Source organism: Meriones unguiculatus, chromosome 18, assembly GCF_030254825.1.
Source record: "Meriones unguiculatus strain TT.TT164.6M chromosome 18, Bangor_MerUng_6.1, whole genome shotgun sequence".
NCBI lineage: Eukaryota > Metazoa > Chordata > Mammalia > Rodentia > Muridae > Meriones > Meriones unguiculatus.
The window spans coordinates 9,694,749-9,983,106 of NC_083365.1; the positions used below are offsets into that span (position 1 = coordinate 9,694,749).

Genomic DNA, 288,358 nt, shown 5'->3' on the forward strand with positions numbered 1-288,358 from the left:
ACCCTTGACATTTTGGGGCCAGCCCGGGCCTCACAGTAAGTTCCAGGACAGCTGCAATTACGTAGAGAATTTGTCTCAGAGAACAAAACAAAGAACCAAACCAAAAACCAAACCAACCAGCCAAACAAAAAACCCACCAACTTTTCAATAAAGGCATTTGAAATGTATATGTTTACATCTAAACATAGAGTGTGCACACACTTATATGCAAATATGAATGTCTCAAATAAAATGGCATAGAAGTGCTAATAGAGCCCACAGCTCACATAAGGATTGTACGTAATGATTCAAGTCAAGCCTTTTGGCTTCATAAAAGAAGTTTTAAATAAACAAACAGTAATTTGCAGGAGTATGAACTTGGTAAGTTTGTATTATGTAACAAACTCTGATTATATAACAAACTGCTTTAGGCCATGAAGCCTGTGAGATGCCAGCCACTTCTGTCTCCATAGCACGCAACCCAGGACTGCAGAGTAAATGATGTTTAATAAACGTGGGCTGATGGACTAAACTCAGGAAATTAATTGCTATGAAGAGCAGTTTAATACTCTCTGCTGCTCAATCAATTTGAAAACCAGGCTTCCAGATCCACCCTCTTTGGAGAATTGTCACAACATTTGAGCTTGAGGGGGATTGGGAGCTCTGCTAAAGTCCTCTCTTGGCAGAGGCAGAAATGAGGGCCGGAGGGGTTGATAATGGTATGTTGTCGCCTTACCCCTGCAGGTGGATAATTCCTTCCACCATGATGGCTTTCAAAGGGCACAAACCTATCTCCTGCTCCAGATGCTTGCTCTTAGCTTTGAGTGTCTGTGGTTTCAGCTAAGAATAGAAAGAAGTTGTTGGAATGCTTCTCCATGATGCTGAACAGGAGACATATATAAAATTCATGTCCTGGTTAACTATTGTTATCTCTGGTCCCTGCCTGGCCTTGGCAGGGGTCTGGCCATCTACTGCCAGGGAAGGAATGTGCATGAGCTAAGAGCTGTAATGCGCCCTGCCATGTAGAAGTAATGCAGCTAGGTAGTTGGGCAGAGACCTGGCGATGGAGAAGAAACAGAATGGCTTTGGTTCAGGTCCAAGAGGCAGAGTAACCGGGTTGAGCATAGCACGGCCTTGGAGTCATGCTTCACTGTGTTGATATTCAGGAACTTAGGAGAGGCCTCTGTGGGGATCCATTTGGAAAGATCCTGTGTGTGTTGGTAGTGACAGGGAGGGAGGAAAGAAGAGAGGGAGGATGAGAGAGCTATGCCAGGGAAAACCTGAAGGGGGTGTTTGGCAGATGAAAAGTTGAAACACGTGGTGGCTATTGGGGAGAAAAAGGCAAATTGGAGAGTTTGTGTTTGTGTGTGAGTGTGTGTGGTTAAAATTAAAGATGCTCGTCTTACCTAGCCGCTTTCTCAGGATGCCTCTGAACTTGCTCATGTACCTTGCTTTGGCCCATGAGGCACTGGTAAATATGAGTAGAGGCTTAAAGAATGCTTTGTGCAGCGGGAATGGAGTATGCCCTTGGACACTGCCAGTCACCCTCCACCTGAGGGGCTGGTCAACAACTGGCCCCGATGGACAGACTTGCATGGAAGGTCATTTCAGAGCCAGTGGATCTGCCACGTGGACAAAACTACAAGAGTAGCCACCAAATAACTACTTAGCCAATCCTGACATAACTTGGTGACCCCTATTTTTTTCTATTTTATGAATTTTTTTTTTTTGAGACAGCTTGGTCTTGAACTCTCCACCTTCCTGCTTCACACTCCCAAGTGCTGGGATTGCCAGCAACCTCTACCTAATGCCTGGCTCTTTGCTGATCAGTTGCACTTATTTGATGTTATCCTTACTTTAATGTGTATCAGTATGGCTGCACACCTGCCATGTGTGTGGAGATCAGAGGAGCACTTTGGGAAGCGGGTTCTTTCCTTTCAGCTCTGTGTGGGCTCCAGGGCCCCAGCTCAGGTAGTCAGACTGTGTGGCAGGTGCTTTACCCCTCCCTGAGCATCTCGCAGGCCTCCTTCAGTTTATCCACTGGGCATCTCGCAGGCCTCCTCCAGTTTTTAACACTGGATTTTAAGTTTCATTGTAAGTGCATATCATCTGCAGCTGTGAGAAATAACATAGATCCTGCATATTCTTTATACAACTTCATTTTGCAAACCTATAGTATAATATCATGACCAAGATCTTGCTATTCCTAGATGATGTTGGTCAGCTTTCTCCATCTGACTTGGACTCACTTGGGAACCTTCAGCTGGGTGCAATTCTATCATATGTAGGTTCCACAGCTTGGGTAGAAAAGACTATGGAAGTTTTCAGTGTGAAACGAAGGGGTCACTCACACATTCACCACACCCTATAGTTTATGAAGAGTTTGGGGCACGTTTGCATGCAACCACACTCAATATTCATTGATCTGTAGAAGCCTCAAGAAGCCTGGGACACAGCAAACGTCCGCTAATTTAAAGACGAACTTAGGCCCGTGGATGCTGAGTGACTCGCACAGTGGCATGCCAGATCTCAAACCTAAGCTTTCTTAATCTCCATATTCCAATGTCTTATTAGGTCCCACCTACTTCCTGGGTTTAGAAAAATGGAAGCAGAGGGAAGAGGAAGTAGACAGAGAAAGCTATAATTAAATAAATGAAAGAAAAGAAAGAAAGCTATAATTATAATTAAATGCAGGGCTTGATGGGGTCCTTTATTTTAGTGAATTGGCTGTGTACATGGGTTTATATATATATTTTTGTTCATTTATATATATATTTTAAGGCATAGACCTGTAACTCCATGACAAAACACAAAGCAGGAAAGACAGGAGTTGGGGATGTTAGATAAGTGGGTGGGACAGGCACTATCGTATCCTTGCTGTCAGGGATGACAGCGCGCTTTACATGGAAATGTTCCTCACAGCTCAGCAGAGCCTTGCAGCAGGCGCTGGAGATCTCATGCGGGAGTGGGGGATGAGCTTGTGAAGGCAACGGGAAGACTCTCATGGTTTAATATGCATGAATTACAGTCTCATGAGCTAACCCAGAAGTTCAGGCATCTGCTGGAGGAAAAGCAGGGAGTGGGCAGGGATGCTAAGTCCCGTGTCTTCTGCACCACCCACAGAGACAGTACAGAGACAGATTTGCTTGGGATGATTTGAGAGTTCTTGGTAAAGTTCTCTGTGGTGCACAGAATAAAGAATGAGAGAACGAGGCCAACACAAATCGAACAAGCAGATGGGCCTGCGCTGGCCCACAAGCCTATCTTCTGAGAGGATGGTTTGTGCCCATGTGACCTTACTCACTTACAAGGGTGAGTTCTCCCGTGCATAGGAAAGGTGATTTCCACACAGGACAAGGCAGTCTGAGGGAGCTGGATGTGGCCAAGGGAACAGGAAAGCAATAAACAAGTGTGCTGAGCCCAGGCGAGGCAGAAGAAAGGTTTGCTGTTTATTAGGATCTATACAGACCTCCCACATTCCAATGAGCTTGATCTGACCTGCTTTATTTCACCTCTGCTGAAGTAGTTTAAGGTAATCACATTCTGGTATTTTCTACATAAACCCTCTCCAGACGTCTCTAAAGCATGAGGCCATGTTTGCACATCTTGTTTGGTAAGGAGCAATGTTTGAGCACCATGTCTTATGGACTGAATGGGCCAGGAATGGTGAACAAAACTGGGAGCGCCCATTCTTTGTTCTTTTGGGGAAGTGTTCAGACGGGCGTTAAGTGTCTTTGGTGTGACTAAGTTCATGATGCTCTGGCAGTCTATAAAGGAAATTCACTGAATTCTCTTTCTGTTGGCCATCTCCTGCTGGGCATGCAGCCTACAGTAGTTTGTTTTCCCAGTGAGACTCCCTCGGAGGAAATTAAAATTTCAATTCTAAGTGGTTATCAGGTGGAGATTACTTGTTGGTTGGGGATGGGGCCTCATGTCCGTCCGCGTCTCCTCTCAGCTCCAAGACCCCTATCTGCAGGTCCTGTGCATGCTGCCTCAGGCTCTGTGAGTTCGTATGTGCATTGATCATGCTGAGTTTGATGGCCTTGTTTTCTTAGCGTCCCCCATCCTCTCTGGCTCTTACGCTTTCTGCCTCCTCTTCTACTAGCCCCTCAGTTTCTAATGTGTGTGACTGCAACCTTGCTGTCCTCATGACAAGATTAGTTCAGAATTGCATCACTTGATTCTTTTTCTTTCATCACCTCCCAATTCAAAATACAGCTTCTCGGGAGCTGCAGTTAGGCTCAATGCACTCCAGGCTCAGACTGTCATCTTTGCGGTTAATTTAGCCTTTTTGCAGAAAATAGGCATCCACTCTGCTTCCTGTCGTAGCGCCAGCCTTCTCATGCCTGCACTGCCCTCTGTTTTAGGAAGGACTTCTCATGCCAATTACAAAAGCCTAGTGTAACCTGTACCTTTCCTAGCGCTGTTTTCCCACTGAGGTAGTGAATCCACAAGGAATTTATTTTTGCATGTAATTTGAGGTAGGGAATCTCACCATTTATTAGATATTTAAATAATTTATTCTTATTTTTTCTAGATGTATTTATTGTAGCTTATGTGTACCAGCGTTTGTCTCCATGTACATATACACCACATGTTTACCTGGTGCTTGTGGAGGTCAGAAGACGGTATCAGAGCCCCTGGAACTGCAGGAACTAGCAGTTGTGATGCACACTGTGGGAACCAAACCCACTCTGCAAAAGCAACCCGTGTTCTCAATCAACGAGCCGTCTCTCCAGCTCCTAGGTAATTCATTCTCAACCTGGACGTCGGAATGCTAGATCTTTAACATACTCTAGTTTCCAAAGGTATCGTAGCTTATCCCATTGCTCTCTTGTTAATACCTCAAATCGTTTCTTGTTGCTTGAACTGCAAGACTTGCTTCTGAAATTCACCTACACTCTGTCCTTTGGGGACCATCCTAGGGCCACACAGGACTTCCTCTGTCGGGGTGCTTCAAGCTCATTCCAGGGTGGTTTCACACTGACTCTGCACACACCGTTCCCCCTGCTGGATGTTTGACCTCTCCACCATGCTTTTAAGAAATGTCTTAGTAGCATATATTAGTTATATAAGACAACAAGTTTCATTTCATTTTCATACATATACGTAACATTTCAGTCATGTCCAACACTCTCTATTACTGTCCCTCTTCCTTGGATTCTGTCCTCTTCCCAACTAGCTCCTGTCTGCTTTTTCTTTTTTGTAAGCCTATGGCGATACCATTGTTACAGCTCCTGGTCAAGCTGCTGTGCTGAACATGGCAGAGGTGCAGGCAGAAGCCCATGCCTGGCAGCTGAGACACAGGCCTGGTGAGGTCCAGAGAGAGTACAGAGCAGGCCTAGTGAGAGCAGGCCCTGGTTGGGGGAGAAGGGATGACTCTAAGGCGGTCACCGTGGAAGGCTGATGGTGTCACACAGCCAGTCAGCAGCATGCACGCCACCCCCAGTATGCTTATTTGAAATCGGGATTTATAAACCTTGAACGGTGGGAGGAATTTCGAGGGTGAACGTGTTTGATTTGTGGGGTTAGCAGGTCAGGGAAACTTGATTTACATGTAATGGTACAGCGCCTCATTTTCCATTCAGCAGCATGGTCCAATCACAAGAAGGAAAATACAGTACTTAATTATCCTAAGGGTGAGGGGAAAATCTCCAAGTACAGTTGAAGGTCACTGCTTCAGACTAACCACTCCTAAGCAGGGTGGGCATTTCCAGGAATATATAGCTGAACTGGTTTCCTTATCAGGAAAGAGCCTGTAATCTGCCCTGAGGGCTTTGTGATGCTCCTTACAAGACCTGGGGTCACCCAGATTTTGGGGAGGAGGGCTATTTTTAGGGTTTTGCCGAGAAAAATGAGTTCACCAATAGACTGAGTACAAATAAATGGCTCTCCAGAGACTTCAATCTAATCCAGCAAAGCCCCACAGATGTCAGAGCATAGCAATAATCTGGTGAAGGGATATGCTGTGTGCTGTCCTCAGTGGACCCTGAACCCTCTGTCCTGCTTTCATGTTTTCCAAGATATAACCAACCCACAGCATTATATCTTGCCAGGTAGTTGTGTTTACCTTGGAGAAAGTTCTGGGAAACTCTCTCCATATTTAGTAGGTACTTCCTGACATTTATGTACATGTTTTTCTGATCGTGCTTTTCTGAACTCAGACACTCTTCTTTGGATCACTAATTTCTTTGTTACATTCATGGACAAAAGTACACTAAAACTGAAGTAAGGTTGTCAACAGCATTTCACTGTAGCCTGCCCCATTCTTTCAGGTCCTCAGATCCCAGGCCCAGGAGACATGATCTGCACAGGTTGGCAAAAGTTGATGCCAGCTGAAGTTTTGGGTTTTTTAGATGTTTCTCTCTGTCTGTCTGCCTGTCTGTCTCTGTGTGTGCGTGTCCACACATATGCACCAGTTCGGTCTCATAGGTCTGAGACTTGGTGGAGTTGGTTCTGTCCTCCTGCTATGGGGTAATGGGGCTCAAACTCAGGTGGACAACCACACTTGGTAGCCAGTACCTGTTGAGCCATTCTTGCCAAGCCAGGAGACGCATGTTTTCTAGACAAGTTCATGAAAAGCCCTTTTCAATTTTTAGAGTTTTATTTTGCGAAGGAATTCTTAGAAAGATGTCTCCATTCTAAGACATCCCTCTCTCACCATTTGTGTACATACACGCTCTCTCTCTCACACACACATTTTTAGGATTTAAATTTTTACCCTGCAACCATCTAGAATACATTTTTAATATAAGACATGAGATGGGGAACCCAGCCTTTTATTTTGACTCCCCTTCTCCCAAAGCAAAGAGTCCACCATTCCAAAGCGGTTGTTGACAGCTGCCTTCGCCTCTAATTCTTTCTTTCTTTCTGTGTTGGTTATCACGTCGGGACCATGTGCATGCTGGGTGAGCGGCTTACACCAAACTACATCCCCAGCCGTGCCTAATTTGAAGTGCCACCTTCATCACATGCTCGATTTCCATATCTGCTTATGGGTATTCGTGAGCTCAGCCTTGCCCTCTTGATGAGGCTGGTCTTTTACAGTGTCTGGCCATTCAGCTACGCTTTTCTCTCAAAGGTAGCTTGACATGGATGTACTCTGCGCTGCCTAGCCCACCCTGCAGCAGTCCGCAGCCTCTCTCCTAGAATAGTCTACCGTATCTTGAGCTTCAGCAGCGTTGGGACCCACCGTACTTCTAACTTTCGGCGCATATGGCGTCACTTACTCTATTATTAATTTTTTATTAAACCAGCCTTTTACATTTTAAGTACTTATACTAAGCTAGCCCTACATAGCCTTGTGAAAGCATGAGTTAGATGTAGCATTTGTGTTTTCCTAGCATACTGAGAGGAACAGATTAGCAATGAAAGAAACACTGTCCATGTGTTTGTCCAGTGTGGGTGCTAGCAGCACCTCAGGAATGCTGGCCAGGGCCAACTGGTCAGCAGTACAGATGGAACCCTCCACTCAGTGTGCCACCGGGCTGTCGGTGGCTCCTGTAGCTCGAGGCCAACGCTGTTTGCACAGATGGGCTAGTCTGTGAGAATCACTGAGATAGTCACCTACAGGATGCATGGACATTTATGTGCGGCCATGATCAAATATAAAATTCAAAAAAACCTTTACAAGTTTGAAAATAATTGATGTTTCTGTACTGTTTTGAAATTGTTGATAATAAGATCAGTCACATGTACCTTAAGAGAAATCCTACAGGCCTGGGTGTAACTCAGGAGAGGAGTTCAGGTGGAGCAAGGGCAAGGTCCCTGCCCAGTCTGGAGCATGAGCCATCTGGGGGACAGAAAAAGACCTGATCGCAGGACGTGAGCCTCCGGTTCTGCCAGCAGTCTCTGGGATTTGATGTTTCTGGAACAAAGCGACCCTCACAAAGGCTCTGTAGATTGGGAAACACAGATGATATCGTATGTCCTCTCCCAACGACATGAGGTGATAAGACGGCATTAACTTACCCTCAGTGCTGAAACAGGCAACACTGCCAAAGGCCTGGGCTGCAGTATCCTTATCTCTCAGTCTTTATTAAAGGTTCACAGAGATAAATGGAAAAATTCCGCCCTATCGTCACCAAGATCAAATTAAGGAGCAGGCTCGCAGAGAATCAAATATCTTGTCCCGGCCTGTCACAAACACTTCCTCAGATGTAAGTGAGGCATGCCATGCTAGCTGAGGCAACCCGGCTCTCACTTTCCCACACTCTCAACAGGCTCAGGAGGCTCCCTCTTGCCGAACACCTTTGGTACTGATATCAGGGAGGCTTAGGCAATCTTTGATACTAAAATCTCTCTTCAGAATAGAACCCGCTACTTCCCAACGTGAACATTCAAATAGTTTTGTTGTTGTTGTCTTTTAAAATCAAGCACAGAGTAACCCAGATTCCCCGTGGTGGTAGCCATGGAGATGAACTGTGAGTGTTCTGTGGCTGAATGACTCTTCAGGGGTGTCTACTGGTAGGCTTCAAGTTAAAACAATCAAAGCAGCAGCCTTTACATTAGCCTCCTGGTTTGGGTTTGACACTGCACCAGTTATGTGATATTGGAGGGAGAGAGCAGTAAATTACTGCTTGTGAGAGGGAAAGCTGGAGCCACGTTTGTGAGACTCTCTCCAGGTCCCAGTCGCTTTTGATTTCCTTCCACGTGGGCCCCCTTCCACAGGTTCCTCACCCTCTCTTCGTGAGTCTCTTGCCTGTGACTTCCCCTGAGCTGAAAGCCTGACACATCCCTGCTCCTCCTTAGGCTTCTTTCCATTCCAGAGTCCCCAGGAGACTCACCGGTGCCCTGACTTTCAGTGCGCACTCGAGGCTGCTGCGTTTGCATAATCCACTTTCTGAAAAGCTTTGCAGTCTTATGCCAATTAAACTTCACCCAAGATTCTCAAAATCTAACTGCACAGTGTTGACAGTTTTTGCCATTCTTGCAAACGAGGGAAGTAAGCCTTTCTCCTGATGTAATTTGCTTGAAGAACTCTATGAGGCTTCCAATTACTGTTTCAAGTTTCTGCTGTGAGCTGACAAAAATCCTCAAACTGGGGCTTAGGACACAACCCACAGAGGAGAGCATCTGCTAGTACCAGCTTGAACTAGCTATTTAGAAAGCTCCCTGTCAGGCTAAGCACCTGCCTGGAGGACAGGCACAGGTGACAGTAAAGCCCCGCTCCAGGCAAGCGTTTGCACTGGAGCTCAGGGTGCTGGAGGCAAGATCAGGGCAGGGATGAGGGGCGACCCTTCAGAGGATGACTGAAGTGCTGGCAGTGGACAGAGGACAAGAGTCACAAGCAGAGGGGGAAGCTGCCCGGGCGGAGGAGTCTTTACTCCCTCCAAACAGGAAGGGAAGACAGTCATACAGTGCCACCCTTACACAGACTTGTGTGGGAGCTGGAGAGGAGGGCTCAGGCCGTCTCCTCACCTTCCACACCACACTCTAGCGTAGACTGAGAAGCCCCTTTGTGTGTGAATTACAGCTTTGTAGATGGTCCAAGTGTTCCCTCCCCACTGTCAGTATAAAACAGGGAATTCTGGCTTTGGAGAGGAGCCACCAGTATGATTAAGATGTGACATACTGTTTTGGAAGCATACTCAAACCTTTACATTGCTCTAGGCCAATCCGTTGGTCCTCACCTACAACTCTGTGTAATTGTTACCCTTGATTCAGCACGGAACTGTATATCCTCAAAACACTCATTTCCCAGAAGCCTGTCCTCTGAGGCTTGTTCTCCCAGAAGTAGACTGAGGCAAGGTTGCAGATAGAAGAGGTTTATTAAGAAAAGGCCCCAGAGACACCAGTGGGTAAGCAGGAGGAGGGATGAAGCCAAGCAGGGAAGTGATTTCCTGCCAAAGTCCCAGCCCTGGCTGTGTCTCAGGAGAGCACTCTGAAGAAGCTGGGCTGGGACTCAACCCTAGGTAAGTCAGTAGCAGCCTTGACTAAGGTGAGCGGTGGGATGGCACACGGATAGGCCTACTGGCTCACCAGGTCTGGCCGCAGCCTCTACCTGCAAAGCTTATAGCTAATGGCTGGAAACAGAAAGCTGCCGGGAGAAGCCCCACCCACCCAGGGACTCTGAGGGCCAGGCACTCCCTCTCCATCACTGCCTGCTTTCACACCAGTCCCACCTAGCAGTCTTTCAGTGCAGTCTCCAGGAGGAAATGAATGATCTCCCTGGACAGTCCTGGGATGGGCTCCTCATCATCCACAGAGCTGCCTCCTCGCTCCAGAGGGTAGAAGCGGGTTTCTCTGGAATGCCGCTGTAAGACAGAACAGCCGTCCCTGTTGAAGATGACCCGGGCCATCTGGAAACTTCGGAGAGAATACTTTTTGCTCTCCTGGCCCTGGAGCTCAGAGATGGTCTGAGACAGGCACTGGCACACAGGTGCAGAGAGCTGATCCTCAGCGCCTGTCAGCGGACGGGCAAACGCTTCATAGAATCTGTCCAGGGATTTCCGAAGCCCATCGTCCTCTTCGCAGGTCTCCAACTGTCCTTTCACAGAAGGATCATGCCAGGTCTCAGAGTCCCAGGAATCTTTTTGCTCAGCACTTAGAGAATTGCTACCTGCAAGACAAAACACATTCCAGTTCTTAAACAGGCAGTCCAAAGTATCAGGAAGTGTGCTGGTGACGTGGCTCTGTGGGCAAAGGCATCTGCTATACAAACCTAATGACCTGAGATGGATTCCCAAAACCAAAGTAAAGGTGGAAGGAGAGAACTGGCCCCTGCAAGCTTTCTTCTTACCCCCCCCACACACGTGGCATGTACTTCCTATAACACCCCCCGACACACACACACAAGTAACTTTTTAAGACCAGAAACCAAACCAAAAGCAAAATGCCTCTCTTTATCTCTGTATACTTCCTGCTCCCAAGCCGCTGAGTATAGGCAGAATTAACTGATTTCAGAAGTATTTCCTATCCTTGCGTTATGCCACATGCTTGCTCCTAGAGGTACGTAGCTTGCAGGGGGCAGGAGTTCTTCGTTTGTATTTTTTATGCTATGTGTATGGGTGTTTTGCCTGCATGTATGCCTGTGTGCCACGTATGTCCTGTGCCTAGAGAGGCCAGAGGAGGGTGTCAGATCCCTGGGACCAGAATGTGGTGGTTTGAACGAAAATGACCCCATAGGTCCATAGGGAGTGGCAGTGTTAGGAGGTGTGGCTTGTTGGAGGAAGTGTGTCACTGGGATGGGCTTTGAGGCTTCAAGTGCTTAAGGCCCCTCTCTCTTGCTGCTACCAGCGGATCCAGATGTAGAGCTCTCGGCTACCTCTCCAGCACCATGTCTGCCTGTGTGCCACCATGCTTCCCACCATGACAATAATGAACTAAACCTCTGAACCTGTAAGCCAGCACCAATTAAATGTTTTCCTTTAAAAGCAATGGTGTCTCTACACAGCAATAGAAACCCCAACTAAGACATGGAGTTACCGAGGGTTATGAGCTCCCATGTGGGTGCTGTGAACGGAACCCAAGTCCTCTGGAAAAGCAGCAAGCGCTCTTAACTAATCAGCTATCTTTTCAGCTTGGATCAGGAGTTCTTAGCCATCATTACTCCCTTCCACCTGAAATTTAGCATTTCCTTCTATGATGAATGTAATTCATAAAGAACAGCATCTGCCCCTCTGGACAAGGGAGTGAGGGCCGCTGAAGACGGTGGACTCCCAGCCTCCAGCACTGCTGTTTAATCTAATTATGGTACTTCCTATCAGCCTGACAGGGCAAGACAGACTGCTTTGACATCATATGCTATTAATCCCAATACGAGATATTGTCTATGCATTTATTTAAAAGCATCTTTCATTACACCATTCATTTGTTCTTTTAAAAATGTTTATATAGTAGTCATTGATCTCTCTCTTCCTCTCTGTGTGTGTTTGCATGTGGAGGTTAGAGGACAACCCATGGAAGTTGGTTCTCTCCTTCTACCACGGGGGATTGAACCCCAGTTGTTAGGCTTAAGATTATGCAAAAGTAATTCTCTGTACCCTATGCTCCTCAATCACAGGAAAAAGAGGAAAGGAAGAAGGAAGGGAGGAGAGAAGGAAGAAGGAAGACAAAAATAGGAAAGCTAAGTCTCCCACCCAAGTACTAACCAGGCACAACCCTGCTTAGTTTCAAAGATCAGAGGCATTCAGGGTAATATGGCTGAGAAATGGCTCAATAATTAGGAGCACTAGCTGCTCTTCCAGAGGACCCAGGTTCAATTTCCAGCACCCACATGGCAGCTCACAACTGTCTGTAATTTCTGTTGCAGGAGATCTGACACCCTCACATAGATATATAGACATATATGCAAGCAAAAATGCCTATGCACATTAAACAAACAAATAAATATTTAAAAGGAAAAGAAAAGTCCCTTCCTTCTGCTAGACAGAGTTTTGACCAGTCACCTTCCCAAGTTCCTCCTGACCATCCCATCCTGAGCAGCTCTTGGTAGCTAGAAAAGGAGGGAGGCAGATGCTGGTCTTTCTAGTCCAGATGTCGGAGAAACACATGGGAAAGACTTTCCACCTTGTATTCTTGCTAAGTGCCAAGTTCATGCAAACCAAAAGAAGACTGATAACTGCAAGAGTTGAAAAGGTAGCATGCCAACTAACAGCAACAGGAGATTTAGAACTAGATCTTTGGAACATAAAGTCCATTAAAGGGACAGCTGGAGTGCTGTGAATGAGGGCTGTGAGTTAGAAGGCTGGAACACATGACTGCCAAATTCTTTATGATGACACTTGGTTTTATCATGTAAGAGTGTCTTAGGGTAAATTGGAGTGACAGACATCAGGTTAGACCTCACTCGCAAAGGATTCATGAGGGCTAATGTTATGTCCAGTTCATGAGACCCCCAAAGACCACCAGGAATTGACTCCACTGCAAATACATGAGGATCTTTTATTACAAGCTCGAGCCCGGTTGAACCTGGTTGAACCTCCCTGGTTGAAGAGGAGGAGTACAGCCCCACAGTCTAGGGAGACAAGGTTTTTAAAGGGAAAAATCACAAGCAGGAAGTTATATGCCTTAATGTTACATGATTGGGTAAAGGAAACTGACTTTTGAAATGATTGGTTTACTTTAGATGCCAAGACCATAAAGGGTTCTGGCCTGACCATCTGGGCTGGTTTCCTAGCAACTGTATCTCTAGTGGGCAGGAAAAGAATGCAGCAAAGCAGTTCCTTTCTCCAGGTGGCTGGACATGTCTCCACCTAGCTGGCCTTCACTCAGGCCTGTGCTCCAAGCCCCAAACTAATATCCCCAAAAACCAATTTTCAATTATTTGGTCTCTCACTAGCAATGTGCTCAGTTGGTGGAGTGCTTGCCTACCATGTACAAAGCCTGGGTTCTTTCCTCCACTACCCTGATCTGGTATTATACCCCTGTAATCCCAGCATTTAGAGGTAGAGTCAGGAAGACCAGAAATCCAAGGTTCCCCTTAGCTCATAGTGAGTTCAAGGTCAGCCAAGAATATGAGAAACCCTGTCTTAGAAAAATCAAAACAACAACAATAAAAATTAAACCAACCACTCTTCCAACATGAGTAATTCATGACAAAAGTTCTTCAGATTGTACTTGCGGCACTGTGACGGAAAGTTTTAAAGCATATCTCTAAAGGGAACTACTAACACTTCATACTTTAAACAACCAACTAAACAAAAGCCCAGATATTAGCAAGTAAATGTCCTATAAATGGTGCTGCCCACAAGGGTAGAATGAGGGGATCCCTGATGCTTTCCCCTACAGACAATCTGGTTCCTCACAGGGAAGGCAGGAAGATGCAGAGACCATTGATGAGGACGGCAGAGCAAGGAGATTCCCAGGAGAACTGGGGAAATTCCTGAAACCTCCCACCGGAGGTTTCACATTCCATTCCAAGAGCGCGGAATGCTCTCAGCTACTAGACAGTACACCCAGACATACAGGCTTCAATGACGTCATGTGCATTTCATTTTGTTTTTAGTTATGTGTATGGTGTTTTGTTTGCATGTACTGGTTCCATACTTGTGTGTGCTTGGTGCCTGATGAGACCCAAAAAGGGCATTGGATCACCTGGATCTGGAGCTACAGATGGTTATGAACCAGCAGGTAGGTGGGTTCTGGGGACTGAACCCGAGACCTCTGGAAGAGCCGTCAGTGCTCTTAACTGCCAGCTAGCTCTAAGCCTGGTTACTACAAGATGTCTACAAACGCCTAAAAACTGGCCCATCTTCTGTGTTTTTCATGCAAATGTCAAGCACACTGCATCTCATCTTCAAAGAAACAAGCCCTCCTCCTGCAAAGGACCAAAGATAGATGGCCTGAGTGTATTCAGCTTATCAGCTCTGAGTGCTGCCTCCAGGCTGTCCAGTCTCCGACTGGATTTCAACTGTGTTGTGCAGCTGCTGTGCCCTGTGAGATCCCAGTGATCTCCTCCTGATGTCCTGTGTGGGACAACAGTGAATCTTCCAAAACTATGCTTACCTCCACTCAGTGTGCACAGTTTCCCTTATGTTCAAACTGCACCTCAGCCTACAGCATGGATTTATAGGGCTCTCAATTAGGAACAGTGATATGTACTCTGTGAAGTGTCTGGGAAACGTTCTGTGTGAGCAATTACATAATTATAAAGTGTCACTTGTATGAAATGGTTATGTCTATATTATTTACATACACTATTTAGCCATATTATATTTAACATGTCACTGAGCAGGGTCAGGATATAGACTTCCTACAGTGTATAGGACAGTCCCCTATGACAAAGACCAGAAGAAGTAGGAGCTGTCATCCACAGTCCACTCTCAAAGAACAGATTGTGGGATGAAGGGGCCCACTGCATGACAGCATGCTGGTTCGCCTTGAGAAACCCATCATCCTTTTGCTATGAATCCCTCTTCCTCATGGCACCCATTCACATGATGCATCTTCCCCTCTCAGATCATGAGCTAGTGGTTTTTACTGTTGTTGTTAGTCTTAGCAGGAACTAATGATTCTTCACTATTTAAATTACATGGAACTTTTCTTATTTAACATTCTTAAATTACACTTACTTGTGTGTGAGCACATATGTGTGCATGTTTATGTGTCATAACAGGACGGAGGACACTGTCTCGATGGGTAACACTATCATTTGATATATATTAGATGCTATTGCCTGAAAATGACAGTCCCTGCTCTGTGGTGCTATACCTTTCTGCTCTGGACCTTACATTTTTTTTCCTTACACACTTCTGTTCCTCTTGCTGGCTGCTCCATGGGGGAGTGAACAGGATTGCTGAATGAATGAAATTCCTGCCACCTGCTGCCTAGCCCTATGAGTGTACGGAAGGCTGATGGGGGCTCACAGCTGTCTGCAGCCATACCTGGCTTCTTCCTGCCTTGAGCACCCACTGAGCGTCTCTTTAGAACATCTGCTTGTGCAGTTCCTTCACATGAGAACTGCTCCATTTGTTCATTGCTATGGCAAATACTTGGGAGAAAATTACTTAAAGGAGAAAAGGTTCATTTTGGCTCAGTTTCGATCTCCTGGCTCCATTGCCATGGGGTGATGGTGAGGCAGAGTGCCATGGCAACAAGTGAGTGGCAGAGGAGGCTGCTTACCTCACTGTGGCCAGGAAGCAGAGAGAGGGAACAAGATGGGGCCGTGGCCAAGATTCACTTAAAAGCATTCCCAGCTCCTCCTACTGCAACGGTTCACCTTCCAAAGTTCTGCTAACCGGCCAGCAGAGGATTCAAACTCCACATTTCTCACCAGGTTTAACCACTCACTGAGTTACAGCCCTCAGGATCTGTCTCTGGAAACACCCTCACAGACAGGGCCAGGGTATCCCTAATTAAGGAGGTGTGCTTTACTACTGGGCGTATTCAAACGAGAGCTGTCCTCCGCAGGCTCAGATGTTTAAACTGCGGCACTGTTTGGGAAGGTTATGGAACTTTTAGTGGTACAGCCGTACGGGAGGATGGTGTGAGAGTGATCACTTTTTTTTAATCAAAGAAGAATTCAAATTTCCTGAGCCCAAACCTTCCTCTTCTCCTGTGTATCTATTGTCAAGATTGTGAAGTCATGCTCCTGCCAATGGGACGAGGGGCAGTCACCACATCTGTCGTGGGGGTTCTCTGTGACCGCACCACTACAGTAACAACCTGCAGGAGGCAAGCAGGTGGTTTTGTTCAACACAACCTAGCAGCAGGTGTTGGCTCAAACTTCAAGTCTGTCGTCAAGTGGTTTGTTTCAGGCATATTTAAGCACAGCACAATTTGGACACTTTCCTCATAATAATTAACTCAATCCCATGTGCACAGCGAAGATTAACACAGGACTACATCAAAACTCTGTGTAAAGCCCAAGCGCTATCTTCCGTAAAGATAGGTTCTACAGATTAAGAAAACAGGCTCGAGATAAGGGTCTGGAGAGGATCCAGTGTGGTCTGGCCACACAGATAACACAAAGGTCACCAGGCCATTAACCATGCCCCTTCCCAGACGTCTGCCCAGAAAGCAGGTTACACATCTTTCCGTGTGAAGAGACAATCTTGTTTTAGCATTCCGAGTTCCCCTGGTACGCCTCCTACACTGTGTCAGGGATGAAGGACAGGAGCCATGTTGCCTCCGTCTGTTGCTCACACCGGGGTTTTGGTGAACCATTTTCAAGATGAATCGCCTTGCCCAGATACTTGGACTTTGTGTGTTCCTTTGTGCAACACAGAGATTATTTAGTCTTTGTTTCTAACTGTGGACTTTGAGTTTATAGGCTCTTTCCGCTTCCCATTCACTCTCTCAGCTACCGGCTCAGCTACTCTCTCTGCAGCCATGTGTCCCACACAATGGACTCATCCCTCTGAAACCACAGACCCAAATAAATGCTCCAGTCTATAAGGTGCTTTTGGTCATGGTGTTTTATCACAGCAACCAGAAAGGACCCAAAGCAGGTGCTTTCCTCCCTACGTTCCTTCCAGTGTAAGACCACAGCACGGTTCCTTCACACGCACGCATGCATGCTTGGTTCCTGTACCGGCTTTTCTGTGTCCTTTCAGATATGACTTCTCAGTGAGTCTTCAGTACCAGCCAGAACGGGCTACATTTTGCAACACAACAAGCATCAGTGGGCTTCGGGGTCACAGCCTGTTCTCCAACAATGTTCAGCCACCCATCCCAACAAGCCAGTTAAAAGAGCCAAATGAATAGTGAAAGCCACAAAAAAGAGACTCAGTCAATGCCGCCACCCCACACTCAGGTCTACTCTCTGTGGCCCTGACAAGGGGTAGGGTTTAAATAAAAAGCAAGAAGAACGCATAACTTAGCAGTCTTGCTGTGCTATGGCCCTGCCCACCATTGTCTGTGCGCCAACCCACAAGCAAGATCAGACTTCTTAATTTCTTCAGGAGACAAGTTCCTCTTCTGGATGACCCCCAGACTTCAGCCATTTCTCTTCTCAGTAGGAGACTTCTAGGCAATTTCTAACTTCTGGGGTCCATGCTTTCAACAGTTGGATAGGGATTACAAATTTCCCTTTAGAATATATTTATTCCTGCCAGACAGGCTGTTACATAAACAAGTAACAAAACTCAGGGTGTGAAACAGCAGAACATTAGCTCTCGGGTCTGTGGAATGTGTCACATGAGTCCACACACATACAAGCAGATCTGTTCATCCAACCCCTACCCCAGAATCCAGTCTGATGGAGCAGTTACCTTAATGTGATTGACTATGAAAGAGGTAAAAGCATGCTGAAGCACCATGGCTAGGAAGCTCCGTTACTTGTCTCATTGACCAAGCCTGATTTCAAATGGACATGTGGGAACTTATCCTGCAGGGAGAGGCAGGGACTGTTGGTCCCTGAACAGTGATTCAGCCAATCACATCTTCCCACAGCATATTATCTAAAACTGCATTTCCCAATTTTATACAACCCAAAATGGAAGCTAAAGTGTTGACTCTTTTAGGAACACTGACCAACAAGGAACCCAGCAGGCGCCCAGAGTACTCAGCTTGATTTGTGGAGACTCATGCCCAAACTAATGCTCTATAAAAGCTCAGCACCAACCTAGAGCTGTTTACAGATTCTATAGGTTGGATAAGCATTAAAACTCATGTCTATGGGACCATCTGAAAGTGGAAATTTCCATCACCATTTAGACAGAATTGCAGAAACAAATATTGCAGGGAACAGTTAAAACATCCCTTCTTAGCAAACAGATCTCTGGCTTGACCAGATAGCTGTAGTAATCATTTCTTTCAACTTTTTTCCTCTTTCTTTCTTTCTTTCTTTCTTTCTTTCTTTCTTTCTTTCTTTCTTTCTTTCTTTCTTTCTTTCTTTCTCTTTCTTTCCTTCCTTCCTTTCTTTCTTTGTTTTTGTTTTTTTGTTTGTTTGTTTTTCAATTCAGCATTTCTCTGTGTAGTCTTGGATGTTCTGGACTTATTTTGAAGATCAAGCTGGCCTTGAACTCCTACAGATCTGCCTGTCTCTGCCTCCTTGAGTGCTGGGGTCACAGGCATGTGTCACTGCACCTGGCTAGTAATCATTTCTTAAGGCAGGTTCTTGCAAGCATTTTTTCTTAGTTACTATTCTATTACTGTGAAGAGATACAATGACCAAGGCAACTCTTAAAGCATTTAATTGGAAGCTTGTTTACATTTTTAGAGGGTTAGTCCATGACAGACAGGCATGGTGCTGGGACAGTAGCTGAGAACTTTACATCCTGATCCACAGGCAGCAGGCAGAGAAAGAGACACGGGGCCTGGCTTGAGCACTTGAAACCTCAAAGCCCACCCCACAGTGACACACTTCCTTCCACAAGGCCACACCTCCTAATCCTTTCCAAACAGTTCTACCAACTGGGGACCAAGTATTTAAATATATGTGCCTATGAGGGCCATTCTCATTCAGACCACCATACATTTGCCTTCCCAAGATAAGAGGAAGGGGCATGAGGAAGCTAGCAGAACTCAGCACATTCAACTATTTCAGAAGTAAAACTTTAACTCATTCTATTCCTATACACTTCTATAGTTTCTAGGCAAAGGTTGTTAGTAGGCTGTCATAATACAAGAGTGGGAATCTGATTTTGTTAGTGCATAAATAAATTATTTGGATGGATGGATGAATGAATGAATGTGTGGGATAGATGGATTGGATGTGTGGATGGATGGATGGATGGATGGGTGGATGGGTGGATGGGTGGATGGATGGATGGATATGTGGATGGATGGATGATGGATGGATGGATGGGTGGATGGATAGATGGATGGATAGATGGGTGTGTGGCACCCACTGATGGTTTTTTGCTGAAACTTGTTGGGTCGGAGCCTGTCTCACTGGGCTCCAGACTGTTGTCCTTCTTTCCCCTTCTGCTCTTTGTTCCTTTGTTGTTCTGGAAAAGGCTGGAAGGGATGGCCCCTTGTCACTCTATCAGCATTTTGAGTCTTCTTTCTGGTTTGTTCCTTTCTCTCCCCAATATAACAACATCTGCACTGGGGTTCTAAGTCAACTTATGTCCTACCATACTAATAAAATGAATCATAAAACTTGAATAAGCCTGAGCCTCCCTCATGCCTAGCAACCCTGCCACCCAGTTTATGCATTTTAGGATTTGCAACAATTCCTTTAAAAAAACAAGATCACAAAGAGGGTGTGTGGATATCAAGATATTTAATCCAAATTAATACTTCACAAGGAGGATTGTCAGGCACTTTTGAAGCTAGGCAGTCTCTGTGGGTTCTTGTTTATATTTGAAAGCCAAAGCTGGATGAATCATCCAGAGGGAAATGGCAAATGCTGCCACCCTTCATCTTAATGACAGCAGAGGCAATGCTCAGAGGACAGCGCCCTGTAACAGGCCACTGCTGAGGAGGAAAATGAAGGCTGGAAAAAGTCAAAGAGATGTGCGCTTAGACAAAGCCCCACATTAGGGCCAAGGCACCGCAATGCTGCCAGTGTTCTGGACTGTAAATCACTTTTATCTTGGGAAATTGTATATTTTTCTTAAAAAACTAAAAGGTTCCAGGGCTGGAGAGATGGCTCAGTGTCTGGAAGTGTTTGCTCTAGCAACCTGATGGCCTGATTTTGATTCCTGGATCCCATGGTGAAAGGAGATGTGCTGCTCCTGAAAGATCTTCAGAATTCCCCATGCATGTACATATGTATATCCATGTACACATACATATATGCACACATGATCACATGCATGTACCTATGTGTACCCATGTACACACACTTACATTTATGTATATATGTGCATACACGCACACTACATGGATTTTCATATTTGTAAGAGATGGGCTTCTTCTGTTTTTCAGTCATAGCCCAGCAGGATAGCCCTGAAAGATGCAGCCTTTCAGGGGCTGAGGGGATGGTCGGAATTAGAGTACCGGTTGCCTTCTAGAGGGCTCCCAGCACCACAGCGCGCCTCGCAACCACCTGTACCTCAGGCTAGAGGATCCGACGCCCTCTTCTGCCAGCCCCGCAGGCACACACGCTACACAGACGTGCAGGCAGGCAGAACAACCACACACGTAACACAGAACAAGCAAATCTTCAGCCTTCCTGTGGATCGCTCAAACCCTGCTTGGGCGGTACGGAGCCCCTGTGAGAGGAAAAGCAAAGCAGGTGATTGGGAGCTCATGTTGCCTTGGCGTGCACCACCATGCGCAGTTTATGCCATGCTGGGGATTGGCCCAAGGTTCCTCGGACTCTAGGCAGGCCTCTTCCAAGTAGCTACACCCCCAGCTCCAACACGGCTCCTCTGCTTATGACTGTTCTTCAGCAGACTTAGGAGAAATGTGAGCTGCTAATGATGATGCCTGAAGCTTTGCCATTAGTCATAAACAAACATAAGCATTTCAAAAAGATTAAACTTATTTTTGCCCACGTGCATACATGCCTGTGTGTGGGTATTTGCACGTGGGTACATGTGGCTGTGGAAGCCGAGGGGCTTTAGAGTCCCTGGAGCTGGAGTTGCGGGCAGTTATGAGCCACCTGGTGTGGGCACTGGGAATGGGATTTGGGTTCTCTGGACAGCACCACGGCTCTTAGCCACTGCCTGCGAGCCAACGAGCTGCTCGGTGGTGAGGCCACTTGCTGCCGAGCCTGATGACCTGAGTTCGCTCTCCAGGTCCACACAGCGGGAGGAGAGAACAAGCCCCATCCTGACCTCCACAAGTGTGCCATGGCGTGCAAGTGTGTACACAGCCACAACAAATAAAGGTAAAAATGTTAAGTCAGAAACAGCCGACTCGCAGGCTCCTCCGAGACCGGCAAGAAGCAAGTCCCACTTCGCCTCCCAGGTGTGACTTTCCTCAGAGCCCCCACTACGCTGTTCGTGGTGCTGGGACCAAAATCTTCAGACCAAAATCCTGGCTTTAATATCTCCAATAACCTGTTTACCCCTAAAAGCAAGCGGTCTCGGTGACCCCTTGAAGCCTGCACCTGAGGCCTTTCACTCTCCACCTGCGACTGTTATTTTAGACAGACGTTACCTTCTTTTATACATACACTGTGGGGGAAAATGATGCTTGAAGTACGGCTGGGTCCAGTCATGCTAGCAGGGAGACTGGTCCTGTGTGCTGAAGAACTGAAACCTGATCGATCTTTTCTCCTTAAGGAGGAATGGGATCTCCCACACTTCTCCAAATTACAGCGTTCGCTGGCCAGACAAGACTCTGTGGTGTGGCTAGCTGCAGCGCTGACATTAGCAGGGTCTTTCCAAGAGAATGTGACATTGTCTGTGACACACAACATTCCTGTATTCAGGGGGGTTTTGCCAGATGCATGGTTTCCTAAGTGATTTCTTTCCAGACCAGCGTGTCAGCCCTGGGGGAGAGACGGGAGACAGAGCTCCCACTGCCATCTGAAGTAGCACCTCAGGGATTCCCTAGGCCTCCGGGGTCTCCTAGCTCCAGCCAAACTTGAATTTGTGGCTTTGACACAGAAAAGAGTTTCAGGGTCAGAAGAGTTGGGGTCTAATAAAACTCTTTCTTGTAGGCGTTAGCACAGGATTAAGAGAAAGACAGGTGCTCAGAAGAAAGCAAGACAGACCCCAAAGCATGGCTGTGACGTCTCAGAGAAGAGCTGAGAACAGTACAACACACCCAAGTATGGGAGAGGCTTGGATCATCTTTGTTTAAAAATTATTTTTACAATAGTCATATATTGTCATATTTTTGTAGGGTTTAAAGTTACCGTCTTTAAAGGGTTGCTAAGAAACTTAAAGATGATTCCTGAAGGGCCTTTGGCCAGAGACCACAATTGATGAACTGCCCCAGGATACAGGAAGGTAGGACTTCTGTAATGCAAACAAAGTTAATAGCATTGCTTGGGATTTCCAGAAAATGTCCTGGGAAAGCAGTAAGGCCCTACCCATCATCACGTACACTCAGGCCGCAAGCCTGGGATACACTCAGGCCATAAGCCTGGGTCATCAATACTTGAACATCAAATACCCATCTATGAAAGGTATATCATCTCTGTGTCGGCTGTCTTCACAGCACACGGTAACTATGCTGGAATTCTTGGTTTTTAGCTGGTGAGAGCCTCGCTCCCAGGGTGAGGGGCTCCTTGCTTTTCCTATGTCCCCATTAATTCCCTGTCTTTCCATCTTGCTTCAAATCTGCAGGTACATAACTGTGAAAACCTATGCTATTGCACACCTACAGAGCTCAGGGTCCCCCTCCCCAAAGGCACACACAGCATCCAACATTCTTATTTATAAAACCAACTCTGCTATGAAACATCAGAAACTGTCTTCAGTCCTAGAATCTTCAGTCGTCGCAAATCTCAACCCCAGATGATGGCACTGCCTTTTCAGGAAATGTCATGAGTCAGTGCTGAAATCTGGTACATACTGCGGGTGATCAAAAAGGCAACACGGCCTGCAGTAAAAAGCAAACATTAGCCAGGAAAAAAGGAAGGATTCCTTTATGTTCCACAGGCTTAATTTACAAAGCAAGCCTCACAAAATCAGTTCTGAGCAACGCCAGGCAGCAGTATTGACAGATTTCTAAATGGTTACTTTGCAGGGTCGATTTCAGTGCTGGCCTTTTAAAAGCTTGTAGTCAAAGGTGGAACCTGGAATGGAGCCCTGGGACCCTGGGCAAGTCACTCATCATCTCTGAATCTCATGTTTCCACCCATATGATGACAGTCTACACTCTAGACGACAGGGCTGAACGCTCTGAATGAGCTGTGAACACAGAGCCTAGCACACATCAAGTGCTCAGGAAAGAAAAGATTCTTTGTGATTACTGCCATGGTAACGTGAGGGGAACCCACAGCAAAGTCGTTACATCTGAAACTTGGGAGTTTGTCTTTTAACGTCTGGGGTTTTGAAAGGTAAATTGCACATGCCCATGCGTGTCTCCTGGGCTGAGAGCTGCTATGGTCAGGAAAGGTGCCCTGGTAGCTGCTGGCCGGGGCCATGACGGGATGAGTCACAGGGAACATCACCCAGCTCCCGGCAGAGGACTATGGCTACTGATAGGCCCCTAGAGCACCCACTACAAAGCAAGCGTGATGCCAGTGTGGGTGGAAACAGCAGGTGCCTCGCTGTGTGGGAGAGTCACACACACAGTCCCAGGCGGAGAGAACCTTCCAGCTGTCCCCAAGCCACTGCCCCCGCCAGACCCCAGGAGTGGCACCAGAGTGGGTGAGACTGAAATGGTTATGGGGAGGTTTCCTCTCTGTCAGCCCCAGCAGCGCTCTATGGCTTTGTGCCCCCAAGAATTCACATGGGGCACAGTAACAGTCCAGGCAGTGAGGAGCTTAATGAGAGGCAACGAAGAAGCAAGATACACTCTTTGCAAAGAGAGTGGGCTGGGCTGGAGAGAGACTGGGTAAGAGTGTGTGCAGCTGCTGCAGAGGAGCTGAATTCTCTTCCCCATTCCCCTGTTGGGCAATCACAACAGCCTGTAACCCCAGACCCAGAGGATCTGCCCTCAGAGGGCAGACAGACAGGCTGACAGACAGAAACACAGACACACACACAATAAACAAATAAATAAATGGGGGAAAGTGGGTTGAGCAGAGAGGCATCGGATTCCATTTTGGCAGTGTGACTTGTCAATTTGACCAGGATCAAGGAGGCAAGCCTCGAGACATGCTTTCAGAGGAGATCTTTGTTTTAAAAACAGTCTTGAAAGCTGGGCGCGTTTCTCTGTGAGTTCGAAGCCAGCCTGGTCTACAAAACAAGTTCAGGATAGCCAAGGGTACACAGAGAAACCCTGTCTCAAAAAAAAAAAAAAAAAAAGTTTTAAAGATTAATTTTTATGTGTACTTTGGCTGCATGTGTACCGCAGGTGTGCCTGGCGTCAGAAGGGGGCATCAAAGTCCCTAAAACTAGAGCTAGAGCCGGTTGTGAGCCCCGGATGGGTGCTGGGAACCTGAACTGAGCGCTCTGCAAGAGCAGTGAGCTGAGCCATCTCTCCAGAGGGGTATGCTCCCAGGGAGCAGCATTTCCTGGGCCAGGGCCCCAGACTCTGTTAAAAGGAGGAAGCCGTGTGGGTACCAGCAATCTCTCATCTTCCTGACTGCACACGTGGAAGCGGCTGACCTGTCATGACGGGCTCTGGCCCACACGCCGCAGCAGGAGAGTAATCTAGGCAGCAGGCGGGGGGGGGGGGGGGGGGGTTGTTCTGTTCTCCCTCTGGCCTCCTCCCCTCTCCCTTCCCCATGAGGAAAAAAGAAAAAGGGCCCAGCGTTCCCAGAAGGACTGCCGGTGAGTCAGAGCTGTGCGCAGAGTTAAATTTGAACACGCTGGATGGGCGTGGGCGCTTCAGACTCCCCTCAGCCCCTCCGCCCCCACTCACCTGCGAATCTGAGCCCGCTCGGAGCCCTCCCTTCTGCACCACAGAAGCTTAGGGAAGGCCCCTGACATGGTTAAAACTTACATAATCAACCTGGGAAAGACAGCACTGTAGGGAGCAGAGGAGGAAATGGAAACTGAGGCAGCAGACACAGGCAGGTTAAAGGGAGCCTGCAGGAGGCGGGATGCGTTTGTGTTCAGACTGTTTCTGGCGCTTTTGTTTGTTTTGAGGAGGTCGAACTAATACAGTATTGCAAAAGCTGGTCTCAAAATCACCGGCGGGAGTTCTTTCCCGACTCAGCCTTAGACAACACGTGACAGTCACTTTGACTTTGCACTAATACGATGTGCGTGTGTGTGTGTGTGTTGATGTCAGGTGTCTTACTTGGTCACTCACAGCTTATCTTTTGAGGCAGACTAGCTCACTAAGGATGGAGCTCATTGCTTTTGCTAGGCCTGCAGAACAGTGGTCTCGAAGGACCCGCCCGTCTCCTGTTTTCCTCCCCACGCTGGGTAGGCGGGACAGGCTGCACCCAGCTGTCTACACGGATGCTGTGAACCTGAACACAGGTGCTCATGCTTGCCTCGAAGGAAAGGGTCAACTCCTTTTTAATATTGTCCTCTGACCTCCGCGTGTGTATTGGGGCGCGCGTGTGTGTGCATATGTGCTTGTACACACAAAACAAGTAAGTAAATGTTAAAAATGGATAGGTGAACCAGAAAATAAAGAAAAAACATGCCCAAGTATAGGAAAATTGCAACAAATGCTTCAGCAAATGGATAAAACAGAAGACTAGACACAACCGGAAGGGGAATTTGAAAAGGGGACCCAGAACTGAAGCTATTTCCTGCTTCCTCTTGCCTCTACTTCTAAAGGATATCGTCTTTCCTGCCTGTTCTGTCTCTCCCTCTGGTCAGTGAATTCAGTTTACCAGAGATTCAAATATCCCTGGGTATGGATAATATCTGGTATTGCCGCATGCTGTTCTACTTTACTGGAAAAGCTGGCTCCGGAGTTGAGTTATTGCCCTCCCTCTCCAGAGCCAAGCATGCTTGTTTCAAAGTTTCCTCCAGGTCTCTGTCCTCGGTCAGATGGGCCCCCGACTCTGTGACACGGAGGAGAGAAACACGGAGCAGCCCAGGAAAGGAGTAAACTCTTCCTCCTGCGGAACTGCTGCTGCTCTCTCCTCCTCCTCTTCTTGCTTCTATTCAACTCTCTAAACATGCCCCTCTCCTGTATCTCTAGGACGCTTGCTAGGGTATGATTTGTGTAACTTTCTGTACCTCAGGATTTGTAAGTTAAATTTTTTATAAAATCTATAACAAAAAGTGAGCTTAAAACTTGTAACAAAGGGTTGATAGTTAAAAATCTACACCATGTTTATAGGGAACCTGGATTCAACTCCTGTTTAGGAAGACAAATTTGTTTTAAAGGGGGTGTGTACCTGATGGGCTCACCCTGAAATAGCAATAATGTGGCTTGCCATTACCTTGGCCGCTGACCTCATCAGGATGGAAGCAACCACGTGGCTGGTGGCCATCTTTACTAAGATTAAAGAGAGGACATGCCATGTGATTTCACCACCATATTAACATGACCATGTGGTGTGAACCAGATAAAGCAACATTCATAAAACTTCTCAGTCCTGCTGAGACCTCCGGTCATCATGTCTCCTTTCTAGAATAAGGAGGCAGCAGCAGGCCTCCAGAATATTTTGGGTTAGGATACATTTTTGTATGATGGTCTTTGTCCTGATTATTTATTAAAAATAACAGATGAGGATAAAATCATGAACAGGTTTTTTTTTTTTTGAGAAATAGGACTTTAAAACAATATATGTTTGATGAAGAAGGTATTGAAGCTGTATGAACATGCGCTTATATGCAAGGATTTAAAAACTGAAAATACAAAGCTTTGCAGGAGAGAAATGCAGGCAATTTTCTCTTTTACCTTTGTAATGTTCTTGGATATAATGCCTGAGCAATCAGAAAAATTTGGGGATCAACACTGAAGATATGGTGATTAGAGATGTGAATAAAAGTTTTTAGTGATTTTTAATCCTCAAGCAAGGCAGCATAAATGAGGTTTCGTTTACTGTGTTCAGTTACTTTTTGCTCTTTTGAAAAAGGCTGAGTTACTGAGGGAAGCACAGAAATTTAAAAATGTATCTTTTAAGGAAGGCAAAGAGATATTTATGGAAATATTTAGTAAATCTATCTAGGTCAGTGAATGGTTTCCCAGCAGGAAAATTACTATTGTCCTTGCAGATGCCAGTGTGAATAACAGATCTTCTGAAGGTCAGCTTTATCTCAAAGCACTGTCATGGATTGAAGCAGAATGTCCGTCCTTGACTGTCCTCAAAATGCAGGGACTGCATATGTCACTGGTTCGATATTTGCAGAGATATCCCTAATAATTTTGCCAATTCCAGTTTTCACTATAAGTAGACAGTTGGGACCAGATATATCTCTGAGCTAACAAAAGGTACCAGCTCAGGGCACAGAGGACTAGGCCCAAGGAGTCCATTTAAAAGGTCAAGACAGTCAATCCCAGCACGGGGAAGGAGTGGGAAGAGGGAGACGGATCTCTGAGATCAAGGCCAGCCAGGTTAACAGAGTGAGTTCCAAGACAGCCAGGGCTATAAAGAGAAACTCTGTTTGGAAAAAAACAAAAACCAACAACAACCAGAGGTTAACCAAAAGCAGGAAGTCCTACCAGAAGCAGAAACAGGTAGAAAAGGAGATGAAAGGAGCTGCCAAATGGGAGAAATCAGCCAGGTCACTTCCAGGAAAGCTGGGACAGACTTGCTCATCTCATGATTGGGAAGTCTAAGGCTCAGGCTTGGCTCCTTTGTATTTCTTGGAGCATGAATTTCTTGAAGTGGCTGCCACTGAGCCCACTGAAAGCCTGGGGTCCGATGTTGTGGAGTTGTATCCCCAGGGTTCTTGTGTTGGAGGCATCCCCTCCGAACTGTGTTTAGAACAGGAACTCATTCAAACAGATGGGTTTCTAGCCACTCTCGGGTGTCTCTGTGCCCATTAAAACACAGAAGAGCAGGGAATAGAGATCCTTTAGTTCCTTCCTCTGTGCATCAGACAAGAACACCTTTCAGGTGAGTACAGGACTGGCCTCAGCTGAGTCAATTCTACCTCCTGTCTTAGGGCTGCTTTCCTCTAGCCAGCTTCTGACAGTAACTAGCAGGGACTGGCATCCTTAGTTGGGTCTTCTGATTAAAAATATGGTTGAGGAAAGACCTGCAGAGGTTTAATTTCATGGACTAGGATCAGGCCAGGGTTTTGGACAGACTGAGATGGCAGGGATCAGTACTATTCCAGATGAGGGATAGCAAAAGCTCAGGAGCAGGTGAATGACCGAGGATGAGAAGGGACAGAAGAGAAGTTAGGACTAGGGGAGGGAGGCGAGAGTTAGGGCCACAGCTGTGAGCATCAGAAACTGAGATACTGGTTGTTTGAATTGACCAAAAACTGCAACTGGAAACACTAAAGCATTCCTGTCTGGTAGGGCAGCAAGACAGTGGTCCACGTGGTGTGGCAGAGAGCCTACAGCTCCGTGGTTCTCAACCTTCCTAACGCTGTGGGCCTTTACTACAGTTCCTCGTGTTGTGGCAACTCCCAGCCGTACAATTATTTTCATTGCCACTTCCTATTTCTCAATGTACTACTGTCATGAGTTGTAATATACATGTCTGATATGCAGGATATCAGCTATGCCACCGCTGTGAAAGGGTCTTTCCACCCCCATGGGGGTCATGACCCACAGGATGAGAACGTCTCTACGGATTGTTTCTCCTTATCTCAGGTCTACTCAGGTTAACAGAAATTGACTTGGAGATGTCCGTCTAACCACTAACGTCTTTACTAGCTTTGCTAACCTTGATTTGCTACTTAGATAAACTGAGTCATGTAAGAGATTGCGATAGTCTGTAAAGGTACACTATGAAAGGACCAGAAAAGTACAGTCCCTAGCCTCTCTGCGGACTGCACTTAAGGTTTAAAGTTTTATTTTGATGCTAAAAGATCTTCAATTAAATCTTCAATTCAACTTTTTAAGGCTAAAACTTTACAAGAATAAAACTGTAATATCCTAATCTAATAGAAGCTACTAACTTATAAACTGTTAAAGATGATTAAGACACGTAAGTTAGTGGTCAGTCACCTTACAGATGATCAAACTCTGTAACATGCTCAGAGTATGCTTGTAGACATGCTAAGTACAAATGCAATTCGTTCACAGAGCCAAGCTTTCACCTTCTGTATATGTTTTCAAGGTTAAGCCTTAAGCAAGTAACTAAAAACAAGCAAAGTTCTGTTTTGTTTTGTTTTGTTCTTTTAAATCAGATATACTTAATAGATTAGATGATGGCCTCCAAGCGCTCAGAGGTGCTGCTCTGGCACTTAGGAGTTTAGTGAAAAAAGGCTTCCTCTGAAAATACCAGCTTCTGGTGGCAGCAGTGAGGATACCTTCCAGGAAGCTGGGAAGGAACCGGCTCCACCTGAAGCTTATTTTGAGAGTGGTAATGCTGACCACTGGACAATAAACTGCCCCATGCCAGGGCCCTGCTCAAACTGTGGACACTGTTGGGTTGACTACTCTGCCTTAACAAGGTTCTCCTAAGTTCCTCCTCCACAGAGGAAAACATCTCTCAGACTTCTAGGTCTGGCAGCCAAAGGCCGATGCGGCTCTGTGTGACAGCCCAAGACTGATGACCTCTGTCCCCAATGAAGCCATCAGGGTCACCATGCAGGAGCCCAGCTGGCTCGCCAGGTAACAGGGTAAGTCCCTGTCATTTTAATTAATACAGAGGCCATTTGGTTTATATTGCCTGCTCAAATTTTTCCTTCTCAGGTCTCTTTGATGGTGTTGCTAGTGAGCTGCAGCTTTATGGATTTAGCAGCAGCGAGAAGACCTTAGCTAGCCCCCCCTGCAAGGCTGCATGCAGTTGCTTGGTCAGTCCATGTCACGTGTAAAAATTAGGACTTGCTTTTCCTAGAGCTACTCGGTCTCCTATGAGAAAGGCAGACTCACAGACAGGTTTACCTTGCTGGCAGGCTTCCCATTGAAAAAGACTCCTCCATGATTTATTCGGCTATCCTGGGAGTGTTTCTCTTCAGGTACCACGTAATAGGTCACACAACATGAGTTCTCAGCTGTGCCTGCTTCCATGTCTTTGTTCTACCATCATGGACTCTAAGCCTCTGAAACTATAATTAAATATTTTCTTTTATAAGTAGCCTTGAACATGGCACTTTGTCATAGCAATAGAAAAGTAACTATAGAAGTCGGTACCAGAGACTGGACCATTTCTGTGACAGACCTGACCTTGTGGTTTTGTGGAGGAAAGTGGAAGACTTTGTGACTTTGGACTAGAAAGGCAGTTGGACGCTATAAGCAGAGCTTAAGAGGCCATCCTGGTTGGAACTTGGATGACAGTGATGCTGAGAGCAATGTGGACCATGGAGGCCTCGCTCAAGAGGTTTCAGAGAGAAACAATGCTAGAAACTGGGCTAGAGACAAAATTTGACAAAAAAAAATATGGCTGCCTTCTGCCGTTTTCCTAAGAATTTGCCTAAGGCTAAATTGAAAAGTAATAAATTAATTTCTTTGACAAAGGAGATTTCAAAACAGACTATTGTGTCTGCATGTGGTTATTAATAATCACTCTGACACAGGTCGATAATGAAAGGAGCAAATGGGGCAAAATGGATACAAAATGTACAGTTTGAGGAGAAATAAAGCACCAGGAGATTTATATGAGAGCCAAGGCTTGTGAGGAAAGAGGTAAGAAAATTAAGGAGATTCCTGATCTGAAACGGGATAAAGGCAGGAGCGACCTCAGGGCAAGACCTCACCCAGTTAAGCTTCCAACCTGTCAAAGGAAAAGGCGTGAGGAATGGTGTGCCCCTAAAAAGAACAAACAAGCTAAGTGTAGAGGCATGCACCTTTAATCCCAGCACTTTGGAGACAGAAGCGGGCATATCTCTGTTCGTTTGAGGCCAGTCTGGTATAGTGAGGTCCAGAATAGCCAGGGCTGAATGAGACCCTGTTCCAAAACAACAAAAGCTACTGCAAATGTGATTCAGGGGAGCCAGGCTCTATCCCAGGTGGCAGCAGAATTTGGCAGTGTTGTCTGTGTGGGCCTGACTTTATCGTCATGAAAGATCCACTAGTAAATGGGCTGTATAGTCCTCCTCTAGTTAAGGAGGACCACTGAGTCCAGGTGTGTGGCAGGGGAGTCCCTGCACAGAGTCCTAAAGAAGCCATTACATGAAGTTGTGAGGCCTGAGTTGCAGAGGAGACCCCAAGATGTTAGAGATAGCCATGAGGTACCTGCCATGGAGAGGTGCATACAGGGTGTGGAACCAACCCAAAAGACAGAAATGTGCTGTAGGCAGCGAAGCTGGAAGGGCAGAGCATCTCAACCCCTTGAGACGTCAGACACGGAGTTACAGGATTTAGTTTGCCCTGATGAGTTTCTATCTTGTTTCGGTCTAATATTGCTCCACTTTGACCCTCCATTTCTCCCTTTTGGAACAGTAATGCATATTCCGTTGAAAGAATATAAATTGCTTTTTTATTTTACTGAGGATTACAATTAAGAGACTGTCTTGAGTCTCAGAAGATACTTGGAGTTTTAAAGTGTTGAGACCGAAAAACTGTGGGGTCTTTTGACGTTAGACTAAATGCATTTTACAGTATGATATGGCCACAAGCTTTTGGGAGTCAGGGAGTGGAATGTAGTGATTTGAATAATAGCCTATATATCTGAATACTTGGTCCCTAGTTGGCAGAACTCTTTGGGAAGGATTAGGGGTGTGGCCTTGTTAGGAAGTATGTCACTGTTGGCAGGCTTGAGTGTTGGGAGTTGGTTTGGTGCTATATATTCTAATGCTAATTACTGGGCCCTTAAGATCTAGTTACACCCAGAGGAGCACATTCTCACGTACACCAAGTGACGGTGTGTAACTTTGTGCACCCACCTCCCATTAGCTAATAAAGTTACTGACAGCCTGTGCTGGGCAGAAGAGAGATAGGTGGCGTTTAGGTTCCTGGGGTCTGAGACAGGCCACAAGGTGGGAAAAGAGAGAGGGAGCAGAAGATGCAGCAGGAGGAAAGGAACGCAGAAAAAAAGTCGCCATGGGAAGAATGGACCATGCGTGTGTGGCTGTGAGGACGGAGTGATGGAGCAGGCCAGTCCAGACAGAATGACTTATCCGCAAGTAACTTGGGATATGGAGTTAGGAGATAGCAAAGCGGCTTAGAGGGTTGATGTCTGCCCAGCTCTAGTGCTTTCAGCTTATAAATTAGGGTTTTTCTGTGTCTATTACTTGGGAACTAGCCAGGGTAAGAGAAGCCCTCAAGAGTCTAAATTATTACATAAACTTATTTTTATTAAATTTATTATTATATAAATTGATTATATAAATCATTACAATGCTTGAGGTTTCAAAAGACTTATGACATTACCAGTGTACCCTCTCTGCCTCCTTCTTGTGGATCAAGAGGTGTGCATCAGCTATTCTATGCCTTTAGCATCATGAACTCTGCTTCTTTGAAATTGTAAGCCCAGTTAAGCTCACTCTTTTATAACTTGTTTGGTCGTGGTGTTTTGTCACATCAATAGAAACATAACTAACATATATGTAGGCAGCACAAATTGGACTAGGTAGGTTATTAAAAAAGATTAAATTGGGAGGGAGTAGAGTGAGGGGTATATATAGGAGGAGTCATGGGAAAGAGAGGAAGAGGATGACCAAAACACAGGATAAGAAATCCTCAATTAATAAAAATATTATATTATTAAAATTAAATACACTTATTTGGTTGCTAGAGAGTAACTGTGGTGGTTTGAATGAAAATGGCCCCATGGGGAATGGCACTCTGGAGAGGTGTGGCCTTGTTGGAGGAAGTGTCACTGGGGGGTGGGCGATGAGGTTTCAAGTGCTCAAGCCAGGCCCAGGGTCTCTTGCTGCTGCCTGATGATCGGATGCAGAACTCTCCACTACCTCTCTAGTACCGTGCCTGCCTGCATGCTGCCATGCTTCCCACAGTGACAGTGATAGACCAAACCTCTGACCTATAATCCAGCACCAAGGAAATGCTTTCCTCTTTAAGAGCTGCTGTGGTCATGGTGTCTCCACAGCAATACACACCCTTAGTGGTATACTATGTGCTTCTATGTACAAGGTGTTGGGTTCACCCACCAGTACCACAAGTAAACAGACAAATAAACAAGAAAACACGTATTTGAAGACATGAGGCTTGAAAGTGGTACATCTAGGGTTTAAACTGAGAAGACACCAAGAAAACAAGCAAGAGAGCACTACTACAGCACATAGATAAGCACCCAGGTCACTTTCCACACACAGAGACACACGGACAGCAACTGTATCCACAGTACTCAATACTGATACCTCCAGGAATTCAGACTTGCAGTTTCTCATCTTCAATATTAATTTACTTGACCATTTTTGGGTTTGGTCTAAAAGTGTTTTCAAATGTCTTTGAGGCAGAAAACCGGGGCGTGGGTAGAAGTGCTAAAACACTGAGGGATTAATAGCACACCAAGGCTGTGCTCAGAACAAATTAAAATTACCACAGGTTTTCTTTTCTTTTTGTGGGGAGGGGAATATTGGGTCCGGGCAGAAAGGCAGTGCTAGCGACTGAACTCCAGGCCTTCAGAATGCTAGGTGCTTTACCAAGCTACAGCCCACCCCCCTTATTCTAGGTCTTTCTAATGGAGCATGTGACTGTTCTACATTTATCAGTTAGCTCGGTAAACTGTGCTGGATTCCAGAGGAAGATCATTATTTAGGTTCTGCTTGGGAAGGTAACCACAGCAGAGATCTTACACGTGGGAAGCTGGAGGGACTAATGCTCGCTGTGTAATCTCTGCTATCTAAAACTGCTTTCCACCCGGCCCGGCTACTGTCTGCTCTGGAGCGTTCTCTGTCTGTCTGTCTGTTTCCATCTCTCTGTCTCTATCTATCTGCCTACCTGCATTCATCTTTCTATACCATCCATATCTTTATGACAAAACTGTCAGCCTAAAACGCTGAACTGTGTTTAAATAAACATTACTGACTGTAGACTAGGCTGAGCTCTGGTTTGAATGAGAAGGCTCCTGTGGTCTCGGGCATTTGACCACGTGGTTCCCAGGTGGTGGTGCTCTTTTTTGTGGGGGGGAGGGAGACAGGGTAGGAGTGCATTCTTGCTAGAGGAAGTATGTCACTGGCTTTGAGATAGGGGCTCTCTCTGCTTCCAGCTTGCCACTGAAGACTGAGCTCTCAGATTCTTATTCCTGCTGCCCTGTCCCACTTCCCTGCCATGACAGACATGATAGTTCTCTGGAACCATAGCCGCCATGACAGACATGCCATCTCTCTGGAGCCAGAGCCGCCATGACAGACATGCTATCTCTCTGGAGCCATAGCTGCCATGACAGACGTGCTAGTTCTCTGGAACCATGGCCACCATGACAGCCATGCCATCTCTCTGGAGCCATAGACACCATGACAGACATGCCATCTCTCTGGAGCCAGAGCCAACCCTTCTGTAAGTTGCTTTTGATCATGGTGGTTTTTTGTTTTTTGTTTTTGTTTTAATCACAGCAACAAAAAAAGTGACTAATATACATGGTGAGGAATGATGAGGGCAAGCTGGCTTGCAGAGGGTGAAGATGTCAAACACTCCGCATGCAGGGGAACACGTCAACTGTTTGAAGGACGGTTTTGAACAGAGATCCTTGTGGAGGCACAGAAGGAGAACGTGTTTGATTAGACAGGAAAAGTTATAAATTAGAAGTGTGCTAGCTGAGAAAGGTAAATGTTTGCTGGAGATTATACACATGGAAACAATGCGTCACCAAATCTAAAGTAATTTAAAAACCCAATTTAATATAATACAGCTTTACTCAATTTTAATAAACCTGCAGTTCCAACAACTCTGAGCCACAGCCCAATCTGTCTCCACGGTGCAGAAGGAGATGACAAACATCTTTAGCATGACTTCCATTGAGGTAAACCCAAGATAATTACTCCCAAATTAAGGGGAAACAGACTTGGTTCAGTATATGAGCCTGACCAGCAAGTTCATTTCCACATGCTGGAGAAACTTCCTCGTAACCAATCATGCATCAAACTGCTCCAGGAACATGTGTCCATAAGAAGGGGCACTAAAAGGCATATTTTAATTAATGACTAATTTTTAATTTCATCAATGTAGTAATTTGCTTATAAATTTTGAAAGGAGAGACTGAGTCTTCTACTGAAAAGCAGCGGCTCACCAACCCTTCTGCATCTCCCATAATCCACCACTTCAACTTGCTGCTTTGCTTTGTTTTTGTGTCTAATCAGTGTTCCCAAGGCAACTTGCCAGCTGTAGACAGTGCCTGTTTTTCCTCTACTCAGGTCAGGAAGAACCTGAGGCTCAGAAAGAGGGGAAGGCTTCCCTTCCCCATTCTCTAACTATGGGTACACCAATTATATTAAAGCAATATTTAGTGTTTATATTATTAGAACTATTCAAAAACTGATCCCTTGTTTCTTTTCTGTATGTGTTTGCTGTGATTTTAGACTGGGTCTCAGTATGTTAGCCCCAGCTCACCTGGAACTCACTGTGCAAACCAGACCAGCATGGAACCCTCATTGAGCCATCTTCTTCTGCCTCCAAATGCTGGAATTAAAGGTGTATGTGCCAGGTTTATCTGCTGTGTTTTAGCTAACTAAACTTTCCTCCATACAGCCCTTCAATATAATCTCCCTAGGTGCCTGCCCTACCTCAGAAATTCTACCCCCTCACTCCAGCGTGCTCATTCTCTGGCCCTTTCTGGTTTAGGTGTTTTGTTTTTTCAGATTTCTCCATCTTCGTAGTTGTCTCCGCTTTTCCTTCATTCCTTGTTTCTTACTCCTCTTGGTCACCATAGCTCTATATTTCCTAATACAGGATTTCCTTGAATGGCTGAGTCTGTATTTGGGGGCACTAGGGGTATTAAAATACTAATTGGAAGTTCTCACATGGATAGAACTCAAGAATAGAGCCTCCCACCCACCTGGCCAGCCAGACAGGAAGGCTCAGGGTTCTCTTTTTGGTGAGAGCTCTTAACCAGAGACAAAACTACAGTGAGGGAAGGAGCAGTGCAAAGAACAGGACTGAGCAGGTCACAGACGGAGGGAACAGCAAAGAACCATTCTGAGATGGAGACAGGTGAGCAGATGGACAGCAGCCTTTGCACCCAGCCATGCAGACAAGGGTCAGCAGGATGGAGGGGATGCACACCCAGTCTGTAAAAGGCAGTTCTGACAGGCCTTGTCAGGGACATTTACAAAGGCAAACATTAAATCATTTTATAACATTTTATCAAATGAATCCAAATTGTTTTTTACAACATCTTAAATCAGACAGAAAAATCAACCACAATTTCCTTCTGGTTAATCAGGCAAGAAACATTTACATGGAATTTTCTACAGTGTTCATCCAACCTTATGTAGAGCTGGCAAAAAAAAAAAAAAAAAAGATACTTTATGAATACACTAAAAACTCTTCAAATAAGCTGTCCACAGCCTCCACAGCCCTAAGCCTCAGCTACACCAGCAAAGCAGCTTATATTGCTGAGAAAAAAAAAAAACAAAGCAGTAGAGACAGAGAGGCAGAGGCAAGCTGAGCTCTGTGAGTTTGAGGAGAGTCTGGTCTACACAGACTAGCTAAGGGTACATAGTGAAACTGTCCCCAAAACAACAACAAACCCCCCTAAACCAGCTCGTAGTAAGAATGGGGAAGAGGCTGAAAATGAATCAATTTTTCAGCTCAGGCGCTATCAGGTTCAGAAGCTGAATTTTCATTTTACTCTAACCACCATGCTCTTATATGCAGAATCACACTGTGGGCCACATGCTTTTACTAAGAGACCACAGAAGAAAAGGAAAGTGAATTCTGCGGTTCACAAGCTAAGGAATGAGAACCACTTTATTCACACGGGACTCTGCAGCGTTTCCTGCACAATACTGAAGAGAACTTCCATTTGTCAGCTCCACACTGACAGTCACAGAGAGAGCAGAGGGTTCCAGAGCCTCCTCCCTCAATGGCTGCGATGTCAAGTGAACTGGCTCTGAGAGCGTTTGTGCCCCTCTTGCACCAGCCACGCTGCTGAAAGCCCCAGTACCTCTACAGTGCCAGACAGGTGTCCTCCTCTACCCCAGGTCTCTGATGCTACTTGGGAACATGGTGCTGATGCCTTGAGGCCCGGCTGGCCCCCACCAGGCCCTGCTGCAGCGGGGCAGACAGCTTCTTTCATTTATATCCCTTGGGTTGTCATCTGCTGAAAGCATGTCCTACCCACGGTGTTTTAGGGAGCGAGGAAGACCTGGAAAGCTGGGGGTGGCATAAGAAAATATCCGGTCCCAGCTGGGTCCCTATCAAGTGCTTCGGCTTCTGATCCCACTTCCTTTCTCAAAACGAACACAACCTGCATTCTCTCACACACAGTAGGGAGGTTCAGGTCTAAGTTCAACAATAAATAACAGGATGCTTGGGCGGCAAGTGTGTGTCTCCTCAGGTTCATATGCTAAAATCCCATCCCAAGGTGCTAGAAGTAGGGCCTTTGGGAAGTGATTAAGTCGTGGGGGAGGAGCCTTTGCGAGTGGCATATTAGTGACTTTATAAAGGAAGCTCAGACAGCCCTTTTCCACTGCTTAAGGACACACCTAGTGGGTTCTTCTGTGAGCCAGGCACCAGAGCCTCATCATACAAAAAATCTGTTGGCCCCTGACCTTGGACTTCCAGCCATCAGAATTGTAAGCAAAAGACTTTTTTTTATTTTAATTTTTTTTTTAATTTACAAGCTATTTAGTCTGTGGTATTTTGTTATAGCCATCCAAATAGGCTGAGGCATGCTGTGAACACATTCAACTGGTTATTTATAGCAGATTTCTGTCCACAGGGGTAGAAAAGGGTGATTAAAGGAAGGCTGCTAAGGACTGGCTAGCTGTGAACTCAAGGACTTGTTTTTTCTTGGTTTTGCTGAAACAGTCTCTTGTAGTCCAGGTTGGTCTTGAACATGCTCTGTAGTCAAGACTGGTCTTGAACTCCTGACCTACCTGCTGGAATTACAGGCATTGTCACTTTGATCTGTGGTTTTGCCTTGTTTTGTTTTATTATTATCATCATCATCATCCCTACCATACTCTGTATTTTTTTTTCATAAACTTTTTAAAGAGAGAAAGCTATCTCACTCCAAACATTAGGCAAATGAGAAGGTGACCCAGAGGGGTGAGCTTGGGATGCCTTGTGCTTGTATCACTAAACACTAGTTCTCTGATCAAAGCTTCAAAGTGTCAATTAAACAAATAATAAAGGCTGAGAAGATGGCTGGGTGTGTAAAGGTCTTCTTACACAAGTATTAAGGACCTGAGTCCCCAGCCTCAGATGAAAATCTAAACAAACAAACAAAAAACCAAGCCAGGCATGGCTTTGCATTACTGTGACCTGAGCACTGGGAGGCAGAGTCAGGGAGGCAATGAGCAAGCGTCAGGTTCACTGAGAGACCACACACACACACACACACACACACACACACACACACGCACGCACGCACGCACGCGCACACACATAAACACACATGCATTCACACAGACACAGGAACGCACAGTGTACAGTGTACTCGCTCCCACTAAAGTAAAGGGAGCCTAATGAGGAGAGAAGAAAGAGTCTAAATCATAACAGCAGAAGGGTTACATATCGGGGAAAGGACAGACACATAGAAGAAAGTTATGATTTTATATACATATGAAAATGTCACAGTAACACTCCTATTCTGTACACTAAAAATATAAAACAACAGGACACCGATATGGATGAGGACTGGAAGTATAGCTCAGTGGTTCTCCTCTGGGCAAGGTGTGGGTTTGATTTGTAGCACTGACTGGAGAAAAAGGTCTTGGCTCCGCGGCTGCCTCCAAGAAGACAGAAGAGATCAGGGACGGGAGCAGTAGCAAGCAGCACAGTTCTGCTCTGGCGAATCAGACTTCTTGTTTTTTACATTTATTATGTTTTAGGAGACATGTGTGCAAACATGTGTGCACATCTCATGCCCCGCGTGTGGACGCAGAGTATGACTGCGGGACTCGTTCTCTCCTTCCTCCACATGGGCTCCAGAGACTGAACCCAGTCCTCAGGACCGACAGCAAGGACCACCGAGCTAGCCTGCCAGCCCTGTCTTTCTCTGTTAACTTGGCGAGTGACGCGGACACTGCCCCCCCCCCCCCCCCCGTCATCTCAAGAATGTCAGCAGCCAGGCAGTGGTGGTGCACACCTCTCCTCCCACCGCTCGAGAGCCAGAGGAAGACAGATCCCTGTGAATTCAAGGCAGCCTGGTGTGCAGAGCGAGCCTCTTGAGGACGAAGGAAGGAAAATGGAGTTGGCAACATGCAGTGCCGCTTTCTTCAAGATGCCTTTAGAAAGCAGAGTTGGGGCCAGGCTCCGGGGCACACGCCTCTAATCCCAGCACTGGGAAGACAGAGGCAGGCGGATCTCCAACTGTGAGGCCAGCCTGGCCTACAGAGCGAGTTCACAGAGAAATCCTGTCTCAACACCCTCCCGTCCCCCACAATAACAAACGAATGAAAAAGAGGAGGAGGAGGAGGGTAGATTTAGGCATGGTGGCACAGGCCTGTGATTCAGAACTCAGGAGGCAACTGTGAGTTTAAGGCTAGCCTGGGCTTATTTTAGAGACACACACAGACACACACAGAGACACGAAAAAGACATGAAGACAGAAGGTATACAGTGGGAGAGGACAGAGAAACAAGAGCAACGGTATAACGGGAACTGCAAAAGAAGAAAAACCAACAAAATAGAATAAGAATTCCCCACTGTGTAGAAAGTCCTTCCGGGTGTTTTCTTTCTCTTCGGGATATCTCTTGATCTTTTACAATGAGCATGGAAACCGGAAAACTTTGAAGGAGAGAGACAGATTGACTCACTGAAGAAGGTGTCAAAAGGGTTATTGGAACAGAGACTGAGCAAGGACAGCAACAGCACTGTTACCTATTTGCTCAAAGTCAGTCACTCGCCAGACACACCCACACTGCCTGACCTGGGGTCAAAAACGATAGCTGAGGTAGTTGGCTTCAACAAACTCTCAGTCCCGAAAGAACCAAAAGAATGAGAAGGGTAGTGGGGTGCTGACAGCTCAACCCCGTTCTTACAGACTGGAGGGCATAGGAGACAGAGGTGCCAGGAGAAGACGTCAAGGAACTGAGCTGGGTGTGGACACGGGTCTGCAATCCCAGCACTTGGGAAGGGGAGACATTAGACCCTGGCTTAGAAACACACACACACACACACAATAATAAACTAATAAGTGAAATAAATATCTTCAGGTATGGTGGCTCCGGCCTATCATCTCAGCATATGGGAAGCGGAGGTACAGAGACTACCAAGAGTCCATGGCCAGCTTGGACCACTGGGTTCCAGGTCAGCCTGGGCTAGAGCAGGACGCTTCAAAAAAGACACACACACACTGCACAAAACAAACAACAAATAACAACACTGCACAAAACAAACAACAACAACAATTACTTTCACAGATATCCCCTAAACTTTTTTTTTTTTTCTAAAAAAGAATCTGTTTATCAAGAAAGGCAGAAAGAATAATGCTGCAGTTAAAAGCAAACTATATTATACAGGACAAGCTGCCAAGTAAAACACATCATATAATTATAATTAATTGAATCAAAATAAATCAAATGAGCTGCATAAACCCAGGCACTCACTGGTACGTTAATGAAAGAGATTAAACAGGCTTGAGCTTTTAATAGCATCTGCTACAAGCCCCACAGTTGCAGCTTAGGTGACCAGGCAGACAAGAGGCAATTAGTTTGCACGGATGCACCAGCGAAAGCTGCTACAATGGGCACCAAAGGCCATCTTCCCGGTTCATTAGGACCATCTGCTCACTTTAGTTTTCCAGATTCTCGCTTTATATAATCCTCCTTAGTCCCTTTGGGCTAATTGCTTTTTGCTTTTATATTTGATCAGTATCTTTTCCTAATATGCTCAGTTTATGAGCTTCATAGGGTTCTGTTATCTCAAAGTGTGTGTTCAATTTCCTTCCCAGAAGCTTTTTTCAGATTATTAGACCTGGGGGAAACAGCAGATGAAAAGATTATTGGGCCATGCAGGGCTTAAATACATTAAGGTTTTGAGGCAATGTTGCTGCTTCCTGTTTGCAAAGATAATTTTTTCAGGTTATTAAACATCATTTATGACCTTTAAAAAGAATTGCCAGTTATTAGTAACAAAATCTGTCACAACAGTGAGTAATATAAAATGATGTCAATTTCACAATTTACTAAATAGGCTTTACTAAATATAATGGAATATATTTTATGTAGCACCACTACTTAACAAACTACAAATAAAGATGGCATGGTGGTACAAGCCTTTAATCCCAGCACTCGGGAGGCAGAGGCAGGTGAATCTCTGAGTTCAAGGCCAGCCTGATCTATAAATTGAGTATCAGGACAGCCAGGGCTACACAGAGAAACCCTGTCTCAAAAAACCAGAGTGACAAATAAAAATAAAAAAATAAAGAAACTAATTAACTTATTACAATAAACAAATGACTTCTGGTGAGATGGTTTTCCTTGCTGGAAAAGTCTGATGACATGAGTTCAATCCCTGGAACCAACAGAAAGGTGAAAAAAGAGGACCAACTTCAAAAGCTGCCCTCTGACATCCGCATGTGTGTCATAGAACACACACAACACATGCACAAGAAAATAATTTTTAAAAAGACAAATAGGAAATATAAATGAAAATACTTATGAATAACTTGCTAGTTCCATATGCTATTCTAAGACCTGGAGATTCCATGACAAGCAACATAAATATGGCCTCTGCCCCCATGCCCTCTGGAAAGAAAGAAGGGACATGGCAGAAAGTAAATGTAGATGTTAGGGCTGGTTACAAAGAGTAGCCTGGTTAGGCAGGACATGTGATACAATTAGTCAGTGATAAAAACAAGCTGGGGACGCCGCTGATCCTAAATATCAGGCTCATTCTCAGCTTGCTATGTGCCTCTACTGTCATTTCACTTCTAACCTTTACGTTTGGGAAGATCACCTTCCCAGGCAACCTTGGGGCACCAAAAATAAATAAATAAATAAATAAAATTTTAAAGAAATGTAGAGAAATATGGTTGTCTGCCCACAAGAGGATGATCTAATGTAAGGCAGCAGTTACCAGAAGGACCAGCAAGGTCAACTCATGAGCTATACCTAGTGAAGTCGTAAAAAGCCATTCGGCTGTCAGGGTACCTGATTGGAGGAAAGGAGAACTGCAGAAACGAGAGCAGTTGGGCTGGTTATTTTCAGCATTTCTCCAGATTAGAAGGGTAAGGAATTCTGGAAAAGAAAACAGGCGTGAAAGGTGAAAGCGATGCAGAGGTCACGGTATAGTGAGTGAGCCCACAGACCAGCAGTTGTAGAAGCATAAGCATCCCCGAAACAGTCTGGCTGCTTGCTACAGACTTGCAGCAACTTGTTCAGACTGTTAAAGTGAAGTCACCTGGGAATATCTCACTATCCTATACAAACCCCACCTCAGACAAGAAATAACTATACACAGGCAGCCGAGAAGAAGCAGTATTCATTACCATAAACTGCTAAAGACAGGAGGATTGGGGGTTCAAAGTCATCCTTGGCTACATGCAGAATTCAAGGCCAGCCTCAGCTGCATGAAATCCTCTCTCAAAACAAACAGATAAATCATGATTATCTCTGCTGTCAAACCATGGTTATATTCCTAAGAAACCGCACAACATTAAGAAACATTAAAAATAGCTATTTAACATGAAAAGGGAGAGCTGAGGCTGTAGATAAAACCGGATAATTCTTCCTGGAGGAGCTCAACAGTGAAGAGCTGAATTTTGTTACTAGCTACAAATAATAAATGGCTTGACCACAGCTCAACAAGAGAATCAAAAGAAAAACCTAGACAGACCAACCTGCAGCCAGTTCACAGCCACAACCAGCAAAGAAAACCCTCCTTTCTGCCAGTTGGCCGCTGCGGGCCTTTTCCAGGCTGTGAGCAGCATTTCCTTCCTCCAGGCCTGGGTCTCTCTGAGTACTTCCTCAAGCCCCAAGGGTGCAGAAAGCCCCAACTCAATCAGTTCATAATGGCTAGTGCTCTAGTGCTCACTATGCAAATTTCTAAAATGCTAATTAGTAGTTTGTTTAAGGTCCCTTGCAGCAGATAAGATCATAGAAACAGCATTCTGTAGAATGAGAACTGCCTGTGATGTAACAGCCCCATGATACACCCTGCTGTTTGCTTTAAATGGAATCTTGCAATCTTAACCCAGGCGGCCTTTGAGGCCAACCGTAATGCCTATTAACATCAGAAGTAACCTCCCTTGCAAGCACTTCCTCCCCTTATGGAGAAAGACAGGAAGGGAAAATGCTCCCTTGTCAGACTCGCAGCTTTCTCATTTGCACCATGGGCTGCCAAATGTGCCAGCTCAGCCAAGACTATAATGAGGAATCTAGTAATGAGCTCTTGGAAACATAGCCAGGGGCCGTTGCCTCCGAGTGGGCGTGAGCTAACGGAGCCAGCTGTACTGACGGCCTGACCCAATGCTGCTCTCCCAGAATGGACTCATGCTGTGCCCAGGCACAAGAGACAGCGCTGGCGGACTGGTCCATTTCTGCTTGTTCACTCACTATCAAAGGCATGTTGCCATGACTACATGAACCCTTAACTTTTACATGGAAGAGGGCAGCTGGCAGGTAACATCATCAGCCAGTGACGACCCACACATTCACCTTAACAGGAGCCAAGAGAAAAGGGTGAAAACTGCTCATTTGTTTTAAAGGAACACACATTCTTTGACTGCAAGAGGAGGGAATCAGGGTGGTGCTTTCCAAGGGGATCATTTAGCCAAGCAATCCCATGATTAGCAAGGAAAGCTAAGAAGGCTCCCAGGGAGCACAGCGGCATCTAACCAACCCACAAGAATCAAATCACCGCAGACCTGAAGAAAACTATGTCAATGCAAGGGTTCAGAAAGGCCATTGAAATTTTAGGATCCTAAAATAAAGCAGAGAAGGCAAACCTCAATGTCTGTGGTTGAAACTGGGCTTGGGGAGCAGGACAAAGAGGAGCAGTTAAAGGTGGTCCCTGCTCAACCCTGAGGGCCGGAGTCCAGATCCCAGCAGCTCACAGAAGACCTCTGCTGTTAAACTGTTCCAGAAAGTCCCCCAGTGGAACTCAGCCTTGGCCAGGGTAGTGGCTCACAGTTTAATCCTAGCATTCAAGCAGCAGGAACAGACAGATCTCTGTGGGTTCTGGGTCAGCCTGATCTACATAGCGAGGCCAGCCAAGCTACATAGCGAAACCCTGTCTAAAGAAAGAAATAATTAGGGGCTGGAGAGATGGCTCAGTAGTTAGGAGCACTGTCTGTTCTTCCAGGAGTCCTGAGTTCAATTCCAAGCAACCACGTGGTGGCTCACAACCACTGGGATCTGATGCCCTCTTCTGGCATGCAGGTATCCACACAGAAGGGCACTTATCTACATGAAATAAATAAATAAATAAATCTTAAAAGGAAAAAAAAGCTTTATCTTCTGACGATAAGGTGGGCATCCAGAAGGTCTGTTAGCCTGCTGCTCCACACTGACTGTACCAGGCAGCTCTGTGCGGTGGGGGGACTTCTCCAGAAGCCGCCAGTTATGGCTGGTGGAGAGGACAGGAGATATTTATAGCACAAGCACTAGCTCTGAGATGGCTCCCTAGTCACATCACACCATGCGTCCTTTAACAAAGAGCTAGACGGTATTTCCGGCCACGGGTGGCCCTATGTCCTCTCCTCTGGAATGTGGTCAGAAATGACGTGTGTTCCTGAAAGCGTGGCCTGGTAGAGATATCTTGCCCACTCCTCCATGTTCTTTGTGCTTTTGATTTCATGGGTAATGGCAAGGCCTGGGAGCCACATGATGGAAGGAACCTGGGTTGCCAAGAGGCTGCTTGCTCACCTGCCTGGGAGGTTTACGTAGTCAAGGAATGCATTTCTATTCTCTACTTTAAAAGGGGGAGGTGGGCTGGAGGGATGGCTCAGTGGTTAAGAGCTCCTGCTGCTCTTCAGAGGCCAGAGCTCTGGCTTAATCACCCCTTTTGGGCAGCTTACAACTGCCTGACACTCCAGCAGCAGGGGGATGACACCCTCTTCTAGCCTCTGTGGATACTTTCACATACACAACACTGATTAAAGCTCTCTCCCCCACACACATAAGTGAAAAATGAAATGTGATATTCAAACTCTATTTCTAGAAAACGTACTGTCTTGGTTGCTGTTCTATTGCTGTGCAGAGACACCATGGCCAAGGCAACTTATAGAAGAAAGCATCAGTTGGGAGCGTGGTTACTGCTTCAGAGGGTCCGCCCATGATCATCACGGCAGGGAGCATGGTGACAGGAAGGCTACATGGCACTGGAGCAGTAGCCGAGCTTTCTCAACTGACCCACAAGTTGCAGACAGTCACTGAGACTGGGCCTGCCCGGCACGGGCTTCTGAGCCTCAGCATCCACCCCTCGAGACACTGCTCCTCCAGAGAGGCCACACCTCCTAACCCTTTCCAACAGTGCCACTAGTTGGGGACCACGCATTCAGAGCCTAGGGGGCCGTTCTCACTCGAACCGCAGTTACCAAGGAGCAGTGGGAGGGGCCCTCGAACAAAGCCTGCGATCGCCAGCTCAGACTCTGACAGCTGGGAGGCAGCCCAGGCAGCACCGGCTGGCCTCGCAGGCCTGAGACCTGGTTATGGTCCCCAGGGCTCATTCAGCGCTGCGGCACTCGTCCACACTTGTAATCCCAGGCTCACTGGCCAGGCAGCTCGCCTAAAGGGAAAGCTGCAGACCAGTGACACCCTGCCTCAAAGGACTTTGTCCAGGGCTGTCTGCTGTGTCCACACACATGTGCACACAGGTATATATATATACTCATCCACACACATGAACACACATGTGCATACAGGTATTTACATGCTCACCCACATACATGAACAGACACATGTGCACACAGGTACATACATACTCACCACATACATGAATGCACACAGGTGCATACATACTCATCTACATACGTGGCCGTGTGCTGATATGAAATACCTCCTACAGGCCCTTGTCTCAGCGCCTGGTCCTCTGCTGGCCAGCGCTGTTCAGATGACTGTGGTCCTCAGAGGGAGACTTAGTGGGGAGGAACAGCTCCTCAGGGACTCCCTGCTCTGCAGGTTATCCTGCCTTCTGGGTAACTGTCTACCTGGCCCACTTCTCAGCGAGTCCTAACCACAGTGCCCTGCTTTCCATGAGAATCTAATCAAGCTCATAGGTCCAAGCAACCATGAACAGAAACCTCTCAAATCATGAGCCACAAAATCGTCTTCCTCTTTTAAGTTCTTTTCGATTTGACAGTAAGGAGAAAGTTAAGCAACATAATAACACTGGTCGATAGAAATAACTTTACACGTGTCCAAATCCACAGGCTGCACACGCCTAGCGCACCCACCTGTGACCCGTGCACTCTGCCGACTGCAAAAAGCATGTCACTGCGGCAGGGAGAGCTGTGTGTGTGAGGGAGCATGTGTGGGAAATCTCTGAACTTAAAATGCTCTAACAATTAAGAGCTTTTTTTTTTTAATAGTCACCGAATAAAGATAACAGACTAATATAGTCTTGTAAAAACTTCTAGGCAGTTAGAAAAGTTCATCTGTTTCCTTATTAAAACAGGCCTTCTTTCCATGACGGGACTGTTCTTCGTGAGCCGTCCAAAGGGGTGGTCACGCCTGGAGCACGTGACGTACGGCCACTGTGACTAAAGCCGTGGGTTTCGGATTTAAAGGCCTTATGTAACTAGTGGGTCCACACAGGAGAGACTGCCCCAGAACCTCATGGTTCTCTGGCTCAGAACGGAAGCTGGGTGACTCAAATTCTGAGATCTGGCATTCAGCATATCATCTACATTTCCAATCTGTAAAATTCAGGAAATAGGCAATGCTCAGTACTTCAGTCTCCAATGAGCCCCAGTGAGCCTCCCTGCCCAGACGGACAGAGGTAGAATGGCTGTGCTCATAGACGGACAGAGGTAGAATGGCTGTGCTCATAGACGGACAGAGGTAGAATGGCTGTGCTCATAGACGGACAGAGGTAGAATGGCTGTGCTCATAGACGGACAGAGGTAGAATGGCTGTGCTCATAGATGGACAGAGGTAGAATGGCTGTGCTCATAGACGGACAGAGGTAGAATGACTGTGCTCATAGATGGACAGAGGTAGAATGGCTGTGCTCATAGACGGACAGAGGTAGAATGACTGTGCTCATAGACAGACAGAGGTAGAATGACTGTGCTCATGACTGTTCAGGTGTGTGCGCACTTCAGAGAACTTTCCTGTAGACGCCGCCCGAACAGCTTTACTCTTTAGAGTCGGGTTCCACTCCCAGTGAGAGGGGTGGTATGCAGCGGCCATGCTGGGCCTGATGAAGGGTGCCTGTTCTGACATCTATAGGTCAGAATGCTTATTATCGTATCAGATGAGATTTCTTCAAAACAAAATTTTTTAAAGCTTAAAAAATACAGCCTTAAAGTGAATCAATAACTTTTCTGTTTTTTATAACATGGACTGTTTCATCACTCTGCCTGTCATCCCTGTGCAGGGGCCATGCTAATCTCTGTATCACTATAATTTTAGTTTGTGCACTGCTGAAGCAAGCCCTAACTTTTCTATTTTAAAACTTTTTGAGGGGCTGGTAAAAGAGCTACGCAGGTTGAGGAACCTGCAACTAGCCTGGTGACCTGAGATCAGTACTTGGAATCCACCCAGTGGAAAAAGAGACGTGCCTTCCCAAGTTGTCTTCCGACTCCCTACACACACACACACACACACACACACACACACACATATACACACACACACACACACACACACAGAAATGTATTTTTAATAACTTTTTGAAAAGTCACTGAAATACACACATACATCATTACGTATGATAATTTGAAAAAATTAGACTGCAGATTTTTCTTAAGAAGCCAAAATATGGTAATATATAAACGTGGAAACTCAGGGCTGGAGAGATGGCTCATCAGTTAAGAGCGCTGGCTGCTCTTCCAGAGGACATGCGTTCACAGAACCCATACTGGGTAGCTTACAGTTAGGAGTCCATAACCTCAGTCACAGGGGAGCCAACACCCTCTTTCTGGCCTCCGTGGACACCAGGTACACACTTGCTGCATAGACATACATGTAGGCAAAGTATCCATATACATAAAATTAAAATAAGTTTTAAAAAGAGGGAGGGGAATTCAAAGTCAGCCAGGGATACTTAAAAACCAACAAAACAAAACAAGCACAAACCCTTGGGCTGGGGGACGGCCGTGTGATGTTGGTGACAAGCAGGCAGCAGAGGACGGTGTGGACAAGTGCACAGACCACCCACCGTGATGGCTGGAGGCAGATGGGCCACATGGCAGGGGAGAAACTTGTGTCATTTTATCAATAAATTGAGAAGGAAGCAGAACTCTAGGAAATGCATAACCCGGCATCCTAAATTGATGCCAGCCTCAGATTGGACAGGAGGGGGCACCAAAGCCCAGCAGGCAGCCCAGCCTCAGCCTGAAACCTGGTCAGCCATGAGGAAGCAAAAGAGGCCACATCTCCAGGGATCAGGAGCAGTGGGGTCAGGAGCCCCCCCCCCCCCCCCCAATGCATGCCACTGGCTTGCCAGGCTGCAGGGCTCCGAGTGTGGCAACTGTAGCTTGAAACGGAGCAACACAATCCCCGGAAGAACCAGCAGATGCCAGATGCTTGAGGAGTGAGCTGATCACCATTGTGGTCTAACACCTCTGCTGTTTCCGGGACAGTTCCACTGAAAACAAGCTTTCCGAGTGGATATCCCACAGCCCGAGTCAGGCTAGCAGCCCTGTGGTGGACAACGAAATGGGAGGGAAGGGGACTGTCCCTTGCTCCTGGAGCTCTGGTCCTGTTCGGGCTAAAATTTCAAAATTAAAAGATAGAAGTCTCCTGGGTCCCTGAGCCCCACTTTCAGATATCTGACCTCTGACCTTCGAGAAAACACAAAGCTCTGCATGTTGTCACTCAAGTACACAAAAAACAGCTGTAGTAACTCGGTTCACCGGCACCAGCCAGTGGCTCTCAGCTAGGGGCAGTGTTGCCTGGCCAAAGCCCGTGGTGGCCAGCTACCAAGATAGCACCCAAAGATGCCCAGGCCTGATGTTGCTGTCCACGGCCTGGAAATTTCTCTTTCATGGTGCACTATCAGTGTTGGTCTCTATGGCTTACATAGTATTTCAGAACTGATGCCAGTTCTGGGGATCCTCATATTCATTCTCTCTCTCTCTCTCTCTCTCTCTCTCTCTCTCTCTCTCTGATATTTTGAGGACACTCTGATGCCTTAGACAGGGGGTCTCAGCAGAAGAAGCAGAGACTTGAGCTAAAAGTCATACAATGGCTTCCCATTTGTGCAGGCTCTGTCTCTGCCTAGGCTTCAGCTTTACCACCCGGCCAGAATCATGTGGCTAAGCAAAGCCCTCCAGGTTTTCTAACCTCCAAAACTGGGGAATGGTCGACATGTGCCACTTAAATCCATTTGGTTTGTGGTAATTTCTGATTACTCCCCACAGGTAGCCAAACTCCCCCCACATTAAGAAGACGAGCCTTTACCAAACTGTACCTTACAGCCTAAATAACAATGCCGGTCATAGATTTCCATGCAATTTTTAAAACCTCATAATTAGTATGTATACAATGGCTAGATCCACAATTAATTTTCTTAGCCGATGAAACCACGAAGGTAAGAGATTTTTCCAAAGGCTCCAAATGGCTACGACATCATTCGCTACTTGAGCAGCACACCAGGACGGCTTTTCCCTCCCAGGGCTCTTTATCCAGACTACCCCTGGAGATGAAAACAAGGCTGGGCTAAAGGTGTCTGGAAAAAAGCCTCCACATCGTCAGACCAAGGGCGACAGAAGTGAATGCTTGTCCTGTGAGATGCAGTGGCCAGGATGTCACTATCACACAGAAGTCCCCACTTTATTTTAGGAACTTGCCCATGTTTTTCATGTTCCTTTTAAAATTATTTTCAAGTAAATAGATCATCTGTTCTGAGTAACTTTTTTAAAGATGTATTTATTTATTTGTTAGAGGACTTACAGAACTTGCTTACAGAGACTACCTATAGGAGAAACTTTGTGTAAATCCTGATTATTTCATACATTTTACACAAAGTTTGCTATGTAGACCAGCTAGCTTTGAACTTGTCCAATCCCCCTGTGGGTAGCGCTAGAATTATATGAACTGCCACTTTATTTGGCCTTATGTTTAATTTTATATTTTGCTGCATATTACTTTTTGTTTGTTTGATTATTAAGGCAGGTGTAACAGTCCTGGCTGTCCTGGACTCACTCTGTAGGCCAGGCTGGCTTTGAACTCACAGAGATTTGCCCGCACCTGCCTCCTGAGTGCCAGGATCAAGGTGTGTGCCACCAAGCCTAGCCCTATTTCTACTTTTTAAAACAAAAAGTAAAACTTTATTATAAAAGCTGCTGTGGGGAGGCCAGGCATGGTGGCACATGCCTTTAATCCCAGCACCTGTGAGGCAGAGGCAGGTGGATCCCTATGAGCCCTGTCTGGAAAAAAACAAAACAGACAAAACTACTGTGGGGCTGGAGAGATGGCCCCGTGGTCGAGAGCACTGGCTGCTCTGGCATACATCCAAGGAAAGGCCTCTCTCCCAAATCCAGCAGAAGTAATTCTATAGTAGAAACTTTACGTGTATTCTCATACAACTTATTATCTGAACTCACATACCTTTTAGAAGCATAAATTCTTTCTACTCTCTCTCTCTCCATCCATGCACAAGTTCTATTTTTTTTTCCATTCTGTTTGCTTTTGTGGTGCTGGAGATCCAAGCCAGGGACAGGAAACACACGTGCTGGGCAAGCGCCGTACAGCTGAGATGCACCCAGCAGCTGTGGAAGCATGTGGTCTGAGGTTCAAGCCACCTTCCCTAAGGGGACCTGAAGGGGACCTTTCCAGAACTGTGAAAATATTCCCCGGAACCACGGCTTTGACAATCAGGAGTACTCCAGAAAGGGCACTGAAGAACTGGAGTGCAAATGACAGACCACTGGATCACACTGTAACAGCAAACATCTTTACATTGCTTACTGTTCCCACCACCACTGTGACCAGACACTTAACTGAAGCGACCTCAAGTAGCCCAAGGTGATCTTGGCAGGGTTTCTCATCCGGAAGCAGACAGGGTAGACAGGGAGAGGAATGAAGGTCACTAAGCCCAGCCATTAGTCTGCCATATTAAGCTCACCCTGTCTGATTACAGATTTGACAGAAAGTTCTAGATGGTACAGTCCAACATGGCGGGGATGGCACTTAGGCTGAGGTGGGTCAGTCAGTGGTGGCGCCTGCAGAGGCAGCTTCTGACATGGGGTATCACGAAGCCGACAGGGGTCAGGCTGAAATATGGGGTCAGGCTGTCAATCTTTCAGTCAGAAAGAAGAGAAAGAGAAAGAGAGAGAGAGAGAGAGAGAAAGAGAGAAAAGAAGAGAAGAGAAGAGAAGAAAAGAAAAGAAAAGAAAAGAAAAGAAAAGAAAAGAAAAGAAAAGAAAAGAAAAGAAAAGAAAAGAAAAGAAAAGAAAAGGCTGGAGAGGTGGCTCAGAGGTTAAGAACATTGGCTGCTCTTCCAAAGACTCTGAGTTTAATTCCCAGCAACCACATGGTGGCTCACAACCATATATAGTGAAATCTGGTGCCCTTTCCTGGCATGCAGGCAGAACACTGTATAAATAACAAATTATAGTAGTATATAAATATACTACTACTACTTTCTTTGCTTGTGTATATGAGCGTGCATGCATTTGCAGGGGCTGGAGGATGCTGATGTTTTGTTTCTGTCACTCTGACTTGTCCGTGAGACAGAATCTGGATCTTGCTGTTTTGGTCAGTGGCAGGCCAGCAAGCCCCAGGATCCACTTCCCACAACTCGGGTCCCTGGAGAGTGTGGCCACGCTCTGCTCTTTACATGGGTGCTGGGGTCAAGCTGTGCTCTCCAGGGCCATTTTCTCGGTGCATGCTTTGTTGTCTTCGCTTTTTAAAATGGTCTTGCCGTGCAGCCAGTCTGGCCTTGGCGAATTCGAAAGGAAATGGGCGTTGACTTTAAGAATTCTTAGATTGAGTGGGTTGAGGCCCACGCCTGTAATCCTGACACTTTTTGGAGGCAGAGACAGGCAGATCTCTGTGAGTTTGAGGCCAGCCTGATCTACAAAACAAGACCAGGGCACCAAGGCTACACAGAGAAACCCTGTCTCTTAGATTGGGGCTGAAGAGACAGTTCAGTGGTTAAGGATGTAAACTTCTCTTGTGGAGAACCTGAATTCAGTTCTCAGCACACACATCAGACAGCTCAGGGCCTGCTGTAATTCCATCTCCAGGGAATCTAATGCCCTCTTCTAGACTGCACATATATACCTAATTAGAAAATAAAAATTGTTAGGATTTAGACGATGGAGCTGAACAATGTCACTCCACAAGGGAGGCCTCACGTGAGAGGTTTATTAGAGAAGGGGAACACAGAAGCAGTTTCTGTGGGAAGAAAAAGAGCAGAGCAAAGTGGACAGGGTCGTTATAAGGCGACTCTGCGCATGTGCACGAGGTAGATTCGTGCTTGGTGGCTGTCGTAAAGCTGTCGCAGCGCAGTGCGGGTTCGGGCACCAGCGCGTGGTTCCTGGCGGCTGGAGAAGGTGTTGCACTGATGACGGTGATGACATGCTCTGCTACTGCCAGGTTCCTGGGGCTGATGACGGGGCTGCCTGATTACTAATAAAAATGCTCTTCAAAGAAGAATCCTTAGATTTAGGAGGGAATGGCGGCATGTGTCTGTGCTCTCAGGACAATCAGGAGTTCAAAGTCATGCACAAGCTACTTAGCAAGCCTCTCTCAGGGAGGGGAGGGAGAGATTCAGGCTGAAAGTAGCTAAATGATAGAAACTTGGTATGTGCAAGGCCTTACGTTCCACCCCTAGCTGTTGTGGATATAAACATGGTTTTGTTTTGGTCCCCGGTGTGGGATATGGGACGATCGAGATGGTCCTTGCCAGCTGCAGATAGTTTAAATTTGAGGACTCCAGTGAAAGAAAAAATGCCAGAGCCCAGAGAGTGTGGTGCTCAGAGAAAGAACAAGACTATTCCTGCTTTGCCCTGCTGCTCCTGGTTGCTGTTGTGACACAATATGGAATCTCCTGAAACAAAGACTGGACTGGCTCCAAGGAACCCGAGGGCCCTGACCAGCAGGCAGCAGCTAAGAAAGAATTGTGTCCCCTCTCCACTAACCCTTTCTCTGCCCTATCTGGTGTTGGAGTGTTGGAGTGGGTTTGGGATGGAGTAGGGAGAAAAAGATATAAGAAAGAGATAAAAGAATTTTTAAGATAAAAGAATTTTTATTTTGTTTTGTTTTGTTTTGTTTTTTTAAGTACACCATCACCTAGCATTGGGGGAGGGCAGGTTGGTTGCAGGCCTGTATTCTTAGGTACCTGAAGAGTGAGGCAGGAAGAACCCAAGATCAAAGCCTACTTAGGCAATAGAACAGCTGTGCCAGCCTGGGCAACCTAATGAGGCTGTGTGTGTCTGTCTGTCTGTATGGCGAGGGTGGAGGGGTGGGAGAGTAAAAGGCTTAACTCACTAAAAAGCAGCCTCCCCCACTTGCCCTGCCCAAAGGCTCGGGAATATGAGGACAGCAGCCACAAGAGGGCAGTAGAGTCTAACACAGCACAAATCCAGGCCAGCAACTTCGGTATTACTGCATGAAAACTGGGAAGTAATTGTCACCAATTCCACTCCAAACCAGCCTTCTACAGGGGCAGAGGCATTGGTCAGAGATGACTTCTTCAGTTATTACTTTCTGACTAATCCTTATGAAAGCCAGGCTTGGTGGCTCACATTTGTAACCCGAGCACTTGGTAAGAGGCAAGCGGATTGTGAGTTTGAAGCCAGCTTGAGCTACACAGCAAGACCATTTATATATATATATATATATATAAAATATATATATATTTTTTTTTAAAGCATGAAGGAAAGTTCTTGAAAAACCAACTATATAACATGCTGAGAAGAGATACTTAATTTTAGCATCTTATTATTAGTAGGAAAAGACCCAAAGTGAGATTGCAGGGGTATACCACCATTCCAACCTCAAGCGTTAGCTTTTCAAGGGAGAAAGCAAGTGGCGGTGTGGAGAGAAGTGTGGCCTGCGTAAAAGTGCACGCGTTTAGCTTCCTGTGTTACATCTAACATAGCTTCAATGTGTCAAGAAAACCACAAATTGATAAGCAAGGCACTTACGACCAATACTATATATCTTTAAATAGTAAAGATTTTACGTGCGGTGTTTTGCCTATGTACATCTATGACCAAGTACACGCAGTGCCTGGAGGAGACAGAGGGAGTGTGGGATCCCCTGGAACTGGAGTTATGGGCAGTTACATACTGCCGTGCTGGGAATCAAACCCAAACCCTGGGAGGAGCAGCCAGTGCTCTCAGCCACTGACCTATCTTCCCCACCCCTCTTTCTTTTAAGTCTCACCAAGTTTCGCTTAGTCAGCAGCCTTGGCTGAGCACCTACCACACAGCAGGTGCTGCCCTGAGAATGCACTCACAGGTCAAGGCCTAAATTAGCAGACAGCAGCTGCAGGCAGTGTGTGGCAACTGCCAGTCAAGCCGTGAGCACAAAAGCTTTCACCCTCAAAGGCCATGCCTCAGGAAGCTGGGTTCGGTAGCAGGTCAGCAGCAGCTTTCAAAAGCTCCAGGGTAGACACCACAGCTCAGTGGTGACAAAGGCCTGGGCTCAACCCCGGCCACCAAAGAACCACTTGGAAGGTCCAAGAGCAACAGTCAGTCCTAGAGGCAGGTGAGAAAAACGCCTCCTGGGTAAAATAAGGGTTTCAATCATTTCAGCAAACAACTACAATCCAAATTTCTGACTGTTTCTTTCCTGGTTTTGACCTAAAATGGTGGCTCCTGCCTAAAGCGACACAGAACTGGGAAGGCGATGTTTTTCCCCAGCTGGTCTGTAGGTGGCTGAAGAGTGCTTCTCCCACAGTATAGGGCTAGGAACCGTAGTTCCTAGCGTGTGTGTGTGTGTGTGTGTGTGTGTGTGTGTGTGTGTGCATGTTTTCCTGTGGTTGTGTCTTTGTATGTATGTGTGTGTCTGTGTGTGTGTGTCTTCAGTGAGCCAGGAGGCATGGCTGGCCCCTGAGAAGTGCTGATGTTGGAGGGCAGTTAGTAAGGAGCTGGGAAGGGGTCACTGCAAGTGCTTAAGGTTTAGCACTTCACAGCCCTTACTTAGACCTCATGGTCACCTTTCTTTAAAGTCCTGCATTTGAACCCTGACCCAGGGCTGCGCCTCAGCTTTCCAGGCCTCTGCAGACTAAGCCTCTGCAAGGCTCTGCTTCCTCGGGGGTAACGCAGAGGTCAGAACAGTGGACTAAGCCTCTGCAAGGCTCTGCTTCCTCGGGGGTAACGCAGAGGTCAGAACAGTGTTCACTTCTTTGGGGGTGGCTCTAAGAGTCAAAAGGAACAGTGTGCTGCGGTGCACAGTGCCAGAGCACTTGCCCAGCACACCGGAAGCCCTGGGCTTGCCATCAGCAAACAGCAACACGCACACACGCACGCGCGCGCACACACACACACATATAAACGCCTAGGGCACAGCACCTACAGAGTAAGTATACAAGAAGGGATAGATGTTCGCCCATCTCCCCTCACGGCCTCTTGTGAAGCAGGCACAGTATCTGTAGACGACATCAAGTCTTTCCCCTGCACTGTAGGAAGACGCAGCTGAACAAGCCCTGAATGTAAGCTCACTTGCAGGAGCCTGTGAGGACGGCCTGAGTCCGCAGGAAGCCACGCTGCCCCCGGCTCTGCAGTTCACGCCCTGCAGCCCTGCCTGGTGTCAGAGGCCCGGCCCGTGTTTCAGCTCTGCTGAGACTTCCTTCTGAGACTGTCAGTCCTCACGGGTGGCACTGAAGTTCAACATCACTGCTGGCTGCAGCATCCTGCCAGAATGATGCCCTCAAGTTGGCACCATCTCCAGTGGCCTGAGATGGGAGCTGCCATCTGGAACTCTACAATACACAGCTCTCGGTGTATTTTAATTATTCTATCTATCTATAAATCTATCTATTTATCTATCTATAAATCTATCTATCTATCTTAGAGACAGGCTCTTACTATGCAGCCCTGGCTAGCCTGAAGTTGCTTTGCAGAGCAGGCTGACCTTGAACTCACAAAGATCTATTTGCCTCTGTTGGGATTAAAGGCATGCACCACCAAACCTGGCTTTAAGTGTATTTTGAAAGAGACAAAGAAGGAATTGACAGTAAAGCCATCTGTGAGAGGGTCACCCAGGAAATAATTCCCAGTTGCTAGTGACCTTGGGTGGTCTCTGTGTCCTGCAATTCAGCTTCCCCGTATGGGATTGAGATTAGGTGGGTTGGGTGGCTTTCAGACTCCCTTTGGCCCTGGAAATTTTCTCTTCAGATGAATGCTTGTCTGAAGAGCCACAATATAAGTAAGCTACCAGAAGCATGCAAAAAAAAAAAAAAAGGGGGGGGGGAGGCTAGGATGCCATCCCTCCCAACTCTCAGCCTGGTTTCCAAGGAATGTCCACAGCATGTTTGAAAGCCACCAATCCTGTAACCCCCAGCACTCCAGGCTAGAGCAAGATCATGAGTTTGAGGCCAGTCTAGTCTACACAGTGGGACCATAGCTCATCAAAACAAAAATAAGGGAGAAAGAAAGGGAGGGAAGGAGGAAAGAGAAAAGGGAGAAAGGGAGAGAAGGAGGGAGGGAGGGAAGGAAAGAGGGAGGGAGGGGGAGGGAGAAGGGAAGAGAGGGAGGAAGGGAAGGGAAGGGGAGGGAGAGAGGGAGGGAGGAAGGGAGGGAGGGAAGGAAGAGCAGCAGCCAGCAGTCCAGGTGTCCCATTGTTCTATAATCCCAAGGACTTCAATCATACTTTTTCTTCAATCCCCAGATGGAAAGCATTGTTGCTTTCTACCAGTAGAGGGCAGAGTTCAGAATCCTGTTATGGAACTGAACAGAATCCTGTTATGGAACTAGAATTCAGCGGATTCTAGTCCACTGAATCTGCAAGGAGAGTAAGTTCTAGTACACTGAATCTGCAAGGAGAGTGAGGAAAAGTGGGTTGAGGCGTGAGTGAGCTAACAGTGGAATGTACTGCCATGCCAAATAACCAAACTCAAATAAAAGCCATCAGGGAGTGTGATGGAAACCCTGTTTTGTTCCCAGCCATGTCAGAGAATCCGTTTACCATCACTGACTTTTCCTTGCTGCACCCTGGGGGGGAGGGGTGTCTCGCCATGTTGGCTGCTCTGGCTGGCAAGCGCAGCCCCAGGATCTGCCTGTCTGGCCCCTCCAGGGCTGCAGCTGTAGGCATTACCCGTCACACCCAGTTTTCACCTGGATGAAGTCCTGAGAACCCAGGTCCTCCTGCTTCCTTCCCACCGAGCATCTCCACAGCCCAAGTCTAAAATTTTACAATTATTATGTAACTTCCAGTCTGAAGTACTGACTGTTAGAGTTTATTGTTTCATTTGGGAACAGAGTTTTATAGAATTACAAAGAGACACAATGTGAATTATAAACAGGATAAAGCATACTTACCTATTCTTAAATATTAAATTATCTGGATACCTTTGAAGACTGGGATACTGACAGAGTCAAAAAAATAAAAAAATAAAAAAATAAAAAAAGCACCAAGGGACATTAAAGCACTGTTAAAGTTTACAGCCACCTGCCAGCAAGGGCCTTTAATCATCAAAGAGTTATTGTGCTTAGCTCTCAAGCCCGCCGTCTACATTCCAGTTCCCAGCACTGTTCTCAGACAAAAGTTCCAGTCCGAGGAGAGCGCCAAGATTCCCACCCCACCCCACCCCACCCCCGAGTGAAACCCTCTGTTCTGTGCTAGAATGCCCTGTGGGGGTCTGCGGGACAAAGGTTCTGTGGGCTCCGGGAAGACAGGACACGGCCTACCTGGCTATCAGGCCACACAGAACACAGAGGAACCTGCGACCTCGCCTCTGAGGCTCTTCAAGTCTGCGTACCTATGCTGCCCTCCAGTCCGACAGACAAGGGTTCGAGTCTGAAGCTGGGGGTCCCTGCAGTGAACTGGGATCGATCAAGGAGGGAGACGTGGGAAGAGGGAATCGGCAGCCGAGCAGTGAGAGCTGGCCCTGCCTGGAGCAGGAGTCCAGGCTTACACAGTGAGTGGCCCGGGTCTGTGTCCAGCTGCCGTGCACCTGGAGCCCCGAGCAGATGCCGCAGCAGTTGTTTTGAACAAATGACACAGATACCAGATTACGGAGCCCTGGAAATGAGGCCGGAGAGCTTGGCCGGGGCTGCCAGACAAGAGGAAGTGCACTCAGAGCGATTCACACTCTAGGTGGCAATGTGCCCCAGGAAGACCTTCTTGGCAGAGTCGGCCTTATCTACCAGGCCAGGCACGGGGCGGAGTTCCATGACCCTAGCCTGTCTGAGGCAATGGTTGTTTATTTCAACAGTACTTCCTGAGCAGAGGCTGCCTGTAACCTCAGGACAGACACGGCTATTAAGGCAGACGCGAGCCCAGCCTATCCTGACTTTGTATACCCGATTGAAACAAAAGGCACTTTCATGGTTTTTCTGGCTTGTTCCTGGGATTCACATAGCACATTAGTGTTTTGGAAAATGCTCCCTCTCCTAATAGCCTCCTCCAGAGCATGAACAGTGCTATATGATTAGACACATCCAGTGAGGGTAGGAAATGTCCTTCAGTTTGGCTCCTGAACACGGCCACGGGCATCTGCAGTAGAGGAGGCTTCACCCCAGGGGAGGCAGGGTGGTGGCCATGTGCCTGGGGAAGGAAGTGGAAAGGTGGGTGTCTGTGTCAGGTCAGTTTGGAGAGGCCACAGCTTAGCATAGCTGCGCCCAAGGATCCCACCTCCACTACAGGTAGGCTCAGGACCCCCGGAGCTCTGGGGAAATGTAAGCTTTGATTCACGTGCATGGCACAGAAGATGACCACTTCCTCTTCCGCCATGAGTGAAGACCCCGATGCACCATGGGTGGTCTACCAGATCAGGATTTAGCAGCGGACTCATTAGAAGAGCTGCGGTCCAGGATTAAGGATGTGTACCTGGCCTTACTTTATTTGTGGACCACACAACCTCCATCATCCCCCGGCTTTGCTGTTGATGTTTGACAAAATGTGGTGCAACCAAGGAAAAGGTGGGAGGAAACCGGAACAACTCCAGGGGAAACATGGCCTCCAGTCTCCGAAATCCACAATACTTCAGTCCTCCAATATGGCGGACGGTGAGTTCTCAAGAAGTGAATTCACATACAGGGAAGTGCAGATTTCCTGGGACTAACACAAACCCACCCAAACAGTGGTTTTACATATAGATGGTTCTGGTGCTAAGTCTAGGAGAACTAGATATAAAAAGGCTTTGTTTAAAATTAAAAATGTTATTACATTTACTTTTCAATTTTTTTGGAGGGGGAAGGGTTGGTAGGGGTTTTTTGTTTGTTTGCTTTGTTTTGTTTTGTTTTGTTTTGTTTGAAAAAGGGTTTCAAAACCTTGGCTGTCCTGGAACTCACTCTGTAGATCAGGCTGGCCTTGAATTCACAGGGATCCATCTGCCTCTGCCTCCCAAGTGCTGGGATTAAAGGTGTGTGCCACCACTGCCTGGCTAGTTTTACTTTTCAAATAGCTGTTCAAAGGTGCATAGTGCTAATCATCTAGGTATGAAAGCAGGAGCTTCAGCATTAACCAAGGTCAGGACCACTCAGCAAGCTGTGAAACGTCAAGTGGGGCAGAGGTGCCAGTCCCATCTAAAGATGGTCCTGTGAAGTTCTAAGCTAGCCTGTGCTACGAATGAGACCTTTTCTCAAATGAACAAGCAAGCAGAACAGAACAGAAGCCCTGAAGCCAGTCTTCTCTGGCCTACTTGTTAGCGTATAGGAAGCATGCCTCTAGGTTGCTTAGCAACCTGTGATGTCATTGGCTGTCACCTGCCAGGGGCACAGGATAAAAGGTCCCTCCCCTTTTCTCTCTCTCTCTTGCCCTCTCTGCTTTGCTTTCTCTCCCCCTCTCTGAGGTACCTCACCCCATCCCCCTTCCTTTCTCTTCCTATTCTTTCTCTCTCGTGTGTCTCTATCTCTCTCTGTGTCTCTGTGTCTCCTCACTCTCTACCCCAAACATTAAATCTCTTCACTACAGCTCGGTTGTGTACATTTGTAATTGCACTATTACACCGCGCTCCCAGGGTTAGGCCCTGCTGGGATGAGCCGCCCGTGCTCTGCCTGTCTACCGCAGATCTGGGCTGCAGTGAAAGGCCGCTGGTGTCCTTACGGTTACACGCCGCCGCCGGGAGGCCACCCCACGCCATTACTGTACACTCCACTCGGCCAGCTCACACCTGGACTTCAGCTAGAGATGTTGACAAAGGGTTAATTGGGGGAATTCGAATATATCTTTGTATTTTTCTGGTGCTGGGGCCTTGAGCATGCCAGCCAAGCACTGCACCACTGAGTCTTCAGCCCATGACTGGATTTTCGTATCAGCTCCTGGATCCTAAGGAGACCAACCACTTAGCTCACGCTAGACCTCCATGCCAAGGCCCCCACTGTGCTCTGCCAGCTCAGACCATGGCACAGCTGCCCCAAATGATGTCCAGTTGGAAGACTCCTCAGAAGATGAATTTCCTAACAGTACAGAACAGGAAATACACAAGCCAGCATCCGGTTGGCTTAGAAACTGGAGGTATTAAGAATCAGAGCTAGAAAAGCAGCTTGTGGGCTACCCCTGGAGATCAAAGCAGACTCCTGGATCTGAGCTGGTCCAGAATTGTCAGAACAAGACAAAACTGTTGTCAGGAATCTGCTGACGTGCTACCGGGACAAGATCCACAGCTACAACTACCTAAAACATTCAGCAATAGAAGTGGAAATGGACTCATCGTGTAAATTAAAAAGCAAGCAACACAAAACCAGGCTCTTGCATGAAAACTACGGGTGGCTAGGCATGGTGGCATGCTGTAATGCCAGCGCTGAGAAGGCAGAGTGAGGGGGCAGGAGTTGAAGGCTAGCCTCATTCCATAGCCAGCTCAAGACTCCACTAAGTGAGTGTCCGTGGAGCCAGGCATGGTGGCACACACCTTTAACCCTACTACTCAGAAGGATAGCTCAGGGGGGCCTCTATGAGTTCAAGATTAGTCTAGGCTAGCCCGTTCTGTAAAATAAACTCTAGGTCAGAAAGTGGCACATTTCAACTTGGAATCCAGGTTTGTGAATCATAGATTGGGTAATTAATGGGAAAGAGACAAGCTTTCACACTTGCTAATTATCATTCGCCTTAAATTATCTGGTCAGAAAACTTCACAGACAGGTTCTGATTTAAATCTAGAGCTCAGGGCTGTAGGATGGCTCGATGGTGAGGGTGCTTACCTCAAACCTGACGACCTAGTCAACCCCTGGGACCCACACAGCGGAAGAAGAGAACTACTGACTCCTTACACACACACACACACACACACACACACACACACACACACGCCATGGCATGCACACACTCGTACCCTGCACCCCACACTTTCATAAATGTATTAAAACTTAAGCCAGGCCAGAGCACTGATTCTTCCCATGAGAAGCACTGGAGCCTCTACTGTCCTCATCCCCACAGCTCACACTGCTGTCCTCCCCACAGTGCTCACACTGCTGTCCTCCCACAGTGCTCACACTGCTGTCCTCCCACAGTGCTCACACTGCTGTCCTCCCACAGTGCTCACACTGCTGTCCTCCTCCCACAGTGCTCACACTGCTGTCCTCCCCACAGTGCTCACACTGCTGTCCTCCCACAGTGCTCACACTGCTGTCCTCCCACAGTGCTCACACTGCTGTCCTCCTCCCACAGTGCTCACACTGCTGTCCTCCCCACAGTGCTCACACGGCTGTCCTCCCCACAGTGCTCACACGGCTGTCCTCCCACAGTGCTCACACGGCTGTCCTCCCCACAGTGCTCACACGGCTGTCCTCCCACAGTGCTCACACGGCTGTCCTCCCACAGTGCTCACACGGCTGTCCTCCCCACAGTGCTCACACGGCTGTCCTCCCACAGTGCTCACAGGGCTGTCCTCCCACAGTGCTCACACGGCTGTCCTCCGCAGTCTTAAGAGAACAAAGCACAGGCCCACTCTCCTGCTCTGAGTGCATCTGGACAGAGATCAGAAAGGGGCCTGGGAAGGGAAAACAGCGCCCAGCCTCCCTTCCTGGTCCCCTTTGTGTAGACACACTGGGTTTGGATCACCCCCAACTCTGAGATCCATGAGGAGAAGGACCAGGGCGTTCACTTCTGCACCCAGTTCCTGTACAGGACCATCCTGTTCCTCAACAGGCTTCTCTAAAGCCCTTCTCCACAGGTTGGCCGGGTAAAGTGCTCTTCTCCCTTTCCGCGAAGAATCAGAACACCACACCCCCGCGTCTCCGTCTGTGGTCTCCGTAAGTCGGTTTCACTCAAGCTGTGCTCACCTGAATCAGCAGTTGAAGAACAAGGGAAGGAACAGCTTTCCAGAGAACGTGGCCACTGGCTGCTGGCTCCCGGGATGGCTCTCTGGGGCGCTTCACAACCTCTGATGTCACGCGCGGTGGGTAGATCCAAGGAACAGCTCTCCCCTGACTGGCTGCCGGGTGTAGATTCCTGAGATTCCATCGGTCTGTGGGGAAGGTGAGACAGCTCCAGGCGACAGGCTCCGTGGGCCCAGAGCACAGCCTGAGGAGTCCGGAAGAGCAGCCTCTCCAGTCCCCTCAGTCGTGGGTTTTCTTCTCTTCTCCTTTGGTCCCCTAGTGTGGCAGATACTCTCTCACCTGAGAAAAACCAATCCCCGTTTCAGCTAGGAGCCAGGCATGATGGCAAACATCTGTAGTTCCAATACTCGAGGCTGACACAGGAGGACTCCAAACTTGGGGGCAGCCTGGGCTAAACAGAAGACTACCTCAAAGCAAACAAGCCCTAACAGAATATGTTCTACATATAATTTCAGCTAGAAAGCCAGGACATGCGACCACAGCTCTCTTCTCCGTGAGGTACCGCGCAGAACTAGAACTCACGGTAACGGAACTATCTGGGATTAATTTTTAGGTTTTCGGGGGCTTCTAGGTTTTTGGTGGTGGTTGTTCCCTCCCTTCCTTCCTTTCTATCTTTTTTGGCAAAACCTCACACTGTAACCCTGATACACACTATGTAGCCCAGGCTGGCCTGCAAACAGTCCTCCTGCCTCGGTGTCCCCAGTGCTGAGAGCTCTGAAGTACAACACCTGCTCTCGCAGATACAGTAGAGGTGAACAAGTTTCAGACAATGGAAACGCTTGGTCCAGACTTTATATAATGAAATTCTGAAGACGTCTGAAGTCCAGAGACAAGCTGGGAGTGAGGGTACACCCCAGGTTATAATCTGGTCTAGGGAGAGTCAGTGACACGCATTCCCTCTGTGGCCTGTGACAGACACTAGGGACACAGAGGTGGATGTTCCCCTTAGGTCCTTCCTTCATGGAGCTCAGAGCCTGGGGAGATCCAAACACACACCCATTGTGTCAACTCTGAATTTAGACAAGGAAAGGGAGGTGGGCGCTAGGAAGAAATTACCCCCACCCCACGGCTGCTGGAAAGGTTTGGCCACGGCCAGAAGAAAGCATATACTTAAGGGGAGTCAGTTTAAAGGGGGAGGAGGGAACAATGGGAACACAGTGCCGTGACATGTATAAAGAGGCTATGATAAAACCTGTTACTTTGTATGCTAACACACATACACAAAAGATTAAGGAAAAGAATAATAACCAGCGTAAGCCAGGCCTGGTGGTCCAGGCATTTAATCAAAACCATCGGAAGACTGAAACAAGACTGCCAGTCTGGACACTTGGAGGAGACCCTGCCTCAATAAACAAACAGATAAATAATAAGTAAATAAATAAATAGCCAACCAAGGGCTGGGAAAGAGGAGGAAGAACCACGTTAACCCTGCAGTCATCACATGTCTGTAATCCCAGCACTCAGGAGCTTGAAGACTACTGTCATTTTGAGCCAGTCTCAGCTACAATGTGAGACCCTATCTCAAATATCAGACAGACAAACCACCACCAACAAAGGATAACGTGTACACTGAGTAACAAGCCCTGTGGTCTTGGCTAGTTGGCCATGGTTCCCCCTTACCCTGCCATCGACTCTGGGACGGACAGAAGGATCTGGCTTCTGTCAGCTCTGTGGCTAGAAACTCTCCAGGTGAGCTCTGAAGGCCTCAGAGGGGCTTGCTGAATGGAGTACTGGAAAAGATCTTGTTTAAAACTAGGAGTTAGAGCAAGGGAGATGGCTCAGCAGGTAAGAGCACTGGCTGAACCTCCAAAGGAACTAGGTTCAGTTCCCAGCACCCACGGTGGCTTACAACTGAAGCCATTTGTAACTCCAGTTGCAGGGGAACTGACCACCTTCCAGATCTGAGGGCGCTGCATCAACACTGCACAGACACACATGAAGGCATACGTAAAAATAAATTCAAAACACCCATAAACGAACGAACAAAAAGCCCTAAGAAAACCCCAGTGTTTCCCGTCCTGGGCCTTGAACCTGTGGGGTACTGGATTCTACATGGCAAGCCCCTTCAGTACACCCACTCCCGCCCTCCCCTCTAAAGCGCTGCCGACAGCAATCAGCTTCACGAAAGCCACTCATCAATGCTAGGCTTGCCATACGCCACCTTGTACCACCCAGAGTTGCACATGCACAGTCGTGCTTGTACTCTTGGTAGCTGGAAAGCAGGTGGGCTGACAGGACCAGAGCCTGTTCAGCACTGGTGGCAAACAATCCCATGAGCAACAGACACTCCTACCCTGCAGTAGTCTAGGAAACGGAGAAGGCCTGCATGAACTAGGCCAAAGTCCTGAGTCAAGAAAAAGGGAGAGATTAAGAACTAAAAGGAGACCAGAACTTAATAACTGAATGAATAGAGAAAGAAATTAAGGGGGAAGCCAACAGCAAGAGACAGTTTGGATGCCACAACTGTGTTATCAATGGAGTTAGAGAAGGCAAGAAACGGGTTTGGAAGAAAGCATTATTTCAAGTCAAGGAATACTACACAGCCATTAAAACAATATAACTAACAAAAAAGAATAAAGTGAAAGCACTTGAAAGATCTCAGACATATGTTCAATGAAAGAAGAGGCAACCAGAATAATACGAGCAGTATAATAAGGACAGCTCACTTTTATCAAGTGTATAGTAGGTTCAACCCCTGCACCGAATGCTTCACCTACAATAACCCCGAGGAGCGGATAATTGTATCATTATACATTAAAAAGCTGCTCCCACTGAATGAACAGCCTCAGTGCTACAGCCTTGATCAGGCCAAGACAGCAAGTATACAAAACAAACCGACACTGACGCCTGGCAAAGTCCTTCTCGTTGGAAGACGCCCAGTCACATGCTACAGAGACTTGCTTGACAGAGGATCAGCCGAGGTCTCAGCTGGCCACTCCTAAAAGGAACGGACAGATGAAGTTCCCAAAAAACAGAACATCCCTTCTCTCTGCAGGCGCCCTAACAGCTAAGTAAGCTTGGGGCTTCAGCAGGGATCTCTGCCTGGCACTTCTGGCTTCTGCTTTGGTTATGTAACCCTGTACAGAAGGCTTGTGGGAGTGAAGAGATCACAGATGAGAGTATATTCTGCCTGCCTTCAAAGGAGCCTTGAAGGAACATCAAATGGAGTGACATTAATGAAAGAATCCCTGATAGGATATTTTTGCTTTATGGAGCTGGGCACTATGCCAAAAAGAAGTAAAAAAAAAAAAAAAAAAAAATCCTGCTGAAAGGCAGAATCCTTTGTGTCATAAAATAAGCACCTGCACATCTTCTTCTAAACATACTGAGAGTCAATGAATGTGCACAGGAGAAAGCAATGGGACAGGGGAAATATTGGGGGTGAGGGCTTGAACCCAGGTATTCAGACACACTAGCCAAGTGCCTTACCACCAAGCTACACTCCTTCCTGAGCCTGCATAATGAACTTACATAGTTTCTCTTCTGAAAAAGAGGAAGGAAGGAAAGGAAGGAAGGAAGGAAGGAAAAGAGAGAGAGAGAAAGAAACAAAGAAGGAAACAAACGAAAGAAAAAGAAAGGCGGGGGAAAAGACAGTACAAGAACAATGTTCACAATCACAGCACAAGAGAACCACAGTCCTGTATCACAAACACAGTACAGGAATGCTCTGCAGAACATCTGGCAGTGCACACAAAGGAGATGGCTCCAAAGACTGGAGGTGCAGCTTGGTTTACCCTCAGAGGGCCTGTGCACCCTCCCACAGTTACACACACACACACACACACACACACACACACACCCCAAAAATAGAAAGGAATGACTATTGTCAGGACTAGATGCTAGATGGAATTAGCCTGAGAATTCAATGTTGTTTCATTTCAAAATCATTTCACTCTTTTGGTTCCTTTGTTTTAGACAGTTTCATGAACTTTGGGCTGACTTTGAACGTGCTGTGCAGCTAAGGATGACATTGAACTTCTGACTCTATTTCCACCTCCCACGTGTTGGGGTTACAGGTGTGTGCCTGGGTTTTGTGGCACTGAGGAGCAAATCCAGGGCTTTGCTGATGATAGGCTCTACTAGCTGAGCTACATCCTCAGCCCTATCTATTACTTTAACCTGTGCCAATCCATCTGTATAGCCCAGCACATCAACAACAGAATATAAGACAAACCCACAACAGACACACACAAATGTCTGACAATACAGCTTCTTGATGACTCAACAAGCTAGGAATAGTCTTCTTCAACCTTATAAAGACTGGTTTTGAAAACCCATAGTAAGGATGCTCAGTAAGGCCAGCTAAATGCTTTCGTCCTGAAATTAGAAGCATTTGTCACTTTGCAGTCAGTGCTGTGCTGGAAGGTTTATACAGCATGGTTTAGACAGGAAAACGAAATGAAAGGTGTTCAGATTGGAAAGAAGGCCGTGAAATTATCCCTATTAACAGGACACCAGGGCAGGGATGGAGCTTGGTGGTAAAGTGTTTGCCTAGCATGTACCAGGCTCTGGGTTCAATCCTTGGGGCAAAAATCAGACAAACTCAGAAGACATGATCTTACATAGAAAACCTTAAGGAAGCCACAAAATAAATTAAGAAAATAAATAACCTAGGCAAGATTGCAAGATTCAAAACCAGCACACACACACACACACACACATCACTTGTATTCATATACTTCTGTGATCAAAAACCTCAAAAGGGAATTAAGAATCCATTTCCACTTACAAAAACACAGAAGTAAAACAAGACTGTATTTAGTGCACAGAAGACATGCACTAAAGGAAAGGAAGACATCCCGTGTCCATGCATCAGATGCTAGTATCTTAAGATTCACAGGGGTGCTGCCACACACCTTTAGTCCCAGCAAAGGCAGGCCTATCTCTCAAGTCTGAAGCCAGCTGATCTACACAGCGAGGTCCTGGCCAGCCAGGGCTACATAGTGAGACTCTGTCCTAAAATAAAATAAAATATGGGGCTATTAGTACCCAAACTAACCTATGAAAGCAAAACAAATCGGTGCAAGCCAGATGTGCTAGCACTGTCTTTTGATCCCAGTGTTTGGGGACACATAAGCAGGAGGACCTTGAATTTGGGGCCAGTCTGGACTTTGTAGCAAGACACTGTCTCATAAGCCAAACAAACAACAAAAAGCCTCTATGGTAATGAAGACAATAGTACTGACATAAAGACAGACACACAAAAGCGAAAGAGAATAACGAACCCCAAAGTAAACCACACTGACAGGCATTCGGTGGAATACTTTGGAAAATAGTTAGGAAGGTCCTTTCAACAGAAAAATAAAAACATGCACTGTTAAGCACTATTAGTTATTAAAGGAATGCAATTCTCTCAAGTCCCTCAAGTGGGGGGGTGGGGGGGCAGGTGGTGGGTGGTGCGGTGGTCCCGGGTTCAGAACTATGTTCCTCGGAAAACATTCCAGCGCTGTGATGACAGAGGCACAATTCCGCTAACGTACAAACAGACTGTAGTCTACACTTCAGATTTTATGTTAACATCAAGTCACTAATTATTACAGCTGCTTAAAATTACAAGAGGCCTGGGCGTAGGGGCGCAGGCCTTTAATTCCAGCAGAGGCAAGATCTGTAGACTGGAGCCCAGCCTGATCTACATAGTGAGTCCCTGGACAGCCAGCGTTATGTAAAGAGACCCTGTCTCAAAAAAAACGAAACAAAAACCCTACAAAAAACAACCCTTAAAACATTAAAATAAAAAACCGCCCGGAACCAACCCTGACCAGGACTAGCACAGGCCCTAAGCAGGTAGGCAAAGTGCAGTGGGCGGGGCTTGCGGCGGAGGGCAGAAACCTCGCGGCATAAACTGTCGCGAGAGCCGCTCCTCCCCTCCTTCCCTGCTTCCCTCCCCGCTCCCCGGCTCCCTTCCCAAGGCACCCCAGAACCCAGGAGAAGACCGGCAGAGGTTCCCCAGGGCCCCGTGGCACTCACCTCACGGCCGCCAGAGCCCGGAACCGGAAGCGCCGGCTCCATCTTTGTTATGGAAAAAGCGAGTTTGAAAAGGAAGTCGTTGAACCGGTCTTTGCAGGGGCCAGGAAAGGGCAAGGCAAGGCAGGTGCGGCCATCTTAAGTGAGGGCATGTGCCTGCACTGTGCTGCTGGGCCATCTGGGCCATAGCGAATTGCTGTAAGTTAGCTCGGACGGCACCAAAGGAACTGCAAACTGTTAACATGAAAAGTTTCTTAAAAAGAACATAAGAAAGACGAAAACTGGCCTCGGAAGTACACTCTGAACCCCAGGCCTGTGGAGGAGGTTGAGTGAGGCAAGACGATCCTCAATTTTGGGTCAACAAAATGATCTCAGACAGGATAAAAGAAAACATTTTAATATTGTTGTATGGATTCTGTTCTGGTTAGAATTTCAGGACCAAACAGGAAGACCAAAAAGGAACTATTGAAAGACAGTTTGAGGGGCTGCGGATATGCTGTAGCCACAGAGAATGTAAACTCGTGCCTGGGTAGATGAGATCCTGTATTTAATCCCCAACACTTCCATTCCCTCTCAAAAATGACACAATCAGAACACACTCAGCCTAGAGCTATACAAGAGTCCTAGAGCAGCGCGGGTCTGCTTACAGAGGGATGTGATTGAAAGAAGGAGAAACAGGAAAAGCCCAAGTTCTAGGGTGCTGTCTTTCTAGGTTTAAACAGAGGAGATTGTATTTCTCCACTGACTGGGGTTGAGCAGAACTGCTAAGAAGCAAGCTTGAATCAGGAGTCCTGTATATTCACAGCCTCCTCTAGATGCCTACCTTTGGATGAGACCCCACACAAAGGAATGTCTTTAAAAATACTGTTGAGAGATGGGTTAGCAGTTAAGAACATAGACTGCTCTTCCTGAGGACCTGGGTTCAGTTCCCAGTACCCACTTGGCAGCTAACAACCTTTTGTAAGCCCAGTTCCATACGATCTAGTGTCCTTTTCTGGCCTCCAAAGACACCAAGAACATACATGGTGCAGGCAAAACACCTATACACATAAAGTTTAAAAAAGTAATTTTACAAATATTTATAACAGTGCTTGAGCCAGCTGTGGTTATGCTTGTCTTTAAAATCCATCCCTCAAAAGGCAAAGCAGGCTGTTCTCTGAATTCAAGGCTGTCACTGCTTCAGTCCTCAGGAACATTCTTTTCTACCTTCTGATCTTTATGATATGTTAGATCTCCGCTTTCAGGAGTTCTTCCTCCAGGAACCTCCTCTGACTTGTCACATAGGAGTTGACTGCTGCTCCCAGGAAACCTCCCTGTCTTCTACTTATCCCTTTAAATTATTTTCCCAGAAAAACAATAGCTCTTTCAAGGTGAAGATCAGATCTTTGTTTTGCATACTTCTCTCCAGATCCCAGTTCAGTGACTCGGGTTGATGTGTTGCTGTGGTCAGGAATGGGTGAGTCCCTCCCTACGTGGCCCTCATTTTCCACCCACACCTGACTCAACAATTGCACTCAGATATGACTTTATTACCTGTTATCAGTGAAGCAAAACTTGGAGCCTTTTACCATTATCACCTTTGTTTGAAAAATAATGTATATTGCCTCTTACGTGCTTTGATGTCATTTTTCCATGATGCGTGTTGCTTTTCCTATGGCATGTCCTGGAGCAAAGTTCTGAAGTCTTTGTTTAGCCTAGCCTGCTTTGGACCATCCCTTCTTGCACGTTCTGGGCACAAGAAGTAAAAACTGGTTGAAGTAGCCATCAAAGCAGAGTCTTAAGTTGGGTATAGTGTGCATGTCCCAGCTCTCAGAAGGCTGAAGTGGGAAAAGGACTCGATTCTGGAATATTTAATCTTCAAACATTAAAGGGAAAGCAACAACAAACGCAAATCAACAAAGCAGAGCATGTCAGTGAAGTGGTGGTGTGTGCCTGCATTCCCACATTCATAAGGCTAAAGCAGGACTGAGTTCCAGGCCAGCCTGAGCCACATCACAGAGTTACAGAGAGTTGTGAGATACCACATGGGCTCCGGGAATCAAACTCACGTCTTCTGCAAGAGCAGCTGCTGCTCTTAAACACGGAGCCACCTCTCCAGCCCCGAGTTTTTGTTCTTTTACTGCTGATTATATAAAGGCTACATAAGTTGTGTTACATCATAATTTTATACGTGTATGTTTTTAAGATACTATAACTGTTTTTAATTATTATGTGCATCTGTGTATGTGAGGATGGGCTTGTGCACTTGACTGTGGTGCTCGAGAAGACCAGAAGTCAGCGTCAGATGCTCTAGAACTGCAGTCACAGGCGGTTGTGAGCTGCCTAATGTGGGTGCTGGGACATGGCCTTCGATTCTCTGAAGGAGCGGTGCATGCTCTTGACCACCAAGTCGTCTCTCCAGCTTCTGTATTTGTATTTTACAGCTAACTTTCTGCATCAGCTAAGCCAACTGTCTTTCAGCAGGGAAAAAAAAAAAGCATTTAGTTGAAAGACCAAAATAGCTCCTTAAAAACAGGGTAAGGTCCTTTGAAATAATCTTATCTCTGTGTCATACTGAGCCTTGACCTACCTGATTACTCTCATTTTGGAAATTTACCTTAAGAAAGAGGAAACACATTACAAAAGTTCAAGGGTTAAGTAATAATGAATCTGAAAGCATATTTTTGCTGTTTCAATCATACGATATTGTAACAATATAATCAGTTAATAAGTGGACACTTAAACTCGTATCAAAGAGACTATGAAGTTCCCAACTAGACACAGTTTGTTCTCAGTACCTAAGTCACTTAGTCATCAGCACTTAAATGTTTACAGATAAACCTGGCACATTGGCTCATGCCTGTAATCCCAGCCGTTTGGGAGGCAGAGGCAGGTGGATCTCTGTGAGTTCGAGGCCAGCCTGATCTACAAAAGTGAGTCCAGGACACCCAAGGCTACACAGAGAAACCCTGTCTTGAAAAACAAAAACAAACAAAACCATTTTCAAATGACAGAAGGTTGGACTGTAAGAATGAAAAGTCAGGTGGTAAACAGGCTGAAAACATTCCACAGTGGCAGAAACTACAGTTCATTTCCTGGCACCCAAGGTTGTGAGGCCACAGTGAGTAGCTAGCCTGTTGGAGATTCTGCTGGTCAGTAACTGATTGTCTACTTGACAGGGTGTAGAATCACCAAGAAGACAAGCCTCTCAGCGTGTCGGTGAGGGAGTGTCTATCCTGGCTGAGGTGAGAAGACCCACCCTAACTATGCCATTCCATGGGCTGGAGTCATAGACGAACATAGAGAAATGGAGCTAGCGTCCATCCCTCCGCTTCCTGGCTGTAGCTGCGTCCTGTCCCTGCTGTCATGCTTTCCTGACTGTGCAGGACTATATTCTTGGGAACTGTCAGTCAAAATAAATCTTTCCTCCCTTCATTAGGTTCTTGTCAAAGCTTTTGTCACAGAAACAAAAATACAACATATCTAATCCATGGCGCGGAGCCACCCCCAGTTGTCTGTGTTGACGAGGGAAGCAAGCAAGTGCCTTGGAATGGAGTTGAGGCTTTCAGCCTGAACTTTGGCTCTCTTACTGACTGTGACTTTGGCTGTCTTGTGACTGTAACTATTGAATCTCTCTGAGCCTTGAGGTTATCATCTGAAAGAAAAAAAAAAACAATTATTAACAATAACTTTTGTTAGAATTAAATTATTATAATTAAATTATTAATTATAATTAATATAATTATATTAAATTACATAATTATTTGTATTAAATTATAATATAATTAAATTATTAATTTAATTTAAATCATTAATAATTAATAATAATTTTTAATTAACAATTAATAACTTAAGATGTTTCTGGGACAACATCTTCCACACATACAAGCCTTTCTGGATGCAGACGCACATAGATTTAGTATTATGGAAGCATCATTTGCTTCTCTGGCTTACGCCTCTTTAAATTGCACGAGTTCACTGCTGACCTGGAATATGTTCATTATACCTTGCATTTGTTCAGTTTTCTATTTTAGAATTGCTAGTCATTAGGCTCCTGTTTGAATCAAGCTAAATTTTTAAAAAAATACAAACATTGAGATACAGTTCATGGACAGAGCATTTGGCTACCATGGACGAGGCCCTTGGAAGATCCACAGGACCAAAGCAAGCAAACAAACCAGAAGCTAACAGGCACCACTGAGAAGCTGTTTCCTCAGGACTGAAACATTTCCTTGTGAAGGGAGAGTGGAGGCTCAGAAAGTTCATGAACCCCAAGAGACTCCCGGGGTACTCTTTGCAGTGATGGGGTCAGGAGGCCCTTCTGTAATGCCTGCGGGTACTTAGGAGACTCCACAACACGGGGCTCATGAGCCATCACCCGTATTAGGGTGGGCGTTTCAGTGCTGCACTCCACCTATGCTCCTGTAAGTGACACAGTCCCCATAAAATCATTGGTCCTCCCATCTGGACTTGGACGCAATGGTCTCCTTGGTCTGACATTGTTGTCTCTAGCTGGGGTAAATAAAAATGGTTTCTCCAGGAAAAGTTACACAACAGATATGGACAAGGATGTGGGAAAACTGGAATACTTGTACAGCACAGCATTGGTGGGACTATAAATTAGTCTAACTGGTACAGAAAACTGTCTGAGGTTCCACAGATATTCCTGGACAACCATATGATCCAGCAGCTGCACTATAGATATTTATGCAAAGGAAAGGAAATCAATATCTACCTCAAAAAAGGCATCTCTACTCCCATGTTTATCCTAATACTCTTCACAAGAGCCAAAAAATGGGAACCATCCTAGAGTCCATCAGCCAATAAATGTTTTTTTTTGTTTGTTTGTTTTTTAAGGTACATATAAACAATGCAATCGTACTCAGCCATCAGAAACAGTGGAATTCTATCGTCTGCAACCATATAGCTGTAGCTAGAAGGCATTCCATTAGGACAAATAAGTCAAGCATACAAAGACAAGTACCACATGACCTCACTCATATGTGAAACCCAACGAGTTATCACAGAAAAGACAGTGTGTTGGTCAACAAGGGCTGGGAGTGGTGGTGACAAGAGGAGTCAAAGTAAAATCATTTCAGTTAGATAGGACAAACTGGGCAAGGAATGGCTTTACCATGCGTCATGCTGACCACACTTAACAATACATTGCATCCTTGGGAGACACTGAGGTAGATATAAAATGTCCTCACTACAAATGGTATCTGTGTGAGGGAATGCATACATAACTTAGCTAGACGGAGTCACCCCTCTTAAAAACACTGAGGTATACAGATTTTATTTGTCAACTGAAATATATAGTATCGACAGACTTCTCAGTTGAAATAGAGCATGTTCTGTAGAGACAGGGTCTCTCTGTGCGCAGGTGGGGATGCATGGTATCCTGGACTGACCTCAAACTCACAGCAGACCTGGGTCTCAGCTTCCCAAGTGCTGTGCTTTGAGGTGTGAGTCACCACTCTGGTTCTTTCCTTCTCTGGTAACCACCCGCCTCATAAACAAAGACTTTCTGTTTCTCATGGCGATGCTGGGACCCTTGCACATGCACTCTCTACTCCTGAGCCACATCTCCAGCCCTTAAAGTGTGGGGGGTGGCAGTGTGCATGTAAACACACACACACGCGTACACACATATATGACTTTGGTATTGAGAAGGGGGTCTCATTGCATAGGGCTGCCCTTCCTGGAATTCACTATGTAGAGCAAGAGGCCCTGTAACTTACAGAGATCCACCTGCCTCCACCTCCTGAGAACTGGGATTAAAGAACTGTGCCACCATGCCTAGATCATATATATAACTTTAAATCTTGGTTCTGAATATGAGAGAAAATATGTGAGGCTAGGCCTGGTAGCACATATCTTAAACCTTAGCCAGCGATACATGGTGAGATCCTATCTCAGAGATATGGAGGTGGCAGTATTTGTCTTTCTGAATCTTATTATTTGGTTTAATATGATTTCCAGTTGTGTCCATTTTCTGCTGTATGAGGATTTCGTCTTCCTTCCTTCCTTCCTTCCTTCCTTCCTTCCTTCCTTCCTTCCTTCCTTCCTTCCAGATCTCTTTGTATAGCAGCTCTGGCTGTCCTGGGACTCACTGAGCAGATTAGACCAGGCTGGGTTGAACTCACAGATCTGCCTGCCTCTGTAACCCGAATGCTGAGAGTAAAGGTGTGTGCCACCACACCCAGCTCCTTTTTCTTTATGGCTATATATAATTTTCATTTTGTATTTATACAGCATTTTCTTTATACATCTTCTAGATGTCCATCTTCTGCTCATGAAGATCTAGACTGCCTCTTTAAAGCAGAGCCTTTCAGAGTAGCTCAGCCTAGCCTGGAAGTTACTGTGTAGCCTGGGCTTCTCTGGAACTTTGGATCTTGCTACCTCAGCCTCCTGCATACCAGGATCAAATGTTCTTGGCACAAGTAACAGATGCCTTTGATTGATGCACTCTAGATAGACCTCACTGCATGGACTCAGCTAGTACACACAGAACCTGAGAGGCCTTGCCAAGAACTACTAGCTTCAACTGCTTTTATCAGTAATGTTTGTGTCTCTAACTGATTTTGCTGTCATTGCCTTGAACAATGATCTGAGGCAAGAAAAAATAGTGTTCCATGCTGGTTGACGCACAGGCTCATCTACTCCAAAATGACTGTCAGCCAAGGGTTTACTCCCTCCCACCCCTCTTCTCCCCTCCTCCTGTCCTTCCCTCTTCTCCCCTCCTCTTCTCCTTCCCTCTGTTCTTTTACTTCCTCCCACTTAGCTAAGGGTAGCATATCTGGGAACCCTAAGAAGGACTGAGTAATGAATCACAAAATTTATTATGTGTTCAGAAGTTCTCTTAAGTTATGTCTTTATTGTTTTATAATCCTGGCACCAGGGAACTCCTTGAAAGTGATATATAAAACCTAGCAGGTACAGGTAGGTGTGTGTATGGAATGTGTCATCCAGATTTGATGACCTAGGCCCTGTACTTGCACTCCTCAATAGCTGGGATTCTAGGCCCAAGCCACCAGGCTCAGTTCTCAATTGTTTTCTTTAATTAAAACTTACTTTTAAGGTGGTTTGTGCCTGTAATTCTAGTACTTAGGAGGTGGGGCCAGAATAAAGAGTTCAGGGCAATCCCCATCTACATAATGAGTGAGCTTGAGGCCAGCCTGGGCTACAGAAGACCCTGACTCAAAAAACTAAATATGAAAGCTGGGCATAGTAACCAAAGGGAGGGAGGGAAGGAAGGAGAGACATCTGCTAATTTCAAGTGACGGAATAAAGGTGTCTTTGTCCTTCATCCCTCACTGACTTCCCTTAGGGTCTCTGGGCTTCTCCACCTCTCTGTGTCTGACATTGCTGACCTGTCTTACTTGATAACTTTAATGACTGGAGTATAATACTTTTATTGCAAATTAAGCTGCCTCCTACTGGTCACTCCTTTAGTCCCTCACTCCTGGCTCTGTAGGAGAAAAGACCCCACAGAGATGGCTGAATAGAAAAGACTCCTTTCCTAAGAAGACAATAAAATGTAGAAGCCAAACAACTCAGCCCTTGAAAACTGACAGACAAAGGCCACGCATGGGGTACAATATCTTCCTTATAAATTTGTCCTTACCAGCTGCCCACACTCAGCAGAGTTGGGTCACGTCCCAGGTCTTGTACCTATCCCTGATGTCACATGTGCAGTAAAAACATTACAGTTCATAACATGTATGAGCTGAGCGGTCTCAGGCAGCTTTCCTCAGCAGCACATGGCATGACAGCACGCTCAGTGCAAAGCACCAGGAGCTGTGCCCACAACCAAGGCTGCTTTGAACCTATTAGGGCTCTTTAATGAGATCTGTAGCTAACCTTTCTCATCCCATGTCCGCCTCTCATTGGTTGTCATGAGATTGCTTCAGGGCAAGCTTATCTTTTTCCAGAGCTTCCAATTTTCCCTGTTTGCTAATAACTCACTAATCTCCACCTGTAGGTCAAAGACTTCAGTGGATCCCACTGGCATGGAGGACTGTGGCCACTGTCACCTGCTGGCTCATCTGGGGCTCAGTGTCTATATTTGCTGTTCTGTTTGTCTTTGTTTTCCTGCTTTCAAGACAGGGTTTCACTTTGTAGTCCAGGTTGACCTTGAACCCACGATCTACCTCCCTCTGAATTGCTAAAATTCCTTTCCTTGGGGAGAGATGTAAACAATGTCTCTTCCTCCTGCTCGTAAGGTTCCAATGGCAAACTGAGGGGTGATCCCCCCAAAGCTCAGAGCTTATTAGGAATAGGAATGGTGGCTTTCCCATGGGTGCACAGTCGGACCCTGAGCTCCTCATTCTTCCCCACCTATGTACTCTATCCCCGTCCAGAGCCCTGCGGACACACAAACAGGGTAGACTTGCATCCCCCCAATCTGCTGGAGTAGGTGAGGATCTTCGGTGAGCAGGCCCAGACGGACTCCCAAAGACAGTGGCAGTTTGGGTTGAAACATAGTCCTATACAACCCTCAGCCTCCCGAGTGCTTCCAATGCCTGGCTACCACTGTTTTTTGAGACAGGGTTTTAGGTAGCCCAAGATGGCTTTGAACTCGCTATGTAGCTGAAGCTGCACTGAGCTACTCCATGGCCCATTCAGAGTAGAAGAGCGCTGCAGGCAGTGACTGCTTCCCGCCTTTCTCCGTAGCAGTGCACTTGTGCTCTTAGTCATGATACTTTATGAATAATACACTCACATCCCAAGCTCTGGGTTACAAGTTTGAGAACTTGTACTTCTTTAGAAGGGAGGGGTAAGCTATATGTGTGTGAGTATAGGTGCCTGGGCACCAGAGGCACTGAATCTTCTAGAGCTTACATACAGTTATGGGATGCCTGATATGGCTGCTGGGAACTGAATCCAGGTCCTGTGGGGAATCGCTGTATACTTTTAACCTCTGAGCCATCTCTCTCTCTCCAAGCCCCCAGAAATTGTTTTTATAATAAACTTCCCAAGGCTAGTGATTATTGGCAAGTTACTTTTGAAGAACCATTTTAAGAACTTTTTTTAAGTACAGAGTTTTCTAAGTTTGTTTTTATTTTATTTTATTTTTGTTTGTTTTCTGACACGTGGTTTCTACACGGCGTGTAGCCCTGGCTGTCCTGGAACTCTCTACGTAGACACTTATTTGTCTTAGTTTGTTGTTGTTATTGTTTTGTAGACCAGGCTGACCTTGAACTGACAGAGATTCGTCTCCCTCCCAGAGTGCTGGGTTCCCTTCCTTAATTAAGTAGCTCTTAAAGATTATCTTATGAGCCCCTGGAGAGCCCGTTAAAACATAGAGCTATAACCTAGGATAGTGTGTCCGATAACAGCTGTCTCAGTTCTTGGGAAGCAATAGCAGGGCCATCAGCAGTTCAAAGCCTACCTTGGCTACATGGCAAGTTCAAGGCCAAATTGGGTGTTTTGTTGGTGTTTTGTCAACTGATCCAAACTCATGTCATCGGGGAAGAGGAAACATCAGTTGAGAAAATGCCTCCATCAGCTTGGTCTGTAGACAAGTCTGCAGGGCATTTTCTTGATTAGTGATTGATGTGGGAGGGCTCCGCCCACTAAGGGTACCACCCCTGGGAAGGTGATCCCGGACTGTTTAAAAAAGCAACCTGTGTGGGCCAAGGACAAGCCAGTAAGCAGCATTGCTCTGTGGGCTCTGCTTCAGCTCCTGCTTCAGGTTCCTGCCCTGAGTTCCTGCCCGACTTTGCTGTGATGGAGAATGACCTGAGAGCTGTAAGCTGGAATAAACCCTTTCCTTCCCAAGTTGCTTTTGGTCATGGTGTTTTTCGCAGAAAGTGAGAGCAAACCATAACAGTGAACTATGTGAGGCCACATCTCAAAACCAAACCACACCACCAAAAGCAGACTCAGACATTCCCAGAGGCTCAGATCCTCTGGTTTCAGGCAGCGAGTCTGGGAGGCAAGCTCCCAGGTAACCCTGATGCCACCTGTTTGACCACACTTCAGACACTGCCACCTCAGCACATGTGTGGTCCTGCCAGGTCCCTGCTCAGAGAATGAGAACTGTCATTGAGCTGAAGCCCTCTGGTGATTTTCCCCTTTCTTACGGTTTTCGTCTCATCATGATAGAGCATGAGAGGGAATTTTCCTGCTGCAATCTATCAGGTTTCCGGCCTCCTCTGTCAAGGAACACAGAGACCGTCAGCATTATCAGCCTCCCTCTTTGCTCAAAAGGGCTGGTTCCCTGTGGGGAATCACATCAATGAGCCCACCCAGAGAAAAGAAGCAGATCTTACTTTTCTATGAAAAGAGTGTGGAGTCAAGTCGGATTCCCCACCCAGACCACACCCACACCACTCTACCCAGCAGGAAAAGAGCAGATGGGTCTAGCATCTGCCTCTATGGACGCTTGTGGGCCTCGGCAGGACCCGCCATGGGACAGTCTGTGGAGACTGAATGGCAGTGAGGGTCTCGACGAGCTACGGTGGGTCACTGGGATGATGGCCCACCCAGACTACAGAAGCTTGTAGGCAATGCCTCTACCTCCAGCTTCTGTAGGTGTGCCTTTAGCCACAAGACTCTACCTCACCATGGTGCTACAACACAACCAAAGCACTGCAGGGTGAGGATTTTAGAAGCTGGGAAACTGTGGAAAGAAAACATTTTTGAGCAAGGTATTGATACTCCCATCACCAGCACCATGCTGACAGCTGCTCACCCCAGCCAGGCATTCCAGAGGCCCAACAGCAAAGGCCAAGAGCTAAGGATATGAGGACCAGTGACAAAGAGCGAGTCAGGAAGTCTGCGCAGAATTGTCCCATAATCGATCTCTGCTCATACACATTTAATTGCCTGGACTCCTTCTACTGCCACATATCTCTAAATCTAGAGCAGCTTGGTGAGGCTTCACTGTCCTATCTAAGGTAATTAGCAAATAAACTGTTCCTCTGTAGATTTCCACAGACCAAAGGCAAGCGCCTTGCATCTTGTGCCAACCAGGTCCTCGGGCCAGGATTTATGGATGCCTGCGGGTAGGTGACGTCTTGCTCACTGAGCTGTGGGGGGAAATTACCAGTCATTATACTTTCAGAGCTGTGAGAAGGAAGATTCTTACAAGTTAGTAGGGCAGGACTTTCCGGCTCACTGGCAGTGTGGGTGTATTTTTGTGGTGTTTTCCTGGATTCATTGACTCTTTGAAAAGATGGGATAAAATCTGACAGAGCCAGCCAGCGCAGCCAAGCAGGTTTAGCTTTCAAGAATTTTGCAGCAGGAGTATAAGTCAGTAATGAGTAGAGCTGGGCCGGGCGGGGGTGGGGGAGTAGGGTCCTTGCTGGGGCCACTGCAGTAAGCAGTTGGCACCCTGCCCCTGACAGAGGACAGAGAACTGGAACTCCAACTAGAGAATCCACCTCCTCCACCTGGTTTGTACAAGGAGGTGACACTGACTTTGGACCCACCGGGTGGTGTTAAGGAATTTCCCACAGAGGAGGTCCTCACAGACCTGCAGGTTACTATCCAGAGCCCTGAGGGAATCCCCATGCCAGAGGCCTGTATCTAGTGTGAAACTCCTACTGGGCACCTCCCTGCCTCTCCACCCAAGGCCTACTCCCTGACTGAGACCTTCCACCCAGCTTTTGGTGCCGATGGTGGGATCTGTTCCTGCTTGTTCAAGGGAGACTGGACAGCTGAGCTGGACATCCGATGTGCTGCTGACCAAGGGCCTACCGATGCCCCCTGACCCAGAGTCTGCACCAAGGCTGAGTGTGCCTGCTTCTGGAGAGCTGTGAAGAGTGTGCTGCCAGTGGCCCACCTGCTTACAGAGATCCATCTGGTGTGCCGGCGGCACCAGCAGCTGGAGGGCTGAGGCTAACTGCCACCTCACCATGGTGCTACAGCCTCTTCCGCTGACCTTATAACCCCAGGGGTCTAGGAGGAGCTGAAGAGTTCATGATGAAAACTCATGCAGGCTAGCAAGACAGGTTAACAGCCTCCCTCTCTCCCTCCGTCCCTCCCTCCTTATTTCTCTCCTTGCTTCCATTCTGTACACCTCCACACACACACACTTTGTTAAAGTTATTTAATTTATGGCTGAAATGGGAGAAGGGGAGCACCCAAACCTGTATTTGTGGGGGTTTTTTGTTTTGTTTTGTTTTTAATAAAGCTGGAAAAGAAAATAAACAAAAAGGCTGACAGAGCTAGATTGTAAGACAGAGACGAAAGCAGCAGCCACAACAGAAGAGCTTCGGCAGGGAGGCAGCCAAGAACAGGCCTCCTTTCGGCTTGTCTCTACCTGCAGATCCGCTTTCTCTGTTCTTGCTCACACAGCACATATGACCCCTCCCCTCCGGAAGATACTACCCAGTGTCTCCTCTGTCTGATACAAGACTCCAGGCAGAAAGAAACTGAAAAGCTCAGCTTGGGTCAGAGGTGCAGCTTGGGTTGGTCAGCTGTGAGGACAAGCAAGGCTTGTACATCCTGAAGAGGACGGAACAAGGAGACACAGTACTGACTAGGCTAGTTCCCCCAGAGGCAGATCTGAATTAGGGATTTAAGAACTTGTTTATCTGGGAAGAAATATGTGACGGTTAATCTTGATTATCAACCTGATAGGATTTACAATAGGAAACAAATTTCTGAGCCTTTCTGGGGAGACAGTCTGTTAGGGTGACTGAGGCGGGAAGTTCTGTGGGCTGAAGAAAACGGGGAAGATGAGCGAGGCACAAGCACGCATCTCTTCCTGCTCAGATGCTCTGTGGCTGGCTGCCAGCTGCTCCTGGTGCCAGCTTCCTGCCACAAAGGACTGTACCCTGCAACTGTGAGCCAAAGTAAATCGTCTCTTGCGCAAGTCGCCTTTTGTCAGGCAGTTTATCACAGCAATGAGACAAATAGCTAAAACAACGCGCAGTCCAGCCTTACCGTCTTCATTGATTTTGGTTACTGGTCAGGACTCTTTAAACGCCAAGTCTCACACAAAAGGCAAAGAAGTCTAGTGTATCAGTCCACGCTGGCCAGCCTCCCTGTGGCAAATGACTCCAAAGGGCAAATGGAAGGCATTTCTTGACTTGAATAGAAAGAAGCGACAATACAAGTAAGGAACCACAGTCCCCAGCTGCTGCATAAGGCAAGAAAATGGCCTCCCAGAACCTCCAGAGGAAGGGCAGCTCTGCTGACATGCTGGCTCCGGCCCAACAGGACTGATGTTGAACTTCAGGCCTCCCCATATATTGAAATAAAAGTCAAACAGTTCCTGGCCCAAGACACTCCCATGAAAGTGTCTGACTGGCAGCCTGTTACAATTGCTGTTGGCGTGAGGGAAACTTCACAACTCTATTTCCAGAGTGGGAAGCTCTAAGAGATGCTGTCATTTGTTACCTTCCTTTCACATCTGTGTTTTGGCTGACTTTTGATGTTTTTTGGGGGGTTGGAAAGTATGAAATGTGAGTGTATTTGTCAGAGTCAGAAACTCACATTCTTGCAACCTAGGTGTTAGAACGATAAAGGAAAACATCAAAGAGCTGGAAAAAAAATGGCAAGTATTCAGAAGCACCAGGGAACTTGCCCAGCACTTCTGTCTTCTTCAATGCACACATTCACAGTAAATAAGGAACCATGAAAAGCTCGTCTGTTCCTAGTTCACATGAAAGAATGATGCCCACACCAACACAGATAAACACTTGTACAAGAAGCTATTTAGCACAAGCTAGACCTTTACTGGGTTTTCAAGCATAAGTTGTCAACTAATGATAAAGCTTCCTAGCTGAATTTGTAATTCTTCTTGGCTGCCTTTAGTGGAATGATGATATTTGACAACAACCATGAGACTCTTCAAAAATACATGAAACATTATACACGGTATGACATGTAAGAACAACTATAAGGGCTCGAATGATGACTCAGAGCTAGCACTGGCTACTCTTCCAAAGGGCCTGGGTTTTATTCCCAGTACCACCATGCATGGCTCACAATTGCCTGTAACAGCAGTCGGGGATCCATCGGCCTCTTCTGGCCTCCATGGACACCGCAGGCATGTGGCACACAGACATACGTGCAGGCAAACATCCACACAGATATAAATAATATAATAACATTGCCAATGATTTGGCTTCATTTTCTAGATTATGTTGATGGACACATGAGCTTTGTGTACAACATGTTTTGGGAAGTTATTTCTAAACAATTTAGGAGAAATAAGACTTATTTTAAGTATTCCATAAGAATGTTCTTATTAGGGCTGGAGAGATGGCTCAGCAGTTAAGAGCACTAGCTGCTCTTCCAGAGGACCCAGGTTCAATTCCCAGCACCCACATGGCAGCTCACAACTATCTGTAACTCCAGGATCCAAAACCCTCACAGAGTGCAAGCAAAACACAGTGCACATAAAATAAAAATAAGCAAACAAAGAAAAGAATGTTATTATTAGAAATCTTGTAATAAGCTGGGCATGGTGGTCCATACCTTTAACTCTAGCACTGAAAGGCAGGTGGACCTCTGTGAGTTTGATGTCAGCCTGGCCTACATAGTGAGTTCCAGGAAGGCCAGGGCTATGTAGAGACCCTATCTCAAAAACAAAACAACAAAAAACCAACCCCACATTGTAATAAATACATTTTAAGTGAAAGAAAGGAGGATCTTATTTGAAAAGTATTAATTCCTTCCATCAGTATTTTTATTAATCATTTGAGAATTTTATGCAATATATTTTGAAATATGTAGAAATACAAAGGAGTTTTTTAAAAAACTCTAAACATCAAAAAAAAACATATCCCAATTTAAAAATGGGACAGGGAACTAAACAGAGAATTTTTAAAAGGTGAATTACAAATAGCTGAGAAACATGTTTTGATATGTTCAACACCTTTTGCAATTAAGGAAATGCAAAGTAGAACTACTCTGAGATTCCCCCTAGAATGGTTAGGAAAACAAAACAAACAAACAAAAAGCTGACGTGTTCTGGCAAGGATACGGAGAAAGGTGAACACTTTCTTCGCTGTCAATGGGAGTGCAAGCTGGCCCAGCCAGTATGGAGCCTGTTGAAGAGGTTCCTCAGAAAGGGTACCTCTAAATGGTGCTACCTGGCCCAGCCACGCCACTCTTGGGCATATACCCAAAGGCTCTCTATCCTTCTACAGGGAAACTTGCTCATTCTTGTTTATAGCTGACCTACTCACAACAGCCAAGAAATGAAAACAACCTAGATACCCATCAACCGATGAACGGATATTGAAAATGTCAAGCATTTACACAATGCTGTCTTATTCAGCTGTTGAGAAAAGAGAGATTATGAAATTTGCAGGTAAACAGAGTGAGCTGGGAACAGTCCTGCTGTCTGTAGCTCTAGTTCCAGGAGATCCATCCAATACCCTCTTGTGATCTCTATGGACAGAGACATGGACACACACACACAAATAAATATATATTTTTTAAAAACACATCCCCAACTTCCAGTCAGATTTCCAGACAACTTCAAAGCATCATCAAGCTTCTCCTAGGGAAAGGGCCCGGAGGATCCTTAAATATTGGATGGGGCCTTTGAGAGATAAACACCAAGCACCCTGTAACCTATAAACCTAACCTGTAGATAAATAGGTAGGCATCAAGTTACTAGAAGTAAAAAAATGTCAGATCTCTCCTCTAACCCAAAAGTGCAGTCTAGAGGACCAAGTACATGACCATGTCCGTCTAGCGGGAGGTTGGTATGTTTGAGGTCAAGTCAGTCCCTCCTTGAATGGGGTCCTCACCTTACCTTGCCTGGAGGGTTCAAGGATAAACCAACTGCACAAAGCTGCCATCTTTGCATTTGCAGGTTTTGGCTTTGTTATTGTCTTTTGTGACAGAGTCTCACACTGTAGCCCAGGCTGGCTTTGAACTTGTGGCAAATCTGCCACAATTCTCCATTTCCCAAATTGTGAGATCACAGGCAGGAGCCTTCAAGATAGGCTCTGCCTCCCTCTCACACTGCCTCATACCGTTGCTTTGATCCCACCAAGAGAATCTGTGTTCATCTGTTCCTGCCCCCCTCCCTCACCAGCCCTGCAAAGTCTTCCCACAGAGGACATGAGTTCCAGAGGTGTGGCTGTGGCATGTTTGTAGGGACACACTTCTGCCAGCCGAATCACTGCAGTACAACACGGACACTCCAAAAGACGAAGGACGCCCCCTCTCAGTCGACTTAATGGCAGGTGGAGTACGGAAACACCTCTGTCGTCTGAGGGGGCCTCTGAGTCCTCTGATAGATGTTCTCAGGAAGCGCCCTGCAGAGGAAGAGCCTCTGAGCAGTTTACCAGCAGTCCTTGGGCTTTGGAGTTAAGTCTAAACTTAAACACAGGTTGGGTGCTGCCAAAAGCAGAAGAAAGAGGAGGACAGTGTGGGGCTGAGAAGTGTCTTTGGGCTAGGTGCAAAACTGGTTAAAATAATCCTTTCCAACAAAAAGTTTGGTTCTGGGAGGGGAGAGGGGTGAGGACATCAGGGCACATGAGATCGAGGGTTGCTATTGCTACCTGGGGCTGGTTCTTCATGCACGTCCTGATTCCTTGACACTTGGCTTCCTCCGACGCCTCGCCGTGTTAACCTGAGCAAGCCTCCTCTCCCACTCATCTTAATGCCATTTTCCTTGCATTTTTACATATCCTTGGGGTCCGAAGAAGACACACAGCTATCAAGGCGAGGCTCTTTACCAGCATTCTCTGCACTGCCTCTGTATTCCAAAGGATCGCTTTATACTCTACAGTGGGCCAAGAAAAGGGATCTGCTTTAATCTTATTCAGACTGTACAAACAGGTTCAAGAGGCTAGAAACATTGTATATAATTCTTACAATACTTGTTTGTTATACCAGGGCACAGTAACACCTGCCTCCCCCCTTATCTTAGAAGTAAACGACACTTCTCCCATCCAGAGGGGTCAAAGGCTTCTTCCCCCTAGAACTGGGTGGGCTTTGCTTATGCTGGACATGACAAGGTGTGATTTCCAAGGCCAGAACATAAAGTAGCATGCCTTTCCTCAGGATCTCTGGAAACACTGGTTCCCTACCCCAGCCTCTCACGCCTTGTGAGGATGCCCAAGCGGAGACACAGGTGCTGTGCACAGCTGTGGGCAATAGCCCCGCTGAGTTCTTACCCAACAGCCGGGGAGCCCTACCATCGGGGTGGGATGCTTCGTGATGTTTGCTACCGGCTGATGTCTGAGGCATTTCGGAGGAGAGCCAGGCACGGCGCAGAAGAGGTGAACTTACGCTGTGCTCTTTCCAACCTCCTGACCCACAGCATGCACAATCACAATAAAATGGTGGTTGCTTTAGGGGTTGTTTTGGTGTGGCAATAGTAGCCAGTATTCTGCCTTATGGAAGAACTAAAAGGTAAAGGCTTTTAAATTTTATTTATTATTTTGGACAGAACCTTAGCAGGTAGCCCAGGCTAGCCCTAAACTTACAATTCTGCCTCCAGCTCCTGAGTGCTGGGATTATAGGCATGTGTCACCATGGTGCTTGGCAGACATGTTTACCAGCAAACACAACAATAACATCATGCCTGAATCATGTCAGTTTTTTTTTAAGATTCATTTATTATTTATAAAGTGCCTGCATTCCAGAATCTCACTATAGATGGTTGTGAGCCACCATGTGGTTGCTGGGAATTGAACTCAAGACTGTTGGAAGAACAGCCAGTGTTCTTAACGCCTGAGCCATCTCTCCAGCCCCCATATTCAGTTTTTCTAACTTATTTATTCTTGGTTAATTACATTTGTTCTTTGACAATTCCACACATGTATATAATGCATTCTAATCATCCTTGGCATCAGTCTCTTTTACCTCCATCCCATCCCTGACACACCTTCCCCCTTCCAAATTCCATTTCTAAATGGACGTTGTTGTGTGTTGTTTTGTGACTTGCTGCCGTTTACCAGGGCTGCCTCTGTGACCATGGACATGGAGCTACCCGTTGGAGCTTAGTAGGCTCACCAGAGTACACAGAGCTGAGAACAAAGATCCCTTCTCTCCCACAACCTACAGCGGCCAATAGTTTGGCAGTACAAGGTGAGGTGCCAGAGCTCCACTCCTGTGGTTGACTGTTGTCAGGGTCAGCTCAGCCACGTGCAGATAGCATCAGCTGAGTGAGTTCATGTTTTCAATTGCTGAGTCACATCCAAAAGATGTTTTGTTCACATTTTGCTGGCACTTACATTCTTTCCACTCCCTCTTTCTTGATGCTCACTGAACCCTACTGAGAGTGGTGTAAATGTGTTGTTTAGAACTGAGCTCTCAGCCGTCATTTACCATGTTGGGCAACCACAGTCTCTTCATGTCTGTTTGCTTGCAAAGAAATTTTTTTTCCCAACTAAAGCCAAGCATTTATACAACTTATTTTTAATTTTTAAATTATGTTTATTATATATGTGTGCAGGTGTGAGCCATGGTATGCATAAGGAGGGCACAAGATAACTTGTTGAAGTCAGTTTTTTCTTCTATCATGTATGTCCAGGTCCTCAGGCTTGGTGACAGTGCCTTTACCCACAGACCCATCCCACTGCTCCTCAACTAATTTTCTTTGGAGACCAGAAGAGAGCATCAGATCCCTGGGAACTGGAGTTACATATGGTTGTAAGCTTCCATGTGGATGCAGGTAACTAAGAATTATTCTAATAAAAAATAATAAAATAATAATTCTAATAAAAAATAATAAAAAGGACTTCATTCTGATCTGAAGAAAATTAAGGCACATTGTTTGGGGGAAGCCATATTTAGAATACATCTATGACTAAGACCCAGGCCCTGTTGGAGCTGGCATGCACAACTATCTCCAGAGGAGGAGCTGGTTTTCAAAAGTTGTCACAGTTTCTCGAGTGAACTCCAGTATAATACTCATAGCAGGCATGGGTAACAGGTAGATATGGCTAACTGTTACGAACAGCTGAAGCAAAGAGAGAGGCTTTCGTTCCTGGCCTACATATAGTCCACCATTCCATCTCACCATACCTCTGTTTCTGACTCTGCAGATCATCGACTTTGATGGCTATGCATTTATTGCTAAAGCTAAGTGAGAGATCTCAGACAATTACAGGGTAAATAAATTTTGTTTACTAGTATTTATTGTCAACATCGGTGTGTCTATAGCATTTGCTTAAGCATCTCCACATTTCTTCACCTCATCCTCTCACCAAGAAAGAGAGTTCAGTTTTTATGTTGGGCTTATATATGTAAATTGTTTTGTCTAATGGAACATTCATAAATAGGATGTGGAACAAGGCTTGAAAAACGCTTATGTATTTGTTGCTGGAAGTTTTCTGCCATCGTGGGAACAAGACCAAATGTCCAAATTCTATTACCCTCCATCTCATTCATGGGTTCTCCCTGTCCATCCTGTTTTAGAAAGTTATCCTAAATTGATGCAGATGATTAATTGGATTTTCTGATGTTTCTTTCTTCTCTCTCTCTCTCTCTCTCTCTCTCTCTCTCTGGCTCTGATTTTTAAAGCATGGTTTTACTCTGTAGTCCAGGCTAGCCTCAGACAAAGTGCTGGGGTTGCAGATGTGAGCCAACACACCTGAACTGCCTCCAGGTATCTGAAATTTGTCTTTTCAGAGCCAATCTTTTGCTTTCTCCATTCTGTTCTGGGTCCCAGATGCTGAGCTCGGTGGTCTTCTTTGATGGGCCTTACCCTCTGGCTTCCGGTTTTGATTCAGTCAAGCACAGTTCTGGCTGAGAAGAGAGAATCAGTCTTCTGAAGTTCTCCCTACAAATTACTATGCTCGGCTGTGTCCTGCTGGGAGCAGAACAATGTGGATGTCACTGTTTCTTTACCTGTAGCTGTGGCTACTCATCATGCCTTCAGGTTTAGGGGTATAAATAGCTCCCTGATCTTGCAAGCTCCATTGCACTGATTTCCCTTTATTATCACACACTGTCGTAAACCGTCTATGAAATTTTCAACCACCTCATTTTTGTGTAACATTACTTTCCCGCTTGGGGAAAAACAAAACAAAACAAAACAAATCAGGGATCTGACACTTGCATTATTTGAAGGAATCCCTGCCATCTTTAAAACACACACAGCTTTGTGACAATCGGTTTAGACCACCTAGGATTTCAACAGCCTTAAGCATCAGAGAATACCACGCACCTTTTGGTAAGGAGTCATCTTGGGGCCATTCCAGTTTGGATGGACCATATAATCCTAATTCCTTCCCAAATAGCAACTGCCACCTCTCAAGAGGTCAAGCCTCAGAAGTAAAGAACACTTGGCTCTTTCCTCTTCCAAGTACACTGTGTTACCAAGGCTAAGACACTCCAGGGGCCCTCCCCTGCTGCACTGCCACATGGTGGACTTAGATGACCCTTCCTTTCCTGACCTTTCTCCCAGATCTGCAGTCTGGGCACCTGCCTCTTGGCATGAAATCTGCAGTGGCTTGGCCAGGGGGGACTATCTATCTGGCCTCTGCCCCTTGGCTTCCCCCCCCCATGGCATTTAGATAACATGATACTTATCATCTTTAGATTTGCTCCTCTAGATCCCTAGCATTACTACATAATTTCCCTGGCATCTTAAGGTGTTTGAGGCTCTTGAAGAAAGAAGAGAGAAAGGAGAACTAATTTTAACATTTATGTGCTGGGCCTTTCTTCTTCTATTTCAGTTACTATTGTTGCATTAGAAGGCACCACCAATAGCCAGGCTTGGTGACACACACTTTTCATCTCAGTGCTCAGGAAGGCGGAGGCAGGCAGATCCCAGAGTTCAAGGCTAGCATGGTTTACAAAGCAAGTCCAGGACAGCCAAGGCTACACAGAAAAACCCTGTCGTCTTGGATTTTTCAAAGCCTCTTAAATGCCTCTACCTTCCAACCCCCTGCCCCTCCAACTCTAGGAAGGAGATCAGTAGGGAAAGGACCTGTAGACCTCTTTTCTCTACTTCCTGCTGATTAGGGTCGTTGGGTTCTTTGGGAATAGACCAATCTCGGTCAGGATACCAGCAACCCAATCAAACAGCAAAGCAGCAAATCACAGCAACAGCAGCACCAGAGGTGGGAACACACAGCAAATGCCGCAGGATTCCACCCAAATTGCAGGAGTCCACCAAAGCAGAAAAAGTCCTCCAAAGCAGCACCAAAAGTTCTCCAGAGTGTTTCTCCCCGTGAAAACCAGCAAAGTGATGCTAACCATTGCCAAGCATAGAGGTGCAAAAAGTCTGTGGGCTTCTATTTATCCTTTCTCAAGGTCCACACAAGGATGTTTGTTCAGCTCACAAAAATCATGCCCTTCACACGAGGTAGTTTCCAGCTGACAAACATCATGAACCTTCTCACTGGGGCTGGTTTCCATGGGGAAAAATATTCCCACATCCCACACTTGGGACCAAAACAAAAAACATATTCACACGACACAACTGAGTTTTCAAAGAAACCAGAGACTTCCACTTCAAAACCATCTTAGAAAAACAAACAAACCAAAGGCTCCATCAAAGTGTTATAGCTTAAGATAGCCATTTAATTCTATTGGCATATATTATGCCTTGAGGTTTCAGACAGGAAGGAGCAAGGATGCTTTGTCTCTGCTGCATGTCTGGACCTCAGCTAGGAAGACTCGAAGCTTGAAGGGACTTGACAGGTGGAGGTTGGAGTCATCTGCAGTTTGTTTACTTTGGTGCAAGACATAGGGAAATCAAGCTGGAAGTGACCTGGAAACTTCCTCCCAGCTGATTAGGTTCCGTAGTGCCAGGAGGCACTCTGAGAGCCACCTGAAGTAGAAAGGATACCAATGGTACACCTGCAGCCAACCCTGCACGCTAACCCCGATCTACCAGGTAAAACGTCCTCACGGGTACAATCGTGGCATAAAGGTTTGGATTGGATTTGAGGCCTGCTCCACAGAAAGGAGTCGAGGCCTGATACTATGACCTGGTTTCAAAAAGCCCATGAATTAAGAGGTTGTAGGCCCTAAGGAGGAGCCTACCATTATTGATTTGCTAACTTTTTCCTAAATATGGATGCTTATACCCATGGGTTAGTGCTGCTTCCAACCTTGGCCTGAGAAGCTTCTCCCTTCAGTCCTCAACAACTAATGCAGACTCATGACTGGTCAAAGCACTGAGAAACAGACATTCGTTGAATGCTCAACTCCAAGTCGAACATCTAAATCAACACCTTCCCCCAAAGCTCGGGGACCGTCTCAGAAGAGTAGAAAGAGCCTAATTACTGGAGGATGAGAAGCGCTGTGAAATGGTGTTGGGGACATGGCATGACCAGGGCATTCATGAGCTCACGGAGACTGTGGCTTCCTTCTCAGGGTCAATGGCAGCACCAATGGGTCTCAGTGGATCACTAAGCCAAGAAGAAAGGGTGAAAGGAAATGTGACTTATTCTAGGGGCCTGAGTGACCCGTCCACAGGTCTGTCACCGGAGATCCTGAATGGGAAGTGGGAATAAAAAGGGAGATAAGGGTGTGAGAAATGAAGACCAAGACAGTTTCTCTGATCAAAGTCTCTACTTATTATTTTTAGTATATCCTTTATATAGGCCGGGCAAAGGGAATGTAATTGGCTTTGGCAAGGTTACTAAGTGACTGGAAATCACAGGAAGGCCCACCAAGATGTGGTAATAATGGTTGTTTGGAAAGTTCCTCAGAAGAGGTACTTAGGGAGCCCTGAGGGAGAGGAGGATTTTAGGTATTTCAGGAAGATGATCTTATCGAAAACCCCAGGTCAGCCAGAGATGCACTATTGTATCTGAGCGGTAGGCCGGTCAAGCCAGATGCCAAAATTCAGAGGGCAGCAAGGTGCCAGAAGGCCCCCGACACCTGAGGAGGTGGGATAGAGGAATCTGGATTCCTAGGATGAGTGGGAGGGGGAGTTAGCATCCATATTATCAAGATGCATGTGTAGGAAATTGTCAAAGAAAAAGTAAAAAGTTATTGTAGTAGAAAGAAAGGGAGGATCCGGGAGGTGGTGGTACACTCTTTAATCTCCACACTCGGGAGGCAGAGGCAGAGAGATCTCTGAGGCAGGCCTGGTCTAAAGAGTAAGTTCCGGGATGACCAGCGCTACGCAGAGAAACCCTGTCTCAAAAGCAAAAACTGAAAAGGGTTCTGGAAAGGTGGGTCAGGGGTTAAGAGCATTTACTGCTCCTGTAGAGGAGTTCAGTCCCCAGAACCTATCTGGTGACTCACAACCATCGAACTTGCACTCCAGCAGATTCAGCACATTCTTCTGACCTCCACGGGCACCAGGCAGCACGTGGAGCACGAACACACAGATAGCTGACTCATACACATGCAATAAAATAATAGGAAACAGTAAGTGCGGTGGCGTACACCCATAATCTCAGCACCCGGGAGACAGAGTAGACCAAGTAGAAACTCAAAGTCATCCTCAGTTACAGGGAGGTTAAGGTCAGCCTGAGTGAGATACACAAGTTGCTGCCTCTACCCATAAGGTAAAAAAAGATATTTTCATTTTACAGATGAAGAAACAAGAAAAAAAAGTAGATAAATTCGTTTTACCAAAGAGAACACAGCAAATATAAAAGTAAATTCTGATCACTGGAGCCCCCATTTACTGTGTCAGGGTTACAGATGTTATGTGTGGGTTTGTGTTCAAATCAGACTGTTTCTACTAAAAGCAAAGCATAGATGTGATTTTTTAAAAACTAACCTTTATTTTTATTTTATGTGTATGAGTGTTCTGCATGTATGTATGTCTGTGTACTTTGTATATGCAGTGACAACAGATGCCAGAAGAGAGCATTGACACCCCTGGAACTTGGGTTACAGATGGTCCTAGGCCATGTGAGAGCCAGGAATTGACCCGCAGACCTCTGGAAGAGCAATGAGTGTTCTTACATGCTGAGCCATCTCTGCAGTCCAAAAGTATGTAACCTCAAAAGCACGTTTATGCCTTAACTCTATTGTAAATAAATCTACATCTCCAATTTCCCCCTGGTTTCTTCAGGACGGCAATTTATATTATCCCAAGCCACAGGATATGTTCATCTGGAACCTGCAACAATGACTTCAAGAGAGAGATTTGGGGGCTAAAGAGATGGCTCAACAGTTAAGAGTGTGATCCACTCTTTGAAAGGACCTGAATTCAGTTCCCAGTGCCCATATCAGGCACTCACAGCCACCTGTAACTCCAGCTAATATCTTCTAATGCCTCTGGCCTCTGACATCTGTACACAAGCACACACACACAAATATCGTTCAAAAAGATACATTCTGGCCTAGCAGAGTGGTACATGCCTATAATCCCAGCACTTGGGGAAGCAGAGGCAGGTGGATTGCTGTGAGTTCAAGCCAGCCTGCTCTACAAAACAAGTCTAGGATCTGGCACTTGGCAGCTCTTGTAATCCTCAGTTTTCAGCAGCTATGGCATCAGACAGCAAGAAGTAGAAACAGACGCTATCATCTATCTATCTATCTATCTATCTATCTATCTATCTATCTATCTACCTACCTATCTACCTATCTATCTATCTATCTATCTATCTATCTATCTATCTATCTATCTATCTATCTATCTATCTATCTACCTATCTACCTACCTATCTATCTACCTATCTACCTATCTATCTATCTATTTATCAACCTCCCTATCTTTCTTTCTAGTTCTTCAAGTCAAGGATTCTCTGTGTAGTGTTGGCTGGCCTGGACTCACTTTGAAAACCAGGCTGGCCTCAACCTCACAGAGATTCGCCTGCCTCTGCCTCCCTGAGTATTGGGATCACAGACATGTGCCACGGAATAATGACATCTCATTACAAATTCATCAAGGGGCTTATCCATCGGTGCATCCATGCATCCATGCATCCTGAGTGCAGAGCCTTCAGGATCCAACCCCTTCCCAAAGCCCATCAGCTTGCAACAAAGCCTTTAACACTGGGCCTTCATCAGACACTGAAGACTCAAACCATAAAATAGCCGGGTGTGGTGGTGCATGCCTTTAATCCCAGCACTTCAAAGGCAGAGGCAGGTGGATCTCTGTGAGTTCGAGGCCAGTCTGGTCCACAAAGCAAGTCCAGGACAGCTAAGGCTATGCAGAGATATCCTGCCTCAAAAAACAAACAAACAAAGTCAAACCATAAATAAGCCACAGCTTAAGGAAGCCTGGGTTCAGCTCCACCAGGGACACTCTGAACAACTCTGGGTGGGACATGGCTCAGGGCTATCACACTGAAGAGAGGGAAGCTGGATATTTAAACAAGGTACGGATTGAATTTTTGCGCTCCCCCCCATTCCTGTGAAGCTCTAATCCCTGATGTGACTCTTAAAGGAAGTAATTAGGTTAAGTTACGTCGTAAGGATAGGATTAGTGTCCTTATAAGAGACAATAGTTTATTCTCTCTTCCAACTCCTTCCTCTTTTTCTTCCCTCTCTCCTCATTTCCCTACCCCCCTTCTGCTCTCCCTCACTTCCGCTTCTCCACATACTGAAGAAAGGCCAGGTGAGGACGTAGAAAGCAGTCATCAATGTAAGGCAGAGAGAAAGTACCATCACCAGACACCACATGAATCAGAACTTTGACCTTGCACTTCTACATTTCATAAGTATGAGAAAAGCTTATTGTGTAACGCACAGTCTAAGGTGCTCTGTCGGAAGCAGCCGAAGGAGCCTAGATCAGGCACCGTCTTCCATTCTTGTTGGCTGAGGACTTCCCCTGAGGGCACCAAGGAGGCTGAGGTTTTGTCAACACCTCTGAACCAAAGAAACAAGGAAGGCCTCACAGTGTCCGTTGGCCACTGCTCCCAGTCATCAATTTATATGCACCAATGCTTTAGCTGTTCTCCTCTAGACACCATTGTGTGCCTATTAAGACTACATTATGAACAGATTTGCTCAGGTAAGGGCGTTTCAAACTGGGCTAGAGAACCAGCTTGTTCTCTTACAGCAAGGTCAGTCGGTCCACCTGATTTGTGATGCTTATCAGACACGTCAATCTTGCCAGCCGGACAGGGCTTCCACATGTGTAAACATCTTTTGTCCCAGTGTAATAGAAGATGAAGCAAATGCAGAGGGAGTTTTCCTGCCTCCTTGGTATCTTTAGTTCATACATCAGATCTTCATATCAAAAGGATGGACAGAAAGAACCTCCAGGGCTGGGCCATCTTTGGAGTGGTCTGAGGAGTAAGCAAGTGTCACGGATCAGAAACTGGAAAAGCCACATTGATCAGATGTGGTGCTTACTCCTGTAACACTAGCTTTGCAGGGACAGAGAGAATGAAACAGGATTATGGTGCTGAATTGAAGGCCAGCTTAGGCCTATCGTGAGCCAGAACCCCAGGCCGGGTGGGCTATAGATTGGAGCCCTTTCTCAAACAGAGCAAAAATAGAACCAAAACACACAAAAGAAAAGCCATGTGTGCTGCTGTTCCAGTGCTCTGTAGTAGTATCTCTGCCTGGGTCCAGACATTACACTGGGCTCCACCACAGACACTGTATTCATCTTCAGGGAAAGAAGATGGTGATAGTCAGACAGCTGTCACCCCCACACCTCCTGCCAAGAAACTGGACACGGCCTGACTATGCAGAGGACTAGGCAGGGACCATAAGGAAGTATACAGGACATTCTGGGACGGGTGGGTGTTAGGACTTGTAGACAAACATATAGACAGAGTTAGTTGTAAGATGAAAAGTCTCCAGTTTTAAAAAAAGAGAGAGAATTTACTTTAAGACAGTCTCATGGATCTCAGATTGGCCCCACACTCCCTCTGTAGGCGATGATGAGCTTGAGCTTCTAATCCTCCACGGCCACCTCCTGAATGCTGGGTGTAAGTCCCACCACACCAGTTTTCAGGCCATGTTAGGGAAGGAACCAGGGCTGGCTGTGTGCTGGGCCAGCTCTGCCCTCTTGTCCACACTGACTGAGAATCCGTGGGAAGAATTGGTTTCCTTCCACTTCTAGCTGGGCTCGTAGATAACACGAGTCTGCAACTGCGGGAAGGATTAAAAATCCAACGAAATATAGTCTATCTTTAAACCATTAGTCACCAGCTGTCTAAGGAGGTGCTTCCCTAGAATGAGGCAGACCCCTCCACCCCACCCCGTGAGTTTGCGCTTAGGGCTGTTGTACCCTCGGAGCTGTCAGTAGCTGCGCAGTGTAACATCTGTGGAACTGAGCTGTGGTTTTGGTAGTCTCAAAGAGTAAGGGACACAGTGCCAACCTCAGGAAAAAGAAAGAAAGAAAACGTTAATTATCAAAGCCTGTGCCTGTTGACGATGCTGAGCTTCCTCTGTTTGGCTAGGACCGAGCTACCTTTTCAGAGAGAATGAGAGTGAGTGAGGCCAACTTCCTGAAGGATTAAAGCTGCTCCATGTCAGGAAGTGATTTTTTTTTTTTTAATTGAAGGTTTGTATAAGGTCTCACTATGTTCTCCCTTTTATCTCTTACAATCCTGCTTTGGTCCCATGACTGCTGGGGTTTCAGGCATGAGTGACCACACAGCCTAAGGAAGCGCAAGCGTTAACATGGACTAGAATTAAAGTGGTTTGTGTTGCTTCCAGACGACTAGAGGAAAGGAACAAAAATCTTCTGTGGGGAAAGATGAGTTCATCCGAGGTCTCAAATGATTCCCACACCTGAAGTCAGTGTCTAATACTCAAAGACAAGAGCACGCAGAGGAGCAAAAGCGAGGTGGAACCCCCTCCAATAGAAGCAGACCTACGAATATTTGAGCTAAAATTATCAATCGTAAGAAATAATTTGTTTTCTGCGTTTCAACACACACATACACACACACAAACCAAAAACCTTGAAAATATCATTACAAAGCCTATCACAGTGGTTCACACCTTTAATCCCAGCACTTGAGAAGCAGAGGCAGGTTTCGGGCAGTCTGATCTACGTAGAGAGTTCCAAACCAGCCAAGGACAAATAGTGAGATCCTATTATACAGTATATATCAGTACAAGAAACATCAAAAAATTCACAACCCTGGTAGCACAGGTGCAAAAGACTAAAAAAAATAAAATAAAATAAAATAAAACTTAAGTGGAGAGTGTGTTACTATTATTATGTCTGATCTATCATAAGAAAATACCACAGCTTTTGCTCCTTAAAGAATGCAGATTTAGGGCTGAGGGTGTAGCTCATTTGTAGAGCACAAAGCTCTGGCTCGGTCTCCAGTACCACACAAAACTAGGTGTAGTGGCCCATGTTTCTGATCCTAATACTTGAGAGGATCAAGCAGAAATGCCAGAAGTTCAAGGTCACCCTCAGCTACACCCGCAGCTTGAGGCTAGCCTGCTGTGAGGGTCAGGGGCTCTCTAGTGGAGCAGAATGAATATGTGTCAAAAAGAGCTGTATTCCAATGTCTTACATGATACAGCTGGAGTAATTCAACAATGGTTGTCTCACACCAGCCAAGGGTTCAGCCTTGCCCAGTCTCCAGGCTGGCTCTCCCAGCAGCTGGCATGGTGTGGAAGGCCTTGGGGGATCCCGTTAAAGCCACAGGAACAGGATAGACTTGACAAGCGGCTTCTCTCTTGGTTGATTCTAATTTATTTAGGGTGACAACCAGGATGAACTGTGTGTACAGAAGAAGTGAGTTGCTGGGAGTGGGCTTTGAGGATTGATACAGTCGAGCCCCACCTCCTGCTCTCTGTCTGCTTCCCGTGTGTGGATGATAATGTGATCAGTCAGCATCCCAGTTCTCCCACCATTCCTTACCTTCCTGGCCATTGTGGACTCTCTCCCGTTAGCCAAAATCAATCTTCTGAGTTGCTCTTAGTCATGGTATTTTATCACAGCAATAGGGAAGCAACTAATCCCTCCCACACCCACCCACCACATTTACACATATACAAAGTAGGTTCTATGATGAGATAAAAATGTGATATTTGTCTTCCTGGTTCTAGCTTGCATATGATCATCTCCAGGTCTACCCATTTTCCTGGAAACGACATAACTTATTTGTCTTTGAGGCGGAATAAAACTCCACTGTAGTACATCCCTTTTGGTACAATCCTGGAGTGGTCTAGGAAATGTAAGTTTTTGTCGTCGTTTTGTATTTCAATGTGCTGGGGTGGGAATATTTTGCCCGCATGTGTGTCTTTGTACCACTGGTGTTTGAGGAGGACAGAAGAGGGTGTCAGATCTCCTGGAACTGGAGTTACAGAGAGTTGTGAGCTGCCATGTGGGTGCTGGGAATTGGATCCGGGTCCTCTAGAGGAGCAGTCTGTGCTCTTACTGCTGAGCCATTCTCTGGCCCTGGGTTTGTTTTAGTATTCTGAGTAGCTGCCACACTAATTCTCATAGTGGCTGTAGCGGTTTACGTGCCTTTCAGGACTGTGAACTTCATCCCACCACCACCCACCACACATCTTTGCCAGCATTTGTGCTTGTTTGTTTATTTCCACTTTGGTTTTGGTTTTTATAAAACAGGGTCTCACTCTGTAGTCCTAGGCTGGCCAAGAACTCTCAGCAACCTTTTGGCCTCAGGGTAATACACATTATATTGATAAGTTTTCACGTGTGATTTGTGCTTGTTGAGAGCAGACTCTGGGAACAAGCAATGGACCACCTGTCAGACTTGCACGTGTTCTTGAATGGCCTCAAACCTCCTTGTCCCGGGGCAGGCTGGCTCCTTAACTTGTGGGACGGGGAGAAAGGACAAGGCTAAGGATGTTAATACAGCTACAAACTTGCATGGCTGGAGGGTGAACTGTTTCCGGTGGAATCTGCTGTTGTCACACGCTGTAAGAATGCCTGCAGTGCACCGGATGGCAGATGCTCTCCGTGGAGGGATGGCTCTGCTTGGCCAGGGCCCTCCTGGTCCACAGCTTGGCCAGCGCATCTCCAACCATTTCTGTTAGATGTTCCAAGTGCCTGATTTGATGATGTTAGTTTTTCTTGCTCCCCTAGCCAGGCTGTTCCTGCTGGCCACTGTAAGTCCCCGACTTCACGGTGCTCTTACCGTCTGCCTGATGCATCTGCCATCTACCCTTTACTTGTTTGCTTTTGCTGCTTACTAACCCAGCTTGTCTGAAACCACAACTGTTGAAATCAATCTCCGTATGGAACGCAGGTATGAGCACCACCCTCAGCTTGTTTGTGTGCACATGAGTGTGAGCACTCACCTGCCATCGCACGAATGTGGAGGTCAGAGCTCAGCCCTTGGGTGTCCCTTCTCTATATAAGTACTGGGTTACAAGGGACTCTTGTCTCAAACAGGCAAACCAAAAACTGACAACAATGGGAACACAGAGAAGGATTTATTTTTTAGCAAAGCAGAAGTATTCCTGTAGCTATAGGGTTTATTATGTCTGAAAATCAAGATGCAAATTCAGACACACACACACACACACACACACACACACAAATACACATGTGCACGCATACACATACACACAATCACACACACAAACACACTCGAGCACACAGTCACACACACATACATGATGGAGACCAGATCTCACTATGTATCTCTGGCTGGCCTCAAACTCACAGAGATCTCTTGGTTCTGCCCCTGAGATCTGGGGTGAAAAGTGTGTGCCACCATGCCTTTACCCGCTTTGTTGTTGTTGTCACTGTTCTTTAGGTTTGTTTTATTTTTTAATTCTCTGAGTGTGTGTGTGGGTTTGTGCACAGGAGTGTGGTGCCCATGGATGCTGGAGAAGGACCCAGATCCCCTATCGCTGGAGTTACAAGGGCTGTAAGCCACATGACATGGAGCTGATGACCGAACCTGGATCCTCTAAGCGAGCAAGCTCCCTTCATCGGTGACCGCCTCTCCAGCCGCAGATCCCTTCTTTTCCAGGATGAGGACAGTGTCTTTATAACAGAGGGTTATCAGCTGGACATGGTGGTGTGCACCTTTAATCCCAGCACTCAGGAGGCAGAGGCAGGAGGATCTCTGTGAGCTAGAGGCCAGCCTGGTCTACAGAGTGAGTTCCAGGCCAGCCCAGGCTACACAGAGAAATCCTATCTCCAAAATAAACAAACAAACAAATAAATAAAATAGAAGAAAGAAAATAAAACATATGTAAGATGTTTGAGAAAAAAAGCCCAGATCAGAGTAAGTTGTATCTCTGCACACCAATGACAAACAAAACAGCAAAAAGGCAGCTCTTAAGGGGTTGGAGAGATGGCTCAGCAGTAGAGTAGTTGCTGCTCTTGCTGCTCTTCCAGAGGACCTGGGTCCAGTTCCCAACACCCACACAGTGGTTCACAACCACCTGTGACTCCACTTCCAGGGATCTGATGCCTTCTTCTGACATTCATAAGCACTAGGCGTGTGCATGACACACATACATACATACACACTCATGCAATGTCATAAAACAAACAAATGTTCTAAAACAACTGAGTAAGCACCCTCCTAGCAGTGGGTGTTAGCACCTGTGATAGGCTCATCAGGTTTCTTTCTGTCTAGATGCCAACTAAAATTTTTAAAATTGGTATTTATGTGTATGAGAGTTTTGTTTACATGTATGTATGTATGTATGTGCACCATACATACATCCGGTACAGACATCAGAGAAGGTGTCAGATACCCTGGAACTGGGGTTACAGATGGTTGTGTGCTGTATGTGTGTGTGTGTGCTGGGAACTGAACTCAGGTCCTCTACAAGACCAGCCAATACTCTTCTCTGCTGGCCCATCTCTCCAGCCTCTAGATTCCGATTCTTCCTTAAATTCCTGTTCTATAGACTAAAAATGCATGTCCTCTAGCTAATTAGATTGTATTAAATTTCTAACCAGAAATGTGTGCTATACAAGGGTTAGGCCTTGGTGACATGAGACGGTCACGCAGAGCCGAGTGACCTAGGAGGGCTGACACTTTAGACACCACTGCCTGCTCATTCCTGGAAGGCTCCACGGGCTCGAGGGCTAGCAAGATCACCTTCTGTCCAGCCCCTCCCTGAGACCCAGCTCCTGTTCTGTGCTGATCACGTTACTAGGGCATTCTATTTTAGGCTAACCTTGAAAACTCGGTAGATCAGAAAGGAAAGTAGCTGAATAAAAATGTAATTAATGTAAAAAATAAAAATTTAATAAAAAGGAAAGGAAAGTCGACTTTAAAAACAGAGTCATTTTACTTAGTGCGGGCTGGCTTAAACTGACTATGTGGCCTGAGCTGGCCTTGGACCTGTGATCTCTTGTTCCAAGATGACACAGGAGATCATCTAGATGTTTGTGTTCTGCTTGTTTTAGGAGGTGCCTTACTGCTGGAGAGTGCACTCAACCCCGACTGGATCCATCTGCTAATTAAGCAGCTGGTTTGCTTTCTGCAGGCCGACAGACTTACCTGCTCCACCAAGGGGCAAAAACGTCCTGTGCAGAGAGAGCCACAGCTCGTCTGTTTCCTGGGTGACGGGTAAAGTCGTAGCCTGTGCACAGTGGGTCTCTGCTCCTCACAATTGTGCAGTTCAAAACATGCCTATTTCCTTTTACATCATGTGACAGTGGGTACCTGCACGAAGGGGCTGAAGTCTCCGAGTTTCACCCTCCCTGAGCTGCTCCAGAGCGAGGCTTCTTAAACTTTTTCCTTGACCATCTCAGAGATTGTTGGAACCGGGGAGCTGGCGAGATGCTCAGGAGTTAAGAGCACTTGCTGCGCTCCCAGAGGTTCCAGCTCCAGGGAGCATGACACCTTGTTCTGTACTCCTGTGGCACCCACACACATAAACACACACACACACACACACACACACACACACACACACGCACGCACGCACAAGTAAGTTTTTAAAACAAAGCTTTTAAAAATGATTTTTAAATTTTTTGTTATTAGTGTGTGCCTCTGTGGTGGGTGGTGTGTGTGTGTGTGTGTGTGTGTGTGTTTATGTGTGATGTGCATACCATGTCTGTGGAGGACAGCTGCTAAGAGTTGATCCTTTCCTTCTGCCCCATGGGATCTGAGGATTGAGTTCAGGTCCTAAGGCTTATGAAGCAAGAGCTTTTATCTCAGCAGCCCAATCAGAAATTCTGTCCTAAGACCAAACTAAAATTCACTTCTCATTTCTTTGTTCTAGGTTTTAGAGACAGGGTCTCACTAGGCAGTCCTGACTGGGCTTGAGCTCACGAAGATACTTCTGCCTCTGCCTGCCGAGGTGCTGAAGTTAAAGTTGTGTGCCACCACACCAGGCTTTACACAGTGACTCAAGTCAGTAACTCAAACAGTAAGTTTATTTCTTTGTTTGTTTGTTTGTTTATTATTCTTGTTTTTCGAGACAGGGTTTCTCTGTGTAGCCTTGGCTGTCTGCAACTTACTCTGTAAACCAGGCTGGCCTTGAACTCACAGAGATCCAACTGCCTGCCCAGCATTCAAACAGCAATTTTTAAAATTAAGCACTTAGCACAACACAATCCAAACTTACTAATTTAATGCTAAGGAATGACAGCAGGAAAACATTAAGTGTCTCTGTTTTCTGTAATTAGCCACCGTGTTTCTATAACAGTAAAAAATGAAAACACTGCAGTCCATAAAACACAAAGGCCTGGGATCTGAGCTGGCTTGTTTCAGGCAGTTCTTCTTGGCCTTATGGGGCCCCAGAACCCACACAGTGCAGGGCTCATGCAAACACTGCTGTGATGAAACCCTGTGATACAACAAAGGTGAGTGTTGCCAAAAACATCTTGGATTCACGATGCATTTGACTTTTGGTTCAGTACGCTTTCACTGTTTTCAGATTTTTTTGTGCCCTCTCTCACATTCATCACACACCCGACACGGGACTATGATGCAGTTTAAGAAGCTAAGTTCTGGACAGCCTTGGGGCGGTTGGCCGCCCCTCTCCCCCTCCCCCCACCTCATTCATCCTTTCCGGGGCTGATCTTTGCAAATTTTTCTGTTTGCAAACTTTAACGCAGTCTTAGGAGACCCTGAAAAATGGCTGCAGGGAGGCCAGAGTCCTGTGCTCTGTTCCTTTTCTACCCTCTTCCCTTCCTCCCTCCCTCCCTCCCTCCCTCCCTTCCTTTCTTTTGTAATGCTCAAGCATTCTACATCCTGAAATTTTGGTTCCTTTTCCTATATAAGTTCTTTAAATGTTTTTTTATACTGAAAAAAAAATCTAATTCTAAACTCTTTGGTCAAGGTTAAGTCAACTCTTTCCAGTGAACTTACAGAGCCCCACCAACCTCTGCCTCTTGAGTAATGGAATTAAAGTCCCACATCATCACACCAAGCTGCTCAAAACATTTTTTTAAGTTTAAAGAAAAAAAAATTTAGTTGCAATAAATTTATTTTCACTAATTATTTCTAAGCCATTACATGGCAGTAGTCGGGTATGTTCTTAGATTTCTTTCTTTTTTTGAAAAAAAAATTCTTTATTCTCTCATATACTACATCCCAACATCAGTTTCCCCTTCCTTGCTTCCTCCCAGGCTTTCCTGTGCCCCAGATCCACATCTCTGTTTCCCTTTAGAAAGGGGCAGACTTCCCGTGGATATCAGCCAAATGTGGCATGTCAAGCTGCAATTAGGCTAGGTAGCTCCCCTCATTTAAGGATGGAACATCGAGTAGGAGGAGGCCAAGGAGTGAGAAACAGCCCCAACTCCCACTGTGACGAGTCCCTCAACAACACCAAGCTACACAACCAGACCTATATGCCGAGGGCCTAGCTCCAACCTATGCAGGCCCCGTGATTGTTGGGTCAGTCTCTGTGAGCCCTTACGAGCCAGGTTAGTTGACTCTGGGGGTTTTCTTGTGGTGTCCTTGACCACTCTGTCTCCTACAATTCTTCTCCCTCCACAGGACTTGCAGAGCTCCCACTCATGCTTGCCGGGGGTCTCTGCATCTGTTTCCATCAGTTGCTGGATGAAGCCTCTGAGGACAGTTATGCTAGGCTCCTGTCTATGGGTATGGCAGAATATTATTAGGAATCATTTCTTGCTTTCCTTGCAGGATGTGTTTGGTTCTACTATAGGTCTCTGGGCTATCCCACCTTGGGGTCCTGACCTCTAGGCAGTGTCAGGGGTGGGCTCCCTCCTCTGGCCAGGGTCTAAGGCTGGACCAGGCCTTGGTTGGTTGCTTCCACAAGTTCTGTGCTGCCTTCACCCCAGAACATCTTGCAGGCAGGACAATTTGAATGTGAAAAGTTTTGTGGCTGGGTTTTGTCCCAACTCCTCCATTGGAACTCTTGCTGGTTCAGGCTCCATTTTCCACATTGCTAGGAGTCACCACACCAAGCTTTAAGTTTTTTTTTGGTTTTTTTTTAAGCTTTAAGTTTTTTAAAGTTAAAAATTAAAAAAACAAAACAAAACTTAGTTCGGTGGTGCATGCCCATGCCCATAATCCCAGCACTCTAGGAGACAGAGGTAGGCTGTGAGTTCAAGGCCAGCCTGGTCTACAAAGCAAGTCTGGGACAGCAAAGGCTACACAGAGAAAACTTGTCTCTGAAAAAACAAAGGCAAACAAAAAAGGAGAAAATTGGATTTGTTGATCTTTTTGGAGAACAAAGGTATTGATTTAGTTACAGGATGCAAAGCACTTCAGAATTTAAAAAGTAAGGAGTTTGTTTGGATACAGCATTGATCTGTTTGTTTGAAAGTTTTATTTTTACTATTTTTAACTATGTGTAGGTGTGTCTGTCTGCATGTGAGTGTGTGTATGTGAGTGCAGGAACCCTCCAAGGCCTCAGATCCCCGGAGATGGCTGTTTGTCACTTGGTGTGGTGCTGAGTTTGGGGCCCTCTGGAAGAACAGCAAGTGCCCTTAACTGCCGATCCATCTCTCCAGCCTTGCTTGGTTTTGAGATAGAGTCTCATATAGTCTTGGCTGGCCTAAATTCACTATGTTTTGAAGGCTGGCCTGAACTCCTGATCCTGCCTCATCTCCTCAGTATTGCTTTCCTTCCTTCCTTCCTTCCTTCCTTCCTTCCTTCCTTCCTTCCTTCCTTCCTTCTTTCTTTCTTTCTTTCTTTCTTTCTTTCTTTCTTTCTTATCTCTGTTGCCACTGGTTAGGCCTCATTTATGACAATACATCGATTCAATCATACTCTAAATAAAACCTTCTCTGCGCAGGCATATGTGGCATCATGATAACTACTGAACTGGCTAATACATAATTTAATTTCAGACACTGGTAGATTGGGAGCACACAGACTGTAAAAGCTCAATTCAGGGATGCCACGATGCCAGGGGATGAGGTCAGTTTCTCAAACCTCTACAGTTTTTGTTTTTTTCACTCTGTGCTAAGCAAGCTGGAGCATGGTAGACAAACTGGACCTCAGGCCTCAAGTGTCTAGGCAAGCCCGGCCTTTGCAAGTTTCACCTTCCTAAGATGCTTCACTTCTGGAAGTAGATCAGTCCACTAAGAAGGTCCCAGCTGAAGCAGCCTTCCAGCAGGGATGCCGCCAGCCCTGTAATTTCATCTGTTTTAAGATAATGTAACTGATAGAGAAGAGTAACAAGATCACCCAAGGCATCACACCAGGACTCAGGAACAAAGCCAGGATTTGTGGCAAGTGGCACCCAACACTCAGGGAAGTGCCAGGTGTGCCTTCCATGATTGGCAGCTGTGCTACTGCCTAGGCACAACATAGTTGCTCTTCTCATATTCTGAATGCTAATGCTAATGGAATACTTTGTTTTTTGTTTGTTTGTTTTTTATGAGTTTCTTCTTCTGAGACTGAAGGGAGAATTCCAAATTTAATTAATTTGAATTCCAAACTAAACACAAATCCCACAAGGCAAGGGCTTTGCTGAAGGCCTTCTGCTAAAGGCAGAAAGGCCGGGGAACAAGTTGCCTCTCCTGTGAGGTTCTGTCTTGGGAAAAATTATGTATATTTCTATCAGTTCCAAAGAGCAAGAATAATTACAAACAAACAAATAAACAAAATGCCCACTTTTTGATAGTTCAACTATTTTTTTCTTTTTCAAAAGTGAGGAAATTCATGGTCTAAAATTCACCTTGTAGAAGAGCTGAGTGCTGATAAAATTATATTCCACAGAAACTGCACCATACAAGCTAGATTTGGGGTTTATGTCTTATTTATAGTTCCCTATCCATAGAAGCACACAGATGTACTGAGAAAGGCAGTGCACACCAATGCCTTGGCCACAGTTCTGTTGAAGAAACACCATGACCAAGGCAATGCTTACAGAGGAAAGCATTTAATTGGGATCTTGCTTACGGTTTAGAAGGTTACTCCATTCTCATCATTGCCAGGAGCATGGCAGCATTCATGGTGCTAGAACAGCAGCTCACTGCTACATCCAGATCTACAGGCCAAGAGAGAGTGAGCCTTGGCCTGGCATGGGCTTTTGAAACCTCAAAGTCCACCCTCCCACCCCCGGTGACATACGTCCTCCAACAAGGCCACACCCCCTAATCCTTCTAATCCTTTCAAATAGCACCACTCCCTGGTGATCAAACATTCAAATATATGAACCTATGGGGGCCACTCTTATTGGAGCTATCAAAACAAACATACTTTTAGCCAGTTTTTTGTTACCTTGTCCTGGTGCTGAATTTGAAGTCCATACGACAGTGATCCTTTAGTCATGCTGGCATGTGTCTTCAGGACACACACACACCACTCCCATTGACGGATGAGTCTATGTGCGGTACCTTGAGATGCTTAGAGAGTTCCCACAGGCTGCTGCAACCTGAGCGTCACATCATCCTTATCCCCATCACGTCAGGGTCTCAGATGGCTGAACTGCAGTCTCCTCTCACCCTCTGGGACTCCTCTCATCTTTCAAGTCAGATACTCAGAGAGAAGTACGTTCTGACTTAATTATATCCCAAGTCAACGCTGTTCCTCAGGGACAATAAGTAATAAGTCAGCTAAGACAAGCAACCTGGGGTGGTTAGAAGGATATAATTTGCAGAAGACCTGTCACTTACCAACCATGTAATCCTGAACAACTGAGTTGTCTCCAATACTCTACTTTTTACTCCCCAGGAAATAGAACAACTCCCCAGGAAATAGTACAAGCAATTTGCCTGGGAGATGGTCCAAAAAAATACTATTAGGGGAGCTGAGAGAAAACAAGACCAGAAGGCAAAGGCCGGTAAAAGAGAAGATATTTTTTTAAGCAGAACCCACTTGAGACAAACCGGAGTTTAATTCCATTGGGGATTCTGGAAAACTGCATATCACAGGCACAGAAGGGTGTTTCTAGCCACAGGCCAAGGGAGTTGGACCCATTGTCATTGACAAGGGAAGCTTGGGAGCACAAGGGGTCATGAATTCTTTTGCACTTCTGGCTTCAGAGAAAATCCTCAGAAAAATACCTGTACAAGCGGGAGTTGGAAATCTGCTCCTGGGTCCCAGAAATAGTCCAAGCGTGAGGATGCCACACAGAAAGCCCTGGTACATCCTGCGTCTTCTCTGCCACCAATAAAACTCCTGTGCCCACACAGGCGCTGCTCGGTCAGCTGTAACTGCTCTCATTACAGCCATAGCAGAACAGGGGCCTCCCAGACTGCAGCACCTGCTCCTTCCAAGGACCAAGCCAACTGGCTGAGGTGATTAACATAAAGCTCCGAGACAGAAAAGGTTATTATAGGTTGTCTAAGTGGTCTGGAAGTCGTTATAAGGGTCCTCAGAGAGGGAAACAAGAGGGTCAGATACAGAACAAGAACATGGGTGACATGATGGGACGCGGTGTAAGTGAGTCAGGAGAGCGGAGACCCAGGAGCTAAGGAATACAGATAGCTTCAGACGAAAAGGCACGGCTAACGGTGCTCCCTGAAAGTCGGCGCTAAGCCTCCCGGGAGCCTGCGCCATCAGCTCTTATCCTACCTCCTGCTGCGTTCGCTGCGCACCATTGACTTCGTCCTGCCAGATGTATAAAAAGATGACCTTTTACTGACCTAATAATTTTAAATTAATTTCATCACCACCGTCTTTCTGTGCAGACAGCCAGTTGCCTTCTGGAAAATAATGTGTGACGGTCAGTTTCTCCTCCCTGACAGTGACAGGCTGAAGGCTGGCTCCGTGCATTTCAAGCAGGTTGTACGCAAATCAGCCTTGGCCCCTTTAAGTCGGGCTGCACACAAATGGATGTTTCGTTTTGTTTCATTTTCTTTTATCCTATGTGCTCCAGTTTAATTATTTCAAGTTTAATTGTTTCCATTCAATTATTTTGAGGAAGGGTCTGTGAGATTTCCACTGTAGAAACTGTGCATCCGTATACATGAAATTTTACATCCATATATTCCAGAGATGACACCTGCAGAGACAGTGATGGACACGCCAGTGGCGTGACATTCTGGAATCTTCTCCAGCTCTGCAGAGAGAGAGAGAGAGAGAGAGCGCAGGACTAGGGTTTGGGTTGCAATAGCATAGAGGTCTCTCAGCAGCTGTGTCAGCAGAGAGCAAATCCAGACTCCAGGCCAGAGACAATTTATTAGCATGAACAGAAATGCCATGAACATAGCAAGAGCTTTGTGCTCTGGGAAAATTCTTGAAATTTGGACCAGGAATCTCAGTTAACTTGTAGGTCAGTATGATATTATGCTACTCCCCTCGTGTGTGTGTGTGTGTGTGTGTGTGTGTGTGTGTGTGTGTGTGTGTAAATGTGTGTGTGTGTACATCTCCCCCTTCTTCCCTCCTCCCTCCTTTTTTCCTCTTTTACTTCTAATTCATACTACATATAAATGGAAAAGACAATTGGCTTATCACTTCATTCAAGAAAGAAGGTATAATAAGTATATCTAAAAAAGAAAGAAAGAAAGAAAGAGAAGGAAAAAAGAAAGAGAAGGAAGATAGCCAGGACTCAGCAACATAAAGACAGAGGCAGGTGGATCTCTGGGTTAGAGGCCAGCCTGGTCTACATTGTGAGATCCAGGACAGCTAGGATTACATAGTGATACTCTGTCTCAAAATAGTAATAGGGCACAGAGAGGTGGCTCAGGAGTGAGGAGCACTTGTTGCTTTCCAGAGCATCTGAGTCCTAGTCTCAGCAACTACATGGCAGCTCCCATAAGCTGTCACTCCCGTGTCAGGGGGTCTGATGCCCTCTTCCAGACTTCCAGGGCACCTGGCACACATGTGGTACACAGACACACAAGCAGGCAAAATATCTACACACATAAAATTTTAAATTAAATGGTTTTTTTTTAAATAATAAGAATTATTTAAGCAAATTAAAAGGCCAGGACTGGAGCTGAAGCAATGGCTCTACCATTCAGAGTGCTTGCTGGTTTTGCAGAGGACACAGGTTCCCAGCACCCATGTTGAACAGCTCACAATTCTTTAGTTCTAGCTTTGGGGTGGGGGCAGGGCTCCTATGCCTCTGGCTTCAGATGACATCTGAATTTATGTGCACATACCCACATGCAAACACACACACACAATTAAAATAATAAAAATAAATCCTTTTTTTTTTTTTTTTTTTAAACAGGCCAAGCTCGGATTGATGATATGGCTTAGCAAAGGAGAAAGGCTGTGCAAGCCTAACAACTGGAGTCTGAACCCTTGAATATACTGCGGAAGGAGGAAACTTGAAGTTTTCCTCTGAGCTCACACATATACCATGGCACACAAACACAAACACACACACATAAACATGCTAACACTAAAACTAATTTATTAAGTTTTTAAAAGGTCAAGACTGCCAAGCATAATGGCTTGTGACTGTAATCTGACCAGTGGCAGGCTGAGGCAGGAAAATGTCAGGGAGTTCAAGCCTAGGAAAACAAGTAGGTTAAATAAAGTTGTTTTTTTTTTTGTTTTTTTCTTTTAAATGTGGAGGCAGTTGTCTAAACTTGATGGTGGATGACTTTAATCCCAGCATTCAGGAGGCAGAGGCAGGAAAATCTCTGTGAGTTCAAGGCCAGCCTGGTCTACATAGTGAGTTCTAGTATAGCCAGGGCTATGTAGAAAGCCTGTCTCAAAACAAACAATGAAACAAAAGCAAAAACAAAACAATCCACAAAGTCAGGTGTGGCGTTCTATGTTTATAATCTCAGATGGGGGGTGGGTCTCAGTCAGGAGGAAACAAAGGTTTGTTTTATGTTGACTCTTCCTTAGTCTCAAAAAATTGCACTTTTAGAACAAATTTGGACCTTTTATTTGTTGGTGACTGTGTGCATTCTTGAGATAGGACTTCACTGTGTGCCCCTGGTTAGCCTTAACTCACTCTGCAGACCAGGCAAGTGTCGAACTCACATTTATTAACACCTATGCATGTGTGCATGTCTGTATGGGTTGTATGCCATGAATTTGTAGGTACCTCTGGAGGTCAGAAGAGTGAGTCAGATCCCCTGGTGTGAGAGTTATAGGCAAGCAGACGTGGGTGCTACGTACCCAACTTGTCCCTCAGGAAGAGCAGTTAGTGCTCTTAACTGATGAACCATCTCTCCAGCCCCAGGAGTCATGCTTATTGTTTTCATTTTATTTTTTAAACAGGGGCTCATGTAGCCCAGGCTGTCCTCCGAGACATTACATAGCTGAGGAGGACCTTGAACTCCTGATCCCCCTGTCACTATTTCTCAAGTGCTGGAATCACAAGCATGAACCTCATACCATCTTATGATTTAACCTTTCTTTTTTAATTTTTGTTTGTGTGTTGGTATAATGTTCTTTTGAAATGTATACACTTTACCCTTGTTTATTCAAATGCTGATTTCTCTCCCCAACTCTCTGGTTTCAATCCGGACATTGCATTATGATACTTATTCTAAGCATCACCTGTCTCAACTTTGTGTAAACATCCAAAATAAAACAACCAGCCACAATGTTGAGCAATGGAAAGGAAGCAGGAAGAGAGGGAGGAGCCAGAGGACAGGAGGGTGGGAGGCAGAGGAGGAAAGAGGGCAGAGGCTGGGAGAGCAGGGGCAGAAGCAGAGGTCTTGGAACTATGTGGAGAATGAACCGGACCTAAGATTTCACAAAAAGCAAGTAAAATGGGTGAATCTAAATGTTAGGAAACTATGTGGGCTTGGAGGTTTACGATGGAGTAACTATTGCCCAGCATTGTGTTTTAGGTTAATTAAATAAATCCAAGTCTCTGTGTGGTGATTTGGGTATAGAGCTGTTTAGGGTTAACAGCAGCTTTAATAAAAGATAAACCAATAGTAAATATTAATCGACACTTACAACATATGTGTGTATTTTATCTGCATGTATGCCTGTGCACCACGTGTGTGCTGGTGCCCAAGTAGGTCAGAAGAGGGTGCCTACAAACATGTGACATACAGCTCATACAGACAGGAACATACACACATAGATAAATATAAATAACCATGAGCTTGAGACCTGCCTGGTCTGCATAGTGAGTTCCAGGCCAACCAGGATACACAGTGAAACCCTTGACACTATAAACAGTCATAATTTGTCATAAATGGTTGCGACCCGCCACATGGATTGAAACTCCAGAAGAGCAGGCCGTGCTCTCAACTGCTGACCCGGCTCCCAGCCCCTTCATTCAGCCTGTTGACTGATACTTCTGAGTTACTGTGTCTGCTTCCTGCCTGTTGCTTTGTCTTCCTTTGTGGACTACTGGTTTCCAAGGCAAGCACCACCCTTATTTGTTTTGGGTTTTCCAAAGCACAGACAGGTGTGGCAGGCCCAGCGGTGAAGCATTGCTGCTGTCAGAGCACTGGTTCCAGACCCCTCAGGAAGGACAGGTGCTGACTGCACAGACGAGCCTACATAGCAGCGAGTAAAGAAATTATTAGATTTTATTGTTGAGCTGTCCAGGCTGATGCCAAGTGCCCAGTGACAGCCCAGGAGGGCTCAGAAATCCTTTGGTATACATAAATCAATCTGCCCCCGTGCTCTTGTCGTGCTGGCCCTGATGTCACGTGCCCATTGACTCCTGTGAAAGCCAAGCATTCTTACACACGCTGTGTGTTGTCTTAATCTGGGCTTCTACTGGTACAACAAAACACCATGACTAAAACCCAAGTTGGGAAGGAAAAGGTTTGTCGGGCTTACACTTCCACATTGTAGTCCATCGCTGAAGGAAGCTAGGGCAGGGAGCAGGAGCTGATGCAGAGACCATGGAGGAGTGCTGCGTACTGGCTTGCTCATCACAGCTGGCTCAGGCTTATAGAACCCAGGACCACCAGCCCAGGGTTGGCACCACCCACAATGAGCTGGACCTTCCCTCATCAATCACTAATTAAGAAGATGCCCTAAAGCCTCTTATGGAGGCATTTTCTCAATTGAGCCTCCATCCTTTCAGATAACTCTAGCTTGTGTTAAGTTGACATAAAACTGGCCAGCGCAGAAGTAACTCACAGGATAGCTTTGCTCAAAAACCAGCTGGTCCCACAGGGTGTGCTGGAGTACCTCATGGGACTCCTCTATTCATATTCATAGATCAATGACCTCAGGACAGGTAGTGGCAGAGGGCTTGCTTGGCATGTACAAGGCATTGCCTTCAACTGCAAGAAGAGATTTAAAAACAGAATTTGCAAGCATGCTGGTTGATAGAAGCCTGTATTCTCTCTGCTATGGAGGCTGGGGCAGGAAGACTTCTAATGTAAGAAAGCATGGGCAAACAGGGAAGCGGATCCAGCGTGGTGGCTTACAAAGTTAATCCCAGCACTTGGGAGGCAGGGGCAGGTAGGCCTCTGTGATTTGAGGTCATTTGGTCTACAGAGTAGGTTCAGGCCAAACAGGGCTACAGGGAGAGATCCAGTCACAAGAAAGAAAGAAAGAAAGAATGAGAGAGGGGATGGGGAAGGAGGGAGGAAAGGAAAAAAGGAAGGAAAGAAGAAAGGAAGGAAAGAAGGAATGAATGAACGAACGAACGAACGATGGAAGGAAAGAAAGAAGGAAGGAAGGAAAGAAAGAAGGAAGGAAGGAAAGAAGGAAGGAAGGAAAGAAGGAAGGAAGGAACGAACGGACGAACAAACGATGGAAGGAGAGAAAGAAGGAAGGAAGGATGAGAAATGGAGAAATGCATTTACCTTTGGTCTTTTTAGGCATTTCACATATTACATAGCCCTGGGTGTCCTAGAATTCACTACGTAGACCAAGCTGGCCTTGAACTCACAGAGACCCATCTGCCTACGCCTCCTAAGCCTGAGGTGAAAAGTGTGCACCACCACAGCCTTGGTATGCTTTTTTCCCCCCTTTCAGATTAGAATAAAGAAGTGAAAGCAGAAATAAAGTCAGAAGCAGGACAGAAGCTTTGAAGAATGACTGATCTTCCATAATAAGCCCTGTGACTGATTCATAAGAAAATGACAGAAATAGCATGTCAGTAGTAAGCACATAGCATGCCTTTAAAGTGCTGTTAGGAAAACAGCAGGTCCTTAGGAGCTCTGGCTCCTTTTCCTCCTTTGTCCAGGTTCCTGCTGTGCTTTAATGGGTGGCTGGGCTGGGCTCACGCCTTTGGGTGCTGCGTCCTGTGGCAGGAGTGTGGGTGGGCCTCTGTACTCTTGAGTGACTCTTTCAGATGCTGAGGTAAGCAGTGAAGGTGGCTGCAAGATTTATGGCTGCCTTTTTGCTTCCCTGTTTGGTGTTCTGTAACCCTCACACAGTTGCTCTTTGCTGCTCACTGCCTCAGCCTCTCTCTTCCATCTCTACTCTTTTTCACCATCACCTTCCTCTATTAATCTTCAGCCACCTACTCCTGGTTTTCCTCGTTAGTGCATTTCTAATAGTCAGTGTGTACACACACACACACAGGACCCTGCTGTGAGCACTGAATGCATGTCACCCTGAGGAGCACCTCAATGACTCATGCAGTAACGCAGGAAGAAAGCGGCCGTTGTAAACTTGTGGCAGGTTTGAGATGACAACGCAAAGATGGCTTCTCTAGGCAGCTGGTCTCATTTGCTGCTGCTAGGGACACCATGCAGTCTGTCTTGCCTGCCAGGCCTTTGCACATACTCACTCTGAGCAGGCGTGTGTGATGCCCTTCTTAAGCAGAGGTACAATTAAGAAATTTTAAATATTTCTAATCACTTATCTGTTTGTTTGTCTGCTTATTGTGTGTGTTCTATACAAACATGAGCCACAATTAGAGATTTTAAATATTTCTAGCTACTTTACTCATTTATTTATTTATTTATTTATTTATTTATTTATTTACTGTGTGTGTGTGTGTGTGTGTGTGTGTGTGTGTGTCTCACATACAAACATGTGCCACAACACGGCAGCAAGTACCTTTTTACTCACCATGCCGCCCCCACGGCACCCAAGTGATTTTAATATAGACTGTGGCGTTAAGAGAGAAAGGCACTCAGGAAGAAGTTAAGACACGCTGGGAAGGTGAGAGGAGGCTTACTAAGGAAGGAGAGTTGCTCTACTCCTTTTCTTTCTGAGACCAGTCGCATGTGGTCCGGGCTGGCTTTGAACTCACTATGTGGCCGAGGCTGGCTTAAGTTCTGACCCTCTTGTCTCCATTTAAGCGATGACATGGGTGTTCACCACACCCAGCTTCCGACATGAAATTCTTAAAAGTTGTGTTTTGTCTGGTTTGGTACTTGTTTGAAGCAGTGCCGAGCAGGCTGGCCTCAGCCTCCAGAACCCTGGGTGACAGGCATGCACCACGGTGCCCAGCTTCTTAAAGGTTTTTAGATTGGTCATTCTATCATGAAGGGTTCAGCACGCACCACATAAAAACATCATCTCTTCGTCCCGCCCTCTTCACCCCTTCCGAGAACTTTCCACTCGCCCAGGTCTCCCAGCACCTGATTCGGCCAATGCCAGCCCAGCTCCAGAGAAAGAAAGTGGAGGCCCAGAGACTGCAGAAGTCTTCATCCACATCCCAGACCGCCTAAGCACAGTCTCTCTAGTTACAAGCTCCCTGAGATCCTGCTGAGGCTACAGTGAGACAAGGCGACTGGGTGACAGCCCAGCCAGAGCAGGTATGGTAACCCAGCCACAGCAATGCACTCCCAGCTAACAGAACTGTGTAGGTTGGTGGCACACCCACGCCAGGAGGAAGCAGCCATTTTCAAATGAGCTTTCTGCCGCAGTTTAAAGCTAATATATTGAAATCTCCTGTAAACTTTACTGGGCCTGACCTGTCTAGCCGGCTGTTTTGTTTGTTTGTTTTCTTAAAATTTAACATGATTGCTTTTCTCAACTTTAGAGGCGTTTAAATAACTCTATAGCAGCTTTGCATAGTTCTGTGTATTGTTCAGTTTTTTTTCTTGCCACCTTGAAACCCATTAGAAAGGATTGGAATTGAGGCCATTTTGTTTAGTACTGTGAGGTCGTTTGCAGCCCTGTGGTAATGGTTTAATTTGTGATGGAGCTCTGTGCTCTCACTGAGTGTTTGCTGCCTCCGTTTCTTTTCCTTTTTGTGATTATAATTTAATTACAGCATTTCTCTCCTCCCTTTCCACCCTTCAAACCCTCACATTTACCCCTCCACACTCTCACACTCTCTTTCAGATTCACGGCATGATTTTTTTTTTTTTTACTAATTGTTATTGCATGTATGTCGATGTATATACATATGTATTCCTAAATATAAACTGTTCGGGCAATGTAATACTACCTGTTTGCCATTAGACAGCCAATTGGTGAGCTCTTCCCTGGGAAGCACCCCTCTCTTGCTCTCAGCTTTCCTAGGGTGCCTACAATTCTTTGCGTAGGGTTGGGACCTTCCTGGCTTTACCCCCGCAGTTGGCACTTTTCTTTGGTGTCATCCTTGTTCAGCAGTCATGTTGGTGAGACTTTGTGAGTGCTCCCTGTCTCCATTTTGAAGGCTGCTTGAGCTTCAGACACCTACTGTCTAATTTTAGACTAATATTATTCCTTGCATTTCTGTGTATTCTGGTTTGGAAAATGTAATCTTTAAAAATAAACCTTCATGATTTGTTTTAAAAGGGGGAGGTGGGGGCGGGGCCCATGTAGCAGAGAACTGAAACACGTAGGGAACACCCAGCAGTGGGTGCTCACCTTCCCTGAGTGCTGCAGGCTGCGTGTTTCCTGACAGCCGTTGCTGGCCTTGCTTTCAGTCAGAGAGGGAAGGGTGCATATTACAAAGTGGCTGGCTTTTCTCTTCCTTCCTAAAGAGCTTTGCTCTTTTCTCTTGTTGCTCCTTTGTGGCCCTGAGGATCAAACTAGCTGAGGTTTTTTTACATCAGTGTTAAATGCTAATGGTCAAGTTGTGAGTGGGCAGGAGAGATAGCTCAGTAGATAAAAGCACTGGCTACTCTCTCAGAGAGCCTAGATTTGATTCCCAGAACCTACATGGTGGGCACAACCTGCTGTTTTTCTAGTTCCAGGGGATCTGAGGCCCTCCTCTGACCTCCTCAGGAACTGGGGACATGCCCAGATAGACAGACACATGCAGACAAACACTAATACACACAGAACCAAATGACTAATAATAAATAACAAAACTAAAAACCTCTCAGGTTCTAAGGATGGAAAAGGACGATGTGATCGAATGTGCCTTGAAGACAGTAAAATACTCTGCTCTTGGGACAGAGTTATTCATTGAACTACAATCTGATTTTATTTTTCATGTGCTATTTTGTTTTCTGTGTGTGGCCGGTGTGGCCTGTCTTCAGCTATGGCAAGGTAAAAACAGCTCCCCTTGTCTCTAGGGAGTGTTGTTCCAACAGTTTGATTTTATCAATAAAGACTCAAGAGCCAAATGCTGGGGTGAAAACTTGCCAGCTCAGAGAGGCAAAGCACCTAGGTGACCTTCCTACTCAGCCTACATCCCAGAAGGAAAAAGTTCTTCCTACTCAGCTGGAATCCCAGAAGTAAAAACCAAAAGCCAAAAGCACCTTCTCATTCTCCACAGTCTTAAATACCCTCCTCTCAATGTCCCTTCTTTCTACTTAATCCCTGTCAGCTGGTTGCTTTCCCTGCTTCTTGACCTAGGGTTGACTTTATTTAGCTCTTGTTTACAGAAAGTGTGTGTTAGGACTGAGCCATACCCAACAAACAAGTTTTCATAGTTCACAATCTCGTGGTTCCCAGAGGGATCAAATATCCTGCAACAGGGGAGGCTAAAGGTGGTTTAAGATGTTAGGAGACCAAAACAGACTCCTCCCTCCTGTAACAGAGACAGGTTAAATAGATACAGGATGCTTTGCTCCAAGCCTGTCTTAGGACCCAGACATTCATTCAGCTCCAGCTGCCAGGAGGTTCAAACCTTAAGACTGTCTTAAGCAAGGGAGATGTGTGCTCTTCCTGGAGCAGCCATTCTAAGGACTTGTTACGTCAGTTAGGGCAGCTCTGATGAGCTTCTCTGATCCCTGATGGTATTGGAGGCTGTCTTATGAAGGCACCGCAGCCCAGCTTTCTCACATGCTCGGGTCCCTTCCAAGACATTGTCCTCAAACACACCACTCAGCTTTCTTTGTCTCCAGGCAGCTTCCTCAACACCTGGAAAGGGGCCTCCAGGATGCTGAGAGGTCTAGATCTCATTCCCAGCTCTCTTCCAGCTCTAGTACAGGAGAAGACTGCATAAAAGAATGGGCGTGTCTTGCATGGGAAGAGGCTCTCTGTGCTGGCTAATCAACTTGACAGCCTAGAGTTGTCTGAGAGGAGGGAACCTCAGTTGAGAAGGTGCCTCCAGAAGATCCACCTGTCAGGCATTTGCTTTATCAACGATTGATGGGGAAGGACCCTGCCCATGGTGGGTGGGGACATACCTAGGCTGGTGGCCCTGGGTTCTATGAGAAAGCAGGCCCATGAGCAGCACCCCTCCAGGTCTCTGTATCAGTTCCTGCCTGCAGGTTCCTGCTCTGCTTGAGCTCCTGTCCTGACTGCCTTGGATGATGGACAGTGATGTGGAAGCGCCAGCACAATAAACCCTTTTCTTCTCAACACTGCTCCTTGGTCCTGGTGTTTCATTTCAGCAGCAGAAACCCTAACTAGGACAAGCTCTGAAGAGATGCCACGATTCCTCCCAAACTCCGCATCATTGCTTCTGCCTCTCTTTAGAACAGAGATAAAATGGCATCCCCATTAGCCAATAAAAAGTGTAACCTCTCCCCCAAAGTCAGGCATTTGTTGGATCCACAGCAGGGCACCAGTGTCTTTCTCTGGGCATGTGCCTGCTATCTTCTGGAGCTTACAGCAAAATGTTTTTAGAGTACACTGTCCTCATGTTTCCCTTGGCACCCATATAAATTCCCAGGGTTATTTCCAGAACTCAAGTAAACAACCAGGACCTCAGCCTGAACTAAGAGAAAGATAACCTCAAACAACCTTTCCTCCCCTTAGGTACATCGACCTTTTAGCACGTGGCTCGGGGGATCGCTCCTAAGGTATTTATTCTCTTTAAACAGAGAACGTGATTGCTTAGAGCCCCATAATCAGCCATGAAAGATGTACAGAATTGTAACTGTGTCAAAGGACACGGTTAAAAGACGTAACTCTTGTGGCAAGGGCATCAAGCCAAAGGACCCTCACAGCTCAGAAGAGATGCATACAAATGAGCTCTGTGGGTTTGTGCCTTTGAGGTCCCACCTTGCATGCAGCCACTGCTAGTTCCACAAGATGTGAGCAGTAAGCACAATAGGATTTCATTTCCCTCTGAAGTACCCAAGAAATGACTGTGAATGCAGATAGTGTGTTGGGTAGGTAATCCCAGGAAGCTGAAATACGGAGCAGGGAGAATGAAGCAGAGAGGGGAAAGCTGAGACAAGGTGTAGTGGTTTTATCAGGAATGGCCCCCAGAGACTCACGTTTGAGTGCCGGGCCATCAAGACGTAGGACTCTCGGCTCCTTCTCCAGCACCGTGTCTGCCTTGCCCTGATGACAATGGACTAAACCTCTGAAACTGTAAGCCAGCCCCAATTAACCGCAATAAAACCCTAACTAAAACACAAGGTATATTCTTTTTTGTGTGCTTGTTGTTGTTTTTTGTTTTTTGTTTGTTTGTTTGTTTGTTTGTTTTTAGACAGGGTTTCTCTGTGTAGCCTTGGCTGTCCTGGACTCATTGTAGACCAAGTTGGCCTCAAACTCACAGTTCTCACTTTGAGGTTGGCCTCGAACTTACAGCCATTCTCCTGCCTCTGCCTGCCAGAGTGCTGGACTTACAGGTGTGGCCAAGGTGCCCAGTACAGGGCATATTCTTAAACCAGTCACTGCTGAGGGCAACTGAGACTCATTGCTGCTGGGACCTCGGAGGGAACCATGGGGAAGCATCAGAAGCTCCGCTAGAGGCTGAAGGGTGCCATGCCTAACCATGCCTAACCTGATGGTGAGCATTGCTCTTGGGCATGTTAACTCCCACATACTGTCACATTGTACCTGAATGTGGCTCAGCGGTCTTATGCTGTCTTAGAGAAAGCAGAGGTGTTTCCATGCTAGCTTATTACTGGAGGCTGGCAAAGTTCAGGGAACTGTCTATCCAAGGTGTCCTGAAGCAGGTGGGTGGCACTACATGCCAAAACACCCCCACAGACATCTGCTAAAGGTGCCTAATAAAAATATTAGTGAGAGTTGGGTGTGGCACACACTTGTAATCCTATAGCTCAAGAGGCAGAGGTGGGAGGAGAGCTGAGAGTGAAAGCTGGTCGGTCTATTTAAACAGCAAGTTCAAGGCCAGTCAGGCTAAATGGTGATACTCTGTCCAAAACCCCCAGACAAAAACATAAATAAAGTGCATTGAGATGGGGCATCCGGGTTACAGTGGGAGGCCTGGACCTTCCATGTGCCAACTTTCCTTTGGCAAGCTCTGCTTTTCTTTCAGTGCCATTGACAATAGCCCCTCAGAGATACCCATGTCCCGAACCCTGGACATTAGACTACAGGGCAGTGGAGAATTAGGTTGCTAATCAGCTGGTTTGCAGTTTGGGGATTATCCTAGATTATCCAGCATGCCAAAGGAAATCACGAGGGGCTTAGAAGCAGAAAAGGGAGATTGAGGTAAGACACCAGCAAACACAGTCCTAATGCTCTGCTAACTGTGGGAGGCTGGGAAATGCAGCCTGCCACTTTTCTCTGTCCCTACAGGAAAAGGTTCCACAAACAAGAAAGCAGTCCTCATCAATTTGGCCTCAGAGCCCTTCCCTTTGTGAGAACTGCTGGGTTTTTTTAATTTATTTATTTTATTAATTACAATTTATTCACTTTGTATCCCAGCTGTAGCCTCCTCCCTTGTCCCCTCCCAATCCCACCCTCCCTCATTCTTCTGCTCCCTTGCCTCTCCCCCAGTCCACTGATAGTGGAGGTCCTCCCCTTCCATCTGACCCTAGCCTATCAGGTTTCATCAGGACTGGCTGCATTGTCTTCCTCTGTGGCCTGGTAAGGCTGCTCCCCCTTCACGGGGAGGTGATCAAAGAGCCAGCCACTGAGTTCATGTCAGAAACAGTCCCTGTTCCCCTTACTGGGGTACCTACTTCAGCTGCCATGGGCTACATCTGTGCAGGGATTCTAGGTTATCTTCATGCATGGTCCTTGGTTGAAGTATCAGTCTCAGAAAAGACCCCTGTGCCCAGATATTGTGGTTCTGTAGCTCTCCTTGTGGAGCTCCTGTCCCCTCCAGGTCTTTCCTCTCCCCCTTCTTTATAAGATTCCCTGCACTCTGCCCAAAGTTTGGCTGTGAGTCTCAGCATCTGCTTTGATACCTTGCTGGCATCTTTCAGAGGCCCTCTGAGGTAGGCTCCTGTCCTGTTCCGTTTTCTCCAGTGTTCCAATGTTCAGTTTTACAATCATGTCAGCAGCTTCTCTGTGGATCAATCATTGTTTTAAAACAGATCTGCTCAAATTCTGGGATTCTAAAAGAGCCCACCAGCACCACATCCCCCAGAAGTCTTAGACCTAGACCATTGATTGTATGAGGGTGGCAACAACAGGTAGAGTGCCCCAAGGACAGTTTGGGTGTGGGGGTACCTGTAATCCCCAAACTAGAGGTGGAGGTGGGATCAGAAGTTCAAGGTCAGCCTTAGCTATATAGTGAGTTTGAGGCCATTGTGTGATACCAGAGACCCTATCACAAACAAACAAGCAAAACATAAAAAACGAACAAACCAAGGACCAGTGAGATGGCTCAGGGGGTAAAGGCAGTTGTTGCCAAGGCTGACCACCTCAGTTCAATCTTCAGAACTCCCATGATGGAAGGAGAGGAGAGACGACTGTCACAAATTGTCCTCTGACCTTTATGTCTGGGCTTTAGGGTGCTCTCTCTCACACTCACACATACACACATTCTTTAAAGGAGGAGAAAAACAAACTGCTCAGCCAAGGGACTTTTTCCACTCACAAATATTCCCTCACAGACAACAAAAACCTGCGCCCAGGAAGCCCTGACTTGTGCACAGTGAGGCCCAGGACGGGTCTGAACCACAGCTGTTAAAAGGGTGGGCAGGATGAAAGCGGGACTGAGAACACCCCAGCATGCAAATCTGCTTCACCCCAGCATGCAAATGTGCTCTTGTGGCCCCTCTCGGAGCCCATGTGGCTGGAATTTATTACCAGATGAATGGCGTCTGCTGCTGGGGTCATGAGAGCCACAGTTAGCCACATCAGCAGGGCCAGAAGAATATGCAGTTGTACCCACTACCAGTGAAGCTTCTGGCCACTTTCTTAGAAATGTGTTCCTAAAGCACAAGCCAAAACACCTAGGAACTCAGAGGGAGATGTTTACATCGAGATACACCTGAAATATCTTTGAGAACAAAGGTCCAATATAGCAGTAACTATGCTCTTTTATGTTAATATATTTTTATTATTGTCATTTATTACAGTTACTTCAATCTGTATCCTAGCTGTGGTCCCCTCCCTTGTCTCCTCCCAACCCCACCCTCCCTCCCTCGTCTCCCCCTCTGCCCCAAATATGCTTTTTTAAACTAAGGCATTAAATATAAAATCTAGAGGGGCATAGGAGAAGAAGAGGGAGGGAGGGACAGTGGGATTGGGAAGGGATGAGGGAGGGGGCTCTAGCTAGGATACAAAGTGAAAAAACTGTAATTAAATATATATGTATATACACATACATATGTATAATCTAGGGGACTTGCAGAGATGGTTCAGATGTTAAGAACACTGGCTGATCTTGCAGAGGACCTGGGTTCAATTCCCTGTACCCACAACTCCAGTTCCAGGAACTCAGATCCTCTCTTCTGGCCGCTGAGGACACCAAGCATAGATGCACCACACAGACATACAAAACGCCCACACATAAAGTGAATAAATATAATTTTAAATGTTTAAATGTAAATGCTAGAACTTTGAATTACTAATGAATATTGATTACCATACATCTGGGGCTGGCTAGATGGCTTAGCAGGTAAAGAAAGGTTCTTGCCTGATGACATGAGTTCAATTCCTAGGACCCACTTGGTGGAAGAAGAGACCTTAACTTCTGCACATTTTTCTCCGACCTTCCACATATGTGTTCTGGCATGTGCATGTACATACACACACGCACTCAGAGAGAGAGAGGGTGGGGACGATTTTTGGAGAGATGTCTAATTTGGAAGTAACCATGGGTATTGCTGGCTTGCTTACTTTTCCACTGGTGACAAGACCACAATTTTTTTTTTTGCTACTATCAATGTGGCTCCTTACATCTATCACTGAAGGAAAAGGCCCACATTGTCAGAAGATGAAAATAGGAATGATAGACTGGTCAGAGTGAGTCCAGGATAGCCAAGACTACACAGAGGAAGAAAGAAAGAAAGGAAGAAAGGAAGGAAGGAAGGAAGGAAGGAAGGAAGGAAGGAAGGAAGGAAGGAAAAAAGAAAGGAAGAAAGGAAGGAAGAAAGGAAGGAAGGTAGAAAGAAAGGAAGAAGGAAGGAAGGAAGAAGGAAGGAAAGAAGAAGGAAGGAAGGAAGGAAGGAAGATAGGAAGGAAGAAAGGAAAGAAGAGAAGAGAAAAGAAAAAGCTTCTTTTCCTACCTACCTGTTAGATCACCTGACTTCTACTTCAAGGTCAGAACTCCTGGATTACAGTTCATTTCCTAAAAAACGAGTCTGAAAAAATTTTTTAAATTTAAATTAAAGCCACGTGTGGTGGAACATGCCTGTAATCTCAGTACTCAGGAATGCAGTCAGGCAGATCTTGTGAGTTTGAGGCCAGCCTGGTCTACCTAGTGAGTCAAGGACAGCCAAGGCCACACAGAAACTCTATCTCAAAAAAAAACCAAACCAAAACAAAAAATAAATAAATGAAATTAAACTTTGGAAGATTCCGTGCTGATGATTGGACATGGTTAACTCTTGTGCATGCTGAGCGTGTGCCAATGAAAACACAGCCCTCCCCCACGCCCACGTTATAAAATATGTAATATAAACATATAAGAAAATATAGAAAGGAGCTAAAACCTGCTGCCCACTGTTCTAGCCCCAAGATTCCCCTCTCCTCCAGACCACGTCTCCTGACTCTGCCTGTGAGTGTCGCTGGCTAATCTCCAAACCCCCACGTGTGACTTAATCCACCAGTTTCGCGTCTTGTCTTTCTCTTTACTCTGGACTGCCACTGTGCCAGATTCAGATTCGTTAAAACCATTATCTAATCCAGTCCGTGGAGGCTGCAACTATCTGCTCTTTGAAGCATAGATAATACAATAAGATATAATACGGAGAGCAATAAATTAACTTGCCCCAAGGCAGCAAAGGAGGAGGTGCCAGAGTGAGCCAGTCTGACTGCAGCTGAGCCCCCCAGCATTTCTCAACAGTCCTCTGGCTTTTTTGGTGCCTCTGTGAGCACGGCCGTTCCTCTCCACCACCCCTTACAGAAAGTGCTAGAATGTTCCACCCAAGCCTGGCCTCATCAGTTCAGTGTACAATGCCACACCTCCAACAGATAGACTGCTACACCCCCACCCCACCCCCCACCAGCATTCCTAAACTGTTGATATCTGCTCTGCAAACACACACAACAGGCTGGAGTGTCATGAGGTTAATGCCCCGAGAGAGGCTTTAACCAGTGACGCTGGCAGTTAATAAAGCTCCCCTGCCCTTGTCCCTTGGGTTCGGTGAGAGCGAGGCGCAGCCTACACTGTTTCCTAGCATCCAGCGGAAGGACTGCCCTCAGGTGCCCACGCTGACTTGCTTTGTGATTGAGGGGAACGGGGGAGTGTCTGTCATTTCTCGGCCTCACTCTCCCATCCTCTCCTGGAGATTCCTGGGATCAGCCAGGCAACGTGCACGGACACTTAGGGTTTGCTTGGGGTGAGGGGTCAATCTGTCATGCCTCCGGGACACCAGAGCTGGGCTTCCTTTTCCTTGGTAGCATCAGCTCTTTCCTTCTCTGTTTGGCACATGCTCCTTGAAGGAAGGCTCGTCAAATTGCCTCTCAGTGGCTGTTTTACACATCAGAGTGTAGGCTTTCAGTTGTTCCTGTAATACATAACTTCAAATATATTGGCTTAAAGCAGCAAACATCTTCTATTTTCTAATCCCACAGGTCAGACTTCACGAGTACGAAGTGGCATGGCTAGATTGTCTGTGTTGGTTCCAAAAAAAGTCATCAGAGTATTGGCAGGATTGGTCTCTTCAGAGAGCTCTGAAGATGCATTCTCCTCCAAGCATCTGAGCTTCCAAAGGGGGAGGGGGGGCAAATTCTAATTTTTTTATTCCAGTTTCCTGGCTGGTTCTGTTTGTTTTGTTTTGTTTTTCAAGACAGAGTTTCTCTGTGTAGCTCTGGCTGTCCTAGTACTCACTGTGCAGTCTGGCCTGGAACTCAGAGTTCAGCCTGCCTCTGGAAGTATGGCATTTTGCACGGAACTCAACTGCTGAGTGCTGGGACTAAAGACATGAGCCCCCACCATCCATCTTCCTTGCGTTTTCTGAACCGAGGGCCTGTCTTGGTTGTCAGAGGCTTTTTCTGTAGGCCTCGTAACAATTTCCACATGGCCTCTGCAAAAATCGTATCTTTGTCACAGTTTCAAATCTAAATGGGACAACCCAGGCAATGCAGGGTGATTGTTAAACCGGAGAATTGCGAGGAGAAAAGACCAAACCCACAACTTTCCAATTAGAGCAAGCTGTATTTTGGGGTGCACTTGGGACTGTCACTCAGCTGTCTCCCCCTGTGCTGGGACTTGAGAGAGCAGCCCCCGTCAGCATCTTGAGGTCGTTTTTGTAGGAGGGATAAAGTGTTCACAGGTGGAGAGAGCTGGCTATTATACATCGTTAGGAAAAGACAATGAAAGGGAAGGCGCAGGGTGAAAGGATGTATCCTGTGAATGGGGTTGCACATTTACCACAGGTTGAAAACTGTGTTTTCCAGTTTACATCAGAGCTAAGAAGCAGGAACTTACTCTTAGTTACAAACAGAAGCCTTAACCTGCAAAGACTTAACAAGGACAAACAGGAACTTAATCTTTATTCTTTACTATAAACCGCTTTTACCTTCGCTGGACAAACAGGAACTTATTCCTTAACTATTCTTTATTCTTATTCTTTAACGCAGACACCTTACCCTGCACAAGGCAAATAGGAACTTACACCGATCCGCCTTAACTGCAACAGAAACCTTGACCTGCAAGGTTTACTTTTCCTGCTCGGGTCTCCCATTAACTTGCAAGGTGTACTGTTCCTCTTTTGGTCTCATTTCCCATCAATTACCCTTTGTCCGTCGCAGAGCGGATCATGCCTTATAACCCTAGCACTAGAGGAGGAGCCAAGTGGCTGAAAACGTAGAGCTCTTGGCTTCATAGCCGGCAGGTGACACTGATAAGACCCTCGGGCTGGAAATACAGTTCAGTGGTAGAGTGCCTGTCTCCCATCTGCAGGGCTCTAGGTATGCTCTCTATCCCTACAAAAGCAAACTTCCTTCTTCCCTTCTGTCATGTAACATATTTGTAAGGGTGAGGTGGGTGGGCATAGACATTTTGGGGGTGTTTGGGCTTCTGCAGTAATCTTCCTCTGGGATCTATTACCTACTTCTTATAAAGAAACCACTGAAAACTCCATAAGCTAAATTAGCAATCATTTTATGTCCTTGATTCTGCGGTCGAGGCTGGATGGTTTTTTCCACTCAGGCAACTGCATTCACTGACAGCCGGACCCTTTCACCTTTAGCCTGGTCTCTCCCTATTCATCCTCTCCCCCCTTCTTTCTTTCCCCTTTTTTTTTAAGATTTTAATTTTAATTTCATATATACATCTAATTATATGTGCATGTCAGTGGACTGCCTAATATGGGTGCTGGGAATTGAACTCAGGTACTCCTGACAGCTGAGCCATGTCTTCAGCCTCATCTCCTTTTCTGATTGTCTAAGCCAGTAGTTCTGAACCCTCCCTCTTAATGCTGTGACCCTTTAACACAGTTCCTCTTGTTCTGGTGACCCCCAACCATAAAATTAGTTCATTGCTACTTCACAGCTGTAATTTTGCTACAGTTATGAACCATAATGTAAATATCTGATATGTGACCCCTGTGAAAGGGTCGTTTGACCCCCAAAGGGGCTGCTCCCTGCAGGTTGAGAACCTTTGGCGTAAGCCCAGGTCTTTGCCTGGTAGCGTGGGAGAGACAGTAGAAGCAGCAGGCTTCAGAAAAACCATCATTTTGCTTTTTTCTGCCCATTGTTGTTAAAAGCACGTGTCAAAGTTTACCAGAATTGGCTACACCAATGGAATAATAACTACACCAATCTCAAGAGCAGAGCCTAAATTTCTGGTTATTGTAATATTTTTCTTTCCTTGAACTTGCATATAGTAGGGTACTCAACATTTTAGGAATGAATACATTTAGAAATATCCTATGAACTGTAACTATTTCCTGGTTTGTTTGTTATATTATTGTTGTGTTGTAATGTATTTTTATTGTACTATGTTACTGTATTATTGTCTGTTTGAGCCTCCAGCAATCTCTGGCTGTGTAAAGCAAGGAAGTATTAATGGCCAGGAAACCTTAGCCCAAGGCCCCAGGTGTAGTAGGCAAATGTTTCAGGCAACAAAATTAATGGGATTCTGGGGTATGTCCCATTCCACAGGGAAAGGCCTTGGTGAATCCTGAGTGAAAGTTCCTCTCTCTTCTTTGTCTCCCATCCCGTACATCCTCAATTCTTTGTTCAACTCATAAGGTAAAGGCTTGAAACAAAGCCTTTCTCTTACAGCTAGGACCTCCACAGACTTATCAGTCTCCCTGCAAACCTTATGACTCCTAGAGCTGCCTTAAGGGATGTCTACCTAGCCTCAGGTTCCCTGTACGGATTCTGCCTTTGCTTAACTTTTTATGCTATTATTAAAAATATTGAACCAAGTGTGTTAATGCATGCCTGTAATCCCAGCACTCAGGGAGGCAGAGGCAGGCAGATCTCTGTGAGTTGAAGGCCAGCCTGGTCTACAAAGTGAGTTCAGGACAGCCAAGGCTACACAGAGAAAGCCTGTAGGCTCCAGTCTGGCTTTATTTGGTAGAACACACTGCAGATGGTTCTTGTCGTCTGAAGCCAGCCTTTCCTTGCAGTTTAAGAAAAACAGTTCAATCATCTAAATGAACTTCATGCTGAGGCCAGAGATTTTCATTTCCTAATTCTAAGACATTGTAGCCCTACCCGCCGCCAGCTGTCTATACTAAAAACAAATGGAAACTGGTTTCCAACTTGTACTAAGGTCTGGGGACCTTCAAAGGTCTGATGCCCTGTTACCTTCCCCACTGGTCTTGGTGAATGAGTCAAAGCATAGACTCATCCTGTTTAAAGAAGTGCAGTTGGCCCTAGGAAGCATTATTTTTACTGAACTGATACGTGGTCATACGGTTAAAAATGCAGAGCCCCCAGTAATGCAATTAGAATGATAATTAAAGTTCCAGCCAGTGCTGATAGCAGAGTCCTTAACCGGGGGTCCAAGACAGAGACTAGACCAATTATCTGACTAATGTCCTTCTCTTCCTTTTTGAGTTTTTCCCCCAACCATCCCAAGATCTTTGTCATTATCTTGATCAATTAGCATAAAAACAAACAAGCCATACATAGTTTCCTTTATCTCCTGAGAAATAAGTCTAAGCCTCTTCAATTTCGCAGGACCATTTCTGTGAGGGAAGCTAAGTTATTTTAATTCAGAAACGGAAACTCTTAATTCCTCTAGGTCCTGACTAACCCGGCTGCTTAGTATCGGAAGAGGCACATTTAGTCAAATCTTGTGGGTGCAGGCCTACCAAGTAGTCTCAGGGCTCTGGGTAATACTGCTGTGGTCCAGATGAACTAACCCATAAGGAAGAATGGAGAGCATCAGAATAAGGGGAAGTGCTGAGGTTAAAGGTCTGCGATGATGAACACATTTGAGCCCCTTCCTAGTAGTCCATCTTTAGTTCAGGCTGCCCCGGTCAGTGCGTTTTGTCAGTGCTTACTTCCCCTGTAGTGCTTCCCTATGTGGTTCCGGGGCTGGGTGTCTAAGCATAACCAGCAGTCCTGGCCACTTTCTGGCTGGGAGTCATTAACTCTAGGTCCCTGCCTGTGGCACAGAGCCTGATTCCCTGGGTCTTTCCCAAAGGCCAGAATACTTTTTAAAAGAATTTCCAGCTTTTTAATTTTTATGGCCATTGGATTACATTTTTCTGTTATGCATTTCTTGGGGAGAGGAGCAGCTTTCTTCCTATACATCATCCCTGTGTTTTCAGGAAGCCTCTTTTTACAACCCCAGTTTTTACAATGTAAACTCTTTGTGGCAACTGGGGGGGGGGAGGGTTGTCCATCCCCAGGGCATAGAATTGTAAACTCTGTACTCCTATCTCAGAAGATGAAGTCCTGCATCTCCCCCTGCTAGGTACAATCAAAGACTTGAAGTGGCCTTCAGGGCAAGGTGGAATATAGCTTGCTGGTGTATAGGCACAATAGCTGTCACCTCCCCTGTGTCTGTCCTCCACAGTTCCCAGATCCAGGCCTGAGAGTGGTGGGAGCAGAATCATGACCCTTATACTCAATACTCACAGGACAAAGCATTAAGACTCAAGAGGAGGTAGGGAGGCAGGGAGTGAAAGGGCCTGAAGATTGCTGAAACCTTTTTTTTTTAAATTCTTCTGGCATATATTATATCCCAGCCACAGCTTCCTCTCCCTCACTTCTCCCCATCCTCCTCTCTTCCCTAGATGCACACCCTCTCCTCCTCCCCTCAGAAGAAAGAAGGCCTCCCAGGGACACCAACCAAACACTGCATAACAGGCTGAGACCAGGCGCTCCATCACATCAAGGCTGGACAGGGCAACCCAGTAGGAGGAAGAGGATCCCAGGAGAATCTGAGCAGAGGAGATGGAAGAAGGGAGAGAGAGGGAGAGGCAGCTCCAGGTAACCACGTTCCGAGAAGGCAGCGAGGGGCCTTTATATTTTACCACGTTGGGAAGATCAAAAGATTTGCATAAAAGTTTTATAGGGTTGAGGCGATTAAAGGTGACAGAGATTTGTGGGATCAAGCCCTTGGTGGGCCTGCTAGCTTTGATAGGGAAGAAAATTATTTCTTACCACAGTAGGCTGTCTCACAACAGAAGTCACAGATGAGCGACAAATCAGCCTACCTGAGTACCACCCCCACCAAGAAGAAACTCTCCTCAGGGCAGCTTTCCCTCTACCCCCATCTGTCCCTTTAGAGCTAAGGTCTCCTGGGTGAGTTCATGAAAAGGTCCTGTTTTAAAGCAGAAGCTTCCAAAAGCTGACTCTGAGACAGACAGTCTTGTGATGCAGAAAGATGCTTTCATGGTGACAATGGTCCCGTGAGATGCATTAGTTGCTGACAACTGCAGCCTGGTCAGGAGTTACAGTCTGTGATGTGTACTCAATGGCATATGTTCTTAGGAACACTGATCCCAGAGTATATTCTCACCAGTAAGTGACACAGACCTCAGTGTGTGTGGTGGTTTGAATACGAATGGCTCCCATAGACTGTGTGTGAATGATTGGCCCATAGGGAGTGGCACTATTAGGACACACGGCCTTGCTGGAGGAGTGTATCCCTGAGGACAGGCCTTGAGGTCTTCTAAGCTCAAGTACGGCCAGTGTGACACAGTCTTTCCTTGCTGTCTGTGGGTCAAGCTGTAGATCTCTGTCTCCAGCGCCATGTCTGCTGGAGCACTACCATATTCCTCACCATGATGATAATGGACTACACCTCGGGAACTGTAAGCCAGCCCCAATTAAATGATTTCTTTTATAAGAGTTGTTGTGATCGTGGTGTCTCTTCTCAGCAAGAAAACCTTAACCATGACAGTGTATGAGTGAGAGGATCTCAAGAAACATCAGTAGTAAGTAAGGGGCAAGGAAATAAGGGAGGAGAAACTGCCAATCAAGACATGTCAACAAATGAGTTACCCTGAAAGGAAGGGTAATTCTCTGCAGGGACTTCTGGAGGCCACCTGTACTGCTGAATATGTGCCTTCCCATTATCTGGATCTGGTATCAAGACATCAGGGGGCTGTTATCAAGGGCCAGAGTTATGAGCATAGATGATATATTTTGGCCTAGAGGGATGACTTAGTGGTTAAGAGCAGCTGTTGCTCTTCCAGAAGACCCCAAATCAGTTCCCAGCTCACAAGGGATCAGTTCCTTCTTCTGACCTCTACAGGAACCTGTATATGTATGATATGCATGAGTGAGCACACGATTAAAAAATGTAAACATAGAGGGACGTGCCCTTTATGTGATGTAGGAGACTATGACAGGCCTCCAGACCTTAGGACCACTGACTACACAATAGAAGTCCCATTCAGGCTCTACCATACAGCACATGGACAGCACCACCAGCCACAGCAAACACAGACTTAATCCATCAAAAGCCACAGTCTCTAAGTATACTAATCTTATTTTTTTGGTTTCTGTAATCCCATTTCCAGCTAACTGCTCTTGTTAACTAAAATATGTCAACCCAGGTCATGATGTTTGTGCTTAAAAGCTCATTCTGAGAAAGGGTCAGGACTACAATGGGATCCTGAACACCCAGTGTAGTTGCTACACAGCTAATAAAGACATTCTGTTGGCTTAACCCCATGTCTGAGCAGTCTTTCTGGTGAATACCCCACAGCATAAGCATCCCAGCAGGCCTCTTCTGCTTTCCTCAGGAGCACTCCCAGGCTGTTGCCTATGCCCATCACCACCACCGTGATCAGATACCGGGACCTCATCGGCCATGATACGCTAGTCCCTCAAATGTACAAGATCCCAGAGATCTTGGTCTGGTTGTGATTCGGGAAGGCAGGCAAAATGGTCATTAGGTCAGAGGATAGCATCAACAACTGACCCTCTGGTGGAAATGCTTCTGCTGAAGCCCAGTCACCACCTGTAGTCATATTGCCATGATCAGCTAAAGCATTTTGTGTTTTATTTGTTGGTAGAATTGTGTTTGACTTTGTTTTATGATAGGGTCTTACTATATACCCATGCCCTAAAGGTTTTTTATCTGTTTTTATTATTTGCTTTTTTGTTATGGGTCTGGGGTCACCCAGAGCTTCACCAGTTTGACCGTGAATAATTTTTAACAAATAAGGGGCTTTATTAAATCCTGGCCAGGTCAATACCTGAGACTCATGCTCAGAGCAGGGGCCAAATTACGTTAGCCAGGGGCTTATAAAGGCAAAACCCACAAGGATTCACTTTCTGCCTTAGTCCAGTCAGGGGCAAACATACATCCTAATACTGCCTACGAAGCACACACATCCTGTGACAGTTGGGACAGCCAAGCTTGTTGACAGAAGGGAAAATAGGAAGCTTGTTATCTTACACTAACAACCACCACTCCCAGTATTCCAGGAAGCTTTCCTTCCTTGGGCAAGTAGGGCCTACAGGTTACAGGCGTTTCTGTTCTATGGATTTCTTAAGCACAGTAATTTAAACTTAAAACATCAGGTCAGCCATCTCATACGTATATGGGTGTTTTGCTGCATGTTTGCTGGTGCACCAACTTGTGTGTCTGTTGTTTTCACAGACCCTAGGACTGTAGTTACAGATGATTGTGAGTTGCCATGTGGGTGCTAGGAGTGGAACCTGGCTCTTCTAGAAGAACAGCTAGTGTTAACTGCTGAGCCATCTCTACAGCTCTTTTGTACAACTCTATACTTATTAAAAAATTTAGTTATGGAGGAGGAGGGGATGGAGACAGGATGCCTTTAACTCCAGCACTCAAGAGGCAGAGGCAGGCAGAACTGTAAGTTCAAAGCCAGCAAGCAGGTCTACAGAGTTTCAGGACAACCAAATCTATGCAGAGGAGCCCTATCTAAAAGAAGATAAGGAGGAGGAAGAAGAGGAAGGGGAGGAATAGGACCAGGAAGAGGAGGAAGAAGAAAAAGATAAAGGAGAAGCCATTCTTCACAAGACATCAAATCTTCCTGCACTATGAACTTTGCCTTCTGAGCTTGGAGAACTGTTAGAAATGCACTTCTATTCTTTTTTTAATTAAATATTTATTTTTTAATATTAATTACAGTTTATTTACTTTGTACCCCAGCTGTAGCCCCCTCTCTCATTCCCTCCCAATCCCACGGTCCCTCCCTCGTCTCCTCCTTGGCTCTCTCTGAGTCCACTGATAGGGAAGGTCCTCCTCCCCTTCCATCTGACCTTAACTTATCAGGTCTCATCAGGACTGTCTGCATTGTCCTCCTCTGTAGCCTAGCAAGGCTGCTCCTCCCTTGGCAGGTGGGGGGGAGGCGGTCAAAGAGCCAGCCACTGAGTTCATGTCAGAGACAATCACTCTTCTATTTTTTACAAGCCATCCTGTCTGTGGTATTCTGTTACAGAAGACGAAACTCACTAAGAGAATATTCAGCAATCCTCAAATGGCAAGTTTAAGTGGAATGTTCTAAGATAACAAAAGCACATAAATTGCATTTGCCAGATCCCACCAGCAGAGTCCAACAGTTCCTAACGGGGAGTGAGGATTGAAAGAAAATAAGAAAATAACATACTACACACAAGATCAGTTCATGAGGGCTGCCAGTAGAAACTGTCACACTCGGTTTATTCCACAATTCCTTTTTATAGTCAGAGCAGAGCACGTCGCTGCAATGAAGGGTTCATCGAGAAGTCAAATTTGCTTGCCTAGACCACCTGTCTGTGTGATCTTCACACAAATAAAAGGAAGTGAACTTGGCAAAACATCCTGCCCATCCCAGTCTCCAGGTAAAGGCCGGGGGTAAAAACATGTTTTTTGCTGAGAGCTCTCCACACACATTTTTGTCAGATCATGTTCACTGTTTGGTGATGGCAAAATGAAGAATAATATAATTATAAAAGACAATAATTCTGTATTTCACCCCTGACACCTTAGACCTGGAATTCTCATTCACCTCCTTAGAGATGACCACTCTTTTGTTTTTCTTTTTTTTTTTAATTTTAATTTTATTTTATGTTCATTAGTGTAAAGGTGTCAGATCTCTTGGAACTGAGCTGTCATGTGAGTACTGGGAATTGAACCTGGGTCCTTTGAGAGAGCAGACAAGTGTTCGCAACCACTAAGCCATCTCTCCAGCCCAAGATGACTATTCTTTATTATCGCCTTCATTTCCCTAATCATTCCATGCACACAGAGGCATTTTATACCTTTTAATACTTCAAATACAAAATTTCTAACACCCACTGTTCCAAGTGTTGCTTTTCTCATGTGAAAAAAAAATGTATATAGCTCATTGCAAAAGTGTCTGTGTTTCAGCAGCATTCCTCAGATGTGACAAGAAAACATGGGAGGCTGAGACTGTCTTGAGTTTTTTCTTGTGAAATGGATTGGCCTGAAGTACCAGTCTGAGGTCTGGCATTGAGGGGAGATGAGCAGGAGGTCAGAGGAGCCAAGCAAAGGCGAGGCTTGCATCAGCAGCCTTCCCAGGTGCTTCCTGGTCAACCTTTGCTGGAGCTTGTGAGGCTGGGGGATGTTAAGAGCACACTTGAGCAGGGAAACATTAAAATAAGAAGATACACAGCTTCAGAACCACTGGATTGGCAAGCTTTGCAAGCCAGAGACCAGCAACCGGTGAAAGTGGAGAATCAGAAATGAGGAAGTGAAGGTTGGAAGTATTACAATTGGGATCAATTTTAAGAAAGCGAAGTTGAATGATAACATACACACAACGTAAATACATACTCATATACAGGTTTGTATGTGAGTATGTATGTGCGTAAGTGCATGTGTGCACATGTACACTCAAATAAGATTCTTCCACATGTGACTTAGGCTGTGTGCACATAAGCCTGCTCACTGTTGAGGACAGTGAAATGATGACATGCTAAGAAGAAGCTAAAGTAGACACATGAATTAATGCTGCAGTTTTTAGCATGGATAAATATCAAAAATGAGGTGGTGCTGGGGATGGTGGCACAGCATCCCAGCTACTTGGCAGGCATACACCAAGATTTAGAGTATCAAAGCTAGCCTGGGCTACAGAGTAAGTACAAAGCTATCCTGGGCAATTTAGTGAGGTCTGGTCTCAAAACCAGGAGCAGAAAGAAGCCTGGAGAAGTAAGTTGTTGATGGAATGCTTGCCTCTACCACTGCAGGAGTTCAGACCTCAGCCCTGCAAACCAACAAACAAGAGAAGGAACAAACACTAACAGCAGGGAACGAAGAAAGCAAACAGAAAAGTCAAGAGTAAAAGGGATACGTACCAATTTGTAAAACACAAAAACAATGCCTAGTGTCTGAACAAAAATTTCCCCGTGATCTCTATCTATCTCTGGCCTTGGAAGTTTTATGAAAATCATCAGTACCTCCCTTCCTTCTGCCTTTACTTTTACCTGTTTAAATTATTTATTTGGATTTTGAGTTTCAAGATAATATTTGTAGCCCAAGCTGACCTCAAATTTGTGATCCTCCTGCCTCCACCTCTTGAGAGCTAGGTTTAGGAGCTCCCCTGCCTGGCCCTATTTATTTACTTATTTATTTTGTTTGACTTTTGAAATGAGATCACAGCACATTGTTCAGGATGGCCTTGTGCTCCTGGTTTCTTTCAACCCCCCCCTCCCCCCCGCCTCTGCTTCCTGAGAATCTGGGATTACAGGTGTATGTCACCGTGCCTGGCTTCTTCTGCCTTTATTTTGTTTCATCCAATGGAACATGGGTAGGAAGGAGTCTGGAGGGAGGGGAAGAGAGAGACTGGTGAGCTCTGTCTCATTCTCCTGTCATTGTGCCTGGCTCTGTGGGCAGAGGCAGTGCTAATTCTGTGAAGGCACAGCTGTTGTCAGGTGACTGTACAGTGGCAGGCCTTTCTGGGTTCTGGATGGTTGCTTGTTTCTACCCTGAAGACTTCACACCCCTCACCGTGTCCCCTGGTTGCAGCCTCCATGTTTGCGGGAAGCCTTCATTAAACAGTCTTCTCTTCCTATTGTCTGTGTCTTGCCAGGACCTGAATGATGCATAATGAACGTGGTCAGACCTAGGACCATAGTGTGCTCAGGAGGCTACAATGTCTATGAAAAAGCAGAAGAGGAAGTCTGCCGGGAGGGGGAGAGACAGCGTTAGCTGTATTTGCAGTTTTATTTATTTCTTAAATTAAAAAAGTAAAACACACCAGAAGCTATTGTGTTAAAACTGTAAGTCAGTTAAATCTAGGACAAGAGGAGTATATGAGAGACCCAAGGCTAATTGCACAGGATGGACAATGCTCTCCCTGGATACCTTGGAGGGACTCTTCACCAGGACCGTCTCTGAAGACACAGAGCCCACAGCCTTAGATGAGGTGGGTCTGTCTTCTGTGCGTGGAGACAGTGGGCAGTACACACCACAAGGAGGAGGAGCATGATGGAAGCAGGAGAAACCTGAACCTGGGTCAGGCTAGAAGGTGAGTGCTGAGCAGAACGTTGTCTTCGTTGTTGTTATTGGAGGTGCTGGAGAGCACACACAGAGCCTGTGCATGCGGGGCACACCCTCTCTCTCTAAGCTGCACTCCAGCTCTGAGTTTCTGAGACAGGTATAGGGTTTTAGTATGTAGCCCAGGCTGGCCTGGGACTCAAGACCCCCTGCCTACCCCTCCTTAGGACTGAGACTACAGTTGTATACAACCAAGACCAGTTTTTACAGGTCATCCTTGTGAACTAAGACCCAAACTCATTTGTTTGTTTCCACGTTGCTGAGGAAGTTGCCTGTGTAGTGAAAACAGACACAAAGAATTTGCAAAATTTCATAAGTTTTCAAATTTCTTGAATGTTTGCTGTTCTGTGTCTTAGGGCCTAGAGTCAACCCTGTAAAGCTGTGTATGTGTGGGTGTGAGAGTATGCAAGTGTACATACATGTGTTTGCATATAATGTTGAGGTTTTAAAATGTGTTCATTGCGGCCAAGTATGGTGGTGTTCATTTGTAATCCTAGCACTCGGCATGCTAAGGCAGTAGATTTCCTTAAGTTCCAAACTGCACAGTGAGTTCCAGGTCAACTACACAGGAAAACCTTTTCTCAAAAAGAGGAAGGTATCTATCTCGTTCTGTTATATTTATGAGAGGTGCACTTATTGCTCTCCAAAAGCAAGTAACAGCTGTAGAATCGCTGACCTCCCACCACAACCCTCTTTCTCTGAAATGTGCACCGCTAGAGCTAGGTAATATAATCTTACCATTTGGGTGGCTAAGGCAGAGGGACTGTCACTTGAGGTCACCTGGCTGGCCTGGAGTACACGGTAAAGCCGTCTTTACAAAAACAACAAAATCCAAAAACCACTCTTATTAACAAGGTATTTGTTGTGCCTGTATAGACACTTGCATATAGATACATTTTATATATGTGTATACAAATATGTACATACAACATATGTGTACACATTCCGGTGTGTGAGCTCAGGCCTGTGTGCGTCCTGGTGCAACTGTGCAGACCAGAGAACAGTCGTAGATGGTGGCCCTCACCTTCCTCCTCTTTTGAGGCAGACCTTGTAAACATGTCCGTGCTGACAGTCCTCGTTGGTTACCCTTGGGCGGGATTGTCTTGTTACTGCCTCTGGGTCTGCGTGATAGGTGTTACACTTTGTCAATAAAATGGATGACTCATAGCTCACACAGGCACTCTCCCAGGCAAGTGTTGTGCTGTCAGTAGCCCGTGACTCAGGTCTTGTCTTGCACTTGGCTCTTTGTGTATATGAGTAACGAGTTCTTTGGACTAGATCACCGATCTTGAAAACGCTGTGTCACATACACCAAGTACAGACAGATACCACTAAACTCTCTTGTCAATGGTTCCGCCATTTTTCAGATCCACTGACGGTGGTTAGCCTCATAGATACTGGACACCATCAGTTGTCTTTTTGTTGTTATTGTTTTTTGAGACAGGGTTTCTCTGTGTAGCCTTGGCTGCTTTGGACCAGACTGGCCTCAAACTTATATCGATCTTCCTGCCTCTGCTTCCCTGAGTGCTGGGATTAAAGGTGTATGCCACCATACTCAGCTTCTTTGGAAATTTTTAAGAAAGTACAACCTCTTTAACAACTCTGACTATTGTCAGCTTTTAAAGCATTGCCATAAACTGGGAGTGGTAGAACTTGCCTATAACCCCAGCACTTGAGAGCTTAAAGCAGAAAGATTGCTGCAAGTTCAGAGCCAGGGTGAGATGCTATCTAAAAACACCCCACCCCAAATACAGAGCAGAGGGGCTGAAGCCTGTAAGCTGAGAATTCAGGAGGCAGAGGCAGACCGATCCCCATGGGTGAGGCCAGATAAGACTGCCAGAGTGTTGGGATTATAAGCATATGCTTTTCTTACTGGCTTATATGATATCTACGTATATAATGACTAAAAGTCTTTATTCTGGTGTACGTATTATAAATATCTGTCTCTCTCTGGCACAGTGGCTCAAGTCTTTAATCTTAGCACTCAGGGTGCAGAGGTAGGAAGATCTCTAGGAGTTTAAGGCCATCCTGGTCTATGTAGAGAGCTCCAAAGGCTCCATAGAGAGGTCTTGTCTCAAATAATAATAATAAACAACAATAAATCTCTACCTTTAAGTCCACTTCTTCTTAAAACGCCTTGCTTTGTTTTGTTTTTTAATTTTTTGAGACAGTCTCACTGTGTAGCCTGGGTTGCCTTGAACTAAGTAGACCAAGTTGTCCTCAAACTCAGAGATCCCCCTGCCTCCGCCACTCTAGAACTGTGATTAAAGGTGGGCATCACCATTTCCAGCTAACTCCTTGTCTTTTAAACTATTTTTTTCTGTGTGTATGCCTTTTGATTCAGGTCATGTTTAATTTTTACAACACCAAATTTGTCAGTTTTTTCTTTGGCTTCTGAATTGAATCTTGTTTCTTTCTAATTTTTAGGGGGAAAATGCATTCATTTATGATTAATATATATATATATATTAATACTGTATATACATATACTGTATATATATTAATACAGTATATATATATATATATATACTGTAGTTCTATTATAGAAAATTTAGCAGTACTGCCTAACTTGGTGACACACACACACACACACACACACACACACACACACACAAACACCTGTAATCCCAGCAGAGGCAGGAGAATTTCTGTGAGTTCGAGGCCAGCCTGGTATAAAAATAAAAAAATAAAGTGAGCAGTACTGACAGACAGCAGTGAGCTGCGGGGGCTAGAGGCCTGGTTCAGCTGGCAGAGCTTTGTCTAGCACTCTTGAATCCTTGTTTATTTTTGTTTTGTTTTGTTTTGTTTTGTTTTGTTTTGTTTGGAACAGGGTTTCTCTGTGTAACCTCGGCTCTCCTGGATTTTGTAGATCTGGCTGGCCTCGATCTCACAGAGATCCACCTGCCTCTGCCTCCCAGAGTGCTGGGATTACAGGCAAATTCCTGGGTTTGACTCCCAGCACTGTATAAATTAATTGGGCTTGGTGGTGGTTGCCTGTAATCCAGAATTGTGGAAGTGGGAAGGTGAAAGGTTCAGGGTCTTCCTTAGCAACATTGAACCTAAAACCAAACCTGGACTAGGAGGAAGAAACACTTTTTGTTTTTTGTTTTTGGAGACAGGGTTTCTCAGTGTAACAAGCCCTGGCTATACTGGACCAGGCTGGCCTTGAACTCACAGCCATCTCCCTGCCTCTACCTCCCCAAATGCTGGGATTACTACCATACCCACCCTGGTCGTGATCTTCTCATCAAACCCAGAGCTTCATATTTTGGCTAATCTTGATGACCAGCTTGCTCCAAGGTCCCTTTCTCTATCTTACAGGCAAGTTGTCACTCCCACCTGGCATTTACAAGGGTTGTAGAGATCTGAACTCAGGTCTTCTTCCTTGTAAGCAAATACCTTGACCACTGAACTATCTCCTCAACCCAAATAAAAAACAAAAGCAAACAACAACCACAGGTTCCAGATTTGGCAGTCCTGACCAATCTTGAATTATCCATGTAGACTTCTCTGCTGGGTGACACCTCACCCAGGTTAGAAAGTGTTTCCTCAGGGCTGGGCACAGTGGCTCACACCTTTAATCCCAACATCCAGGGAGGTGATGTGAGCGTGAGGCCAGCCTGGTCTACAAAGTCCAGCACAATCAGGGCTACAAAGAGAAACCCTGCTCAGGAAAACAAAAAGAATAAGGTGGAAAAACATTTGAGGAAGATTCTCGTTTGGGCTTTCATGTGCCTGCACACACATATGTGCCCACACGTATGCAAACACATTCACAAATGTATATATACATCACACACACAAAAAGAAAAGAAAAGAACATCCAAATTGCTGACGTTCTTAGTATTTCTATCAACACTTTAACATAAGAACAGATATAGTTCATATATAAGTAGGTATTATTTGTAATACATATTGTGTAATATGTAATATATATATATGTGTGTGTGTACTGGGGATTGAATGGCCCTTATATGTATATACGTCCTATGCTAGTGTCCTGCCATAGGCCCTGATATATAACTATCTCTTTTTATTTAAAAAAGATTTTTAGATATGGTCTTATTATGTAGCCCCAACTGGTCCCTGCCTCAAACTTCTGAGTACTGTGAGATACAGCCATTACAGATATACACTAGTGTGCTGACTTTTTTCCTTTTGCTTTCAGAGATTGAATCCAGGCCCTTTTATGTGGTAAACAAATGTTCTATTATTGAGTTGTGGCCACATCCCCTGACCAGATCATCCTTGAAGACCTGTTGAACTGTTGAAGACACTCAAGAGCAGGAGGTCATTGTTGTGTACCAAGGAAACACTGGGTCCTTGAAAGCTTTCCGGAGAGATGCAGAGGCTGGTAGCATCTCCCTCCTTGATATCAAGGTGACGATTGGATGATTCTCTGAGGAGCACAAGGCATGCCCTTTGCGATGGATGAGAAGGTTCTGCTCCCACCACCATCCTCCCCTCTAGATGGCTCTGGCTACCCCTTGTGATGGAAACAGATGGCTAAACCTCTGGGCTTCAGGCCTCACCTAGGCATGTAAGCAGCAAATGTCATGCGGAGCTTTGCCTGAGGCCCTAATTCTCATGAGTCTCATTTGCTGTCTTGCCACAGGCACTTAAGAACTGAGTACAAACTTTCCGATGTTTTCAAAAAGAGGATGTCACAACAACTGAGCTCCTGAGTTGATTAGAGCACTGTGTGACTCGTCCACTAAGGTTAGTGGAGAAGAATGCACTATTGAAGCAGAGTTTCAAGTCAGATCACAGGAGTGCAGAAGGATGACGTTTCCCATCACTGCCTGCTTCCACCTTAGTTTATGAGTGTGATACAGGGTCTCAGCTGTTGCCTGACTTTGCTTCCTGAGAGCTGGGATTATAGACATCACCACACAAGGCACTCTTCCTATTTTCTGGAAGGTTGTATTGTCGAATGACAAGGTATGGGTGAAAAGGGGGACAGAGAATTAGGACCTGGGTGTGGTGGTTTATTACTGATTGAGCACTTAGGAGGTTCTCTGCAATTTGGGTATACCCTAGACTACAAAGTAAGTTGCAGTTCATCAAGAGCTATGTAGTCACACACACACACACACACACACGCCCAAAAAAAGGGCTGGGGGATAGAATTAGGAACCTTAATACAATCAAATTCTCATAACTTTGTTCTCAGGAAATTCCACTGAAATATCAACATACTGCTTAAAATTATCCTGCTAAGCATTCTCCAAAGGGGTAACCCCCACTCAGGAACACAAACATCACATGTTCTCACTCATCTGCAGACCTTAGCACTGAATCTCTAGATCTGTATGTTTAGATAGGAGTACCTGTAGAATCCAAGACACTTGAAAGGGACAATTGCTGGGGAACGAGGAGAACAATCTTAAGGGATAAGAGATAGTAGAGCACGGGTTATATAAAGGAAAAAGGGAATAATGGTGAGGGAGGGTTAGGCAAGAAGAGGGAAGGGAGGATAGGGCAAGGGAGAGGTTTTTAGAGTGGAATGACTAACTCTAAGGATACTTGAAAAAGCCATATGGAAATCTGCTATTTCAGAAACTTCATATATATCCATTTATGTGTATTAAATAAGGGAGTTTAATTGGAGTTACTCTACACAGGTGACTCATCCCAGAAGCCATAGGCTGCCAAGTGAAAAACCCAGCATTCATTTTCTGGTGTGTGTCTGCATGTACGTGAGTATTGGTGTATGCTGGTCATGGCATACACACAGAGATCAAAGGACAACTCTGGGAGTTGGTTCACCGCTTCCCTCATGAGGTCCAGGGATCAACTCAGATCACTGATATGAAACCACTGAGCCATCTCTTCCTGCCCTTCATCCTGACTTTAAGCATTTGCATCGTCAGTTGTCTCCTCTGACTCCTAGTGATAACTGAGTCTGAGTAGCAAGAGCCCATGTAAATCTTGTACAAGTCCCAGTGCCAATCTGTCCATTGTGATCCTGTCCTGGTTGCCATTCATGCAGTATTGCACTGTGGTCCACAAGTCAATAGAAGGTTACCAAGAGACTAAAAGGCAGGTAGCTTATATAGCTTGGATAAACAGGATAAAGGGTTAATTCACATCTAATGTAGGGTGATGGGAAATGGCTGGAGATTACATTACACTATGATGTAAACAACTTAAACCCAGAAAAAAAAAGTTAATGTAAAGTTTGTTCATGTGTGCCTCAGGGCACAGGCCACGATGCATGAGCCTTCTTGCCCACCCAAACATATTAACATTTATTACCAAAAATGTCCACTTAATATCCTCTGATTGCTTGACTATTGGTAACTGAAGCTGTAGACCGTGAGACTAAGGATGGGTATGGCTGGAGGGAGGGGGAGGAAGGTGGCAAAGGCATGTGCGCCTGCACAAATAATAAATAAGTAATAAAAACTTAATGCAGCCTGCTAGGCTAGTCAACAAAGTATCATGAGGTGGTGAACAAAGAATTGGAGAAGCTGGAAGCCTGAGATTAGGGTGCCACGTGACCTGGGGTACAGATGGCCATGTTCCTGCTGTGTGCTTACAGGGCTTTTCCTCAGGGTGTTCATATGGCTAGAGAGAGCCTTAGCTCATGCCTTAAGGCCAGCGATGCTGCCAGCTGAAGTCTCATCTTTTGTGACCTTGTAACCCATTGCCTGAAAGTCCTTTCTCCAAATAGGGTGAGAGGGCTTCAGCCTTGGAGCCTGAGGTCTCTACAGTCCACAACAGGCAGGTGCTCTGGTCTCAGCATGGCGCTCCCCAGCCACTAGAGAAGCTGCCATTCCTGAGGCAGGAGCACCTGGGAGGAACATGGGCTGTGTGGCAGAGGAAGAGAAAGCCTCAAGGAAGAGCTCTGAGTGAGGACTGTCTCGGAGTCATGAAGGGTGAAAGTCATTTTTCTACACCCAGACTCCAGCTGTGTGGCTCCCTCAGTTGCCGACTTCCTGTTGCTCTTGGGAGAAAGCCCAGGCTCCGTTGCCACAGAATCCCTGCCTGTTCCACTGCTCAGGCTCTCACCTGGCCGCCTGCTGATGCAATCTTACTGAGTTTCTCTTCCCAGCCAAGGAATTCCCCTTCACCTGTAGGCCCGTGCCCCATAACTTCCCACAGCACGTATCCAGCCAGCAGCTGTCTCACCCCCTCTCCCTCAGTTCAGGCTAAAAGTGCTCTTTCTCATCTTTGAGGTCTCAGCCGAGGCAGAGAAAGTCTGAGAGCTGCAGCCTGATATGTTTGTGCACGTGCAAACTATATCCCTGAGAGACACTGTGAACTGAAAACTGAATCTAAGTTTAGGTGGACTCTGAGCTCTTCCCACTCCCAAGATCCTCTAAAAATAGCCTGGCACTTAGAAAATCTGTCTTGTTCTTGAACACAAATATGCTCAGATCTGAATCCAACAGAAGAAGAAAAAAAAGGCATTACTGCCTGGGAGAAAAATCCATGGCTCTTAGCAGGTGACATGGGTGGAGGAGGCATTGTCTGAAAGGATTTTCTTTCCACTTAGAGTGCGAGCAATATGTCTCCTCCCACAGGCCTGAGCTCTGCACCAGAAACAAGGAGACGAGATCCCTGTGAAATCTGGCGATCACAAGGAGAAAAATGCAGTGTTGCACCATTTGTCCCTCATGTTCAAGATGAAGGTGCTGATGAGCCAAACACAGAGCAGTTTATAGTTCACACCCACAGCCCACTTTACTCAGTCTCTCCCAGCAAAGCTGTTTGTGTGGCTGTTGCTATAGGAACCAGATGTGATTAAATGGTTCATCGGATTCAGCTTCCATGGACTGGTCTTCTAAAGTTGAGTTGGAATGATTCTTTGACTTTCAGGTGTTTTTGTTGTTGTTGTTGTTGTTGTTGTTTTGTTTTTTTGAGACAGGGTTTCTTTGTGTAGACTTGGCTGTCCTGGACTTGTTTTGTAGATTAAGCTGGCCTTGAGCTCACAGAAATCTACCTGCCTCTGCTTCCCCCGAGTGCTGGGGTTACAGGTCTGTGCCACCACGCCTGACAGACTTGTTTTATTTTGGCAGTAGTATTGGCATGCTGGGTGGAAGGAGGCTATGACCACCACTGGATCCCACGTGCCTCTGAACTCTGAATCATATTATGAAAAAGAGCTATGGAGAGCTGCACTCTGCAGCCTCTGCCTCCTCCTCCTCCTCCTCCTCCTCCTCGTCCTCCTCAACAGGGTCTCACTACGTAACCCTGGCTGGCCAGGAACTTGCTATATAAACTACGGTGGTCTCAAACTCCAAGTTCCTCTCAGCCTGTGGAATGCTGACATTAAAGATGAGCAGGGCCACACCTGGCCTCACAACCGTCTTGTTCACAGCCTGTTCTCCTTGCTGTCTGTTCTGTTTATAAAAACATTCACCAAGGAGGTGACTTCTCTGTAACCTTTCCAAGCTCCTCCTGCTCTCATTTGTGCAAAGTGAACAGTTCCCTGGTGAGAGTCTAAGGAGACATTGCCTCCTTAGCTGCCCAGTGAGGTATGCCATTGTTTCCTCCTGGGTTCAGCCCTCCAAGTCACCATCTGTAGAACATGGATGAGCAGATGCTACTTAGAGATTGTGTCTGTTTTCCTTCCAGAAATGCCCTCCAGCAACAAGTGTATGGCAACAAGATTTGTTAGCAACAATGTAGGAGCCAGAGCAATGAGCTTTTAAGGAGCTGAGCTCAGATTTGGACCTTGTTTGGTCTGTTTGCTATTGCTAGAGACTTAGTAAGTTATGAAGAAAGGAGAGTTGGGTTTGCCTGTGGGGCTCTGATAACCTTCTTACTAGAAGATGGTGTATCATGTGGCAAGGGAGGGTGTGCTGTGACCTCAGAGGAAAGCTACTCCCTAGAAAACCTGGTGAGTCTCAGTACTGTCAGGCTGGTAGAAGGATTGGAAACTCAAGGCTAGCCTGGACTAGTGTGAGGGGAAAAAATAAAAACAAGGAAGAAAAAAGGAAGGAAGGAAGAATGGAATCCACTGGGCCACACTTTACTGCTCACATAAATGAGGCGGTGTACCCTTGAGAGACAGACTTCATTCCCCACCTCCTCTCTCTCTCTTCTCCTCATTTTTTGAGAAGAGGTCTCATGTAACTGATAGTGTCCTCAAATTCAATCCTTAGCTGAGGCTGGCTTGAATTTGAGATCTGCCTGCCTCTGCCTCTCAGGCACTGGGATCCCAGGAACCACTACCCTGCTCAGCTAGGGTAGATGCTCAGCCCCTTCTTAATGTCTCACTCCGTCCCACTTTTCAGCATCTCACTGTGCAGATGGAGTTTCAAGATGAGTATTGGAGGGAATAAACCTGGGTAATTTTCCTTTTTTCCAGCTGATTTCTGATTACTAATACAGTACCCAGATCCCTTTTGAGGCTGGGAGAACTTTTTTCTCCCAGTTATTGGAAATGTCATCAGTGGGCAGTGGAATGAAAAGCAGCCTTTTCTTGGAGCTATCCTTCCTTTTCTCCTTCCTTCCTTCCTTCCTCCCCCCCCCTTCTTCTTTCTTTCTTTCCAAGCATCACACAGATTACACCTAGGCCGCCAGGGTGCAGGGGCAAGTGAATTCAGCCCCTGATCTCTCTCACACTCTCTGATACACCACTCACGTCAAGACACCTCTGAGAGGCCACCCAGTGGCTGGAGGCCTGGATGAGACTTCCTCATAGTCCAGCTTCTGCTTAGCCCCACTCCTCCCTCCTGCCCCCTCCCTGTACTGCTCGGCAGGGCTCTCAGTAAGGAATCTGTACTTCAAAGACTATTTCAGGATCAGCTTTCTAAGATGCAAATCTGCACTTCCCAAAGGAGGGACCTTCCTAATATTTACAGTTCATCTTTAGGGAGAATTATTTCATATTTGATCTTCTGCTTAAGATATGAAGAAAAAGCAGGGCATTGGTGGCACATGCCTTTAATCCCAGCACTTGGGAGGCAGAGGCAAGCGGGTCTCTGAGTTAAGTCAACCTGGTCTACATGGTGAGTTCCAGGACAGCCAAGGCTACACAGAAAAACCCTGTCTTGAAAAGAGAGAGAGAGAGAAAGCCTATCTCCTCCTCCAGTACTGACCATACTGGTTCTGAGTTAGGGCCAGGAAACAATGAAAGAATCTTTCCTGACACCCAGAAAGGTTAAGCAGAAGATGTTTTCTGTCCCTGGATATGAACCAAGATAGAATATGAGTTATTCACATATTCTAAGAAAACCACCGGAAAAGCTATTAGACAACATGGCAGAGCAGAGGCAACAGTCATGAGACTTGACCTGCTGGCTTAAATTACACTTGTCCAGGCCCTTCTGCATTTCTCAATGATTTCACTTCAGTGTCTCAGGCAAATTCAAACGTCCTAGTTAAATACACTCACTGTCTGGGCCTCAGATAGTTGGGAAATGCTTCATGAAGCTGGCTGTGATAGTGTATGGCTGCAGTCTTAGCACTCCGGAGCTAAAGTCACAGAATTCTGAGTTCATGACCAGCCTGAGCTGCCTGGCAAAGTGTTCTCAATAGCCTTGAAGTACATGCCTGTTATTCCAGCGTTGAGGAGGTAGAAGCAAGAGGATCATGAATTTAAGGCCAGCTTGGGCTTCATGGGCAATTTGAGGCTAGCCTGAGCTATATGAGAGCCTGATTCAAAGGAAGAAAACGGGTTTGCAAATGTAGTTTATTACGATGTTTCTCATATTTCCTGTGGTTAATTTACACAGTGAGGACTATATTTTCTTTAATCATGGCCTCCTGAAAGGTACAAGAGTTCTTCATGCTTTATAACTAAGCCTTTGACATTTGGTCTAGAGCTGAAAACATCAAATAATTTCTAAGCTGCAGTATTTTTATTTGTGTTTATTTACTTGCGGGGTGTAGGTGTGTGGTGCTATGGCCAACATGTATAGATATCTGAGGACAACTTGCAGCAGTCACTTCTCAGGGGCTGAATTCAGGTCTCCAGGCTTTGTGGCAAGCTCCTTTTCCCACAGAGCTATCTCACTGGCCCTATAGTTTTATTTAAAAACTGACACGTATAATCCATTGCACTAGTTAGCGTTAAGTGTCACCTTGACACAGTCTAGACTCACCTGGCATGGGAGTCTCAACTGAAGAGATTCCCCAGCTCAGACTGGGCTGGAGTCATGCCTGTGTGGTCTTGATTGCCAACTGCTGTAGGCCAGCCTGTGGGCAGCACCGTTTCCTGGGCAAGTGCTCCTGGGCGAGTGCGTTAGGAAGCTAGGTAGGTACGGGCCATGACCGAGTTGCTAAGCAACGTTCCTCCATGGTTTCTGCTTCAAGTTCCTCCATGAGTTCCTACCCTGATTCCCCTCGTTAGTGGACTGTGCCTGGAAGGGTAAGCCAAATAAGCCCTTTGCCACCAGCCGCTCATGCCCTGAGTTGTTTGTAAGGAAAACAACCGCAGGTAGGTTCATACAAATGAATAATCAAAACTTCCCACAGGCTAGGTACCATGGTAATGTTTTACATGCAGGTTATGTGTTAGCTTCGTGTCCAGTGTGAATTCACTGGAGACAGCTAAGGAGCCTGTGCACTAAGCACCATTATCATTGCTATCAAATTACTGGAGAACCTGTTTGGTGGATTTTAGGAGTGCTGAGTAGCTTGTGCAGTTGTCATTTACTCTGAATTTAGACACTTTGATTCCAGTTTTGCGTCACAAGATTTTTGTTTCCAGAAAGCAGGAAACAGAATGTATACAGGATATGTAGCCTTCACACACACACACACACACCATGCACTCACATGCACACACTACATGCACACACACATACACACACACACACACACATATGCAAACGTGCTGCATCTATTTTGGTTCCTCTCAGTCCTCTGGAGCCATCTGTATCATGGCATTTGGAGAGCTGCTTTGGCTGGGTCTCTTGTGCTGCTGGAGTAGCTGTGGAGAAACAGGACAGTGTGGTTACAGACCTCTTTCATATCCAGGAGGTCTGAGAAATGCAAGCTCATCTGGGAAGGCTGAAGCAGATCAAGGAGAGAATGCTTCTTATGTAAAAAGGTGAAATTCTATATTCTTTAGAAGGAGGCAACTTCGAAAATTACAGGGTGTGTTTGGAAAACATTTTACTTCCTCCTTTTATATTTAGATTCAGACTGAGCTAAAAGTTGCCTGGTGCTTTTGTGTAGGGAGGAAGGAGGTTTAAGACAGGCTCTTTTGTAGCCAAGATTGGACCAGATCTTTCTGTCATTTCCCTGGTGCCAAGATCACAGCCAGGAATACCCATACCCAGCATCTGTACCCATTTAGTCAGTTTTCAGGTTTTTGATTAGCATACAGAGTAACAGGCACAGTCTACTTTGTTTTGGTTGACTCTTCTCAAGGTCCTGGCCAACCTCTGATCCCCTCCCCCACTTTCCATCTTAACGTGTTCTCTTACCCTCCCCATCACCTTCCCTTAAAGCCTGCTGTCTCTCCTCATGGCTCCTTTCCTGCTCATATTCTTTACCCACATAAGTACACACATGCAAAACCGGATACTAGGCTCCACGGGGAGAGAGTCTGCAGTATTGTCTGTGTCAAAATTACTGTGCTTAATATATCCAGATGCACACATTTTCAAGAAAATTCATTTTCCTTTATGGCTGACTAGAGTTCTATTTGGTACATGCATCATGCTTACATTATCTGTTTATGTACATCTAGGTTAATTTAATTGACTTACCTCAAGTTATGTTAAGAGAGTGCTAATGATGGAGTTAGCGTGCTACTGGCACGAAAACAGACACTTAGACCGGTAGAACGTAACAGAGGGCCAAGAAATAAACACATTCAGGTAGGGACCCTAGATTTTGATGAAGAGGTTAGAAACATATACTAAAAATAACAAAAGGAGCTAGTGAAACTGGACCGCACCTGCAGAAAACACTAACATCCCACTAGAAACACGACCCTCAGAGGCTGTCTCCCCACTCTGTTTGCTGTGTTCCCTCAGCAGATGGTTTTCTTTGCTGTGCAGAATCTCTTTAAATTCATGTATCCCACTGTAAGTCCCTGGGGTTATTTCCCAAGCCATATCTTTCACCCTGCACAACAGCAAATTCCACTGGCTGAAGACGTGTTTAGGGGTCAAGAGCATTCACTGCTTTTGCAGAGGCAACACCCTCTTGTGGCTCACAAATCACACTCATGCACACACTCCCTCACACATACACACACACATGCATGCACAAGCACACACACAGATATACAAAGAGACAGACACACACATGTACACACGCACAGACAAATCTTTCTATAAAGAGAAAATAAAAGGAGAAAATAAAAAATGTGAAGCAAAGACTTTCATTTAAAATCTGAGATGCTAGCTGGGGGTGGTGGTGCACATCTGTAATCCCAGCACTAGGGAGACAGAAGCAGTCAGATTTCTGTGAGTTCAAGGCCAGCCTGGTCTATAGAGTGAGTTCTAGCACAGCCAGGGCTACACAGAGAAACTGTCTCAAAAAAAAAAAAGAGAAAGAGAAAACGAAAGAAAGAAAAGGAAGGCAGGAAGGCAGGAAGGCAGGAAGGCAGGAAGGCAGGAAGGAAGGAAGGAAGGAAGGAAGGAAGGAAAAAGAAAGAAAAGAAGAGAAGAGAAAAGAAAGGAAAGGAAATGGAATGACCTCACGATGTGAACATCAGCCAGAACTTTCTGGAAAGGACTGTAACGTGGGTTGTGGGTCAGACAGAAGCTTCACAGGATGTGCTGCTCAGGGAGAAATGGACCAGAACTCACGACCAACCTCTTTGAACAAGGGCTGGCGTTCAGTCTGTGGCTTTTAAAAAGACTGTGATGTTGTTAATTACAGCTGTGTCTATTTGTGACTGCCTGTGAGTGCCTGTGGAAGCCAAAGGTAATGGATCCTCCTGGAGCTAGCGTTATAGGCAATTGTGGCTGGCCTGACACAGGTGCTGGGAACTGAAGTGAGGCCTGACCGGAGAGCGGCTCGGATCTCAAATGCTGAGCCATCTCTCCAGCCCCAGGCAGGGGTTTTGAATTTGCTCAAGAACAAACCCTTATGGAGAGGAATGAATTGACAGCGTCTGGCTATAGGACCACCAAAATGGTCCTATAAAACAAACATACAACAAACAAACCAGAAAGGTGATACCAGGGATAACACTGTAAAAAAATATTTGAAGAAACAGTGTCTGTATGCAGTCTAGGCTAGCCTTAAGCCTGCTGCTCAGCTCTGACTGGCCTCAAACTCATGATCTCATATCTCAGCTTCCATGTGCTGGGATTACAGGAGTGTACCATTCCCACAGCTGTGCGCATGGAGAGGACCTCAGAGGACTCTGCTATTGCTCTCGCACACTTCCCTCTTGCTTCTGCCCCTTCCTCCCCACTCTTTTTTAAAAATAAAATTACAGTTATTTTAAAAAGATATTAACATAGGGTCTCATGTAGTCCAGGCTAGCTTGCTGTGTAGCAAGCCTTGAGCTTCTGAAACATTCACCTTCATGCCCACCTCTTCTTTTGTTTTTGTTTCCATGAGAGCTAATGAGCCAAGTGAGGCAAGAGGGAAGAGTTTTGACAATATGGCCTTGTCAGGAGAATAGGGAAGTAGAAGCCGTACAAGTGTCACCACAGTAAAGGTTGAGACAGACTAAATGTCTATCGGACTGATAAACAGTTGTTATGAGGCAACAATCCCAGTGTTTTCTTCCTGGTTTGGGATGATGTAATTGTCAGGGACACTGTAGAGGGAAAGTTCTTTTCTTTCAGATTTCCTGCCTAAAACATGTATGTGGAAGACAAGCAATGTGGCTCAGTTGGTAGGGTGCTTGCCTAGCATGTATGAGGCCCTAGATTCAATCCTCACCAACACGTATACCAGCCATGGTGATTCACAGAAATGGAAATAAGAGGATCAGAAATCAAGGTCATCCCTGGGTACACAGCACTTTGAGTCCAACCTGGGCTACATGAGACCCCTTCTAAAAAGAAAAGAAAAAAAAAAGATACATGTTAATTGTTTTCTAACTAAGTCATTTTAAAATGTAGAAAAAGTCTTTTAAAGTAAAATCTTTTTTAAAAAATTATTTTATGAGTATGAGTATTTCACCTGTATGTCTCTCTATGCACCACATATGTACCTGAGATCCCTGGAGAAAGGGTGTCAGAGGCCCTACAACTAGCATTATAGACAATTGTAGGCTGCCATGTGGGTGCTGGGAATCAAATCCAGGTCCTCTGGAAGAGCAGCCGGTGCTCTTAACCACTGAGCCCTCTCTCCAGCTCCAAAAGTGGGAAAATTCTAATCTGTTTATCAACTCCAGAATTAAAGACTAGTCAGTGATGTGATTTTTCTTTTCCTTCTTTCCTTTTTTTTAGAAAATGTATTAGAGAGGCCTTTTAAGGAGCCCACACCCACATTCTCCGGTGTGTCTTGGTTTCTTCCTGAATGTCTTTCTCCTAACCCTCAGGCTTAAAATCTATACTCATATCTTTTTAAAACACTCTAATTCTGTCCAGAAGAAAGGTGGGAAGAAAAAGGGGAAAAAGAAAGGGGGACTCGGAGTCCTGCACGGTTCTCCCAGCTCTGGAACACTTGCTTCGCTTTCGTGTGTCCTCCTTTACTTTCCCAACGGTAGAAGCCCTCAGAGCAGGCCCGTTCCTACAGGGCTCGGATAGAGACAGTGAGATTCCGGGTTGGCCAGTCTGGTTGACTCACAGTGCATGGCAGGCTTCCCGTCCCCACTGTTGAGTAACAGAAGGAGGGCTGTGTTTGTGACTTCTCTCTGAAGTGTACCAGATGCTGTGGGTTAGAGGTGGCTCTGATGTAATGTCCCACAGAGAAGTGGAACAAAAGGCAGTGAGGTACCTCCTGTCTGTCATCACTCAGGAGGCCAAGACCAGAGGATGTCATAGGTTTATGGGCAGCATGGGCTCAGACCCTGCCCCAAAAAACCAAACCAAGGAGGAGGAAGAACTGGGAAGGGGAGGGGTTAAGTAGAAGCTTCTATCACCTATAATATAATTCTTCTCACAACGTAGAAAAATAAACAGTCTTGACAGATATTGTCTGCTTAGCTGGTTTAGGAAAATCTCATACCCAGTAATTTGGCCTTTATGACTAAAATTAAAATTAAAGTTTCTGACTAGGTATAGTGGCAAACACTTTTAATCCCAGCACTGGATAGACAGAAGCAGGTAAATACCTGTGAGTTTGAGGCTAGTCTGCTCTACATTTCAAGTTCTAGGTCAGCTATGGCTATATTGTCTGTCCAAAAAGAATGACGTACAGAGAGAGAGAGAGAGAGAGAGAGAGAGAGAGAGAGAGAAGAAGAAGAAGAAGAAGAAGAAGAAGAAGAAGAAGAAGAATTAGAATTTATTAGTTAAAGTTTCTGGGCTTATGTGTAGCTCAGTAGAAGAGCATTGTTTAGGCCTGTGTTAAACCTCCGTACTACAAACTAATAATGACAATAGTACCAGTGTTTCTTTTGGTGTTAGTTTGAATTTCCCACTGAGTCCTGAAAAAAAAAAAAAAAGTCATGAAGATAGTGGCAGAAAGCACAGACAGGATTTCAGCTCTACACTAAGCTTTCTTCTTTAGAGAGATTGATGTAAACAGGACTCATTTCCTTCCCAGCACTCCTCAAGGACATGGGAGCTTGAGAACTCTGACCTTGTGGTGTCTGGCACTCACGCTCTTTTTTTTGTGTGTGTGTGAAAAAACGCTCTGCTGACACTGCTCTGTTCCTCGAAACATGTATTTCTTTCTAAAGAACTCTAACTGCCCACTCATGGCTTCATGACTGTATTTCTTACTCTTCCCAGCTCTGGGAATCAACCCTGAGTCCCCACATGTGACAGGCAAGCACTCTACCACAGAGCTGCAAGCCCAGCTCCTCAGATTATATTGACACACATGAAATACTTTTGTTTTCTTGAAGGATGGTTTTCTGGGGGCTCCCTGTGAACTAGAAGCTCAGGGCCAAAGGAGATGTGTAATGCCGGAAGCGAGACAAACAAGTGTATTCAGTTCTGCTGAAAACCTGGCTATTGATCAAGCCAAGTGGCTTCTAAAGCATAACTATGGCAGGTATAGGGTACATGCCTGTGATCCCAGTCCCTGGAAGATTAGGGCATGAGTACTTGAGCTTCTGGGCCAGTCTAGGCTGCAAGCAAGATACACAAAACAGAAAAGCAAACAACAAACCTAAAGAGCACAATTATTAGCTCTGTTGTCAGCTCAGTATGTATGACAAAGGGTCTTGCCATGAGAAGTTGTAATCTGAATGGGCTCCAAGTGCCTTCCTAAGCCCGAAATGAGATGCTTGCTGCACTGGTGTGGCTTGCAAGGCTTACAAATGTTGGCTTTCCCAGAAATGTAAGAATTTCAAAGTGCCAGAACCTAATCTGGAGTCTCATTCACACACTCACATGGCATTTAAGTTGACTTCTAATCTTCCTCTTGCCCCAGTGTCCATCTCCTGGGACCTTGGTCTTAGAGAAGGAGAAAGTGAGAATAACAAGAAGCTCTAGTGAGAAACACAGGAAACAAGGCTGACCGTGAGAAAATTCTTCCAGGGTCTACAGCTCAGCTGAGCACAGCTGTGTGTTTCACAGGGGCCCAGCCACAGCAAAACAGGAACTGGGGAGCCAACCACTCTTCACCAAAGGGGTCTCAAGAGCATTCTCATTTTTAGTGCCGCAGGCTCATCAGTGTTTAGGTTTGAGGGCGGTTGTACATAGTCGGTTACATGCAGAATTCTTCCAGGTAGGAAAGAGGCATGCAGCTTTCCACTTTTGTCAGACCTAACACAACCCCTTAAGAGACCAAATTTTCTCAGCTGTAGGAAAAATGGGCTAGCCTTAGGACTGTGGGATTTACTGTGGTGATAGAAAGAGAAGAGTCAAGTCATAAAGAAAGAGAGTGACTTCTTTCAGATAGGAGGAACATGAGAGGCTGCTCTGATTGAGTGATAAAGCTAAGACCCAAAGGAAGAGAAAACACAGGGGAAGAGTTCCTGGGAAGATGGAGCAGCAGATGCAGAGACCCTTTGGCTGACCAAGATTAGCACTGTAAGCCAACGACAGTGACCCGAGATAAGTTTGGGAAGGTGGACAGAATTCTGGAACTGGAGAAAGCGTAGCAGGTAGGAGCACTTGTAGAAGGTCCCAGTACCCACAGCCGGTAGCTCACAGACTCTTGTAGCTTCCTCTCCAGGGGTTCCAATGCCTCTGGTCCCTATGAGTACCAGCACTCATATACACAGACATGCATAACTTTTAGAGATTAAAATTTGAAAAATTCTCACTGTGTGGCCCCGGGCAGCCTGAAACGTGCTATGCTGATGAGGCTGTACTTGAACTCTGTCATGAAACCTGTCTGGAGAAACCTTGTCTCAAAACAAAACAAACAAGCAGAAAGAGTAGGTGGGCCAGAAAAAGAGACGGGCAATAAGAGACATGGTCATGTTCATGGTGGGCTTTGGAGACAGCGTCTTGAGCGTGTGGAAGGCAGAGAGTGCGGGGAAGACAAACCCACCTATGGCCACTGAAGGACAGATGGTGTTGTTTGAAGATAGGTAAGGTGCAGGGTGGAGCAACAGGACTGGATGGCAAGGAACAAGAGCACAGGCAGCACATCTGGACAGCTGTGGACCCCCAATCAGAACATCAACAAGGCAGGTTGGGTATTGTAATCCCAAGCTGCAGGGAAAGATCAGGGCTAGGGGCGGAAATCTCCACATGTAGCACGTGATGTCGTCGAAGCTGTTGAACTGGATGAGACCACACAGAGGAGCACAGGCACGATTACAGTGCTCAAGATCCTCAACATCCAGAGGCCGAGAGTGGCAGTAGCAGATAGCCAAGGGTACGGCAAACAGTGAGAAAGGGTCATTCCTGGTACTAAGAGAACAACATTTCCAGAAACAGTGGGCGATCCACTGGTTGGCATTGCTTAGATAAGAAAACACAGAAACAGAAACAGGCATGGGGTTGGGCAACACCGACGTCCTTGCTGCCTGTGATGGAAGCAGATCCAATGAGGCTACAGGGAAGAGCCAGCCAGAGGGAAGTGGAGACTCAATAGCGAGGGCACGCTTCCAAAAGCTCAGGCTCAGATGAAAGTCCTTTAAGGCCTTTTGCTTCCCTCCACGTTGTGAAAGAACAAAGCTCTAAGGTTATTGTCAGCTTGCAACCTGGTGTTCCCTTCCTGTTTTGATCACAAAGTCCACTTTGCTTTAATTTTCAATTAGGGCTTCCTCGAAAATCATCTCCTTTGAACTCAGCACGAAACCTGGACATGATTGTTCTGTAAAGTTAACTCGTAATGATATTGGCACACGTGAGCTTCCTGGCTATGTCCTTGTTGAGTTAAGGATATCATTCGGGTGACCCTGATTTCTTGTTAGAAGTTGAAAATATCTTCCTATCATCATAAAACCAATTAATATTTCAAAAGAAATATTCTTGTTGTAGGTCAGCCAATATACTGGAAAAACGACCTTTTAAGAGCATGGCTAGCTTGCTTCTGTTGTTCATGCAAGGATAACTGAAAAAGGAGGAACTGGGACCATTGTCCCTTCTGTTGTCACTTACCTTCTGCAGCTATGCCAGGGTGCAAACCGTTGACTTGTTCCACTGTCCTCCCAGGCCCAGGAGCTGAACCGGCGCCCGCCTTTTTCTGACTGCCCTCGGATCTAACACTGCGACCCTGCAGCATATTCCCCCATTCCCAGATGTTCTCCCTCTCCTCTGGACTAGCCCAGTCACTCAACCATCTCTCCCTAAGTTATCTCTTTTCACTGACTACAGCTGATTTATGTGACCAATAGGACACTGTGCAAATGATATGGGGTGGCTTCCAAGACTAGACCACAAAATCCACAGTGCCTTTCACTTGCATTCTCTGGATTTTGTACTCTTGGAAGAAGGCAGCAACCATGACAAAAGAATAGTGAAAAATCCATGGTGAGGTGGCTAGCAAGAAGATCTGAAACTTCCTTCACTAGGATACATCTTGGAGATGACTCTCCCAAACCTAGCAGAGATAGAGGTAGCTACATGCCCAGCATCTTGAATGCAGTCTCCTGAAAGATCTTAAACCAGAACCGTTGTTTTTTTGTTTATTTGTTTTTTCTTCGAGACAGAGTTTCTCTGTGTAGCCCTGGCTGTCCTGGACTCACTTTGTAGACCAGTCTAGCCTCAAACTCACAGAGATCTTCTTGCCTCTGCCTCCCAGAGTGCTGGGATTACAGGCCAGATTACAGTTCTTAAGCTTGGAGATACAAGGCACTTGACTGAGACTGAATTGCTGGGAACAATGATACAACCTCCCAGACAAGTTTGTATGTTTTAAGGAGGATTGTTACAAACTCTGGTATGTAACAGGTCCATTTTAGAAAACAAAAGAATAGATGTGAATGATACAAGGCCTAGGTAATGAACATTGTTTTGCCTTTTTTTTTTTTTTTTAAGACAGATTCTTTCGGAGTCCAAGCTGGCCTTGAACTCCTGATCCTTTTACCTCCACCTCATAACTGCTGCGGTTACACGCATGTGCTAGGTTTGAGGTAAACCTTTATTGTGTACATAGATGTGTTTTGAGATGTAGGAGAAGGCAGAAGATGCTGACATGTCCTTGAATATGTCCCAAAGCTGCTTTAGAATCAAAATATCCCTTAGCTTGTGTTAGTATTTAGGCAGCCTGCTTCTGGGTTGTTTAGTAACCTATGATGTCATCATGTGTCGCCCACCAGGTAGCTGTACCTGGCAGGCATGGTTTAGCTGCTCCATAAAAGGACCAACCTGCCATATTGTTGCTCTCTTACCCTCTTGCTCTCCTCTTCTTTTGCTCTTCCCCAACCCCTGTCGGGGCACGCCCTCCTCCCACCAAGTCTCTGTCTTACTCTCCATTTCCATCCATTATATCTTTCATCTAATACCTATTCCTGTTGTGTGTATGGCATTATTTTTATATAAATACTTACAGTTTGTATTTGTCAGAGCTTTTTTTCTTTCTAGACTTAAAAGAAAACAAAACAAAAAACCAATCTTTTATTGAACTAGATTAATGTGGCAAATTTAGAATAGCTGCTCCCAGGAGGAGCCAGTCGCCTGGTGAGATGTCTTTTAGCACCCAGCACTGTGAGGAGGCCTCTGAAGAGCAGAGGGTGAAAACAGAGAAGCCTGTTCCAGGCTTTCTGGCTTCTGAGAGGCCATGCATGAGCAAAGAAGCCATCTTGGACTTGTGGTCCAGTCAGCACTGGAGCCAATCAGCTCTGTGAGAAATCCCAAGTTCCCAGCTGAGCCTGGCCGGCCAGCAACACTAAGGGAGATAATGAAATGGTTGTTTGAGGGCACTATGTTTCTGAGTGGTTTATGCTGCAGCAAAATCAATCCGAGAAATGAAAGAGGGAATTGATCAGAGGAGCACTGGGGATCCTTGTGAAGACTGCTGGGCTGCTGTGTGTGATAGAGCTGTTTGTCTGCCTCTGTGACCTTCTTCAGCTTTGTTTCCCAAGGTCAGGGGCAGAGTAAGAGAACCATAGAGCTTTTGCATGATCTGTAGTTTCCACAGGGCATGAAGAGATGGCAAGCACCCAGGGAATGATGAATAGGCATTCAATAAAATGGAATTTATTTGTTTCCCTCCTAACTAATGTGTTTGTAGTATAGAAATTGAACTCATCTTGCCCACCCCCACCCACCCCTAAGTAAGACAAGCTGCACTCTTAGACTCGGGTTCATCTTGATGGAGATCAGAGTCAAGAATGGAGGTCTGGTTCCTAAGGACTTACCCAGAACAATGTTACCCAACTAAATTCACTTGTCAATAACCACAACTGTGACCAGCAGGACACTACCAACAGAATGACTGATCACAAGCATTTCCTCCAGTCTCCCAACCAGCCGCCTTGCTTTATGCAAACTTGTCTCTTCAAGGTGATTAGTTACGCACGCACTTGAGTGATTCAGGTTATGAGGCGGTGGCATTCAATAGCACAGGGGTGTTTGTGTTCTTTTGAACATCTTGTTCAGTCCTCCAGAGAGGCTTTTAGCAAGAATGTGTAGATGGCTATCATTTAAGAAGAAATGTATGGGGGGGGAGGGGCTGGACACAAGCCTTTAATCCCAGCACTCACGAGGCAGAGGCAGGCAGATCTCTGTTCAAGGCTAGCCTGGCCTACAGAGCGATTCCAGGACAGCCAAGCTACACACAGAGAAACCCTGTCATGAGAAAAAGAAAGAAAGAAAAAGAAGCAATATCAACTGGTTTTATCATTAGCTTTTTTCTTGAGCATGAAGCAGTACTGGGCATTCTCAAAACCACCATTGGTCACCATGGTCTAGTCCTTATTTGTTTTGTTTATGGTGTGAAGGATAGAACCTGGAGCCTGACCCCTGAGCTACACCTTCAGGCCTGGTGTTCTGTCACTTTGATGTGCCTTCTTGGTCAGATGAAGCCACTGTCCTTTGATAGTTCTTGGCAAAACAAACAAACAAAAACTTTCAATGTCAGTTGGTTAAATCTCGGCTCTCAAATCATTATGAGAAAGCTCACTCTTCAGGAAGGTGGCAAAGGACAGGATACTTCCAATGTGCATTTTCACAGGGCCTGAGGCTAGCAAAGAGATGTGCTTGTGAACTGAGCTGAGTGATCCTGGGCTAGGCGGGTAGGGGGTCCTACTAACAGCTAAGAAAGAATTAGACATTTATTTTCAGACATGGAGGAAATGAGGCTTGGAGTGTCAGAATAGTTGCTTTAAGTGCAATCTCCTTCCACTCACTATTTTGAAGCCATCTTAGTTGGAAAATGAGCATGTGGTCCATGTCTCACATTAAGCAAAAGTGGTCTCAATGTTTGCTAAAAATTACAAGCTGCATAGTCACCACTCCCAAGCCACAACGGCAGCCTGGAGCCATCCAGTGCGGTTAGCAGCTGTGACTTCCCAGGATGAGAAGAGTAACTTTGACAGAACCTAAGCTCTGCTGCGAGAGAGACTGTGCTGACTGGAAGGGGCAGAAGTCTACGCAACAGCTCTAGTAAGCTCACCAAGGAACCCTGTCGACAGATATGAGACAAAACAAAAGGCAAATACCCAATACTGTCTGCAGAAGGCCAGGGGCCGATGGCCAGGAATGAATGTGGTTTCATTCTTGAAAAAGGTGAGAAGCAAGGCCATCTTCACATTCCTTTAAAAGCATCAATTTAGAGCTCAGCATAATAGTGCATTTCTGTAATCCCAACACCCAAAAGGCTGAAACATAAGGACCGCAGGGAGTTTGAGTTTAGTGACTTCTATAATCTGCCTGGGGGAAGAAGCCTCATTTCTGTGGCTTGCCTTCCAGGGGGTGAAAAGGAGAAACAGACGGCCAGGGAAAGGGTAGCAAACACAGTAGGCCCCTGAGACCTTCACCTTCAGCTATTTTCTGAGTCCGAACCAGCAACAGCTGACTCACCCAAGGTCTCCACCAATGTGACTCAGGAAAAGCCCAGTGAAACTGGAATCAAAGGCCAAGCTTTGGTGTGCTTGCCTTCAATCTCAGCACTACATAGCAAGCAAGACTTTCAACAACTGCAACAACTGACCTCCCTAAAGCAAGGAAACCAAAAATGTGAAATACAGTCATTGTTGTTTTCTTCTCCTCCTCCTCCCCCTCCCCCTCCTCCTCCCCCTCCCTCCTCCCCCTCCCCTCCTCCTCCCTCCTCCTCCTCCTCCTCCCCCTCCTCCTCCCCCTCCCATCTCCTCCCCTCCCCCTCCCCCCCCTCCCCCTCCTCCTCCCTCCTCCTCCTCCTCCTCCCCCTCCTCCTCCCCCTCCCACCTCCTCCCCTCCCCCTCCCCCTCCTCCCCTCCCCCTCCCCCTCCTCCCCCTCCCCCTCCCTCCTCCTCCTCCTCCTCCTCCCCCTTCTCCTCCTCCTCCTCCTCCTCCTCCTCCTCCTCCTCCTCCTCCTCCTCCTCCTCCTCGCATGCACCACCGTGCCCATCTTGAATACAGTCTTGTAAGGCAACCTAAAACTGTAGAGAATGATTGGGGTGGGGGGGCTAAGACAGGGTTTCTATGTGCAGCCTTGGCTGTCCCAGACTTGGATTTGTAGACCCAGCTGGCCTCCAACTCACAGAAATCCACCTGCCTCTGCCTCCCTGAGCGCTGAGATGAAAGGTGTGTGCTGCCTCACCCTGCAAGAATGAATTTTTAACTATCTAATCTGTGCAAGAGGCAGAACTGAGATTCTCTTGGTTCCCCTGCTAACGTGCTGTGTAGAGCCGGGTGGCCCAGAGCTCACTGAGATCTCTACCGAGAACTCTTGAAAACCGGTTGTCCAGTCAAGGAACAGATAGGACATCACTTAGAGGTCATCAAAGCTTCAGAACCACATGCTGCACCTTGGGACTATCAAGTCACAACCACATCTAACAGGACTTCCTAGAGGTGCTCCACTAACTAAAGTTTGAAAAATATTTCCAGGGATGGTTGTATGATTTGAATATTCGTGTCTCAAGGCTCACGGGTTGAAATGCCAACCAGAAAGGGGATGGAGGTGGGGAGTGGGACTTTTGGAAAGTTATTAGATTATGAGGGAGGAGCCCTAACACTGAAGGCTCTTGAGAACTATCTAGGAACCAGGAAATAGACCTCATCAGCCAGCCTGGGCCGATCTTATACCTCCAGACTGTGAGGAAACTCTCTAGTTTGTTGTGTCTTATTATAGTCACCCAAATAGACAGGCACCAGTCCCCAAGGAACTAGAACTAGCTATGGAAAAGTGGCTGCACTCAGATGTCTAAGAATAGCTCAGAACCTCCCAGCCTAGGAGCTGCAGGAACCAGCCCAGTTAGGGCTCCACATTAGCAGGACTTAGTACAAATGTTTGTGGCCCTGGTCTCCTGATTTCAGAGCTGGGCGCACAGTTCTGGGGTACATTGCCTGTCTAACCTGTTCAAGGGCCTGGGTTCTGTTCATAGCACCATTTAGGGGAAGAGAATAATGCTTTTCAGTAAATTCTGTTGACTCGCCCTGCTTTCAGCCTGCCCTGGAAGTCACCCGAAATTAACCCTCTTATCTGTTTATGGCTTCCTGATTCTTCTGTCTGTCTAGAAATATCTTCTGGTCACTGCCTTGACGGAGGCAAGCCAGCAGATGCGCCTATCCTCTGCCTCCTGAGTGCTGAGATTAAAGGTATGTGTCACCACTCTGGCTCTAGAGCCCATTCTTTATTTCCCTAGAATTAGCCCTCTAACAGTAAGGGTTGGAGTTGGAAGATAAATGCCCCAGCTTTTTCATTCCTCAGCTCTCTCTCAACGGCCCCAGCTTCCTGTTGCAGGAACCACTCTCTTCCAGTGGACCAAAGCTAGCTTATAGTGCAATCACTTTTTCAGAAAAACTCATGAACTGTTGTGCAACTTGTCCTAGCACATCGCTGGAAGCCATGTTGGTGGCTAGAGATGGCTGTGAGGAAGATTGGCATGGCAGATGTTTTCATTTTCTAGAGCCCATTCTTTTATCTTGATTGTGGGGGTCTACACAGGGTTTCTCTGTATATCCTTGGCTGTCCTGGAACTCACTCTGTAGACCAGGCTGGCCTCAAACTCAGAGATCCTCCTGCCTCTGCTTGGAATTAAAGGCATGCGCCACCACCCAGTTTAGAGCCCATTCTTAAACATGTACCATTATACCAATGATTTACACGGTTTATTTTATTTATCATTACTTTCTGAAACAGGTCTCAGTGTGTAGCCCTTTCTGGGCAGCCCAGACTACATAATGAGACCCTGACTCAAAGCAAATAAGAACCCCCTGGAAAAGTAGAGATAAATGACATCTATCAAAGGACAGTTTCTATGCTACAATTTTTTTTTTTTTTTTTTTTTTTTTTTACCTCTTTAGCTCAGAGGTCTGCCCGCTTCTCCCTTCCTGGGATTAAAGGTGTGCACCACCACACCCAGCTATTTTCTTCCCACATAGTTCCTAGCCTAGGCTGGCCTGGAATTCCCAATGTACGAACCCTGGATCTTCCTGCCTCCATTCCCAAATGCAGGAGATTACGGGTATGTAACACCACACCGGGTTTAAAACAAAACAAAGAAAAAACCTCCCCCCACTTCTTCTCCTAAGACAGGGTCTTACTATGTAGCCAGACCAGCCCAAGGTCATGATCCTCCTTCCTCAACATGTGAATGTGGACATGACAGGCGTGTGTTGCCAAGGCTAGCTTCATTTCAATTACTCTCTCTTTCTTCCCTTGTGGTTATGTTTCTGAGAGAGAGATTAGGGATTGAATCTACAGCCTTGCACACACTACCCTAGTGCTCTGTCTCTCAGCAACAACCTCAGCCTCTTTTCTCTTTTACTTTTTCTTTTCTCTCCTCTCTCTCCAAGGACTCTTGCTGAGTGTCCCAGGCTGAATTTAAACTTATTCTGAGACCCAGGCTGGCCTTGAATTTGTGGTTTTCCTGCCTCAGCCTCCTGAGTAAATGACCTACATTACCATGCTGGGCTTTCACGGTGATTTTAGTGGACATATTGTATTATACTTTTAAAAGCAGAGACAGCAGAACGCGGTCAGTCCTGTCAGTAATGCCAGCATTTGGAAGGCAGGAGCAGGAGGATGGTTGTGCTCTGGAGGCTAGCCTTGGATATACATTGAGTTCTAGGCCAGCTAGGTTGTAGAGTGAGACTCTCTCAAAACAGCAGAGATATGTGATGGACTGTGGCACAGTTCTATAATTTCCCCATCTTTCAGGAGACTGAGGCAGGAGGATCTTATATTCAAGGGCAGCCTAGACTACATAATGAGACCCTGACTCAAAGCAAATAAGAACCCCCTGGAAAAATAGAGATAAATGACATCTATCAAAGGACAGTTTCTATGCTACAAATTTATCCTCATGATAGCAGTGGGATGGCGCAGTGGTTAAAGGTACTTGCCACCAATTCTGACAATCTGAGTTCTGATCCCAAAACTCGCTCCTAAGAGTTGTGCTCTGGCTTTTCTATGTAGAGTACGGCATGTAAATGTCCCTCTTACACACACACAAATAATAAATTAAAAATTTTTGCCTCCATGAAGACTTATTACCCCTTTTGTGTATCCAAATTGTTCTCCTTGGCTGATGATGACTTTGGGGAAGTCATTCGTTTAGTCAGAGACTATTATGGTTTGAATCTGAACTCTCCCTTACAGGCCTGTGTTGTGAAGGTTCAGGTCTCCCACAGAGGTTTTGAATACTGTAGCTTCTTAGAAGTGGAGACTGATGGTGGCAGGGAGTGAGCCTTTGAAGGTCATACTTACTTCTGGTTCTATTCTAGCTTCCTTTGCTTCCTGAACAGAGGACCAACCCTTGACATCAGTCCCACTTCAGATCCTCCGCCTCCACTATGTCTTCCCCATCATAACAGACTCTCTGAAACCAGGGACTGAGACAAACCTCTCTTCCCTCCAGTAGTTTTTAGTCTGTATTTTGATCATAGTAACACATTAAGAAACTAGTGCAAGGCCCAGTAGTTTTCTAATATGGAAAAAGAATATCATTGAGGTGAACAATGTAAGGGGAATGGACATGGACGAGCCACTGGTAGCAATGCAATGCAGACCACAGGCCCACATTTTCAGGGATTGTGCATTGTCTGCTGTCCACACCGTGCATGTTCTGACTATGTCTCCTTTTGACTCATGGCAAACCTGGCCCGATTATTTACAATCTCCTCCCCAATGTACGGCTTTTACTGAGGACCCGATTAGTATCTGCTATGGGTTGAATGATGTCCTGTTCAAGTCCCAACTCCCATACCTGTAAATGTGCCTTTATCTGGAAATATTGCAAATGTAATCAGGTTAAGACTAGGCCATTAGGGTGGACCACATTTCCTATGGCTGATATCTTTACAAAAAGGAAGAAACAGGTAGGCACACACTAGGGGAAACAATCACAAGGACAGAGGCGTAAGGAGAATGCTGTCAAAGGAAAGGCAGAACGCAGTCTGCCACTACAAGAGAGCCCTGAGCTGGATACAAAATAGGAGGACTCCCCTGGTTGATGGGCTTCCTCTTCTCTACCTAGGGCTCCTGGACCCCCACAGCCTCTACCTGAGGAATGTCACATAGCCCTTAGGGAAATCACAGGTCCAACTCCCTTTCTCCTGAAAACTCTGCAGCAAGCACCTGAGGTTTCGGGAATGTCTTTCCAGCTTAAGGAGGAATCTCAGTACCTTAGCCCTTCAGCCAGTGACACTGGCTCACCCTGGATATTCCCCCCTTCTCCCTAGAGTTCTATATAACCTCCTTCATCCCCAAAGAAAATTGATCTGCCTCCCCAAAGCTGGTCCTAGAAGGTTTTTTTCTGTTCGTGCTTACAGGCCACTGAACCTCCAGTTCTTCACTTCTGCTCCTTTGTTCCTGAAGACCGGTGGCCAACAACCCCAGGACCAGAAAGAGCACAGAAGTGACTTCAATCTACAAATTCTACAAACTTTAGAACGCCCCCAAACTGCTGGCACACTCTGAAGCCACACCACAGGCTTGATGGAGCAGATCTCTTAGAGCCCTCAGAGGGAACACCCAGGGCTGATACCCTGAATTGAACTTTCAGCCTCTAGAACTCTGAGAGAGCCCATTTCTTTAGTTTTAAACCATGAGCAGGTGGTACTAGTTACAGAAGTCTGACAAACTGAAATGCTAGCATAGTTAGTTGTGGAGAAAAACTGACTGGCTACCTTTTGATCACATGGCCAATTATGCAACCAATCAGAAACCAGAGCCTTTTTTTGTTTTTCCTTCAGTTGGACTGACTATATAGAATGTTATAGGCTCCAACCACTGGGAAATGCCAGTGGATGTTGTTAGGACCAATGAAAATGATGATGTGCCCAGCAGATTTTATATGAAAGAGGTTTATTAGATGGAGATGAAGAGAGAGAGAGAGCGAGACATGAGAGGGGGAAGAAGGACAGAGAAAGGGGAGAGGGCAAGAGAGGAGAGGGTAAGAGCCGAGAGAGAGAGAGAGAGAGAGAGAGAGAGAGAGAGAGAGAGAGAGAGACAAAGACAAAGTGGCGGGTTAGTACTTTTAAGCAATGTAACCACAACTGCCAGGTGTGTGGACGACACATGATGACATCATAGGTTGCTAGGCAACCCAGAAGCAGGCTGCCTAAATACTAACAGATGTGGCCAGAGGGTTAAAGATGTGTGTGTTGGGGAAATAGGATATTTCCCCCTATTAGGTTGAAACTTCACCAAGAAAATGGAAATTTTCAGTTGGATGTCAACCACTGAAATAATGTTGACTAATACAGCTTTGTTCTAATAAAATATCTTAATTTCTCTATGTCAACCATTCTTACAAGACATGGTTCTGTATAAGTAGAAATATTGTTTGGTTAATAAACAGCTATTACAAGGGACAGCATGACAAGCAAGGTCACGGTAAAAATTGTCAGTCTGGGTCCTTTTGGACAACAGGAAGCAGCACAAGCAGCATAGAGGTTTTTTGTTTGTGCCCCCCCATGTTGTTTTAAAGGTCACCTCAACATCCACACATACTGTATGTAGTATATTGTGCTTTCCTAAGCAGGCTGAAACAGCTGGAAAGTTGAGAACTAAGCTGTTTTTTCCATGCTTGGAATTATTTTGTGTTAAAGCCGGGGAAACAGGCCTCATGACATTCAGAGCCAAGTCATGAATCAGTTCATCTCATTAAAAAAAAAAAAATCTGAATTTTAGCCAGCCCAGTAAATACATGTCCCTCAGTCTAGGAAGTGTGGTGGCCAGGAAATATTGAACAACAGGCTCCTCAGGAAGAAGCGACCAGTTCCTGGTTCTCCACCCCCAACAAAGCCTACTCTTTTTTTTCTTTTTTTTCTTTCTCCGATACAGGGTTTCTCTGTGTAGCCCTGGCTGTCCTGGACTCACTTTGTAGACCATGCTGGCCTCAAACTCACAGAGATCCTCCTGCCTCTGCCTCCCCAGTGCTGGGATAAAGGCGTGCACCACCAGGCTGGGCTGAGGCCTACTCTTAAGAGAAGGGTGAATTTGTGTTTAGAGGAGGGCGTATCCAGTCAGCACATGAGCCACCTCCAGAAAACTGCTGCTCAGGCGTCTTTTATAATTGTATTTAACACTTAGAAATTTTTTTTTCTAGGCCAGGTGCTCTATGCAAGAATTCCTTCACACTTGGCATTCTTTTTTGATTTTACATTTGATAAAGCAGGTGCTAGCTTGGTTCAATAGATCAAAAAGAAATCTGAAGAGAATGGGCAATTTGTATTAAGCCAGGCAGCCACACGGAAGAAGCTGAGTGTTCCCCTCGCTGTCCTCCCTTTCTCTGCGAGTGGAGTGCTAACACCATCTCAAGCATGCTTGCGAGGGTTAATAAGATCCTGGCCACAAGCTGCCTTGTATGCTGGTCTCTATTTGAAAGAGAAAAAGCCACACAGGGAATCCTAACACTTGGGAGCTGAGGCAGGAGGATTACCAGGAGTCTGAAGACAGCAGCCCAGACCAGCCTGGGCTACAGAGTCATCTTATTTCAAAAAGCCAAAAGTTGAAAATGTAAAAATATAAAGCAATACAAATGTTCATTGTAGAAAATACTGATCTACCAAGAAAAACTATAAGTGGTTCTTAACTGCTAATAATCTTACAGACTTCTTTTGTTGCATATAACAACTTACGAAGGACTGTCTTGGTAAAGAAAACACATTTTGTTTTGTTTTTTTTTCAATTTTAAGAAATTTCATTTATGGGGCTGGAGAGAGTGCTCCACAGTTAAGAGCACTTGATGCTCTTCAAGAGGTCCCAGGTTCAATTCCCAGCGTCTACATGATGGCTCCCCACAGTCCCTAACTTAGTCTTGAGGGATCTGATTCTCTTTTTCTGGCCTCCACAGGCATCAGGAATACACATGGGTACGCAGGCAAAACATCCATACATATACAATAAAAAATAATTATTTATGAAAAGTTATTTCGGATGTATGCCTGTGCACATACATGGGTGTGTGTGGAAGTCAGGGGACAAGTGGCAGTCAGTTCTCTCCATCCACGAGGTGGGTCTCTGGGGGTTCAGCTCAGATCCCCAGGCTTGGTGCCAGGCTTCACTGGCCAAGCCATCTCATGTGCTCTGAAATACTTTCTCTATGACAGGCCCTGGGGCGATGGTTGACCACGAGTCTGTCTGCACCATAATAGGATGCATGCAGATTACATTTAAAAATAAACTAGAGCAGGAATAATAAAGTCATTGTCACTCACGTGTGCTGGGCTGTGATGCTGTTCTCACTGGAGAAAGTTACAAGGAAAAGTAAGGCAGCCAAAGCGGGACGCGTAATAACCATGTTGGGACACAGAGAGGGTAGCTGGTAGCTGGCTGTTTCTCGTGAGCAGGAGACAGGGAAGAGAGATGAGTCGAACATACTCATAACTAACTAGGAAGTGCAGATGCGCTTCTGAGCTCAGCTGGCTGCAGGGTGTTCCCGGAGCCTCATGCACAGAGCCCCGGGGGCTGCTCTTGCAGGGTGTGCAGGGCGAGTATGGGGCGCATTGTCACCTCAGTTTCCTCCTCACGCTCCTCAACATCATGGTACATCAGGGACATGAAAATGGGAACTTACCGGAAGCAAGCAACGGGCCAGCCTTCTGAAACCACAGAGTTTGGATTGGACACATCCTTTGCACACGGGGCACAGAGGAAATGCTTCTGTCAGATTTTAAGTGAGAGCTGGAAGACATAGCCCTGGAGGAGCCTGGACTTGATTGATTGAGAGTCTGAGTTGCCTTAAAAAAAAAAAAAAACCTGGGTCTTACTGTGTGGCCTTGCCTGGCCTGGAACTTGATATGTCCAGTTCAGGCTGACCTTGAATTTATAGAGATCTACCTGCCTCTACCTCCAGAGGTGTGCCCCATCATGCCCAGCTGTTTATTTTTTAAAGATAGAGTATGTAGTTTTGTAGCTTTGGCTGGCCTTGAATTGATGGTGATTCTCCTGCCTCATCCTACAGAGTGCTGAATTACAGACATGTAATTATAGACATGTGTCACCATGCAAGGCTCTAATTTGGGCTTTGGTGAATATACACACTAAATAATTTAATCTTCTAACCACAAATTCTAAGTAAAATGTTTGTATTAAAAGAATGAATACTACATATTTTGACTTTTTTTTTTTTTTTTTTTTTTTTGGCATAGGGATTTTCCACATGGTCCCAGCTCTCTTGGTACTCACTCTGTAGACAAGACTGGGCTCAAACTCAGAGATCCACCTGCGTCTGCCTCCCAAGTACAGAGATTAAAGGTGTGAGCCACCACACTCCTCCATTTTCTGAGTTTAAAAAACTCTATCTGGGGCTGGAGAGATGGCTCAAAGGTTAAGAGCACTGACTGCTCTTCCAGAGGGCCTGAGTTCAATTCCCAGCACCCACATGGTGGCTCACAACCATATATAATGAGATCTGGTTCCTTCTTCTGGCCTGCAGGCAGAACACTATATACATAATAAATAAATAAATCATTAAAAAAAAAAAACTCTATCTGGAGCAGCAAAGGCCTTAGAATTCTATCATTTTCATAGGCTCAGGGATCCATCCCCATCCCCGCACTGGGAGTTGAACGATGAGCCATGAATGAGCTAGGTAAGTGTGCTCTGTAACAGTGAGCTTACTGCTCAGCAAGCTCACTCTTGTTCTTACTGAGCTCTGGGCTGGCTGGTTCAATTCAGCTGTTCTGGTTCAAACTCCTCTCCCAGCTGATGTATTCACCCAGGATTCTCTCTCAGCCTCTGAATTGCTCTGCTTGGCTTCAAACTAACTCAGCAATCTTTTCTGATCTACTGGCTCCCTCTCATTCTCTGGCTCTGGTCTTCACTGAGTTCTCTCTCTAACCTATTTCTTTATTACTGTCCCAGTAAAACTGCCTCCTCTCCTCTCTGTTCTCATGAGTGTTGGGCATATCCTACTCTGTCAACTTTTTCTGATTTGTCCCTCTACCAATCAATTAGACGTCACTTTCAAACGCAGGTGCTTCCTTCTACACACTAACCCTAACCTTCATTAAAGGCGTGTACCACCACACCTGAACCTAAGCTTTTCTTTACCTGAAATTTGCTCTATACTAAGCTGGCCTTGAGCTCATATCTGCGTGACTCTGTCTCCTGGATTGAAGCTGTGTTTGTATTCCAGCCAGATCACACAGGCCTAGAAGGTCTTCTATGTGATCTCTTGCTAGCCAGATCGCACAGACCTAGGTCTTTGGATGTTCTGAACTAAAATTCTTTTACATTCTCCCATCAGCCTTCCTATCTTGTATTTTGACACAGTTTTGCCAAGCTAATTAGGTTGGCTTAAAACTCACTGTAAACACAGTTGGGGCTAGAACTTTCCATCTTTCTACATCAGCCTTCAACACTCGTGCTATTAGGCCTGGCTTTTTACCTTTTCTTTAGGACAATATTTGAATTACTTTTTGTCATATTTTTAGATATAGTCACATGAATTGGTTATGTGGTAACACTGATGAATCCTAAGAGGCTTGGATAATTCCACGGCCTGTGGTCTTTGGACAGAGACTTAATTTGCTCTGTAGCAGGAAAATGAACTAAGGACCACAGTAGCTAGCAGCGATCACATATTCTAAAGGCGAGGTTCCCTTTAATTCATCAGCCCCAGGATAATCTGTTTCATTAGCTTAGAATCCACATCTAGACTAGTTGGGTTTGGAACATATGATTCCCTGAGTTCACACAGCACAGTGAAGGCTTGTGACGAGTGGGAACATGCATTTACATTTTCTTTACACACTCAAGGAATGAAATTAAATGTTAAAAATCATACCAGCCTCTCGATATGTTGGTGTATGTCTTTAATTCCCAGCACCCTGGAGGCAGAAGCAGGTAGATCTCTGTGAGTTCAAGGCCATCGTGTTCTACAGAGTGAGTGTGAATTCCAGGAGATCCAGGGCTATGTACACAGACTTGTCTCAAAAAAATATATGTGTATAAAAATATAAAAAATACATATGTATGCATACAAATATACACATATATAGATCTTGTCTCAGGATATATACATATACATATATATATATATATCTTGAGACAAGATTGGTCTTGAACACCTTTTTATTTATTTATTTTTATTCCGGGTCTCTCTGTGTAGCACTGGCTGTCCTGGAACTCCCTCTGTAGACCACGTTGTCCTTGAACTTTGAGATGCACCTGCTTCTTCCTCTGTAGGTGCGGGTCACCATGGTGAGGCTCTTGAACGCTTCTGTGTTCAAGCTAAGAATGGATCTGAATTTCTGGTCCTGTTGCCATACTTCTCAGGTGCTGGGATCACCAAATCGGGGAACGAACTGGGTGTGGTGGAGCGAGCTTTAATCCTAGCACTGATGGTTGGAGGCAAATGAATCACCAGGAGTTCCAGCCCAGTGTGTTCTACACAGCATGTTCCAGGTTAGCCAAGGTTCATAGTGAGACCCGAGAGAGAGAGAGAGAGAGAGAGAGAGAGAGAGAGAGGAAGAAACCAGATAAATAATAGATCCAGTCACCATTATTTTGTCACTGATAATAAAATAATGACAGCCAGAATTGACACACGACACTTGTGGCTTTTGACTGTCTCTGTACATGTGTTTATAGCTGCTAGGTGCCAGGCATGATGCTGGGGTGTGAGGATCCATGTTCCTGTTCCCACCCTGGAAGCCTGATTCTAGGAGGGCCCAGCTGCAGACACAGCAGATAAAGAGTCAGTTCTCACTCTCACTTTTTTTTATAGGTAAAATAACAAAGGAGGGTGTGAATCTGCAAGTCAGGAGTAGGCAGAGAGCAGAAACGAGGCCTCTAATCTTCTCATCAAAAACATGCACATAATTAATGCACCACCTTTGCCAAGAAACTCTGCCTCCCTGGGTCCAGTCCCAGCTCGCTTTGGCTGGCTGCCAGGCCGCAGTTGGCAACTGGGTATTTAAGCCCAGTGCATGGTAACAGCACTCTTAAGAGTTCTTTTGTTCACAGGCAGGATGTATCCTGAAAACAGTAGCTCATTTTGTGGAAAGTTATCAGTATTTTCCATAAGATAAATTGATAGCTAGTTGATTGCTGAGTCATTTAAAAAAGTATTCCCCCAAAAGTTCTGGGGAGCAAAGCCAGGGCCTTGTGCATGTAAAGCAAACACTGCTATTGACCTGTAACTTTTCCTTCTTCTGAGACAAAAATCTCCTATAAACCAGATTGGCCTTGAACACCCAGTTAGCCAATAATGGCCTTGAATTTCTGATCCTGTGGCCACCACCTCTCGAGTGCCGGGATGACAGGAGTGAGCCACCAGATCTGATCATATCTGGGGAATGAATCCCTGGCCTCCATCAAGCCTGATAACCCCAGTTTGAGCTCCAGTACTCTGTTGGTTGGTTGGTTGGTTGGTTGGTTGGTTGCTTTGTTGTTTAAAAAAAAAAAAAAAAGCCAGATGTGTGGTCAGCCTCTGTAATCCTGGTACTCCTAAGGAGAGACAGGAGAAAGAAAAGTGGCAGAGAAGCTAGCCTGGCACACACAGTTTAACAGCGGAGTGAACTGCACACGTATGTGCTATGATATGTGCACACTCCTACACACGTATCAGCTACATCCCACATATGTACATGCTAAGAAAGTGTTCTCAGATTGGCAGTTATTAAAAATTAAGATATTGTGGGGCGCAGTGGCACACGCCTGTAATCCCAGCACTCTGGGAGGCCAGCACTCTGTGAGTTTCGGGCCACTCTGGTCTACAAATTGAGTCCATGAAAGTCAAGGCTACACAGAGAAATCTGGTCTTGAAAAACTGAAAAGAAAAAAAAGTTAAAATATCAATAACCTCTGAAAAATATTAAGCTATTCTATATCCTGTAGTTCAGCCAAAAGTTTAGCTTTGGTTATTTGTGGCACTAGGAGTTGAACCTACGGCCTTCTGTGTGCTAGGGAGGCACTCTTCTACTGAGCTGCGTCTCCTGAAGTCTTTAGAGACAAGGTCTCACCTCAGGCTGGTCCTGAATGTACTTTACAGTCCAGTTAGGCCTTGAACTTGTTATCCTCATGCCTCAGTCTCCCAAATAGCTAGGATTGGCCAAGATTCAATCCTTCGGGTTTCTTTGTGTTGTTTTCTTGTTTTGTTTTATGATAGGGTTTCTCTATGTAGTTCTGGCTATCGTGGGATTCTTTGTGCAGGCCAGACTGGCCTCAAACGCAAAGAGGCCTACCTGCCTCTGCAGTGCTGGGATTAAAGCCGTGTGCCACTATGCTCAGCTCAAGATTAAACTTTTTTGTTTGTTTGTTTTTGTTTTGTTTTCGAGACAGGGTTTCTTTGTGTAGCTTTGGCTGTCTGTACTTTGTAGACCAGGCTGGCCTCAAACTCACAGTGATCTACCTGCCTCTGCCTCCCTGAGTGCTGGGATTAAAGGTGTGTGCTACGGTGCCTGCCTAGGATTAAACTTTTATGGAAAAATAAATTTTCACTATCTTTAGTCAATAGTAAAACTGTATGGATAACAAAGAGTCACTTTAAATAAATTACTTTATGATTTATTGTCAGTAAATGTTTGATTTGAACAGCTATTTTACTTTATTTTGGAAGGAAGGATTTGTTTTGACTGACAGTTTGAGGCTATACAGCCCTTCATAGAGGAAAGTCCTGGGCAGGTGGCTTAGTGGTGATAGCTTAGTGATGTGGCTGGGCTTGTCACCTCCCTAAGGCAGAACCTGTTCACCTGTTTTATACACCTATATACCCAAGGTCTTGTAAACGTCTCAAATAGGAAGGGGTCTTGAGTGCGAGAAGTTGAAGAGGCCTTGACTACAGGATGCATTACACAGCGTAGGCTATGACTTTGGAGTTTTTTGCAGTAGCAGGGTCACCAGGTACACAGCCCACACAACTGATATCATGGAGAATGCTACATATGCTGATAGCAGAACTAAAGCAGAATGTGGGGCAAAAGATGAGCATCAGTCTTTATCTACATCATAATACTTCTAGGAGAAATGCACACAAACAAAGCTGATGAGACTAGCTCTAACCACCCAGTGATAGGAACCACACAATACAAAAACTACACACACATGCACCCCCTCCCAAAGACTCACGGTACTAAATCCAGGAAAATAGTGGCTACAAAAGGCTAATAATGGTGGGAGCAGTAATTGGCATTTTGTTTAAAATAAGAAACAGTATCCTCATTAAGTAATTTTCATGTTAAAATGCATATGAAAAACCGAATCAGAACTAATTTCAGTAAACTGAAACTAGAGCCATTCAGCAACACACGGCTCAATTCCACTTCTAGGAAATTAATTAAGAAAGTATGTGGGTTTTCTGGAATTCTCTGTCAAAATCTATCAGTAGCAATGAATCACTTACTGAAGATTTATATTCATAATGTCACAGATGGTAATGGGCAGAACACAAATCCAGGCCTAGCTCCTCAACTGAGAACTTTCCCCATGAACACATTTAAAAATGAACATACAAAATGAGATCATCGTGTGCTGCGCTGATTTCAGGCAGCTGAGAATACATCACATAATCAAATAAAATGGCGAATGTTAAGTATGTCCGTGGAATTTGAGGTACTCCCCTGACCTTCTGGTAATAATAGCTAATCCTCAAATTAATCTCATTAAAGATGTGTTTGAGGAATTATAACATCCCACACATGGGACAGGAGCAAGAGGAAGGAACACACTGCCACGTCCTGCTTTAAGATCTTGGCACCAGGACTGATATTGTGATTGACATGATTAATGCTATCAATGTTTCTAGGCATGACTATAAAACAACATTTCCAGGGATCCCTTCTTGACCTACCTGGATTCAGGTTTCTTCGTTAATCATCTCTTATTACTAGCTAGTTATCCTGCAGAAATCCCTCTGTCTCTGGCCCTCGGCCATCCTCCAAATGTGTATCCAGCTCTCAGAATCTGTAGGGGGTTGGTTAAAGGACTCAACGAGGATACCAAACTGCTCAGGTTCCTTATATAATTAATATAATATCTTTTTTTATCCAATGCATACCCCCTTAATATTTTAAGCTTATTGAGTGTTTCTCTGTTTCATATGTGTGCATGTGTTCACAACACTTGTGTTTGCTGTCCTTGGGGGGACAGAAGAGGGCACTTGAGGTCCTGAACTGGGAGTTATGGAAAGTTGTGGGCTATCACGTGGGAGTTGGGAACCAATTCCAGGTCCTCTGCAAGAACAAACGCTCTTAACTACTCAATTATCTCTCCTGCCCAGCATACTCTCTTATTCTTAAGTCATCTCTTAGTTTCTTATTATACCTAATGCTATGAAAATGCTTCATAAGCATTTTCTATACTGTATTAGTTAGAACAACAACAAAAAGGCTGTATACAAATGCATTTTTTCTCCCTAATGTTCTCTTTCTTTTTTTTTTTTTTTTTTTTTTTTTTCGAGACAGGGCTTCTTTGTATAGCCTTGGCTGTCCTGGAGTGAGCTCTGTAGACCAGGCTGGTCTTGAACTCACACTGATCCACCTGCCTCTGCCTCCAGGAGTTCGTAAAGCCATTTGCCACTGCACCCAGGATTTTTGTTTTGTTTTGTTTTGTTTTTTGATACTCAGCACTTTTAATACCAGCGTTCACAAGACAGAGCCTTAATGGATGACGTGAAATTACTAGGACTTGGTGAAAAGCAGGGGGCGTGGTCTAGTGGAGAAAGAACGATGGGGACATCCCTGGGACCGTCTCTCTTGTCCTTGCTTCATCTCTCCTTGCTTCTTGACCACTACAAACATGACATCTCTACTGTCACATACGCTTCTGGCATTAGGCTGTACTATACAGCAGGCCTAGAGACATGGAGCCAGGCAGCCTAGGACTGAAGACAGTGATGTCAAGGAGAGATCAAGCAAAATAAGTACTTCTGTTAAGTTGTTTATATAAGATGTCTTGTCAAAGGAACTAAAATCTGCCAAGCAGTGGTGGTTCATGCCTTTAATCCCAGTACTCGGAGGTCAGGGGGAATTGGCTTTTTGAGAATTTAAGGCCAGCCTGTTCTATACAGAGATGAGTTCCAGAACAGCCAGGGCTACACAAAGAAACCCTGTCTCAAAAAAGGGGGGGCTAAAATCTAACACAGTATGTTTGAATATTTTGCCAGTGGTCTTTTTTAAATTATTAGTTACATTTCATTAACTCTGTATCCCAGCTGTATCTCGCTCCCTCATTCCCTCCCAAAACCTCTCTCCCTCCCTCATCTCCTCCCTGCCCCTTTCCAAGTCCACTGATTGGGGAGGACCTCCTCCCCTTTCATCTGACCCTGTTTTATCAGGTATCTTCAGGACTGGCTGCAAAGTCCTCCTCTGCTCCTCCCTTGTGGGGTGGGGAGGTCAAAGAGCCTGCCATTGAGTTCCTGTCCGAAATAGTCCCTGTTCCCCTTACTATGGGAAACCAATTGGTTACTGAGCTACCATGGGCTTCATCTGAGCAAGAGGTTCTAGGTTACATCCATACATGGTCCTTGGTGGAGTGTCAGTCTCAGAAAAGACCCCTGTGCCCAGATATATTTGGTCCTTGTGGAGCTCCTAACCTTTCCACGTCATACAAACTCCCCCTTCTTTCATGATTCCCTGCACTCTGCCGATTTTTCCTATTTCTTATCTGTGATTGCTTGAATCTGTCAATGTGCAACTCAAGGATACGTTGGGCCAATCATAGTTTTGCTGCTGCTTTGAGACAAGGTCTTGTTCTGTAGGTACCAGGTGGCTGGTACCTACTATGAGCCAAGGCTGGCGCCCAACTCTTAGCAATCCTGCCTTAGTCTCTGAAATTCTGGGGTTAAAGACCTGCATCAGGCATTTTGTTGCTATCATTTCAAGAGGATTTAGGGAGGGTCGGGTTGGGTCTACCATCCTGAGCCATAAGTATTCCACACATAGTTTGGCTAAATGGTGATTACAGAATAGAGATCGACTATAAACATTTAAAGGAAGTAGACTCTTGAAAAACTTCATCACTGAAGGACGACCAACAGCAGAGAAATAAAGCCAATACCAGGTGACCGGCAGATGTACGGCAGTGGAAACGGTTTGATATTCACCGTCTCAACGTAAGCGAAACGCGATTACGTAACTTTGTTTACCTGGGGTTGATCTTGGGCTGATTTAGGGCTGGAGGATAACACACACACATACTGTCTGTTTGGTGTTTGCGACAGCAGGTTTGTAGAAGTCAGCGGAAGTGCGGCCTCCCTCATCCTGCTAGTCTCAGGGGTCGAGCTCAGGTCGTCAGGCGTGGTGGTCAGTGCTTTTACCCACTGAGCTACCTCGCGGCCCTTGCTTTAGATTTAATGGTTTAATCTAAGTGTGGTTGTTTGCAAAGAAAGCCAGTTTCCGAAACACATCAGGCCCCCTCATCTTTCCTCTTGAGACAGGGCTTATAGAGCGGGCTGGCTCCGAACTCCCCATCTTCTCGCCCTGACGAACCTCCCCAAAGCCCGGAGGTGGGGGAGCGGCACCACCTTGACCTCAGACGACCCCGCCTAGGCCGGCCGCAGACCCAGGCCACCTCAGGAGTCCCCCGCCGTCCTGCCGGGAACGCGCCGCGCGGCCGCCGATTGGCCGGGCCGGGACCGGGCGTGACGTCAGGCCCCGCCCCGTCGCCCTCCGACCCCGCCCCGCGGGGTGGGCTGGCAGTTTAGTCTCGGGCAGCTGAAACCGGTTTGCGAGGCGGCAGTGGCTGGGCTCCGCGCTGCTGCTGGCCACCTAAGTGAGCGCTGGCGAGGCGCGGGCGCTCGGCGTAGGCGGCCGCGGCCCAGGCTCTCGGCGCGGCGCGGCAGGTGAGGCAGCGGCGGGCGGGCGGGCGCTCACGCGGAGCGGCGGGCGGCCTGGCGTCCCGGAGCCGCGGGCCCCGCCGCCCCGCGCCGCCGCGCTCCCTCGGAGCGGCGCGACCCAGGGCGGCCGCGGAGGCACCGGGCGGGGGAACAAAGGAACGGCGGAGCCGGAGCCCCGGGCGCCGTCCCCACAGCCGCCTGTGTCCCCAGACCCCGAGGGAAGTCCGGGCGCGGCCCCGTCGGGCGGGGGGAGCCCGGCGCGGCCGTCCGTGACGCCTCGGGCTGCGCTGCGCCCGGCGTCGCGGCTCGGGACCGTCCTGCCCCGCGGCCGCCGCCTCAGCTGCCCCGTCCCGCCGCGGACGGCAGGCCGGGGCCGGCGGGACTCCGCGGCAGCACGGTCGGGTCCCCCGCCGCCCGGCTCCCGCCTGCCAGCCGCTCGTGCCGGGTGCATTGCCAACACCTACGGGAGAAATAAGTGTAAGGTGTCGCTCTCTTTCCCCCACCCCGTGGCTCAGGGTTCGAGAAACGGAAAGCGCAAAAACAAAACAGGTAAACCGCATGCAGTGGCTTAGATACTCGTGGAACCAGTCATCGTGCTGAGCAAAATTTAAATGTGCAGAGAAAGATGCGGGAGATTTGGACCCAGAGAATTGATGAACACAAAAGAAAGCTGAGTAGTATTTTTGAGTACAAAAAGTTGGTGGGTGAATCAACTATGTATAACAAAAACGATAAATACATATGAAGATATAAGTCGAAATAGAAAACATTTGGAAAAAGCCTACTGTATGTCTAAAGTCTAAAGCTGTTGAAAATGTTAATTTGTCTTAATGAACTCCATAAGCACCTGCTTAATGGAAAACCCATTCTTGTCTACATATGTTTGATTAAAATATTGGCTTAAAGTATTTGGAGGTCTGAGAAGTGGGTCCATAGTGATTCCCCACCGACATAGACAGAAATCAACGTAGGCACCAAACCTGTTTCTTGATCATAGGCTATTCTGAGGATCAAAGCTGCTGGAATCTAGGAAAGAGCGAAGAGAACTGGAAACAACTTTATTTTTCTTTTTGAAAAGTTAAGAAAACATTTTTTTGTCTAGAATTACATGTTTTCGCTATAATACTCACCTTCAGTTCATCTGTCAACTAAATGTTCCTTAACCATGGTTAGCTTAAATCTCCAGTTTGTTTGCCAAGCTATTAAACTAGTTAGGTTCACCATTGAGGACATTAAGCATAAAGAGTAAACTTCATTTTGCTAGGTTGGGGGAACTGTGAAAAGTTTTCGTGTAAATATGTTACAGTGGCCAGTACACACCTTTAACCTCCGGGCACTTCAGAGGTAGGCAGATCTTGGAATTCAAGGCCAGCCAGCGCTCGGAAGTGAGATCCTACCTCAAAATAAATTAGCAAATTAAGTTAAACTAATTGCCCAAATTCAGCTGAAAGTGCTCTGTAGTATTTATCTTTAGACAGTACAAATTGGAGGTTGTGTTGGAAAAAAAATTAGCAAAGCCAAAATAACAAACTCCGGAAGTGTAGTGTGTGGTAAGGTGATAGGTGAGCTGGTTATCTGTCTGAGCAGCTCGAATGTACACAGTGACTAGCATTTTTCACTGTTTCCTTTTATGTGTGTATTAAAGACATCCTCCATCCAGGTTGGCATATTTTTGTTTGTTTAGCAGAAGAAATAAAGAGGTGTGTAAACTTTGAGATTCTTATCAGAGCAGGTACTTTCTAAAACTGTCACTGCTGTTTGGAGGCGGTTGGGTGCCAAAGCTATGCTTCAGTCCTGCACCAAAATGTTGGCCTCTGCCGTGGTGGCTCTTGCTTCTAGTGGCACTAAGTTTTTGAGGGGTGGGGACTGAACTGGATTGCTGATTCTTAACAATTCAAGTGGGCCGTGGTGCTTGTCTGCCGGGGTGTTTCTGTGCTTCCCTGTGCTTTGTGGAGTGCTGCAGCTATTTCATTCACAACTGAAGGGATGGAAAGCTTGGCTGGTTTTGTTTTGTTTTGTTTGTTTTTATTAAATATACAGACTATTCCTGGTTGTCCTAATGTAGTGGATGACTAGAGCTAAATTTGTACTGGATGTTGGTTTGAATACATGGGGATAACAGGTGATTTTCCTTACATTGACTAAATTGGTTATTTCCAGTTGAATAGTTAGCTGAATACCAACTCTGCAGTCTTGTAGGTGAGATTGTCCTTTAGAATTGTAAACACTGGGTGAAAGTTCAGGTTGCAGTTTAAGACTGACAATCTGGTTAGACTCTGCCGAAAAGGAAGCTTGCTAACGGGCCTGAGTTTTGAGGGCCTAAGTTTGATCCCTAGGACATTTATGGTAGGAGAGAACCAACATCTGCAAGTTTTTCTCTGACCTTCAGGTGTATATCTTGGTCCCCTCTCTCTCTCTTCCTCACATATACAAATAAGTTAAGGTTCGTTTTATGCAGCCATGTTGCTGAGTTACAGTTTTAGGCTGACCCTTAATATTAATTCATTAAGCCGGGCAAAGTTGTGCTGTGATCCCAGCACTCAGGGAGATAGAGGCAGGAGAATCTCTGTGAGATCGAGGCCAGCCTGGACTACAAAGGGAGTCCAGGAAAGGCAAGGCTACACACAGAGGAAAAAACAAAAACAAAACAGTGCTGGTGCACACCCTTAGTCCCAGCACTTCAGCAGATTTCTGTGAGTTTGAGACCAGCCTGGTCTACAGAGTGAGTTTCAGGACACCCAGGGCTCCAAAGAGATAACCTGTCTCAAAAAACAAAAACAAAGCACAACAAAATTAAATTAATTCAGTAACATTAAAGCTTTTAAGTTGGATCTGTTAAATGGAAGGTTTCAGTATTTCAGTGAACGAATTTATTTATTAGAAAGTGTTTGTATGTTCAGGGTTATACCCAGGTTTTTGTCAGCCATCCTAAAAGAACTATTGAAGTATTCAGATATAAGTTTTATTCAGAACTTTTTATGTAGAGATTTTTTAAACAGTTCTAGCACAGAATTTATATACATGAATAGATCTTGTTTATTCTTAAACACAGAAATCAATTTATAAGGTATCTTATAAATTATGTTGCTTGAGGACAAGTTTTCTCCTGTGTAGTGTTGGAGTTTTTATCAATAACAGTGGAGTTGCCAAATACAGTATTCTTTGTCCAAGTACAACATGGTATCACATTATTAATCTTGTTTTACATATCTGATACTGATACATCCATGATACTGTATATTTATAAAATAACGTTATAAAATAATTTTCAGCATATATGCTATTGTGCATTTATAAAATAACTTTCAGCATTAGATTTTCTAATTGATCTAAATGTGGTAATGCAGCTCTTGATTACTTACCCATCTAGCTCTGTTATAGATCAGGTTTTAGCCCTCAGTCCCACTATTTTCGGAGGACTGCTCAGTCACTGCGTGACCCCTATTCATAAATAAATGAAATTTAGATGGTAAGTTAAGGGACACGATGCTGAAGAAAGATGTGATTGGAATTCTTTTAGAGATCTGGACATTCATGCACCAAAGTCTATTTTTAGGGTAGTTGAATAGTCATTTGAATAGTTACATAAAATATATCACTGTATGACGAACACTGTATGTATTCATTTTAAACTTTATTATCTTGAGATGTATGTGTCTGAATATGTATGTATTTAAAATTTTCAGTCTTTTTTTTTTTTAAGGTAGTCTGTGGTAAACATACTTAGCTAAGTCTGAAAGTGGGAAGGAAAAATTCAAGGAATATGAACAAAAAGGCAAAAGACTTCAGTGTTTGAAGTATAGATTTCTGAAAATAAAGTCTGTAAAGTTAGGAAGAATGTTCTCCTTGTTAACACATAGTACTGAAAATATTTAAAAGCCACACTACCAAGAGATTTTGAATGATGTTGATAACTAGAAAGAATGCTGTGGCCACAAGAACATCAGATCAAGTTTTTTTTTTTAATAAATTGTAGTTGAGATTATATTTAAAAAATTTAATTACTCTGATCCTATAAAGAAAAGACTTAATTTTGAGGAAGGATTTGAGTGGATAGCCAGTTACGTTGTGTTTTAGAAATGGATTCATAACCTTGTTGCCAAACGTAGCTAGTTTCTGTAGTTGAGCTGACCGGCTTCAGTTGCTTTTTTGTTACTAAAGTAGAAGTCTGTAGTGGAGCTTTTTCTGTCTGTAGGGTTTTTGTTTTTTGTTTTTCCTTCCATCCTAACTTGGGCCTGGTTAGGAAAGATAGGTTGACTTAGCACAGCTGCTTATCAGAAGAAAAAGTGTGTGGAAAGAGAACCTTGATTTCCTAAACATAAAATGTTTAGACACATTTGTTTTGCGAGATTTCTAGTCCATACAGTCTTGGATTTTTGGAAAGTCTGTAAAAAAATCATAATTGCTAGATAGTTTCTACTTAATGCAGTCATTTTGTATATAAGGAATCTGAAATGAGGACCTGAATGTTTTGCTTTTTCAAAACCCTTTTTCTTATCAAGGTTATTTTTTAAGGATGAAGGAAGACAGAGTGGAGGGAAGGGTGGAGGGCACTAAGGGGGAGTTGGAGTGAGGTGATGGAGTAGGGTATGATCAAATTGTGTAAACATTTGAATATTTCAGGCAAGAGTTATTTTAAAAGTTTTAAAAATAAATTTATCAAAGTCATTAAATATCTTGCAAAGTCATTAAATGTCTTCTGTTTGTTTGTTTGAAACAAGGGCTCTGTGTATCCTGGAACTCACAGAGCTCCTCCTACCTCTGCATCTGAGAGCTAGGATTATAGATATGGCCAATTCAATAATTTGTTTTGAGACAAGATTTCTTGTATAGCCCTGTCCTGGAACTTGCTAGACTAGGCTGCTTTTGCCTCCTGACCTTAAAGGCATGAGTCACCACTGCCCACCCAATTAAATATTTTATTTTAAAATAAGGTTCATTGAAGTATATGTAAGTGGAAAGCACAGGTCAGAGGGCAATTTTCAGAAATTGGTTTTCTTTCACTTTTGCTTGGGTCCTGGGGATCGAACTCAGGTCCTCAGGTGTGGTGTTTACCCTCTGAGCCATCTCACTGGTCCCTTTCATGTATTGCAAGTTGGCCTCCAACTCACTGTGTAGCATGGATGACTTTGAACTTCTGATCTCAGTGCCCCATGCTATGTTTACGTAGTGCTGGGGATCAAACCCAGGACATAGTGTGTGCTAGACAAGCAGTGTATCAGCTGAGTTGCACCCTAACCGCATTGTGCACTGATGGCAAAATACTAGTGTTTTTGTATACAATTAATAACAAATTTTCTTCTCTTTCCTAGCAGAAATCCTAAAGTAAATCCATCAGGATGACGCCTTCTCAGGTCACCTTTGAAATCAAAGGAACTCTTTTACCAGGTAAAGCTCTAAAATGCTTTTTAAAATTAAGTGGATGTTTTTCTTTTTCATATGTTTCTAAAATTAATCATTTGAAAAATGTCTCCCTTTTGTATGTGTCTGGGTGTTTTTACCTGCATGTATGTCTGTGTACCTCGTGTCTGTAATTTCTGTAGAGGTTAGAAGAGGGCATCAGAGGATCTGGATCCCCTTAGGACTTCTGTGAGCAATTTGGCTGCCTGCATTGAATGGGACCCCTGAGGATCAGCCCATGCTCTTAACCTGAGCCACCCTCTAGCCTCTCCTCCCTTCTTGATCGCAGCAAAGCTCATATCTGCCCCAGGGATGTCCATTTTGGGATCCTCAGTGTTGTCCACCCGTGAGCCTTCTCCTCAGGTGCTAGCCTGTGCTCTTGTTGGCACCACATAAAGGAGTCCAGCAGCCTGACTTGTTTTCTGCCTCCAGACCATGCCAGTTTGGTACAGTCCTGCACTTGCTTCCCCTTTTCAAACCTGATACAAAGACTTTTGCCTTTTTAAGTGTTACCTATCTCTCTCTTAAATAAAAAATAATAAAACAGATTTATTTATTACAATGTTCTGCCTGCATATATGCCTGCACACCAGAAGAGGGCACCAGGTCTCATTATAGATGGTTACGAGCCACCATGTGGGTGCTGGGAATTGAACTCATGACCTGTAGAAGAGTAGCCAGTGCTCTTAACCTCTGAGCCATCTCTCCAGCCCCTGAGATGTGTATTTTGTTTGCATGAAAATGAAGGAAATTGTGCCTCTGCAAGAAGTTAAAATGTTTGGCTAAAATGGATTTATTTGCTACTTGTGAATTTAGCTTCATTTTTCTGTTATCTGCTAAGCACTGTGAAATAATTAGTATAAGGTATTACACCAGAACACTCCCACACCTGGGTTTGAATCTTGCTGTTTGCCATGCCCTGCTATAATGGCCTGCCTCAAGTCTGCTGCTCTTTCCCTCCATTTCCTTTTTTGAGAACTCCCCCCCCCCCAAATTCTATCTCCCTGTGCCTGGATCTGTGCCGTTTAACTCTCACCTACATCAAGGTAAGGGCCTCTGAGAAATTTCCTCATTTTCTGGCACTATTTTTGTAGCACCTTCTGGAGATTTTAGAATTAATTGAGTAATTTGCCCTGTAGACAGGTGGTAAGCTTTATGAAAACATGATCTTGTCTTGATGCTGAATTCTTGAACCTAGCACAGAGCTTGGTACAGATGAGGAACAGAGTAAATGTGTCCAAAGAATAAATGATTGACTCAGTATGGCTAACATGCTGTTGTAGCAACCACCACAGCAAATGACTGAGTGTGTGTACACGTGTGTGTGCTCTACCTTCGCAGCCAGAAAACCTGGTACAGATTTACTCTGGGCAAAATTCTTGAGATGAAGATTGCGGGTGAGCTGCTGTGGCTTCTCACTGCCGCCTCTGACTACAGACTCTATTGTACTCCTTTTGAGATAGGGTCTCATGTATTTGCCAAGTGCTGGGATTACAGGTGTTAGAGAATAAGGCTTTGTTCGTGCTGCAGGGAGGCAGCCCTCGAACTTCCCCGGCTCCTGTGCTCTGCTCTTTAAGGAGCTGTAAGCAGGCAGTGTAAGGTAGAAGCGGACCACATCATATTGGTGAACCGACCACAGAGTTAGCCACAAAGTCGCTTTCTTCATAGACGAGAAGGCACTGTTTGTTTTATTTTGGTTTTTCAAGACAGGGTTTCTCTGTGTAGTCAGAGCTGTCCTGGAACTCAACTCTAGATAGGCTGGCTTCAAACAAGGAGGGATCGGGCCTGCCTCTGCCTCCTGGGTGCTAGGATTAAAGGCATGTGCTACTACTGCCAGCTAGGAAGGCTCTCAGTTTTAGGGAGTTAAGGGGAGATGATTGATACTCAGGGCTCCATGAGAAGGGAGGTAGAGGAGCAGAGGAAGGTGTTTTAGGAGACTCCCCAACAACCTACCAATATTTCTCTAAAATTCTTAGTGTGTGTTTGGTAGCTAAATGTTAGCATTCAGGAGGCAGAGACAGATGGATCTCTATAAATTCAAGGACAGCCTGGTTTGCATAGTACCAGCTAGCCAGAGCTACATAGTAAGACCCTGTCTCTGAAAAACAAAACAAAAAACAAACCAAGAAAACAAAAAAAAAAAAAACAAACAAAAACCCTCTTTGGTGGTTGTTCTTGAAAGTGGAAGCTTCTGTGAAGGGACCATGTCTGCTTAATTTGTTTCTTGAATGCTTGTTACTTGCTTAATAAGTAATTGAACAAATGAAGAAAAGCTTATTCCTGTGCCTATTTCTTTTTACTCTTTCTGGTTCTGGAGGGTGAATCAAATTAACTTAAAAGGTGATAGAATGATCCATGGGTCAAAAGCCCTGCCTGAGGGCGCCTCTTTTTTGACTCAAAGAAACTCTAAGGAAACCTGTAACTGACTGCTCTGCTTCCTAAAATTGAAGGTTTCCTATTGGAAAAGCCTGACACCTCTGATTTCTTTAGGAGAGGTATTTGCAATATGTGGAAGCTGTGATGCCTTGGGAAACTGGAATCCTCAAAATGCTGTGGCTCTTTTTCCAGAGAATGAGACAGGAGAAAGGTGAGTGCAGAATGCCAGGGTACAGAGTAATCGTGACATTCACACTAACACCTAGAGACTGTTGAAAGTACTCTGTGTATAGTTTATATTTTAATTTAAGTTTTATGAAAGTTGTTATGTATACAGTTTTAAAGAGTAAAATCACTATAAAGTTTGTATGTGGGAGGGCGGTTCCTTAACTTTCATTCAAAATTCTTAACATCTTTTGACTGTTACCATCCTTAACCCCCTTTTACTATATTCAATGCATATGTGTCCATATGTACCATAATATATGAGTGTGTACGTAAGTCAGCAGTTAGTTCTCTCCTACTGTCTGGGTCCTGGGAGCAGAACTCCGATGAGCAGCCTTGGCAGCATCCCACTGAGCCATCCCAAAGAGCTCATCTCTTTTGAGGGTTCCCCTACCCTGTTTTGGATGAACTAGGAATTGAACCTAGGACTTTGCACACACCAAGCAAGAGCTATACCACTGAGTTACATACATAGTCATTTCTTTTTGCTTTTTATTTTGAGTTATCTTCGCTGAGTTACCCAGGGCTGGTCTTGAGCCATAAACTTGAGACCTGTCTCAGCGTCCTCAGTTGTTAGGACAGGCCTGTGCCACCACTCTAGCTTTTCTACCATTTTATTAAGTAGCAAGCTCGTCTTGTTTAAAACAAAATTAAGGTATTGTCTCTAGACTTCTCAGTTCATTGTTATTTTCTTTGTATGTAATACTTGGGATCAGGTCCAGGCCATTATACATGCTAAACATGAATAATGCCACTGAACTGTTACTATTATGTTATTACTTTGAAGCTGGTCTTGAACTTGAGGCTCTCCTGCTTCAGCCTTAGAGTTTTGGGATTGCAGGCATACACATCCACATGTGAATGAGATATTATTTTGGGGTTTGACTTAGTGGAGATGGCTTAGTGGTTAAGAGAACAGTATGCTTCCAAAAGTCCTGAGTTCGATTCCCAGCAAACACACGGTAGCTCACAATACTGGCATCTGATGCCCCCTTCTGGCATACAGGTCTACATGCAGATAGAGCACTCATAAAGTAAATGAATATTTAAAGAAAATATTTTTGTTTTGTAGGGAAGTACTGAGAATTGAACTTACAGCCTTTGTACATGCTAGAAGAATGTTCTCCTGAGCTCTTCACCTGTCTTTCTTTCACTGTCTTGTTTTCTTTTTTAATTGTGTTTGTGTACTCATTAGGTGATTGTTTATTCACGTGTATATGTGCATGAGCTTACCCATGCCTTGGAATGAGTAGGTTCCCTACCATGTGGGGCTTGGGCGGGTGTGTGTGTGTGTGTGTGTGTGTGCAGGTCTGTAAGCTTATCCGGCTTGGTGGCAAGTATCTTTGCTGGTTTTTGTTTGTTTGAAACAGGGTTTCACTGTGTAGCCCTGGCTGTTCTGGAAGTCACTAAGTAGGCGAGGCTGGCCTCTGCCTCCTGAATGCTGGGATTAAATATGTGCACCACCACCACCTAGACTCTTAAGTCTTTACTGCTTGAATTATTTTGCTAGGCTCCCTTAAGTTTGTTTGTTTGTTGCCTGTTTGTTTTTGAGGCAGGATCTCACCATATAACTATTGCTGGTTTAGGACTTGCTATTTAGACCAGGCTGGCCTTGAACTGACAGAGATCTGCCTGTTTCCACTTCTTAAGTGCTGGGATTAAAGGTGTGCATCAGCATTCTCCATCAAAGTTACTCAAAATATACTTTAATTCATGCTGTAGTGCAGGCTGTCTTTGATCTTGAGCTTGCAAATTTTCTATGTTAGCCTTCTAAGCAGTTGTTATCTCAAGTGTACGCTGCCATGCTCAGCTGAAACTACTTTCTGGGAAGTGTGTGATATGTTGTGATTCTCACGCTACAAAGACAGTGTACTCACTAGCCACATTAAGCTCAGTGTAAGTCGATTGCTGTGGACTAGGAAAGGGCACATCCAGGGTTATGCAGTTAACTGTAATCTTAGGCAGAGGTCATGTGTCTGGCCCTTAATTTTCAAATCTTCATGGCAAAGTGGTTAGGATAGAATAAAAAGATATCAGCAGGATGGCCCTTATCCCAGCTGTGGATATTTGTGTTACTGGTTGTCTCATAGGGACATCTCATAGGGACATAGTGTCCCTATGAGAAATACCAGCTGAAATGACTTTTAAGATAATTAAAGAACAAAAGACAGTTAGGCTTGAGACTGTAACTTGCTAGTGTTCATCACTCTGTTATGAAGTTGTATACTCCAAACCTGTTCTAGTAACATGTAGCATCTCTGGATAAGTTGGAAGACAAAGAAGATTGACAATATTCACTCTTGTATTGCTTTAATTTTCTAGAGTTCTTATGTTTCTGTATATAGCTGGTTCATTATCATCCTTTAAATCTCAGCTCAGATATTTTTTCACTGAGGATTCTGTTCCAAAGCTTCCTTGCAACTTTAGAATTTGGAGTGGTTTTTTTTTGTCTTTTTTTTTTTTAAACAGTGTCTTATCATGTAACCCAGGTTTGCCTTGAACTTGCTCTGCAGTTCATACATACCCAGAACTCAGAATTTTTCTGCTTCAGCCTTCCAAGTGCAAAGATTACAGACCTGCACACACACACACACACACACACACACACACACACACACACACCCGCCCAGCTTTGTTAGTTTAGTGTGTGTGGTTTTCTTCCATATTTGTCCACCCACTCAGGAAAGCAAGCTCCTGGAAGATGGGCTGATTACTGCATTTCCATTGCCTACTGGGCAAGCCTGTAGGAAAGCCATGGGCAGGGTCCTTAGTTGAAAAGTTTTGTGCATTACCAGTTCTTGATACATTTTACTGTGATGCTGATGGTCCTCCTGTTTTTGTCCATACCCTTCAGTATGTTATGGAAAGCAACGATTGCGCTTAGCAGAGGAGTGTCAGTTGAGTACCGCTACTTCAGAGGCTGCTTTTTTGAACCAAAGGTATGTTTTCTTGATCTATTTTCCCATTGCTGTAGGATTTTCAAAAGTCACTAATATAAGTTTGAAAACATTAGAAATAAAATGAGTATGTTTTGGTCAAATAAGGAATAGAACTCTCAATAACAATTGAGTACACACACAGACACACACAGACACACACCAAAAAAAAAAATCAAGTAAGTACCTCTTTCACAGACTGGCATTGTCTGTAATGGGATTTTTGAAAGACAAATAGTAAGTATGTTCTGCAATGTTTTAACCAGTGTTAATCTAATGTGTACATTTTCTGTAACTTTGTATACTAGGTTCCAATCGCAAGCCTTTAAAATTTGTTTTAAATATTTATTGTATAAATACATTTAGAGAAGTATGTTAGCCAGCTTTAAGCAAGTTACTGTTTTTAAAAAATTATTTCATGGCAGTCATCTGTCTCTTAGTGGCTGCATTGTTTAACGTCTATCAAAATAAAGTAATTTTTGGAGCTTCTTATAGGTGTTGCTGATCAGGCAGGGTCTTCTCTGAAAAGCCTTGAGCATCTATTAGTTCTCAATCTGCCTGTCCACAGCTTATTATTTTAGTATTCTTTTTATTTTCAGAGAAGGAAAATGTTAACTTGTTTCCTTAGTTTGCAGACATTGATTTATTTTAGTGAAAGGATTCTCTTTCTTTGGATTTTTACCTTTGCCACACTGTGCATGTGAATAAGGGTTTAGCAAGGATATGGGAGATAAAACATGGACTAGGCCTTTGGGAAAATGTATATCTATATTTTTTGGAAAAATGTATTTTCCTTGGGAATTATAGAGTACTTTGTAACAAATGAAAAATATTAGCAACCACTGTTACCTCACTCTCTTAGCTATCATAAAAACTGACAAATCCACTCCAGCTGTCTTTTGCACCTATTACATTTTTTATTCCAAGAATATTGGGTAAATACTCAGCAATTGAACTTAAATTATATTATTATCACTGTGTTGGCTTACCTTGACAATAGTCTAACAATAAGGGCATCTGTTTATTTGGTCGAGGAGTTGTACCTCATGGTCAAGTCCTCTGGTTCAAATTGAACAATGTGTGGATAAACAAATCACACACTCAGGGCATTAGAAGCCTGAGTCCTGGTTACGGAAACTTTGTGTAATGGGAAGTTAAATGTTTTTCTGGAAAGGGGGATACGGAAAATAAAAGTCAGCGAGACCTTTTGACATAGTTCCATAAGACTGTTGTCAACACAGGTCACAGTAAGCCAACCTGTAGTATTGCTATTTCACGGAAAATGTAACCAAAAGCAGCAAATCAGTCTACTGATTCCTCTTGGAAAATTGGCAGGAAATGTGCCAGAGAGTAACAGATTTCCCTTGTAATACTTGCAAAAGTTTACAGTATATGTTGGTGAGTGTGTTTCTTTAAGTAGGTGCTTGCTCTGTATCGTGTACACATGTACCGTGTGATGCAGGGGCTGCCCTGGTAAGTATGTTTTTCATGGACTAGAGTAAATAGCTACATAAAGTCCCATGCTATGGTTACATTCTTTCCCATCGTGCCAGCTTAAAGTGACATTTCAAGAAGTTGGTGGTGGTTTTATAATGAAACATCTTTTATTATAATTATTACAAGACTTTGTCTTAACTGTGTATTGCCAAATAATAGACATATGTAAGGAATCTTGAATCATGAAAGTATACAAATGAGTGGAATCCATATCTTATGAATGTTAGGGTTGATAGGAGAGCTGACGTGGGCACTGGGAAGGAGTTTTGGGAGGTCTAGCTAGGCAGCTAAAGAACTTGAGAGCAGCTGAGCTTGTGATGGCTATTCATCCTTAGATGGATGGCAGCTTTATCCAGATGAAGGGCTTGGAATACAGGCTTCCTGAGTCCCATTCGTTACTAAACTTTATAGTAAGCAAATACAGTGTCACAATTCATGCTTTTTCCATACTTTGCTTCTCCTTGACATGTTGTTTTTTAATTTTGTAGAATTGTAAAGTCCTTTTCTCAGTTTTCCTATTTTTCTTTCATCCTTCTTAGTGTGTGTGTGTGTGTGTGTGTGTGTGTGTGTGTACATACGTGTACCTGCGTATGTGCACCAGTGAATTTAATTGGAGTTACTTATAGGAGCGTGGTTGAAAGGTCATTTACAGGAGAGTGAACAACTTGCCAATGTCTAGACCACTAAAGAAAACCTCTGTCCCTGGCAACATTGTCAATCTTGGAGCACAGGGAAGGGAGGGTATTGTGAGCTCTTTCTTCCCTTTTCCCAGTTTCTGAAAGGTATGTGTTTGTTCTTGTAGACATTGTAAAGTTGGAGTAAGAGGTTAATGGGCTACATTTTACTAACTTTACAGGTAGCAACTGTTCCCTTTAATTAAATATAGCAAACAAAGTTGATAGACATTCCTGGAATGGAAACTCAGTGTGGGTCCATACAGAGTCCATTGATTTTTACATCTTCAGTAAATAGCTTTTTTAAAAAAATTATTTATTTCATTTATGAGTATTCCTTGTGTGTCTGTATGTTTGTGTACCTTGTGTATGAGTGCCTGAAAGAGGGCCAGAAGAGGGCATCACAGTTGGGACAGGCGTTATGGGTGGCTGTGAGCCACTGTGTGGATGCTGGAAGCTGAACCCTGGTTTCTCTGTGAGAGCAACCAGAATCTGGAACTGTTGAGCACCTGTCTAGTGCCAAAACTACTTTTTTTATGAATTAAAATTTAAATTTAAGGAATGAATGTTTTTTCAGAGTGAAATGTTACCCAACTTTTGGTTATACTTTTTGAAAAGTTTCTTCCTTTTTGTGAAAACAGACCAATATTTTGTAAAAGTATCATACTTTTTATAATGCCAGCAGTCACTCATAGTTTAATTCATTAGCTCTTATTTTGACTTTCATCTCTTTATTTTTAAAAATGTTTTAACAAGTGAGTCTGGGATGAGATTTCTCTGTTTTACAATAGCCTAGGTTGTCCTTTTTTGTAGAGTGACTTCTTGATACAATAATACTCTTCTGGATGTCAAATGCTTTGGGTTAACTTGAGATCCATCTTCCTTTATTTGAATAATGTTGGAATAACCATTTCCTTATTGGACTTATTAGAAAGGTTGTTAAATAATATTGGGTTTGTTATTGTAGAGTAAAAAAATGCTGTCCTCATACATGCAGGCTTTGTAGGAAGAAAGGAATCGGGTAAAATGAAGTTTTACAGTTTGTCTGCACGCAGTGCCTTTACCTGACTCACAACTTTGCTCGCTGATGTATAAAAGCACAAGCCAAGCACATCCACATGTTGTGCTTCTGTTTCTCCTGGAGCCTGATGCAGTTGAGTGGCAGCTAGCTATGTAAGAAAGCAAACGAGGGGTTGGAGAGAGGGCTCTGTGGGTAAGGCCACTTGCTCTTCCCAAGGGCCTGAGTTTAGTTCCAGCACCCACATTGGGCGGCTCACAACAACTGTGGGCAAAACTTCAAGGGGTCTTGCGCAGGCCTCGAAAACACCCATGTGCAGACACACTTGCACATAATTAAAAATATTGGGGGAAAAAAAAGGCAGGGCTGGAGAGATGGCTCAGAGGTTAAGAACATTGATTGTTCTCCCAAAGGTCCTGAGTTCAATTCCCAGCAACCATATGGTGGCTCACAACCATCTATAGTGAGATCTGGTGCCCTCTTCTGGTGTGTATGGCAGAACACTATGAGTAATAAACCTTAAAAAAGGCAATAAGTAAACCTTTTCAGAAATTGGTGTATTTTTGTTAGTAATACATGTTTAGAGATATTTCCATAGTCTTATGATTTTATATGTTAAATTCTGAAGTAACTCTGAAGGATTTACTGTTAATATTTGTTACTTTTTCTCCAAAGATACCCTTTCACTTATTCCAAAAGCTTAAAGTTATCCTTTCTCACAATTTTAAAGAATTAATGTTTATACTTAGCATATTAGATTAGCATATTAACCTAAAGGATTATAGTTTTTTTTGAATCATTACTGAGAGTTTAATTTTCACAATATTCCAGCTCTTTTGTTGTTGTTGTTGTTGTTGTTTCTGTTTTTTATTTTTGAGACAGGGTTTCTGTGTGTAGCCTTGTCTGTAGACCAGGCTGGCCTTGAACTCACAGAGATCCACCTGCCTCTGCCTCCCTGAGTGCTGCCATCACAGGTGTGTGCCACTGTGCCCAGCTTCAGCCATTTTTTTTTTAAAGCTCATCGGTGAAATTTAAATTGAAGATTTTGTTTTCCAATGTAAAAGTTATAGTCGACAACTTAGATAATCAGTATACTGTATTACTTGAAAACTAGGGTTTTTGTTTGTTTGTTGGATTTTGAGACAGGTCTTACTTCATTGCCTTGACTGGCTTGGAACTTGCTATATTATATAGACTAGGCTGGTCCTAACTCAGAGATCTACTTGTCTCTGCCTTTTGAGTGCTGAGATTGAAGGTGTGCTGTTTTTGTTTTCATTTTTACACTCTAAAACTTTGTGTACCAGCTAACATGTATCTGTAGTGAGGATGCTTGCAGACAGAATTTTGTATTAAACTGACCCTTTGGACTGTTCCTCACTATGCAATTCTGGGTAGTTTTATTGTGTGAGTAATGGGTTTGTTGCTAAAACCATGGAAGTCAAAAGTATTAAAATTACTACTAAAATGGGTTTTCTGTGCAATACATAATTCATAAGACTATTCTTAGGTGATGGTAGACACTGTAGCCATCACTGTAGAGTTATTTTGACACTGGAACTAAACCAAGGCGAAATAAACCCTCTTTTCTCCCTCTAATTTTTTCTGTGGACTCTTTAGTTCACTTTCAGTTGCTAACTTTTGTTGAGAATAAAGTCCAAGCCATTTTTGAAAGGAAAGACAGTTTGGCTGCCAAGAGGTAGGAGAGTATGAGAGAAAGGCGGAGTGAATGAGAAAAGACCTAAGATAGCGCTTTTCTTGCAAAGAGATACTCCCGTTTTTAGTGTACACACTTAATTCTCTGAGGATTAAAATAAATAATAGATGGGAGTGTATCTGCATTTGAGCACGCACACACATACAAGCCCAATAAATGTGAAAAAAGTTTAAAAAACCATCTTTCAGCATATAGCAGATGATGCAGAATTCTGTGTGATTTGTAGTGTATTAGAAATTATAATATTCACCATGCCTTAAGATGACCAGAGTAATGACAAGGAGGTATTGAGAAAGAACATTTCATTTAGTGTCTCAGAGTTAGTGGTTTGAATATATCTCCAGTGCTGTTGTAGTTTTTAAACTGTTTATAAATCCAGTAAGATTTGTTTATGGAAGGGCCATCTGAAGGTATATAATATGCACAGAGAAGTTTATATTCTACAAGTTTAAGATTTATGCTGGTGGCATCATCCTGAAATAGTGCATTAGTGGATAATTTTTATATATGCTTTGCTTCTCTGTATTTTGTTAAAATTATCAAAGATAATTATCAAAAATAATTCTATTCTATAAGGTTGCAGATTTATTTTGCCACATTTTTAAACGTCTAAGTTTCTTTTTTTGATATTTTTTATTTTTAAATCATTTTATACATTCACTTGTAACGTCTAAGTTTCTTTAGTCTGCCTTGTGTTTGATCAGAGGGCCTTTGCTGTTCATTCTTTTTCTAAAACTGAGTGTCAGCAGCAGCACATAATTTTCTTCACTAGTAAGGAAAAATGATGATAGCATTAGGAATTGTTATACTATGATTTTTCAATTTGAAAGCATAAACTCAGATTTAATATTAATTTAGTTTTACTTTTATCACAATCATTTGTTTCTCAAACCCAGCTATGTATTCTTTTAGGATTTCCTGTGCTCTTTGCAAATATGTAATACACTTAGTATTCGTAAGTGAGATAGAGGACTTTGCTGTAACCCCTAGCTTCCTGCAGTAACCTGTGCTAAGTGATCTTACAGTCCTTGCTATTGCCATTCCTGCTCTCTCAGGCTTGTTTAAACTGTCTTCTAAATACTCAGTTTTTCTAAGAAGAGCAGGGAAAATATGTAGGAACACCCCTGTGGCACACCAAAGAAATCATAATTGGTGTTAACTTTAACTTACAATAGATTTAGTATTGGTGCAAAGTTAATTTTTCTTAAAAAAAGAAAAGCAAAACCCAAACCACAAAGTATTGTAGATAAATTTGCAGATGGGTTTAAGAGAGTTTTGTGTTCCAGTTCATCTCAGTTCTTTTTATTTATTGCTTTAAGTCATTTTTTTTTTTTTTTGTAGTATTTCATCATGTTTTGTGACCTGGGTACATGCCTAATTTGGGACATATGGTATTGAATAACTTAGCATAACTTAGCAAGATGAATTTCTTGTTTCTTGGTCTCATATTTAGTGTAAGCCTTAGGCCACAAACATCTAATGCAATCATGGGTAGAAAATAAGATATAAGAAATTATTGCAGACGTTTAACTTTTAAATTGCAGACTATCGGTGGTCCCTGTCAAGTCATAGTTCACAAGTGGGAGACTCATCTACAACCACGATCAATAACCCCTTTAGGTATGGGCATTAACTGCATCTGTTTGAGGCGTATGCATAAAGTTACTAATGTGCTGCACAGTGGCTTAGGGACGCCATGCATTTTGATTCTGAAGTTTAAAATCAATGCATTGTCAGTACTACATATTTCTCTTAACATTTCATGGATCTTTCAAAATTAAACGTTTTTATAGTCTTTATAAACTATTAGAAATGCTTGTTATTTTTATTTGGGGGGGTTAGATTATTATGAGACTTATTTCAATCTGGAGTTCTTGGAAAGGTAATAATATTCTTCCTGACTGAGGATCCATGGCTTTATTAGATTTCTGCTCAAGTTTAGAGAGCATTTTAAAAAATAGTTGATCCGAAACAGAAACTTTCATAAGTTCAGCTTTGAATGCTAATAGTTATATTTGTTTTTTAAATATTAGTAAATACTTAAGCAAATAAATTTAAATTTCTTTGTTATAGTTATATTTTTCTAATTCATTTAAATTCCCTTTTTGCTGTGCTGTTATTTATATCAGGTTTTTTATGTTTTTGTTTCTAATTCCATTTTCTATGCCCAAAATGGTGTTTCTCTTCATACAAGTGTTTTTTAGTTCACTTTTCTATGCTGAAAATAGATCTTAAAGCTCATTTTTACACACATGAACTACTCACCTGTATTTGTGAATTGAGTCAGTGTGAGAAGAACCTGTTTTAGTTCTACAGAATGTCAAAATTGAGGCTGTGGGTTTTGTAGTTTAGATGAGGAAGTAGTGGGAGTCTCTGCTTTGACCTCTTTAAAGAACACATCTTGTTTAAACAGATGTCTCATTCCCTCTTCCTTTGGATTTTCTTTTTATATGTTTTAATACATTTTTGATAGCAGCATCTTTAGAATTACAATAGTTTCATACTGAAATCGGAGCTTAATGAAAATTAAGTATTTTGAAACACAGTTTGCATTTGGATACATCTTGAAATTAAACATTTTTGTGTTGTGAGAAGTGGAATGATTTTATTTATGTTCTTTTAGAAATTTATGTTCTGCTTTGGCGAAGGCGATGTAAACTGATGTGTAGTCTGCTGTACAAGCTTTAGGAAACACCCCATTTATTTTGGCAGATGCTTCAGGCTTAAAGTAAGCTGGGAAGGACACTAAGAAGGGAACACATTTTGTGTTTTACTAGATAACAGCTTTGCAGCCCTTTTCATGAGATTGAGATACTAGCAAAGGGCTTTGTTAGCACTTCTTCTTGGTAGGTCTCCACAGCTCGGTATGTACAGGTAAGTTTATGCTGTTTATAAAGCTTTTGGCTGGCTGTAAGAGTGTTGGGGTTTGAGGAGATTCACACTTTAGCCAAGTTCTGTATGTGCACCACCTAAGAATAAGCATCTTAATTGTGCCAAGACTGTTGGTTTGAGACATGAGCAAGGAGCTCTTGTCCAGCAGCTGTCTAGGCTCAGGCATGGTGGGTGCTGAGCTTCCTCCCAGTCTCCAGGGTACCTTCCCAGGACCTTCTCTCTTTGTGAACATTCTCTCAAGTCTATAGGACCAACCCTGTTTACTAGCCTCCTGAAAGGGAATACTTTATCTAGGGCTGCAATAAACATGCTTATTCACGTTAGGCTGCTTTATGTTTTAGATATACCATTTTAAGCAGTACATAAAGTAAATTCTCAATTGTTCATTCATTCTGTACACATCATGAGTTTTAAACTAGGCTTTTTATTTTCCTTGAATTGTAGAAAGTGAAATCATTATTGACGATGGACAATTTGGATTCCACAGTAAGTGACATTCACTGAATTTTGAAATTGTTAGATACAATTAACCTGTTGCCTTAATACCTCATTGAAAATATGTAACACACTGAAACAACACAGTGCAGTGTTGAAAACAGAGAAGTATATTTTGTTAACTGATAAATAGCTTCAAACTTTTTTCCATTAAGTGTTTGGTCATTTAAAATTTTTTCATTTATATAATTATAAAGAACTGTATCTAGTAGAGGAGATAGATATGCTAATCACTCTGATTTGATTACACATGGTATATATATATATATATGTATTTAAATTAATGGTACTATACCCATAAATAGATATAAATATTGTTAAAAATTAAAATTGTATATATTAATTAGTATTAAAGTGTTAGCATACCATTTCTTTTTAAAACTTTATGTTGAAAAAAAGAATGGTTCTAGACATTTAAAGAGCTAAATGTTGCTTGTAAGCTAAATTTGTATGTTTTGTATATTTAAAAAATGTGTTTACAATAAATCTATACAGTCAGAATATTCTAGTAATTCTGTCCATTCTTCAAAAAGTAATTTATAATAAAGTTGAGAATTCCTTATCTTCAAAATATGTTTAAAATGTTAATTGTTTTTATTCCTTTTTGCTTGGGTAAGTACTTTATCCTCAGAATTCAAACTTCCTTCAGTGGTTGGATGTCTTCCAGTCAGTCAGACTACAGTGCTGCCTTGTCTCATCGTGGGTGCTGAACCTGAGGGTCAGAAGTGGGACAGGGATAGAGGTGCCTTTGGTCTGACTCCGAACCAGAGGTGCATTGAACACGCCTCTGTGTTCAATGCATATAGTAAAATCCTCACCAAAAGCATTCTTGCCAGGAAAAGTGAACACAGAGGCAGTGTATATGCTATGGCAGTATTTGAAAAGGAATAGAACCTTTTTAATTATTTCATTAGGAAATATGTATTATTATATTATAAAATAATATAGCCAAAAATGCTTGAATAGCTTTAATGCTTATTTTGTAAAGTCTTGTCATTATTTACAAAAGATAATGTTCATACTATTATTTTTTTAGAACTTTATAGAGAATGGTTTTGGGGTTTTTTGTTTTTGTTTTTTTTTTCTTTTAAGATTTTAGTTTTTGAGACAGAGTTTCATTATGTAGCCTTGGGAGGCCTAGAACTCAGAACTCTGCCTGCCTGCACATCACCACTCCCACTTAAGATTATTTTCTTTTTAATTGTATGTGTATGTCTTTGCACCTGGGTCCAGGTGTTCACAGAGTCCAGGAGAGGGTGAGGGTGGCTTGTTGCCCTCAAGTTGGAGTTATAGGTGTTCTAACCTACCCGTTCTTGGTGCTGGGATTTGACCTAGCTGTTCTGTGAGAGCAGACATGCCCTTTCCAGCCCCCACGTGTGTGACATAGTATGTTAGGTGATTACTTTAGGGTTAGCTTTGTAACATTTCTGTCTTTGTCTCTATCTTTCCAATGTCTTTTAAATTAATTACATGTCTTTTAAATGTAGTTTTCAGGGTGAAAAAGTATTTTTTTGACTTTACTCATTTTTAAATAATATTTGAAATTTGATGATTTTAAGACAAGTTATACTTAAAGAGAAGCCTTTTAAGTTTTTTTAAAGCTCTATTGCTGTAAAAGCTTAGGTTAAAAACAGCACCACTGGTACTTGTAAGTTTTGTTGCCTTTGTTAGTAGGTAACGTTGTGGCGGCACATACTATTGTGAGGCTCAGCTGACTCGATTCTTCCATTTCTCAGATCTTCAATACTGGTCCACACTTAGTTTTAGCTGGATATCGTATATGAAGTTTTGCAAATTTGGTTTTTTGTTTGTTTTTAGACCAGGTTGGCCTCAAACTCACAGATAACTTTGTCTTTGCCTTCTGAGTGCTGTAATTAAAAGTATGTGCCCACCAGCCATCTTTTTTTTTTTTTTTATGTATACACCAGATCTCATTATGTACCAGAACTCATCATAGATGGCCTGAGCCACCATGTGGTTGCTGGGAATTGAACTCAGGACCTTCAGAAGAGCAGTCGATGCTCTTAACCTCTGAGCCATCTCACCAGCCCCCCGGCCATCTTTTCTTTAATGTATTATTATTTGATGTGCATTGATTGTTTTTGCTTGCATGTATGTCTGTGTGAGGGTGTTAAAGCCTCTGGAACTAGAGTTACAAAATCATAAGCTGCCATGTGGAGCTGGGAATTGAACCCAAGTCCTCTGGAAGAGCAGCCGGTGCTCTTAATCACTGAGCTCTCTCTCCAGCTCCAGTGGAAATTTTTATAGACTTTCTTAATTTACTTGAGTTACTAAGCGTCTGATTATTAGTAGTCATTTAGTTTTGTTTCTCTAACTTCAAATGAAAGTTCTTTTTCAGTGAAACATTTAAGATTACCTTTAATTTTAGTAATGCATCAATTACATTTAATGTTGGAAAAGGATTAGTATTATATAATGTCATTACTGAAATATGATTGTGAACTAGAGTTGTTAATATGTATTGGGCTTAACCAGACTGCTTAAAAATGTGTAATTATTTATCCTGCCTATTTATCTCACCAGATGGTGTTGAAACACTGGATTCTGGATGGCTCACATGTCAGACTGAAATAAGATTACGTCTGCATTTTTCTGAGAAACCTCCTGTCTCAATTACCAAGAAAAAGTTTAAAAAATCTAGATTTAGGTATGACTATGTGATTTATTACTTAGGCCATTTAGTTTTGCTGTTACTGTAGATTCCTGGCCTATGTGGTTTTAATCTTCAAAATTATGGGATCTAAGATAATTGTTGTTAATTTATTAAATATTTATTGTTGATTTATCTTTTAGTTGAACAGTGGTTATTCCTAAACCAGCTGTATACCCAAATCACTACACAGAGACTAGAATTTATTTAATTAACCTAGAGCACAATGCTGGGCAATGATTATTCCATCCTAAACCTCCAAGCCCACATAGCTTCCTCCCATTCTGATTTCCCACATTATACTTCCCTTTTAGTCATTATCTTAGGTCCGGTTCATCCCTCCTGGTTTTTCCAGGTCCTCTCCTCTCCCATCTCTCTCCCCCACTCCTCCCACTCACTTGTTTCTCCTTCCCTCTGGACCAGGATGTCCCACCCTATTCTCTCCATTACTCGGCATTGGCTGGTTGATATTATTGACAATACAGAGAACAAATGGAGGCATGTTTATACAAACTTGACAGGTGATGGTTAGAATAAGCATCACAATGCAATGTCTGGATTGAACCAGATAGTGGAGGAGAGAAATCAGCATGTGAATGAACAAGGGTAAATTGTCCATTATATGTTCACAAATGTTCCTTAAATGTTCACAAGAACATTATACCAACAGATAATGAACTGTTTTTTTCCCTCAAATTGCTGCTACACATATTTATTAGTCTTTACCTCTAAATCCGAAATCAGAAAAATTCATTTTTGTAAAAACATGGTTTCTAGGTTTGTATATTTTTATAGTTTCACTTAAACTTTCATACTATAGGGATTACTTTAAAATTGATAAAATAAAAGTGATTTTGTGGTGAGCGAGGAAAATGGCATAAAGAGACAATGATTGGCCTTAAAGTTTTTGACAATGAAAAGTAAGAGTTGCCCTGTCAACCCCAGAGTCGGCTGCTTTCCTTCCTTTTGTACCTTTCTTCCTCCTCTCACTGTTTTAGGGATAGATGAAAAGGCTTTGAAACAATAATAGGTAAATTAGTTTTTCTGTAAGACCATTGAACATAAATCTGAGTAAGCGCCTTTCCTCAACAGGTAGCTTGCCTTGACTCTTGACATCAATAATGGGATTTTGGGATCAAGAATTCCAAGTTTTGAATTGTAATAGCAAACTTCTGGTACAGTGTCAAGGCTGAGAAGAAAAGTCCGATTTTAATAGAGACCTTGCTATTATCTTTTAAATATAATTTATAATAGAAGGGTGTGGTGGCGCATACCTACAGTTCTAGCACTCTGAGAGACAAAGGCAGAGATGGATCTTTGTGAGTTGGAGGCCATACAAATATATGCATGGAGATAATATCCATGCATAAAGACTCAAGTCCTAGCTCGTGCCTATAATCCTAGCACTAGGGAGGCTGAGACAGCAGGATTACTGTAAGTTTGAGGTCAACCTGGGCTAGTACCTGGCCACGTAAGGTACATAATATGAGACCCTATTTCAAAACAAATGAGCGAAACTAAAAATGAAAAAGAAAATGCTTATACAAATAACAAAATGATTTTTTTCTGTAATAATTTTCTTTAGCAGATACTTTTTAAAGGTACACTGTGGTAGAGAGGAAGTGGCAAGTGTTCAGTTTAAAACATCTATTTCTAATGTACGTTTAAAAATGCACTGATAGACTTAGGCTTAGTGTGTGCTGTGAGATCAATTTATCTGTCAGATCACCTGTCTAAAATGAGACCTTCTAAAAGAGGTCTTGTTATTGAAGCTAAGTAATTGAGAGCTAGCTATCATTGATGGTATAGTAAATAAATTTACAGTATGGATAGCCTTTGCTTTTTATCTGAGAACATTTTAAATTTGTATGTACATTCTGTGAGTTCTTTTTACTGGGTTTCATTATTTCCTCTTGTCAATACAGGGTAAAGCTTACAATAGAGGGTCTGGAGGAAGATGATGATGATAAGGTATCTCCCAGTGTTCTTCACAAAATGACCAACAGCCTGGAGATATCCTTAATAAGTGACAATGAGTTCAAGTGCAGGCACTCACAGCCAGATTGTGGGTACGGCATACAGCCTGATCGCTGGACAGAGTATAGCATACAGACAATGGAACCAGACAACCTGGAACTAATCTTTGACTTTTTTGAGGTGAGTAGTTATTACATTGAGGGATGTACTTATTTTTGTATATGGTTAGATTTTGCACCTTAGAAAAATTTGGAGGAACAGAATAAGACTGTGTCAGTAGAATTATATTTTAAATCAGGATAAGATGTCTGTGCTGGGGCTGGAGAGATGGCTCAGAGGTTCAGAGCACTGCTTTCATCTTCCATAGATGCTGAGTTCAATTCCCAGCAACCACATGGTGGCTCACAACCATCTATAATGAGATCTGGTGCCCTCTTCTGGCTTTCAGGTGTACATGCAGGCAAAACATTGTTTATATAATAAAATAAATTGAGTAGAAAGGGCTATGTCGTTGTGTCCCCCATTGATGGATGGCCAAACTGAATCTCTTACATGGTGGAAATCTGTTTTCTCTTAATGAAGACTTGTAGACCATCCCATGTTGGCCTCGGACTCAGTATGTAGTCAAGAATTAGTTTAATTATGGGCATGGACCTCTGCCCAGTTTCTGTGGTGCTGCAAATGGGACCAGGGCTGCATTCGTGCTTTAGCTAATCTATATCCTTAGCTTCAAGTGTATCTTTTATTATGCCAATTCACTGTGATGGTAGTAAAACTTGTGACAAGTTTTACTGTGTTGTATGTGTGTGTATTGGTGAGATATGTAAGCCACATGCTCAGGTGGAAGTCACATCCACCTTGAGATTTGGTTCCTTCTGTGTGTAAGTCTGGGGTTTAACCTAGGTTTCCAGATGTGCTGGTTGGCTGGCCTTTTATTTGTTTAGTTGTTTCTTTGTTTTTTGTCAGCTTGACACAAACCTAGACATATCCAGGAATAGAAGTAGTCTGTAGGCATGTCTTTATGTCTTTTATTTCTTTCTTCTTGACAGTGCTTCTCACTTTGTAGGCCAGGCTGCCTCAAAATCACAGAGATCTACCTATCTCTTCTTCCCTGAGTGTTGGAATTATGGGCATATGCCACTGCCTGGGTATTTTTTTGATCAGTGATAGACGTGGAAAGCCCAGTTCGTTGTGCCACTGCTGGCAGGTTGTCTTGGATAGTATGAGAAAGCTATGAGGAGCGAGCTTACATGTGGCCTCTTCTTCCATGTCCTAGCCTTGGTTCCTGTCCTCACTTCCCTAGATGATGAACTACAAGCTGTAAGATGAAATAAACCCTTTCCATCCTCAAGTTGCTTTACTTTAGTAACTTGAGTATCATGATGTATCATCGAAACTAAGACAATGCTTGCATAGCAGGCCTTTTACCTGCTAAGATGTCTTGTTTCTAAAATGTTAGAAAACTTAATGTCAAGTTTTGAAGACTGCTGCGAATGTCCCAAGCCAAGGACACTTACATTAGAGATTGTTAGCTCATTTGCTTCCTATAAGTAATACTTGGTCCCTTCCCTAATGTTTTTATACACTGTGCCTGGCATGTAGATGATATGTACTGCTTCCTTATCAAGTTCCTTTGCCGCTTCTGCTGATTTCTGTTTGTTTTTTGTTTTGTTTTTTGTTGTTGTTGTTGTTGTTTTTCTTTTGAGGGAAGAGAACATGCCTTCACTGTGGTAGTACCTTCCCACATTTTCCTGATAGCAGAAGAATTCAAGGCAGACTTAAACCTTAACGAGTTGAGGAAAACTCGTTACATATAATTAAATGTATTGTAATTTTTAAATTACTCAATTTGATCATATTTTTACATAGTTTTGCGAGGGGCTTTTTGACTGCCTCTTATACATAAGATGTGATGTAATTACTCTGTGATCATGTTTTTTAAAATTAACGATCAAACTGTAAGTTGATGGGAAGTTCTAAAAATATAGTATAAAGTTTTGGTTGGTTAATTTTTAGTACTTCCGTGCCTACCTGAAAATCTCACTAAAAATGTCCTCCCCTCTTTGGCCTTCCAAGTGCTGATTATAGATAGGTGGCACCATGCTTGACTGTGTCATGTGTGCATTTGTCTTTGAGATGGGACTGCATGTAGCGTAGAGTAGCTCTGAACTGCTGTGTAGCTGAATGTGACCTTGAACCGATCCCAATCCTCCTGCTTCCACTTCCCATGTGGACGGTAGACCTATACCACCATGTTTGTCCAGGGTTGGGGCTCAAACCCAGGGCTTCATTAATGCTTAGGCAGGTATCCTACCAACTGAGCATCCAGTCCTAGATTTCCTTCTCATTAGTTGTTTGCCGTAGGCTCCGAAGTTCATTTTAAAGTTTTGTTTTGTTGTTTATTTTATTTTTTTATATTTTTTAATATTAGTTACAGTTTATTAACTTTGTATCCCAGCTGCATCCCATTCCCTCATCTCCTCCCTACCCCTTCCCAAGTCCACTAATAGGGGAGGACCTCCTCCCCTTTTATCTGATCCTGGTTTATCAGTTAAATTCAGGACTGGCTGCAAAGTCCTCTGTGGCCCAGTAGGGCTGCTCCTGCCTGGGGGATAGGGGGAGGTCAGAGAGCCCACCATTGAGTTCATGTCAAAATTACTCCACAGAGGGCCTCTGAAAGACCCTACCTAGCAGTGTATCAAAGCAGATATTGAGACTCATAACCAACCCTTGGGCAGAGTGCTGGGAATCATAAGAAAGAAGGAGTTAGTATGACCTGGAGAGGACAGGAGCTCTACAAGGACCAAATACATCTGGGCACAGGGGTCTTTTATGAGACTGTTTCTCCAACCATACATGGATATAACCTAGAACCCCTGCTCAGATGTAGCCCATGGTAGCTCATTTTAAAGTTTTTTTTGGTGGCTGAAAATTAACAAAATGAACTTCAGAGCAGCCCAGAAAGATGGCTCGGTGGTTAAGAGCCCTTCTGTTTTTGTGGATATCCTGAGCTCAGTTGCTCATCCCTACGTGGGGCAGCTCATTACCTCCTGTAATTCCAGCTCTAGGGGACCTGACCTCCCCTTCTGGCCTCCACAGACACTGGTACACACATGCATATACCCCTGCACGCACGCGTGCGCGCGCACACACACACACACACACACACACACACTTACGAAATATACCTATTTTTTTAAAGTCCATTGATTGCAGTGAGATGCATAGCTCAGAGGGTAAGGGTGCTTGCTGCTAAGCCTGATACTCCCCGGTGCTAATGTGATAGGAGAGACCCAACTTTGGTAAGCTGTCCTTTGGCATTTGCATGCCACCACTCCCCACACACACACACACATAAAAGTTTTAAAAATATAAATAAAAATTCATGATATTCTGAATCTCACTTTTTAGGAAGATCTCAGTGAGCATGTAGTTCAGGGTGATACTCTTCCTGGACATGTGGGTACAGCATGCCTCCTGTCATCTACCATCGCTGAGAGCGAAAGGAGCGCTGGAGTCCTTACTCTTCCCATCATGAGCAGAAATTCCAGAAAAACTATAGGCAAAGTCAGAGGTAAGTTGGGGAGAACGTACGTAGGCCCTTACAACTAAGCTGAGTTTGGGTTTGAATTTTTATTAGTTTAAATTGGGTATTTTTGAATGACAGTCAGACAATTTACTTCTATCATTAATAGTACAATAACACTTCAAGGAACATATTTACTGAATTTTCTGGGCTTACTCTAAATCTTACCTTAATTTTTTGTTTGTTTGATTTTTGATAGAGATTATAAAACTGGTTAAGTGCAAATCAGATGCCTTTGATCCTATAGTTTTTTTTTTAATGTCCCTCCCCCCTTTTTCCTATGGAAGTTGATTTTATCGTCATCAAGCCATTACCAGGATACAGTTGTTCTATGAAGTCTTCATTTTCCAAGTATTGGAAGCCAAGAATACCAGTGGATGTTGGACATCGTGGCGCAGGGAACTCAACAACAACTGCCCGGTAAGTTGCATATTTGGAAGGATTACCATTCAGTAGCCTAGGCTTGGTAAAGTTAATGGGATTTTATTTACCTGTTCAATGTAAGTGGTGATAAGGGAAAGCGATTACTATTTCTTGTTTTGTTTGTTTTGTTTTTCAGGACAGGGTTTTTCTCAGTAACAGAAATCTGGCTGTAGACCAGGCTGGCCTCAGACTTAAAGAGATCCACCTGCCTTTGTCTCTGCCTCTGCCTCTTGAGTGCTGGAATTAAAGGCATGTTCTGCCATGCCTGGCCTGGATTACTATGTCAATAGAAACCAAGTGCCTCCTGAGATAATGTTCAACCTTTCTTAAATGGTGGCTACATAATGAAAAAAAACATTAAAAATTGAAAACTGGGAGGGAAATTTTGATGCAGAAAGCTTTTGGGCTTCTTTGTTATCACTCTTTTGATTGTTGTACTTGTAAGCTGTTCTCTCTGGGTCTCAATTTCCTCACCTATGAAAGGGTTTGGTCAAGATTATCTGTAGTGATTCTTTTCTACTTAGCCATGGTTCTGAGGAAGTGTAAGTCCAAGGAATATAGTTCAGCCTAGACTTCATCAGATACAAATACCACTTGTGTAAATTTGTCAGTGTTGTATTTCACTGCCAGAGGCTTTCTATTACTAAGTTTAATCATACCTTTAAAAAAAATAGTTTATTTGTGTTCATCTGTGTGCAGTGCTCATGGAACATGGGGTGATAGGTCACCTAGAGCAGCAGTTACATGTTGCTGTGAACCGACTAGGAGCAAACTCAGGTCCTCTAGAGTAGCAGCAAGTGCTTTAAGCACTGAACCATGTGATAAGAGTGATTCTTTCTGATGTTATGCTTGCTTTTAATCTCAGCACTTGGGAGGGAGAAGCATGAGGATTTCTGTGAGTTCAAGGCAGCCTGGTTTACAGTTCAGAGCAGCCAGGGCTACACACAGAGAAACCTTGTTTTGAAAAAAAAAAACAGAGAGAGATTGTTTGATTGATTGATTGATTCTGAGGATGCTTTGGAACTTGTGGTTATCTATCATTATGATCTCTTAGGTTTCCAAACCAAATCATCTTACATTTAAGAAGCATGTTTAGGTTCCATGTTAATAACTTCTTTCCTTATCCTTTCTTGTGTGTGCGATGATTGCCCATGTGCTGCTGCACAGGTTATGGGGCTATGCAGTAGGATAAGGCGGCTCACTCACTGAATGTGGACATAGTCTGGCAGTCAACAAGCTGGAGCAGTCCTCTACCTGCCTACCACCGTATCAGAGATTTAGGCATGTACAGACAGGCTTTTTTCACATGGGTGTTAACATGGCTGCTGCAATCTGACTCAAGTCCTTATGCTTGAGCAACAAGCACTATCTTTCCCTTTAGTACCTTTCCTTCTTTTTTCTTAATGACATCTACCCTGTTGGTGTCATTTTCTTTTCCTTTTGTTTTGCCAGTATGAAGTCATTTGGGGGCTTTATTACAAGTAAGTTTCTTCTCTCAGTTTCTTCGTGCCCTTGAAAAGGATTATTTTCCTTAATTAGGCACCTTACTTGTTTCCAAGAAAAAAATCCAAGTGCAGGAGAACTGTGTTGTGATGTGAAATACATCTACCATTGTAAATAATAGAGCTTGTGTTCATGAATTAAGGGCACGTAGCAGCCAGTTGTGTTCACAATCATGTTGTGAGGCTAGCAGAATTAGCCTCAGCATAGAAGGTAAGTCTTGTTTTTTACTGTTGAAGATGGGATATAATTGGCTTACCACAATGTTTCTTCCTGTTTTTTTTTTTTTGTTTTTTTTTTTTTTGGCCTTGATGACCATTTCTTCTCTTTCATTTTCAGGCTGGCTAAAGTACAGGAAAATACTATTGCCTCTTTAAGAAGTGCTGCCAGTCATGTAAGTGCTATTTCTTTAAACAGCTTTGGATTGTTGAGATAGAGACAGGGAGCTCTTCCAGTTTGTACTAACAGAAAAAGAAAATTACTCCTTGTTCTGAAAATGTTGTAAGTGATGACAAAATAACTTTTGGTGTTTGTGTTAAATAACAGAATAATGACCAGCCTTTAAAAATAGTTTATGTGAATGAGTGTTTTGCTTGCATGTGTGTAAGTGCGCTGCTTCTGTCTGGTTTCCTTGGAGGCCAGAAGGTGTGAGATCCCCTACGGCTTTACTTACAGAGGTTTGAGAGCCGTCATGTGGGTGCTGGGAACTGAACTCAGGTCTTCTGAAAGAGCAGCAAGTGAGTAAGAGCTTTAAACCATTTTCTCAAACCCCTACACACAAAAACACATTCACACACACTCACACACTTTTTTATTTTTCTTTTTTTAGATAGGGTCTTGTCTAAAAGAAAAAGTAGGTGACCTAAAACTCTGAATTTAGCCCAGCCAGGCAGGCCTTCAACCTTGGTGGTTCCCTGCTTCTGTTTCCCAAGTGCAATGATTGCAAGTATGAGCCACCACTCCTCCTTTGCAATAAAACATTTCTGATGATTGGTTTTACTTTAGAAACAATGCTAATAGAAGGTAGTGATTTTATGTAGCACTTCAGTGCATTTTACTATTTTGGGGGGGTCAGTGCTGGCGTTTGTCTCTGTGTCACAGTACACATGTGGAGGTCAGAGGACAAATTGGGAATTGACACCTTCCTCCCACCTATTGCGTCCTGGTGATTGAACTCGGGTCTTGGTGCCAAGTGTCCCTACTCACTGAACTACCATCTGGCTGCCTCTCTGACACTTGAAAAAAAAAAAGTACCAATACATATGTGGAAATACCATATTGAAATCCATTATTTTGTACTCTAAAAGAAAATAAAGGTAAACCTGATTATTTAAAAAAAAAAATTTTTTTTTTGAATCATAAAGTATTTAAAATTTATTTTACTTACTGCACCTGACCAGAGAGACTTAGGCTCTAGATTTAACCTAGTGTGGGGGAAGAAGAGGCGTCTTTCTTACTTAAAATAATTTATTTAATTTTGTTTTATATGCATTAGTGTGAGGGTATCAGATCCCTTGGAATTGGAGTTACAGACAGTTGTTAGCTGCCATGTGGGTGCTAGGAATTGAACACGGTCCTTTGGAAAAACAGACTGTACTACTGAGCCATCTCTCCAGCCCCCATGAAATGACATCTTATTCTTTATCTTTCCATTGTTTTTCACAGTGGCTTTCAGTTTCCAAAACAATTTAAACTGGGAATAGTGGCATGTATCTTTAATCTCAGCACTTGGGAGGCAGAAGTAGGAGGATCCTTTGAGTTGGAGAGTTCCAGGACAGCCAGAGCTAAATAAAAACACATTGTCAAAAAAAAAAAAAAAAAGGCCAGCAAGCCACTGGGCCCAACTTAGAAGTGTAGTCCACTGTATAGCTCATATGTTAATCTCTCTGAAGTCAGAATGCTTGAGTCAGGTTTAATCGGCAGCAAGTTTTCTCTTTTTCCTAGTATTATATAATTTTATAGTTCATGGCACTTTAAATTGGTTATAGTAGTTATTTTAGTATTTCAAAGTATTTGGAGAGCTGGGTATGGCAGCACCTTTAATCCCAGCACTTGGGAATCAGAAGCAGGTGGATTTCTGTGAGTTCATGTCTAGACAGAGCTGCACAGTGAGCTCCTGCCTCAAAAAATTAGCATATAATTTTGCCTTTTAGTTGAAAGGATGTACTGATGATCCAGGAGTATACTGGACCATAGTTCATAGTTTTAGTTCATTGTTTTTAAGCAAGCGGCATTTACCTTTTGACGTAGTTTTGTAAAAACTCTTTTACTTACATTTCTTTTATTTATTTTCTCTCTACTCCACCCTAATCCCTTCCAACACCCCAACATGAGGTAGGAGAGAGAAAGGGTTAGTGGGAGAGGGGGCGCAGTTCTTTCTTAGCTCCTTCCTGATGATCAGGGCCGTTGGGTTCCTTAGAGCCAGTCCAGACCAGACCTCGTTTCAGGAAATCTCTAACTTCTTGTCTAGCAACAGCAAGTAGGAGCAGAAAGGGGAAAGCAGGAGCAGCCTTGTTTTTTCTCTGAGCACCACACTCTGGCATTCATTCTCTCTCCAGAGTCCTCAGATTTAAACTATCTGCAGATGGCAAAGAGCTTGCGTGAGGCAAATAGTCTGCTGCTGTGGACCATCTGAATCAGTCCCACATCCCACACCTGGACCAAAACAAAAACATGTTTATATTCACAACATTTACCTCTTTGTAAAATTTTCTTTCAAATAGATGATTATATGAAATAAAACATTTTAACTAGAAAGATGTGACTTCAAGTATTTAATAGGTGAAACTGAGGAAATGGTGTAGTTTGTTCTCTTGTAGAAACATTGTGGTATTTTCTAAAAACCAGCTATGTTTCCTGCTTTGGAAATCAACAGGAAGGGAGTTGGAGAGATGATTTCATAGCACTGGCTGCTCTTCCAGAGGTCTTGGATTCAATTCCATGCGCCTACATGGCGGCTCACAACTCTTAACTCAAGTTCTGAGATATGCAGTGCCCTCTTCTAGCTCTGAGACCAGGCATGCAAATAGAACACAGACGTACATGCAGGAAGAGCACCCATACATAGTGTTTACATAGGCAGCAGCACGGTGGTTGTCATAGTCCGCTCCTTTCCTCCATCCATGTTCACAAGTTGGATCCTCAATGCCTATGAGCCACTGCAGAGCTGGAGATGGGACTGTCCACTGTGTATGGCTCCTCTGTGGTTACACAAGATTCCAATAATCCAGGGACTTTGTTTCCTTTGAGCCTAATTGGCTTTTTTCAGTAAATACACACATTTGTGTACCGATTTATGTTCTGGGTCTTTACCTGGGCAAATTTATAAGACATGGGTGACTTTTAAAATTAATGTTCATTTTTTTTCTTCTTTCTCTCTCTCTTTTTTTTTTTTTTTGAAACACAATTCCCCGGCTGGCCTGTTAACCTCACTGTGTAGACCAAGCTATCCTCAAACCAACAGATATCTTCCTACTTCTGCCTCCTGAATGCTGGGGTTAAGGGTGTCTTCCACCATGCCTAGCTAAATTTTTTTTAGTTAAAATCCTTGTCCTCCTTTTCATCTACTTAGGCCTCTGTCTACATTACATGTACATCATTCTTGTCACCTGATTAAATTTTCTCTGAGTGATGGACAACAGTTCTAGCTTCCTTTTTAATCCAATTGTGACCTTTTCTTTTCTAAAAGAATTTTAATTTTATACCACTCCTAGGCATATACTCAAAATATGCTCAAGTACACAACAAGGACATTTGTTCAACCATGTTCTTAGCATCTTTATTCATAATAGCCAGAACCTGGAAACAACCCAGATGTCCCTCAACGGAGGAATGGGTACAGAAATTGTGGTATATTTACACAATGGAATACTACTCGGCAATTAAAAACAAGGAAATCATGAAATTTGCAGGTAAATGAGTGGGATCTAGAAAGATCATCCTGAGTGAGGTATTCCAGAAGCAGAAAGACACACACAGAATATACTCATACGTGGATACTAGACATATAATATAGGATAAACCTACAAAAATCTGTACACCTAAAGAAACCAAAGCAAGGAGGACCCAGGGTAAGATGATCAATCCTCACTTGGAAAGAAAAACAGGATGGACATTGGAAGAAGGAGGAAACAGGAAACAGGACAGGAGCCTGCCAAGGTGGTCCTCTGAAAGACTCTACCCAGTGTAACAAAGCAGATGTTGAGACTCACAACCAAACTTTGGGCAGAGTGCAGGGAATCTTATGAAAGAAGCAGGAGATAGTAAGACCTGGAGAGGACAGGAGCTTCACAATGAGAGCAACAGAACCAAAAAATCTGGACACAGAGATCTTTTCTGAGACTGATACTGCAACCAAGGACCATGCATGGAAGTAACCTAGAACCCCTGCATAGATGTAGCCCATGGCTGCTAAGTGTCCAAGTGGATACCCTAGTAAGGGGATCAGGGACTGTCTCTGACATGAACTCAGTGGCTGGCTCTTTGATCACCTCCCCTTGAAGGGGGAGCAGCCTTACCAGGCCACAGAGGAAGACAGTGCAGCCAGTCCTGATGAGACCTGATAGGTTAGGGTCAGAGGGAAGGGGAGGAAGACCTCCCCTATCAGTGGACTAGGGGAGGGGTGTAGGAGAAGAGGGAGGGGGCTACAGCTGGGATACAAAGTGAATAGACTGTAATTAATATAAAAAATAAACTTGGGGGGAAAAAGGATTTTAATTTGTATGTATGTGTGTGAGCCAGAGAGAGAGAGAGAGAATGTGTGTGTGTGTGTGTGTGTTTATGTGCGTATATGCATGCACTATATGTATGTGTGTGTGTGTGTGTGTGTTTATGTGCGTATATGCATGCACTATATGTATGCCTATGCCCATAGAGGCCAGAAAAGAACATGAGATCACTTGGGACTGTTGTTATAGGTAGTTCTAAGTGACCTGATATTTGAGTTAGGAATTAACCTGGATCCTCTACAAGAGCAGCAAGTGCTCTTAACTGCAGAGCCACTTCTCCAGCAAATGTCTTTTTGTGCTAATTTTTTAAGAGAAGCTTTTGAACTGTATTGATCAGGTGAGCCCAGGGTCACAGTGCAATGGCTCTACAGTGTACTCTTTCATTCCCTTCTTCCCGAGGTTCAGCTGTTCAGCTAGAGTCCTGTGTTCCTGCTCAGTTCTGTTTCTGTTCAGGGCAGCGGCCCAGGCAGTACTTAAAGGCTGTCTCACTATTGCTGAGTTTCTGTGGGTATTTGTAAATGGATTAGGACACCCCAACACACATTTTTTTTGGGGGGGGGGCAGGAAAATGTTGTACTTTTGCAAAAGAGAAAACTGTAGGGGACTAACAATTCTGAAGAAGTTTGAAGTGAGATATTCATAGACATCTTATTGTACAAAATTGTAATGGTTTTCTGTACAAAATGTTAATTTTACCTTTAAAGAAAGCTGCTCTGTGGTAAGAAGTGTGTTATCTACTTGTTTGAAACACTTGCTTCCTTTTGTCCTGTCAGGGTGCAGCATTTGTAGAATTTGATGTCCACCTTTCAAAGGATTTTGTGCCTGTGGTATATCATGATCTCACATGCTGTTTGACTATGAAAAAGGTATGTTGAAATTCCTGTATTTTATGGTTCATGACATAAAATGTTTAAAAAGAAAGTTTGTTACATTTATTTTAGTTATTTGTTAGAGTTGGTAACTTCATTTTCTTAGTGAATTCCTTAAGCCTTTATAGTATGAAGAGATAGGTGTGATAGGAATAATGACTCAGACAACAGTGTTGCTCAGCTTGCCTTTTGATGTTACTGATGAAGGGACATACCAAGTATTTTCTGCATTAGTCTCCCCTGTACAGTCTTAAGGCAGAAGTTTTTTGTTGTTGTTTTCCATGATTCCATCTATTTCTGCTTCATATGTTAAATCAGCTAGCACAGCTTAGCCAAAGCCACAAGGTACCACAGTGGATTGGTGTGGAGTCAGTGTATAGACGGCCTTAGTCAAGGCAGGTTAGATGAGAGAGCTAGGGAGAAAAGAAAGCCTGTGGCTGAGAAAAGAAATGTTGAGAGCTAAACTTCAACACCAATCCATGCCTTGGATACAAAAATATAAGGGCTGCAGAACTGTGAGCCCCAGATGCAGTAGGAGCAGAAAGAATGGAGAGGGAGGTGTGAATCAGGGAAGAGGCTATAGTGAGATTTAAAAATGTGCATAGGATCTTTAAAATTTACCGTTGTTATTATTAGGAAGGTTTTCGCATGTTTAAAAAAGCATTGAATATTGTTTTCAAGTGTGCTGATTTAAAGTTAAGGCCAGTTTGCTGCCATAGAACACTAGCTGACAGTGCTGTTGGACAATAGAATCTGACAGGAAAGCTGGCTCTACCTGCTCAGCAGATAGGTTCTAAGCACAGACCTAGAGAAGGACCTTTGTGAAATAGTATCAGGAGGGCAAAAGGAGAGGAGTCATGTCCTCAAGGGAATATGCTAAGGAGCAAATAGTGAAGATTTTTCTACAAGAGAATGTTATTTCTAAAATAGCTTATTGAAGAGTATATTGATCTTGTCTTCAACAAGCTGTCTTGCTGTGAAGTTAAATCCAAAAGAGTTAGCGGGGAAATGAAATAATGGATTGTATATATTTTTACATTGAGTTTTTTAAAGTTAGCATTTTCATGTAAAAACAATTCATCCATGTCTATTAAGAAATAAATGCAAGTAGTTCAGAAGATGAAATGAATGAGAAGTCCCCCTTCCCCCTCCTTGATATCATTCCCTTACTCTTAATAGTTTCTTGTGTGTCCTTCCAGAAAAAATTTGTGAATGCACAGGTTTGTACCAGTGTCCATGAGCGAATGAGTATATTTGTGCAATGGCTTGTACTGTTGAGTTGATTTATTTGTGGTACTGTAACTCATTTCTTTAAGAGAGTGGTACTTCCTAGAGCATAACATTTGATATGGCTTTAAAATGTAGATTTGCCTGTGGAGGATACATGCTAGATCATGGTTCTTAAATATTGCTTATAAATAATTTTACATATTTTCATGGAAATTTTTGTATGGCTGCCACTTTTAGTCAAGTTTAAATATTAAAAAGGCTTATAAAAATTAAATTTATTTGCAGCATTAAATTGCTTATAGTACTTGCATGTTGATTTCCTAGGCATGTAGCATGGATAAGTGCCAAATAAAGTGAATACTGCATGAAGGAGGCAGTAAAATGATACCTGACATGCTCGTTGCCAGGGCTTCCACCCTCCAGATGCCTTTTCCTTCCAGGCACTGGATGCCTGCAGTGAACACAAAAGCCAGAGGCTGGCGATGTAGCTCAGAGATGAGAGCCTTTGCCTAGCATGTGAAAGGCGGTGGGTTCTTCTAGGTCTGCAAGGAAAAAATAGAATAATAATAATAATCTTTCAAAGCCCAAACAGCTGCTGCTGTAGTGTTAGGTTAAAAGGACTTTTCTGCATGGGGTCATGATGGCTATCTAAGAGCAACCTCATCTTCAGTAAATTGAGGTTGTAGGAGTGGGTGGTGTAAACATTCAGAAATAGTAAAATAGTTTATTTCTCAAACCTTTCTTTTTTTTTCTAATAGAAATTTAAAGCTGATCCAGTTGAATTGTTTGAAATCCCAGTAAAAGAATTAACATTTGACCAACTCCAGTTATTGAAGGTATTAATAGTAACACAAAATGTGAATTTTCCTTTAGCTTTATTATGATTTACATTTATCTTTGCACATAAGAATAACTATGGATACAGCATGCATGGAATATTTTAGCTTTCTGGTGAGTTTTATACATCTTGGTATATTTTGTTTTACTGTGTTATTTTGCATGATTCCTTATCTCATCTCTGTTAGATACTTAAGTAAATAGCTAAGTTACAAATAGTTTCCTAACTTAGGAGTTTTTCTTCTATTAGGCACTTGGTCATGATTTCATGCATATATAATAAAGAGTGCACATAATGCTTAGTGTTTATTAAATTGACAATTCCACATTTTGTCTGTTCTAGTTCGCTAACTTTTCAACTTTTCTAATTGCATTTTTTGTGTTTCTTTCCTAGCTTTCTCATGTGACTGCACTAAAAATCAAAGATCGGAAACGTATGTACCAGTTTGGAAATATTGTTTTTCTTTTATGATCGGCATAGATAGGATATTCCCTGCTCATTTTCATGTATCCTTGGTCATTTTAATGACTAGCATTGGTCCATCAGAATGTAACCTTATAGATGTGACGCTCTTATGTTGATTTTCAACTGGGGTGTTACTTGCATAGTCAGCATTTCACTCCTTTTTTTATGTCAGTGTGTCAGTTCTTTCCACACATTGTTAACTATTACAGAGTAGACTGCCTCTCAAGTACAGATTTCAGTGCCAGGACTTGGTTCAGCTCTATGACTGTGGCAGTCACTTTACTGAAAAGCTTTGTGTCTCAGTGTCCTCCCTGAATGTTCTGCCTCCCACATCCATTCTCTGTCAACAGAGCTCAACAATTTATGGACCGCTTAAACCCATGGCTTCTGTGCTCCTTATTTTTAGCTATATATGTTGTCTCAAAGGTAGAACAGTGCTTTCCAAGTCCTAGAGCCTGGCTTTCACAGTGTTCCGTACAAGGCAGGTGCTTGATAATGTGAAAGCCACGTGAGGACTGGCTTGGTGAAAGGTTATAAGGTGCTTCACACACCAGTATTACCCCAGAATGTGACTTCATAGGCTTGTGGATGCTTTATGACTATAAACAAAAAGTGAAATTTACCTTTCAGTATTCAATTGCACATTTTAACCTAATTTTAGACTTAATTTTGTAAAGTACATGGGTTGATTTTTTTTTTTCTTTTTCTCTCTCTCTTTTTTTTTTTGCATTAAAAGATTATGTTAACAAAACTCAAAACTAGCTGAAGATTTTCTTGTTTGCTTTTAAGGTAGTTTTGTGTAGCTCAGACTAGCTTTGAGTTCAGCATATCCTCCAAGTGTGGAATTATAGGCATAGGCCATGCCCAGTTTTTTTTTTTTGTTTGTTTTTTGTTTTTTGTTTTTTTTGTTGTTGTTGTTGTTGTTTTTGTTTTTTCATTCCCAAGGCAGGAGCTTAGGGTCTCTTCCATGCTCGGCTAGCTCTTTACTAACTGCGCCATAGCCCCAAATCCTAGATTTTCATTAATCTAAAATTTCTGAGTTGGTTTTGATACAACTCCAAATTCCACTGAGAAATGAATTACTACTTCTGACTACATTCAGAAAGTCATGTTAATAGTTTTCATATGAAAATAATCACTTCTTAGAGCCACAAAGGATGATGTTTACATAAAGTATTATGAATTAGTCTTGTTAGATGCTTGTTTAGGTAACGGGGTTCTAAATGGTTAAAGATAGTAAATGTAAGGGCCTTCAGAAGTACTGAGCCCAAAAAGATGTGGTCACTGTGCACAGGTGCTCCTACGGTTTGGGAGAAGATCTGCTTTAGGGGCATTTTACTTAGCAAACTTTTGTAATTTGAATTTTCAGCATCTCTGGTTGAGGAGGAACAATTCCTTGCTGAAAACCAGCCATTTCCTTCTCTTAAGATGGTAAGTTCTTGAGGAACACCGGGGCAGGTCTATCTCATTGATCTCTGTTTGCAGGAACGATTTTGTTTCTGTTTATTCTATTAAATGGACACTAAAAGGGCTGTGTCAAAGTCATCAGTGTGAGGCATGATATCACAGAGCTAAGCCTAGACTTCTTGAAATCTTGACTTTTCTGCCTGCTTGCACATGCTGGGATTGCATGTGCTGGCTGTCACCACGAGGCGGTGCTGCTTTCAGAGCAGCGTAACTGTTCACTTGAGTATGACTTCTAACTTCATTTGGCAGCAATAGCAAGTTTGCACATTTCTGTGTAAACGGAAGGAGATGACACTGAGGGGAAGAAAGGAGGTGGAAGGAAGATGTCATGTGTGATGGTGGAAGAGGTCTCTTTCCAGTATTTAACACTTAGGGTTTGGAGAGAACATAAGAAGCTCCCTCATTTAAAATAAGAGCTCTCAGAAATTCACTATGAAAACCTCTAAGCAAAAAGTAGTATAGAGATTTTAGAAGTTGGCTGGGCATGGTGACACACACAACTTTCTCCCTAGCACTCTGGGAGGCAAAGGCAGCTCTTTGAGGCCAGCCTGATTTACATAGTTAGTTCCAGGACAGGTAGGGCTACATAGTGAGACCCTGTCCTCACCATCATTATCATCATCGTCATAATTTAGAAGGTATTTGAGCAGCCTCAGAAAAGTCCATGTAGATGCTGGAGAGATGCTACTATGCTTTCATAATGATCTCCACTTTCTTAAGATTTATTTATTTATTATGTATGCAGCATTTTGCCTGCATGTGTGCCTGCGTCCCAGAAGAAGGCATCTCATTGTAGATGGTTGTGAGCCACCGTGTGGTTCCTGGGAATTGAGTTTAGGACCTCTGGAAGAGCGGCCAGTGCTTTTAACCTCTGAGCCACTCTCCAGCCCTGATCCCTACTTATTAAGTCAGTTGTTTGTGGTCTACTCTAGTTACTAGGCTTCTGTTCATGTTTTTGCTTTTGGTGGTAGTGGTAGGAATTTACTTAGGACCTCTTGCATTCTCAGCAAGCACTCTCTTAATTTGATTTTCCAGTTATGGCTGCCAAAATCATCTGATTGCCAAATGTCTAGGAAAAAAAATTCTATTTTTTCTTTTTTCTTTTTTTTTTTAAAGAAAAAATGAGCAAAGTATTTGTGTCTGTGTAGTAGCCTTTTTGATTTGTGGATCTCAAAACAACAGTGTATTTTCTCAAGGCTAGGGGTTAAAATTAGAGTTAGGGATAGGCTCTTCCTTATTTCTTGCTGCCTATAGCTCACTTTATAGATTATTTTAAAGGAATGATGAAAAAAATTTTAGGTTAAGGTTCTATTTTTGTGCTGATAAATGAGTTGTCCAAGATATTACTTGAACCTGCTGCTTTAAGGAAAAAAAAAAAAAAAAAACAAAAAAACCTTTTTTTACTTTCTCATTTAGCAAAAAAATCTATCATGTTTTTAGTTCCATTTTAGAAAAGTTAATGGTTTATAATGACAACAAAACATTGGTAATATAGTCTTAACTTATTTTTGTAATAATTCTTTTTTTTTCCTATTTTGCCATCCATTTTACCAAAAACAATACAATTCATCATCAACAAACAAGGTTTTAGAATCATTGCCAGAAAATGTAGGATTTAATATAGAAATAAAATGGATTTGCCAACACAGGGTAAGTAATTTTTTTTGTTGTTTTTTTACTCTTCTTTTGTTTTAAGGTGATTAAGTAAAACTGAAATCTTGTAGTTTCTTTCATTGAAGTACATTGTTTGCTGGACCTTTAAAATTGAAAATAAAGAAAAAGTATTTTGTGTGTTTGTGTGAATGTGGCTATAGATGCTATGATACGCATGTGAAAGTCAGAAGGCAACTTTTAGGACTGTTCTCTCCTTCTACTATAGACTTGGGATCAAACTCGGGTTTTCAAACTTGGGTAGCAAACACATTTACCTGCTAAACCATTTCACCAGCCGTGGACATTTTTTAATAAGTCGCACTTTACATTTACGTGAATTGTTTTGTTTTGTTTTGTTTTGTTTTGCTTTTGAGACAGGGTTTCCCTGGCTATCCTGGACTAGCTTTATAGACCAGGCTGGCCTTGAACTCATAGAGATCCGCCTGCCTCTCCGAGTGTTGGGATTACAGGGATGTGGCACCATGCCCAGCTATGTGAATATTTTTTGATTTCTGAATGTATATTGTAAAAGTTTTGGTATACATGTGGCCTGTGTATATAGTAATATAAACAGTTTCTAGGTATATTTAAAAAGTAGATAGTCAGATTCAAATTTTTTAAAAATTCTACCTCTAAGCATGTTTAAGTAATAATTTCCTAAGCACATTTTTTAAGTTAGTAATACTAACATAGGAGAAGAAATCTCTGTAAATATGTTTTAAATCAATCACATTTAGTCACTCATTATCCACAAATATTTTGTAAAGATCAGGCATTTTTTGAGTGCTGTAGAGTAAGGATAAAATAAGGTCCTGCTTTCCTAGAGTTCTATTCTAATTGAAGAAAGCAAGGGTTAATTAACTGTTGGGACTGAAGAGCACTTACTGCTCTTGCAGAGGATACAAGTTCAGTTCTAAGCATCAGGTCCTCACAACTCATAACTCCAAGCCCAAGAGGACCCAGTGTTTCTGGCATCCAGGCATCTTCATTGATGTGCGCATACCCACACACAAGCACATAGCGTAAAAAAACCTAATCTTTTAAAGAAAGAACTAAATTGGTGTATTTGGTGCTAGTGGAAGGTATGTATGGTTGAAGGTTGCCTGGAATGTAGAGTATTGAGTCATACTTGGCCATTTGGACTGACAGCCTAGAAAAGTGTGTAAATGCCTTCAAGTCATGCTCTTTATGACCGGCTAAGGTAGTCTTGCTTCAGATAGCAGATTCTCAACCAAGATTTTCCAAATACATAGTTTTTGTTTGTTTGCTGAGGTTTCTAGAATTGTTTTGACTGATATTGAGGACTTAATGAATATGAGTGTATGTTATGGTTTATAAAGATTATGTCAACATAGTTAAGTCATAGTACACTGCAGGTTTCAAGAGATGTAGCTTTTCTTCTGTTAATGTAAAGCCAAAGCCTGTTGGTGGTTTATTGATCCTCTTGTGTCTCTTGCCTGAATTATTATCGCTGTGTTATCCTTATATTACCATAATTGTCTTCTCAATCACTTGTTCCTGACTTTCGGCTTCCTCTTTGTGAAATAAGTTTTATGTAGTTCTACTAGCAGATTTCATGCCATTTCTCTTTAGCATGGTTATTATAAATAACATAACGGAAACCAAATACTGGCCACCATGTGTTTAAAATAGGTCTCCGGAGCATGGCTGGACAGGAGTATAGATTGCTACAACTATTATGGAAAACAGGTCTCTAAAAAATTAAAAATAGAACTCTGCCATATGATCCAGCTGTACCTTTCTCTGGGTATCTACCAAAAGGAAATGAAACAGCCTAAGTGTCCATTACTGCACAAACAGGCAAAGAACTAGCCATATCGCTGGGCATGGTGGTACCTGCCTATAATCCCAGCAAGGGATTTAAAGGGGAGGCAGAGGCAGGTGGATCTCTGTGAGTTCAAGGCCAGGCTGGTCTACAAAGAAAGAGAGTTCAGAACAGCCATGATTATATATGCAGAGTAACTCTGTCTCAAAACAAACAAACAAATGGAAAGAAAGAAAAGTAATAGAAAAGAATAAGATTTGTAAATGGGCCTTGAGAAAATTATTTGCTATGTAGAAATAAGCCAGCCACAGGAAAATATTGCATGATTTTACTCTTATATGGAATCCAATGTATTTATTTCAAAGGTAAAGAACAAAACTAATTACTGGGTGTTAGGGAGGAAGTAAAGACATCAGAGGTCAAAGAATAGAAAATAACAAATGTGTATGGTAAATATAGAGATTCATATGTAGGTGAAGGCTGTAGGTTATTTGCTGTACATGAGATCGATGCATGTTAAATAAGCTGATTTCATTTGGCCCTGCACCAAAGGGGGCAACCATAAGAAGATGGATGTGATCCTTTGCTTTGATGATATGTGTACTGTATGTATTTGTAATGTTTTGTATGCCTTTGGGAAACACGTAACTACATTTATAATGTTGGGATGGTTGTCTTTAAGGCTTTCTCTAACCCTGCAGCCCGAGCCTGTGTCACGGCTTCTCCTTTTCTTTCTTCCACATAGGATGGAGTATGGGATGGCAACTTGTCAACATATTTTGACATGAATCTGTTTTTGGATATAATTTTAAAAACTGTTTTAGAGAATTCGGGCAAGAGAAGAATAGTATTTTCTTCATTTGATGCAGATATTTGTACAATGTGAGTAATATTCAGGGCTATTTTTTGATTCTGTATTCTTTGATTGTTGGTAGCACTTGGAAGGTTGTCCAGGTGGCACTCTGGTTTGACCTCTGAGTCAGTTGCCTGTGTTTTTTCTTCCTGAAAAAGGGATATTCTTTATCAGGTACACACTGCTCCTTCGGTGTTTGCTGTGTTGTTCCTGTAAGCCCACATCTGGCATGTTGTCCTCCATATCTGATTAAGCCCCAGAGGGTTTCCATTGCCAGTTTCTGAGGTTATTTTAACTCTTGAATATAAAAACTTTAGATGGTTTGACATGGTTGTATCTGAGTAATGGATTGCTTTTTCTTGTTTGTCCTGTTCTTGAGAGTTTCTCGGTCTGTAGATCATGAATTCACTGTATAGCCCAGGCTTGCCTTGAACTTACAGTGATTCTCCAGCCTTAACTTCCTGGAGCCATGATGCCTAGCTTTGTTTCTCTCTTGTTTTCTTTTTAGTAGTTTCTAAAGTTTCAAAGTATTATTATCTTTACAATATTTTCCTTTACCTTGTCTATTTAGGGTTCGGCAGAAGCAGAACAAATACCCCATATTATTTTTGACCCAAGGAAAATCTGAAATTTATCCTGAACTCATGGACCTTAGATCTCGGACAACACCCATTGCAATGAGCTTTGCACAGTTTGAAAATATTTTAGTAAGTTGTTTCAATTTTCCTTTTTTTTAAATTAACTTTATTTTTCTTTTAATTTCATATGTATGCACTGTATTTCTATCATTTCTCTCTCTTTCCTCCAAGTCTTCTCATGCACTCCCCACTCCCTCTCAAATACATGGCCTCTCTTTATTATTGTTACATACGCATGCATAATTAATACACCCACGGCCTTCTGAGTCCATTAAATGTTGCTGGCATGTAGGTTTTCATATTTTGTTTTAGACAGTATTAAATTAAGGTTTCCTGTTCTAACAGCTGATTAAAGGGTTTAACTAATGTCAAGGAGAAATGACAGTGACTACACATTCAATATGTGCTTATAAGTTACATTCATATATTAAGAGTATGTTGTATATATAGACACACATGTAATCCATTAAATAAGGGAGATTATAAGGAAAAAAATCTGCCCATCTTCCTTTGTTGCATCTGTTCTGAAGAACACTAACCCAGAGTCAGATCATTTAGCAATTGTAATAACTACATTTCCTTTTTGTAAACAGTGAATTTTTCTTTTTTCAGGGGATAAATGCCCATACTGAAGACCTGCTTAGAAATCCATCCTATGTCCAAGAGGCAAAGGATAAGGGATTGGTCATATTCTGCTGGGGTGATGATACCAATGACCCTGAGAACAGAAGGAAACTGAAGGAATTTGGAGTAAATGGTCTAATATATGATAGGTATTTGTTTTTCGTAAAAAATCTCAACGGAATTATACAAAAAGTGTAACTTCTATCTTCTAAACTATTAAATTTAGTAAAGTTGAAAATTATGTAGTTTAGCCTAAAGTTTATCTTGACACTTGCAGTTTTTCCCAGTTATTGGAAGTATGGCAAAACCACTTAAGCCATAACTGAAATGTGTAAGTTGCCTTGGGATGAGGACAGCTGCCTGTCCCACACCTGTCTGTCAGAACTTTCTCAGCAATTTCTTAGTTGCCTTTCTGTTGCCATGAAGAGACAACACGACCAAGGTGACTTATAAAGGAAGCATTTAGTAGGAAGCTTGTTTGCAGTTCTGGAGGGTATGAGTCCATGACCATGACCATCGTGGAGGTCGGAGAGAAGAGGACAGACAGACAAAATAGAATGGGCCTGATGTGGGCTTTTGTAACTGCAAAGTCGACCCCCATTACACACCTCCTCCGACAACGCTGTTCCTCCTAACCCTTCCAAACAGTCCACCAGCTGGGAACCAGCTGGGAACCAGCTGGGAACCAGACTCAAACCACTACAGTGACCTCATTGTAATATGTTTACACATTCCCAGTGATGTGTGTTTCCAACGCAGAACATCTCCCTGGCCTTTTTACATGTGTGTTCCCTTCTTATCTTGATTTCAGGATAAATGCTCACTCTGTTTATTCTACTTTCTCAGGCTAAATCCTTGAAGTCTTCCATTTCTGTATTCTTTAATCTCTCCACCCTATTTGCCTTCGGGATCTTTCCTCTCACGATGCCTTCCATGTGCAGTTTTTCTTGCTGTAGAACAACACAGAAATGTCACTTGAATGAGGGCTCTTTAAGTACTCTATTTTAAATAGTAGCGTCTGTTCACAGGGCACTTCTTAACTTGGCTCACTATCGTTTGTCACTGACACACAACATGTATGTAACATTGCACCATGTGTCTTTATTCCTGGCCTCTTTGAACTAGTAATTCCCTTTTCCCTAATGCATACACACAGAGAGAGTGTAGGCTTCTCAAGGGAAAGGCCTTTTGCTTGTTTTTGTTTACTGTTTCCAAAGCTACGGCAGTTTGATACAGACTATGGGATTTAACATTTGCAGACTGGATAGACAAAAGAGCTTCCTAGGAATTGGTCTTTGAGGTGTAAGTTTAGTAGCTGCTAATACTCATTGCTGTAGTGTAAAGAGGTTTTAGGTTGTAAAAATCATTGACTTGCTGGAAGAAGTGATAAAGTTTTCACCAGACCTGCGTAAAAACAAAAATATACTCTCCTTGGATTTAATAATACTACTTTTTGTCTTACTAAGTTATATCATTCTTTAATAAAGATTTTACTCCCACTATTTTGTCTGAATTGGTCCAGTTTATTGACTTTTTAATTTGTTTATTTTGATTTTGGAGATCAGAAGGGTTTCACTATGTAGCTCAGGCTGGCTCAGTCTTGCAATCTTCCTGTCTCAGCTTTCCAAAGATTGGGAATACTACCACGCCTAAGTGGTCTGCTGTCTTACTTATCTGTCTGCCTGGTTAACTTTGCCTAAAACAGAATGACTGGTCAGATATTTAAAAGGAGGTGTTTCCAAATAACAAAAATTTAAATTTTATATTAACAATTTGATAAAAATACTGGCTTTAGCCAATGTTGGAAAGATTTACATGTATCTGTGAGTATGCAGAAGAAGAAATGACTGCAAGTATTTAAGACAAGGAAAAGATGGTGTGAAGTATGACCTTGCTAAGGAATACAAACTTAGATCCTCCCTCCAAAGGGCTCTCGTAGTTGAGCCCGGTGTTGACGTGTAATAGCAGGACAACATTTTAACAGGTGCTGAGGAAGATTCTTCCTGGCTTGGCATCTTAAAGAGGAAAAGCAAAGTGGAAAGTTTGAGATGGTTGGATTTGATAAGACTTGGATTACAGGCATGGACCCAGCATGAGGCAGGGCAGGGTTGTTGGGGCATTTGGAGGGCTGGCCTGACATGGGCTGTACTTAGGGACCAAGAGAATGGGAGGTTATATTGCTGTGAAAATATGTGCATATAATATAAAAATTCTAATGGTTCTCTAAGGCTTATAATAAAACACCTTTTTTGTTCCTTCAGTTGTCCCTGGCCAAGCTTCTGTCTTCTCTTTTGTTTTTTTGTCTGTTTCTACACAGACTAATTTAGAAGGTTTTGAGTAATTAGTGATTTGGAGCCTTAGGGGAATTTTTAAGAGTGGTGATAGGACTGTGTAGGTTTTGGTTTGGTTTTTTGTTTTGTTTTGTTTTTTTTGTTTTTTGTTTTTGTTTTGTAGCCCCAGCTTGTGTCTGAACTTCCTTAAGCCTCTGATCCTGCTATTTCCGCCTAAGTGCTGAGATTCTAGTCATCGGCCACCACAGCCAATATACAAGGTACTTAGGCTTCACCCAGCCCCCTCTGCGCCAAGTAAACAATAGAGCAGCTGATTTGCAGCCCAGACTTAAGTATGCATTTTCAATGACACATTGTTTTCCTATAAAATCATTAAGGCACAGCATGTTCAGGTAGCCCCTGCTCATGGTGTAGAACTGTTACTTTTTTTTTTTTTTTCTAACATTTTATCGTGAGTGGTTAATTTAGGTTGGCCTTTATAGCTCTGTCTGCTGATGGTCTGGCTTTGGTACAGCAAATAGCACAGAGTCTAGAATAGCCCTGGGCCTTGAAGTCCTCTTCAATCTACAATCTCTGTGCAAGCTCTGAGATTGTAGATGTGCCCCTACCACCCAGCTCAACCCAGAGGAGGGGCCCAAATACACCAGTGACAGACAGAGCGCCTAAGTGGCATTGTGAAGTTTAGTCCTAAGCACCATGAACTTCAAAAAAGAGTGGGAGCAAGAGAGAGGAGGGAAAGTAGTACAGACTGTAGTGAGTTTAAAGGCAAGGGATTGTAAGTCCTCATGGGCTTCTGTATAATCCCAGTTCTTCCCTCCTTTGCTCTTCATCAACCACGTAATTTTTCTCTTAAAAAGTTCTTATTTTAATCCTTAAATAATAGGCCATTTTTTATTTATATGAATTTAATCTTTTTACTCAATAGTCTCAATCCATTTTGCTGTAAATTATTCTACTTTCTGTTATTTAAGAACATTTAGGCAGTTAGCAGGTCTCCTGGAATATAGGTGTAAAATTTTTCTAGGGCAGTGACACAGAGCTTTGTGATTGCTTGCTCACCTTGTTTTACAACACAGTACACATACATGCATGTCTGTTAGATTAAAAACATGGTTCTGTAGAGTCTCCTAGTTATGTGTTTGTTAGATTCAAATTTTGGCTTTTATTGGCTTTGTGACCCATTCAGCTGTTAGCGCAGCAAAGTCAGACTTCCAGCGCTGGCTCAGATGTTTTTGGAAGTGTCACAGGACAATTAGAGTAAGTTATAGTGCTGTCCACCATGGCCTTCCACAGGTTCTCAGGGGTAGGGTTCTGCCAGAAGAACCCATTGATCAGACACTGTTTAAGCAGGGTTCTGGTTGAGACTAGGGGACACTTTGTTTAAGTGGCAGTGACTCTCCTGTTTTCAGTAGCTGTTCTAGTATAGATCAGCTGGCTTCTGTGGCCACAGACGCCATCCTAAGAGTAGCCTCTTGCTAACATTGTGTCTTCAAGCTTCTTTGATAGCCATATCTATTTCTCATGGCTTACTATCATTGTGTCATCTTGAGAGAGGACATGGAATTGTAAACATTTACAGGTTTTTGTTTGTTTGTTTGTTTGTTTGTTTAAAAGTATGGCCAAGCTGGAGTTCTGTATCAGAAGTAGGGTTTTCTAACATTTCACCTCTCTGCTCCCTTTTCAGTGTAATCATTGAGAACTGGGGAGTCATATTTGTTGCTGTTTCCTTAAGTATTAATTTGTTTTCCCTGTGAGTCCTGGGAGGATTGGCTTTGTCACCAGTGATCTGAAACCAGAGCTAGACCTTCTTCTAGGTCTGCTTTCATTCTGAGCACTGTGTGCCCCTTCCTATGCGCACTATGTGCCTGTTGGTGTATGTCATTGACTATGCGCTGGTTATGCTACATAGTTGGGCCAGTGTTTGCCTCGCGTGCACAAAATCGAGAGTTTGTTCCCAGCACAGCGTAAACTTGGTGTGATGCTGTGTGCTGTAGGCTCAGTACTCAGGAGGCCTGATGGGAGACCCTGGTTTGGGGAGTGCCTCAGTATGGAACTTTGGGATGGGAATGTAGGCCATCGATAGTGTGCGCACAGCCTTGGGCTTACCCCTGGCACTGGAGAAAGGATGGGCAGTATATTTTACACGTTTCTGGATTTGTCTTCACAGCCTTGGGCTTACCCCTGGTACTGGAGAAAGGATGGGCAATGTATTTTACACGTTTCTGGATTTGTCTTCGTGTAACTTGTATCTTTGGTCCACACTTAAAATCTTTTTTTTTTTTTCATTCTACTCTGGAGAACCTTTTCATCTGTTGCATTGAGTTTTCCATATATGCTACTATGTTTTTAATTCCTAAAGACCTCTTGATTTGTGTGTGGTTTTCTTTTTCTTTCTGAAAGTGCTATTTAGGGAACATGTAGTAACCTGTTCTCATTTGGTGAAAGTACTATTCCTCCCAGGACTTGATGGTTATTTTAGTTTTGTCTTTTTTTTTTTTTTAAGGTTTTTCTCTCTTTTCTTTTCATATTCCACATTTAAAAGTTTTCTTGAAATCTACAGAGTGTATTAGAAGCTCTGGGTGAGTGAATGATTGTTGGCCTGGGCTTCCATTACAGGCTGGCCTACTTGCTCAGATCTTTTTAGGTTGTATTCAGGGCTTCAATTTTTGGCTGATTAGATTTCCTCAGAATGCCTGCAAGATCCTGGGAAACCATGAGTGGCTGCCCTCGTGGTCAAGTGAGAAGAGAATTGAGTGCTTCGGAAGGATGCTTCTGTGTTTGGCTAGCTTCCATAGTGGCGGTGCTGGGCCTCTTCTTCCATTCTAAGGGACTTCCTATTTTCTTCACAAGCCAGTGTCAGGCAGCTGTGGCCGGAGAGGGAAACACCCAAGTACTGCATAAAGACCCCACCTCATCCTTTTTTCCCTCCCTTTTATTTCCAGATCAAGGGGGGAACTTGTGCTGCTTTTAAAAGTTTTTTTTGCCTGTCAATGTCTATCAATTTGTCTTTTGATTTGACCTGTTTTCATTTAAATAAACCCAGAAACTTAATACTGCAGCTGTCTTCTAAGCTCCACAGTTTCACTCCTTTGTCTCTGTTATTTGGCCTACTCCCATACTTTTACAATTCTCTTTAATTTTAATGGATGTAAGGGTTTGAAGTTAGATGCTTCTCATTCTCTTGCACATTAGGCTTGGGTGTGTGTGTGTGTTTGAATGGATGGATGGTTTTCAGTGCTGGGGACCAAACCTGGATTGCCATTCAGACTACAGAAATACTATAACCTCAGAGTCAATCTTTGCGTTGCTTTGCAAAGTAATATATATTTACATATATATTTATAAAGATATAAATATGTTTAGATATATTTATACTTATTAGTTAGAATATGTATATATTCTGAGACTGCCTTCCCTCTTGTGACATCATGAAGCTTCTACGACAGCAGCAGTGTTGCTTGGTGTGTGCAGGTCAGCGTGAAGCTGGCCTGCCTGTGAGCACGCCTCAGCAGAGGCTCTTTGTGCTCTCTCCACTCCAGATGATGATGTTTGTGACCTGAGTCCCTGGGGATGAGTTCTAGCTCTCAGGCACAGCAGTTAATTGACTTGGGGGCATACACTTCTAGAATCATTAGAAAACTACAGATTACATTTTCTGATTGAAGGAATTGCTTTATAGCCAAGGTTACAAAAGTTGTATTATTTGAAAAGTGAGGGAGAAGAAAAAAATTAATGCAACTATTTTGATCTTTATCATAAAGCAGAATAAAATCTCTGTAATAAGGATATTCCAGGCATTTCTTAAGTGGAATATTTTGAAAAGGTTAAGTCAGGCAGTCTTCAGTAAACATGAAATTACATTTTTTTTTTTTGTGCTTGTTTCACTATAGGATATATGATTGGATGCCTGAACAGCCAAATATTTTCCAAGTGGAGCAGTTGGATCGCCTGAAGCAAGAACTGCCAGAGCTTCAGAACTGTTTGTGTCATTCTGTTAGTTCTGTCAGCCAGCTAGTCTCTTCATCTTTCTGTGGGGAGCCTAATATCCACGTGGATGCCAACGGCATTGATGATGTGGAGAACGCTTAGTCACAGAGGATGCTGGGGGCACATGCGGCTGCTCTGACGTTCACTTTTCACCATTGAACCACTGCTGCTGCCTTTTAGGTTTCTCAGTCCAATGAAGCAATAATGAAGTATTTTACTATTTCATTATGGTTCCCACAAGAATATCAAGTATGCTATTTATAACTTGGCCAGGTATAATTACCAGTCAGTCTCTGTATAATGAGAAAAATACGCTGTTAAACATTTTCAATGAGATATCTAAGCCTATAATGTTGACTCTTCATTTGAAAGCATAGTACTTGGAAGTTAATTATATAAATATCTCATATTTAAACTTCAGGCTTTTTATTTGATTAGGTGTTAATTCTTAAGAGCTTGAGAAAAATGACTGCATAATTATACCTGACCATGGAAAAAATAAGTACCTCAAATGCATGCATTTGCACTGGTGGCTCCAGCTGCACAAAACCCGTGTCATCTGTGTACATGGCATCTTTCCATGGGTTGATAGGAACTGCACCATTCTTTTCAGTATAAGCCTCAGACTGCTGCCGTTTTCCCACTGACCCAAACCAGCCTTCAGACTTGTTGCATAAACTTTTCAAAAATGTTAAAATTCCAGAATGCTGCAGGGTAACTTAATGTATAAAATATTAGTAAAAATATATATTGCATATATGATAGTATAGATCACAATGTATAAATTTGACTCAATGCATGCTTTAGGTCTTAAGCATGAGATTGTACATGTTTACTGTTAAGTCCTTGCATCTGGTGCTAGGTGAGTGAGATGTCAAGGACTGAAAATATTTTGCCGCCTAAAAAAAAACAAAGTCTGTTTGTAGACAGTTTGAGTATGCTTATTTAGTGTCTCACTACCTAGTGAACGTAACTGCCGTGTGCGCTACACAGTAGTTAATTTAAATTCCCATGCAGAAAAATAAATGTCCTGAATTCTCACATTGGTATTCTTTATTGTTAATGTATATCATGTATGTAATTTAGGAATATAGAAGATTCTTACTGTGTATAAATGCATGTTTTTAGGATTATACTAAGATTTTTTTCATTAGAAGCAGATTGTATCGATAAAACTGTAACTTCAGAATGAATGTTAAATAAAACAATGGATTTATTTTTTCCTCATTTTAAAATGAAATTTTGAGAAGGTGTTACTTTTGTAGAATGGTTTTATAATGGTATTCTGACAAATAGAAATTTCATTCTGGCTATGTGGGCTGGCTCACTTCCTTAGTGTGTTCCTCCTGAGGTGGTGTGTCCATATATTGACATATTTTGACAGTAGCTGGGAACCTAAGACTTAAAATGACAAGTTATGCCTTGTTTTGTGTGTGTATATGTTTTAGAGACAACCTGTTTAGCCTGGCTGTTCTAGAACTTACTGTGTAAACCAGCTGGCTTTGAGCTCTCAGCTCCACCTGCCTCTGCCTCCTAAGTGGTATTAAAGGCATGCACCACCACCTTCGGCTTCTGATTGGTTCTTAACAGTGCAACAATGGGAGTTTGGTCAGCTTTCCACTGTGGGAAATGGGGCCTGAAATCCTGTCGTATTGGTCAGGTGATTTTTAGTGGTACATAGTTTAGAAAATGGTCTTCGGCAGGTTATTTCCATATCCGTTCCTCGTGCTGAATCGGTCTTTAACATTTTCACATAATCAGGCACCTTCAGATATGACTGGCATTCTGTAGACCTGCGCACTGTGTGCTGAGCACTCCTTCATGCTTTTGTAGTTTTGTTCTGAAGTCCTTTCCTCAGCTTTCCCCTTCTAGCTCCATGATGGTCTCCAGGGCAGAAGGGAAGCAGAGAGGTTAAGGAAAAGAGTTGGTGGGGAGTATGGGTTCCAAGCCGGTTAGTTTGCTGGGAAGATCTAGAGTAACTGTTTGTACCCTAGAACCTGGCCACTGTCTTTCCTCCTCTGCTTTATCTATATAATCCATTAGATTTGTATGAACATCTCTACCTGTTGCCTCCAATGGAAAGCAGGGTGAGACAGAAGCTGAAAACGCAGCAAAAGCCCAGTGGTGTCCATGTCCTCAAGTCATCCCTGCAGCCCAGAACTCAAGGGCCATATACACAGCCCACCCTGGTTCTGCCTAGCTATGTGAAGGGCACCTCACAATGAAGGTTTTCCTTCATCTGCAAGACAATTTCTAGCCCTTACCCCTGTCCTGGCCTTTCTTTTGATGAGTCCATGTGATGTGATAAGGCAGTTACCCGATGCTTTCAGTCAAATTTCTCTGATCTTTAAAAAAAGATTTATTTTACATATGAATGCTCTGTCTGCATGTACACCTGCATGCCAGGAGAGAGCACTGGATCCCAGCAGAGATGATTGTGAGCCACCATGGGGTTGCTGGGAATCAGTGAGCTCTGGAAGAGCAGACTGCGCCCTGAGCCATCTCTCCTGTATATTATTTAATAACTTGAGAGTCAACTATCCAGCAATTGAGACAGTGCTGTGTCACTTTGTATATTACACATATTGAGGCAAGATGTGAATAACATGTTTTAAAAGTCATTTTTTTATATAATTTTTATTTTTTTATATTAATCACAGGTTATTTCCTTTGTATCCCAGCTGTAGCCCCATCCCTCATTCCCTCCCAATCCCACCATCCCTCCCTCATCTCTTCCCTGCCCCTTTCCAAGTCCACTGATAGGGGAGGACCTCCTTCCCTTCCATCTGATCCTAGCTTATCAGGTCTCTTCAGGACTGGCTGCAATGTCCTCTTCTGTGGCCTAGAAAGGCTGCTCCTCCCTCGGTGTATGTGTGTGTGGGGGTGTTGAAGAGCCAGCCATTGAGTTCATGTCAGAAATAGTTCCTGTTCCGCTTACTAGGGTACCCACTTGGATACTGAGCTACCATGGGCTATATCTGAGCAGGGGTTCTAGGTTATTTCCATACATGGTCCTTGGTTGGAAAAACAGTTTCATAAAAGACCCTTGGCCCTGATATCTTTGGTCCTTGTGGAGCTCCTATCCTCTCCAGGTCTTACTAACTCCCTCTTACTTCATATGATTCCGTGCACTCTGCCCAAGGGTTGGTTATGAGTTTTAATATCTGCTTTGATACACTGCTAGGGTAGGGTCTTTCAGAGGCCCTCTGTGGTAGGCTCCTGTCCTGTTACTTGTTTTCTCCTACATCCAATGTCCATCGCGTTTGTCTTTCTAAGTGAGGATTGATCATCTTACCCTGGGTCCTCTTTCTTTTTTATCTTCTTTAGGTGTATAGATTTCAGTATGTTTATCCTATCTTATAGGTCTATATAAGTGAGTATATACCATATGTGTCTTTCTGTTTGGGGGATATCTCACTCAGAATGATCTTTTCTAGATCCCACCATTTGCCTGCAAATTTCCTATTCCATTGTGTAAAAGTACCACAATTTCTGTATCCATTCCTCTGTTGAGGGACATCTAGGTTGTTTCCAGGTTCTGGCTATTATGAATAAAGCTGCTACAAACATGGTTGAGCAAATGTCCTTGTTGTGTACTTGAGCATCTTTTGGATATATGCCTAGGAGTGGTATAGCTGGATCTTGAGGAATCACTATTTCTAATTGTCTGAAAAAGCACCAGATTGATTTCCAAAGTGGTTGTACAAGTTTGCATTCCCACCAGCAATGGAGGAGGGTTCCCCTTTCTCCACAACCTCTCCAGCATGTGTTGTCACTTGAGTTTTTGATCTTAGCCATTCTGATGGGTGTAAGGTGAAATCTCGGTCATTTTGATTTGCATCTCCCTGATGGCTAAGGACATTGAACATTTCTTTAAGTGTTTTTCTGCCATCCTACAATCCTCTACAGAGAATTCTCTGTTTAGCTCCGTACCCCATTTTTTATTGGATTACTTGATTTGTTGCTTTTTAACTTCTTGAGTTCGTTATATATACTGGATATTAGCCCTCTGTCAGATGTAGGGTTGGTGAAGATCCTTTGCTGATTTGGATATTTTCTTTCTGGCTTTTTGTTAGTTTGGCTAAGGGCTTGTCTATCTTGTTGATTTTCTCAAAGAATCAGCTCTTGGTTTCATTGATTCGTTGAATAGTTTTATTTGTTTCTAATTGATTTATTTCAGCCCTGAGTTTGATTATTTCCAGCTGTCTGCTTCTCTTGGATGTATGTGCTCCTTTTTTTCTTAGGGCTTTCAGTTGGGCCATTAAGTTGCTTGTATGAGATGTTTCAAATTTCTTCTTGAAGGCGATTAGTGCTATGAGCTTTCCTCTTAGTACTGCCTTCATTGTGTCCCATTAAGTTTGGGAATATTGTGCTTTCATTTTCATTGAATTCTAGGAAGTCTTTAATTTCTTTCTTTATTTCTTCCCTAACCAAGCTGTCATTGAGTAGCCAGTTGTTCAGTTTCCATGTATGTGCAGGCTTTTTGCTGTTTCTGTTGTTGAGGTCCAGCTTTAGACATGGTGGTCAGATAGGATACAAGGGATTATTTCAATCTTCTTGTATCTGCTGAGGCTTGCTTCGTGACCAACTGTATGGTCTGTTTTGGAGAAGGTTCCCTGAGGTGCTGAAAAGAAGGTATACTCTTTTGATTTGGGGTGGAAAGTTCTGTAGACATCTATTAGGTCCATTTGATTTACGGCCTCTGTAAGTGCCCTTGTTTCCCTGTTTTGCTTCTGACTGGATGTTCTGTCCCTTGGTGAGAGTGGAGTGTTGAAGTCTCCCACTATAAAGGTGTTGGGATCAATGTATGATTTCAGCTTTAATAATGTTTCATTTACAAATGATGGTGGTCTTGTATTTGGGGCATAGATGTTCAAAATTATGATGTCCTCTGGTTGGAATTTTCCTTTGATGAGAAAGAAGTGCCTCTCCTCATCTTTTTTGATTAATTTTGGTTAAAAGTCTATTTTATTAGATATTAGGATAGCTACCCCAGCTTGTTTTCTGGATCCATTTGCTTGAAAAACATCTTTCCAGCCCTTTACTCTGAGGTAGTGTTTATCTTTTTTTGCATAGGTGTGTTTCTTGGATGCAGCAGAATGTTGGATCCTGTTTCCACAACCATTCTGTTAGTCTGTGTTTTTTTATTGGAGAGCTGAGTCCATTGGTGTTGATAGATAATAGTGACCAATGTCTGTTAGTTCCTTTTATTGTGGAGTTGGTGGTCTTACTATGATCCATTGCTTTTTTTTTTTTTTTTTAATTTTGGTTGGGAAATTACCTGTATCCTATATTTTCTTTGGATTGGAATTTTCCTTCTAGTATCTTCTGTAGGGCTGGGTTGCTGTGTAGATATTGCTTAAATTTAGTTTTGTCATTGAATATTTTGTTTTCTCCATCTATGTTGATTGAAAGCTTTGCTTGGGTATAGTAGTCTGGGTTGGCATCTGTGTTCCCTTAAGGTCTGCATGATTTCTTTCCAGGCCCTTCTGGCTTTCATAGTTTCTGTTGAGAAGTCTGGTGTGATTCTGATTGGTCTACCTTCATATGTTACTTGACCTTTTTCCCTTGCTGCCTTTAATATTTTTTCTTTGTTTTGTAGGTTTAGTGTTTTGACTATGATGTGACATGAGGTATTTCTTTTCTGTCTAGTCTATTTGGTGTTCTGTAGGCTTCTTGTATGTTTATGGATATCTCTTTCTTTAAGTTGGGAATTTTTTCTTCTATGATTTTCTTAAAAATATTTTCCGGTCCTTGGAGCCTGGAGTCTTCTTTTTCATCTATTATTCTTAGGTTTCATCTTTTCATAGAGTCCTTGGTTGCTTGGATGTTTTGTGTTTGGAACTTTACTGATTTTACTTTTTCTTTGAGAGAAGTATCAATTTCAGCAAGTATATCTTCAGCACCCGAGATGCTCTTCTTCCTCCTCTTGTATTGGTGATGCTTACCTTTGTGGTTTCTAATCTTTTCTCTAAGTTCTCCAGTTCCAGGGTTTTCTCTGTTTGTGTTTTTTTTATAGATTCTAATTCTGTTTTCATGCTTTGCACCATTTCCTTCATCTGAGTGAATGTGGCTCTTTTTTTTTTTTTGTTTCCTCTCTATATGTCTCTAATTGTTCTACATGGGCAGTTAGTTATAGTCTTCTGTATTTCTTTGAGAGCTCTGTTCATTTCCTCTTTTTGTTCCTCTAATAACTGCATAAGCATAGCTTTAAAGTAATTTTCCTGTGTTTCCGCTAAATTAAAATATCCATTGACTTTGGGGGTTGCTGGTGGGGCCATGGTGTCCTGATTTTTGTTGGGTGAGTTCTTACGTTGACCTTTGGTCATTTGCTTATATGTGATCTTCACTGTTTGTTCCTTGAGTCTCAACTTCAGACTCCATCTGTCTTTCTCTGGTCTGTGGAGTATTCTTCAGGAAGATCAGGGAGGTCCAGTGGTTTTAGAGTGTGTGTTGTTGCTTCCGTTGTACCTGAGGGAGGAATAGCCACTGGCGCAGATTCGTTATTGTGGGGGAGTAAGCATGTGCGTGTGTGCGTGTGCGCGCGTGCACGTGCACGGAAATGTGTCTTGAAGTGGATTGCTAGAGAGTGTAGGTGCTTGGGATATGGGGTTGGGAGCAAGGGCAGGAGGGGATGTGGGTGCTAGCACGGTTAGCAAGCGCAGATTGTGGGCACAAAGCACCTGTGCAGGTTTCTTGACTACCCAGTGGTCTAGTCTGTGGAGGGCTCTGCAGGCTGGACTCTGAGGTGCTGGACTCTGGCTCTGTGTGCCTGGCCCTGTGCTCTGTGCTAGAAGCTGTGAGCACAGCAGGTTGGGCTCTGCCCTTTTGAGTTGGGAAGCGCTATGTGCTTCCCCTGCCACCTCCCCCTCAGGCAAGGCTGGAAATCTGAGGGCCTGGGGGAAAAGCCGGGGTTTGAGTGTTCTCAGTCTCAAATCTCAAGGAGGGAGATCTGTGCTTGGAGCAGGCAGCACTGTGTGCCGGCAGGCTGTGTGCACTGCGGGGTCCCTCTGCTTCAGCTGCTAGTTGCGGTACCCTCCTTTGCTGCCTCCCTGTTGGCTGCATCTCCCCGCTTCCTCCGCTGAAGGCTTGGCCACCTCCGCTGCTGCTTCCGCCCTTTACAGGGAAGTGCCCAGGAATTGATTCCCCAGGAGAAGTCCACGGAGATGCCCACGGTTGACCTGTGTCCTATTGGACTCAGATCAGAGTTTGTCCCCCTCTCCCCGGACTCCTCGTACTGTTGTTTTGGGCTCCACAGGCCCTCGACTCACCAATAAAGAGTTTTAGCATCTCTGAATATGGTACTCGATGGTCGCCGCCATCTTGGATTCCGCAAGTAGAGTCATTTTAATGAACAGTTAATTCAAAATGTTTGTTTCCAGTAAAATGAGTTGCTTTTTGCATTTATGCCTTAAAAGTTCATTCCTACATCTTACAAGCTACTCTGAGGTGTTTTTTTTTTAATAAAATGTGTTTTTAAAAAATTGATTTCTCATGAACTTAACATCATTCACTCCAGTCCTGCTCATCTCCCTGTCTCCTTAACTGTTCACTGCAGTGAGTCATTGGTCTGGTTTGAGGCCTCTGGCTTCTTCTGCACCATCAATTCGGGATCCTCACTGGGACTCTTCTCAGTTATCCTGTTGCTGCCCTGTGTCATGGAGCTCCTGCAGCTTTGGATCTGCAGGACTGGCCTCTTCATGTGCTCCAGCGCTTCATAGATGAGGAAGATGTTGCAGAGGGCCAACTCAAAGCCCACCTCGATATCTGGACCTGGGTGATAGCGGAGCTGGTTAGCCCAGCGGCTCCTCCATGTCCACACCACCAGGGCAAGCTCTCCAGCCCTGCTCTGGCTCGCTCACCCACAACCAGCTGGTAAGAGGCACAGCCAGTTCTGCTCTCATGCTGCTTTCCCTCCAGTCTTCCTCTGCCCCTCCTCCCAACTGTGCTGCCCAGAGAGGTACAGGGCCTCACTCTCCCAATTGCTGCAACAGGTGAGGAGCGGGGCCAGCCTTGTGCAGCCCTGGACGTCAACATGGTTCCAGGCAGCAACCCAGACCAGGGATGTCCCCACAGCCTGTGGTGGTGATGTGGGCCCCTGCTGCCGCATGGCTGCAGACCCAGACATGGCCCTCAGTGGCAGCATGCCTGGGACTTCACATGGCCACAGGTGGCAGGGCAGGCCGCCTACATCAGGCTGTTCCTCTCCACCCTGGCGTCTCCGGTTCCGACCCTCAAAGCGATCCCCCTCTCTCTACGTTGCTTTTTAAAAACATTTTATTTATTTTGTGTTTGCACATGGATGTGCAATTGAGCGTGTTCACATGCCACAATGCTCACGTGGGGTTCATGGACCAGACACGGGCCACCAGGCTGGCAGTTGCATGTCTGGTGCTGGAAGCCAGAAGCAGGTGTTCAATCCCCAGAAGCTGGAGTCCCAGACAGTTGGGAGCCACCATGCAGACACTGGGAATTGAACTCAGGACCTTTGGAAGGGCAGCCAGTGCTCTTAACCTCTGAGCCATCTCTCCCCTAGAAAGTGTTCTTAAACTCTGAACCATTAAACTCTTCAGCCCTACGTGTTTTTCACAAACCCACTGGGTTTTCACAAACCCACTCACACTTAGTGTGAGTGTGCCATGAGTGTGGGCAGCCTCGAAGGCCATGCTCCCGAAGAAAACGCTCTCTCTCCTCTCTCTCCTGAAAACCACTGATTGCCAACAGCTCTTCAGCGAGGAGTAGGGGTCCCTGACCCCCCACCCACCCTCCATGAGGCATTGGGTCTGGCATGATCCTGCATATGTCTCATGCGTGCTGTCCCATGGTGCCTGGAAAACACTGTTTCTCTAGTCACTCACTGCACTGCCTCTGGCTTCAATCCTTCTGACCCCACGTCCTGGTTAGATTTTTGTGAACTGGACACAGCGAAAGTTATCATGGGAAGAGGAACCTGGGTTGGGAAAATTCCTTTATCAGATTGCCTGTGGGCAAGGCCTTGAGGACCTTTCTTGATTATTTGTCACTGGGGGAGGTGCCACCCCTGGGCAGATGGCCCTGAGTGAGATGAGAAAGGAGGCTCAAAAAGTGCTGGAGAGCAAGCCAGTGAGCAGCACTCCCTCCTCCAAGGCTTCTGCTTTCGTCTGTGCCTCCAGGTTCCTGCCTAAGCTTCTGCTACAGCTAAAGAAGCTCCATCTTATGCTAGGCATCCATCTTGGTACCCACCAGTCCAGTCCCAGAAACTCAGACTCAGTGACCTCCCCCCAAAATGAACGGTTACCACGATCTGCTCATTATGAGATGGTTAACCGCTCTTTGTTGCTTCTGTGACTTCCTTATGCAGACACCCAATGATTGTCCTGTGTTGTCACTTGTCACATGACAGAACAGAACAGGTTTTACTTGCTTGCATAGATATGGAAGATCTCCTTCGGGTTTTCCCCTTTAAAATCCTTCTCTAAACCCCTCCTTCATGGCAATCTCAAATTTGGCTCAGAGATTCATCCTGCTAGCAACTAATCAACAGACCTTTTAATTGTAATTGGATTGAGTCTATGGTCTTTCTCACTTCCCTCAACGGACTGTGATTCAGGCTATACAAGCCAAATAAACTATTCCCTTCCCAAGTTGCTTTTGGTCATGGTGCTTTATCACAGCAATAGGAATCAAACCGAGACACCCCTTTTTCTCCATGACCCCTAAGACATGGGTAGGGACTTCCTAAATAGGTCACACAGGAAGTATCCCAAAGGGGCCTCATGAAAAACTAGCTTCTGTACAACAAGGGAAACTTATTTGAGTGAAACACGGCCTTCAGAATAGGAGAAAAATCTTTTCTATCTAGACATCTGACATTGGATTAGTTTGCAAAGATGCAGAGAACTTCAAAAAACTAAATATCAAGAAGAAATGGCCCAACTAAAAAATGTGCCATAGACTTGAAAAAAGTGTTCTCAAAGATACACAATGGCTAAGAATATTTTTAAAGCTGTTCTTTAGATGCATTAGTCAGGGTTCTCTAGAGGAATAAAACTGACGGATTGAGTGTGTGTGTGTGTGTGTGTGAATTTCTTAAAGCTGTGTGTGGTGGATGTGTGTGTGTGTGAATTTGTTAAAGCTGTATGTGGTAGCTCATCCCTTTGATCCCAGCACTAAAGAGGCAGAGGCAGAGGCAGGAGGATCTCTGGTAGTTCAAGCACATTGCATCCTGGTCAAAGAGCAAATTCCAAGATAGCCAGAGCAACATAACAGAGAGACCTTGTCTAAAAAAAAAAAAGTCAGCTTTAAAATAATAACAACTAAGTCACCTTTGAGATGCTGAAAACCCGGTACTAGTTCCTTTAAGCTGGGAGCCTCGAGAGTAGTCCAGTAACAGCTATCTGCCTCAGTCTTCTCAACCTGGGGCCAAAGGTTATGGGAGAGCCTCTGGTCTCTGGTCCAAGACGAAAGCTTAGAAATTTTAGTTTTTAGAAACGCCGATTCTCAACAATGAAGCCTGCGTGGGTTTGACCCAGGCCCTTTGCATGTATGTTATAGGTTATTGCTGGGCTTCAGACCCAGACAAGCCCCACCTACTTCAGGGCGTGGCTGGCACACCCCGCCCTCTACCCTGACCTCTCCAGCCAGGGGCGGGCTTCCCCTCTCCCAGAGGCTCTTCACTATATGCTCTAGTTTGGTTCCCTCTTCTCCTTTCTGCATTTCTTCTGTCTCCCCCTGCAGGACGACTTCTCTGGCCCTGTTCTTGGGGCCAGTGAACCCGCTGAGAGCTGCCCCCAATATACCTACATTTACATACTTTAATGTGTCTTGAATTAGCTCATTTCACAAAACGCTTCGTCTGGAGAATAAGGCTTATCAGTTACGTAGTTTGGTCTTCTTGTGGGACCAAGCAGTGGGAACAAAGGCTGTCTCTGACTCTTTTGCCTGCTTTTGAGACCCTTTTTCTCTTACTTGGATGTCTCATCCTTACATGAGGGGAAGTGCCCGGTCTTGAAACTTGATTTGTCATGTTTGGTTGATATCCCTGGGAGGCCTGCCTTCTTCTGAAGTGAATCCATTTCCTGAAGGAAGGAGTGGATCTGAGAGAGGAGAGGTGGTGTTGGGGGACATACTGGGAGGAAGGATGGAGGAGAAACTGCAGAATGCAGTATGTGAGAGGAGAGAGAGAGAGAGAGAGAGAGAGAGAAAAGGAAGGAAGGAAGGAAGGAAGGAAGGAAGGAAGGAAGGAAGGAAACATTGATTCTGCTATCAGTGAAGGAATCAGCAGCAACAACAGGGCTAATACACTCAGAGAGAAGTCAGAGTGAGCAGAAGAAAAGATGGTCCTCCTTCTGCCACACCCGTTTCATGCTGGCTGCCAGAAGGTGCTGCCCTGGTATTGCCCATATTGATGAAGACAGTCAGATAGCAGGACTATCTCAGACCCACCAGGGATATCAATAATGACACACAGGCTTATTAATATTTTAAAGCTTAGGCATTTTAGCTGAGTAGACTCTCAGCTAGTTCATCTAACCTAACCTGGCTTCTCTAGTCCACGCCCTGCCAAGTGGCCAGTTCTTTTCCTCTCTGCTCCTGTTCATGTCGCTGTGTCTCACCTTTGAATCTTTTCCCAGAGTCCCTCTCTCTACCAGGAAGATCCACCTTCTATTTCCTGCCCAGACACAGGCCAGCAGCTCTTTACTAAATGCAGTCAGATACAATTGTAGGTTGCCTTAGGCAGATGAGGAAGGAAGAAATACTTAGAAAATATGAGATGGTCACGGGCCATAGCTCTCTGCTGGTACAGAATTAACAACTTAATATACAGAGACACACCCTCACAGTGTACCCCAACACAGTCAGGACAGGGGCTAGAGGGATGGCTCAGGGGTTAGGATCAGTGGCTGCTCTTGCAGAGGACCAAGGTTCCATTCCCAGCAGCCACATGGTGGCTCACAGCCGCCTGTGACTCCAGGTCCAGGCAATCTGGTGTCTTCTTCTGGAATCCTCAGGCACCGGGTATGTATTTGGTGTACACACATATGTGCAGTCATTAATATATATACATACAATTGAAAGGGTTAGACTAACTTTGTAACCTGTATGTCTTCTAAAGCCTATCGTTTTGAGTTTTAGGTTCAGGTTAAGCTAAAGCCTCTTAGTACCTTTCCAGAGAATGGAGGAATGTGACCCTATCTGTGAGGACAGATAGAAAAAAGGCAAGCAAGCAATGATCTTCACTCTGCAAAAAGAAGGACCAGACCCTTGTCTTCAAGATAGTCTTTCTTAGCAACCAACCCAGACTTCTTCTGAGTAGCTCCTGACCTCCAGCCAAAAGTCTGTAGCCCCTAATCTTCAAGGATGAGCTAACCACCCCCACCTTCAATTGCAGCTGCATTCACACTTGGCAGGACTGGCCAAGCTTGAGCACCTAAGACTAACCAATTATCTTACTTTATAGCTTCCTCATCCAATCCTAAATTGCCAAGACTGCAACTTCAAATTTCCCGCAATTTTTCCTTTAAAAACCTAAAGGCCTTTGTCTCCCGGTGCCACTCTTTGCTGACCAGCAGGGGTGGCCCCATTGCGCAATGGTTAAATTAAACCTCTTGCTTGTTCGAGTCCTGGTCTGTAGGGGTTTCTGGGAAGGGCGCAACCTTGAACTCCTGAGCTGTGAGACCCCAGGTCTCAATAAAAATAGATCTAAAATAAAATAAAAAAAAAAATAAAAATAGATCTAAAAGAGAATCAAGGCATGGCTTCAGATGTGGCTTCCTACTCAGGGGATTCTAATTTGTGGCAAGTTAACATTAAAGCCAACCATAATATTCTCCATCGGGAAAATGCAAGTTAAATATAATTTGAAATTTTGTTTCTCTCCGGTCAGAATGGCTGTTACAAAGAAGTAGTAACAACTCTGGATGAGGCTGTGGAGGAAAGAAAACATGTATTGTTGGCATATTGGCAATAGCTATGAAATCAGTGTGGAGTTTTCTCCCAAAAAGTTAAAAATAGGACTGCCATATGACCCCTACCACTCCTCATACCCCAAAGGTTCTGTGTCCTGCTACAGAGATCTTTGCCCACCATGGCCACTGCCACTTTATTGACAAAATCTAGGTAATGGAACCTGCCTAGACATCCATCAACTGATAAATAAACATTTAAATTGTCTTACATTTACACATTGAAATTTTATTCAGCTACAAAGAACAATGAAATTAAGAAAATTCCAGGCGCTGGGGCAGTGGTGCCGCACACCTTTACTCATAAAAGTCAGCAGGCACAGGCAGGCGGAGCTCCGAGAGTTTGAGGCTGCCTGGTGGTCTACAGAGGGAGTTCCGGGACAGCCATGGATGTTACTCAGAGAAGCTGTCTCAAAGAAAGGAAAAAAGCTGGGAGTGGTGGCACACACACACAGCACTCAGAGAGGCAGAGGTATATGGATCAAAAAAAGGAGGAGAGAAAGAAAGAAAGAAAGAAAGAAAGAAAGAAAGAAAGAAAGAAAGAAAGAAAGAAAGAAAGGAAGGAAGGAAGGAAGGAAGGAAGGAAGAGAGAGAGAGAAAGGAAGGAAGGAAGGAAGGAAGGAAGGAAGGAAGGAAGGAAGGAAGGAAGAAGGGAGGGAGGGAGAGAGGGAGGAAAGGAAGGAAGGAAGGAAGGAAGGAAGGAAGGAAGGAAGGAAAAGAAAATTGAAGGAAAATGGAAGGAACTGGAAAATATTAGATTGAGATAATCAAGGCGCAGAAAGACAGTGTTCTCTCTCACAAGCAAATCCTAACTTTGAATTATTAGATTAATAAGTTTAATATATAGTTGTAGAGGCCAGGAAGCCAGAAAATGGCCATTGGAGGAAGATGAAAAAGAGACATTAAGGGGGAGATGGAACATACATGATAACAAAATAAGGGATGGAGATGAATATGGGGCGAGTAGTGGAAAGGTTTCAATGGAAATGCAGATGGGAAGGAGAGGCAAGGGTTAGCAAAAACTAAGGCTGCATGAATTATATGGAAACCTACAATTTTGTAAACTTAAAGAAAGATTGAGTTGCAGGGGTGTGTAATGCTCCTCTGAGAAGCTATCAGCTATTAAACAAAAATCCCAGCGTCTGGAATGGGATGCCTCCGTCTGTACACGGGGTCAGTCAGAGGGGCCCCAAGGCCACAAAAACAGTACAGCCTTTGCTCTAGGGGCGCCTTCTGCCCTCTGCCGTGACCAGGCGTGACTACATACAGAGAGGCACCTATCCACAGAGAATAAAACAGAACAAAAGGGTGGACCCGGGAAAGCAGAGAGGTGGGCTCCTAGAGTTCTTCAGACGAGGACCAGATTTTCTTTTACTTCATTTCAGATCGATGGTGGTGGTGGCATCTGTCAAGGACTGGAGCAATAAAATTTGGACACGAGCGGAAAGCTCATGCGCCCGGCCACTGCAGCACTGCCGGCAAACTATTTACCAGCTCACCTCAGCTTTTGGGCAGAGTTCTACCACTGAGGCTTCCAACAATTCTAATCTTTACTCTGAAAGGGTTAGACTAACTTTGTAACCTGTATGTCTTCTAAAGCCTATAGTTTTGAGTTTTAGGTCCAGGTTAAGCTAAAGCCTCTTAGTACCTTTCCAGAGAATGGAAAAATGTGACCCTATCTGTGCGGACAGATAGAAAAAAAAGCAAGCAAGCAATGACCTTCACTCAGCAAAAAGAAGGACCAGACCCTTGTCTTCAAGATAGTCTTTCTTAGCAACCAACCCAGACTTCTTCTGAGTAGCTCCTGACCTCCAGCCAAAAGTCTGTACCCCCTAATCTTCAAGGATGAGCTAACCACCCCCACCTTCAATTGCAGCTGCATTCACACTTGGCAGGACTGGCCAAACTTGAGCACCTAAGACTAACCAATTATCTTACTTTATAGCTTCCTCATCCAATCCTAAATTGCCAAAACTGTAACTTCAAATTTCCCGCAATTTTTCCTTTAAAAACCTAAAGGCCTTTGTCTCCCGGTGCCACTCTTTGCTGACCGGCAGGGGTGGCCCCATTGTGCAATGGTTAAATTAAACCTCTTGCTTGTGCGAGTCGTGGTCTGTGGGGGTTTCTGGGAAGGGCACGATCTTGAACTCCTGAGCTGTGAGACCCCAGGTCTTACAACTCTCCCCATCTTTAAAACGAAGGTAAGCACCACTATGCCAGGGGCCCGCAGCAGGGCGTGAGGTATGCCACTGACTCCCATCCAACAGCAGGCCAAGTTCTCCATAAACGAAGGGATGCGGTGAGGGCTAGCAGCGGGCTTCGGGTGCACGCTCTTGACTGCTGAATTTATGCCGAACGACCTCTTGTCTTTTAAATCCTTGTGTGCAGCCCAGGGACGCTGAGCACACTTGGGGGGAGGTATTGAAAGAGCACGGATCCGCTTAAAGTTTCCGCAGCCTTGGTTCATCCTATCTCTTCCCCAGCGAAGGGGCTTTGCCAAGTCCCAGACGCACCTGCCCTCCACGTGCTCTGAAGTGTCCGCCGAGGACATCTGGGTGACTTCCAGTTAGGCCCTGTGAGAAGAAAGCTGCTGTGGACACTCACCCGCCCAGCTGTGTTCAGTCCTCACCTGCTCCGCATAATTCCTCCAGGCTGTAGTTACCACCTTCTAGGGTTACTGTATGTTAATTTTTTTAAATTTATCTTTATATTCACATTCTACCGAGTTTTTTTTAACTGAGAATATATTTTTTCTCACACACTGTACACTGATTATGCTTTTCTCTCCCTCTACTGCCCCAGGTCCTCCCTACATCCCCTCTCTTTCTGTCTCTCAGAAAATAAAAAGGCTTCTATGGGATAACAATAAAATAAGGTAAAACAAACACACATTGGAACTGCACAAAACAAGTAGAAAGAAGAGCCCAAGAGAAGGCCCAAGAATCAAAGACACACTTGCTTGCACACCCAGGAAGCCCATAAAAACACTAAACTGGAAGCCGTCATAGCTATGCAAGAACCTGGTACAAACCAGTGTGGGCCCTGTGCCCACGGCTTCAGCCTCTGAGTTCATACGAGCGTTGGTCATGCTGATTCAGAGGGCCTTCTTTCCTTGGTGTCCTCTATCCCCCCTCTGGCTCTAACACTCTTCCTGCCTCCTCTTCCACAGGGTTCCCTGAGCCTGAGGAGAAGCATTCAATGGAGACAACAGGTCTGGCTGTGGGTCTCTGTACTTGTTCCCGTCAGCAGCAGAAGGAAGCTTCTCTGAGGATGGCTCAGCAAGACAGGGATCTGCTTCCCTGGCTGGGTATGAATGCTTACCTTTTTAAAGAGGCCGCCAAACTTTTCCACAGTGCTACCATTTTACTTTTCCAACAGCACTGTGTGAGAGACTTGCTTGCCTCTCAGCCTTGCTACCATTTTCTATGGCCACTGCTGTTGTTGTGGTTTCCTTCAGCTATGCTAACAGATGAAAAGAGATGTCAATATGAGCCTTCATATGGCCTCCGCAGGCACTACACATATCTGGTGTACATACATGTATGCAGGCATGCACACATCCACATAAAATAAAAGAGGAGAGGGGATGTTAGGGGGGGAGGAGAGATGAGGAGAGGGGAGGGGAGGGGAGGTGAGAGGAGGGAAGAGGAGGGAAGGGGAGGAGAGGGAAGGTAGGGGAGGGGAGGGGAGGGAGTTTCCAAGTGCAGCAGAGCAAAGGGTAGGTGTGCTGCACAGAGACTGATAGGGACAGAGCCTCTGGCTTGGGAGGTGTTGACAAAGGAAGGTGAGTCAGTGAAGCCTGGGGCTCTGAACCAAGGCTCTAGGGTGGCAGCTATGGGAGCACAGGCCACTAGGATCCAAACAGCTTCAGTTAGTGACAAAAGGCAGAGATGTGGCTGACGTGAGACGAGCCTGGACAGTCCTGTGTCCAAGGCCCCTAGCTCTGGGACCAGCGGCAGAAAGCTGCTCTCCGGGCGCCATCTTTGGAAGAGCATGTGCGGTGAGGTTGCGCTGGAACAGTGCCCCACAGCGCTCGCGCAGGCCAGAGCTTCCCGCCAACCGAGGTCAGGGGAGAAGCCTCTCACTGTCGCTTCTCTTTCTTTCTTGTCACACTCGCACATCTGCGTGGGTTGAGCAGCCATATACTTTCCAGTAGAAGCCACCATGTCGAGGGTGCCGTGACTGAGCTACCTGCCCTGGGCTGTGTCCCAGCGACATGGCTGCCTGTAAATATCTGTGTGAGCTGAAGGCCGAAGCCAGACGCCTGACTGAGGCAGGCTGGGTGCAGGTGGTGACTTTGTGAGACCCCAGGGCTCTCACAACTTCAGGTGGCCCGAATCTGGGCCGCAGCCTCCCTCGGTTGCAGTTAGGTAGCCGTGACCGTAGGTGTGGCCCACCCAGGCTGAGTGGTGACTAAGTTGCCTCTACTACAGTGACTGCTGAGGCATGTACTGTATCTTGCCTAACCCTCCCTTTAAGTCAGACTGGAGGTGACATGCATCAGTCCCTGCACTTTACCTCTCCTGCTTTAAAAACGACAACAAATTCAACCTGAAAACAAAGCAGCCACGCTCCCACCCTCGTCCCTCCAGAGCCTCTCAGAAAACCAATTTCTCCGAGCTGAGCTCTCTCCTACACCCCCTCACACCTGCCATGTCTCCGGCTCTGTTAATTTCTTGCCAAGGTAGCCTGCTGTCTCCCTTCTGTTCTGTGAGGACATAGATCTCAGGATGGTTGGACTCCAGTTCATTGCAGCAATTTGGGTCATGTTGTCCTCCCCTCGAGGAGGCTTTTCCGGTAGCTTCCCAGCAGGCCTTGCTTGGCATATCTATATATATTTACCTTCTGTGCTTCTTTCTGTAAGTCCCCTGGGCTCATTCTTGCTGTCTTAGCTCTGAGTGAGGTTTTGCTTCATTCAGTTTTTAACATGAAGCTGGAGGAGGGGAGAAGAAGAGCTTTGGCCCAGCTCTCAGTTATCACCTAAAATCAAGGTTTAGAACACAAATTTTCTATACCTGCAAGAACATACAAATTACACAAACAGTGCGAGGGAGAGCTGGTCACAGCATCCGTCCCAGCTTAGCCGTCCACACCTCCACACAGACTCCAGGACTACTTCCGCTCGGCCCTCTCTCCTGCCTGTTACCTTCAGCATCCCGTGTGCTCGCGTTCCCACCAGCTCCCTTCTTGACGTTTTGCCTGTGCTTTGCATTGGCACAGGCTGCGTTGACTAGTTTTGTGTATTTTTTAAGTGGTGTGGTCCCTCCGATCTCCAGCCTTTGTCAGGGACTGTCTATTAGGTTGAAACGTGGAGCCTTGGTTTGCACATCTTTACTGCTACAAAGCATCTCCTGATATTGTTTCTACCATAGTTCGGATCTCCTGCCAATGCACAGCTCGCCGTTCACGTATAATTGGGTTGCATCCAGCTTTGCCGCTTTGAGCCAGATTCATCCATCCTCTGAGGTTCACGTGCCAAGTTGTTTGGTTATGAAATTGCAGATTGCTTTTCACCAGTTAAGGGCAAAGTGAGCCTACCAGTATAGGTCCCCCTCTCCCCACTCCCATCCCTGCAGTGACAGTTACTAAGATTCTACTTCCGAGTAAGTGCTTTAGATCCTCGCATGAACGCCCTTCACCCACAGGTAATATAAGCCCTTTCATAAGACGTCTCCAGCCAGTTTTTATAGCTTGGTGCTCTTTACTGTCCTTCCTGACCTTTTAGGATCTGAGCCGCTGCAGGGAGGGACTCTCACAGGGGGAGCTCCCATTGCAAGACTCTAGGCTACCAGGGTTTGGAAGGAATTTGCTCCACAGAGCACCTACCTAAAGCTCATGATCACAAGCAACAGGCCACAAGAAGTTGACCTCCTGAGACTCATTGTATATTTCAAAGGAGCTTCCCCAGGGAGCACTGACTCTGAAGACTATGCGGGTCAGGGGAGGCTTGCAAGTAGAACAGAATGAGCCTTTAAACCCAGAAAGCAGCTCAGTCTGGTGTCAAAAGGTAAAGATGTAAACAGGAAACCACGGGCCAACATATCTCACTAACACGGATGCAAAACTCTTCAACAAAGTGATAGCACAGAGATCTGGTAGCACAGGAGGTTTAGACACTTGGAGTTTATCTCAGGAATCTAATGCATCCAGATGTGAAAAGGTGACTCAGTGAGATCCTCCCTCAAAAACATCTTCAAAAAAAAAAAAAGGTGTGAAAAATTAACAAGGCACATCTTATTGAAACAAATGTTTAAAAAGCCATCCCAATAGACACAGAAAAAGTAGGGGACATTTAAATCTAGTGCCTCTTCACAAGGAAACTTTGTGGTCACAGGAGGACCACAAAGGGAACTTTCTCCTGCAGATAAAGAGCATCCAGGAAAGCCCCACAGCAGCAGCACTCTGGAAGAACAGAAAGGTGAGAATAACAGCTTTGACAGATGCTCCTATTCAACACTGAGTTGGATATTCTAGGCGGGGATTAGGCAAGAAAAAGAAACAAAAGGAGTCAGGCTAAAAACGAAGAAATAAGACACCTTTATTGGCAGGTCATTTGATCTTATGCCTAGAAAATAACGACAATGCCACTAAAAATGACGAATTATCAAGACTGTAGGATATAAAACCAATATATAAAAGTAACTGTTTCTCTATACTATCAATAAAAACAATTTAGGAAAATGGTTCTATTTTTAAATAGCAATCACAGAGAATAAATATGTAGGAATACATTTTTTTAAAAGTTTATTTATTATGTATACAGTGTTCTGCCTACATGTGTGCCTGCATGCCAGAAGAGGGCACCAGATCTCATTATAGATGGTTGTGAGCCACCATGTGGTTGCTGGGAATTGAACTCACTGGAAGAGCAGCCAGTGCTCTTAACCTCTGAGCCATCTCTCCAGGCCTGGAATACATTTTTAAAAGAAGTATAAAATTTATATTCTGCAATATTACAAAGTAGCCTTCAGATAGAGAAACTTCAAAGAAGTGAAAAGACAGGCCTTGCTCTTTGGTCAAAGACTGAACAGTACCACTTTCTTCATACTTCTGTAACAGCTAAGCTGGTTTTTGCTATTGTTTTGCATTTTTGCCTGCAATTTTTTAGTAACTTATTTGTCTTTATTTCATGTGCATTGGTGTTTTGCCTGCATGTATGTCTGTGTGAGGCTGTCAGAAGCCCTGGAACTGGAGTTACAGACAGTTGTGAGCTGCCTTGTGGGTGCTGGGAATTGAACCCAGGTCCTCTGGAGTAGTAGCCAGTGTTTTCAAACTACTGAGCTATCTCTCCATCCCCTTATTTGCATTTCTTAAGATTATATTTTTTTCATATTTTCTACATTCTAGCTCCTCCCAACTGCTCTACCTCCTTAACTCCACAGCCTTTTTCTTTAAAAGAACAGAAAACAAAAAGCCCAAACACACACAAAATAAACAAAAATTAACACAAATAAAATACCAATAAAACAAACAAACAAAAAGCCCAAACAAAGCAAAGTGAGATTTAAAAGTCTAAGAAAATGAGCTGGAAAGATGGCTCAGCCCTTAAGGGCTAGGCTCACAACCATAAATATAAGAGTTCGGTCCCCAGCACCCACGGCTGTCTCTCCAGCTACCGAATCCTTATAGAAGAAGAGGGAGAGAGAAAGACCTAGAGGGGACAAGAACAACAAAAAACCTGGGCCCAGGAGGTCCTGCAGAGACCATTACTCCAACCAAGGACCATGCATGGAGAGGACCTAGACCCCTGTTCAAAGGAAGCCCAGTGCCTGCTCAGTTTCCAAGTGGGTTCTCTAGTAAGGGGTACAGGGACTATCTCTGACTCAGTGTCTGACTCTTTGATCACCTCCCCCTGGTGGGTGCAGCCTTGCCAGGCCACAGAGAAAGATGATGCAGCCAGCCTTGATGAGACCTGATAAGCTAGGGTCAGATAGAAGGGGAGGAGGTCCTCCCCTATCAGGGGACTAGGGAAAGGGCATAGGGGGAGAAGAGGGAGGGAAGGACTGGGAGGAGACGAGGGAGGGGGCTGCAGCAGGGATACAAAATGAATAAATTGTAATGAATAAATACATTTTAAAAAGCCTACGAAAATACCGTTAAGTTTGTGCTGGCCAACTACTCTTGACAGGTGGCCCACCCTGGAGTGCGGTTAATACACTCCATTGCAGAAAACTAATTTTTTCTTTGCAATTAGCTATCAATTGCAGATGGTTTCTTGGTCAGTGGTGGGAGCCTGTGTCCATTTCCACCTCTCAGCACGGGGACCCTGTCTGGCCATAGACTCTGTGAGTTGGTATGTGTATAGTTCTGTTGTGTACAAAAGACAGTGTCTTGTATCCTTTCTGGTTCTCACCTTTCTACCTTCTTCCACACAGACCCCTGAGCCCCGAGGTAAGGAGTCTGATAAAGATATCCTATTTAGGCTGGAGTGCTCCAAAGTCCCTTACTGTCCAGTTGTGGGTGTCTATGTTAGTTCCCATCTACTGCAAGAAGCTTCTATGATGATGGCTGAGTGAGGCAGGTGATCTATGTTGTAGCACTAGGACAGCAGGAGTCATTTTATTGCTACGTTCCTCTCACAGAGCAATGGTACTTGGTTTTCCAAATTCTAGAGACATGACCTATCCAGTCTCAGGTTCTTGGCTGCTTTAGTGGTGTCAGGCATGAGTAGCCTTCCATCCAGTCAAAGCGTGGTTGGTTAGCCCCACAATGTTTGTGCCACTATTGTACCAGACTGTCTTTTAGGTCGGTCACTGTGGTAGGTCTGCGGTTTGTAGTTTGGTTGATGGTTATCATTCTGCTCTGACAACGTGCACAGTATATGCCAGGACTATGAACACCAGTCAGTAGGGGGTGAAGCCTCTACTTTGGCACCAGCTTGACTCTCTTGTGCTTGTTGTCTTCAGCCATAGGCCTTACTTTAAGTTTGTGGGGAACAACCAGTAGCCTGGACAATAGCCTGAGTTCTTCGTGAGCCTCTGAGGCCCCCTTTTGCCAACAGCTCAACTAGATGCAATCCCTTCCTGACACTAGATTGGTGGCATAAGATGTTTAGATGGGGCGTTGTTTCCCCCCTCCCCCCATTATCTGTAAAAAGTACAGCCATCAAATCAGTATGGTGCTGGGTTTGTGGCTCAGTTGGTAAGTGCTTACTTAGCATGTATGAAGCCCTGGGTTTAATTCCAGCACCATTGAAGCTGGCTGTGGTGGCACATGCCTCTAGCCTCAGGTCAGCTGCGTGCCTGGGGCAGCTTCAGCAGAGAGAGCACAAGCATCCCACGTCAGAGCTTTCCTGGAGATAAGCAGCCACAGGGGGCCAGCAATTCCGCCTATCCGAGAAGATGGCTGTTGGCCAGATTTGGGAGAGCAGGAAACACATAAAGAGCTTGGGCACCACCCATGGTGGTGGCATGGGCCGTAGCTGGTCACTGATTATTCCTCCCAAAGACTCGATTTCATGAGTGGTGACGATGTTCACAGAAGAGTTTGAGTGCACTCATGGGAAACCATCTTCAGTGGGAGCTGGCACATCTGTGCAGCACAGACACCTCACAGAAAACGCCTCCGAACGGCCTGGTTGCGTACTGCGGAACAAGTGTGGCAAAGGACGAAACGAGAGGAAAGTCAAGGCGGACTTTGAGCCTTTCAATGACTTGATCTGTCATTGTGTGTGGCAGATTCCTCAGAGGCTCTTACGGCACAGCTTTTGGTGATGGCAGTTTGGGTTTGTGTAACAGGTGGTGGCACTGCTCTCTGCCACACTCCAGGGACACAGGGAAAGTCCTGCGTGGATTCTCCAACAGTCTGAGGGCGCAGAGAGCAGAAAGCGAAGGAAAAAGTTGCCTCCTCTCAGCTCACCATTGCAACTTAAACAGGCTAAGATGGAAACAGCAACGGAGGGACAAACGAATTCAGCCTGATATGTTTGATCAGAGGTAATTAAGACTGTTTTCTTGATTTCTTTTTGTTGTTCATTTTTTTTTTTTTAAGACAGGGTTTCTCTCTATAGTCGTGGCTGTCCTGGACTCGCTTTGTAGACCAGGTTGGTCTCCAACTCACAGAGATCTTGCCTGTCTCTGCCTCCCTGCGTGCTGGGATCACAGGTGTGCCACACCCAGCCAATCAAGACTTTTGATATAGTCTATGGTGACTGAAATGGATTCCCAAGCTATTGTCTACTTAGCTTCTCTTCAACATTTAATCACCAAAGAGAAGAAATTAATGAAGGGATACTTGTGTGAAAGCAGCCAGGCACAGGTAAGCGCTGCCTTGATGCCCAGAGTGCATGCAAGCTTTGTCAGGATTCTAACAGTCTATGAGTATCTGGGTAATGAGATCTGTTTTGCACTGCCAAGGCACAGAACGGGGAAAATTAGCAAACTCCAGAGGAAGAAAAAGACAAATCTCACTTCACAAAGACTGGACAGCACCTCCCCGCCAGAATCCAACCCAAGAGCATTGCTGTGGTAGGATCCAGTCAGGCCTCAAACTGGAACATTTCCAGAACTTAATCCATGAGCAGTGAATACTAAAGAGCAAAAAAGTCAGACCCAAACCTATGATTTCACTCTATGCTCTTAACCACTGAGCTATCTCTTCCGCTCCAAGCAAAACATTTTTTTTTTCTTTTGAGACAGGGTCTCACTGTGTAGCTCTGGCTATCCTGAAATTCACTACGTAGATCAGGCTGGCCTCAATTTCACAGCGTTCTGCCCGCCTCTGATTCCCAGTGCTGCAATTGGAGGAGTTCACCACCATGACTGGCCCTGCAAAAACTCTTCAAACGCTATCAACCTTCAAAAGTTAACAGACGAGAGCTACACAGATGGACCAGTGGTTAAGAGCACTTGCTGCTCTGGCAGAGGGCACTGATTCAGTTCCTGGTACCCACGTGGTGTCTCATCACCATCCATAGTTTCTGTTTCAGGGATCCAATGCCCTCTTCTGACCTCCACGGGCACCGGGCACACGTGGCACACAAACATGCATGTAGTTAAAACAAACATGAAATAAATCTGAATTAACAGAAGCGAGGTCATGTGGTCGTGTTTTTTATTTTGGTCAGGAAAAACCTGAGAAGGCCGCTTACCTGGCATTCTCCCATCCCGTGTGGGAGGAGGCCTGCGAGATGCCAGAACTGATTCTGTCTGTGCATTATTGAAACGGTGAGCTAATTAGAGGCCATTTCAGCACCCCTCCCCCATGCCCCCGTGCCACGGACAGGCCCAGTCGGGCTCCCGTCGTCCGCGGGAGAACAAGGCTTTAGACAGGAAGACACGGTTTCGGCGAAGAATTGACAGACAGAGACACCTTGATGGTTTTGACTCTGCTGCAACTTTACTGAAATCAAGCTAGTATTTTTATAATGATTTCACAAAAGGCACCTTAAAATTGGCATACTTCCCAGAACATTCAGACTTTTACCAAGAATACAAAGTTTACATTTTAACTCAAAATGCAATCAAACATAAAGCAGTACCCACAAATAATCTTGGCCTAAAAACTTTTTGATCAGAGCAAACAAAGGAAAAGAAACCTCAAATATAGTTTCATTATTGCTAACCAATGAAGAGGAAAGTCAGGAGCTAAGTCAGATGCCTGCCAAAGTCCTTCTCTATATCAAAATCTAACTACACCTTTGTTAACCCTCCTCCCATATGTCCTGCCCAAGATTTATGATCTTCTCTAGGAACAAGGCACTGAAGGGAGGGGGAAACTCCCGCCAGCTGCACCTCTCATGCTATTATTTCTTAAGAAGGAGCCTATTATTATTTTACTATTCTTAATGCCTATTAATACTAAATCTAATTCATTACTTTCCTTAAACGTATTTTTTTTAAAGCCTTTAACAATCTACTAATAATAAATTTCTTTATAAAGTTAGTTGTGCTGTTTCAGGTGTCACAGGGAAAGATCAAAGAATTCATTATTCCAGCCCCAGAGCCACAACTGAAGAAGCGTAGAAATCTCAGAACACGTCTCTTTTCCAAGTGGGATGAGTTTGCCAGGGACCTTCCAGGGGGCATTATTTCCGGGGAAATCATATCCCCCGCCCTGTAGCTTATGCTACTATGGCGACACTGGCGTGGGTGTGGCACCCCCGAGCCTCGACTGTCAGTGAAAACGATGCAGGCGCACTGACTGTGCTGAAGCACAGGAGCCAGGGCACAGGAGCCAGGGCACAGGAGCCAGGGCACAGGAGCCAGGGCACAGGAGCCAGGGCATCGCCAGCTTGATGTACGTGGGGCCTCCCTGGAGCTCAGTGTTTGGAAGCCTTTGCATCGCGAGCTTTTCTAAGAGGGTGTGTTATCTCAGCCTGTTAAAACCAGTGTGGACGGACGGGGGCCTTCCACGCCGTCGCTGTGGTTGGGAGAAACAGAACATGCAATGTAAAGAGAAAACGTTCTTTTTAAACTGTAAAGGAGGTTTTATTTTGCTTGGGTCTGTTCTTGGAGTTTCCTTCTGCTAGAGACACGAAGTTATGCTCACATGAATATCTTAGAAGAGAATTAAAATGCGCTGTGTGGTTTTTCATGAGTGACTGTCATGGCTGTCTATGTCATTGAAACCCTTGGGGAATACGTGCTTCAGAATCGGGACTTACAAGCGCCTCTCAGATGAAAAATTGTGGGAGGAGGATGGGAAGGGCAGGGGTGGGGATGGATGGGACTCAGCTTCCAGAACCGTACTGGCTCCCAAGGCTGGCCTGAAAAGCCGAACTTTCCAGTTCACACCTGGGCTCTGAGTTGGACTTGAACCCAGCTAGAGCAGGAGGCCATGGTGTGCTCAGGGTAGAGGTAGTGAGCAAGGTGCGAAGGGTGTGCCCGATGATAGCAACAGGAAGAAGCTTACCAAACGGAGGAGCGTGTGAGAGAAGCCGACAGTGTCAGAGGAGCTGGGTTTCCTGTTAGCACTCAGTGGTCAGCGGCTGTTCCTCGCGGAGCTAGTCACCTGCAGCTTTATCTAAAGAGCCCCTTGTCCCCAGGTCAGCAACCCCGTGTCTCAACATGAAGGAATGTGCCTTAAATGTAAAGTTTCTGCATTTCTTGCTCTGTGCTGAGGCCCGGATGACCATCCTTTAGCCCAATGTCAGCCATCAGCCAGAAGTGATTCTAGGGACCAGCTTTCGGGTTTGGCTCTACATCCTCTCTGAAGAATTCTCGAGAGCAAACAGGTATGCTCAGCGGTTCCTGAGGAGTTTGCTGCTGCGACTGTGACGAGGGAAAATGGATGTGTGTGAAGATGCTCATCCCTTGCGGTGCTTTGGGTTTGCAGCTCTGAACTGTAAGCCAGCCCCAATTAAACGCTTTCCTTCGTAAGAGCTGCCTTGGAAATGGTGTCTCTTCACCATTTACCACATCTCTGGGATAAAGCTAAATTGATCATGATGGATAATTTATGTATTTTTGAATTCAGTTTACAATCATTGAGGATTTCTGTATATATGTTCACCAGAGATGTTGACCTATCTCTTTCTTTCTTTCTTTGGTTGAGTGTATGTCTGGTTTTGATATCATGGTAATGTTTTCATAAAAGAAATTTGGAGTGTTCATTTTCTACCTTGCAGGATAGTTTGAGAAGTGTTGTTATTAGTTGAAAGTCTGGTGGAATTGTGCATTTTATTCCTCAGTCTCTGGGCTTTTTGTTGTTATTGAAAGATGTTTAATTACTGCTTCTAGTTAATTGGGATTATCGGTCTACTTATGTTTACTTCATCTTGATTTAATTTGGGTAGGTTGTATATCTAGAAATTAGTACATTTAAATTGTTTTTTTTCTAGTTTTGTGAAAGGTTTTTAAAGTACATTCTTATGATTCTCTGAATTTCCTCAGTGTCTGTTGTAATGTCTCCCTCTTTATCTTTAATTTTATTAGATACTTTCTTTGTTTCTCAAAAGGTCTATCGGTCTTGTTAATCTTTTCAAACTTTCATCTCTTTGCTTCATTAATTTTTTTGGTATTTTATTTCTATTCATTAAGTTGTTTTGATCATCTTTTCTTGCCTATGTTTGTTTTATTGTTCTTGTTTTTCTAGGGCTTTCAGGTTGAATGATTAATATGAGAACTCTCTTGTTTGTTTATTTGGTATATATATATATCGCCTTGGCTAGAGAACTTACACTCACTGTTTAGATCAGGCTGGCTTCTAACCACAGAGATCTACCTGCCTCTGATACCCAAGTACTTGGGTTAAAGGTGTGTGCTACCATGCCTGGCCTGAGATCTCTCACATCTTTTTAATGTAGGCACTTAGTGCTGTAAACTTTCCTCTTTATAACTGTCCTCATCGAGTCTCATAGATTTGATTGTCATATTTTAATTTCCATTCCCATCTAGGAATTTTTAAATCTCCTTTTTAATTGCTCCCTTTATCCAATTTTGTGGTGTGTTGTTTAGCTTTCATGAACTTGTGTACTTTGTCTTTTCTGTTGTTGATGTCCAGCTTTAATCCATGGTGGTCAGATAGAAGGCTGGATACAATTTCACTTTTCATATATTCGTTTAGAGGTGCTTTGCCTAGAATCCCAGCACTTGGGGAGGCAGAGGCAGGCAGATCTCTGTGAGTTTGAGGGGGCCTGGTCTACAAAGTGAGTCCAGGACAGCCAAGGCTACACAGAAACCCTGTCTCAAAAATCCAAAAACACAAAACAAAACAAACAAACAAAAAATAAACAAACAAAAAACCAAAGGTGCATTGTGTCCTAGTATGTGATATATTTTGGAGTAAGTTCCTTGAGCTACTGAGAAGAAAAAAAAATTCTTTGGCTAAAATATTCTGTGGATATGTTAGGTCCACTTGATCTATGATGTCATTTAACTCCAGAGTTCCTCTATTTAGTTTCTTTCCAGGTGACATTGTCTGTTGGTGAGAGTGTGGTATTGAAGTCACCCACTATCATTGTGTCTGTGTCAATCTGTCACTTTAAGTCAAATAGTGTTTATTTCACAAAAGGGGGTGCTCGTACATTTGATGCTCGTGTTTTTAGGATTTTAATATCTCATGGTGACTTTTTTCCTTTATTGAGGATAAAGCATCCCTCATTTGGTTAGTTTTGGCTTGAAGTCTATTTTTTCTTTCAACTTTTAAAAGTCCTTAATTCTTTTATTTTAATTTTTATTTATTCATTTTACATCCCGGTCATAGCCCCCTCTCCTCTCTCTCTCTGGTCCCACCCTCCCTCTCAGTTACCGCTACTCAGAGGAGGATACCCCTCCCCACCCACCCTAGAATACAAGTCCCATCAGGACTGCACACACCCTCTTCCCCTGTGGCCTGTGAGGTAGCCCCACCAAGGGAAAGTGATAGAAAGCAGGCATCAGAGTCCATGCAGAGTCGGCCCCAGTCCCTTTACTAGGGAACCACACGAAGACCAAGCTGTCCATTGGCTACATCTGTACAGGGGGCCTAGGTGTAGTCCACATGCGGTCCTTAGTTGGTGCTTCAGTCTCCACAGGCTCCCCTGGGCCTTGGTAAGTTGGCTCTGTTGGTCTTCCTGTGGAGCTCCTGTCCCCTCTGGGTCCTTCCATCCCCCTCCCCCCACTCTTCCACAAGATCCCTGAGCTCCACCCAGTGTTTGGCTGTGAGTCTCTGTATCTGTTTCCATCAGGTGCTGCGTGGAGCCCCTCAGAGAACAGTTACGCTAGGCTCCCATCTGCAAGCACAGCAGAGTATCGTTAATGCTGTCAGGGGCTGGCGGTTTCCCATGGGGTGAGTCTCAGGTTGGACCAGTTATTGGTTAGACTCAATCTCTGCTTTGTTTTTGTCCCTGCCTATCTTGTAGGTAGGGTAAATTTTGGGTCAAAGCTTTTGTGGGTGGGTTGGTGTTCCTCTCCTTCCACTAGGAGTGAAGTCTAGAGGGGGCCTCTTCAGTCTCCATGACCTCTGTCACTAGGAGTCTCAGCTAGAGTCACCCTCATATCCTCCCAGGAGCCTGCCCTGTCGTAGGTGCCCAGCTTATCACAGAGATGTCCCCACCCACGGTTTCTCTTCTCTCTGCAAGCCCTCTTCTTTTTGAAGGTCTTCTCCACTCCTGCCCTCCCCAGAAAGTCTCTCTGTGCTCCTTCTTTTACCCTTATTTCTCTCTTCAGTCACTTCTGCTGTCTATGGGAATTAAACATCCTCCCTTGGGTACTCTGTGCTACTTACCTTCTTTGGGTCTGTGAGTTGTGGTATGGTTATCCTGTATTATATAGGCTAAAATCCACTTATGAGTACATACCACGTGTGTCTTTCTGGGTCTGGGTTACCTCACTCAAGATGATCTTTTCTGGTTCTGTACACTTGCCTGTGAATTCCATGATTTCCTTGTTTTTAACAGCTGATAGTGTTTCATTGTGTAAATATACCACAATTTATTTATCCATTCTTGAGCTGAGGGATATATAGGTAATTTCCAGATTCTGGCTATTACAAATAAAGCTTCTATGAACATAGTTAAGCAAGTGTCCTTGCTGAGTGGTGGAGTACCTTTTGGGTATATACCCAGGAGTACTATAGCTGGATCTTGAGGTAGTGCTATTCCCATTTTGTGAGGTAGCACCAGATTCATTTCCAGAGTGGCTGTACACGTTTGCACTCCCATCAGCAATGGAGGGACCACAATCCTCGACAGCATGTGCTGTCACTTGTGTTTTTGATCTTAGCCATTCTGATGGGTCTAAGAGTCATTTTGATTTGTGTTTCCCTAATGACTAAGATGTTGAGCATTTCTTTAAACGTTTCTCAGCCATTCAAGATTCCTCTGTTGAGAATTCTCTGTTCATCTCTGTACCCCATTTTTTAATTCGATTATTTGGTTTGTTGGTGTTTAATTTCTTGAGTTCTTTATATTTTAGATGTTAGCCTGTTGTCAGATGTAGAGTTGGTAAAGATCCTTTTCCAGGCTTCAGGCTGTTATTTCTGTTCTGATGACAGTGTCCTTTGCATTACAGAAGCTTTTCAGGTTCATGAGGTCCTGTTTACTGATTGTTGCTCTTAGAGCCTGAGCTGTTGGTGTTCTGTTTAGGAAGTTGTCTCCTGTGCCAGTGAGTTCTCCTCTAATAGATTTAGTGTGTCTGATTTTATGTGGAGGTCTTTGATCCACTTGGATTTGAGTTTCGTGCGGTGTGATAGGTATGGATCTATTTGCATTTTTCTACATGTAGACATCCAGTTAGACCAGCACCATTTGTTGAAGATGCTGTCTGTTTTTCCACTGTATGGCTTTGGCTTCTAGTTCTTTAGTTCAATTCCATCGAGCAACTAGTCTCTTTCTATGCCAGTACCATGCAGTTTTTACTACTGTTGCTTTGTGCTTGAGATCAGGGATGGAGACACCTCCAGAGGATCTTTTATTGCATAAGATTGTTTTGGCTGTTTAGGGATTTTTGTTTTTCCATATGAAGTTGAGAATGGTTCTTTCAAGGTCTGTAAAGAATTGTGTTGGTATTTTGATGGAGATTGCATTGAATCTGTAGATTGCTTTTGGTAAGATGGCCATTTTTATTTATGTTAATCCTGCCAAGCCATGAGCATGGGAGAGCTTTCTGTAGCTTCTTCCATATCTTCTGATATTTTCAATTTATTTCTTCAGAGACTTGAAGTTCTTGTCATTCAGGTCGTTGACTTGATTGGCTAGTGTTATAACAAGATACTTTATATTATTTGTGGCTATAGTGAAGGGTGTTGTTTCCCTAATTTCTTTCTCAGCCCTTTTGTCTTTTGTATATAGGAGGGCTACTGAGTTTTTTGAGTTAATTTTGTATCCAGCCACTTTGCTGAAGGTGTTTATCAGCTGTAAAAGTTCTCTGGTAGAATTTTGGGGGTCATTTACATATACAATCATATCATCCTAGAATAGCGATACTTTGACTTCTTCCTTTCAAATTTGTATCCCCTTGCTCTCCTTTAGTTGTCTTATTGTTCTGGCTAGGACTCCAAGTACTATATTGAAGAGATATGGAGACAATGGGCAGCCTTGCCTTGTCCCTGATGTAGTGGGATTGATTGAAGTTTCTCTCCATTGAGTTTGATGTTGGCTATAGGCTTGCTGTATATTGCCTTTACTATGTTTAGGTATGTGCCTTGTATCCCTGATCTCTCCAAGACTTTAAACATGAATGGGTGTTGGATTTTGTCAGATGCTTTTTTGGCATCTAAGGAGATGATCATGTGGTTTTTCTCCTTCAGTTTGTTTATATGGGGGATCACATTGATGGATTTCTGTATATTGAACCACCCCTGCATGTCTGGGATGAAGCCTACTTGGTCATGGCGGATGATATCTTTTATGTGTTCTTGGATTTGGTTTGCAAGTATTTTATTATTTTTGCATCAGTGTTCATAAGAGAGATTGGCCTGAAATTCTCTTTGTTGGGTCTTTGTGTGGTTTAGGTATCAAGGTGACTGTGGCTTCATAGAATGAGTTTGGTAATGTTTCTTCTGTTTCTATTTTGTGGAATAGTTTGAAGAGAATTGGAGTTAGCCCTTCTTTGAAGGTCTGGTAGAATTCTGAGCTGAAACCATCTGGCCCAGGGCTTTTTTTGGAAGGGAGACTTTTGATGAGTCAATTTCCTTGGGGGAATATACGATTATCTAATCTATTTATCTGATCTTGATTTAACTTTGCTAAATGGAATCTATCAAAAAATTGTCCATTTCATTTAGATTTTCAAAATTTGTGGCATATAGGCTTTTGTAGTAAGACCTAATGATTGTTTGGATTTCCTCAGTGTCTGTTATGTCCCGCTTTTCGTTTCTGATCTTGCTGATTTGGGTAGTTTCTGCCTTTTAGTTTGGCTAAGGGTCAGAAGATGAATTTTTGATTCCTAGCATCCACGGTATGGAGGCTCACAAGCACCTGCATTACCAGTTCCAGGGTATCTGGTGCCATCTTCTGGCGTTTATGGGTACTGCATATATGTGGCACATAAAATACCCACATTGTGCAGGCAAAATACCCATATGCAAAATGTTATTAAACAATACGTATTAATATCTGTCATTTTGTTGACTTTGTCTATCAGACATATTTTTGTTCAGTTTCCTGGAATTGTTACGTATGTATTTTGGGGGTGTATTTAACTTTTTTCTGGACCTGGTCAAGATTTCTTAAATTTGTTTTATAGCATGGATAATATTTTCTCCTTTTTCCTTCAATTATGACTGATAGTTTTACTGAGTATAGTAGTCTGGTTGGCATCTGTGGTCTTCTATAATCATGGAACATTGGTTCAATCCCTTCTGGAGGCTTTCACAGTCTTCATTGAAAAATGTTGTGATTCTGATGGACCTGACTTATACGTGATTTGATCTTTTCTCTTGCTGCTTTCAACATCCTTTGTTCTGATCAACAACTCACAGACACAACCTGTGAACCAAAAATTAACCTGCCTACAAAAAGTGTAGGGATAATGAGGGAACAAAGATAGAGGGAAAGTCCAAATAATAATTGGCCCTGAGACCCACCCCACAGTAGAGCCAGCCCCTGACACTATTAATAATGCTTTGCTATGCTTGTAGACAGAAGCCTAACTTGACTGTCATCTGCGTAGCTTCAGCCAAGCAGCAGATCGAGACAGATGCTGGATCTTGCAGCTAAGCATGGGGTGGAGCTCTGGGGTCCTGAGGAAATGTTGGGGGAAAGGACCTGGAGGGAACAGGACCCTCACAAGAAGACCAACAGAGACAACCAAGCCAGTCCCATGGGAGCTTTCATAGACTGAGACAGCATCTAAGGAGCACGCATGGTCTGGACCTGGACCCCTGCACACATGTAGCTGGTGGGCTGCTTGGTCTTCATGTGGGCACCTGGTGAGTGGGGGGGGGGGGCTGTTTCTAACATGCCTGCTTTTGGATCACTTCCTCCTGGCAGCACTGCCTTGCTTGACCTCAGGGGGTGAAGATAAGAGCAGTCCTGATGTGACTTGATGTGCTGGGGAAGGTTAATGCAGGGGGAGGGGACTCCCCTTTTCTGGTGGTAAAGGGAGAGGGGAAGGGGAAAGAGGAAAAGGAGGGGAAGTGGGGGGTACTGAGAGGAGGGTCAGAGGAGACACCCTTGGAAAGTAAAGTAAATAAACTAATATTAAAAATATTAATATTAAATATTAAAAATAATATCACAAAAAATAAAAGCACTTAAAGAAAAAATACCTTTTGTTCTGTATATTTAGTGTTTTGACTATGATGCGGGGAGTTTTTTGTTTTTGTTTTTGTTTTTTTTCTGGTCCTGTCTATTTGATGTTCTTTATGCCTCTTAGATCTTGATAGGCATCTCTTTCCTTAGATTGAGGAAGTTTTCGTCTATGATTTTTGTTGAAAATATTTTCTCTGACTCTGACCTGGGTCTTTTCTCCTTTGAGAACTACTATTCATCGGTTTTGTCTTTTATCGTTGGTGTCCCAGAATTCCTGCACGTTCTATTCTTGGGTTTTTTGGATTTAACATTTTCTTTGACGGGGTGATCCAGTTCCTCCACCTGTCTTCAAGTCCTGATGTTCTCTCTGTTCCATCCAATCTGTTGATAAGAATATCCTTTGAACATTTTGGCTGAATTCCTGTATTTTTCAAGTTTTCATTTTGTCTTTTTTCTTCCCTTTATAGAATACTTTATAAATTTGTATGCCATCTGTCTTGGTTAGGGTTTCTATTTCTGTGAGAAAACACCATGGCCGAAAAGCAAGTTGTGGAGGAGAGGGTTTATTGGGCCTGCACTTCCATCACTGAAGGAAGTCAGGACAGGAGCGCAAACAGGGCAGCCTGGAGGAGGAGCGGATGCAGAGGCCCTGCAGGGTGCTGCTAGCTGGCTTGATTCTCATCACTTGTTCAGTCTGCTTTCTGACCAGCCCAAGAATGGCACCACCCAGAGTGGGCTGGACCCTCCCCCACTGATCACTAACTAGGAAAAGGCCTTTCAGCCAGACCTTATAAGCAGATTTTCTCAGCCGAGCCTCCTTCCTCTTCGGTGATTCTCGCTTGTGTCAAGTTGCCATAAAACCAGACATCATCCTCCTTTGGTCTTTTCTTTATGGTTACAGCTTTACTCTTTGTGCTGCCAAGGAAAGCACGTATTTGGGCTTTTTGAGAGATTCTCTTCATTACATTTTGTTTTTTCCTTGTATTTTTCCATTCTTTCATTCAACTGTGTTTTGCATTTTTGTTCTAGCATTCTCTGTGTTCTTTTACACTGTTTATTTTTGCTATTTTAAAATTATTGTCTTGTACAGCATCTAAGTTGCTTTTCTCAGCAGGAGGCATTACTATGAGGTACTAATTTTTTGATGGAGACCCACTTTTGTCTATGTTTGTATTTTTGTGATGGGATCTAAGAAATGGAGCTAGATCATTGTTATTGTTTTTTATATGGAGTCCTGTCTCCTATTTGTTGAGTGACGCTGTTTCCTGCTATTCTAATTTGTCACATGGTTGACTGTCTTTCTAGGGCTTAGGATCCAGTCTTTGGGCAGTTCAGTGTTGATGTGAATTGGGGTGTTCAAATGGGGTGTCAGGAGCAGAGTTCCAGGTTTCTCACACTCAGCCTTCGGGAGTCTGGGGAGGTGCTCAGGACTTCTCCTCATGTAGAGCACTGCAGGAATTTCCACGAGAACTTGGGATTTCCTATGTGAAGAGGAGGGTAGGGCAGCTTGCAAGGCAGTTCTAGGCCGGTGGCAAAGTGGCCAGGGTGTGCACCAGCTAGGCATGGGGACAAGTGTGCTCTGCTGGGGGAGAGTTGGGCCTCCCTACCTGTGTGCAGAAAGAGCTACAGAAAGGCAGGTAGAGAGCTCATGGTCTTTGGCAGCTTGGTTGAAGTTTTCATGCACGTATAAGGTGCAAGCACAGCATATTTTACCCTCAAACCTCCTCACCATCTTTTTTTCACCCCTTTCCCTCTCACTAATTCCCTTAAGCCCCTAAACGGTTTTTGCTTTTAAGAAATATTTATTTTTATTTATGTGTATGTCTGTGTGCATGTGTTCTGCATCAGCTAATGCGCGGCAGATGTATGGGGGTGTGCCTGTGGACGCCAGAGGGCACCGGATCCCCCGGAACTAGAGTTACACGTTTGTAGCCACCTGACGTGGGTGCTGAGGACTGAGCCTAGGCCCTCTGCAGGAAGAGTACGTTCCCTCTACAGCTGAGCATTGATCACACTCCTCCCCTAGACGGCTTACCTCCCCTAGACGGCTTACCTCTACAATCAAGTCACATCACACATGATTGTGTATCATCATGTATTTACAGATCTAGGAACCATGAGAAGAAGCACACTGATTTCTGAACAGGCTTGTTCTTCATCTCCAGTTACATTCATTTTCCAGCAGATGGCATGACTGCATTCTTTCTGGCTGTAAAACAGTCTATACATACCACACTTTCTTATCTGAATTAGCCAGGGTCCCCTAGAGAAACAAAACTTACAGAATGATTCTCTTCTATGTATCTATGTGTACACACGTGTGTACATATGAAATTTATTAGAATGACTTACATGCTGTGATCCAGCTAATCCAACAATGGCAGGCTATGAACAGAAGGCCCAAGAATGTAGTTGCTCAGTCCACAAAGCTGGATGTCTCGGCTGGTCTTCAGTATATGCTGGAACTCCAAGGAAGCGGGCTCCGACGCCAGTTGAAGGAATGGACTTGCTAGCAAGGTGAGAGCAAACAAAGAGCAAACGCTTCCTTCTTCCATGTCTTCCAGAGGCCTCTGGCAGAAGTGCAGCAGGTTAATGAAAGATGTGTCTTTCTGCCTCAAGACCCAGATTAAAGGGAGTCTTCTACATCAGCGACTGGATGCGAAGTGGATTCATCCACTTCAAAACGAGCAACAACAGCAAAGAGCCCCACAGGTGTGCCCTCCATTTCTGGATTGTAGGTCCTGCTAGGTGCAGTCAAGCTGACAACAAACAGCCATCACAGTACCCCTCCGGTAACCTCCTAGCTCCTAAAACTCACTCTAGCATGGAGGGAGCCCCAAGCGGATCCCCAGAGTGCAGTGTGATTTATTTTGTGTGCCTGGCCCTTTAAAGGAGCCCCGGTTGCTAGTTAACTGGCCTTAAAGAGTTTGTAGCCATTAGAACTGCTTGACCCTATGACCTTCAGTGGAGGATAAAAAAGCTAGTGGAGGCTGAGAGAGACTGAGGAGAGAGAGCAGTTGAGGTGGAAGGTATTGTTGGGAGACAGTTGAGCCAAAAGCTGAGCTGAGCAGATGGGCTAGAACAGTTGTCATAGTTTAGAACCGCTAGCATTGGGAAAACTGGGAGAAGGGACTGTTTAAGCCGACTGTTGGGGAGCTGAGGGAGGAACAGTTGGGAGAAATGTCTGAAGGGGTTGGGCTGGAAACTGGGAGGAACTGTTGGGAAAAATCGGGATCACTCTCCTCTATCCTTTTTTCTCTCTTATCTAGTGTTAGGGGGTTAAAGGGGTGTGTTGGGGGGGGGGAGATAAAGAGTGGGAAAAAGAAGCCACAAAGTAGCAAAAGATCAGCTACACCAGAACACTCCCTCAAGAAATGCTTCCTGAGAGGCCGGCCTGTGGTATGCTGCTCCCTGTTGCACAGGAAAGGGCACGTGGTTGTGTAGTCTTGAGTCTCTGAAGCTGCCTGTGTCTGTCTGTGTCTTCATGGGTGCTGTGTGCCTTTAAGGTGGGACTTGAGCTCAGCACCAGCTGTCTCTCCTGTGAGGCCGTGATGCAAAGTCGAGGTCTAGATGCTGAGCTGCAGCATGAGTGCCTGATGGTCCTCGTCTTCATTCTTCCCCTGGGCCTGATGCAGGGAACAGGAGATTTTAAAAAAAAGCCATCAATCTGTGATCAGGAAACCTTACCAATGCCAGAGCTTCCCACAAAAACCTACCAATCCCTGAACAGGAAAACTCATCAATCCCTGAGCTAACCAAGATCAGGACTTGAAATCCCACCAATCCTCACTCTGAAAATCTCTGCCCTGGAAAGCTCCGCCCCCTAAGAAAGCATAGAAGCCCTGCCCTTTGTTTAATTCCCTGTTGTCTTCTCTTGGGACCAGGGGTGGCCAATCCTCCATTTGTCCTTCCACACCCTGGATCCTCCCAATAAGTCTCTTTAAGAGATTTGCTGCCTGGTGTGACTCTCTTATTGGAAAAAGCCAAAAAGCAAAAATGAAAGGAAAAAAGCAAAGAAATGGAGTGGGGCTGAGGCTCCTGAGCTCCTCAGCTCAGGGGATGGAGGCTTCCTCTGTGGTTCCTGGATTCCTGTGTCAGGAGGTCCGTTCATTGGGGCACTGTCCCACCTCTGGGCTGTCGGGTTCCTGGGCTCCCAGATCTCAGGATGCCCTTCCACTGGGATACCTTTACCCTCAAAGCTGTGTGGTTCCTGGCATTCTGGGTTCCAGGACACCTTTCCATCCAAGCAGGAAGGCCAACACATGTGCCTTGAGCTTCTCCTCCTACTTCCTTCCCATCATAGCCTGCTTCCGACTGCTGTACCGAAGGCAGGCTGCTCAGAAACATCCATCCCCGGGACATGGCCAGAGCCTGTGGCATGTCATTCTTAGCAGGCATGGCTGCTTCCCATCCAGGAAAGCCCCTCTGCCAGCAGCCCATTTCATTTCCCCAAGGCACCAGGCACACTCACACAGTGTGCCAGGATGGCTTGAGCCTGTTGATCGCTGCTCGCCTTCCTGACCTCCACCATTCTACCAACGTTCCCCTGACTGACTAAATACACCTCAACCTGGAGTCTAGACTGGCTCAGGAGGGAGGGCCAAGCCGTCTGGATGCACTGGACAATCCGAAGGGGGCTCTGACGGTTTAACTGATTCCGTTTCCATGGAACCAACTGCCAGATGATTCTGACTGGCTCAGCACCTGGTCACCAGCCCCCTGACTGAAAGGCCTATAAAGGCTGTGGGAGGATGAAGGGATGGGGGCGGCCTGGTATTGCCCAGTCGACCCATCTCTGGATTTAGAGAGCACACAGCAATTCTTTGCAAGGCCCCACAGTGCCCAGAGTCAGAGCCATCTCTAGAAGGTTCTTCGTGTGGAGCTCCACATAAACCACCGGGTTTGTGTAAGCCACCTATCAGCAATTACCCAGTCCTCAACACTTACCAAATGAAGAATTCTTAAATGTGCTCCATTACTCTTTGAGGACATGCACTGGAAGCTCATGAAGGTGCTGGAGTCTCAGCAAACCCCATTCCATTCCTGCACCAACAAGACAAGGCGACTTAAAGTCACCTCAGGCGGAGAAGGGCTGGAAGGGCGACTGTCAGGCAGGAAAGGTGGGTTCCAGGTGGTGCTGAGCTGCAGATGGCACTTAGCCACCTTCCCTAAGGACTTCTTGAGCCAAGACAGCACCTGAGACCTCCCAGTAAGGTGATAACCGAACCTCAGCTGAGGCCAAGGCCCCTCCTGCTGCCATGCTGTGAAGGGCAGGAGAGGGCTGTGAGGGATGGAAGCTTTGATTGCTTCCTGCAGGACACAGTTTATACTAGAGTTTATACTGTGTCTCTGGGGGACTTGAGCTGGTGAGCCTCCTGCCTCAGTCAATGCTACAACTACAAGCTTGTGCCACCGAGTTTGGCCACATTAGCTTTGACTTGCTTCTTCCTAAGGTTTACTGAGCTTCTTTCCATGTGGTGTTTGGTCATTTTTACACTCTTCAGTGAAATATCCAGATTCTTTCCTGATTGTGAATAGAGCTGTTGGGGCTTTCTATTGTTGAGATTGGGAAACTGGCTCTTTGTGCATTTTTTAAAAAATCTCCTTCTGGTTATGTGAGTGGGTCAAGTTGGTGAAAATCCATCAAGATGGACCTTTATGGGTGAAGTGGGCAGCGTGTGTATGTGCAATACTGTTGTATGTGAGTCACATGTACCTCAACAAAAGAGAAAACTATCCATTCTCAGCAAGGACCCGGATGAGGAGAAACACAACAAACACTGCATGCTTTCAAAGGACAGAGCAATGCGTGGGGTGATCATCGGGAGAGTACAGTGACATGGGCTTTCTTCTCTCATGTGTGACTGTGTGTGGATGCATGTGTGTGTGTTAGCTTGTGTGTAGATGCATGTGTGTGTGGTTATCTGTGCATCTGAAGGCCTGAGATTGATACTGGGACTCCATCTTCCTGGCTGTGGCCAGGTCTTTTGAGTGATCCCCGATAAGACTAGTCTGGCTAGCCAGCTTGCTTTCGGATCCCTTGTTCCTATCCTCAGAGTGCTGGGATTGCAGGTGGGCTGCCAGCATTTAAAGGGGCTCTGGGGATCCAAACTCCAATCTTCATAGTTGTACATCAAGTGCTTCCAGCCCCGAGCCATCTCTCCAGCCCCTGCCACGGGCTTTTTACTTCTTCTTTTGTCTTCTGAGAAGACTAACAGCATGACTGTATGTGGCCGAGTAGAGAGGAATGAAGGGTGTAGGCCTGCAGTCCAGGGAAGACACTGGAGCGAGTGGAGGGCTGGCCTCAGAGCACAAGGTAATTCTAGAATCTATGCCCCATAGGGAGGAGCTGTTATTCCCGGGAGGCAGGTCTCTGTCACTTCCTGTGCTTCTGCAGTCTCCGAGCCAGGAAGCAGGGTATCCCATGGCAGTGACTGAGCAGAACAGCTGCAAAGGTTATGTATGGGGAAGAGTCAACTGGAAGACACAGATGGAGGTACAGCCACACGGTGGACCTCCAAGGTCTCCTGGCTTACGCTGTGGGTTGCTGTCAGCACTGATAAAGGGAAACCTCCAGGGTCAAGATGGAAACAGTCCCCTTACTGTGTGGCCCCGGGACACTGAGGGGGGCCTCCCTCCCTCTGTTTCGTCCTTAGGAGTTCCCTGGCCTCCTGCCAGTCTACTGACTGAGGTGACTAGAGTGAAAGACACTCAAGTTCAAGGTGGACAAAGAGGGTGAGGAGAGGAGGTGAGGAGAGGAGGTGAGGAGAGGAGGTGAGGAGAGGAGGTGAGGAGAGGAGGTGAGGAGAGGAGGTGAGGAGAGGAGGTGAGGAGAGGAGGTGAGGAGAGGAGGAGGTGAGGAGAGGAGGAGGTGAGGAGAGGAGGTGAGGAGAGGAAGGGGTGGCAACCTCAGGGAAGGTGGTGAATGCCCAAGCTCTCGGTGTCTTAAAGAACTCTCGGGGGGGGGGGGGGGGGGGGGACTCGGGAGCAAGGAGTATGCAGGCCTGGGTACCGTAAGGGACGTAGGTTCAAGCGAGCAAGTCCCTAACCTGTTACCCATGAAAGGCAGAAGCTACTTTGCTTCTGTCTCCTCCCTTGCACACTCTGAACAGCCCTGTCATAAATATCAGACTGGGCCACAAGGCCAGACGTTTACAGGTTAGGAGCCCTTTATGCCCAAGCCAAGCTAAAACCAGCAGAGCTTCGCCAATGGTGATGAGTGACAAGGGAGAGTTGTTACCAAAGAAAGCTGCTCATTTTACTCGCTCTTAGTTAACTTAAAAAGAAAAAAAATGAGTACTGGGATTAAAAGGGTATACCACATGGCTGTCCTGGAAGTTTTTTCAGTTGAAAGTCTTTACCAAATTAAAGGCAACGATGGCTTGGTTTCCACTCCTCTGCTATCAAGAGGGAGGCATTTCAGAGTAGAAGCTTTGACGGATCTGCAGTCGTGGGAATAAGGGTGACCCTGGCTAGGAAAAGGCAAATTCAAAATCAGAGGAGAGAGTTAGAGGCTAAGATAGTGTGTGTGTGTGTGTGTGTGGGGTATTTATACATACGGGCATCCAGTCAAACAGGAATAGTGCCGAGGAGACTGCTGAGAGGTGAGAGCCGTCCTCCACAGAGAATGACACCCCGGGGGCAGAAGATGGCCAAGGAGGTTTGTTTCCTGTAGGCTCTAGTGTTGAATGGTTTGTCTTCGTTTGGGGGTGCTACCTGGGCTGAGACGGGAAACTGGAGTGGGCGGGACTTAGATGAGGAAGCGGGCCACAGGCGGTTTATGAAGGTTTAACCTGCCTTCATAAGGAGGTATGAACCGTTTGCCGCCTCCTCCACAAGCTGCCACCACCATCATGTTCTCCCTAGCAAGGATGCCGTAAGCACACACTCCCTCGGGCCTGGAGACGGCCGAGTGCCTGGCTAGCCTGAAGAAGGCCCCGGGTTTAACACCCCAAACCGGAAAAACTTCAAGTTGTTTCGCTGAAGTTCTTGTCACAGCAATGGAAAGCCTGACTAACACACACTGTGACCACATAATACACAAAGCTGGGGGTTTTAGAACACGGTAGAAAAATGGTCCTGGCAGCTGGCTGTAGGCACCTAGTCCCAGTATTTGGGAGGCAGAGTTCAAAGTCAGCCGGGGCTTTGTGTGACTTCCATGCCAGCCTGGGCTAAAAGTAAGACACCGTATAAATAACTTATTGGTGTTATAAAAAACATTACATGAGTCGTTGGACTTGGTCTAGGTCCCCCCCCCCCAAACATGAGAAGAGCCAGCTGAGGTCGAATTTAGTCACGGCCACTGCACGGCCACTGCAGCGGTCTCGCCGCTCAGTGATTGCGCAGGAACCAGCGGAGCAGCCGAGGAAGCCGCACTCCCGTCGTTCCCCTCAGTTTCTCACCTCCAGTTTTCTGAAACGCTGCCTGGCCACTCCGCTGTCGAGAGTTCTCAGAACTTGTGCTGATCCTGGGAACCGCCTGATTTGAGACCTGGTTTCTCCCCAGTCTGTTTTTCTTCGCTCAGATAAACGTCCTAAGTTAACTGGTCTAAGCAGCAAAGCAGCAAAGAGAAGCAGAAGGACGCATCCCTGCGGTGGTAGTTAATCCCTGGAATGCGCCCGGGACGTGGGGAGGCTGAACGAGTCACCACTAGAGGGCAGCAGAAGACGAAGGTGCCACAGGCGAAAAGTCTGGTTTCCATAGGAACCAGAGGACCGCATAGGCACAGAATATCCCTGGACTGCAGTGGTTCGAGAGATATCTGTTGAAAACTGTACGTTGAAAATAATTTTAAAAAATATGCATTCAGGGCTGGAGAGATGGCTCAGAGGTTAAGGGCACCGGCTGCTCTTCCAGAGGTCCTGAGTTCAATTCCCAGCACCCACATGGTGGCTCACAGCCATCTATAATAAGATCTGATGCCTTCTTCTGGCCTGCAGACACACATGCTGACGGAACACTGTATCTATAATAAATAAATCTTTAAAAAAAATATGCACTCAGTGGCAGCTATACTTGGGGAGGGGAAATGTATTTTCTTCTCCCGTATCTGTGACAAGTGCTTCACAGAAGTGATTTAAGGGAGGGAGGGCTTTATTTGGCTCAGGGCGTCAGTGCCCCACTAACGGGCAGGCGTGGCTGGAGCGGCTTGCTCGGCAAAAGCGTGCGGCTGCACCTGTCCACATCTCGGCAAGTCAGGAGGCAGAGGTCTAGACTGAGCCGGAGGCAGTGTGACCTTCCAGGCCTTCTCCTGGAAGTTGACATCAGCAAGACTCCCACATCCCAAAGGTCCCGCCGCCTCTCAAAACAGCGTCAGCCTGGGGAGCCTGGGGAGGACGTTACATTTTCAAACCAAAATGGGGGTCACGCTAGGATGGCAGGTTAGAAGCAGCCTCTGTGCGGTTGTGTGGTACAGGGGTTGATAAAAACCAGAGAAACAGAGTCGATACCAAAAACAGGAAGAGAGGAAGAGATCCGACCGCGCAAGCGCACAGGACAGCGGCGCATCCAAAGACACAGAGCTAAGCAGCGAAAATGGAGGAACAAGTCTACCCAGCTACCGGGCACAACACGGGTAGACCCTTCCGCAGTGTGCGCCACGGCTGCTCTGCCTCAAGAGACTGCTGGTCTCTAGCCCAGGGCACAACCACAGTCCCAGGAAGTTTTAATCCAGGTCGGGGCTGTGCTGTGGCGGCGTCTGTGTGACAGGTGCACGCTGGAGAAGTCTGTTCTGATACACTCCATTCCTTGAAGGGCTGCTCTTAGGGGCCTCTTGAAACTACATAGCGCTTGCGCCGAAATACTCATGAGACTGAAAACAAAAAGCAACCGGAAGTCTGGGCGCATGCAGCTACAACTTCTGGGGTGGAGATGCCTGCATGAGGCAGTCATGGAGCGTGGGGTGGGGCGCTGGACCACAGACCTGAGGAGCTTGGGTGGCAGGAGGCGCAGGCAGCAAAGGGCTGACTTAGTCCCACTGTCTTCAGCAAAGAGTGTGGCAACAGAGTCTTGAGCCAGAGGTCAATGGGTGACCCAAGCCACGCTTCCTTTCTGCCGTGAGGTTCTGTGCTCACAGGACTAAGTAATTATGGTCCATGGACACAGCTCATCCTCACTGCTTCCTCCCTTCAACAGAGTGATTAACACTGAGAAGCGTCAGAAAGCATAGAGAACACTGTTCTTGTGAGAATATATTAGCACTTCCTTGTCTCTGACAGTGGAGGCACCCCTCCACTTAAACGCTGGCGCTGACAACTCAAAAGGGTTGTCAAACTGAGGAGAGTCAGGAGAAATGAGAAGCTGCCCCACCCACAGGTACAGGTGCTCAAAGGGAACTCCTGGTGGGCAAAGAAGCGACGCTCTTAAAGGGATTGCAGCACTTGAGCTGCCAAGTCTCAACCAGCCACAGCAGGCTCAGCACCCGTCTGAACAGGATAAAACACTGGAGTTTCACCTGACCACCACCTCTGCTTGGCAGGCCTCAGTGTTTCAGAACTCTCCAGTAAATTGTCTCTGTGGAGCTTTGTCACTAGCTCCATGTAATTTACCTTTTATTGTATCTGCTTTTGTTTTTGGAAGTGGCTTATCGGTGTTTATTCCTCTGTGGCTGTCTCTGTGAGGCTGTCTCTGTCTCAGGATCGGCAGAGTAACAATCCATTTGAGGCCAGAAGGAAATCAGGTTCAATACAGTGCAATAGCTGGTGTTAGTTCAAACTTCTGGAGTCTGACCCCAGACAGTTTATTTTAGGCATATTTAAGTACAGTACAAGTTGGGGGAAGTTTCCTGGTATAACACAATTCTATGTACACAATAAGGCATAATAATCACATTGAAATTGTTTTCAAAGGGAATGTCACTTCTTCCATGAAGTCGGGCTCTGTAAGATAGGCTGCATGTGCTGTCTTAAGGGTCTGGGGGAGGGTCTGGTGTGTTCCTGGCCATACACCCAGCCCAGAGGTCACTCCGCTTATTAACCACCTCTCGCCCTGTTTGTAAGAGTCAGGGGGAACCCATGGCCATACAGTCAGTGTAGAGGTCGCCAGGCTCTCACCCCCCTCCATTCCCAGCATTCTGGGGGGGAATACAGGTTATACATCTCTTCCTTTGAGGAGACAGCCTGTTTGTTTAACATCTCTGGTTTGCCCAGCGCTTCTAGTGAGCACAGTAACCTCCGTGGCCCCAACAGTCTTCTTATGTTTATGCACACGCCTCTCTCTCTCTGTGTGCATACCAAACTAAACAAACACTTTTAATTAATAAATTAGATGTGAAATACAAGTCGCCAAGTCAATCAAAAGGATCATCCAAATTTGAAAACCTACATTCGGTACAAGCTACTTTTCTTCTGCTGCGATGAAGCATCACTACCAAGGTAACTTACAGAAGAAAGAGTTTGTTTAGGCTTACAGCCCCAGAGGTAAGGTACGGTCTGCCGGGAAGCACAGCAGCAAGCCATAGGCTCGATGGCCAGAACAGGAAGCTGAGAGCTCACAAAGCGCTAAACACAGAGGGTGAGCTGGAAACAAGGTGAGGCTTTGCGCTTTCACAGCCCACCCTCGGGTGACATATGTCCCCCAGCAAGGCTGTGCTTCCTAAACTTCCCCAAACAGTACCACCACACGCATTCAAAAGCCCGAACTCACCCACCCTATGAGACTGGCATTACCTTGAGATCAAAGTTGGAAAAAGGTGAAATTTGTCAGTAAATTTCCCTGAAAAATGCAGATCCAGACACTGTCAATAAAGAGCTTGCAAGCTGAACTCAACACCACACGAAAAGTATCACGCCCCAAGATCAAGCTGTTCCCACGCTGGCAATGCAAGGATGTTTCGGCACACGCAAACCAATCAGCACACTAGCATATAAACACAGAGGTAGGCCCAGAAAGCACAGGTCACAATTGATTTCAACATCCTGTCATGGCAGAACACTTTGTAGAAACTAAGAGTGGAAGGAGCATATCTCAACATAACAAAAGATGCACAAAGCAAACGTGTAGCCAACATTACACCACGTGCAGAAGACACTGAAGGCATTTCCCCTAAAACCAGGCCTGAGCTGGTGTCAACTCTCTCACTTCTTGTTCAACGTCACGAGTGAATGCTTAGCGAGGGGAAGAGTTAGAAGGAAAGGGAGACATGAAGTCATCTTCGTCTGCGGGCCATGTGATCATACGCTTAAAAGACTCAGTGCTCCACCGGAAAAGCCTTAGAGGCCGGAGCAGACTGCACAGCCACCGCCACTGCCCAGACAGCTGCCAAGACGTAGGAAACCGCATCGAAGTAACTGAGCAGGGACAGGGGCACATGGCAGCCTCTGCTCACCTGCCTGTCCTCACCTATCCCGACCTGTGGGGCTTCAACGAGGTTCCTAAGGAGGAGATTGGAAGGAATGGGGGGAAGGGACAAGAGACACAGGAATGAAGCCAAGTCTGTTCATCTGATCAAGGTTTCTGTTTATTAGAAATTTTTACCCAACTTATATAGGGAGAAGGCAGGAAAGGGGGAAGATTAATTTACTGCTGCAGGAGATAGGAAGAGTGCTTTCATGGGTTAAATATTGTACCTGCAAGATACCATAAGGATGGTTTCTAAAGATATCTTACGGATGCTCTAACAATTGGATGTCCTCACAATCTATCACCTATGATTTAGGGTCTTAGATAACTCTTTCACTAAATAGCTTTAGGTCTCCACTAAATGACTTTTGCTCTCTCCTTGGCTTTGGTTTCAGTAACTACCTTTGTCTCTGCTAGATAGCTTTGGCTTTGGCTTCCATAGATAGCTTTGGCTCCCAGCACTCATCTGCCTAACTCAACCCCAAAGAATGCCAAATCCAAAAGGGCCGTTCTTTATCCTCTCTACCCTGGGGTCCACCAGCATCTTCTAAAAGCCAAAGTGAAGGAATAGATCAAGATCATTGTTGGGAGGGGTCTGGATTTAGTTCTGGGTGACTTGAAGGATGGAGTCAAAGAGCTTAAAGAGGTGGTTAACTCCCGCAGGGTCAGATGAATGTGACTCCATAACAGACATGCTGAACAGTCACCTCAGTGGCATAATGGCCACTGTACAGAGTACAGAGTACACAGTACAGAGAGGACAAAGAACAGGTCAATTTCCCCACTTATTAAACTTCCATGACCTACCTGCTATCCTCCTGATTCTGAAAAGCCAACCCTCCAATCACTTCATCCAAGGTGGACACCTGAGCGCCTCAAAGGATGGTGGCAGCCATCAATCTAGTAAAGACCAGTGGCATCCTTTTATGGAATGGAAGCTTACTAGGTGGACTAGCAAAATTCCAAACAGAGGCATCTGCAATGCACCCAATGGTAACCTGGGCAACACTCCAGGGCAACCTCAGACCTGAGGAAGACAGGTGGCCCCAGGCAGGGCCTTGAGAATGAGTGCAGTATCATGCAGTATCATGGCTATTGTACAACATAAAAAACAGGGAGGTCCATTTACACAGTGAACCAGTCCACCCACCAGGAAAGGTTCCCCGCCAAGGTCCTTCCCTCCCTCCTCCACCTCATCCTCTCAACAGCAGCTTCCCCCTCTCAGACAAGCAGCTGTGTGTCTGCCTACTGCACCAAGCCCACAGAAGGTCTGGAGGAAATCAGCCACTACCAGTGTGACGTGTCATTAAAAAAGATTTTTTTCTATATTGTAAGTGTAAAACAACAGGTAAAGAGCAACTTGTACTCAAGCAATAAATCTTGCATTAAACAAAGTAGCATGAAAATCATCTAGTAATAGTGGGGTGTCAAGCAGATGCTGAGACTCACAGACAAACTTTGGGCAGAGTGCAGGGAATCTTATGAAAAAAGGGAGAGAGGAAAGACCTGGAGAGGACAGGAGCTTCACAAGGAGAGCAACAGAACCAAAAAATCTGGGCACAGGAATCTTTTCTGTGACTGAAACTCCAACCAAGGACCATGCATGGAAATAACCAGAACTCCTGCACAGAAGTAGCCCATGGCAGCTCAGTCTCCAAGTGTGTTCCCTAGTAAGGGGAACAGGGACTGTCTCTGACATGAACTCAATGGCTGGCTCTTTGATCACCTCCCCTGAGGGGGAAGCAGCCTTACCAGGCCACAGAGGGAGACAATGCAGCCAGTCCTGATGAGACCTGATAGGCTAGGGTCAGAGGGAAGGGGAGGAGGACCTTCCTTATCAGTGGACTGAGGGAGGAGCATGGGAGGAGATGAGGGAGGGTGGGATTGGGAGGGGACAAGGGAGGGGGCTACAGCTGTGATACAAAGTGAATAAATTGTAATAAATAAAAAATAAAATTTTTTAAAATCACCTGGTAAGTGTGCTGTTTGTCTCCCCGGATACGCACTGTTCTAAATGTTCCATCACCAGAAGTTGCAGACCAGTGAGAAAGTTGGGACGGACTGTTTTATAACTGACCTATGACAAACCGAACTCCTAGGATTTCAAGAATTTTATTATAAGTGATGGGATTTGAATATTTGATTTGTTAATAAAGCCAGAACAATTAATTTCATTCATGAATGAATAAATTCATCTATGCATTTGATGGTTCATAATCTATTTGATTTAATACAAAAGAACTATTTTATTTTTTCTAAAGACATCTTTTAATAGTTTTTTATTATTAGATGCTGACAATGATAACAAATGATGAATGATGTGTCAAACTATATGTATCATAAAATATTTTGAGCTTTGAAACTATTTCAATAAATCATAGTGAATTATGAGAAAATGGGTCTTGCTGGGACTAAATTGAAGTAGAGATTCATTTACCGAAGTGGGAAGCAAGTCCCAAGAGTTTGGGCACGCTAACAGTGCGTGGGTATCAGAATTAAGCATCATAATCCTAGTGATAAATAGCCTTCCATGTTTGCACATTCTACACCTTCATCACGGTACTTTTATAACCATCTGTCAAAAGCCTTGAATGTTGTCAAACGCTCTTGCAGGACACACTGTAGTTCAGCCTATGGAAGCACTACAACGCTTTGCTTCCTGCCGTGAGGGTGAGGCAGGCTCTGAGTCTCCTGAAAGGATTCATATCTGTAAGAGAGAAAATGGGAACATTTGTGGCCAGAGGATGTGGCCAGAGGGTGTGGCCAGAGGGTGTGGCCAGAGGGTGTGGTCATCGGTGATCTTTACCTTTTTTCTTTTCTGAATTGAAGACTTCTTGTGTCATAGTTATTTGCTGTTCCATAAAAGAAAGACTCTTGTTCTTCTACCATCAAATAAAAAGCACTCTCTTCAGCACCATTTATCAAATTAAGACCTTGACCACCAGCAGCAGGGGTTGGGCTGGTACAGTGTTTTGCTCGTAGCTAAAACTCAGTTTATCTCTGCCTACAGTCACTATGATGAAAGTGCTCGAGGAAAAATGTGGTAATGTAACCTCATGCTTGTGAAAATTAATTTATTGTGAAAGTCAAGGAGTGCGGTGACCTTTTCAAATAACTTCCTTTTTATGTAAAACTCTATTCCCCCGCCCTCAGGACTTCAACAGGGTTCCTAAGGAGGAGATTGGAAGGAATGGGGGGAGGGGAGGAACAAGAGACGGAGGAATGAAGGCCAAATCTGTTCGTCTGATCAAAGCCTCGTTTATTAGAAATTTTTACCCAACTTATATAGGGAGAAGGCAGGAAAGGGGAAGGTTAATCTACTGCTTCAGGAGATAGGAAGAGTGCTTTCATGGGTTAAATATTGTACCTGCAAGATAACATAAAGATGGTTTCTTAAGATATCTACGGATGCTCTATCAAACGGATGTCCTCACAATCTATCACCCATGATTTGGGGTCTTAGATAACTCTTTCACTAAATAGCTTTAGGTCTCCACTAAATGACCTTTGCTCTCTACTTGGCTTTGGCTTCAGTAACTACCTTTGTCTCCACTAGATATCTTTGGCTCACTAATTGACTTTTGCTTTAGTAGATAGCTTTGGCTTCTACATAGTCAGTCCTGTAATTTAGAATACTGTGTTTAAGCAGCTTTCTATTAAAATCTGACTGTGTATTTTGGCCAGAATATAAAGATAAAATAGTGTTTTAAAAATAAGTGATCAAATAAATGAGGATCAGAGAGTGCCATGTTAATTTTTCTAAAGGAAAGAATGTCTTAGAGTTGGTGTATACCTTCAGCATAGTGGAAGGATACAAAATAAACAAATATTTGTAGCTTTTTAATATAACAATAATCAGGTTTCTGTGGATAAAAATCTCATTTATAGTAGGCTCAAAAAAGTACAATAAGCCATGTGTGGTGGCACATGCCTGTGATCCCAGCACTCAGGGAGGCAGAGGCAGGGGGATCGCTATGAATTCAAGGCCAGCCAGGTCTACAAAGTGAGTCTAGGACAACCAAGGCTAAACAGAGAAACCCTGATTTGAAAAACAAAACTAAACTAAACAAAACGAAAAGTACAATAAATAGGAGCGAACTCAAGCAAAGAAGTGAGGAACTGTTAAATGAAAACTTAAAGATATGCCAGAAAGAAATTGAGGAGTCCACTAGAAGATGGAAGACTGTCCGTGTTCATTGATTAGTAAAATTAATATCATACAAATAGCTGTACTATCCCCCCCCCACAAACAATCTGCAGGTTCAGTACAATCTAAATACAAATTTGAACAGTATTTGTGCTGGACAGTTTTATGTCAACCTGACACAAGCTAAAGTCATCTGAGAGGAGGGAACCTTAATTAAGAAAATGACTCCATAAGATTCAGTTATATGATAGCCTAAAGGACATTTTATTAGTGATCCATGGGGGAGGGCCCAGTCCACTGTGGTGGTGGTGCTGGTCCTGGGTTCTATAAGAAAGCAGGCTGAGCAAGCCATGGGAGCAAGCTAGTGAGCAGCAGCCCTCCATGGCCTCTGCATCAGCTCCTGCCTCCAGGTTCCTGCCCTGTCTGAGTTCCTGCCCTGACCTCATGGGAGTGTAAGCCAGATAAACCCTTTCCTTCCCAGCCTTACTTTTGGTCACGGTGTTTCACCACAGCAATAGTAACCCTAACCAAGACAACATTCTTCACATAACTAAAAAAAGCAATCCTAAAATTCACATGGAAACACAGAAGGCCCAACGAGCAAAGAAATCCCAGAAGAAAGAGCTACTAGAGATACCTGAATGCTTGGTTTCAAATTATGATCCCCAGCCATACTAATAAAAACAACATGGTGTGAGTACAAAAACAGAACCATACATGAGTGGAACAGAAGAGAGAACCCAGAAACAAACCCACATAGATAGGAATGCCTAATATTTAACAAAGGTGTCAAAAACATACCAGAAAAAGCCCATTAAACAAATGCAGCAAAACCGAGTAGAGACCGGAGGAATGAAATTAGATCTAATTCCATAGAAATTAACCTAAAATGGATCAGAGACCTTAATCTAGAAACTGAAATGCTGAAACACTAGAAGAAAATACTTCAAGGTGTAGGCATAGCAAAAACTTCTGATCAGGACTCCAGCAGCACAAGAAACTGTCCCCCCAAGAACTAACAAATAGTATTATATGAAATTAAAAGGCTTCTGCACAGCAAAGGAAATATCACCAGAATGAATAGGATGGGAAAAAATTTCTGTCACCTATACTTCAGATAACCCAAAGCAATCTATCCCTACACGGTTCAAAAGAAAAGACCAGCCTGTTCTCAACTAAGTTGAAATGCAAATGGACAATATTTTAATACGTATTCAACTTCCTTAACCTTGGGGAAAATGCAAATTAAAACTACTTTGAGGCTGGGTGTGGGGGTGCATACCTTTATTGGATCTCTGACTTGGTCTACAAGTTCCAGGTCAGCCAGGGTTACAGAGAGAGACAGAACAAAACTCTAGGCTGGGATTCCATCTCACCCCAGTCTGAAGAACTATCATCAAAAAAACAAAGGACAGCAAATGCTGGTGGGGATGTGGGGAAAGAGAAACCTTTATTCATTTTTGGTGGGAGTGCAAACTAGTTGTTGGAATCAGTATAGAGCTTGCTCAGTGTCACAAACAGAACTATTCAGAGATGAATGGGTTAAACAATGCAGTGGACTTCTTATTCTGCCATTAAAAATGATGAAATTATGGTACTTGCTGGAAATTGGATGAACTGGGATTACCATTTTATGGAAAATGAGCCAAACCGAGAGAGAACCCAGTATCACTTATTTTCTCTAAGGGTGTGTGTCTATGTCTGTGTGTGTGTGTGTGTGTGTGTGTGTGCGCGCAATCTGTGGCAAGAGGATCACCTCGAGACAGACTCTAGCCTGGGCTACAGATGCGGCCATGTCTGAAACAAAGCAAAGCTCAAACACCAAGGATCTCAGCGATACTCGGGATTTTGTGCTCTGTCCAGGGTGGTGGTGGCCAACAGGCCGGTGTGGCCATGCGAGGCCGAGTGGGAGGCCTGTGCACTCGGTGTATTAAATGGGTTTGACCGATGATGCTTTCCATTCGTGGTGACTTTATTCGGGTGTAACACTAGAGCTGGGAAACCACTGCCTGCAACCATCCTAGGGAAAATGCTGTCCCACTGTGGCCGCCTTAGGGACAGCGCCGTCCCACTGCTGTGCGGTCATTTCCCAGTGTGGAAGCACAGGAGTGGGAGGTGAGGGAGGGGACAGAAAACACAGGCTCTTGGGCCCCAGCTCCACACGGATGACTCACTGGGTCAGGGGGACCCTGGGGATCTGTACTTTCCGTGTAGGACTATGATGGTTGATATTGTCAACTTGACAGGATCTAGAATCACCAGGAGAAACTTCTGGTTGAGCGTGTCTAGACTCGGTTGACTGAGGTAGGAAGACCCGCCCTAATGTGGGTGATACCATTGCCTGGGCTGGTGTCCTGGGCGGGGATAAAAGGGAGAAAGCGGCTGAGTGCCAGCATTCACCTTTGCTTCCTGACCGGATGATGAGCCACCTCACCCGAGCGCTGCTGTGCCTTCCCGGTCAAGCCCCTCCTTCCTCAAGCTGCTGCTTCAGGTATTTTGTTACAGCAACAAAAAGGTAGTGTGGGCTCTCTTGAGCAGGTGGAGCAGTCCCCTAGACACTGGCCCAGGGATTGAGGAGGGCTTGGGCTTGAAAGGGCTGTGAACCTCCGTTAAGTTTCAGCTCCTCGATGGCAAGTGTGGCATCCTAGAGATGGCTGGTTTATCATAAGGATTAAAAGAGGGCTCAAGGGCCTTGGGAGTGCCTTGAGAATGTGGTGCGCTGTGCGAGTTTTACATTCTTGCTTTTAATTATGAGAATAGACCAACCAATCTGGAGTCCAAGCCCCAGAGTGACAACTCTGAGTTCCTGGAGAACACCAAGTTTCTGCCAAACTCAGCCTGGGCCTGTGGAAACTATCCAAAGGCAAAGCTGCTTTGGTGGCAGGGAAGGATGTTGTGGCTGCCGAGGTGTTGGAGTGGGAAGGACCCAGGGTTTGCTTAAAGGACTCTCCCTGGGAGTTGGTGGGGTGGTTTAAGAGGGATAGCCTAGGTTAGGTTGGCCTGTGCTTGTCTGTAGGGAATTATCTTGGTTACACGACTGAGGTGAGGACACTTGCCCACTGTGGGTAGCGCCATTCCCTGGGCAGGAGCTTATAAGTCACACAAGTGAGGATGAGCAGGGCCAGCGTGCCTGTGTTAGCTTGTTGCTCTCCGTTCCTGACAGCTGCTTCGATTTCTGTTGCCTTCTTTCCCCCACGGACTCGGAATTATGAGCCAAGTGCACTCTCTCTGCCTTAAGATGCTCTTCACCGGGGTGTTTCTCCTGCTGCCCTTCCCCAGCTGCCTCCTGTTTCTATTCACCCTTTTTTTTTTCTGCTCCCTCATTCCCTCCCAATCCCACCCTCCATCCCTCATCTCCTCCCTGCCCCTTTCCAAGTCCACTGATGGGGAGGACCTCCGCCCCTTTCATCTGACTCTGGTTTATCAGGTATCTTCAGAACTGGCTGCAAAGTCCTCCTCTGCGGCCTAGCAGGGCTGCTCCTCCCTTAGGGGGTGGGGCAGGGCCGTCAAAGAGCTAGCCATTGAGTTCCTGTCAGAAATAGTCCCTGTTCCCCTTGTTCCCCTTACTAGGATACCCACTGGTTACTGAGCTACCACGAGCTTCATTCGAGCAGAGGTTCTAGGTTATATTCATACATGGTCCTTGGTTGGATAAACAGTCTCATAAAAGACCCCTGTGCCCAGATATATTTGGTCCTTGTGGATCTCCTGTCCTCTCCATGTCATACTAACTCCCCCTTCTTTCATGTGATTCCCTGCACTCTGCCAAAGGTTTGGTTATGAGTCTTTTTACCCTTCTTTAACCTCCATCTCTCCAACACTAACACTCACCAGTTATGTCTGGGGTATGTTTGCCTTTATCTGACTCAGGTTGTGCTGTAGCTCTTCTGATATTATGTGGAAAAACCTTCCCTTGCCATCCTAACTCCAGCCCCACCCTTACACACAGAAAGAGAGAGAGAGAGAGAGAGAGAGAGAGAGAGAGAATAAGAGAATAATTCAGGAAAGATAAGCTTCATGCTTTCCTTTAAATAGGCCCCCAAAGCTCCTGCCTCTCCCCCACCTTCTTTCTCTGGCTCCTGACTACCACCGAGGTCCCAAAGTGTTGTCTCCATGAAGCACTTTTCTCTCAGGCTCCCTTAAGATTTTCCAGCTCTGGGAAGCGTATATAGATAAGTGATTTCCCCCAACTCCAGGTGGAGCCCAGCCCCACCCATGCCTGGAAGGCTGATGTTTCAGGTAATCAATGAGAAACAGTCCTTTGGCCTGACCGTCCTGCAAACTTTAAACTTGAAAGCCAGGCCAAGCAGTGGTGGAGCACACCCTTAATTCCAGCACTCAAGAGGCAGGCAAAGCTCTGAGTTCAAGGCCAGCCTGGTGTACAGACCAAGTTCTAGGATGGCCAAAGCCTATACTGGAAAAACCAAAACGAGCCAACCAAATGAAGCTGGATCCAACAGGAGGCAGACAAGTCCCGTGCAGCTGTCCAGGTCTCAGGGGGTGGATGTTTACAGTCTGATGGCCTTATCCCTGGGTAAGCAGAGATGAGAAAAGCATCTCAGGGGCCTGTCTGTTTGCGGGTGAAGACTGTGATGGAATCAAAGCTCTTGGTGCAAATATCCTGAGTCCAAAGCTGACCCTGGCATGACCAGTTTCTGAGAGTGTAATCTTGAGAAAGTCATTCTCTCCCCTCTGCAGAAGGCCAGGTTTAAGTTCCAGCCCGTCCTAGAGTGCCAGCGCGCATAACTCACCTGGGCTACGGCTGTGCTCCGAAGTCCACCATGGAGGCTTGCTCCGAAGTCCACCATGGAGGCTTGCTCCGTCGTTTGGGAACTGTGGTCTGCAGGAGGAGCTGCTGATATCCCAGATTCCCACATTCTTCCAGAGGCCACCATGTATGGCCAGAGGAGCGAGAGACCCGGGACAGCCAAGGGAGTCAAAATGGGCAGATTCACACACAAGGATTTCAAATGCGCTTAAGGGCACACGCATGTGCGTGACAGGAAAGCAACGTGTACCTGAAAGGGGCATCACTCAGGGTGGAGACAGTCTTGGTGGGGAGACTGGGAAGGAGGAGAGGGACAAACTGCTTCTACGGCATTTCACAGAACGTCATAGAAAGACATGATGGACGTTACTTGTGTGTGGCAATATGCCAATCAAATGTCCCGTGCTGGTTGGTTCTTTTCTGTAATCTTTCTTTTTCACCCATATTTTAATTGAAAACAAAAGCCAGGCTTTTGCAGCACCAGTCTGTGGTGATTCAGCCCTTGCTCCCTCCTTTCCTCTCCCTCCCGCCCCCCATTGGTGCTGGAGTTCAAACCCAGAACCTTATGCATGCTAGATTAGCAGCCTGCTATGGAGGCCAGGCCTCCCAACAGTTGCTTTGGTTAGCAGAGCTTTCCATAAATTCAGCAGGCTTAAACGCCCTCCATATGTGTCCGGTAATTCTTACGGAGAGAAAGGACTGTTCTGGGTGGGGGACTATATTTTCTCCTCTGTGGGGAGAAGCTGGTCCTGTCTGCCCCTTGGAGTTATAACTTGAGTCGAATTAGGCAACATTTGTAACAACAGCTTGAAAACAACAAAGAAGTGCAAGTTGGTAGGAAGGGGCTTTTGTTGAGCAGAGTCTGAGGTGTCACAAATTTTAGCAACCTCAGTCGAATCACCAACCAACAGAGGAATGAAAGGAGGGTGGACAAAGAAGGAGAAAGAAAGGATGAAGACCCGACTGCAGGCAGCCAGAAAAATACAGGGCTTCCTAGAGCCTCAGCAGAGGGATGTCTTTCAGAGTACTGGAAACTGAACTTGATAAAAAACAACCCCTGTGGTCATTGTCCTAAGAATGTAAATCAATATTTATACGCTTTCCCAGGGTGAGTCGAGGTCTCTTTCTACAGAAGACACAGATCTTTGATTTTCAGAGTTGAAATAATGGACACCGAGGCACAGCCAAAGAAGCACTTATTAAATATCAGTACAGAAGCGACTTTGAGAAAGAGAGGAGCAGCACACTGTTCCCTGGCCGCGGAGCTCCCACTGAGACTCTGTTCCACAAACCCTGGGGGATCGGCCAGGATTGGACAGCCCCTTGAGCCTCAGGTTAAACTCAGTAGGTTGCAGCCTTTCTGGGACGGGAACAAGTCAATTTCTATTCTGCCAGCCTCACACCGCCTAAGAAAAACCCAGCCCCATCCAATGGAAGCTTTGTGGGAAAGCTGTTAACAGCATAAAAGAGTACTCCGAGGTTCGCCCACAGAGACTTTCTGGTTGCCCGTGCCAGGGGCAGCAAACTAAACGCACAATGTAGGTGGCAGTTAACCTGGTCCCCTCCCCTCCTTCCTTTTGGTCCCACCCTTTGCTCACTGACCCAGATTCCTCACCTCATGCCATGCTCAAAGGTCCCAGGCTTTCCTGATCAGTACATCCACTCTAGGCCACCAACAGACTCAACAATTCAGAACCACCACCAATTTAAGAAGAGCAGCTTGGCTCAGGGCAGGTGGGGGAGCTCAGTGAAGTACTGGTATGGAATTAATTTACCTTCTCAGTGAGAGGTCACTCCACCACTTGGAGATTAATAATAATTAAAAAAAAACCTTTTCAATAATAATGCGCTCCTGGTCCTGGCTGATGCACAAAAAGGAACCAGCCCTGAACAGAAATCCCAATAAATCAGTTTATATAGTTTCACAGCTCTGGGTTACACTCTGAACAATTAAACATGTTTCACAGAGATGGAAATTCCAGAGTGTGGTTGCTTGGACAGATGGGGGGTGGATTTACAATGTAAAATACGGTCATGGTTATCCCGAGACCAGGGCCGTTCTTTCCAGACAGCTGCTAACCAGGGTGGTCCTGTCCGCCTGACAGAGTTCTGCAGAGAGCCAGGGGCTGCTCCTTCAGCAAAATTCTACTTTGTGCAACTTAATATTCTCTAAGCAAGTGTAGCCAATCCTCCACAGCATCAATTTATGGTTGCTTCTCCTCTACCAGTGATTTGACACCAGATGAACGTGGATTTGAGTCCTAATATTTGCGCCCAGTCCACAATGACCCATGCCCACTTTGAGCCAATCATCTGGACTGCCAACCTACTCAAACTATCAGAGAATGATATTATTGTTTCAAAACCTAAATTTTGGGGTAAAATGTCTCACATACATATTAACAAGGGTATCTAAAGCATTCAGAAGGAATATTCTTTAGAAACTATCTAGACAGGTATAACAGGTGTTAAATATTTCTGTGTTGTTTGTGGGGGGAAACCCTCTTGTTAGATTAATTCAATCCCAGACTGCTTATTCCCCAAAGCAAAGCAAATCCTATTCCAGAGAGGACGACAACCTCAGACACAAATAGTTTCTACGATAGTTTATGTCGTGCTCAGCACATGATCAAAATGGAACAGGCATGTAGGCAAAAGCTAAATAATCCTTAGTTAGGTACTAGAAGGCATCCCTCACCCAGGGTTATACCGGAGAAGATGGTGGCAAGGGTTTCAGCAGATGTATGGGTTAGGGGTGGGGAAAATCAAAAGCTGGAAGATCAATCAATGGGCCAATGCTCATGTATCAGTAGGATTAACGTAGTGAAAATGGCCATCCTGCCAAAAGCAATCTACAGATGCAATCCTCATCAAAATAACAACAAAATTCTTTACAAACCGTGAAAGAACAATTCCAAACTTTATATGGAAAAAACAAAAAACCCAGAATAGCAAAAATAATACTATACAATAAAAGAACTTCTGAAGGTATCTCCATCCCTGACTTAAAACTATACTATAGAGCAATAGTTATAAAAACTACATGATACGGGCATAGAAATAGATTGATTGATTAATGGAATTGAATTGAAGACATATACCTATGGGCACTTGATTTTTCGACAAGGAGCCAAAACCGTACAATGGAAAAAAGCCAGCATCTTCTACAAATGGTGCTGCTCTAACTGGATGTCTACATGTAGAAAAATGCAAATAGATCCATATTTATCACAAAACTCAAGTCCAAGTGGATCAAAGACCTCAACATGAAGCCAGAAACACTTTATCTACTAGAAGGGAAAGTGGGAACCAGCCTTGAACTCAATGGCACAGGAGACAACTTCCTGAACAGGACACCAACAGCTCAGGCCCTAAGATCACACTCATTCATTGTTGGTGGGGTTTCAAACATGTACGATCACTTTGGAACTCAATCTGGCGCTTTCTCAGAAAACTGGAAATAGCTCTACCTCAAGACCCAGATATACCACTCCTGGGCATACCCACCAAAGATGCTCCACCATACAGCAAGGACATTTTCTCAGCTATCTCCATAGTAGCTTTATTTTTAATAGCCAAAATCTGGAAACAACCTAGATGTCCTTCAACCAAAAAAATGGATAAAGAAACTTTCCATTTTCTTTATCACAAGAAAGTAGCACAATGGAATACTACTCAGCCATTAAAAACAAGGACATCATGAAATTTTCAGGCAAATGGATGGAACTAGAACAGATCGTCCTGAGTGAGATAACCCAGATCCAGAAAGACACACATGGTATGTACTCAGTTATCAGCAGATTTGAGCCATAGAGTACAGGATAAACACACTACAATGCACAGCCCCCAAGAGGATAAGTATGGAGGAGGACATAAGGAAGGATGCTAAATCTCACTCAGAAAGGAAAACAGAATAGACAGAGGTAGTGGTTGCAGAGAGGGAACAAGGTAGGAGAGTGAAGGAGAAATAATAAAGGTGGAGATCAGACCTGTGGAGCGCGGGCAGGAGGACAGAAGGCTGTAGAGAACCGAGGAACTGTGGGTGAGGGCATTTGAGTGACAAGCTGGAGACCTAAGTCAGAACAGGCCTAGCTGAGACTCCTAGTAGCAGGGGCCATGGAGACACCCTCTATCTAGATAAGACTCCTAGTGGAGGGAGGAAAATACCAACCCATTCACAAAAACTTTGACCCAAAACTTAACATGCCTACAAGATCTGCAGGGACAAAGAACAAAGAGAGAAGAGATTGAAGGAATGCCCGGCTGATGCCTGGCCCAACCCGAAGACTCACCCCATGGAAGAGAGCCAGTCCCTGACACTGTTAACAATACTCTGGCATGCCTGCAGAAGGGAGCCTGTCAGAGCTGTCCTCTGAGAGGCTCCACCCAGCAGTGGTTTGAAACAGATGCTGAGACTCCCAGCCAAACATTGAACAAAGCATAGGGAGTCTATGGGGGGGGGGGGAAAGGACCTAGAGGTGACAAGAGCTCCACAGAAGACCAACAGAGCCAACTAACCAGGGTCCAAAGTGCTCTGGAGTCTGAAGAACCAAAAAGGACCACAGACTAGACCTTGGTCCTCTACATTATGTAGCAGATTGGCCATTCAGGGTTCATGTGGATTCACTAGTACTGAGAGGCTGTCTCTGACATGGACTCTGTTGCCTGCTTTTCGACCACTTCCCCTGACAGGACTGCCTTACCAGGCCACAGGGGAAGAAGAACTCAGTCCTCATGCGACTTGATGAGCTGGGGTGGGTAGGTAGGGGAGCTCCCCTTTTTTGAGGAGTAGGAGAGGGGACTAAGATGTAAAGTGAATAAATAAATTTTAAAAATAAAGGAAAGAATAATTTTTTCTTAAAGCTATCCTTTTTTTGTTTGTTTTGCGAGTGTTTTATTGAGTATTTTTGTATCAATGTTCATGAGTGAGATTAGTATGAAATTCTCTTTCTTTGTTGGGTCTTTGTGTAGCTTAGGTTTTAGGGTGACTGTGGCCTCATAGAATGAGTTTGGCAATGTTCCTTCTATTTCTATTTTGTGGAATAGTTTGAAGCGTATTGGTGTTAGCTCTTCTTTGAACATCTGATAGAATCTGTGCTAAAGCCATCTGGCTGTGGACTTTTTCGGTTGGGAGACTTTTGATGGCAGCTTCTCAGAGGTTATAGTACTGTTTGAAAAAAAGGAAGGGGTTAAGGATATAGTTCAGGGTTAGAACGACTGTCATTTACATGTAATGACCTGGGTTTAACCCAAGTATCACACACGTACACACACACACACACACACACACACACACACACACACACAGGTAATGAATGCTGAGGAGCCACACGGGTTCCAACACAAAGTCCCTCAACAAACAGGAGCCTCTGCAGCCTGGCCAACTGCCTTCTGACTTGGAGACCTCCCGCCTTTCTTGTAACTGCTGTCTCCTCTGCCTTTCCCTCAGCCGCTAGACTAGCTCCACAAGGATCATAGCCTCTCCAGGAACTCATTACTCAAACCCTGCTGGGTGTGGAAGCGTGTGGAGGCAGAGTGACTAGGCAGGGTGAAGCCTCCAGCAAGCTGCATCTGAACAGGCGTCTAAGTGCTGAGTTCTTAGAACTCAGTTGCTGTGCTCCGCTTTCCCTGACATCTTAACGTGGCTGTTACTGCTTTTACACATATCAGAATAATTGACAGAAATGGGCAAAAAGTCATTGTGGATGGAAGTTCTTGAATTAAGGAATATTTTGTTTTCTTTGGGGTTTTGGGAGCTTAAGGAGAAATGGAAGAGAGCAAATAACAGAGAGCAGACTGCTGCAATTAAATGTGATTTAGCAGAGCTTAAGTATCACTTTCAGATAGTGTCAAATTAAAGCATTTAAGAAGATTGCTGGAAAGGGGACTTTTTTCTTATCTAAGTGAAATGCTGGCACAGGAGGTCTCCAAAGGGAAGCTGCCAGAAGCTTTACATGGCTGGCATGTTTGTACCAAGCATGCCCTTGGTGTTTTTGAATCTTATATTGTCGGCAGAATTACCACTTTATGAAAATATCCTCAAAAACTCTGTTGTAAAGCCCAGAGGTAGCTGGCAACCTGTATCCAAGATACTTTCATCCACATTTTAGAAACATAAGAACTGTTTTCAAGAATACTTTCATGCAAGCTTGCAGTATCTTTTCTCACTAAAATTCCTTATTATTCCTGGAAATCAGAGAGATGGCTTTTAAATTTCAATTTATTTAAAGTTTTATTTTGTTTAACTATTAGTGATTGATTACAACAGAATGAGCTAATGGTGAGACAAAGCTGTATTATATAAATGCAAGTTTATTGGGAGCAGTGCAGGACAGGGAAGGGGAGCACAGGCAGAGAGAAAGAGAGGAGAGGAGGAGGAGAGACACAGAAAGACAGGGCAGCAGAGGAGAGAGGGGGTGGGGGAGAGGCAGTGAGGAGATAGAGGTAAGTAAGGGCCAAGGAACCAAACTGTCAGGATTATATAGTGAGGGACCCTGGGAGAGGGGAAGCCCCGCCCCTAGGTGGAGGGCAGGCTGTGCCCCTGCAGTAGGTAGGGGCCTAACAGAAGCTCAAATTGCCCCTCCTTTCCTTCCGTCCTTCCTTTCTCTCTTCTTCCCTCCTGCCCTCCTACCCCCTCTTTCTCTTTCTTTCCTTCCATCCTAAAGGAACAGCCTTGAATTGGAGACATGTCTCCCTCAGCCTCCTGTGTGCGTTGGTCCCACTAGCTGACTGGTAAAACAGGCCAGAGGCCCAGCATAACAGTTAGGAAATGTTCTTGTGAGGTTCAAAATGCATGTCCTTGATTCTCTGTCCAGCAGGCAGCATCAGCAGTTGCAAAGGGCAGTCAGCACAGTAAGCCTGTGATGGTTAATTTTGTTTCTTTGACTGGGTTAAGGGGTACCTAGCTGATAACACTTTTTTCTGGGTGTGTTTGTTCAGATGCTTCTAGAAGAGCTTAGTTTGAATTGGTAAAATAAGTAAAGGCTATCTTTTTCTTCTTTTCTTCTTCTTCGAGAAGAAAGGGATTCAAGATGGGTTTTCTCTGTGTAGCACTGGCTATACTGGACTCACTTCGTAGACCAGGTTAGCCTCAAACTCAGAGATCCACCTGCCCCTGCCTCCTGAGTGCTGGGATGAAAGGCATGCGCCACCACTGCCCGGCTCTGCTATCTGCACTTTCTAACATGGTAGGCATCATCCAATCCACTGAGAGCCTGAAGACAACAGGTGGTGGAAGAGGGTATTTGCTCTCTCTGCTTGACCCAAGGCAGCCATCTTATCTTTGCGCCCTGATAATTCTGTGCCCATTGGCCCTCAGATCGGGGACTTATACCATCAGTCCCCTAATTGTTAGACCTTGGTACTTAAACTAAATGACACCTTTTGCTTTCCTGATTCTGAGGAAGTGGCACAGTGCAGGGTGAGTGGGTTTCAGATAGATGTGTGAACCCTGGCTCTTTAGTTTTGGACATTATTACATTTCTGGGATCTTTCAGTTCCCATGGACATGGTGTTATGAAGAAAGCGTCTGCCTCAGCCTCATACACGCAACGTAAGCTCACAGCAGGTCAGTCCTTGACACACACCATTTTAGTCACCATTGC

The 288,358-nt window shown here is 44.6% G+C and overlaps 2 protein-coding genes, 2 long non-coding RNA genes and 1 other non-coding gene across 23 annotated transcripts; 2 read left to right on the top strand and 3 right to left on the bottom strand.

The window, feature by feature from the left end:
• Positions 1-9,730: 9,730 nt before the first annotated feature.
• Positions 9,731-175,413, bottom strand: Shld1 (shieldin complex subunit 1). Of its 12 annotated transcripts, XM_060371930.1 has the most exons (9): positions 174,942-175,413; positions 169,025-169,243; positions 166,428-166,590; positions 105,778-107,560; positions 68,447-72,077; positions 67,336-67,435; positions 62,423-62,758; positions 42,072-42,158; positions 9,731-10,540 (listed from the first exon to the last, which is right to left on the bottom strand). In XM_060371930.1, the coding sequence occupies exons 5-9, from the start codon at positions 68,486-68,488 to the stop codon at positions 10,104-10,106; spliced, it is 1,002 nt and encodes a 333-aa protein (XP_060227913.1). In that variant the 5' UTR covers positions 68,489-72,077; positions 105,778-107,560; positions 166,428-166,590; positions 169,025-169,243; positions 174,942-175,413; the 3' UTR covers positions 9,731-10,103. The 12 variants fall into 12 exon arrangements, with proteins under 12 accessions (XP_060227913.1, XP_060227912.1, XP_060227914.1 ...); XM_060371929.1 differs by lacking the exon at positions 169,025-169,243; XM_060371931.1 differs by lacking the exons at positions 166,428-166,590; positions 169,025-169,243.
• On the bottom strand, positions 47,416-47,517 carry LOC132649120 (U6 spliceosomal RNA). Its single transcript, XR_009587554.1, has one exon. It is a non-coding gene; the product is annotated as a U6 spliceosomal RNA (small nuclear RNA).
• On the top strand, positions 134,122-164,150 carry LOC132649050 (uncharacterized). Of its 4 annotated transcripts, none has more exons than XR_009587473.1 (5): positions 134,122-134,846; positions 139,044-139,816; positions 140,500-140,570; positions 159,919-159,999; positions 163,177-164,150. It is a non-coding gene; the product is annotated as an uncharacterized LOC132649050 (long non-coding RNA). The 4 variants fall into 4 exon arrangements; XR_009587472.1 differs by having other exon boundaries at positions 140,500-140,556; XR_009587474.1 differs by lacking the exon at positions 159,919-159,999 and having other exon boundaries at positions 139,044-139,255; positions 139,491-139,816.
• Positions 175,414-175,478: 65 nt separating the features above from the next.
• Positions 175,479-228,005, top strand: Gpcpd1 (glycerophosphocholine phosphodiesterase 1). Of its 5 annotated transcripts, none has more exons than XM_060371503.1 (21): positions 175,479-175,637; positions 180,944-181,019; positions 183,522-183,618; positions 186,487-186,571; positions 193,016-193,091; positions 194,808-194,849; positions 197,403-197,526; positions 199,455-199,686; positions 202,918-203,080; positions 203,380-203,512; positions 205,355-205,409; positions 210,516-210,608; positions 211,811-211,831; positions 212,600-212,677; positions 213,073-213,112; positions 214,514-214,575; positions 216,196-216,261; positions 218,796-218,932; positions 219,475-219,610; positions 220,154-220,314; positions 226,347-228,005. In XM_060371503.1, the coding sequence occupies exons 2-21, from the start codon at positions 180,971-180,973 to the stop codon at positions 226,543-226,545; spliced, it is 2,049 nt and encodes a 682-aa protein (XP_060227486.1). In that variant the 5' UTR covers positions 175,479-175,637; positions 180,944-180,970; the 3' UTR covers positions 226,546-228,005. The 5 variants fall into 5 exon arrangements, with proteins under 5 accessions (XP_060227486.1, XP_060227485.1, XP_021506844.1 ...); XM_060371502.1 differs by having other exon boundaries at positions 180,947-181,019; XM_060371504.1 differs by lacking the exon at positions 175,479-175,637 and adding an exon at positions 176,049-176,180 and having other exon boundaries at positions 180,947-181,019.
• A 33,590-nt stretch (positions 228,006-261,595) lies between these two features.
• Positions 261,596-268,066, bottom strand: LOC132648944 (uncharacterized). The gene is made up of 3 exons (XR_009587342.1): positions 267,903-268,066; positions 264,448-264,543; positions 261,596-263,126 (listed from the first exon to the last, which is right to left on the bottom strand). It is a non-coding gene; the product is annotated as an uncharacterized LOC132648944 (long non-coding RNA).
• Between the last annotated feature and the right edge of the window lie 20,292 nt (positions 268,067-288,358).

Coding starts and splice junctions, on each gene's coding strand:
- Shld1 (XM_060371932.1), bottom strand. CDS start 68,488: ATGGAGCCGGCGCTTCCGGTTCCGGGCTCTGGCGGCCGTGAG. Junction 67,436..68,446: donor CGGGCTCTGGCGGCCGTGAG/GTGAGTGCCACG, acceptor ATTTTATTTTAG/GACAGAGTCTCACTATGTAG. Junction 62,759..67,335: donor TGCCTTTGCTGGGACTAAAG/GTGTGTGGCAGC, acceptor GGTTTTTCTCAG/GTGAGAGAGTATCTGCCACA.
- Gpcpd1 (XM_060371503.1), top strand. CDS start 180,971: ATGACGCCTTCTCAGGTCACCTTTGAAATCAAAGGAACTCTTTTACCA. Junction 199,687..202,917: donor TAATCTTTGACTTTTTTGAG/GTGAGTAGTTAT, acceptor CTCACTTTTTAG/GAAGATCTCAGTGAGCATGT. Junction 220,315..226,346: donor AATGGTCTAATATATGATAG/GTATTTGTTTTT, acceptor GTTTCACTATAG/GATATATGATTGGATGCCTG.